The 288,358-nt window shown below is 38.4% G+C and overlaps 2 protein-coding genes and 1 pseudogene across 7 annotated transcripts; 1 reads left to right on the top strand and 2 right to left on the bottom strand.

Moving 5' to 3' along the window:
* Positions 1–80,692: 80,692 nt before the first annotated feature.
* On the bottom strand, positions 80,693–171,631 carry TPH2 (tryptophan hydroxylase 2). The gene is given in 11 exon segments (NM_001039946.1): positions 80,693–80,867; positions 80,994–81,127; positions 89,813–89,908; positions 117,817–117,943; positions 133,283–133,418; positions 140,019–140,215; positions 159,903–159,970; positions 165,823–165,923; positions 166,032–166,215; positions 168,888–169,037; positions 171,527–171,631. Coding segments are annotated over 11 exon segments (1,473 nt in total).
* A 14,901-nt stretch (positions 171,632–186,532) lies between these two features.
* Positions 186,533–275,097, bottom strand: TBC1D15 (TBC1 domain family member 15). 6 transcript variants are annotated; one of them, XM_077954733.1, is made up of 20 exons: positions 275,045–275,097; positions 258,812–258,904; positions 258,308–258,365; positions 235,267–235,365; positions 234,433–234,507; positions 228,702–228,840; positions 224,324–224,534; positions 216,334–216,436; positions 215,286–215,336; positions 214,777–214,974; positions 213,586–213,714; positions 212,885–212,988; positions 211,723–211,817; positions 202,212–202,328; positions 197,228–197,328; positions 193,101–193,200; positions 192,342–192,439; positions 190,040–190,156; positions 189,428–189,514; positions 186,533–187,871 (listed from the first exon to the last, which is right to left on the bottom strand). In XM_077954733.1, exons 6-20 carry the CDS (start codon positions 228,745–228,747, stop codon positions 187,650–187,652), a joined length of 1,779 nt encoding a protein of 592 aa, XP_077810859.1. In that variant the 5' UTR covers positions 228,748–228,840; positions 234,433–234,507; positions 235,267–235,365; positions 258,308–258,365; positions 258,812–258,904; positions 275,045–275,097; the 3' UTR covers positions 186,533–187,649. The 6 variants fall into 6 exon arrangements, with proteins under 6 accessions (XP_077810859.1, XP_077810858.1, XP_077810857.1 ...); XM_077954732.1 differs by having other exon boundaries at positions 258,308–258,904; XM_077954731.1 differs by lacking the exon at positions 258,308–258,365 and having other exon boundaries at positions 258,844–258,904.
* LOC107000931 (magnesium transporter MRS2 homolog, mitochondrial pseudogene) lies at positions 260,735–265,663 on the top strand (annotated as a pseudogene).
* Positions 275,098–288,358: the final 13,261 nt, after the last annotated feature.

The raw sequence follows: 288,358 nt of genomic DNA, 5'->3' as shown, positions 1-288,358 counted from the left end.
CACACACCAGGGCCTGTCAGAGGGTGGGGAGGCAAAGGGAGGGAGAGAATTAGGACAAATACCTAATGCATGCAGAGCTTAAAACCTAGATAACGGGTTGATAGGTGCAGCAAACCACTTTGGCACATGTATACCTAGGTAACAAACCTGCATGTTCTGCACATGTATCCTAGAACTTAAAGTAAAATTAAAAAAAAAAAAAGAGACATATAAATGGCAAACAGGAGTATGAAAAGGTGTTCAACATCATTGATTATCAGAGAAATGCAAACCAAAACTACCAGACATCGTCTCACCCCAGGTAAAATGTCTTTTATACAAAAGACACGTAATAATAAATGCTGGTGAGGATGTGGAGAAAAGGGAACCATTGTGCACTGCTTGGTGGGAATATCAATTAGTACAACCACTGGGAAGAATATTCTGTAGATTTCTCAAAGAACTAAAAACAGAGCTACCATATGATTCGGCAATCTCACTGTTAGATATATGCTCAAAAGAAAGGAAATCAGTATATCAAAGAGATATCTGAACTCTCGTGTTTATTGCAGCACTATTCACAAAAGCCAAGATTTGGAAGCAACCTAAGCATCTTATCAAGAAACAAATGGATAAAGAAAATGTGGTACTTATATGCAATGGAGTGCACCATTCAGCCATAAAAAAGGATAAGATCCTGTTATTTGCAACAATATGGATGGAACTAGAGGTCATTATGTTAAGTGAAATAAGGCAGGCACAGAAAGACAAACTTCACATGTGGAAGTTAAAAAGTAAAACAACTGAACTCATAGAGATACAGTAGAATAGTGGGAGGAGGGTGGGGGAAGAAGGAATGGTAAGGGTTACAAAAATATAGTTAGATAGAATAAATAAGATCTAGTGTTTGATAGCACAACATGGAGACTACAGTCAAAAATAATTAAACATTTAAAATAACTTAAAGAATATAATTGGATTGTTTCTAACACAAAGAAAGGACAGATGGATACCCCATTTACCCTGAAGTGATTATTACACATTCTATGCCTGTATCAAAATATCTCATATACCCCATTTATATATATATCTGCTATGTACCCACAAAATTCACAAATAAGAATATTTTAAACAAAATAATAAATTTATCTTGTAGTTAACCCAAACCTTGCAGGAACCATACCATGAAAATAATACTGAGGAACACAGTTCCAGTTTAGTTAAATTGTCAGGGAACAAATTACCACAGAAACAAATATTTTGCCTCTGTTCTCCTCCTTATTCCTCACATTCTTTACTCTCTCCACATCCTGTGCTACTTATGGGTCTCCACATTTGATCTATAAGCCATCCCCTCTCTCACCTCCAAATCATTGCACACACAGTTGACCCTTAAACACCATTGAACCGTGAAGATCCACTTATACATGGATTTTCTTCCACTTCTCCCTTCCTTTTGACAGCAAGCCCAAGCCCTCTTCTTCCTTCTCTTCCACCTACTCAATGTGAAGACAATACAAGGGTGAAGACTTTTGTGATAATCTACTTCCACTTAACGGAATAGTAAATATATTTTATTTTCCTTATGATTTTCCTCAATAACATTTCCTTTCCTCTACTTACTTTAAGAATATGGTATATAATATTTATAACATACAAAATATATGTTAATCAACTGATTGTTATTGGTAAGGCTTCCTGACAACAGTAGGCTCTTAGTAGTTAAGTATTTTAGAGTCAAAAGTTATACATGGATTTTCAGCTGCACAGGCGTGGACACATCTAACACCTAAGTTGTTGCAGTATCAGCTGTATTTTCGAATGCTCTTGAGGTACCTGTGAAATATTTAGACAGGAATGTTTGACAGAGTTTTATAAGACTGGGTGACTGGATTGCCTACCCAGCACGCTTTTTTTTTCTTTTTCATTCCCCAAAATGTTAGATCCAGGAGCCCCTGGCATAAACCTAACTCAGAAATAAGAGGCTATCACGCTAGGACCCAAATTTCTCTGAATGCAAGACCTGCAGATAGGTCTGGTCTAGAAAACCAATCAGAGAAAGACTGAGAGAACCAATGAAGATTCTGGTAAAAAAGAAAAAAAAAAAAACTAAGGTAAAACTTTAACAAATAACCAGTTGAGTTGGAATATAAGCTCCTAGAGTGCAAAGAACCTGATGTAAACCATGTAATGAGCAGCACCTAAGCACTATGATGAATAAGAAAAAAGAACCCAGGCCATACAGAAAGTTGAAAGTATCTTTCAAGGCATTAGCTTGTTTATTCTTCCCAATATCATAATATCAATTACATGATATTATGATATAATAAGAAATATATATTTGATTTCAGTCCTGGGTTCCTGGCACAAAGCTTTTCAAACCCATGGAATTTTCTAAATAACAGGGGTGAGGCTAAGGTGAGTCTTGGTGGGCCCCTAGAAAGCTCAGGATGGGGGCTGGTTGCCAAAGGAACCAGCCATGTAATTAAAGAGTTGGAATTGGGTGCAGAGGCTCATGCCTGTAATTTCAGTACTTTGGGAGGCTGAGGCAGGAGGACCACTTGAGTTCAGGAGTTCAAAACCAATCAGGGAAACATAGGGAGACTCCATCTCTATAAAACTACGTATTTTTAGCAGAAACAGGGTTTCACCATGTTGGCCAGGCTGGTCTCGAACTCCCGACCTCAAGTGATCTATGCACCTCGGCCTCCTAAAGTGCTGAGATTATAGGCATGAGGCACTGTACACGGCCACTGACTGCAAATTCTTAAGAGAAGACTGATTCCAGTGGCTCACACCTGTAATCCCAGCACTTTGGGAAGCCACAGTGGGCAGATCACTTGAGCCCAGGAGTTCAAGACCAACCTGGGCAACATGGCAAAACCCTCTCTCTACAAAGAAATAAAAAATAATTTAGCCAGCTGTGATGGTGTGCACCTGTAATCCCAGCTACTAGGGAGGCTAAGGTGGGAGGATCACCTGAGCCTGGGAGTTCGAGGCTGCAGTGAACCATGATCACACCACTGCTCTCCAGCCTGGGTGAGAAAGTGAGACTGTATCTCAAAAAAAAAGAAAAAAAAAATTCTTAAGAGAAAATCTGCCTGATTCAACTTCTCTTTGGAAATGAAGATACAGGTCATACATTACTGGGCAGCCTGTAATGGCTGCCCTTTGGTGAGACCACTACTACTGAGGTTCACCTTAGGCCTATGAAGCTGGTTTGAGAGCCAACAAAATGGAAAAGGATCACATGGCTAAAAATTGGGCTTCACAGGAAACAAAGCCTCTAAGTCAGGCAGTTTTTCACAGAATGCAGTGTGACTAGCCCAGGACTTAGAAGTTTAATCCATTGAGGAATGTGATTAATGGCTTGTCAAAGAGAAATGTAAGTCATCTTATTGATGTATGTCTTACATTAAATTCTTACAATGTTAACCATATCAAATTAAATTCAGTAAAATATCAATGAGATCAAAAAAGTCGTTATCTATGAAAGTGTGTTGAAAAGTAGTTACCATCATACAAAATGAGGGCTATTATCATCAGGAATTCAATGCTTTCATTTACTCATTTAATAGGTGGTACCTATTGTGTGCCAGGTACTACACTATTTACTGGAGAAAGCAGTCATCACTTTTCAAATTCCAGTTACACCAATGCTGTGAGTGTACACATATTTTTAAAGCAATTAAATCATTTTATTTCTTTTCAGATGAAATCTGAATGGCTGATCACAGTTACTTATCAGCTCCTAAAAGCTAGACAGCACACATGGCCAGTCCTTGAGTGAGATCTCTAAGAAATACACAGCAGGCTATAGGAAGTACATTGCTAATTCATTGAAGTGGCATATATGCTTTATGTCAGTGCTGAACAGATGCCCCTGTACAGCATCAGGAAACCCTGCTGCTGACAGTACTATATTTCAAAGGTATTTTAAAACTGACTTCACAGTCCCTTCCTGGCTCCCAGATACTCCGTGGCTCATATATTAAAGCAAGGGTAGGTAGATGCTGAGCAAATCCTTTTGTATATATACACATTTCTGCTTTCCAGATTCTTCCTAGAGTATAAACATCAAGTTTAAACTTTTTTTTTTCTTGACTTTTTTTTTCCTTATACCTCCTTCCTCCCAAACACTGTAGCTTTGCTGGATAATACTGAACAGCTGCAACGTGCTACCCAGTGGGATTGCTGAAAATTTTGGCAATTGCTAAAATGACTCTGTGTAGACACATATTCACACATGTAGAGATAGAAAAATTGTTTAAGAACCAGGGGACCCATCTGAATGAAAGATGCCGGCTAAGTGCTAAACATTATTATTTCATCTGAAAGAAGAACGAGGCTGAGAAAAAAAATTTTTGGGTAAGGCTAAAAATGCCTCAGAAGTATTATGTTAATTATTATCACAAAAGTTCATCAAGAGCCTCCAAACTCAGCAAACTTGACCAGAAATCTATTTCCCTTCTGACAGTCTTTCAGCCTGAACAAGCATTCTTGCTCCTAATTACTTCAATTAAAAGTGCTTTATAATAAAATGTTGTCATTTCTCTCCCTCAGACCTTAGAACTAGGGAGATAATTGTCAAATTGTTCTTTCATAGTCCCAAATGGGATTTTGTTTCCAGCACAATGAGCTGTTTCATTCTACTTTCTACTTATAAAGAAAATAAGTAGCCTTTCTAAATTACTCAGGGAAGGTTTGCCTTTTTGTATGTTTGCTTGTTAAATAGTATGAGAAACTGAGTAGAAACAGTTAATACACAGATTCTCCTTTTGCTTACAGTCCTTTATCACCAGGGGCTGTCAAATACACACAAACTCATGTATCTAATATACGTCATCAGGATAAGGAAATCAGACTATCAATAGAACCAGTGTCCCCACTCTCTGAAATGGACTGCTTCCTTGTTTCAACCACATCTGTACCATGAGTTAATGTTCAACAGTCAGAAAACATTTTTTTTCTCTTAAAGAGGGACTCCAGTAACTAAAGTATGCCTCAGATTCCTCACAGGGGACGTGGAATTATAGCTGGTAATGACAACCACTGACTGGCAAAGTTGACTTGGTCAATTACCCTCTGCTGAACTAGAGTCTATACGACACATTTCACAAACATAGATTGCCTGAGAGTGACAGGAAAAGAGACATACTTGTACTTGCCAACTTAATAGGACATGGTTCTCATTTGAGCACATTGGAATTGTACTCTATTTTTCATCATTTCCTCCCATTAAAACAATAACACAAATCTTTACTGGCCATTTAGGCTCATTTACAAAACAATAGCTACTGCTAGAGTTATAGATCACTATTTCTTTCCTCTGTCTACATTGAAACAACTCTGCTCAATGTAAAATCTCCTACCCACAGTTCATATGGAATAAATCATTATAGAACAGCAATCATGGCATCACCTAGAGTCAGAACATTAATTACCTAATATCTTATCAAAAGAACCTAGTGTTATTTAACCTAAGATATTTGAACTTTAAAATTTTTCCCCAATGTGTTTGAACTCTGGCTGGGATAGAGGTATGTTATGTAGAAATTAGCATTCAATAACAAAGAAATTCACAACACACAGAAAACTCTAATAAACCACCTCCTCAGATTCAAATGACTTCCCTTCTATGCTGGTCTTTGAGAAGAAATGTGGGACAATTTAAAAAAAAAACAAAAAGGTGAATTTTGGCATCAGACCTGAGTGGGTTCAATCTGCATGTTATTTAAACTCTCTATATCTTGTCATCCTCACTTGTAAAGGGAGGCCTTAGCTCACCTGACTGTTGTAGGAATTAAATGCCCACAGGATAAAGCGCTCTACAGATAATAGGTGTCAATATACATGGCCTCGCTTGGAGTAATCGAATTTTACATAAAAGTTTAGTAAAATTATTATATAGGGAAAACGTGTCCTCAGCACTCCCAAGCCCGCATTTCTACATGGTTTTCCTATTTTGTTAACCTCATCTTAAACTTGCAGATTCCCAGTGATAGTGTCCCATTTTCTCTTATTAAAGTGTATCCAACAGACTGAGGCATTAGGAACGTGATATGATGCCTTTCCCAGAAGCATTTGCATTTTTACAGAGAGATGTTTGAAAAATTATTTGACCCAAGAGGAAAAATTACGCATGTATAATTCAAAGGAAAGTATCTACAGACTTTTCCATCATCTCTGACTGCACAGAGATGCCTGTGTAACCAAGCCATTTCCCCTTTTTCCTGCTAAGTAAAGCCTAATTTGCATAGAAAGGGAATGGGCTCAGTCACAGGCAATGAGTAACCATTTATCTAAACCAGTTAGGCTGATCCTATTCCCATTCACCAATTAAAGTTCTAAGAGTAGACATATGATGCAGTTTCGACAAATAAAATGTAAGGAGAAGTCTCCTAGTGATTTGGGGGAAAAATATCTCCCCTGGAAATGAGGGAGAAGGTATTTTGTTCCTTTCACCTTTTGTTTTGTTTTTTGTTTAAAACATTGTTGTGTAAAGACATTAGCTTAAAGCTTTGACAGCCATTTTGTCACCATTAGAGAAATACTGCCACCATAGAGACAATAGCAGTCAGAAACAGTAGGAGCCTAGTTGTTAGTGATACCATTGACCTGCTATACTAACTCTAGAATTTCTTACATATTATGTGATATTAGTTAAGTCATGAATATATTTTTAGTCAGGTATCCTGTTATTTGTAGCCAAGCATTTACTAATTTATAGACACTATCTCCTTTGACTATCCTTAAGCCTCAGGAGAAATCACAAAGGCAAAAAGATACCTTATGAGATTAAGAGCAAAAATAGTATCTTTCATAGTATGAAAGAGGCTAGGAGTATAAGCTCTAGATGTAACAGGATACATTCCTATCTTTAAGGTGGGCCAAATTGATCTCAATTCTTACTTTACTGCAGCATCTCTCTGAGGGCAGGAACCTAGTCTTCACATCACTAGCACATAGTAGGCAATCGACAAACATTTGTTGAATGACTACATGATAATTGTGGAGTGACTCATCTAATTTTGTTGTAGCTTTCTAAAGTTTTGTGTTGTGGGGACCTATGGACCTCTCTGCAACAATTGATTTGGAAATGAAGCCAGAAAACAAGAATGGCTTTCTATGCTTCATCTTTCTGTTGCAAATGGCTCTATAATGCAGACCTATCACATAAATCCTTCCCTCCCCAGTGGTATATACAAAGCTGTGATTTTCTTCTGATTCTCTATTTTTAAAAAGTCTAAGACCATTCGTGTGTTTGTGTTTCTTTGTGTTGACTGTAGGTTTTGATGTTGTTGCCAGTTCCCTTCTCATACTGTCAAATTTTGTTTTATGTTCCCTTATTCTTTCAACCATTTCAGGGGCGAAAATGCTAATTACCATGGGCTTAATAGCAGTTCTGAACTGCACCAGAATACCAGGTTCTTGCAAATACCTGTCACTGCAGAAGTTTTCAATTACCATAATTCCATTTCTAATTCAAATTACCATAATTGCCCTCCATTAATGCAACTTTCTTAAAGCTGAAACATCAAAGAAGAAGCTGGCACTCACATTAGTTTAGTTGACTACTTGCAAAAATAAACAGCATCTGTCCATTTTGCAAACAGGATGATGTTAGCCTGAAAAAATATATGTATCAGTGTTCTGAGTTTATAATACCTATCATATTATATTATAACTATTCTGTCAACATATGTAAAAACCGAAAACCATTCATATATCTTCCTCTTTCTTCTATTCTGGATGAGGGGTAAGAACTGTTCCTCTGATTGCTTCAGTATTCACCACAACAAAATTCAGCCTATCTACTCCTTAACTAACCTAGTTCTTACAAATCCATCTATTTGCATAAAAAGCAGTTTTGTTGCCCTGCAATCAACAATATCACGTCTAATGATCCTTGTTTTTCTGAGCAAGTCATGCTTGCTTTTCTCACTTACTGGTGTGAAACAAGACCACTTCCCAGAATTAGCTGGGAGTTAGTTACAGAATTAGTTCTGTAGCAATGCAGAACTCTTTGTGGAAGACAGAAAACAGAGAATAATCTAATTTGTCGGAAGATTCTAAAGAGTTCAGAAAGAGAGTTCACCTAATTACCTACGTCCAATCAACAGACAGATCCAGCAGATGAAGTCACAGGTTACTGCTAAACCCCAGAGGCATCTCTCACTTTGTGTGCTCCTAAATATCTAAGCATGTATTTAGGTTATTATTGCATTTTGCTCCTCAGCATTGGGTAGAAAATGAACCCCATTGGTACCAAAGACTTTATGATACCAGATTTCCATCAGTGAGAAGCAGTCTAAGGATAATTGGAAATGACCTGCCAACAAATAAAAAACAAAGCTGCCAATGAATTTGTGGGATAGCACATAGTTAGACATTCATATTTTTGAGGGACTACACCAAAATTAACTGTTACTCCTGGCCTAACTTTTATAATTTTTTTCTGGCTAAAAAGCAACAAAGTTTATGGATACATGAGAGTAGTAACGGAATTAATTAAAATAGACATATCATTACTATTCATTTAGCTAAAACTTAGAATATGAGTAGGAGATATGCAAATAGAAGACCAATTCCAGCACTTGGCTTGAGTCTACACAGTCTTGGAGTGATATTTCTCTGATCAGGTGTGGAGAAGTTCAAGTTGCAACTTGTAGGCCTAAATCTCAGATTCATTATCTGTTATTTGCAGATAGTACCCCATGAGTTGCTGATGAGATCACAGATCAAAAAGTATTTTGGATTTGGTTGCACACCTGAAGTTTTCTCTCTACCAGACTGAGAATTGTTTAAAAACCAGGACCACCCAGAATAGTATATGGCAAATGGAAGATATTCAATGAATATCTGTTGAATGAGTGAATGAATCAGTGAATGAATAGAGGGAATAAATAAATTATCAATGATTTTACAATGTGGCAATATCTACTATATCGTATTCTTTGGCCTATCACATTAAGAGTAGAATTTATAAACAGTCAAGGTTTCAAACAAGTAAAATATCTCTGAGGGATCAATATTACAAAAGTTATTCACTTTCAACTTTGTGAGCTAAAATACATCTAAGAATGTATTGAGCTTCTTTAACTGTATTTATACATATAAAATGTGCCAGAGTCTGTGCTAGTTTCTTACACATATATAATCTCATTCATTGTCTTTCTCTCTCACATCTGTTATTCTCAGTATGTATTTCCTTTTAACTCACCCCTTTTCCTTCACTTTTATTTATCTTTTCTTTAACTAAAATCAATTAACAATAATTTTTTAGTATTTTTCACATTTATTGAATAAAATTTTAAGTTTACAATGTTAAATTTTTAAAGTAGACAGTTGCAATATTTTAAGTGATTTTTTCCTCAGGAAAAATCTGAATATGGTTAGTTTCACTTTTTCAGGAAATCAGAGACATTGAATTTAATTTTAAAAATTGAAAAATGTCCTCCTGATTTGGAAGGTAAACAGTACTACTGTAGCTCAGATTCTCAGAACCCTCTGATGTTGCAGGCAGCCTCCTGAATCATCTCTCCCCCATTGGTTACTCCCCAGGCCACATTCTGATGTCATCCACCAGCAACACATTAATGTTCAGGCAGCAAGGCAAAAACACTAACACGACTCAAGAGCTCTTAAGTCTAGTCTGATCTCAACCACTTTCCAGCCATATGAATTTAGGAAAATTGCCTAGGAAGAGAGAAGTATATTTGAATTGTTTTAAAAATAAAATAAAGATAGAAATAAATAACTGCTCTACTAAATTCAGGGGATTGTTACAAAGCTCAAATGAATTAAAATATTTTGTTGTGTGTAAAACATTATACACATATCAGGTGTTATTCAACTTTAAGATGTATTACCTTTAAGTGGCATAGCACAGCAGTGAAAAGCACAGACATGGAGTCAGACTGCTACCTATTAGCTGTATGATCTTGACCACATAACACTTGTGCCTCAGTTTCTCTTCTGTAAGATAATTGTAATGATGGACTTATCATAAGGACTAAGTGAGATAAATATTATATAAAGCACTTCAAATAATTCATGACCCAGAGTGTCGTATTTGTTATTATTACCATTATTATATTATTCTCTGGCTGAAAATTCTATTGCGATTTCCCTGCTTGGCATTCACGGCTGTCCATAATCTTCCTTTTCCTCCACTTTCTTTCTACTCCGAAACACAGACCAGCTCTGCTCTGGCTAGACCAGTCTTCCCAGTGCCCTGCATTTAATCCTGAATCCGTACTTACTCACTTAGCATCATTTATCTGAAATGCTCTTTTCTCTGTGATCTTTCCATTAATCAAATTCATGTTCCAGTCCACCTCCCCAACCGCTTGAGCCATGCCTTGCACCGTCTCTGAATTACAATGGCAGCTTTAATGCAGACTGCTCACCCAGAATTTTAATCATGTACTTCCTGGTACTGCTGCTGATACTGTTCAACAGCATCTTCCCCTTCTCCTAAGAAATGTTCCCTCAAACATGGTAGCTCTAAAGTCTGAGGCCCACTTCCTTGGCCATCTGACTCTCACAGCTGGTTAGTCCCTCCTTGAAGTATTTCACACTTGATGCAGAAGAAAAGCCCTCTCCTCTCTGGCATTGAGCTGTATTAGTGTGAGCCCGGAGCTTCTAACATCCATGGCCCCAACTTTATGGAAAAGCTAGTATGAGAAAATAAAGGAAGCACAGAGAGAGGCAAAGATGAGAGATGTGAAGTGGAAATGTGGATGCTCTACTTCCTGGTTCAAAATGTCCCTGAAGCTAGTTCTACCCCTTGTTCCAAGTCCTTGGCTATTGAGTTATATATGTCAATAAAGTCCCCTCTTGTGCTTTTCACTTGTTTAACTGTTAATAGGGTGGCATGGATACTGGAAAATGTATCTTTTTCTTATTGACAGGCCTCTGTCCCACAGCCAGGCTATTTTCAGCTTTAATTATATGACTTGTCCTTGTTCATTATCCATATACCATTGAAGAGCAACAAAAGTAAGTGATTCATTGCTGACACATGGCATTTCTTGAGCAGCCATTAATTAGCAAAATAGCACTTGAACATAAATTGTTAAGGAGTGTCAGCAAATAAAACTGTAATCAGAATTTTTCTCCCTTCTTATGTATGCACCTTTGTGAATTGCACTAGGCAGTTTCCAACTTTAATTTAGAGCTTATCAAGGAAACCAAGTATTACATTAATCTTTAAGAACTGAGTCTAAGTGTGCTTGACCCTCTCTATTCTCTCTTTCAGAAACAAGAGATGACCCAAGACACACACATGCATCTTCTCTGCCCTGCTGAGAGCTTTGGATCCTCGCATGGAAGGACCACATAGTTGAGCTTGGTCTCATTTTTAAGGCCACTGAGCAAATGCTATGGACCAGGCCCAGTGCAGGTAAAAGGAAATATAAGAGTAAATAATAAAATTTATGCCTGAATACCCATTGTAAGCTTATCTCCCCACATCCATATATTTCAGACTTCACCGATTTGGTGTTTCAACTTCCATCTGCTAGTATCTGTATCTCTGAGCTTGAATAATTCTTCCAGAAAACCACTCCTCCAGACAATGGCAGGCCAGAAGTCACAGGGAATTAACACCTCCCTGTGCCTCTTCAGCCTCATATACCTTGCGTTCTACAGCCCTCAAGCAATGATTAATCGGAGTGGGTATGGAAACACTCTAATTTCTTTGACACTGGAGAGGCAGAATGCTGAGACACAGGAGTGGCTCAGTATTACCAACTTAGTAATGGACAATTTACTGGCCTCCTCTCCCTCGAACTATTTCTACATCCCTGTCAGTATTTTCTGTAATTTCTCCCCTTGAAAAAGGAAAAGAAATTACTTGCATTCCAATTTTTGCTTCACTATCTGCTTTCAGGGCAACCCAAACTAAGACCATTTGCCCTTAAAGAACTTATACTGCAATGGGGAAGGCCAGCTTGCAAATAACATTCTTTTAATAAAGAAATGAGGACTGTGGAAACACAGAAAAATAGATGCCTCTATTTCTCATGACTCTAAGAGCAACCACAGAGAATCCTACCACAGGATTCACAGTGAATGAAAATTGTATAACAGGGTCTTCAGCAAGGCATGCTGTAGGTCGTATCTTTCATGACCACTGCTATTGATACCTAGCTCCCTTATGCCATACTGGTCTCCTTTCCCTGTGATCTGGTTAGGGCCTTATTAACTCTGTCTCCTAATAATCTTTTAAGTGGCAGACTTTCCAATGAAATCATTGAAATAATAATTATTTAGTGATATTCTAATATGATACTTCCTTAGGATACAATGTCCTAAATATCGGATCTAACATAGCTAGTTTAGCAAAGGACTTTAATCTCCTTCTTTACTTTTCAAACCAAGACACTTTTATCCTAACTCACTAAATTCTAGCTGCATTTTCAAATGGGACCTAGTTGTTCACGTTGTGTCTCAGACTGGGCTCTCTGGGACGCTGCCTCTGAGATGGAATTTCATGCACAGGGTGTGCTTTTGGGAAGAAGGAAGTAGGATTGAGTAGAAGAAGCAGTCACACTGCAAAGCAAGTCAATGCCAGAGGAAGATGTGAGGCAAGGATTGTCAGTTGGCTTGTGTTTGGCCAAAATGGCCAAGCCTAGATAAGTCATTGGATATGGGCTGCCCAGGAATGTGGGCTTCGGTGAGCAGGTGGTTCTCTGCTGCTGCGACAATGCCTCCAAGGTGTCTTCTGAGACCACTCCCACCAAACCAACTGGAGCAACAAGCCCTTCCTTGAAATGGAACCTAGCTGGTGCATCCATGACTATTCATGATACACTGGGATCTGCCTAATTTCTCAGCCTCATGTTCATCTTCCCGGGGGCTTAACAGTTATAGGTTAGAAAGTTGTATACTGTCAGTGACTCCCCAGAGTTGCTCCCCTTCTCCTCCCCTTAAACTCCCAAGGCTTTTGCCAGATGTCCTAGCTCCACATACATTTTTTGGTAGCCCATAAGCTGGCTATTATCAGCTGAACTGAAGTATAAGATTAGAACTTAATGCCATAAATAACCAAATTTAGGATTAAGGTTAGTGTCAAGCTGGGATATGGAATCAGGTGGCCCAGAAGACTCAGGCCTATCAGGTTTAGGTCATCTAAGACCATCAGGTTATTTGAGTATTCAATGAACCTATCGAATTCCTGGCATTTATCTGTGTCCTGGAGCCAAATCCCTCTACCACATGTGGAGAGTCTCTGTATGACTGAACCAGTATGGCTTGAAAGAAAGCTCCTTTGAGGTGACCATAGGTTTAAGCATGTCCCTCTGTCGCCCTCCTAATGCCCTACTCTAAGTGCTGCTATTATCTGAAGGGCAGCAGGGTAGGAGGGCACCCACACTGCATAGCCCTGGGATGTGAATTTAGCTTGTCCAGATACCTAAATATATCTGGGGGCTATGAAAAGCATAATTTGCACCAACTCTCTGCACTCCCAGTTGTGTTCATTTTGGTTGAATTACTGCTTTCTAAAGATTCCCTGTGTTCCATTGAGAGGCCCTTGCTTTAAGCAAAGATTCAGACAGAAAGAAGCAAAAAGAAAGAATCTATGTATTTAACAACACACTTTGAAATTTTAAATGATCTAAACAAAATAGGCTATCGTTAAAACTAATTATGTTTTTGGTTTAGAAAGGAACTTTGCCTCTAATTCAAAATGAAAAATAACATATGCATTTATTATTTTGCAGGGTACCCACCCTGTACCATTTCAAATTCATGTTTTTTTCAGTCTGTTCTGTCTTTACCAAAACAGTCAAACAAAACAAACATAAAGATAACAGCACAATAACAAAGGGACATGAATAATTGGAATGTCTCTTCAGTCAGAAGCATTTTTGCTTCTACTAAAGGATTACACTATGATAAAAATTATTACCTTCAAGATCAATGGAATGAAGGATCTGCCAAATCGAATCCAATGCCAGGAAAATCTATATTGTATTTACAGATTTCAGATGGAAAGATCCAGCATTCATAGCACAAAGCAATTGTATTCTCTTTTCTCCACTCACCCCTCAATCTCCTTCCAGAACCAAAACTATTTGCACTACTTATTGGCAGAAAGCTTCTTGTTCTTAGAGCTGATCCTGTAATCACCAAACAGAATACTTTGAGGATTGTACATCAGCCATCCTTGAAACCAAGACTCAAAGCAGCCACTCACTCTGTGTCTACTGCTTCATTCCTTTCATGCTGTTCTCCCTGGAAGAGCTAAGTTATTATTGAAATATAATCACCCCACCTATATTTCGAGCAGATGACCTGAGTAGATCAAATGGATTTGTAAACATTTATTGGCTGTTTTGGTAAAGCGGTATAATGTAATCATGCACTTCGAACTCTGCCTTCATTAGCCATGCAAAATTCCCCAGGTCAGTATTTACATTTCAGCAGCTAATTTATTAGGCTTCTAGATGCTGTGATTCAATCAGCTTCACAGAATCCACTCTGGTATGGCTATGCTGACACAGAAATGATGGAGGGCAAATAGATTCAAATTAGTCAGACTGCAGTCACACTAACACATCACTTTACCCTTCATTTACTTCTGCATTTGGATACATCCCATGCAGCTTTATTTGCATACAGAAGACCCAGAATATGCCTTCTAATGAATTTAGCAGCCGAAATGAATCACGGCTATTCAGAGGAAAGTATGAGGGATCTTGTTAAGGACTTAGCTTTCATCAATTTTCAGATTGATATAACCCTGCCATATCTGCGAGGGGGTCAATGACCCAGCTAATGATTTAATAAATGGAAACAAGGCTTTCACTCTGGTAGGATGACTGGGTCCTGATCACAAATATGTCTTGGAGAGGTAAGTACAGCCAGGAGAAAGAGAGGTCATTTTCATTTCAAGGGTACCATTCTTCACCTGATCCCAAAGGGACTAGCAAGCAGCAATTTTCAGAAATCTTTATTCCTTTATCTTCTCCCTCAGAGGAAGTAGAAGGGATGTCCACAGAAGATAAATAACTATGACAACAGCAAACACACCACAGTGATCGGGTTGGACCCAGCGGGAGCTTCTCTCATGCTACACTTTGCTGACCTTCTAGTAAACATTTATTAATGGTAACAAAAGCTTAAACTAGACAAGCTGTTGGCTTTTCGTTAAGTGTTCAGAGTACTAAAGTTATAACAAGAATCTAGGAATAAGACAGTTCATATTAGTGGCCAAAACAGGAATATAAAGTGAAATAATAACTGCAATCTGACAGGTAATGAGGGGGCATAGTATTAAGTAACGTTTGAATAATTATTATGTGGTATAAATTGTGCATTTTCTCATTTAATCCTCATAACAAGCTTTACACAGTATTATTTTTGCCCCTATTTTATAAATGTAGGGACTGAGGCACAAGGAGCTTCAGCAGTCTGCCAAGGGTCATAGAGTCTAAATGATATAATTAGATTTTAACCCTGAGAATCTAACTTTAAAGATAGATTTCCTAACCATTATTTAAAGTAAGATCTACCCATTGGTATATCTGATGAATCTTTAATATCTCTGAGAAAAAAAAACATTGTAAAGGGTCAGTAAATATAAGCTCATTCATATCTTTACTACCTATAGAAATCTCTGCGTGTCCAGATATTTTCCTGGGATTTCTGAAACATTGTACCCTTTCAGAACATATCTTGTTAAAGACTTATCACTGGTGTTAATATTAGAATCAACATAAAAATCAAAATGAGAGCTACTGAATGGTTTTCAAAAAATGTAAAGAGCCTTTGAATTGTCATCTTGAGCCTGAACTCTAGATTTCCATTCTTATCTTAAAATATGATAATGTGGATTTTTCCACTGAAACATTTGTTTCACTAGATTTAAGTCGACAAAAATATTAACCTAAAAAACAGAGTCTGAGTCTGTATCTACATGAAGCCATTAAATTTCTTTGCCAATTATCACTAAAAATTCCACATGCTAATAAGAGAGATATGAAAGCTGGTATTCATCAGATTTTCTTGATATATAGCTGAGTCAAAGCATAACAGGATGAAATCAACTGACAGGTTATGTATTTAAGGAAAAAAAATTCAAACTATACATAGTCAATCCTTACCTGCTAGTCACCATATCAAATTCCAAGAATAAAGCCTGAGTCTTTATACCTAAAGATTCTCAGCGTGAGATGCTGCTGTCACAGTTACCCTCTGCAATATAACAAGTATTCTAAAAATTAATGGTATGGCTATGCTGACATAGAAATGATAGAGGGCAAATAGACTCAAATTAGTCAGACTTCAGTCACAGTAGCACACCACTTTACCCTCCATCTGCTACTGAATTTGGATATATACAAATGGAATTTTTAGGGTGATTAGCAAAAAAAATTTAATGGTTTAAAGCAACAATGATTTTTTTTTTCTTTTTTTTTTTTTTTTTTTGACGGAGTCATGCTCTGTCACCCAGGCTGGAGTGCAGTGGCGTGATCTGGCTCACTGCAACCTCCACCTCCCGGGTTCAAGCGATTCTCCTGCCTCAGCCTCCTGAGCAGCTGGGATTACAGAGGCCCACCACCATGCCCAGCTAATTTTTGTAGTTTTAGTAGAGACAGAGTTTCACCATGTTGGCCAGGTTGGTCTTGAACTCCTGGCCTCAGGTGATCCAAAGTGCTACCTCCCAAAGTGCTAGAATTACAGACGTGAGCCACCAAGCTCAGCCAGTGATTTCTTCTTTCTTACAATTCTGTGGGTTTTGACTCAGCAGTTCCTCTGCTGATTTTGCCTGGGCTTATTTATGCATCAGCAAGGCAGTCAGCTGGCTGGGAGGTGCAAGATGGCCTCACTCACATGTCTGGCAGTTGATTCTAGCTGTTGGCTGGGGCCTCTGCATGGTCTCTGATCTTCCAGTGACTAGACAGTCTTCTGTACAAGAGGATCTCAGGAAAACATACCAAGAGAGGCGGTAAAAGGTATCTGGCCTTTTGAAGCCTAGACTATGGGAAACAACATAACTTTTACCAAATTCTACTGGTCAAAGCAAAACAAATCTGGCCCAAATTTAAAGAAATAAAACAAAGGATTCCACCTCTAAATTACAGAAACAGCAAAGTTACATTGCCAAAGAGCATGTATTTTGGATGAGAAGAAATTGTGGCCATAAACAATTACCACAACCACAAAAAAATATTTAAAAAGTCATCCAGATTGACTGCATCAATGTCAACATTTCAAAGTCCTAGTTGTGATATTACACTACAGTTTTGCAAGATTTGACCATTGGGGGAAACAGGGTAAAAACTACACGAGCTCTCTCTGCATTATATCTTATAACTTCATGTAAGTCTGCAATTATTTCAAAATTAAAAGTTTAATTTTTAAACAGTCAACCAGAAAGAATCTCATTATAAAAAGTAATGTAGGCTGAGCACAGTGGCTCACGTCTATAATTCTAGCACTTTGGAAGGCTGAGGCAGGAGGATAGCTTGAGCGCAGGAGTATGAGACAAGCCTGGGCAGCACAGTGAGACTTCATCTCTGTAAAAATAAAAATAAAATAAAATAAAAGATAAAGTATTGTGAATAAAAACAGAATTCATTATTATGACATTTTATCAATTCATGGTGAGGCCATATGTAAAATAACATATGCAGTACGTCCCAACCATTTATTCCATGAGTGTTTTTTGACTGTCTACAAACAGCCCAATGCTCTTTTAGGCATTTGGTAAAACCCCTTCATCATGGAGCCTTACCTTCTAGTATTTAACTGAAATCTGTAACAAACCACAAAAAGGAATGAAAGTGAAGGTCCTGGAGCTGACAATAAAATGGTCAATTAGGTTAGGTGCAGTGGCTCACACCTCTAATCCCAGCATTTTGTGGGGCTGAGGCAGGAGGATTGCTTGAGGCCAAGAGTTCAAGACTACCCTGGGCAACATATCGAGACCCTGTCTCTACAAAAAAAATCAAAACATAGCCAGTACACACCTGTAGTCCCAGCTACTCAGGAGACTGAGGTAGGAGAATCTCTTGATCCCAGGAGGTCGAGGCTGCAGTGAGCCAAGATCAAAGCACAGAACTTCAACCCTGGAAGACAGAGCAAAACCCCGTCTTAAAAAAAAAAAAAAAAAAGTCAATGAGAAAATGCTACTACGAGGTAAGGAGGGACTAAACATATCCATAACCTCCATTCTAGAACTTTAAAGCCTTCCAGGAAACATCATCTGCTTCTAAAATTATGAGGTGACTCTCTAGACTAGTGCTCTTTCTCTATCTCCTGACTGCTATTATCAGAAGCATAGGTGGAACTATTGAAGACTGAGCTTCTTAGTTCTCCTCTCCACTGCCCCTTACCCACCTGCCAGACACTATCTGTTCAAATTGGACAAGGATGATGTAGTACATACTATTAATTGTATTTACCTGGTGTCCATTTATCTTTTTCTTTTGAGAAAACCACCTCTTCCTTACTCTTTGTACCTGTGGGTTGATAGAGAACAATCCTAACTCAGGTATGAAGATGGGCATGTGATCCAGTAGTAAGCTAATCAGTATATTTGGTAATAGACAGATAATCTAATTGGTCAATAGGGTTAGGCCCAGGAGTTTTGTTAGCACTCTTTTCTGCTGTGCTCTTAAGTGAACAAGATGTGAGCTAGAAGTTATTGACTGTATTTTGCCAATGGTAATGGCAACTTAGCCTGAAAGCGACAGGAGCACAAAGGAAAATCAGGCAGGGAGGTGAGGAGAGACTAGGTCTTGGTGACAACGTTTGAGACTCTGTAGTCACCAATATCCCAGATCTTTCCTCAGGCTTTTGTGTTACATAAGCAAATAAAATTCTATTTTGGCTTAAGCTAGATTGAGCTGGGCTATTCATTATTCATGAGTGAAAGTGCTCTAACTAGTACAAAAAAAGGAGGATGCAAAGGACCTGGGAGTACCTTGGGGAAGCAAGATGGAGGACTGGACAGAACAACAACGACCAATTTTTGAGAAAAGGAATGAAAACTGAATTGTTGTGTGCTTACTTTTTTGCCATCTTTGGCATCTGAGCTAAAAAGCTATCTTAGCCTTCATAGGTAGAGGCAGTAGCACTGGTTTCAGAATTTGATAAAGATACTCAGGATGAAATGATCTCCATAACTGAGGAAGAAACAATCTAATTGCCCAAACTTGACATAATTGTTAAAGATTTTCTTTTAGTAATACCAAAATAAAAGAGAAGCCTCTTTTTGTTTACAATGGATAAAGGAAATAAATAATAGCACATGATTACCCAAAATATCAGACAAGATGATGTTCTGGGCACAAATATTTAAGGTCCAAATGCTGGATTAGAGAAACAAATATTCCACTGAGCATATTAGTCAGACAGAGTTCTCCAGAGAAATAGAACCAATAGAACCATCATATATATATATATATATGAAATATATACATATATATATGTATATCATACATATATATATATATATGAAAAGATTTATTTTAAGGAATCAACTCACATGATTATGGAGGCTGACAAGACCAAAATCTGCAGGGTGAGCCATCACACTGGACACCCAGTGAGATGCCAAAGCAGCAGTTCAAGTCCAAAAGCCATCTGCTGGCAGAATGCCTTCTTGCTCAGGGGAAGTCAATCTTTTGTTCTGTTCAGCCCTTCAACTGATGGGATGAGGCCCAACCACATTACAGAGGGCAATCTGCTTTACTCAAATTCCACTGATTTAAATGTTAATCTCATACAAAAACACCCTCACAGAAACATCCAGAATAATGTTTGACCACATATCTGGAACCTGCAGTCCAGCCAAGTTGACATATAAAATTAACCATCACACTGAGTATAGAAACAAGTCTTAGCAAATTTCTTCATGTCAGCAACTGAATTTTTTCTGTCTTACAAAATCCAGATCTACAGGAAAATATCCTACCAGCATGCCATCATTGACTTCCAATCTGAAAGACACAGAAAGCAGAGTTGAATATAATAGAAATAGCATTGTCCCAAAAGTGAGGGGACCTGAGTTCTAGTTGCAGGTTTGGTGCTAACTTAACCAAGTCATGTCATCAAGCTGGATTTCAGCTTCCTCATCTCTAAGGTGAGGAGGGGGAGGGTAGCACTAGTGACCTCTATGGTACCTTCTAACTCAAACATTCAATTATGAGGTGGTTTTAATCTCCTTTCTCATCTAGGACCACCAATCTCACTCCTTCCTAGGATCTCTACAGTCTATATTTGTACCACTTGCTTCAAATGCCAAATTGGATATTGTTCTCTTTTCCAGTTCCAACCTTTATGCTATTTAAATAAAAGTAGGACATGTGCTGCTGAGAATGGCAATAACAGGGGTCCGTGGGTGTTGGCAGCAGCCTAGCCAAGGTGACACTGCACTGCTAGAGACAGCCCACACTAAAGGATTTTCTCAGCTATATCAGGTGAACATTTTGCTTTTCCAATGGAAAATAATTTATATCTGAAAGACAGAACTTGTGACAAAAACATCTCCTAGTCTGTCCTTCAGAGCTGGTATGTTCTTAAGAAATTTCTCCTCTGAGAGAAAAGATATTTCATGATAATCAAGAAAGATTTTACAGCAATAATGTCAACAAGATGGTGGAATAGGAAGTATCCCCTTATATTCCCCCACAGCAATAACAGTTTCACAGCCATCCATGAACAAAAGTACCTTCGTGTTAGGATTCATGTAGGAAGCTGTGAAACTCTGGTGGAACCTGAGACTGAGGAGGACCACTTTGAAAGGGCAGACCCATGCCCAGGTGGCAGACTCACCAACTGTGTGAGTTCCTGGCTCCAGACCTAGAAAAAAGCCTCATTCTCTTGTGGACTCAGCTGCAACCTTATTTGGCCTTGGTCTGGCCACCAGAACCATCCGCCAGGAACCCAGACGCAGTCATGCCTACTAATGTTTTGCATGACAGACCTGCCAACCTCAATCCCAGCTAGGACCCTGAAGTGGTCCTGTACTTAAGCTCCAGCCCATCTCAGCTACAGTCTGAGACCAATCCTCCCTATATAGGGACTAAAAAGATATGCATCCATCTGTGTCCCTGCAGGCAGGCCTGCTGGCTACAGTCCCATAGCAGATCCAAAAGACCCTATAATTCAGCTTAAGCCCTCTCAGCTACCATTTGGAAGCAGTCCTGCCCATCCAGGGAACCACCAAGAGATATGCTCATCAGTAACTCCAGAGGCAGGCCTGCAGACCTCAGCCTTGGCTATGGCCCCTTACTCAGCCCTGTAACTCAGTCCCCAGCCCCTCTCAGTCATAGTCCAGGGCCAATCCTGCTTGCCCAGGGACTCACCTAGTGACCCAGTGACACCCCTTGCAGAAACCAAGAAAGCTACATTGTCAGTGCACCTGGTGTCATCTGTGGACCTTCATCCTAGTACCAGTCTTACTGACCAAGGCCCCAGAGGCAGTCTAGCTCACCCAAGGACCAGACAGGAATTATGCCAAATTCAGTCTCTGATAACAGGCCCACCAACCACAGACTCCACTGCAAACCCAACAGCAGCCACATGACCCAGCTCCAATCCCACTCAACCACAATCCCAGAGGCAATCCCATCATCCCAGGGACCCAACAGAAGGTCTTTACCTGCCAAAACAGTCTGTAAAACTGGAAAAGACATTTGCTCCTTCAAATACAGATACCAATGCAAGGCCACACGGATCATAAAGAACCAGTCAAACACGACACCACAAAAGGAAACTAATAAAGCTGTAGTAACTGACCCCAAAAAAATAGAGATCTACAAATGAGCTGAAAAATAATTTAAATAAGCATCTTAAAGAGCTCAATGAGATGCAAGAGAGGACAGATAGACAACTAAACAAAATTAGCCAACAATGAATGAACAAAAAGAAAAGTTTAACAAAGAACTAGAAACCATGAAAACAAACCAAACAGAAATTCTGAAGCTGAAGAACACAATGACAGAAGTGAAAATTTTAGTAAAGAGCTTGAACAGCAGAATTGATCTGAAGAAGAAAGAGTTAAGAACTCAAAAACAGGTAATTTGGAATTAGCCAATTAGAGGAACAAAAAGAAAAAAGAATGAAAAGGAGTAAAAAAGTTTAGGGATCTATGACACCATCAAGCTTACAAATATATGAATTTTGGGAGTTCCAGCAGGAAAAGGAAGAAAACACAGAAAGCTTATTTAAACAAATAATGACTGAACACTTCACAACTCTTGGGAGGAATCTAAACATCCAGATTCGTGACACTCAAAGGACTCAAAGCAATATTAATGCAAAGAAGAATACTGCAAGACAAATTATAGTCAAATTGTCAAAAGTCAAAGACAAAAAGAAAATGTTGAATGCAGCAGGAGAAAAGAGATTATCACAAATAAGGAAACCATAGGCTATCAGCAGACTTCTCAGCAGAAACCTTCCAGACCAGGAGGAAGTTGGGATAATCAAAGTGCTGTAAGAAAAAAACTTGCCAACCAATTCACAATTTAAGAATAATTTCTAATTTTCAATAAAGTATCAAGCAGCTCAGAAAAAGAAATTACTACAAGTACATGCTAAGGGCTCCTACTATCAAAACTTAATCTCCTTCTCACAGGGGAAATGGAGAGGTTGATAAATCTCAAAGCCATACACACACACAAACTTCAAGGAAGCCTTGGGGAGTAGAAGGCAGTGAGTTTCCATGGTAGAGAAGAGGAGTGTGTTAAAGAAGTTCTGAGGTTTGGAAACTGATAATACATATAAGTTGTGACTTTAAAAGAATCATTAACTATAGAGTATTTTTAGTATCCTTCTTCCAGCAATAGCCCCCTGTTTTGACTCTTAACCTCCTCCCCCATTCTTAGGACATGCATTTTGGATGCAACCAAGACTCCATGGGAAAGTACATGCCCCTAAACTACACCAAACATCATATTGCACTCTGTTAGCCTCAGAGAACTGTTTGCATGCAGTCTAAGTCTTGGGACTTCTCTGGGAGCTAAAGAATCGATGCTCTCTGCTTCTAAGGGACTTCAGCCTGAAAGGATGCTATAGTTGCTTTTGCTTCCACACAGGAAGACCTGTCTAAGAATGGAGACAACAAATAGGAAGCAGGTCCCAGAGACAAGAAGAAAGAAGCTAGATCCTGATTGTACTGTTTGAGTTTCTCCATCCACTTGTGTTTGAAAATGGAGCTCCTAACTATACTTTCTGGTTATGTGAGCCAATAAATTTCTTTTTTGCTTAAGTCTTTCAACCAAAGGTTTTGATAATGTGACTTTCTTTTATAGCTACAAATTTCCTTTAAAGGCAATTCCAGAAAAACTCAAAAACATTTTGAACCATGACATAGCCATAATCAAAATGAAATTTCCCAAAGTGATTACAGTGGAAAAGAAATTACTCATTCAGATGCATAGATTCTTACATATTTGCTAGTATATTCATCTTTTTTTATTTTAACTCATACTTTAACTATTCTAAGATCAGATACTCTGTGGCCAACTGCCACTGCTACTACTTGAGACCATCATTACAACAGTTACTACTGTTACTGCTTGAGACCATCATTACAGCAGTTACTACTGTTACTGCCTGAGACCATCATTTACAAGACTGAATGAAGGGACAAACATAGAAATGATAACAAAAGACAAAAGAAACTTTTAAGGAAAGGGTCCAGGGGAAGAAGAAGAGAGCTCCCTGCTTCTAGTGAGCAAAGGCAGCCCCTGAGCTTCTACAGCCCTTCATATTTATTGGGTAGAAAGAACAAGGAAGAGGAGGTAACTATTGGTCAGGTGCTTAATTGATCACAGGTTCATATTATTACTAACAGGCTTCATATGTGCCTAATCACAAGAGACATTTGTGCCTGGGTCATGACTGCCCTCAGCATTCCTTCTGGTGGCATACGCAGTTTGTCAGTTTGCCAACATTCTGCGTTTATGAGAAGAGTTTGCTGTTTACTCATATAGCCTCCAGTGGTATACTGAGTTGATCACGACCCTCAATCTTTCAGCCTCCAACAATATTCTTCTTGATGCAACCTGGGTCACATGCACAGCCTTATAAAAGGGTGGTTAGGCACTGTTACCAGAAGAAAAGGATAAAATGGGTACTAGACAGATAAAAGCAGCAGATATCCACTATAGTTACCTTTGAACAAGTGTAAAAATTGGAATATAGAAAAGCATTTTGATTTTTCAGAATTTATCAGATTTTGAAATTGTTAAAAAGAGGCTTGAACCTTATATGAAGGATTTTAACTAGAACCCATAGGCTATTACAGGATTCAGGTTGTCTATAAAATCCCTGATAATAAATGCAAAATTTATGTGCATAACCATATAGCGATTTGAAGGAAGTGAATATACAGCTTTTATTACACTCTCAGAGGAGTCCATAATGCAAGAAAGGGTTGGGAATCACTTCCTAGACTCGGAGGTGGTTTGATGTCTAATAAATTCGGCCTGGCACTGTGACTTACATCTGTAATCTCAGCAATTTGGGAGGCTGAACCAGGAGGATCACTTAAGCCCAGGAGTTTAACACCAGCCTGTGCAACATAGTAAGACCCTGTCTCTACAAAAAATAAAATTAACCAGGCATGGTGGTACACGCCTGCAGTTCCAGCTACTCAGGAGGCTGGGCAGGAGAATGCTGCAGCCCAGAAGTTAGAGGTTGCAGTGAGCTCTGACTGTGCCACTGTACTTCAGCCTGGGGACAGAGTGAGACTGTCCCTTAAAAAAAAAAATTCCAAGGGAAATAAATCCAATCTTTGAAATAACTAAAAATAAAACATGCACAATACACCACTAGGCCAAGTGGTTATCTCTAGAGATAAGAGTGAATTTTTCTTTATATCTTTTCTGCATTTTATCATTGTCTGTAATAAGTATGAATTATGTCAGTAATATAAAAGGTTAATTTAACTTAAAAATATCTACCTATATCCCTGGGTCTACCATAAAATTCCCAGTCCAAATATAGCAATTAAGTCATTTCAAGCCATATTTAAGGCAATGGGCACTACAAGAACATGAAGCATCAAAATTCAAAAGGCATAAAAACACACTCCAAGTAATCAGAAAATTTCATATTCTCTGAACTAAAATTTTGCAGTTCTCTCTTAAACACACTAATTGCCCAAACATTCAAGATATAAAAAGGGGAAAAGTAAGTAAAATGTGAACAACCACTCCTAAATCAACCCTGCTATCAAATTCTATTCTCATTCAAATGCTCCCCCAAGAGCTTTAAAACTTCAGTGGTGAATACTGCCCTCCAATAAAGTGCACCATTTTGTTCAGTGCCAAAAGATTAATAAAACTTAATCAACATAATTACTTAAAAGTAGTCTCCATTGAGTGAGTTAGGGTGTGAAAAGACTCATCTTTGTTAGTAATAATTATCTCTGGGCAAATTATTACCTAACTATGCTCTCCCTAAGACACCTTCTTCCAGAGGGCTTTTACAGAGAAACCAATAGCCTACTAGGGTTTATTTTTGGGTCACAATCCACTTGCCACAGTCTATGTCAACCTAAAATGTTTTCCTTCTTATTCTTCCTTTTTCCCAACTCTTCCTAAGATGTATTCATTTCTCTCTGCCAACTAAAAAGTAACACCAATAACAACAGGTAGCACTAATGGAGTACTTAGCATAATATTCAGTATATAAAAAGTATCCTTAGTCATCCATCATCTATTCATTGTTTTGTTTACTCAACAAATATTTACTGAGTATTCGCCACTTGCCAAGCACCATACTAGGTTCTTAGCGTATATCAGAGGGGAAAGCAGATGCAGATCCCTGTTCACATAGACTTCTCATTGCATAGGAGAGGAGTGATAAAGAATAAATTGAATAAATAAGTAAATTATACAGTATGTAAAGAAGTGATAATAAAAAGTAAAGCAGGGTTAACAGACTGGGAGTACAAGGGGTGGGAAGGTGGGGAGTAGTGGCAGGTACGTGGTGCATTGTTAAATGGGGTCGTCAGCATGGGCTTCATTAAGAATCTATGATTTGAACAAATATTTGAAGATGAGGAAACTAAATAAGAAAATACATGAAGGAAAAGCATTTTAGACTGAGAAAATTGTTAGTGCAAGAGCCTAAACGACTTGTTCAAGGAACCCCAAGAAGGCTGCACAGATTGTGGCAGCATGAGAAAGGAAGAGGGCAAAAGGTAATGAGGCCAGAGAAGTAAGGAGAGTATGGATTATATACAGTCTTGTAGACCTTTGTAAAGGACTTTACTTTTCTGAGAGAAATGGAATCCAATGTACAGTGTTAAAAGAGTGATATGATCTGACCTACGTCTTTAAAGATCTCTCTGGCAAGCTCAAGCTTGCTGAGAGGAAAAAAACTGGAGAGGGCAATGCTGCAAACAGTGTAGGTAACAAACTCAGATGAGGATGGTAGCAGCGAATGTGGTGAGAAGTGGCTGTTCTTTTCGGGATTTTCTTTTCAACTAGAGCCATGTGGATGTAGTGTCTGAAAGAAAGAGGATGATGAAGATGACTTCGAGTGTTTTGACCTTGGAAACTGGATAGAGTTGCCATTGGTGAGATAGGGAAGGCCATGGGTAAAGGAGGTTTGAAAAGAAGGATCAAGATTTCCATTTTTGCACGTATTGATTTGGAGATATCTAATAGCCATCCAAATGGAGAGGTCTAATAGGCAGGTGGATATATGGGTCTGAAGTTTGGAAGAAAGGTCTATATTAAAGATACATATTTGGGAATTAGCATATGGATGGTATTTAAAACCAAGAAGCTGACTGATAAGAGAAGGCAGGAGAAGGGAGGAGATGGGAGGGGAGGAGAGAAAAGGAGAAGAGAAGCAGAGAAAAAGAAATGTTTAGAAAATGAAGCAGAGCAAGGTCTGAGCACTACAATGCTTCAATAGTAAAAGCCCAGAGAAGAGAAAGAACCAGTAAAGGATGAGAGATCTGAGAAAACACAACTCAGGATAGGAGGTCTGTGAAGCATTTAATCCCATAAGTAGCCAGATACTTCATCATTTCCATTTTACAGATGAGATAACCGAGGCACAGCAAAGTTGTGCTGCTGAGGATCACATAGCTCTATAGCCTGGATTTCATTTAGATTTGTGTAATGCTGGAGTCCATACTCTAATCTAGAATGCTAAACTGCTACCTACCTAATCTTCAAGGCACATCTTTCCTCTAAAAATATTAGGTTTTTAATATACCTCTCAAATGTCCATTGTCAAACAGCCTATATACTTTAATACTAAAATATTTGGATATCACTCGCCATTCTCCCATTGCTTCTTGCAGATTTTTTTCTCTTTCCACTCGCAATTTTTAAAAATGTGCCCTCACTTCTTCAAGGTACATTTGATTCTCCTATATAACTCTTTCCAGTCTTCCTTGTTATTATCATCTTTTGACCTTCATATCACTTCTCAAGATACATTGAGGACTTGGAAGATGAGTTAATTTGATATCTATGTGGATGACTATCCAACAGCCACTTTTCCACTGCTGGGAACTTACTCAGCCTAAGCACCCAAGATGCTAGTACTTTATTCTGTAAACACAACCTCTTGGATTTCCTTGTCCCTCATATAACCTTCTCCATAATTTCCACCAAATTTTTAAACAAATTTGGTATAAACATTTTGGATAAACTTTTTCAAGTCCTCCATATCCTGAACCCTCAATTTCCTTTCCTTTGGATACCTTCTTGACTTCACTTTTTTCTCCATTGAGCTGCAGCTTCCTAGACAACTCAACCTTGTAGAGATCCTGCAGTCCTACTGCTACTGTTCTCCTACACCTCAGCTGGTAAACGGTGCTTGGGGAATCACACAACTGCCCAGATTGCTACCAGCTATGGTTTCTACAATCAAATGTGCCTCCAGTATTGCTGAGCAATATTTTTTTTCATATTGTCTTTGCTTGGTTTTCTCTCCTGTTCCCTGAGCAGTTGTTTCAAGCCTTCATCACTCTAATCAATTCTCACCCACCCACTACCACCACTACACACACTATCCCATTCCATATCACCAGAAAACCTTATCTCCCCTTTATTTCAAAGAGAAAATAGAGCCATCAGATACAAATTCCCTCTAGTTCCAAGTTCCTGACCCCCAAAGTTAATTCATTTGCATCTGTACTATTCCTCCTTCCTTTCTTTCTGTCCCAAAGGACTTCTGTACTTCTCTTGTCTAAGATTAATCCCTAGGCCCATATTCTGGATTCTATCACCTCTTACCTCTTCTCCAAGTCATGTTCTATTATTGATCCCATTTTTCTTCTGTGTTTTCAGGCTTTATCTTGCCCTTTGCTTTCTCCTGTAGCAAACAAGCTCCAATGTGATATAGTAAGCTAATTTATATGGACTTTTCTTCTGATGCTCTTTGGATCAGAAGTGCCTTATCTTGTATCTCTCCACTGGAATCCTACTGTTCTTAACAGACTTGGCTCAAAAATTCCCTTAGCTGGAGTATGTCACTCTATTTGAATTTCCATAGCATTTTTGGCACCATTCTTAGGTTGCTTACCACATACTGTACTATACTACAGTTTGTCCTTCCTTTGTTTGTAGCTTTCTTTTTGTTAACAAACACTTCCATGTAGCACTTACAGTGTTTCAGACGTTGTTCTAAATGCATTTTAAAATATTAACTCATTTAATAATATCAACAATTATTTGCTCATTTAAGTATTTGTATATACTTTGCTGTATTATATTACAAAGTCCTTGAAGGCAAAAATCATAATGATATCTCTTGGTCCCTTCAGTTATACTCTTCCAGACTGGGTAGGCATTAACATAATAGGCATTTGATATGTTTTCCAAGTGTACAAATGCATGGAAATGACTTGGACATCATACAGTCTTCCTACCAACATCAAAAATGCCATATCCTGACTAGTTCTGTAAAGTGAAAACAAATATAAAGTGAAAACATATCTTACACTGTCTTTTAGTTATGATTTATGGATGGAAAATATGTACAATCAGATTTAGTTTTCAAAATCTCTTAGAAAAGTACCAAGTTAAAGTCTATTATATTTTAGTAATTCTAGAATACCCAGTGTTCCAGTATTGGAAGAGATTTCTGTTTCATTTACTAAATGCCAAGTGAGGTAATTGGTTTGCATTTAGAGAGCATGTTCTAAGACAATTATATATCTTTACATCCTAGAAATCACTTTCAGCTGGTGAGATACACAATGAGAGACATGTGTAAACCGGCACTGAGCTATAGAACTACAGATCTGTACTTCCTAACCCTCAATCACTGACAGCATATGCTTATCAAGGAAAATGGCAGGCAGGGAGAGTTGCCCAAATTACTGGTGCAACCATATCTCTTTGAATCTGAAGACATTAGCTTTAAGACACATGATTTTATATACTATTAAGAAAATTTTAAAGCTGTCAGTTAAACTATGTCATGCCACCAATTGTAAGAATCCCAATTTTAGAAATGTTGACATGTGTTCTTAGAATCCATATGTACAGTATTAACATTTTTAACCAAACTGTAAGATTCTCAAGAACAAGAAACAATTCTGCATACCCTACAGAGATTTTCATATGGTAGACAATAAGGTTTGTTTAATTTAATCAAATGTAGATTAAAATCCAGTTAAAAGTTTCCCGGGGGTTAGAGACCCTCTCTCAATCTACGAAGAGTCATAATGAATCAGTAGCTTACTTAAATAAATTCAGAGGAAATTCCAATCAACCTGATAAGCAAATCCCTCCTTATTGGAAGATGAAAGTATTTTGATCCCCAAATGTAAATAAGTACAATCTCATTAAGCAAAATTCTTAAAACAATCTGGAATGGTAAGCAGGAAGTTCCCCAAGAATAGTAGTAGAGCAAAGAAGGTGAACAACTGACCATATTTGGTATGTTTACTCTTTATATAAGCTGTGCTGGCGTCAGGGAGCATTTCTGTCCCTCTCTTTGTATTTCTGCTCTGCTACAGGGATGTCTCCTGTCTATGCTTCCACCACTGTCCACTCCCTTACTAGCTCATTTCCATTCTTCACTCCCCCTACCCAGCGCCCCCTCCACCCCCACCCTGCCACACACACACACACACACACACACACACACGCACACACACACATATACATAATTCCCCAGAACTCAACTAGGGAATGGATGCTACAGGACACTAGTCAGAGACCAAGGCAAATGCTGGATTCATTTCACAAGTGAACAGCATCACTGCAGTTAAATTAGAAATCCTAATTCATAACTTATGGCTGAGTGAGTCAGACTGGGTCTGCCATGAAGGTCAACAATTAGGTGAGAAGGAATGAATGGGAACTGGCTCTTGGGCTTCCAGGAATAAGTCTTATGTGCCAGCATTTATTAGACAGGCCCATCAGGCAACTACTCAGATGTTATTTTCTACTTAAAATTAGTTCTCAGTATCTGTTCTCCCTATTTTGGAAGTTCCAGGAAAGAGAGTGATAAATAACAGGATTTCAGCAATAAAATCCCACCTCAAACCCTTAAAGTGAGCCTCCTGTCTCCACCCACAACCACCACTACTGCTTTAGTGTTGCCCTATAGTTCTAACCATCTGGGTCTGCATCCATTTCGGTTTGGTCCCCACTCCACCTCCTTTCCCTGCCCATCCAATTGTTATGCATGGGAAAACTGGAAACAATTCCCTAGACTTATGATAACATGAAAACAGCCTTGACCTTTACACATAGAAAATAAGTGAAAAATCAGCTGCATCCATCAAAGTCATTAATGACCTTAAAAGAAACTTCATAAATGCAAGCATGGATGGAAGGAAGGAAGGAAGGAAGGAAGGAAGGAAGGAAGGAAGGAAGGAAGGAAGGAAGGAAGGACGGACAGATAGAGATGAATTTGTGGTGAAACAAGGAATAAGATGAAGAAACTCTCAGTGGAAATATAGACATCTATAGAAAAATTAGAGAAATATTTGGAAAGTATGTCTTTGTCTTCAGTGGGTAAAGATTTATATCAAATATGATTCTTCTAAGTCTTAGATTTTCTTGCCAATTTTGTTATACATATCATTAACTTTATATTATCTGGTAGGATAAATATCAAATATAGCATCTCATATTGCTTTATAGACATAGGCACAACTTTGCTTTCCCTAGAATCCTAGACTTATAGAGGAAGAAATAATATTAGTGACCTTTACATTTACTCCAAACATTTTATAGATGAGGAAACTAAAATCAAAAGATTGCCCATGACTTGCCTAATGCATTCAGCCACTGGTAAGAACCAATGCACCCAGTAAATATGCTTTTACTAAAGAATGCCAGCCACAGAGACTGATCAGAGTTAAGAAACAGAATTAGAAAGAGAAGCTATACTCTTTTGTTATTTGTGTGAAGAGAGAGTGTATTGGGAGAGAATGTGAAAAAGCACAGAATAGAGACAAATGGGATGTTAGCAGGGACACTTGAAATACTGCCCAAAGAAACATTCTAGGAGACTGAGAAGCCCATGTAGTTATTGTTTAATAAAAGCAGCTTGATATTTCAATATAAAAGCAAGAATGGCTGAAAAGTGAGCAAACCCCTCATTAAAAACCACTCTTAAATTCTCCTTTCTGGCTTCATAAGAATATCAAAGGAGATAGCACATTTTTTCCTATAAATTATCACATATTCTTTTACAGTCATTCTTGATTTGTTCCGAAAGCCCTTAAGCATTCTAAGTGCCAGCTTTATCAGGTGTATATCCACATTCTGCATCTTTACATGCATGCATCCAAATAGCTATCTAGATATACAAACTATTATTGCTATTTAGTGTTTCAAAAACTGAATAATTAGCATAGTGATGCAAATTTGAGTGCTCTTTTTTAAAAGCTGCTGTGTTTATATGGACGTTTACACAAATAACAAGGACGAATCATTCGGGAAAAAAATTAATCCCTCAGATATACTCCTCTTAACAAAATCAACTTAATTTTATGTGACATTGTCCTTTCTAGAACTCCAAATTCAATGAACGCAGCAGGTCCTGATCTTGGTTTTTAACAGATGGCCTCAACAATATGACAGTAATAGCATCTGACATGTGTTGTTTCAATGATCTCTTTTACTCTTGGAGAAGTATGGAAGCATTAGATCCCGTGTGTTCCTTCAGATTGTTATTTCTGGCACACTCTTCTTGGCATATGTTATGATGAACCATTCACAACAAATTAAATTTTCATTAAGGCAAAAAAAAAAAATCTTTATAATCCATAAGCCTGCAGTTTGCCCTAGTTCCCAAGGTAACATTTTCCGTGCAAAGGGGCCAGTTCTACAAATAATCAAGTGTGGGGCTGGTTTAGACTTACTTTTTAAGGATTAGCTGTTTGCTAAAGCTAGGGATAGGGAGGATGGATGCAGAATGGGGAGGTCTGGAATCCCAGAAATGGAAAAGAGAAGAGATGCCTGAAAGATCTGTGGCCTTGCTCTCAAAGCCTTTTGCAGGGACATAATAATCATAGGTTCCCAGGAAACACATCAAAAGAGTCTAAGCCACATGATGCCACTTGAATGGTGCCACATGGGCTGGATACAAAGACCAGTTGGAGCAGGCAGAATTTCTGCACCTTTAAGGTAGAGTTTTTGTACTGATTGTAGCTGTAATTAACAGCTTCCTCTAACTGTGCAATGGAATTTTCCTGAAGGAATCAGTGGTTTTACTCACTGGCGGGTTTAGTAAAATGGGATTTCAGGCAGCATAGAGCTTTCAACCCAAAGTAGCTAAATCTAGTTAAAGCAGAAATATCAATGATTTTCAGTGAGTGCACATCATAGAAATGTCTGAGCATCATAAACCACTGCTGATTGCTTCTTTCAGAAGCAACTGCAACTAAATGAGGACCAGAGAAGATGAGAAAGCTAGCCTAGGCCTCTCTCTTCCTGAGCTTGCACTTAAATCCCGTATAATTTTTTTCCTAAAATAACATATTCAAGCCTACTTAGTAACTGGTAGACTACTTTATTTTCAATGTACACTAAAAATACTAGCTAACAATTGGGAAAGAATTTGAATTGAATTCTTTACCTTACCTCACCCTTGGTATAACCTTTCCCTCAGTGATATTTCAGAACCTGCATCAGAGAGAATCTCTTCCTACATGAGCTTTTAGCTATAAAGGTACTTCATTAGACTCTTTTCATTATTTTCTTTCTACTAAAAATGAAGTTCAGCTATTCACAAAGAGAATATAAAAATGTGTACTTTGAAGTCCAAAATAGTACAAAATAAACAGATTTACAGTTGAATATTGTATTACAAGGCATTTTAAAAATTACCTATGCTTGTGAAATAAACACCTTATAGGAACCAAAGGAGAAAATAAAACTGAAAAAATAAACTGACAAATAAATCAATGGAATATAACGAAAAATAGGAGTTTGGCAAGAGTTTGCTCTGCTTGACCGATTACTAAAAAGAAGAGAAAGGAGGCTGAAAAAGCCAGGAAAAAGTGGCAGTAATCAGATGATCACTCCATTGCTGAGCAGCTGCACAATATTGAACTAGAGAGGGAAGTACCAAGAAATGTATGTGCATAAGATTCAGCTCTTCATCGATGTTCTCAAAGAACTCACAGAAATGAGGGTTTGTGAAAGAAAGAGGCGATGAGAGCATCTGAGGGAATCAAAGGAAGTATACACTTGAGACGGGAGCATCTGCGATGGAGAGAGCACCAGCCCCTGGAACAGCAGGTTGTGCAAGGGCTGGGAACATGTAGGAGAAAGTGTCCTGGAGACTCTGTAACACTGTAGCCTTCAGTTGTTTCAATGCCTTGGAAGCAGTCAAATTCCCTTGGACAAAGTCCAAAATGAAATTGCCTTTTGGCCAAGTCTGATCTAAAGTAAATACTCTACAGCAAATTTTCACCGTGTTAACCTGAAAATATATGTGAAAAAATGGTATGGCATTACCTGCTCGTAAGATTGATTTTGTATTAGATATTTCCAATAGCTGGCAAATTATTCTAAACAGAATGATAATTCTTGTTTCTTGAAGTCGATCTGAGTATGAAATTCTGATAGGCCTTCTAAAATATTGAAGCCTTGGTAAAGTGAATAAATCGATATTTTTCCCAAAAGAACAAATGTAATACTGGAAACCAAGAATATCTCAACAAGTTTATAAAGGCAGAATTTTAATAAACTCCATTTTCTAATCACAGTGCAATTAAAAGAAGTCAATAACAAAGCCAGGACCTCCTATATGTCTAAAAATATTCTACTAAACAAAGTCGGGTTGAAAAGGAAATAAAAAATATAACACACTCTTGGGGGACAAGTCACCAAAAAATAAAAATCACAATCACAATCTTTATGGGGTCAAAACAGAAATACCACCAATTTTAAAAGAAAATATTAGTGAATTAAACATTCAAAGTAAGAGATTCAAGAAAGAACTTGCCCAAAATCCTATCTGAAACTTACTACTTTTCTCTTTTCACCATCTCAGTAGATGGCACCACCACCTATGCAATTGCTTTGGCCTGAAATTTGTGTGACGTCCTTGATTCTGTCCTTTCCTTTTAACTCTAAAATGTAACTCCACTTCTTCTACTTTCATTGTCACCTCCATATTCCAAAGCCCATCATCTCAATACGCCCATGGCAATTACCTTCTCATTGTTTTCCTTGCTTCCACTCTTGCTCTCCTAAGAAACCACTTTCCACCCTGTGGCAAGGAGGTTCTTTGGGACATATAAATTAGATCACATCACTTCTGCTAAGACTATTCAATTATTTCCCACTGCATGTATATGAAAATCTAAATTTTTCACCAATATCTTACCTGAAAGACTGGGGCCTATAAACAGAATTTGGCCCACAGACATGTTTCATTTGCCCTACCAATGCATCTTAAAAGATTGTTAATTGATTACCAATATTTGAAAAATGGAACATTAAAAATGGAAATTTCTGAATTTTCTTAAAATTTTGAAAAATCTGCCTACACCGTCCCTATGTTATCATGTGGTGATAAATAACTACAGTTCCTACCACCCCATATTGGCTCCAGACCCTAGTCTATTTTTCAATAGTTCTTTTTACTCCCAGCTTTCCCAAGGTATAATTGAAAAAAATGTAAAACTCTATATATTTGTGGTATACAATGAATGTTTTGATATAAGTGTACATTGTGAAATAATTAAATCAAATTAACATATCTATCATTTCATATGTTTATCTTTTTTATAGTGAGAACATTTCAGATCTACTCTCTTAGGAATGTTCAAGTAGACAGTACATTAACTATAGTCACCATGCTGTACAATACATTTTCAGAACTTATTTATCTTATCTAAAGCAAAACTTTATAACCTTTAACCAACATCTCAACATCTCCTCATTGCCTCCCCATCAATAATTTTTTTTTTTTTTTTGAGACAGAGTCTCACTCTGTCACCCATGCTGGAGTGCAGTGGTGCACCTCCCGAGTAGCTGGCCTTACAGGCATGTACCACCATGCCCAGCTAATTTTTGTATTTTTAGTAGAGATGGGGTTTCACCATGTTGGCCAGCCTGGTCTCAAACTCCTGACCTCAAATGATCCACCTGCCTTGGCCTCCCAAAGTGCTGGGATTACAGGCATGAGCCACCGCACCTGGCCGACAATTCTTTATCAAGTGTGCACAATCTATTTTTCATGCCATAGTCATTAATACTTTTCCATATATAAGTATATTTACTTTATTTGCTTATCTTTAAATTAATTAATTTATTTATTTATTTATTTATTTATTTATTTTTGAGACAATGTCTCACTCTGTCACCCAGACTGGAGTGCAATGGCACAATCATAGCTCACTGCCATCTTGATCTCTAGGCTCAAGCTATCCTCCTGCCTCAGCCTCCCAAGTAGCTGGGACTACAGGTGCACACCATCACACCTGGTTAATTTCTTTTCTACTTTTAAATATTTTTTTAAAGTCTTACTACGTTTCCAAAGCTGGTCTTGAACTCCTGAACTCAAGCAATCCTCCTGCCTTGGCCTCCCAAAGTATTGGGATTACAGGTGTGAGCCACAGCCCCTGGCCTACTTTACTTTATAAAATGAAATCTAGACTGAGAGAACCACATGTTTCTTACCTCTGGGGCATTTTGTTAGGTTATCATACTAGTCCCAACACTGGATTGAAATGGAGTGTCTGCATATTTTTCAATATTATACCAAACAGACACTTTCAAATTTCCAGATGTTTAAGAGCATTTGAATATTTGTCAACACATAGAAAAATTCTGAATGAAAAAAATTTTCATGTTTCATCTTGGAAAATTAATGCAAGGAAGGAAAGAAGGAAGGAAGGAAGGAAGGAAGGAAGGAAGGAAGGAAGGAAGGAAGGAAGGAAGGAAGGAAGGAAGGAAGGAAGGAAGGAAGGAAAAGGAGTAGACCTTCAGTGAGGGGGGAGAAACAAATGACCATTTGTGAAGCACTTTTATGTGCCTGGAACTGTGCATGGCAAAATGGTATACCAAAATCAGTGTATAAAATGTATAAAATAAAGTTCCTCGGGCAACCTACAGAATGAGAGAAAATTTTTGCAATCTACCCATCTGACAAAGGGCTAATATCCAGAATCTACAAAGTACTTAAACAAATTTACAAGAAAAAATCAAACAACCCCGTCAAAAAGTGGGTGAAGGATATGAACACACTTCTCAAAAGAAGACATTTATGCAGCCAACAGACACATGAAAAAATGCTCATCATCACTGGCCATCAGAGAAATGCAAATCAAAACCACAATGAGATACCATCTCACACCAGTTAGAATGGTGATCATTAAAAAGTCAGGAAACAACAGGTGCTGGAGAGGATGTGGAGAAATAGAACACTCTTACACTGTTGGTGGGACTGTAAACTAGTTCAACCATTGTGGAAGACAGTGTGGCGATTCCTCAAGGATCTAGAACTAGAAATACCATTTGACCCAGCAATCCCACTACTGGGCATATACCCAAAGGATTATAAATCATGCTACTATAAAGTCACATGCACACGTATGTTCATTGCGGCACTATTCACAATAGCAAAGACTTGGAACCAACCCAAACGTCCATTAATGATAGACTGGATTAAGAAAATGTGGCACATACACACCATGGAATACTATGGAGCCATAAAAAAGGATGAGTTCATGTCCTTTGTAGGACATGGATGAAGCTGGAAACCATCATTCTGAGCAAACTATCACAGGGACAGAAAACCAAACACCACATGTTCTCACCCATAGGTGGTAACTGAACAATGAGAACACTTGGACACAGGGTGGGGAACAGACACGCTGGGGCCTGTCATGGGGTGAGGGTAGCAGGGAGGGATAGCGTTAGGAGGAATACCTAATGTAAAGTAAATGACGAGTTAATGGGTGCAGCACACCAACATGGCACATGTATACATATGTAACAAACCTGCACATTGATCACATGTACCCTAGAACTTAAGGTATAATAATAATAATAATAAAAGAATTTACTCATGTAACCAAATACCACCTGTTCCCCAAAAACCTATGGAACAAAAAATGACCTATTAGGGAAAAAAAAAAAATAGTAGGACATATTACTGAGTTTTGTTATCATGTGGTTTTTTAAAATAAAAATAAATAAATAAAATAAAAAATAAAATAAAAGTTCCTATAGAGGCTGAAAATTGTGCCAAATAGGATATATGGAACAACTAGAAAATAATGAATAGTTATATGCAGATAACTACAACAATAACTCAAGAATAAAAGATCAGGGAAAGCTGACAAGATCAATGAAAAGTTAAGATTAGAAAAGGGACTTGAAAGTGAAATAACATCTCAATAAATGTAGACATTTCTGACAACGAATGCAGAATGAGCACCAGCAGGAAGGAAAAAAGGAGCAACGCATATAGCAAGATATATAGAGAGAACAAGAAGACTCACTTGACTAACATGTAGATGATTAACACAATATAACTATGACAATGGCATCTCCTCTATATATTATGTACATATTGATATGTGTTTATTTGCATTTCTACATTTAGATGCTGAGGATAAAAATAGCTTGCCATCCACAGATTTCAACTCCTGGGGGATGGAAATGTTATCCATGACACCCATCTGACTCATTTATAGCATCTTTCAAAATCTCCCTAGACACAAAGCAAAAAGAAATGGTAATAACAACACATTGTCTTTAGATAGTATTCTTTGTGAAATAATTGGAAGAATCTTACAACAAAAATTACATGTATTCTTATGTCTCTATAAGGTAAATAGATAAAAAGCTTTTATCTGCAGTTCCGGCAGGATGAATAAAGGTGTTAAGTGACTTGTCCATGCTGTGTTTCTGGCTAAATTTCAGGTGACTCTCTATAATTATTTAGCTTTTCAGGTGGCTTTGGAAATTTCTCCTCTTCTATCCCTGTGGAGTGCCTCCATTGTCTTCCCCACTTATGCCGCAGGGCTAATAGGTCTCTGAGAGTAGCCTGCAAGGGTGTCATTAGCCTCTCTCCACTCCATCAGCTCACCTCTCACCAGAAAGAGTTTCAGAATAGTTGGCTAGAAGTTTCGTATTTGGGGTTTTTTTTTTTTTCTCCTATTTTTCTTTTTTTTTTTTTTTCTTACTTTAGCACGCTCTGGTTTCCCTAAACTAAGGCTGTACATAGAAAAATTCAACTGGAACCCTATAATACAATTTGATCCATTCAACCATTTCTCTGTGTTTGAGGCCATTTCAGGCACAAATCAGATTTTCAACAACCTTCAGACACAGGAACCCAGTGCTTGCAGTGTAAATAATCAGTTAATCCATGTTTTTAGCTCAAGTGAGATAGAAGAGATTGAAATCTTAGATCCTCTCCTTTTCAGTCAATACACGTAAGTACAATTAGCCCTTTCTGTTGTGTTGTATATGGAATAAACCTAGAAGTCAAAAAGGCTTAATTATAGACCCCACTGTGCCTTAACTTGGTATGCAGTGAAGTACAATCAGCACAGGGCTTTAAAACAGTACAGATTTCAGCAAACACATTGACTGTGCTGTGTGACACAGAGGAAGTTACTTAACTTCTCTGATCCATCTGTAAGAAAAATAGTAACTATTTCATTCACTGGGTGGTTAGCAGGATCAGACAGATTAGCTTATTAAAAGCAATCAATGGCATTTCATACAGGTGGTATATATTCAATAATATTAGGAATTGAGTTAGATGAGCTTTAAGGTCCCTTCTGGTACTAACATTTTATGTTTCTATTATTTTTTCCTAGGTACTATAAATTGTATAGCAGCCTGGTTCCTTCTCCTAGCCCACAAGCTGTACAGCTGCAAACACTTAACTCCCACCTGTAGGCTCAAAATAGCTTCAGGCTTTGAGACTCTTATGACCAAACCTCCACATTGTACCCCACTTTCAAGAACTAAGTCGCTGCCTTATTTTCTCCCTTGTACTCTCTTCCTCTGAGATTTTAATTCAATCTTTTTCCTCTAACTCTCTCATGATATGAAGGCCGGTCCCTGAACCCTATTATCATGGCATGATCAGAACTACGTGCTATAAGGACTCCCCGCACTGACCACCTGCCGGCTTGGACACTCACTGCCTGCCTGCTGCCAGTTTGAGAGCCCTAACCCACTAGCCAGGACATCTGCCTACAGACCACTGCCAGGCCTCCCAGATACCAGCTAGCCCCCTGCCGGCTTACCTCACAGTGCTCACTATGTGAAAGCCCGGCCCCGTTCTCTCCTGCCCAGCTGAGGCCAATCCTACTTATAGATCCTGGACGATCAGCCCAAACCTAGGCCTGCCATGGGCATGGTCACTGACATGAACACAAGGATATAATACTGCTTCTTAGTTCTGCAAGGAATTCATGCTCCTTATACATTTGAGATAAACTATCTTAAAGCTTTGTATTTAATCTACGTTGTAGCCTATTTTTAATCTAATTTTTTCATTTCCTGAATTTGCATTTTTGTTGTGGTAAAACATATATACAAAAAAGTGCACAAAACATAACTGCATAGCTTAATGGATTATCACAAATCAAACATACCCATGTAATCAACACCAACAAGCCTCACTGTGTCCTCACATGGTAGAAAGACAGCTCTGGTGGCTCTTCCTCTTCTCATAAGGCACCAGACTTATCGGATTAGGGCCCTACCCCTATGACCTCACTTAGCCTTAATTACTTCCTGCAGGTCCTATTTCCAAATACAGTCACGCTGCAAGTCAGGACTTCAACTTGGGAATTTTGGAGGCACCCAATTCATTCCATAGCAGCTGTCATAATACATTTAAAAAAAAAATAACTAACATTTATTTTGTGGTTATATATGACAGTGCTTTACCCACAATATCTCATTTAATGCTCCAACATCCTATCAGGTAACTACCATTATTGTCTACATTTTATACATAAGAAACAGAATCCAGGAAAAGGTTAAACAATGGAAATCAGAACATGCCTTCCTCCTGATTTAAAATTCTCCAATGGCTTCCTATTCATCTTAAAATTAGATCCAAACTCTTTACCAAAATATACAATGCCTTCCTCATCTGGCCCTATCTGCCTTTTTGTTCTCATCACCCACCATTTCCCCTTCACACACTGCATTCCAGCTGCACGAGGCCTCTTCCTGTCCCTCCCCACCAAGGCTATTACCCTCTCAAGGCTTTGGCACGTACAGTTCTCTCTATCTGGAATGTTCTTCTCACAGGTCCTTGCATGTTCAATTGTTTTGTGATTTAAGTCCTAAATGAAATACATCTTCTCAGACCTGGCCACCCTATCTATCTGCCCCTCCCAATTACCTTCCAAAATAATAGTCTACTTTTACACCCCTTATAATACTATTTTAAATTATTTTATTTTTTATTATCATTTCATTCCAGTTTTGGTTGTCAACATGTGATATTAGAACGTCAGAGTTATAAGGATAAAGAACTTGTCTTTCTTCTTCACCTCTTTAGTTCCAATGCCTAAAACTTAACATATAATGGCACCAAATTACGTTGAATAAATGCATGAGTAGATGAATGAATGAATGATTTGTCCATGGTCACACAGTTAAGTAAATGGCAGATCATACATTCTAAAACCATTCATTCTTATTTCAAACTCTACAAAGAAATGTCTGAAAGAATGTATTTCAAAATTATATGTCAAAATTAAAATCAAGGAATAGATTAATTTTTGGAAGAATCTGATTCAATAATAATTATAGCTACCATTTAAGAAGGGCCTACCCTGTATTATGTACTCTGCTAAGTGCTTTCTAAGCACTGTCTACTTAATCCTCAAAACCACTCTATAAAGTAGCTGTTATTATCCTCATTTTGCACTGAGGAAATTGAAGCTCATAGAGGTTAAGTAATTTATCTATGTCATGCCTAACAGGAGACTGAACTAAGATGGAACCCAGGTCTGTCTGTCTCCAGAATTTGAGCTATCACCCTCTAGACCATAAAAATTGAGTCTGTTTTAAAATAATGTCACATCAGCAATATATATTTCCTGATCTAAATATGTATTTACTTGGTACTTTAAAAATAAACTGTAAACAATTTGTGTTAAAAAATCCTATGTAAATTTTATTATCACTCCTGACATTATTCTGGTCTTCAATTATTTTTCCCATTAGAGAAACAAAATATTATTTGATGGTGAAATTTTCTGAGCACTAAAATCTAATATGTTTTATAGAAGAGAGCACTTCTACTAGATAGAAATTATAGATGGCAGATGTCCAGTGCTAATTCATTGCCTTTTAAATGAAATAGCAAGAACGTCTTTAAAGGGACATTTATACCACCTAAGTAATCTTCTAAAGTGTAGTGTGTTGGCGATTACTAACCAGCACAAACTGCCGAGGTTAATGAATAATGCTAATCTGAATCAATCTGCATAAACTCCATCTACTCAGATTTTTTTCTCTAGTTTTCTCTTGAGATGTCGATTTACAAGCCAAAGTAGAAATTAGAGACTTACAAAGAGATATCAGACACCTATACTATTAAAACATCTGTGGATACAGAATACTGACTTAGACATAGGAGAAACAGATGACAAAGTCTCTTGACTGTTTCTTGTCCAAGTAGTCTGTCTCCAATAGGCCTGGAAAACTAGCCTTTGACAGAAGCATTTGAGTTATTATGTTAGATAAAGAACTCTACAAGGGAAAAGAAAAAAAATATCTGCCCAAGAACTCTAGAAATAATGACAACAGAACAAGTTGGTAGGAGCTGCTAAACTAGATAATATTCTGAAGCAAGTAAATGGAGCAAAGTCTAAACACTACCACTGAAAAAAGAGAGGGGAGGTATTAGAAGCTTCCTACCAACAGCCTAGAAGAACATATCCTTATTGCAGATCCAGCGTGTAAACCCAGTGCACCATATTTCATGAACATCAGAACATCAGGTACCACCAAATGGATTTTTCATCACATACTTAAATTTTTCTAAATAAAAAATGAATGTATGTCATTTTCTCCAGTGCTTTCATGTCTCTAAACTGCTGGTGACAGAAGGATCAAATTTAGTGATATAAAAGTTCTTTAAGTTCTCTGGGATGAATCTATAGGCCAGATCTAAATATCTCCTTATTAAAATCCACCTTTACCAAAGATAAGAGAATGACTATGGAAAACGTTTCCCAATCCTACCCTTCATTTGCACTTGTTGGCTGTCTTCCTAGTTGAACAAACCTGTTTCCCAGCCTCTGGTCAATTCCCCAAAGCTATCCATCATGCCTATGCCTGTTAAAGGAGTGTATTTTCCCCTTAAACTCAAGTATAAAGATATCTCTTGCTTACCTAAAACCCCTACTAATGCCTGTTTCCTACAGAATAAAGTTCAGATTCTCCAGACTCACCCTTCAGGCCCTCTGCAATGTAGCAATTTTCCAACTCTCCAAACATGTGTTCAGTAGGCACAACTGTGTTTCCATCACACAATTATGCTCAGTTCCCTAAGGGAAGTTAGAGCTACTTATTTCCAAACCAGCATTTCTCAAACGCCTTTGCTTCAATGGACTTCCCAGAAATCTTTTAGGAAAGTGCTCTGGCCTTTGTTCAGGCAGTTCCTTCTGCCTGGGACATGCTCTTTTTCCACATGTTCAAAGTCCCAGCCTTCTGTGAAAGTCCACATCAAAGTCTCTGACAGCAAATAAATCCCTCTCTCCCTCACTCTTATAAATCATGTGGAATCTCTCTTTTACCACTTTATATGCCAATATAAGCATCAATATATACCAATATAAGCACAAGGCTTTACAGTTAACAAAATAACTTTCACATACATTTCACATGAAACACAATGCTTTATAGTTTACAAAATAATTTTCACATAGATCGCCTCTTTAAATGATTACAAATGTCCTTTGTTTTTGGCAGTGTTTTCTTGGAGAAAGAGGGAGACATTTTTCAGGACTTCAGACCAGTTCTATCTGAACATCAGTTTTATTTGTAAAATAGAAATACTAATGATATGGTTTGGCTCTGTGTTCCCACCCAAATGTCACCTTGAATTATAATAATCCCCAAGTGTGGTGGGAGGGACCCAGTGGGAGGTAATTGAATCATGGGGGCATATTTTTCCCATGCTGTTCTCATGACAGTGAATAAGTCTCATGAAATCTGATGGTTTTATAAAGGGAGTTCCCCTGCACATGCTCTCTTGCCTGCTGCCAAGTAAGATGTCACTTTGCTCTTCCTTCACCTTCCACCATGATTGTGAGGCCTCCCCAGCCATGTGGAACTGTGAGTCCATTAAACCTCTTTCCTTTATAAATTACCCAGTCTCAGGTGTGTCTTTATTAGCAGCATGAGAATGGACTAATACAGTGAATTGGTACCAGTAGGGTGAGGTGTTGCTGTAAAGATACCTGAAAATGTGGAAGCGACTTTGGAACTGGGTAAGAGGCAGAGGTTGAAACAGTTTGGCAGGCTCAGAAGACAGGAAAATGTGGGGAAGTTTGGAACTTGCTAGAGACTTATTGAATGGTTTTGACCAAAATGCTGATAGTGATATGGACAATGAGATCCAGGTTGAGGTGGTCTCAGATGGAGATGAGGAATTTGTTGGGAACTGGAGCAAATGTGACTAGTGTTATGTTTTAGCAAAGAGATTGGAGGCGTTTTGTTCCTGCCCTAGAGATTTGTGGAACTTTGAACTTGAGAGAGATGATTTAGGGCATCTGGTGAAAGAAATTTCTAAGAAGTAAAGTGTTCAAGAGGTGACTTGGGTGCTGTTAAAATCATTCAGTTTTACGTATTCACAAAGATATGGGTTTGGAATTGGAGCTTATGTTTAAAAGAAAAGCAGAGCATAAAAGTCTGGAAAATTTGCAGCCTGACAATGCTATAGAAAAGAAAAATCCATTTTCTGAACAGAAATTCAAGTGAGCTGCAGAAATTTGCACAAGTCATGAAGAGCCAAATGTTAATCATCAAGACAATGGAGAAAATGTCTCCAGGGCATGTCAGAGGCCTTTGTTGCAGCTCCCCCCATCACAGGCCTGGAGGTCTAGGAGGAAAAAATGGTTTCATGGGCCGGGCCCAGGGACTCCCTGCTCTGTGCAGCACAGGGACTTGGTGCCCTGCATCCCAGCTGCTCCAGCCATGGCTAAAAGGGGCCAAGGTACAGCTCAGGCCATGGCTTCAGAAAATGTAAGCCTAAGCCTTGGCAGTCATGGCAGCATGTTGAACTTGCAGGTGCACAGAAGTCAATAATTGAGGTTTGGGAACCTCTGTCTAGATTTCAGAGACTGTACGGAAACACCTGGATGACCAAGCAGACGTCTGCTGCAGTGATGGGGCTTTCAGGGAGAACCTCTGCTAGGCCAGTGCAGAAGGGAAATGTGCGGTTGGAGCCCACACACAGAGTACTCACTGGGGCATTGCCTAGTGGAGCTGTGAGAAGAGGGCCACAATTCTCCAGACCTCAGAAAGGTAGATCCACCAACAGCTTAGACAGTGCACCTGGAAAAGCCACAAACACTCAATACCAGCCTATGAAAGCAGCCAGGAGGGGAGCTGTACCCTGAAAAGCCACAACGGCAGAGTTGCCCAAGGCCATGAGAGCCCACCTGTTGCATCAGTGTGACCTGGACGTGAGTCACACAATCAAAGGAGTTCATCTTGGAGCTTTAAGATTTGGCTGCCCTGCCAGATTTCAGACTTGCATGGGGCCTGTAGTCCCTTCATTTTGGTCAATTTCTCCCACTTGGAAAAGGTGTATTTACCCAATTCCTGGACCCCGACTGTATCTAGATAGTAACTAACCTGCTTTTGATTTTGCAGGCTCGAAGGTGGAAGGGACTTGCCTTGTCTCAGATGAGACTTTTTGGACTGTGGACTTTTGAGTTAATACTGAAATGAGTTAAGACTTTGAGAGACTATTGGGAAGGCATTATTAGTTTTGAAATGTAAGAACATGAGATTTGGGAGGGACAAGGGGCAGAATAATATGGTTTGACTGTGTCCCCACCCAAATCTCATCTTGAATTGTAGATCCCACATTTCCCATGTGTCATGGGGGGGACCCAGTGGGAGGTAATTGAATCATGGGAGCAGGGGGTCTTTCCACTGATGTTCTCATGATAGTGAATAAGTCTCATGAAATCTGATGGTTTTACAAAGGGGAGTTTCCTACACAAGCTCTCATTTTTCCTCTTGTCTGTTGCCATGTAAGACATGTCTTTTGCCTTCTCCCATGATTGTGAGGCCTCCCTAGCCATGTGGAAGTGTGAGTCCATTAAATCTTTTTCTTTATAAATTACCTGCTCTCAGGTATGTCTTTATCAGCAGTGTGCAAATTTACTAATATAATTGGGAAAGCATGATTGGCTTCAAAATGTGAGGACATGAGATTTGGGAGGGGCCAGGGGTGAAAAGATATGGTTTGGATCTGTGTCCCCACCTAAGTATCACCTTGAATTATAGTAATCCCCACGTGTGGTGGGAGAGACCGGTGTGAGGTAATTGAATCATGGGTATGGGTTTTACCAGTGCTGTTCTTGTGATGGTGAATAAGTCTCATGAGATCTGATGGTTTTATAAAGGGAATTCCCCTGCACATACCCTCTTGTCTGATGCCACATAAGATATCACTTCGCTCTTCCTTCACCTTCCACTGTGACTGTGAGGCCTCCCCAGCCATGTGGAACTGTGAGTCCATTAAACATCTTTCCTTTATAAATTACCCAGTCTCGGATATGTCTTTATTAGCAGCATGAGAACGGACTAATATAACTAATAACACACAATTAAAGAATCACTGAGAATATTGTCATTTTTACACCAAGGTATTTGTTCCCAAGGACCTTACATCATTCTCACACAGGGAACACAAAGTGATGGATGGTGAACAAAATCTGACCAGCACATATACTGAGTTTGGCCTGCACAGTATTTTATAAATTCAGTCAACATTTAAAAATCAGAAGTTCACTTAAAATTCAGATTAGCTCTTCAGCTTCTCTCTCTCCCCTCAAAAGAAGAAGGAGATGGAGAAGAAAAAGGACAAGCAGAAAATGAAAAGCTGGAGGAAGAGGAGGAAGGGGAGGAAGAAGAAGGATTTACCATTCCTATATGACAATAATACTCTGGACTTGAGTAGCTGGTGTTCCCTTGGAAGAAGTGAGTGGTCTCCAGTGTGTAATAGTCCCCAACATTCCTTATCATTTTCCTGACATGAAAGCCAAGTGTCAGCCCCCCCTTAGCCATCACACATTGTTATTTTCTCGTAGAAGAGAAATATATCTCAAGGGTGTCTCTATCATAATTGGAAAAGTGAAGGATAATCTAAGAGAAACTCATTTTTCAATAAAACCAAGAAATAGCACAAACTCTGTGGAAGTGAAAGTTGTTTCTACACACTTAATAGTCAAAGAAAGTGACCTATACCTGGGCTGCTTCACTCATTTACGTTACCAACCTGTTCCCTGAAAACATTTGGACTTGCAACACTTGGGCTTGACTGGAAATCCCATGAAAGAGAGTCAATATTTTGCTGTTATTGTTTATTACCATATCTTCCATACCTGGCACAAAGGAGGCCCTCAATAAGCGTTTTTAAAAGAAACACAGTTAAGTACTAGGGGAGACAGTTATTTAGAAATAATAACAGCAATTGCCTAATGGCAAGTGCTTTAAAAGAAGTATATACAGGATACAGTGGAAACACAAATGACTTTGCCTCCTCACCCAGCACAACATATAGTAAAGTTGAGCAAACAGGCATCTATGTCTCCTTGCCCATTACTCTCCACGGCACTCCCACACTAAATGTAAGCTTCCATAGCAAGAGTAAGTAAATGGTTTCTATAATGAGCCAGAGAGGAAATATTTTAGGTTTCTCAGGCAATACCATTTCTGTAGCAACTATTGACCCCTGTCATTGAAGTACAAAAGCAGCCATAGACAATATGGAAACAAACATGGCTATGTTCCAATAAAACTATATTTACATGCAGCGAGCCATATTTGGCCCAAACATAGTTTGCTGAACATTGTTCTAGAGGCTAGGAACTATTTTTATCCTCTTTGCAGTTTTTGAATTGACTTGAACTACTTGGAGAACTTTATTCTTTTGATTTTGGAGTCTGATCTTTGCACATATACCCACAAAGAGAGAGAAAGAGAAGGAGAGAGGGCAGGAGAGAGAGCAAGATATGGAGCAATGATAACTGACACTAACCACTTTTAGGAAAATGCTGCTGCAGAAATGGAAACAGGATGGGACATCTTTTTTATACAGCTTCTTAATGAAAACAAAAATCTCTGGATTTTCACAATTAAAGTCCTGACCTCAATACTACCAGTTGGTCTTAAAAAGATCCAAGGGAATATCAGTTTAGAAACATAAGAACTAGTGTAGAGAAAATTGACCTGATTTTTTTCTGATGTGAACTCTAGGAATGATATTTACTGCTGAGATTATGTTGCTTCCCTAAATTATAGTTTAGTTCCTTGAGGTAGGAAAAAGAATAACAAACACCATTTACATAAACCACAATTTATATATATATATAGATAGATAAAAGTATTAACATATCTATATTCTCTTAAAGGGAAAATGAAGAAGCTCTTCAGTTTAAAAAAAAAGAAAATACCTTAACATAGAAATTGTCATTTTAGTCCTGAATGTTCTTGATGGGGCTATAAAATGACTATTCTATGATTTAAAAAAAAAAAAAATTAGGGAAAAGAGGCAGGAGAAACAGAAAGAATAAGTAATAAGGAAGAGCATAGGAGAAAAAGAGAAAGAAATAATAATAAATAGAAAATAAAAGAGAAGAGAAAGAGACCAATAAGCCTGCAATAGAAAATTGGCAGACTCTCAGTAATTCCTTCAAGGTCAGGCAGAGATTTCAAAGTCATGAACGACCAAAGCCTACTTCACTGTACTTTTAAAAATCCATAGTGTTTTTACAGAAGTAAAGGTTATTGGCTTATTTCAAGTCTATGAATCAAAAAATCTATTCTAAAATCCAGACCAAATATAATTAACATAGTATTATCTCTGTGTGTTTGGGCCCCTCAGGATCTGTGCTGATGTGCATTGCATCTCCATCATTTGAGATGTCTGTTGTGGGAAGAACCATACTGCATGTGCCAATGAAAGAACATATATGGATTCTAAGATAGGCCAGAAATTGCTAAAACTGTGTAGACTGCCATTTAACATGACTGGATTTAAGATGACTCTTAAAAGTGTGAAAGACGTATCAACACAAACTTCAGAGAAAACTCCCGTGTTCTACATTCTGAAACCAATGTTGAATGAAGATAGTCATAGATTCATATGTGTCTTATTTTTCCTATCATTTTGTTTCCTGGCTCCAAGATGGTAACCAGGTCTTCAGGTTTTCTTCTTAGAGGAGTTCATGCTGTATGGCCAAAGAATTTACCTAAAGATTATGCATTTTTCTGTATTCTTTCTTCCTAAAATCCTAAACTCATCTGGGGAGTTATGCTAGGTCTTTGGGGTAAGAAGAAAAGAAAAGAAGGTGAATATGTCAAGGGAAAGCTTCTCCCAAGACTACAATGGGGACTGAGATCTGTGGGTTCTACAAGGAGGTTCTACAAAAGGAGGAGATGGCAGACATCTGAAAGGAACAACTGCATTGTGTATGCAGGGAGACTGGACACTAAGTGCCTGGGCACCCAGCCTCATGAAGACACAGGCTGAAGCTTGAAACAAAAGTAGAAGATCCCCTTCCCCTCAAGGGCTGATGTGAGTTTGGGCAGAAATCCATTTGAACCAAAAACATCAAGATCTGCCTTCCACCCATCTACCCTAAATAGCACTTTTGCCCAATCCAGAAATGGAAAAAAAACTCCAATAATTATTGAAATTGAACTTTTAGTCAATACAATGAGATGAAGGCTTGGATCAGATTAAATTTGATTTAGAGAAGTATACACATACCTTGAAGATACTGTGGGTTCTTTTCCAGATCACCTAATAAAGTAAATATTGCAATAAAACAAGTCGCATGAATGTTTTTTGGTTTTCCAGTACATACTTAAGTTATATTCACACTATACTGTAGTCTAGTAAGTACACACATTAATTAAAAATACTTTGTTGCTAAAAAAATCATGAGCCTTCAGCGCACTGTAATCTTTTCGCTGGTGGATTGTCTTGCCTACCTATTGATAGCTGATGACTGATCATTGTGGTGGTTGCTGAAGATTCAGGTGGCTGTGGCAATTTCTTAGATTCAGACAACAATGAAACTTGCCACACTGATTGACTTTTTCTTTCAGGAAAGATTTCTCTGTAGCGTACATTACAGTTTGATAGCATTTTACTCATAGTAAAACTTCTTTCAAAATTTAAGCCAATCCTTTCAAATCCTGCTGCTGCTTTGCCAACTAAGTTTATATAATATTCTAAATCCTTTGTTGTTATTTCCAACAATGTTCACAGCACTGTGACCAGAAATAGATTCTGTCTTAAGAAACCATTTTCTTTTTTTTTTTTGAGACGGAGTCTTGCTCTGTCGCCCAGGCTGGAGTGCAGTGGTGCGATCTCGGCTCACTGCAAGCTCCGCCTCCCGGGTTCACGCCATTCTCCTGCCTCAGCCTCCCGAGTAGCTGGGACTACAGGCGCCCACAACCGCACCCGGCTAATTTTTTGTATTTTTAGTAGAGACGGGGTTTCACCGTGGTCTCGATCTCCTGACCTTGTGATCCGCCCGCCTCGGCCTCCCAAAGTGCTGGGATTACAGGCGTGAGCCACCACGCCCGGCAAGAAACCATTTTCTTTCTCATCCATAAGAAGCAGCTCCTCATTTATTAACGTTTTATCATGAGATGGCACCAATTCAATCCAATCTTCAGGCTCCACTTCTAATTCTAATTCTCTTGCTGTTTCCACCACATTTGCAGTTATTTCCTCCACCAGAGTCTTGAACCCCTAAAAAGTCATCCATGAGGGCTGGAATCAACTTCTTCCATACTTCTCTTAATGTTGATATTTTGACCTCTTCCCATAAATCACAAATGTTCTTAATGACATCTAGAATATTAAATCCTTTCCAGAAGTTTTTCCGTTTACTTTGCCCAGATCTATCAGATAAATCACAATATATGGCAATTATAGCCTTATGAAATGTATGTCTTAAATAATAAGACCTAAAAGTCAAAATTACTTCTTGATCCGTGGGTTGCAGAATGTATGTTGCATTAGCAGGCCCGAAAACATTACTCCCTTGTACACCTCCCTCAGAGCTCATGGGCAACCAGGTACATTGTCAATGAGCAGTAGTATTTTGAAAGGAGTCTCTTTTTCTGAGCAGTAGATCTCAATAATAGCCTTAAAATATTCAGTAAATCGTACTATAAACAGATGGACTTTTATCCAGGTTTTGTAGTTCTATTTCTAGAGCATAGGCAGAGTAGATATAGCATAATTTTTAAAGGTACTAGAATTTTTTAAATAATCAATAAGCATTTGCTTCAACTTAAAGTCACCGACTGCATTATCCCCTAAAAAGATTCAGCCTGTCCTTTGAAGTTTTGAAGCTAGGCATTGCCTTCTTCCCCTCTCTTGTTATAATAATCCTGTATGGCTTCATCCTCTGATAGAAGGCCATTTTGTCTACATGGAAAATCTGTTATTTAGTATAGCCACTGTCATCAATGATCTTAATTAGATATTCTGGATAATTTGCTGTAGCTTCTGTATCAGCACTTGAATCTTCATCTTCCACTTTCATGTTACAACTTCTCTTCTCAAACATCATATAGTTTTCAACTTTTGTGTAGCATCCTCACCCCACTCTCCCTTCAAAAGATTGAACAAAGTTAGGACCTTGCTCTGGGTTAAGTTTAGACCTGCGGGTATGCTGTGGCTGATTTGATCTTCCATTCAGACCACTAAAACTTTCTCCATACCAGCAATAAGACTGTTTCGCTCTCTTCTCATTTGTATGTTCACTGCAGTAGCACTATTAATTTCCTTTAAGAACTATTCCTTTACATTCATAACTTGTTTAACTGATGGCATAAGAAGACTAGCTTTCAGCCTGTCTCAGCTTTTGACACGCCTTCCTCAGTAAGTTTAATCATATCTAGCTTTTAATCTAAAGTGAGAGATATGTGGCTCTTCCTTTCACTTGAACACATATAGGCCATTATAGAGTCATTAACTGGCCCGATTTCAATATTGTTGTATCTCAGGAAACACAGAGGTCTGAAGAGAAGAAGATGTGGATATGGTCAGTCGATAAAGCACTCAGAACATATACAACATTGATGGATTAAGTTCACCAACTTATATGGGTGCAGTTCATGGCATCCTAAAACAAATACAATAGTAACATGAAAGAGTGTGGATCACAAATCATTATAACAGATACAATAACAATACAAACACTTGAAATGCTGCAAGAATTACTAAAATGTGACATAGAGACAAAAAGCAAACTCACGTTGTTGGAAAAATAGTGCCTATAGACTTATTCAACACAAGGATGCCACAAAGCTTCAATTTGTTAAAAAAAAAAAAAAAAAAAAAAAAAAAAAAAAAGCAAAACACGATATCTGAGAAGTGTAAAAAAGTGAAGTGCAAAACTTGAGGTATGCCAGTAAAAGAAATATCTTACACCTAAGTGTTGGGGTGGAATAAAATTCACGGCTGCTGTAGCACTTTTTAATGAGTCACTTTAATTTTACATGGTTCAGTCACATCTCACATTAAATAAAAAGTAGAATCATTCTTAGTCTCAGCCTCCTCCACTCGCAGCTCATGAGCTACAATGTGTCAGACACTGTTCTAAGAACTTTACCTCAACCCGATGAGGGAGGCATTATTATTTCCCCCATATTACAGATGAGGAAACTGAGGCACAGAGAGATTCAAATTACTAAAGTCCCACAGCTTGCAAGTAAAAGAACCGGGACTCAAAGCCAGGCAATGTGACTACAGAGGCCACATTCTTTACCAGCCAGCTGTCTCCTGGCTCTACAGACTGGGTGGGGCCTCTCGCCTTCAAACAAGTGAAGTCTAAATGATGCAGAAAAAGAACTTCCTTGTGCCCTCAATGTCCTGGTATAGTCATATGACAGCAGATGTGAAAACTCTGAACATGAAAACAAAATAAGCCTCAGTGAATAGCTGTTGATTAACTGAATGTTTTCAGTGACAATCTCTAAAAGCAGAAACTTAAAACCTCTTTCTACAATAGTGCCTATCGTAATGCTTTTACATTTTAAAAAGGTGTGCTGAGGTCCAACCAACCCCCTTTTTCAGCTTTCCCCTAAGGTAGAGAAAGTCTTAACAGCACTTCACGCCCTATATACCCTCCTGTGGAGGAAAATGGTTCTCCCTCCTAGTCATGTGGTTGTGGCTACAGCAAGGATTGTAACCCACCAGGAGTGGCTGGGTCAATAGGTTGTCATAGGTAGGAAGTGGAAAGGGAAAGTGGATGTTCACTATCTTGTCTATGAAGATTTACACGCCCTGTCCTCTAGCCTAAGAGGATGACCATAGTTTGCCCAATACTTGGCTGGAAGGGAGTGGGAGGTAGAATGTTGTAAAAAAGAAAAGATCTGATTAAAATCCCCCACAGCATATTCTCAGTCTAATCTCCTTTTATCTCTACAACCCGATTTCAGCAATTATGTTTATCACTTAAATGCCTCCTCTTGTTCATAACTTTGATGATTCTCACATGGGCTGTAGACTGTTTACTCTAATTGTGTTCTTATTAACATTCCCATTTTAAATGACTAAAAATAAGACTTTGACCTTCCAAAGTGAATGACTGCTTACTGCCCTTCCTTGGGGAGAAATTAACTTTGGAAGTATCTGCAAAGTATGTACATGGTGATATGTCCATTCATTTTCCTTCCTATTTGTTTCTTTAAGGTGGAGTCTCCTATTTATTTTCTGGAAGAGACGTGGGGACAAAGGATCACTGGGCCCCAAAGAAAACGTGAGAAGATCATATTGACAAACTGAAAAGTTTCAGTAAGAAAATACTAAAGTCACTATTCATTCTCACAGACCCACTGCTCTATTGCTTTTATTTTAGGAATGAGATTAAATACCAGATGTAAAGTATTTTTCTTAATATATGCCAGCCATTAAAAATGACATCAATTAAGTTCCATTTTTTATATAAAGAGAAATTTTCATTTGATGATTTTGGAGGAAAAAAAGAAACACAAGATTGTGCAGTGCTCCCCCCTCCCAAAAAAAGAGAAAAATCCTCCTTTGGGATGTGGAACATGAAGAAGCAGGATAATGAGGATTTTGTTTCCTATACAAATTGAAGATTAAAAATGAATTTTAAAACATTTAAATTTGAATGAAAACAATCAAAAATCAAAAGAGCTATTTATAAAGACTTGAAAAACCTAACCCAACACATCTCCTGTGCGTTTACAAATGTGCATGAGAAGTGGTATGTCGGTGCTAAATAATAATTCTGTACATTTTATTGATAATTGTCTTCAGCCTGACATACGGAAGGAAGCATAATAGTTGTAGAGAATTGCAGCAATATATTTAGTTCTTTTAAACCTCTACTTCAATCACCTTTCATAAAGTAAAAGAAATGAAAGGAACTTTGTAAAATATGCAAAGGAAAGTAAACTTATTGATATATACTAGGAGACCTAAGCCAATTCATTTCATCCACGCACACATAATTCTGACTGCAGACCAGCCTCCATTTTCTTGGATGAGCAGTCACTCCCTCCCATTTGAGCTTGACAATATCATGATCTCTGATCATGTCTCACTATTATTAAAACTGAGGCAATATGCCCACCCACCCCTTGCATATGAAAGGAAAGAAAAGTGAATAATAATAACCAGCTTCCTAACATAGAGTTTTTATGTATTTTCAGAGCTCCATGAATCTTTCAAAATTAATGACAATGGATAAGCTTCCTCAATGATTTTGCAGGATGCTCCTGGCACATTTCTGCAAGGTAAAGAAATTTACTTTGCCCTCAGTGGAGGAAAAAAGTTGGGGGGGCTTAGAAAAATAAACTAGCTTGAAAATAAATGATTAAAGCTGAAAAAATAACAGATAAAAAATCTGACCTATTCTCAATCTTATTCATCTCAAAATCTAAAGGAGAATTAAACTTATCTATTTCTACAACTGAGGTAATTTTTGCTGAAATTCCAAAAACAGTCATTTTACAAAAGGGATAAATGACATAGATTCTGTGCTGTTCAGAGTAAGTAATACGGATTAAACAAGAAGAAGAAAAAATAAAAATGAAGTTCAGGTAAAAAGAAATAATTCCAATGAATATATTGTCTACCATTGTAACAATAATGTATCAACATGTAAATGATGAAAATATTCTAGCAAAATAATTCCTAAATCCATAGCTGACTGCAGAAAACTATAAATAATAATATGTCAAAAGTTAAACATCCCTAAGATATTTACTGGTAATTATTCACAAATAAGCAAATGAATAATCTTTCTGTCCATTATAAACTAAATACTGATAAAACAGTAAAATTCATTCAATCACTCTTTTATTCAAAAAATATTTATTAGGGGACTACCACATGCCAAGCATTCTTTGAAACAATGGAGATACAGTAGTGAACAAGATGGGGGGGAAAACTCAGAAAAAAGGTGTAAGAAGAGAGTTTATACTCAAGTAAAAAATAAAAATGAACAAAAAAGTAAAACATATGTATGTTAGATGGTGATAAATACTATAGAGAAACAATGTAGGAAAGGATAATGGGGAGTGCTGGGGATGGCAAGATTTGGGATGAGTGAAAAGAAGCAAATTGAATAATTAAGGCCTCACTGAAAAGATAGAATTTTTGCAAAAACCTAAGAAAGTAAGAGAATAAGACATGTTGCTGCCTGCAGCAAAAGCATTTCAGGTAGAAGGAACAGCAAGTTCAAAGATCCTGCCTGACCCAAGGGTATGGTTGACATTTTCAAAAAACATCAAGAGGTGCAATAAGCCTGCAGCAACACGAGACAGAAGAAAGTAACAATGATATCATAGAGGTAAGGGAATAGGATTAAGATCAGGGTACATTCTTTTAGGCCATAGTAAGAATTTTGGCTTTTTTCCTAGGTTAGAAAGCTTCTGGAAGAGTTCAAAAAGAATGACATGATCTGACATTTTAACAGGACCACTTTGGTTACCTTGTTAAGAAATATGATCAAGAAAAAGAGATAGCAGCAGGGAAACTGGATAGAAGACTATTATGGTTATCCAAATAAGACCTGATGGTGACTGGGACCTGAGTGGAAGCAGTGAAGGTAGTGACAAGTGATCAGGAGTTGGATATATTTTGAAGGTAAAGTCCATAGGATTTACTGAATGGATGTAGGGGGAGTGGAGAGGAATGTGAGAAAGAGGAATTTACTACGACACCAAGGATTCTGGCTGAGTGTAATCAGCCATGTGATTCTTCATGTTTCCCAGCATCCATGCCCTCCCTGTGGCCTCATTGTGAGCAGCATCTGGTTTTCCATTTCTCAACTATGGATTCAAACACAAATTTAACTTTGGCGAATGACATGTGTATAAAAGTGACTGCCTGCTCATTCTGAGCCTAGGACTTAAAAGGTCTTGCACATTATTTCTGGCCCTCTTACAGTTGTTCTATCAGCATGAAAAGAATATACCCTAACCAGCTTTCATGTTCTAGGAAGATAAGAAACAGGTAAAAGAGAGCTGCTCAAGTGACCGACAGACCTGCAGTGGGAAGTAGAACTGCCTTGGCCTCTGAAGCTTGAAGCAGAGGTACCTGGCCAAACCCAGATCAGCCAAATTTAAATCAACCTCAGACATGTGAGTAATAATTAATGATTGTTGTTTTAAGTTTTTGAGGGTTGGAGTGGTTTGTTATGATTCAATAGCTAGCTGATACACTGAGCAACTTAGAGGATAAAGTTATATTTACTAAAATAAGGAATTCTGCAGGAAGACCAAGTTTTGGGGGAGAAAACAGGATTTTAGTCTTGGAAATATTAAACTTGAGATGTTAAAGGGGAGATTGAATAGGAATTGCGTATACCAAGAAAGAGGTATAGGATGAATAAATGTAAGTATCATAAGAGTTTAGATGGTATTTAAAGCCATGAGACTAGTTAAGATCTTCTAGGAAGTGAATGTAGATAAAGAATAGATGAAATCTAAATCTTGAGACACTTCAGTGTCAAGATGTTAGGAAAATGAGAAAGAACTAGCAAAAGAGACTGAGCAGGAGCAGACAAAGGTACTGGAGAAGGTCCAAAAAGGAATGGCACCTGGAAGTTTAGTGAATAGTATCATGTGCAGAGCAGGTGACTGTATTAGTCCCTCTCATGCTGCTAATAAAGGCATACCCAAGACTGGGTAATTTATAAAGAAAAGAGGTTTACTGGACTCACAGTTCCACATGACTGCGGAGGCTTCACAATCATGGCAGAAGGTGAAGGAAGAGCAAAGGGACATCTTACATGGTGGCAGGCAAGAGGGCATGTGCAGGGGAACTCCCTTTATAAAACCATCAGTTCTTGTAGGAATTATTCACTATCACAAGAACAGCATAGGAAAACCTGTCCCCATGATTCAATTACCTCCCACTGGGTCCTTCCCACAACACATGGGGATTATTATAATCCAAGGTGAGACTTGTGTGGAGACACAGAGCCAAACCGTATTAGTGGTCCACCGGACCAAATTACATACTGGTAGGTCAAGTAGGATGAAGACTGAAATAGCACCATTGGATCCTGCAGTGTGAAGTTCTGGTGACTTTATTAAGTTTTGCTATATAGAGAAATGGAGAAATGGGAAAGTAGCTAGAGAGAAAAATTAGGTTTAAAAAGGAGTTTTTGATTTTTTAATAGCATTGAGAATGGCTTTTTTTATTTGCTGATGAGAATGATCCAGCAGAGAAGAAAACCTGATGAAGAAGAGAGGGGACTAATTGATAAACCGGAGAGAAGGCAGAGTATATTGAAACTCATGCTGGGAGGCAAGCAGTGTTGAGTAAGAGCATAAAGAAAGTATCTTTTGGTTGCTTATACTTTCCAAGTGGAACAGGAAGCAAGGTCAGCTAAGAGAGAATGAGGGAGGAGATCTGAGCATTCCATAAGAAAGGAGAAAGTGTGAAATAATCAGATAGGAGAATAGAACAGTAAATGCACTACCTAAAGTCAGGTGAGTGATCACAAATTTAAAGCGAGACCAATCACATAGTTCTGTGTTTATCCACAATCACATTGTCTCATGGGTGTAGCCATAGAGTAGAGGGATAATTAGATTTACACAGGTTAGGATTCTCCCAAACAAAACTTATAAAAAGGGTACATGAGGGAAGCTGAGAGCACAGGCAAGGGAATAATAATGAATGACCATGGAATTGAAGCTGGAGAGGAAGGGAAATGTGTACAGGAGGGGAGTGAGGGGAAGTGAAAGACTGGATGGAAGCACTTTTAGAGTTGTGATTACTGAAGGAAGCTTCACAGTCAGGGTGGCGATGGCAGGAAGCAGTTGTTTGAAACAGAGCTTATGGAGAGATTGCAGGTATCAACAACCACAAAGATGGGGTATAGACTTTGAGACTGAAGAACTATCTGAAGGGTGGAGGACAAGAGAGGTGGAGGAGGGGAGATGAAGAAAGTGAGAAGTCAATGTAGTGGAAAGTTCACCTTCCAATATCCAATCCAGATATTGAAATTGCCAAGATTAGGGCAGGAGTACTGTTAGAGTGCCAATGATGTAAAAAGTAAAATTTTCCAGAAACTCAAAGTAAAAGATTTTGCATTTCTGCAAAATATTTCATACCTTAACTGAAATCATAGCAAGTAGCACTCAAATTGTTCTATAAAGCATTTAATAAGGATCTTAAAAGTACAGTAGAACTCTCGTAACCCATTTCCACTCAGCCAACTTGCCAGATTACCTATCCACATGCTTCCCTTTCTCTGCAAAGCGTTTCTGTTGAAGCCCAAAGATGAGAGAAAGCCCCTGGCAGAGACTGCTCTCTGGTCTGCTCACTCAGTTCTACTCCCACCAGTTGAGTTGGATGCTTGCCAAGAGTCAGTTATGTTTGTTTCCAACACTGTTAGTGCCTCTTAAATTCAACGTTATAATTACATAATGACATAGTTTCATGAGATGTTATATAAGTCAATGATATATGAATGCAAAAATGTGGCTTCTTTGAAAACCACCTGGAATGCTAAAAAGATTTTATAAAGATAAGTCACTAAGAAACATGCTATCAGATTAGGTGTGAGTGAGACAAACACAAAATATTTTTAAAGAATCATAAAAACATAGAAGGTATCAGCACTCAGACTGCTTTACCCATGTCTTTGGGTTATTGCTCCACTTACAAAAGCAAAACCAGAACTCACAGACAATGAATTGTGGTTGTGGTTGATGCAAGAAAGACAATGCAGAGCTTCAACCAGAGGACCCATACTAGAAATGAAGACAGTGAGTCTCCATCAAAATATTGATGAGTGAATACAAATATACATGTTTTAAGGTAAGTAAAATCTTGAATGTGTCTTTTTAAAATAATTCCTATTTTAAGCAACTTCTTCAGTTAACTTCCTTAACCAACTACTGTCTTGATTGAACTAGATTAATGGACTTCTGATGCTACCTTAGACAAGCAAAACACAGAGATCCAATGATTCATTCTTAAAGTAAATCCTTTATAAACATGGAAAAAACATGACTTGGTTGAACTGGACAGTAACTTTGATTTTCGTTGTTATTGGTGTAAAGTCTCATCATGTAATTATTGGAATAGGAACAATGTTACAAGAGCATCAACCACAAACTTGCCTTTAAGGCAAGCTGCTTGTGAATTCCTAAATAGAGAATCTCTGCATTGAAGTTTCCCTTGGAATGCTTTTGTCAGAGTAAGAGTTTTGCTGTAGTAAATTGTAACTTTACATTCACCTGTGTAGGCTGCATGAATATGGTTAAGAAGTAGTTAAATAATTAAACTGATCTGCTCCAGTCCTGAGTGACACTTAACAGTGTGACATAGAAAACATCCTGGTGATTATGCTACTAGACAATTTGACCCAATATTTCTGCCTAAATCCAAAATACTAGATGAAACTACTATAACCAGGCAATCCATGAAACAAAGAAAGACTCTGAAGAGGACCTTTAAAATATCATTAAGGTAGGATGGAGCAGATGAGAAGTATTTAGCATGACAGAAGAGAGTATCAGTCTCTTCCAAACACTAGAATAGACTGTATAGTTTTCAGAAGCAGAAGGAAACTAAAAATTTGCTGCAAATAGTGAGAAATGTCCTGTTCGAAGGAAATAATCTTCTAATGTAGAACAAGGACACCATGAAATACATGGGAAAGAGTCAACAAAACTTGGATGGACCAGGAGGAAAATTTGGAACCAAAACTGTTGTCTCAAACATGTTTAGCTGTTTAGCTCAGGTTTGTACTCACTCTTTAATAAAGGCGAGTTAAAATCCTGGTCTCATTATCATCATTGATAGTTTATTATATGTAATTATACTTAAGTTAACTAGATACTAAACTCTATGTAGTTTTCATCTCATACAATTAATTCAGTCAAAATTAAAGTTCAACGTTTAAAAACCCCTCCAGGTATTTTAGGAGCCATGATTGAAGACTGAGTTGTAACCCTGTTAACCACTACAAGCAAAATTCTGATACCCATTATGGATATCACCTTTTTCAGAACAATTTAATGACTGTAACGGGTACTATAAATTCTTCATACATCTTCATCAAGTGATGCTACATCAAGAAATGTGGTCTGTGAACATAGAGAGTAAATAAACACTTATATACAAAGATTTGGAGACTCCCTAAATTAACAACTTGAAAGAAATAGATAAATTATGATACATTTATATGTTACTATTGGGTCTTCCACGGACAAGATAAATAGCAAAATGGGCAATGTATATGTGTACAGGGGAGAATATTTGTTGTTTTGAGAGTTGAGTACTCTGTTCTTATCAGGATAGAAACTGTTTCCAGATGGAAAAGAAGTAGCAAGCTCATATGCTTAAAGGAGGCAGGCAAGTGACATAAATGAGTGAAATGGTCCCTATATAAGAGATAACATGGAAGATGACAGTGGGGGCATCTGTGGCATACTGAAGATCACTTGCCAATCTATACAGACAACAAAAACTCAGTTCCAGCCCAGTTGTATCTGAGAATGTGCACCCATTGTTGCCATTTCTTCTGATTTTTTTCTAAAGGAGCTTACCGCCTGGATTTTGCTATGCTTTTTGTGTCATCATGCTCAATAGTCTAAAGGGCCATTTCATATTAATCCAAGAGATGCCAGAGGGTTTGTTTTTTGTTTTTTCTTTGCATCTGGCTTAGAGATCAAAATAAATTAAGATCCCTTCGTGACTGTGGTTTTTGGGGACAAGGAAGCTTTCCAGGGATAGCCTTGATAGCCAAAAAAAAATTTCCAAAGAATGGCTAGACAAACTGTTCTGCATAAAAGGTTAATTTGGGGGTGGAGGAAAAGTAGACAAATGGAAAGAGGAGAGGGAGTAGGAAGTGAAGTAACACAACAGTAGGTGAAGTAAGGACTTATAAGACACAGATTTCTAAATATCCAATTCACTAGGATCGCTGTGAACCCTCAGTAAACTATGCCTTGCATATAAATGCCTTGGATGATGATATTTTGAGAAAATCAAAGGACAGTAGCTAGTTGCACATCCCTCTTTGTTGGTGCAGGCAAAGAAGAAAAGAATCACTCTAGGAGTTGAGAGATGAGTGAGCTTCAAGGCTTTAAGGAAATGAGAAATTGAAGAGAGGTACCATAAAATATATAATATCACTTCCAGAGGAAGTGATAGAAAATATAGCTAGGGTATTGGACACCCTATAAGACAGAAATTATTGAGCGTATTAAGGTAACCCTATCTGCCTGTCTCAAGATCTCAGTGATTTAAAGCAATAGAAATTTATTTCTATGTCATATCACAGTTCAATGGATAGCAAGTGACAAGGTGTGAACTCTGCTCCACACAGTTATTTAAGTTCCCAGGCTGATAAAGGGTACATCACATGGGTTCCAAAGTCAACCTGGACAATCAGTTAGCTCTTGGTAGGAGAGAGAGAAAGAGTGGATAACCATGCAAGATATTTCTATGTTCAACATTCTGTTAGCCATAACTCAGTCATATGGCCACACCTAATTGTCACAAAGGCTAAGAAATGTGATCTAGATGTATGCCCAGGAGGAAAGGAGAACTAAGTTCTCTGACTTAGTGGGGTCAAGCCAAATTTATTTAAACCTAAAAATAAATTGTAGGACCAAAATCATCGTCTCTGGTTAGTGAGAAAATACAAATTAAAGCCCCAGCCAAAATGGGATATTAATGCTATATGGGAAGAAGGAGACACACTAAGCTTGAGAGACACTATATGTCCTTGGGAGAAGAGCAACTTCTTCAGAGCTGTGGTAGCTGAGCACCATGAAAATGTCAAGTAATTGTCCCAAACAAGGCCCTTCATCTACCCACATTTTGTGAATGGGAGGAGTCCCTTTGAGATTCTCAGCCTAGTCTTGTTCCTTCAGTGGGTATGACAGCCCAGTTGGTCTCAGCCTACCTCAGTGAAAATGACCAAGGATAGTAATAATAGCTGCTAGCATTATTGAGCACTTGCTGTGTGCACTGCCATGTACAATTCCAAGTGCTTCACATGTATTATCTCACTTAATCCTTGCAGTAACTCTGAACATTTTTATACCCATTTTACATGCAAGATAACTGAAGCACAGAAAGGTTTAGTAACCTGTCAACAGTTATTCAGCTACTAAGTGGTAGAGCTAGAATCTGAACCCAGATAGCGTGACTCCAGAGCTAAGCTGCAGACAGGCTCTGGCTTCTCTCTTGCTTCAGACAATGGACTACATGGGGGCAAGAATTAGGTCTTACTCATCTATGCAGTTTCAGTGCCTGGTACCACTTCAGCACAAATAGGGCAAAATAGCACAGAGGTCAGAGACTGGACTATGGGGTCACTCATTCCAGGTTTTAAAAAATGACACCAGCACTTGGTATGACCTTGGGTAAGTTACTTACCTTTTCTCAATTTCAGATTGTTTACCTTAAAAAGGAAAAAGCATAATAAAAAGAGACATCTTTATTATTTATTATCTATCACATCAGGCTGTTGTGAAGATTAATGGTATAACACATTTCAAAGGCTTAGCCTAGCATTGTATTTGATAAATAATAAACGAGACTCCATACAATTGGAAGTTATTTTTGTCATCTTTCTTTGCTTTTCAAAATTATTTTTTAAATGTTCCAAAAACCTAAATGTCTCCCAAGTCCCCTCCCAAGTATCATGAAAAGTCCATTTAAAGAAAAAAAATTTTAAGTTTTATAAAAACAGGATAAAGAAAAACATCATTCAAAAGAAGTTTGATTCCCTTGAAGCTCAAAAGAAAAGTTAGGCTATAATTTGGTAAAACTGGCAGTAGCAGTGGAAAATAATTGACAAAACATACAGTTTTATGAATGTTTATAGGAGTGTATTAAGGTAGCTAATTCACAGATGTTAATTACGTGGCTGAAGAAAGTTCTATCTACCAGTAGATATTCTGTTGCATAAATCTCCCTGTTCCTACAGGTACTACTTATATGATAGTAGTAGTTTCCAGAACCTGATTTATCTTGGCCTTCCATCAGAAAAATATTACTGAGCAAAACACAATACTAGGTCTTGTGAACACAAAAACACATAATACACAATCCCTATTCTCAAGGAATTTAGAGTCTACTTGGGGAGACAGAATACATCCATGCAAAATAATTAACATAGTAAGTGGCATGGACTAAATACCAACTAGAGTTCAAATGAGTTGCACTTTTTTTTTTTTTTTTTTTTTTTTTGAGACGGAATTTCACTCTAGTTGCCCAGGCTAGGGTGTAATGGCGCAATCTCAGCTCACCACAACCTCCGACTCCCGGGTTTAAGCAATTCTCCTGCCTCAGCCTCCCGAGTAGCTGGGATTACAGGCATGTGCCACCATGCCTAGCTAATTTTTGTATGTTTAGTAGAGATGGGGCTTCTCCATGTTGGTCAGGCTGGTCTCGAAATCCTGACCTCAGGTGATCACCCACCTCAGCCTTTCAAAGTCTTGGGATTACAGGTGTGAGGCACCGTGCCTGGCCGGGTTACACTTTCAATTGCTCATGCTAGTCACTAATGTTGGTAGTTTTTTTGTAAGAACTAATAGACATTTTTCAGGAATTGACCAGTTCAGTAGTTACTCTTTCAGAGCAAGAGATCAGATCCAGAAAATTGCAGAAATACATCCTACCCTCTTCTCAGAGTCTGGCTAAAATCTCAATTTGGCTAAATCTTCTGACAGTAGATGATATATTTACTTGCAGATCTGTCTCCCAGCTAGCCTGAGCATTGGTGAAGGGAAATGTCCCTATTTTGGCACATTTCCATATCACATACAGGGGCTCAATTAACAGCAGTTGAATGGAATGGATATCTGTAGTGTATTATACATAGCTAACATTTTTGTTAAAGTTGGACATTTTTTCATATTTGACATTCTATGATTTTCCCCTTTGGTCTGGTAAACCCAGTCATAAACAGACTCAATTATTTGTTGACAGTGTATTTTCCTAATTAAGCCCCATATAATTATGTGGCTTAAACGTAACTCTCTGTAATCAAGAAGCTGGCCTATATGGACCTAATATTGGCACAAGGCATGAATAACGTCCAAACACACACTAGGAAAGAAACAATGCTATCCACGGCCACTCTGCTGATGACCTGTCCATCCTTCCAAGTCACATATGCTGTTTGTTGCCTCCTCTTGGAAAGCTTTTTCCTCCCCACATGATGTCCATCCATTTCCTTCACCACATTACTTCGTCATCATCCTTAGGATTTCAGCTTATACTTCAATCCCTCAGGAAAGATTTCCCAGACAGCCTGTGATGCTGCCAGAGCCAATACTTCTCCTTAATAGCAATCATTATAACTGATAAAGTAACATTTTCCATTAATTTTATGATTATTTCATTACTGTCTTCTGTTTGTGATTGTAAAATCCATGTATGAACATAATATGTGTGCATTTTCTTCATGTTTACGTTTATATCACAGAGCAATGTGTCTTGTTTATGTGTCTATGTGTGTATATATAGATATATACGCACACATATATATTCACACACACAAGACACAAACATATATGCCCTCACATAAGACACTTTGCTCCATAATCTATACATGTGAATGAATAGGTGGTGCTCAGTAAATATTTTGAATGAATGAAGTCAGCAGATTTTACCCATGAATCATAAAGGAAGATTTGAGAGCAGGGCTGGGTCATTCCAATGATTCAACTGCATTCCAAGTTGAAAGCAGAGAAACTTTTCAACTCACCGCTTATCCTGTTGTCTTACCACCCCTAGGAGACATCAATTGTGTTTCTGGAACAACACCCCAAACAGTGCTTGTATGGGTCATATTGCCAATCTGTATCTGCAAGGAACGAACAAGCAGTGTATTGTGTAGCTCACCAAGAGGAAAGGCAGGCCATGCATGGTGGCTCACGCCTGTAATCCCAGCACTTTGGGTGGCTGAGGCAGGCAGATCACCTGAGGTCAGGAGTTCAAGACCATCCTGGCCAACATGGTGAAACCCCATCTCTACTAAAACTACAAAAATTAGCCAGGCGTGGCAGTGGGTCCCTGTAATCCCAGCTACTTGGGATGCTGCAGCAGGAGAATCACTTGAACCCAGGAGGCAGAGGCTGCAGTGAGCCAAGATCGTGCCACTGCCCTCCAGCCTGGGTGACAGAGTGAGATTCTGTCTCAAAAAAAAAAAAAAAAACAAGGAAAAGGCAGAGGGAAGTGGTAAGAACCCGCCTATATCTCTGTGGTTCTCACCCTGTTTTGGTCAGAATATTAATTCACCTGGAAGCATAGTGCTGTTACTCCCCTACTAACAATTATCAGTTCCTAATTAGCAGACCAAATATCTCCTTGTCTCTGTCTCTGTGTCTCTGTGTCGTACTCTCTTTCACTAGCTCTCTTTCTTGGTTTTTCTCTTACTCTCCAGGACATTATATGTAAAACAACAATAAGAAGACTCTGCAAGTTGGAGAAAAGAAGTCATACCAGTTGGAGACCTTGGGATCTGAGCAACAACATAGCAGTAAGTTCCCGGGGTTTCCTTTATGGCTTACATATCCCAAACTGGGTGCTGGAGAAGCCAGTAACCTAGACACAACAACAGGTACAGACAAAAAAAAAACAAAAGCCCCAGCAAATGCCACTCTCTACACCCAAAGAACCAGGAAATGTGCAGCCTTCCAAGACAATATCACTTTATTGCAGACAAAATGGCAGAAAAAACTGTGGCCCCACCCCAACTAGCAAAATCCAAAGGGGAGCCTAGACTTTTCTCTTTGCCAAGTTGTAAGGAAGTAGCTCAAACCCCCTACCCAGACGATGTCAGAGAAAGATGAGTAGGGAGCTGGGACTTTCATCATCACTGAGCAGTAACTGGGCCTGTCCTCTCCTACAGTGTCAGTGGAGACCACAGGGGGACATGGAAGCAGTGACAAGGCACCTCTACCCTCTCTCAGAAGTAAGAGGAGCCCCTCCCCATCCCAGGTGTCAACAGAGGCTGAGTGGGAACCTGGACTTCTACCCCCACCTGGTAGTAACAAGGCAGGCTCCACCCCTTTCTTTGCCAGAGTGGTGTTAGAGGAAGTCAATAAAAACAAAAGGTGTAAATAAGACTGAACATCTCGTAACATAATATCCAAAATGTCTAGGTTTCCATCGAAAATCACTCATCATATCAAGAGCCAGGAAAATCTCAACTTGAATGGAAAAAGACAATCAATAGATGCCAACATCAAAATGATAGAGATGGCAGAATTATCTGACAAATATTTTAAAGACAGCCATTACATAAATGTTTGAAATAAACTATTACAAACATACTTGAAACAAACAAAAACTAGTCTCAACAGAAGTATAGAAGATATAAAGAAGAACCAGATAAAAATTTTAGAACTGAAAAATACAAAAGCCAAAACAAAAGACAACAGCAGAATAAATGAGACAGGAAGAAAATCAATGAACTTGAAGATAGAGCAGCAGAAATTAAGCAGTATGAATAACAGAGAGAAAACAGACTAAAAAAATGAAAAGAACCTCAGGGACTTATGAAACTGTAACAAAAGATCTAACATTCCTGTCACTGGAGTCTTGCAAGGAGAGAAGAAAAAGGGCAGGGCTAAGAAAAGGACACAGAAATCACAGCTAAAAACTTCCCACAAAAAAGTGATGTAACCTTATTGGTAATTAAGAATGCAAATTGAATAATAAAATGACATTTTTATCCTTTGCTCCTCTAATTGGCAAAACATATTTATGATTGACGACATTGCATATTGGTAGGTATATAACAAATGAGGATCCTTACAGTTAGTGGCAGTTTAAATTGATATGTTTTTCATTAAGTTTTTCTGAGTTGTCTATTGCTATCAAAATTGTAAATGCGCACATTCTCCTATGCTGAAATTACACTTCCAGAAATAAATCCATCCCATGAAATAGCCACATATGTTCAGGAATTCTAAAGAACATTTATTGCAATATCATGTGTAATCATGGAAAATTACAAATAAAAACATCCATTAAAACAGAAATAGTTAATGAATTGTGACTTATTTGTACTATAGACATGACAGAGTTGTTTAATAAATGTATGAGATTGACTTGCACACTTTGATATGGAAATAACTCCAAGTTTTAAAATGCTAGTAAAGGAACACTATGTATAATATGGTCCCAAATACAAGCACACCGAGAAAGGCGTATGTTTGTGAATACAATGCATAGAAAGTGGATGTAGAGATCAGACATTTTAAGAATATCCTCAGTTCCAAGCTGTGTTTGCTTGAGCCTTTGAATAAACTGGAAAAAAAAAAAAAAAAAAAACAGAAAATGTCATTGTTAAAGAATGGTGTGGAAGGATTGATTATGAGGTGACCAAAAACTCCCTAAAGCAAAGTTTGACAGTTAATTGGGTTTGACAGAGGTGGGTGACAAAGGGAAATGTTCACACTTCATTCTCCATTCTTGTATGTCTTTGGCTCATGTCCAATGTATTGACATACTAATTGTATGAAAAAAGAAAAGTTATGAAGATATAACCATGTGATTAAAAACGAACAATGGATAAAATAATAATAGCTCACATTTATTGGGTGTCTACAAATGTCATGTGTCAAGCGTTGGGCCAAATGCTTTCCGTATATTATTCTATTCACAAAAACTCTGTGAAATAGGTGGTAGGTGCCATTCTGAGTTCTTTAAACGTATCATCTCATTTAGTAATCACAGCCACTCTATAATATCAGTACCATTATTAGTTCTCATTTCACAGAAAAAAAAAATGAGCATTTAGGCCAATTACCCCTGTTAGTAGCAGAATTGAGTACTCAATTGTGTTTTTTAACCCCAGGATCTACATTCTTAGCCCCAATTTCACAGAGAAAAAAAAAATCCACATATCTGCTGAGCCTAAGCAAACCTGTTTCTTCATCAATACTGGAAGAATACTGACTGTTTGATAAGCTTTAAATCTGATTCAGGAAGAAGAAAAAGAAAATTATTCTATAAACTAAAAGAGAGACATTGTTTAATTGTATGTGTGTGTGCCTCTGAAATACAGGACAACGTGATGTTGTCTTCAGACAAATCCACTGTTACATTCTCTTTGGTGCCATTTTATGTGTAGCAATTATACTAAAAATAATGGATATTAAACTAATCTTGACAAAACAAGCTAATTAATATTAGTGTGCAGTTATCTAATTTTCTCTGGATTGAGATAGGTAATTCTAAATGATAAACTATGATTAGTTAGTGAAACACTTTAACTCATTTAAAAAAAATACTACACATTTCAAAAAAGAGAGAGGAAAGCTATAAATATCTTTACAACTCAAGTGTGGTCATTTGAAGCCAACATTTTTAGTATAGGTAGAAGTTTCAACTCTGAAGCATTGAGTGAAGTTAATGAGTCAATTTCTTTCTAAGATTAAAGAAGACATTTGACACTGTGTAGACCTCTTAAACTTCAGCCTCTGCCCTCATTTTTCTAGGTTATACAGCACAAACCAACATAACCACAAGGTCACAGTATACAAAGGAAAAAGGTTTTGGAAAAGTTTAAGACAGAGAAAATAAGCAGGACCAAATTTTCCCACAGTAGGTACCACAAACCTTTCACATATATGACATCTAGCTAGTCAAATGAGATTTAGATCTGTTGTGTCAGCCTATTTTTCTGATAGTATCTTGATAGAAACCAGGCTGCAATAAAATCTACCTACTTCTTAAAAACAAGAAAAAGACCACTCCCAGAGTAAGGCAAGAATCTCTGTAGGAACACATACTCCACAAGCATGGAACTTGTCCAGCTTTGCTCATCATTATGCCCAGTGCCCAGGGTCTCCACCAACACCTCTGGAAAGACCATAGTCTCAGTTTTGCACAGTCCATAGTTCCTTAACCTTTGTTTAAAGTCCTTCTCCTCAGGCTGCTGGGACCACACTTTGCTAAGCCTCCTATCTCTCTTGATGCTCCTCCTGTTTGCATCATTCCTCCTCTTCAGCCACCAATTTACCATAAGAGTCCCCCCAGAAGCATTTCCAGCCTGCATTTGAGATGACACCAGGGAAAGGGAGAGGAAAAGGGAGAAGGAAAGAATGGATGGGCTAAAGGTGGTTTACCTGTAGTATAAGTTCACTTTACCCATTCTAAAAACTAGAATATTTGGATGAAGAGCCAGCAAATCCAAAAGGGGTTCATAAATTGAACCCCTTTAGTCTGATCATTTAGGACCCAAGGACAAGCTCTGTTAGGCATGGTGATTTCCAAAAGGGCCAATGGTTGTAGTCTGGACTCTAAAGATCTATTCAGATTTCTGCCCAGCCCATCTGCTTCCCGGAAAGCCTCTCTACCCACAGGTGAGGGTCTCTGCAGTCATATGTAAGTCACTTTACCCTTCTGTGCTGGCCATAGTCAACTGGACCAGGAATGGACAGCTGACCCATACTGGATCTATCAGATTCCCTTTCCCAAGATTTTGGAATTTGAAATCAGAGGCAATGAGTCTGTCTTTTTCTAAAACTATAACCTGTAACTCAGAAGTTATAAAGTCACCATATTCCATCATGTATATGGGTAAGCAAAAAATCCCATCTGCAGAGAAAAAAGAAGAAAAGAAAGTCACAGACTGTAGAGTGAAACACATGTGCAGAGAAGGCATAGTAGAGGCAGAGAGAAAATTCTGAAATCTTCTCAGTTCCCAGCTCTCATACCTTTTGAAGGCCACCACATCCCTGCTCTTGGATTCCGTGAGCCACATACAATAAAGCTCCCTTTAGTTTGCCAAGCAAACCCAAATTATACAGATGATACAAAACTAAAGTCAACAAAATAAATGTAGGAAATGGAAAATGAAGCTAAGACTGAACCAGTCTTTAATTATAAACCCTACTGAAATGAGGTAGGCTGTCACATGTCAGCTCTCCCAAGGCCTACCCTAGTTCCCCATGTACAGGCAAGCCACAAGCATAATTGCTCTGTGTCTAGGCTGATGGTTAGAATTAGTGCTCCTTTCAATGTTGTTTGCAACAAAGATAAAATGAAGAGAAAAATAAAGCTCAAAGGGAAAATGAACCCAACCATTGTTCCCCTTCCCATATTAGGATATTTTTCTAAAAGCGAATTCTCCAGCAAAGAGGACATCACAAAGAAACAGATGGTTACTTTAAGGAAAGTAGGAGACTTTCCATATTGCCTTTCCTTGTTCCTTTTTTTAACAGGAAGGACTTAAGCAGTTATGGGTATTCCTCACATACATTTGAGCCATTCTGTTTATGCAATGCAAAAGATGGATAATTGCACTACTGCACTACAAAACAAGCAGCTGAATGTGGAATGGTACTCAGAAATGGAAACCTTGTCAGTTAGTATTAGCGAATCATCACATGAAACAAATTGTTCACTTTTGCTCAGCCCATTAGCTGCAAGGATGAAAGGAATTGCTCTCTCAACACATAATATTCCAATTTCCTGTTTTTACTTAGCATTTCTCTTTCCTGCTCTGCAAATAATATACATTTATATTCTGGACCTAATTTGTTCCCTCTGACCGGGAGTTTATTTTAGTCAGAGACAACTTAAGCAATTGCTTTGTGAAATGAAGCCTTGGGAATGCAGTACCTCTCATATAGAGGGGATTGATTTGGCCTTCCTTTTAGTAGATGGTCTGGTGACTAGAACATAACACCCACCAACCACTATCCCCTGTATTTCAGTTTTTCCAAGAAAGACAATTGTGGAATGGCTCAGAGCCCACTTACCACAGTTCAATTATATGTATAATAATCATGATAAGTCTATAAATGAGGTATTTTCATTCCTATTTTTCAGACAACTAAAATGAAACCCCAAAAGTGTCAATAATTCTGTAGTGATCACCCAGTAAGTAGAGATACCAGAATTCGTACTTCTGTTTACATTATGTCAATGCCCATGTTCTCTCTCCTATGCTCTGGGAAACAAGTTTTATTTAAAGGTGCCCTAATGAAAACCAGATCATCCTAATGAAAACCAGATCATCCTAAGAGTTACAGTGAAAAACTGAGACAGCAAAAGTCTTATCCAGTTATCTAAGCTGCCTCTCATCATAAGTTGAATTCACTTCAGTTTTCTTTTTCCATAGAACAAACCAGTGAGTGACCTACAGAATGAATCTCAAGTTGTCACCTGGAATCTAATACTTCCGTTGAGCAATTTTGCTGGCCACATCTAACTGGAATCAAGTCCCACCACTCCCAACATTGGAGGAGTATAAACAGGTCAGATAACCCATATTTCTGTAGCATAGGAAGGACAAAAAGACACAAATAGTACAGACACACCATATTTCATTGCACTTCACTGTATTACACTTCACAAATAGTACATTTTTTACAAATTGAAGGTTTGTGGCAACCCTACATCGAGCAAGCCTATCAGCACCATTTTTCCAACAATATGTCTTCACTTCCTGTCTCTGTGTCACATCTTGGTGATTCTTGCAATCTTTCAAACATTTTTATTATTATTATATGTTATGGTGATCTCTGATCAGTGATCTTTGGTGTTAGCATTGTAATTGTTTGGGGGCACCATGAATCACACCCACATAAGACAAATTAAATCATAAATGTTATATGTGCTCTGACTGCCCCACCAATCAGCCATTCTCCCATCTCTCTCCATACCCTCAAATCTACTATTTGCTGAGACAAAACATTATTGAAATTAGGTCAGTTAATATCCCTACAATGACCTCTAAGTGTTCAAGTGAAAGGAAGAGTCATACATCTCTCACTTTCAATCCAAAGCTAGAAATGATTATGCTTAGTGAGGAAGGCATATCAAAAACCAAGATAACCCAAAAGCTGAACTTCTTGTACCAGTTAACCAAGTAGTGAATGCAAAGAAAATATTCTTGAAGGAAATTAAAAGTTCTACTCTAGTGAATACACAAATGATAGGAAAGTTAAACAGCATTATTGCTGGTATGCAGAAAGTTTGAGTGGTCTGGATAGAAGATCAAACCAGCCACAACATTCCCTTAAGCCAGAGCCTAATCCAGAGCAAAGTCCTAACTCTGCTCAATTCTTTTGAGGCTGAATGAAGTAAGGAAGGTGCAAAAGAAAAGTATGAAGCTAGAAGATGGTTCATGAGATACAAGGAAAGGAGCCATCATCATCATATTAAAGTGCAAAATGAAGCAACAAGTGCTGAGGGGGAAGCTGCAGCAAAGTTATACAGATCTAGCCAGGATTGTGGATGAAGGTAGCTACACCAACCACAGGTTTTTCGTGTAGACAAAATAGCCTTCTATCAGAAGACAATTCCATGTAGGACTTTGACAGCTAGAGAGGAGAAGTCAAAGCTTCAAAAGACAAGCTGACTCTTTTGTTATACAGCTGGTGACTGTTAAGGTGAAGCTAATGCTCATTAACCACTGCAAAAAATCCTAGGGCCCTTAAGACTTATGCTAATTCTACTCCACCTGTGCTGTAGAAATGTAACAAAACCTAGATGAAAGAGCATTTATTTATAGCATCATGTACTGACTATTTAAGCCTATTGTTGAGACCTACTGCTCAGAAAAAGAGACTCCTTTCAAAATACTACTGCTCATTGACAATGTACCTGGTTACCCAAGAGCTCTGATGAAGATATACAAGGGAATAATATTACTTTCAGGCTGGCTAATACAATGTTCATTCTGCAGCCCATGTATCAAGTAGTAATTTTGACTTTTAAGTCTTATTATTTAAGGCACATGTTTCATAAGACTCTTACTGCCATAGATTGTGATTTATCAGATAGATCTGGGCAAAGTAAATGAAAACCTTCTGGAAAGGATTTAGTATTCTAGATGTCATTAAGTATATTTGTGATTTATGGGAGGAGGTCAAAATATCAACATTAAGAGAAGTATGGAAAAAGTTGATTCCAGCCCTCATGGATGACTTTTTAGGGATTCAAGACTCCAGTGGAGGAAGCAACTTCAGATGTGGTGGAAATAACAAGAGAATTAGAATTAGAAGTGGAGTCTTAGGATGTAACTACATTGCTGCAACGTCATGATAAAACTTGAACAGATGAGGAACTGCATTTTATGGATGAGCAAAGCAAGTGTTTTATTGAGATGTAACTGACTCTTGGTGAATATGCTATGAGCTCTTGAAATGACAACAAAGGATTTAGAATATTTCATAAACGTAATTCTTAAATCAAGAGCAAGGTTTAAGAGGATTGACTCCAATTCTAAAAGAAGTTCTACCATGGGTAAAATGCTATCAACAGCACAGTATGCTACAGAGAAATATTTCATAACAGGAAAAGTCAATCAATATGGCAGACTTTACAGTTGTCTTATTTTAAGAACGTGCTACAGCCACCCCAGCCTTCAGCAACCACCACCCTAATCAGTCAGTAGCCATCAACATCAAGGCAAGACCTTCCACCAGCAAAAAGATTATGATTCACTGAAGGCTTAGATGACTGTTAGCATCTGTTAGTAATAAAGTATTTTTAATTATGATATCTACATTTTTAGACATAATGCTATTGCATACTTACTAGACTACAGTGTAGTATAAATATAACTTTTACATACATTGAAAAAACAAAAACAAAATAATTTGTGTGACTCACTTTATTGCTATATTTGTTTGATTGCAGTGGTCTGGAACCAAACACGCAATATATCTGAGGTTTGCCTGTACTTCTTCAGGAAGTTATGATTCCCAGAACCAACAGGAAAAGTGTGAAGAAAGCAATCTAAAATCCTCTACCCCTTCCCTCTTGCTTTCATCATGGATGTTAGCACTTTTTTGATGCCAGTGATAGCATGCAGGAAAATGAGAGCAGAGAGGAGAGGTCATTTATTAGCTCATGGACCTAGAAAGTCTAAAGGTACATCTAGCTACATGCACAGCTAAATCTGTGAGCTTGACAATGTTACTAAGACATCGTCTCTATCTTTTACTCTTGGCCTTGCATTCTCTATTTGGTGGTCCATGGAAGTTCCAGACTCACTTTCTACCACCTTAAATTACAGGAGAAAGCAGCACACCTCTTTCTCAATGGTTTCAGAAAAGTCCAGGGTTTGGCTTTAATTGCCCCAACCCAGGTCCTGGCCTACCCATGAACCAATCATTGTGACCAGAAGAATATAATAGCTCACTGATTAAACACTGGTCATAAGCCCACCCCTAGAACTGAGAAGTGGAATGAGCTCCACCCAAGATAAGGAATAAGAGCGAGGGACAGGATTCACAAAAGGAAAACTATGGTGCAGTCATAGGACAACGAAGGTATGGATACTGGGCTAACAACAGCTGGCTGGTATGATCAGAGAGACAATCATCCTAAAAGACATATTTCCAACATGGAAAAATAACCTCAGTCCAGGTTAGGAGTTTGTAGGAGCTATGGGGCTTTTTCCCTCTGTTCTCAGGCAGAAGCTCAAGAGGCAGACTCAGTCTGGCAATTAGCTGTCAGCTCACCACCAATTCAAATGTCCTGGAGTGGGCCATGCTGATGATCTGTACTTGCAGTAATCATTTGGCTGGGTGAATCAAATTATACTTTCCAATGCCACTTCAAATCAGAATTGCTATGTCTGCACTCATTTTCAGCAGTAATACCGTGCAAGTTATTTTCTTTGATATTGACTCTACGTGGGCAAGGGAGAAATTTAGGCTTCTTTTAAGTTCTGCTCAACAGGAAAGACCAAAAAGTTTTAGAGATTTGCAAGGAGACTAATTAGGATCCATTCCAATTTAATGGCTAGGCTTTCACACTGAAATGGATAGGGAAACATGTTCTGTCCTTGCAAGGTAGAGATTTTTCTTACAAGTAGCTATCTAACTTGGAAACCTCATTCTTTCATAATGCCATGTGCAGTGATCAATCAGATGTAATGATCAAAAGAAAGCGTGCCTCAATCAATCCTGATAAACAAATAACTGCTATAGTGGCAAATCTAATGTGTTCTTCACTTCAAATTCACTTGCCAATAATTGGCCTCATTAGCGTCTGTGAAGTTAGCTGTTCGCTAAAATTGGGCAAGCTGTACATTAGATGTGTTCAGTGGTTTGCAAACCTTTGGGAATAATAGACCTACTGAATCAGCAATCTTGCTGGTTCCATGGAAATGAACAAGCTAAAAAGCAAGGAGACTGCAAGAGATCTAGGAGTGAAGGAGGGACCAGGAACTTCCTCCCACCTACCTATAATTAATATTGCCTTTTGCAACCTGTAAACTAAGGACTAGTTCTGTACCGTTTTTTAGAGATTTGATTTTGACAGAAAATGAACTCGATTTCTTTGTGCCATCTAGCTTTCAAATTACCCTGCCCACATCTGTCAGATGTTTTTGTTGTTCAATTATAAAAACTGTATCAACTGGATTATGAGAATGCTGTTTGCAGGCACCATAACCACAGATGCCCCTGGGTTGAACATCAGGCTCACTGCAATCTTCCCAAAGAAGGAAATATACTTCCAGCTGCTGCACCAGACCCATCCTTCTTGGAAAGAGGACAAAATCACAGCAGGTGAACCTTTTCTGGAATATCTGAACTATGCATTTGGGGAGATGGGAGGCAGAGAGAAGAGTGGAAATAGACTTAACTAATCCACTAACGTTTATATGGCTTATTCCTACAGAAATAGCAGAGTGAACAGTGAACACAACTATTCAGCTTGCCTAGAGGTAAGAGAGGTTTTTTTTCCCCGTGAATTAACCTATATGTCAGCACCACCAACATTCACCAATAATGCCTCATTTTCTGTGTCATTTTTGCTTCTGTTGTCAATATCTGTGAGTCACAAGAAAAAAAAAATGCATTTGCTTTTCATTCTAGCTTTTTCTCCCTTAAAAACTGGCCAGAAAAAGTTTCACATGATGTTTGTCAAAGGAAGGTTTAAGTATTTGTGAAAGACACAGGGTATGTTTGGACGCCACCTTTTCCAGCCAAATGCGAATCAACCCAGGTACAGTTCATTCCAGTTTCTGTTTTTCATCTGATGGCACCCACCCTCTTAACTTTGTAACTTATTTAATTACAACTATTTTTAACAACATCCACCATGATCAAGTAAGATATTGATTTTGCAGATCCCCAATATTGCAATGGCCTCCTAATTGGTTTCACTACTTCTACTCTTATTCCCACACTCACCCTTTAACCCCACTATACTCCCTTCCCACAGAGCAGCCTAAGTAAGCTCTTAAAAATGTAAATCAACTAATGGCTAGCCAATTTTCCCAGCACCATTTATTAAATAAGGAATCCTTTCCCCATTTCTTGTTTTTGTCGAGTTAATGGATGCAGCACACCAACATGGCACATGTATACATATGTAACAAACCTGCACGTTGTGCACATGTAACCTAGAACTTAAAGTATAATTAAAAAAAAAAAAAAGAAAAAAGAAAAAGAAAAAAATGTAAATCAGATCTTGTCACTGTCTTCCTTACATCCCTCCACTGACCTTCCGCTGCACGGAGAGTGCACCTGAGCTCTTGTGGAACCCTGTATTATTATCTCATCCTTGTCTTTCATGCTGCCCTTATATAATTCCATTCCGCCCACTGACAATCTGTCTCTTCCTCAAACACATAAACCCAATTTCTGCTTTGGAGCCTTCAGTCCTTTTTGTTCCCTCTTCCGATAGCACTCTAATCATGCCCCTCTTCAGGCCTGGCTCCATCTCATCCCTGGTTCTTGGTCAAATGCCACCTGCTCAGAAAGGCCCTTCCAGTCCCCCTGACACCATCTCCCCATTTCTCTTTATCAAATCATCCTGATTATTTTCTTCATAGAACTTGCTGTGATTTCAACTAATCTGTTTTGTTTTGTTTTGCCTGTATCTCCCTCTAAAAGGTAGATTCAAAGTGGGTATAAACTTTCCTCTACTTTATTCATCACTACATCCTCAGTGTCTAAAATAATGCTGATATTGTACCTGACATGTTCCAAGAAACTGGATGAATGTTTTGAAACTCCAAGTCGCATTATAAAGAATCACCATTTTATGTTCTAGAACTGGTTTTATTTCAAACATTTGCAAATCTAATATTACAAGAAGCAGTCTCCCATTGTTAATTCCCTTGACTCTCCCCAGAACATGATAATTTGCATAAGAATCATTTTCCAAAAAGAAAAAAAAAAAACTCAGACACACCAGAAAACTCTGGACTGCTTTCTTCTTCATTGTAAGTAATACAAGTTTGTGAGAATAAACATCAGGGCTTGATTCTTTAGAAGCTGAAAATTAGATCAAATGAATTGGAGGACAACTACATCTTGTGTTAATGTTTTCCTTCTCGAATGAAGAAAATGAGGTGATGCGAGCCATGACTCCATTTGAAAATGAAACTCTGTATTTCTATTCGATTTCACGTTAAAACACACTGTTTCTCATTGCAGACTTTTCATGTTGGTAAATGTTGCAATACTTCACAATCATTAGGCTCAGGCCCATTTACTATAAGCAAGCAAGACAAGCACAGATATATCATGCCCATAAAGCATCGTTTGTAAATTACACAGTAAATAAATGAGACTAAGTCAGAAACCCGAGTCTCACAACTTTCACCACTAATGTGGGAAAAAAAAAAAAAAAAGAGGAAGAAATTTCAGGTCAAATTTTCCCACTCTTAAAAGGTATAATTTATAAATAGTCTATTATGCTTTTATTATGCCAAATAAAATGAACATTCAAGAATATACCGTATGCCTTATTCTAACTCATAATAGACTAAAATGCTTCAAGAATAAAACTGGACTAATCAGATTTTGGCCATCTTTTGCAAAGTGTGACGCATAAGCACCCTGGTCCTGCCAGGAATTTTGTGTTGATTTCTGATTAGCTGATTACAGAAGTCAGCAGCAAAGCCATAATAAAGTAACAACTCACCGTGAGATGACAGTGAGCAAGTGTCTTTAAATTTATAATTGCCCTTGGATCTACTTAATTTAGCTTTAGGTTATGAAGCGTAATTGAGATAAATGGTTACACTGAGCAGGTATCAAATATGACAAGAAGCTGGCTGTGATTATTTTGTTACACTATTTCCTTACAGGGAATTTTTCTGCCAACACTTTTCCTATGACGGCTATTAAATTTTATAGGATTTTTCCCACCATTAGCTGTAATGGCATTTGCATGTTAAAAGCTCACAACAAATGAAAACCGTGATTCCATTGTTTCACAGGGGGAAAACCACGGTTACTGCTATTCCAAATGGAGAACAAATCTAAAAAGAATCAAGTAATTCCACTTCCTTGTATGATACCTATATAAGCTCTGTGGGAAAGCCCATTTACTTTGTAACTCTTCTATTTTTGAAACAAGATAGATTTTGCACATATTAGAAAACTGGATTCCACTACAAGCCAAGCAGAAGACACCTCAAATGCTATTTTTGTTGAGGGAATTTGTTTACAATTAAACATAATTTTCTCTCAAGTATATTTAATTAAGAAGCTCTAATCTCATGCGACTAGAGGGGGAAGCTTCATGGCTACTTGTAGGGGTTTCTTAATGAATATATATATGACAGGACTCTAGGACTTGTGTCTAAAGCAATACCAAATTATGAAAATAACACCAAAGGCAGACACTGAGCATTTCTTAGGCAATTTTCTTCTCTGAGAAAATTCAGCAACCAGTTCTGAAAATTTGTGGATATGCTATTCTGGATTATGATTCTGGATTCTAATTTATAAGTAATTTATTCAGGGTCATCTAAAGTTAGCAAAGCAAGACATAAGAAGCTATATATTTATGGATCTATGAAACTATCAAAATTTATGACTGCTTGATCAATCTAGATCTTTTAAATTTGGTTTAGCTTGTTCCTCATTTCTCTACCACCAGTTTTTCAAGGCACTATTCCCTTCACCCGGAATAGTGTTTATATTTTGTGACTCTCACATTCTATCCACCAAATTATTTCTCAAAATTCAGTTGTTCTGAGAATGCTTCAGAGATAAAAGATCCTCAATAGTTAAGACAACCAACACTCAAACATCTGGGTTTTCATTTTAGTTTGATCTCTCCCTGATGTGTCTTTTAGCTCTTTCTATGTTCTTCCTGAATATATTTAGTTCAAAGATTTCTGACCCTTCGTGGGCTCCATATAAGAGTATGAATTAGTTTAAAATTATATGTAATTTCTTACTAAAAGAACATCTTTGGAAATTGCTCAAGTAAATATTTTAAATTGCTAAAAGTTATTTTGTCATTTTTTTTTTCTCTAATTTTTCTTGCCCCCTCCTTCCCCAGTCCAGTGTTCCTTACTACCAAATGCAGAATCAGAAGAACAGTAGTTATGTTCGGTGAGGGAATCCGAAGAAATTCATTCACTCTTAGCAGTTTTCTATTTGTTCACTTAACCACTTAATGTCATCTTTTACTGCAAAGACCACCAAAAATTTGTGCTGCGTCACTACTGTTTACCCAAAGTTGCCGAAACTTTGGGAAAGTGGAAAACCTTCCATAGATCTGGACTGATGTGCAGCTGTGAGGGGAAACAACAAATATACTGCTGGCAACCCTTGACCACAAACCAAGTTCTATTTACTGATAAACATTAGTTTGGATAGGCATTATTTCCCATCTCCAATAACATATTCACACATGCACACACCAGGACGAATTTATCAGGAAAACAAAAGGAAAGTGCAATGGACGATGAATGCTAGCGCACCACTAACTGTGCTGCTTTAGGCAAATCACAACTTCTCTGTGACTCAATTTCCACAACTCTGAAATCAGAGATGATCTTTGTAGCTCTGTGATTTTATTCTCCTCTGACCAGAAAAAAATTGTTTAACCTCCTAAGCACGATAATTTACTTTATTTCAGCAAAAAATTCATAGTCCCAAGATTGATTGTCCACTGTTTAGTCTTTCCTAATGTCCTTTCTGAAAGTACTATCTTCCAAAATGCTTCCGGAAGCTTTCCATAACTCAGGTTCTACAAGGTCAATGCAACCTACATATTCCATTTATAAAAAGGTCTTTTCTTGCATTGTGTAAATATTCAAACTAAAAATCATTCCAATGCTGTATTACCTCAACAATTTTTGAAACAGAATATTGAATCTTTTGTTATTGTGATGAGAAGTTTCCTACAATTCTGGGTTTATATCAAATAACGCTGTGAAAACACTGATACTGTTGAAAATGGAAATAGCTTTACTGCTTTTTTCATTTTACCTAACGAACACAGAGGAAAGGCTTAGATCTGAAAAAGAAAAGGGCTTAAGTTAGACTCGTAAGAGGGCTATTTGTTTACAAATTTTAAGTAGATGCAGTTTGGTTAAGGAGACTAAGCAGGAATGTCAAATCTTTTTAAGACATTTAAACATATTACATTCTTTCATACAATGAGTGGTTATCTGCCATTGGGTTTCTTATGGTGTTTTAGATATTAACACAGTGAGTTACAAGATGGTATAGATATACAGAATTGTATGCTTATTAGCCAAGCCATGACACAGAAGGTTATTTGTGTTATATGACACTGACGGAATTGCTGCTAAGCCGCAAAAAGATCATGCTGGCAACAACATTGGTTCCAGGCATCAAATCCCCAGATATTGGTTCATTTTGTTTAAGGCATCACACACTGTGTTCAAGTCGCTGCGAAGGTCCTGCACCACATTTTCAATACTTCTGGTGTCTTTCAGAATTTCAATACTCTGCGTGTAGGGATTGAAGTATACTGAGAAGGGACGGGTAATTGACTTTGCAAAGTCCCTGCAGAATAAACAGAAATAGAAAGAGATGTGATCAACCCTCATTTGTACAAGAGATAGACAAAAGGAAGGAATAGAGACAGAAAAATAAAGAGTTATTTTCTCTAGGTAGGAGAAAAAAGTTTACCTCATCTTTTCTTTGGCTTCTTCAAAACTTTCTGAAACAAAGTAGGCTTCCTGGAAGGTGGTGATAAGGCATTCCTGTAAGCAAGTTGTCTTTGGGTCAAAGGCTTTCACACATGCCTTGTCAGAAAGGGCATGCTGCAAAATATACCACAAAACCCGTTAAACTCTGTAATGAGACTTCCAAAGTGCCGTGACATCACATTTTTACAACACATTTGATAGCTTGGTAATCCTACAGAGCTGCTCAGTGACTAGCCTGTCATGAAATATAGAACTCTCCTGTGTGCAGGGTAAATTGGACACGAGGATTTTGTTTGTTTGTTTGTTTTGTTTTTTTAAGTGTACTAGGTACTGTGGGAGAAAATGAGATTATGGTATTATGTAATTTATTACCAGCCAAATTCATACTGAAGGACAGTTCAGAGCTATACCCCCACAGAAATGGGATTTTAAATATATGCTATGAGTAGAATCAGGGACAGCATAAATATGCTCCTAAATTTATTGCTATAAGCAATGTACTAAAATTTCACTTAAATGGCAGAAGTAATAATTATCTGCGTGGAGAGGTAATTGAGGCTCTGACTAAACTATTTGTTGACTCATTGCAGGATATTTTGAGGCCAGGTACTGTGTATCAACAGAGTCTGGAATGGGCCTGTATATTTGAGGATACTTACAAAGCATTCATTTACCTTCCAGCAACTACAGCAGAGCAATATACAGCAGATACATATTGCCAGTTGAGGAGAAAAGGAGCTCATACTAATAGTTAGAGTTATGCCAAGAGCAGGTATTAGAAAAACAGGAAAGCTGGTGTAATTACTCTTTGAACCATCATTAGCTCCGTTCAGCTCACTACATGACTGGCACTAAGAACAGCAGGGAACAATGAATGACTATATTCTCAAGATAAATTCAGTGATGTTAAAAGTTAGTGGTCATTTCCTGCCATGTGCCGCCTGGCTATTTATAGACCCTAGATTGATGGTTCTAAAAACGCAATGTGCATAAGAATCACTGAGGAGCTTATGAAAATGCAGATATCCAGGGTCTCAATTTCATTTGGCAGGTCTCGATGAAACCCAGAAATCTTCATTTTAAAGGAATCCAAGGTGACTCTGACATAAGTGGTTGTGAACTATATTTTGAGAAATACTCCTCTTGATTCTTTTTCTTAATTTAAGGGGGAAATTAGTTGGGAGAGAGAAGCAGAGAGAAAAAAAAATGGAGTAGCAGAAACTGCCGCGAACTGAGAGTTGGAAAACTGGGGCTTCAGTCCAGGTCTGAGTAACTTTAGCCCAGGTCTGGAAGATTTTGAAGACAATCTCTATGCCAGCCTCTGGATTCTACCCATTGTGCTTTTCTACCTTCTCAGTGTCTAACAGCTAAGGTTCCCTGGAGAAGTTCTGAAAACCCTTTCCTGTTCAATATTCTTGGTGCATTCCTCCAACAATTTCAAAATGCATGGAATGATTTATAGCCCTCCATGAAGAAGTCTGTGGTTCCCTAAGTTTGAAAATGCAATTGAGAACCAAAAGACTGACATGTAAGAGAAAGGGCACCCTGCATGTGATTTGCTTTCCTGCAAAGTTCCGTTGTCCAGATAAATGCACATATGAATCACAGAATGCAGAGGGCCTCTCAGTGTGAACTCATTTTTTTTGGCCCACAGAACAACTTCATTATAAGCAGAAGGTCACTACACTTGCAAATGCATTTGTGCTAGATTCAACGCAGGGCAGTGAACATCAAGGGATTTTGGTTCCACATGACCAATAATTCTGTCCACAATTTTAGAAACAAATTCGCAGTTTCAAGAAACAAAATGTCCCTTTATGAAAGCTGTTGCTTCTCTGCAAAAATTGGCTTCCTATTGGCTTGCCGTGATTTTCAGAATTCAAATTAGCTTTCTTTGCATCCATACACTCTGGTTACAATTAATGTACTATGTTGTTCTAATAGTCCATTCATCCATCAGTACATATGGAAAGAAGGACAGTGGCTGGCTCAATGTGTTCAATCTTTCTACTCTCTCATCCCTGCGTTCAGGGGCATGGCCAGAGTGGTAGCAGAACAGGCTGTAAGAACATTAAAGCCATGGCTCCCTTGGGACATCCTTGCTAAGCTAAAGACATTTCACTGGGTCAAGGACAAGCACAAGAAAGAAGTGAAACTCATCTGTTTGTGTCTCCATTGCTTCTATAAGACATTAGCAACCTTAGCAGTCACTATGTATAGAGGATGCCTCCAGAGGTGTGTATGCAACGACAGAGACTGAAATCAGTGTGGTTTTGGAAAAAAAAATCATTTTGTGACAATTCCACTGGATATCCAGATACTTATTTAGTCATTTTAACAGCTAAAAAGGATTAAAGTAGATCAAGAAAAGGCCCAGAGCATAGGACACTCTGCCCCAGATTTCAAGAAAAAACAGTGGGTTCACACGTGTGTAATCTGAGACAGACCATTTGGCAATATAGATCACACTTGGCCAATGCAATATTTAAAGGAAAAACTGGAAGTTAATTGTCTTAAGTTCTCAAAAATGCAGACTATCCTCAGGAGCCTGCTATGCATGTGATATGCTGGTTACCTGCTGGAGACCTTTCCACCCAAGGAGTATGGGACCAGTGCTGCTGTTTGGCTGTTAATGAATACGGGGGTAATAATGGTACCCATGGATTAGCCTGGAGATGACAAGAACCTGGAGTTGGGGGAGCAGCCAGTGAATGAAGCCAACAAATGAAGTGATGATCACCCATATAAATGGCCTCATTTACCTGACCATGAGCTGACTGTGTGCTGAGTTCCAGGAACATCCATGCAGCCCACGAAATCTCCTATCTCTGAATATTACAGTGTGTCCCAAGAGGTATAAAATAGCATCCATGTCTTTGATTCCACCTTCTATTGCCCAATGCAGAAGTCCAACTGAGTTTGCTTCTCAGTTTCTATCCAGGTCTCACTCTAAGCCCCTCAGTTTTGGGGAGCAGCTATTGTACCCTCTTCTCTATGTCCAGAGTGGATTCTCTGTAAACATTGAACCAAACTACTTGATGTCCCCAGGGAACTCTGCAGTGATTCCGTCTTGAAATGGTAGCAGTCTGATATCCTGAAGTTTGCAAGAATTAATACAACTTCCTGCAGAGAGAAGCTTTATAATGCTGACAGAATCTGGTTGACAATCTTTTACTTTGAAGCCATTTTTAAAGTACAGGAATGCTTGAGAGTCACCTTCTCTCCTCAGAACACTCTCTAAAAGGACTATTTTGGATTTACCCATAGTGCTAGAGACAAGGGCACAGGGCTGGGAACCAGGAGACCTGGGTTCTAAATGTAGCTGTCTCCAGAGGCTAGACGTATAATATCAAATGAGTGAAACTACCCCATGTTGGGCAGCAGCTTTATCTTTGATAAACTGAAAAGATTGACCTAGATGAATTCTAAGACTCTTCTTGAAATGTAATTTTAACAGACCGCAAGTATACAGCACTCATACTACCTTTACCTCCCTCCACACGAGCCACAATAAATTGACCATAGCAGCCCTTCCCACTGGGCCTGGGGATGGACTTCCCACCCTTCTCCACAGAGGCGGTTACTACCAATTAATTGACTTCGGTGCACAAGTTAAGACTTATTTGCCATTCCAGTTTTTTTAATATAAAAATTTCTTTTCAATATAAAAAATTTCCCAGAATCCAACTATTAGTAGACAATACTATAAGGTAGTTAAAAATACAGGTCTTTATGGTTAAGAATACAGGTCTTTATGGTTAAGAATTGAGGTGTAAATCTGACTCCATCTCTACCTAACTACGTGTCCTTGGGCAAATTACTTTACCTCTGTAAGCCTATTTGAGTATTCATCTGGAAAATGGAAATACTAATAGTCATATCTATAACCTGGGGTTGTGGTCAAAATTAAAAGAGATAATGGATGCAAAGTGCCTGGCACGGGAAGTGCTCAGTATATTTAGTTATCATCACTAATTCAGTCCAGCAATGATGCTTTGTGTACAAATATGTTCAGCCAAACCTTCCACCATTTGTGCAGCCCTCCTCCCTCAGGGGTCTGAAACCCATAGAGAATGAAATGGCCCCAGATCTGAGGCTCTCAGGTCCTAGACTATGATAGTGCCTGCCCTGGGTTCATCAGTTTAAAATCTTCCTTCCCAGACACCTGCTTTTGCAATGACAGTTATTATCTCAACTATTCTAGACGCAAACCCTGTGATCCTCACTATCTATATTAGGACTGGTTAAAGTTGAAAAAAAAAACCTCAAGTATGAAGTCAGGTTTGTGAATAGTTTGGGCCCTAGATTCTGAATAAGAATTTGCAAACACTCTACACTCACACCACAATCATCTCTTCCCACATCAAAAGAACAACAAATACATACATATATGTATAAATGCATTGTGTCTATATAATATTTTTGAGCCTCCCTCAAAGGCTTATCCTGCCAAATAAGCACAATGTGACATCTATATCCCCATTGCCAAATTAGGCAATGATGCATTACACTTTTTTAAATTGGCAATTAGGCTACACCAATTTGAATAAGCTGCAGGGCCAAGGGAACAACCTCCATCTTCAAGCAATCGTTCCACAAAAACCAAAGACACAGTTTCCAGCTCCCAACATCCAGCATTTACTCTGTCATTACCAACAGCACTACCAACTTCATGAGAAGAAAGAGCAGGAGGAAGGGACTCGAAAGCCATCTGAACAAGGTAAATGTGTGAGAGCTCAGGAGCAGCAAGTCCTTACTCTAGTCACACCACTGACCAAACAGATGACACCAGAGAACCTGCAAAGCCCTTGGGCCTCTCCTATACAGACTAGCAGTAATTCTGACCACCTCCCAGAGTTGCTGCAAGTGGTAATAAATACAAATTGCTTGTATTAAATATAAAGCTATTCTGAGAATGCTGATTAATAGCTATATCAAGGCAACACAATAAATTTGCCATGCAAGATATCCTAAAACTAAAGCCAAAAAATCATAAGTAAATTTGTTTAAACCATCAGCTTTTTCAAAACTCAAAGAGCAAAATAGATGTATTTATATGTAATATGTCAGCAACTACTATGGGGTGGATGTTAAGGCTACTTGCAAAAAAAAAAAAAAAATCTAATCTCTGGCCTAAAAGATATAAATATCTAGACCTTACCCTTACTCATGAAAAAGTAGAAATTGCCTTTTGCTTTTGAGATGGGTTAGCTTTTTGATATAAGACTCAGCCAATTCATTGACTAGCAATCATTTCCTCACCACCTAAAGTGAAAAAACTTTACTGTCACTTCTCTAAGAGAATTGGACTCAACAAAGATCCATATCATCACTTTCTTAGAATTTCCCTACTACATTCCAAGTTCTTGAAATCTTGGACCATCAATTTTGTGTTTGTTGAACAAAATAAATGAATAAGCAAGCAAATAATAAATCAAAAATGATAGACATATAGTTAGATCAACTCAGGATAAAGAGAAAAAGTGTGAAAGACACAAGTTAGACTATGGGTAAAGCAATTATCCTACTTTCAAACTTTTCTTTAAAGTCAGTGTTCCAGGTGACTCAGCTCATTGTTAATTGTTCTCCACAGTGATGAAAGGTATGGAAAAGCCCCACCCAAATGCACTTTTTGGTATTCCTGTAAGTACACCACAGAATAGATCATTAGAATAAAAGAGGGGCAACCACTGCTGTGGGGGAAAAGGTGGTGTTTATGGTTATAAGATTTATGCTAACTTTTACAAGCTTTTCCATATTTATTTTGTTTCTATCTTCAAAAAGAATAAGTTTCTATTGTCCAAAAAAAAGAGGAAAAAATGAAAGTTATCTGAACTATAGATAAACCACGTGGAAGTACTTGGCCAGCTCTAAAGAGCAACATCTATGCCTCAGGAAAATTTAGCCCCTTATAGCACAAAGTGTAGAATGTGTTCTGTTTAAGAAGAGAAGGTGATTGTGGATACTTATGTAAAAGTTATAAAGATGACACCAAAACCTCCAGCAACTCCACCTAAAAAGTTATAAAGATGACACCAAAACCCTCCAGTAGCTGGGACTTACATCTGGGCTGCAGTTGGAACAGCATAAAATATTTTACTGCAAAAGGTAACTGCACTCAAAACTGTAAGCTTGTTTACACAGGAATAATGATAACGTTATTTATAAAGTTATCCCTACATGGGTCCAGGACTATCATTTTTTCATTCAAATAAAGGTTAAAAGTTCTCAGAAATGCTTTGAGAGGGCTCTGGGTACCTTCACAAGCAGGGCAAGGAGAATGTGGGGGAAGAGGTGCTAGGGAAAGCATCTTGTATTACATATTCTCTGTGAAAAATCAGAAGCTATTTCACATGGAAAGTATTTCTGAACTGTAAAAATGGTCCAGTCATAGCAATCATAAGGATGTTGAGGTATTGAAATTTGAGAATGGAAGAACGCTAATGATTGGAGGTAATGGACCAGAGCAAGAAGGTACTCTGTGAACAATGCCCTTCTTGGTACGTATTTCTGGCTGATTTCCATTTCCAGATGATTCTGTCCACACTGGTAGGAACAAAAACAACAGATTCATCCTAATGCTGCCCACACATGCCTCATTAACCAGACCAGAAGACCCTGCGGAAAGTCAGGGCCATGAGAGAGATCTGTTTCCTTTGTTTCTGGTGCAACTTATAAACCGTCTGAGGAGGATGTAAATAGACACAGCTCAAGAACTACATCATTTTCTGACTCTATTATTCAGGGAAATCAAGAAACACTCTATAGAGTGCATAGTCTTATGGGGATATGACATCACGCTGTTGCTGTGGGCTTTGCCCACTGCACTAAGATTAACAGCAAATAGATTCTTTGTTGAGAATTTAGTTTTTAAAAAAATTACCACATTACATCAGGTCATCAAGTTTTTGTTAGGTTGAATATTACTATCCTGTATTCCAGTGAACTCCAGACAGTTCTTTCAATGGACCAGACTTCAACTAGAATCTTGAGGGTCCACACGTGGCCCTCCACTGACAGATCTGTGTACCCCATCCTTTCCTTGTTTACCCTTTCCATCCCTCAAGAATCACCATGGACAGCAGGGTCCTTGACAGGAAGGCTTCTCAGGAATGGCCTAATATGAGCCAGGCACATTTCTTGCATTGTCACACTCTTTGTATTATGTGGTTGGTTGTTTATCTCTTGCACTAAAGTGTACGGTAAACTCTCTGATGGCAGGGGTCCCAGGGAGTGCAGCCTAGTGGTTAGGAGCTCAGATCCTAGAGCCTAGATGGCTGGGATTTGAGCCCAGCTCAGCACTTATTAACTGTGTGATCTTAGGCAAGTTCCCTAATGTCTTTATGCCTCAGTTTTCTCATCTGTGATAAAAATATCCCTTATCTCATTGGGTTCTTATGAGCATTACATGGGTTAATACGTCCAAAGCACCAGAAATATTGTCCATTTAAATGCTTGTTCTGACTGTTATCATTATTTTCTTTTTTTTTTTTTTTTTTTTTTTTCAGACAGAGTCTCCTCTGTTCCCAGGCTGGAGTGCAGTGGCGTGATCTCGGCTCACTGCAACCTCCGCCTCCCGGGTTCAAGTGATTCTCTTGCCTCAGCCTCCTGAGTAGCTGGGATTACAGGTACCCACCATCATGCCTAGCTAATTGTTGCATTTTTGTAGAGGTGTAGTTTCACTGTGTTGGCCAGGGTGATCTTGAACTCCTGACCTCAGGTGATCTGCCTGCCTCAGCCTCCCAAAGTGCTGAGATTACAAGCATGAGCCAATGCACCTGGCCTTTCTTCTTATTCTTCATCCTTATTACTTGTCTTTTTATCCCCAGTGACTGCCATAGTACATGGCACTAGGTGTTCAACCAAATGTTTGAAGAATGAATGAAGTCATCAAATAACCAGACTCAATAAAACTATAATTACTTTGCATCTCTCAATAATGCAAATGGCCAAAAAGTATCAATAACTATATACTTCCCATTTATATTACATAAGGATAATCAATGCTCAAAATAAGAATGATCCACAATCCTGACCTTAGTCTGAATAGTCAAAGAAAGGTTCAATTATTTTCAGTACTATTCTAGATTGTATATCACACTGCATTTAAAATTCACCAAAACTTGCTAGCCCCCCATGGTTTAAATGGCAAGAATATTTAAATTATCAGAATATTCCAGGTCTCAACATTTCTGGAAAAAATGACCATTTTATTGTATTTTAAAACCAAAAAAATGACATTCTTTAGGCATCATTACACATAATAGATACCTCTCTGATAATATACTTATTTGGTTTATTTCTCCAAATTGTTTATGTCCACACATGTTTTAATGCACATTAATTTTGAAGAAGCTGAAATAACATCAAACTCCCCTTTAGGAAGTAGATGCTGAGGAGTCCAAAGGAGCCAGGGAGGTGTTGGAAATCAGAGGAGCCAAGCCACGCTCACAAGTGAACTTCAATCAGTAGGATCACTGCTAGCTCACGGCCCACTTTTCAGCACTAAATTTAGGCCAGCCATTTGTTACCCAAGATTTGGGCATACATTTTTCATTGCTGTTGATTTGTACAAATGGCTGCTCATCCATTTGAGTCACACTACAAACCCAGAAAGGCATGACCCATTTTCAGAAGTGCAAAAAGTGAGGTCAGCACCCACATCTGAGGTGCCAAACCCTCTATGTTAAATATTTATGGAGTATCTGTGAGTAGGAATGCTCAGACAAACAAATCAATATTTTCTCTGACCTTGAACCAGTTTGCATGGGAAGGGTATTTTCATTCACAGCTTCATACCTTTAATTCTCCAATGGAGGAAAGGAGTCCTGCTCCATATGCCCGCAGTTGCCCTTCTTGCTTGCAAAGACCAAACTCGATTGTGAAGAAATAGCACTAAAAAAAAAGAATACATATCCAGTGAACTGGTCAATGAGTTATTTGATAAGATAAAATGGCACCCAAAACTAAATGCTGTGCTGTGCATAATTTCTTCAATATTATCAATTTAAATACATTTAAATTGAGAACATTTATTGAAATCTATTCTCTTGCTTAATATTCTCTCCCTAGGTTGAATGTGTTTTTAAAAAGTATTAACTACTAAAAGTCTTATGCTCCCTGAATTCAGAAGCCCTATGAGTCAAATTATATCCCCTGCAATCATTTTAAAAACAAAAAACACAGATACAGAAATGAATAAATATATCACAATGATACCTCCATAACAATATGCTATATATTTACCAAATTGTGTTTCAGTGACATAAATCAGTTTATGCAAATGTGGAAAAATAAGTTGGAATCCAGTAATCGCTAACTGCTTTTGGCAGTTTGCTTATCAATTCAACAAACATTTGTTGGTGCCAGTGCTTGGTAAAGAAACAAGAGAGCAACCAAGAAAGCAAGTACCTCTATATGACACCAAATTACCGAAACCACAATTTTAGTGTAATTTTTTAGTAAAATCTTAAATGTATATCTATGTTTGCATGTGTATATGCATGTGTAGCTTTATATATGTATTTGTGTAGGTATGTGCTCCTCGACTTACAATAGGTTTATATTTCAATAAACCCAGTAAGTTGAAAATAATATCCTAAGTTGAAAATGCATTTAATACATCTAACCTGCTGAACAGACCAGCTTAGCCTAGCCTACCTTAACAGTGCTCAGAACACTTACATTAGTCTACAGTTGAGCAAAATCATCCAACACAAAGCCTATTTCATAATAAAGTGTTGAAAACATCAAAATTCCAAATTTGAAGTATGGTTTCTACTGAATGCATGTCACTGTCACACCATCATGAAGTCAAAAAAAACTGTAAGTTGATCTAATATAAATTGGAAAGCAGCGGGGCGGTTGTTATACACACACACACACACACACACACACACTTTCTTAGCCCAAGTTTTATCAGCGTCAACTACTACAACTTCCCCAGGACATTAGTATCTTAAATTGGTTCTGTTGGGTTTAGGAAATCAACCTAAACAGACAGAGGAATCTCTGCACAATGAGAAAAAAAAAAAAAAAAAATCTCGCAGTGCTGTTGAGAGAGGCTGAACTCACACTATTTTTGCTCTGAAAGAAAAGTGAGATGCTGACAACAAGCAATAAAAATTCCATCAAATTAACACTGTCCTGCATTAGTGATGATAGAGCACTGAAGGTGTTAAGAAAGAGAATTTAAACACTCCTGAAAAGGGGCAGAAAATAATAATTATTTCCAGCACATGGCAGTTTGCTCTATTTTTATTTGGAGGCTAAGATGTCCCTTGGTTCAGGAAGGTTATATATTTTTTTGATGTGAGGGTGATCTCTGAAGTTGAATTATCCAAAGCTCTGCAGCACTGGGCTGTACCCAAAGGACTGATCATTTCCAGGTCATGGAGCTTAACCTCCAGAAGTAAATTCTTTTTCCTGATTTACCTTCCAAAGAGGCTAAAATTACAGCCCTAGGACGGGCGTGGTGGCTCACTCCTGTAATCCCAGCACTTTGGGAGGCCAAAGCAATCAGATTACCTGAGGTCAGGAGTTCAAGACCAGCCTGGGCAATATGGTGAAACCCCGTCTCTACTAAAAATACAAAAATTAGCTGGGCATGGTGGTGTGCCTGTAAAAAGCCTTCAAGCATATCCTCCAAAATTTTTGCATAATTCTGGATGCAATTAAGGGAAGTAATCATACAGTCATAGCTTCTCAGGAGATTGAGGCAGGAGAATCACTTGAACCCGAGAGGCAGAAGTTGCAGTGAGCTGAGTTCGTGCCATTGCACTCCAGCCTGGGCAACAAGAGCGAAACTGCATCTCAAAAATAAGATAAAATAACAGCCCTTCCCACCCTCTACCACAACCTACAGCACCTACCAGCACTCCTCCTTACTCTGTTCCACCTTTTCATTCTTTCTATGAACCACTTTTTGACATAGACTGCAATTTCTGTATGCATGATATGTGCTGCTTATCATCTATCCCTCCACACTAGACTATAAACTCCACAAAAGCAGGTATCTCTGTTCATTTAGGACAAGGTTTTCCAAAGTCAGCACTATTGACATTTTAGGCTACATAATTGTTGTGGGAGTCTGTCCTGTACATTGTAGGATGTTTAGCAGCATCTCTGGCCTCTACTAACTAGGTGCCAGTATCATCCCCACCCCCTTTGTAATAACCAAAAATGTCTGCAGACATTGGCAAATGTTCCCAGGAGAGCAACATCATCCTTGGTTGAGAACAACTGATCTAGACTAGTGTGTGAAAGATAACAAGAGCTCAATAAGCACTGGGTTAATAAATAAATGGTGAATGAATTAATGATGTCTAAGTTAAACTGGCATGTGGCAGAATGACCTGGAAGAAAGGAACACACAAAGGGATCCAAGTTCTAGTCTGAGTTCTGCTTCTAATTAGCTATGTGACTCCGATCTCAGGGTTGTAGTTTTCCTGCCTGTGACATCGATCCATCCATTCATTCATCTATTCTGTGATATCCATCCATCCATTCATTCACCTACTCTACAAATACTTCTTGAGCAACTATTACATGCCAGGCTCTGCCCTAGACACTAAGGATATGCAATGAACAAGGCAACAAAGCCTGTGATCCCATGAAGCATATATGCTACTGGGATGAGACAGGCAATAACAAAAACAAAAATCAATAGCCAGATAATGTCAGGCGGAATAAATTCTATATATATAACAAAACCATATAATATGTCAAATATTAAGCAGGGAATGTGACTATTTTAGAAAAAGGGTCAGAGATAGTTTCTGTGAAGGGGTAATGTTTAAGCTGCAAACAGCTTTAAAAGTAGCTTTTCATTAAGAAATTTAAAAGGCAGTTGTGCAAGGATATAGAGAAAATGATGTTCCTAGAAGAGAGGACAGCAAGTGTAAAGACCCTGAGGCAGGAATAGGTTTTTATTTCCAAGAGCAATGGGAAGTTGCTGGAGGGTTTTAGGCATGTGAAAGATATGTACTAACTTAGCTTTCAAAAGGTCATGGAGGTACTGCATGGAAAATAGATTGTAGGGGAGCAACAGTGAGTGGAAACAGACCAGCTAGAAGGCAGTGGCACACGAGTGGTGAGTGAACAGGAGTATGACTTGGGCTAAGGATGGCAGGGAGTTGGGAGAAGTAAATATCACAGAGCCCTTAGGAGAAGAACCAAGATAAAAAATGTAAATACATGTTGAAAAGCTAAAATACAGTCTTCAAGTATATCCTCCAAAAAATTTGCATAATTCTGGATGCAATTAAGGGAAGTAATCATACAGTCATAGAATACAGAACAAAGGCTTGGAAGTATCCTGGACGTTCAGCTCTCCTATTTTACCAAAAGGAAAATTCAAGTTGAGGAAGATGAAGTGATTTGCCCAAGAGCAGTCTAGACGGTGACATTTAAGAGCTCTAGAGCTCAGGATTTTAAGGAGCTTGACATCAACATCTGTCACATTTTAAAGTTTCTAGATAAAAAAATTAATAGATGCATAATTTTCCTTCACAACCAAATAATGGAGAAATAAAAATCTAAAATGGAGGAAATCTAGAATGTCACAATATCTTCTTAGTGTGCCTTTGGCTGATTTTCCTAATTTATATTGCACTTACAACACCTGGCATGAAATCCTTGGAGCCTTAACATTGAATATAGAAGAGCTTGTGGAAAAAATGTGCTGTCAAATTCAAAAGCATCCAAAATACACATTCAGAGCCAGCTACAGGAGCATTTGGGTCAGCCTATTAAGCACATGTTTAATTTTTTTATGCTAAATCAATGCATACATAATTCATGGTCACATTTATGATCTAAACCAAAACACACTAAGAGAGCCTCTGAAAAAATCTGCTGTGCCATAGACACTGTCTTCACATAGATTTAGCAAACCATTCTAGTCTAAGGTAGGAATTAAAAGGTAGGTCTGCACCAATTCAACTAAAGATCAAAAGCTAAATCTCTCACCCAGTGTGTCTTTGGTTAATGTGCTTCTAGAATCAGAGCAACCTCAGAAGAACGAGCCCCTATGCTCTTCCTTCCCATTGCTCAGAACGCTCTCTGGCCCCAGACCTCATCTGGGAGTGCTTCCAGAAACTCTGGCCTTACATACTGCCATCTGCTCATTCCCTATCTACCTTTCCCTTTGGTTTCCTGCTGTCCTCAACCAAGGAAGGCCCCTAAATGCTGTTTCTGCAGCCCATTCTGTTTAGAGAATTAAACCTTTTGGTTTGAGACAGTTTTCTGTTTGCAGCTCCATGTGTGGCTAACAGATAAAGAGAAATGGTAAGTTGCATCTGAAATTAGGTTATTAGCAAAATTCGAATCACAAACATGCTTAGGATAATTTTTCTCTTTCTTTTTCTCTTTCTGTTTTCAATACTGGTGAAGACCTCAGAATGCATAGGGCATGATCACTAATCAGGAGGAGGAGACAACCACACATTGCTACAGTTTTAAATGCAAAGCCTACTTAGAGTTGCACTCAAGACCCCTGAAGACCCTTCAGAAGTTGAGGATAACGAATTGCTTCATGAAAGTTTAAGAAAATATAATTTGGTTTCCTCAGAGAATTCTCCAGATGTAGCTCTATAATATATTCCCTAGAGATTTATCAAATGAATAATCCTACCTATTATCGAGAAAACCAAAAAATAAAACTACGCTGAGACTTGTAAGAATACCTGTAAAAGAAAATTGCAGATTCTTGGCGACTAATGTCTTTTAAACAGAAACAAATAATAATACTAAGACTAACACCTCCCAAATTGAAGGGTACCTTTCATCAAAGCTGGTGCTCATGAATTCCAAATTTTACATACCATTAATGACATGTAATTATTTATAAATATTTTATTTGGATATAATTACATATAATCATTAACTAAAAAACAAAACAGAAATGATAGCTCAACTTCTTTTATGGAATAATGGCAGAGGCATTTACATACATACAGTCATTAAGCAGAAGAAAGTCTGAGTGACAATCTGAAATCCAAACACGCTGTGGACCCGAGCTGCAGTGAGTGTGCTTAGGAAAATGAGATAGGTCGCCCAATGCTGCCATCTTCAGATCACTACTGGTAGTATACCTTTCTCGCAGCAGTTCCGGCCTAGCCAAACGGGCAGTGGCAAAAGCTTGAAGGGACCAAGTCCGCAGACACAGAATCACACCAATAAAATATGTAATGGTGTCACCTGGTGATTTATAGAAGCACTCTATGCAAAACCCTTGTTATGTTTGGCATTAGGCACCTGAAGTTCTTGCTAAGGTCACAATTAAAGAGATGTATGACTTTGTCAAGGAACACTTGATGGGAAAGAAATTTACTGTTCCCATTTCCCTACTGAAGGGCCCTTTTGCCTCCCTCCTCTCACTCCCTCTGCATCCCTCCTTGAAATAATTACATAGCCTCTTCCTAAGGGTCCTTGAATATTCACATATTAGATTAAAATGATACATATAAACTTCTAGGAGGAAGCCCGAGTTGCCTACTTCTTTCACTTTCTCCAGGAAATTGGCTTACACACGTCATTTAAGAAATAAATTCCTGAGTAAGCAAGTGAGGAAGTGACTGAGTGATATATTTTCTCTATCGCCTTCCCTAAAAATTTGATCTTGCATATTGGTAGCATATATTTTAAAATAATCACATACATCATTCCACATCTAGAATTCCATTATCTATATATCTAGCACATAGGCAGGAAGCAAGAAGTTATCAAAGAGAACTTAAAAGGACTCTTTTAAGATGGATTTGAGATTGGTTTGAGATATGCCAAACGTAACAAAAAGTTATATGCTAAATTTGGTGTACTTCACTTATAAGATAATCCCTCAGGTCCTCAGACCCTAGTTATCCTTATCTTGTACCCAGTTCTAATAAAACTTAGTTACGTAGCTTCCAAACCCACACCATCACTTAGGAGGGGAACAAGAAAAATATGTGCAAAAAGCAGCCCAACCCAAAAAGATCAGCAATACAATATTTGGTGTTTGAGTAAATAAATGCTCCATATTAACATTGTCACTAAAGAACAGAATTCATCAATTATACAGAAATAACAAAATAATAGGAAAACTTAGCCAGAAGAAGACTTCCTCATTTAATAAAGTGTTCTCACATATGTTACCTTACTGCCCATTGTGAAGTAGATAGAGCACTTATTATTTCCATTTTACAGATGGGAATACTGAGACTCAAAGTTCAAGTGGTTTGCCCAGTTCCAAAACTAGTGGTTGCCAAAGCTAAGAATCACGCACAAGTTTCCCGACTACAAATCCAGCATTCTTTTCTTATCAGTAACTGCACTTATGGATACAGGGCCACTGTCAGCCAGTCACACTGGCACAGCCATTCCTGTTGTTGAAATACTGAAATATTTCCAGGATGAGTGTAAATAGCTATCACCTTATGCTCCCCATGACCCCAGCCACTGACACTGCCCCATCCCTTTCTAGATTTCATCTCCCGCACCCTCCCCACCACTGTCACTTCTTCATGATCTAGCAAATGAAGGCTCAATGTCTATAAAGCTGGGAATTCCAGGATCCTGATCGGATGCTAATCTAGCAAGCATCTGTGGTATTAGGGGCCCACGTCATAACAAAAAGATAAATCTCAGAAAAGAAGAATATCACTCAAAGATGTTCTAACATCAGCGGCTGTAGCCTTGGTAAGTGCAAATAAAAACACATAAAAGGGCTCTGTGGCTCACAGCCTTCCTTTCACAGTGTTTTTGCTAACATTTTTCCATCTAGTTTTTGAGACAACTAGCATGTCAATGTATACACTTACAAAGTTGTTGAAAGGTAAAGGCCCCTCAAGGTCTGCTCGCACTTACCCCTTTACCACCTACCCCAGCTACTAGAGTTGGAATTTTGCTATATCAAAATATCAGTTTACAAGCAGCAAGTGTTTTCCCACCTTTAACCAAGATTCCTTAATCTTGATTAAATTGCAAATGACAATAGTACTGAAATAAGAATGAGGCTTGATAGCTAAACAGGAAGCTTTGGAATAGAAGTTTTAAGGTGACAAAAATCAACATCGGAAATCAGAAGTGAAAACAGAGTCTGCATTGCTTAAACTATGGAGGTCCCACTGCCTCTGAAATATCTATCCCAACATCATTCATTCAAACCTCCCACCAGACATCAATTTTTGTTGTCTCTTCAATCATTTAAACTCCAAATACTCCTGAGAGTCACACATAAAGCCAAATCACACTAAGGCATCAATGACTACACCAATGCTTTGTTTTGCAGAGCAAGGATTCTTGAGTTAAAAATTTTTCTGTGCTGGACATGGTGGCTCACACCTATAATCCCAGCACTTTGGGAGGCCAAGGCGGGTGGATTACCTAAGGTCAGGAGTTTGAAACCAGCCTGGCCAACATGGCGAAACCCCATCTCTACTGAAAATACAAAAATTAGCTAGACATGGGGACGGTTGCCTGTAATCCCAGCTACTCGGGAGGCTGAGGCAGGAGAATCACTTGAAACAGGGAGGCGGAGGTTGCAGTGAGCCAAGATCACTCCACTGCACCCCAGCCTGGGTGAGGGAGTAGGACTCCTCAAAAAAAAAAAAAAAGAAAAAAAAATTGTGGGACTAGGCTTCAAGAGATAGCAGAAAACAGGTTTTTGCATGCTTTATTATTTTGCCCTGGGCTAGTCCTATGTAAATTAAGACTGTAAAATGCTAGAAACTTTGAGATGGAAGATGTTAGGGCTGGTCCAGAGTTCTAGTCCTCACTAACATGGTTCTGTGCAATCCTGGGGCTGCAGCTGCTCTGTAATCACAAGTCACCCATGTCACGTCTTGAAGTTTCCCTTTGGCAATAGGAACCCACTAAGCAAGCATTCACAGACTTGGGAGGCGGTCATCATATAGATTCCAAGTACCACTGGTCCAAATGCCTTTTGTGACTAAACCTAGATTTCTATTCTCATATTTTACCATATACTCTCTTTGAGCCTCTCAATGAAACCCACGATTTCACTGCTGTTGAAAAGGTAAAGACCCCTCAGGGTCCCCTCCCACTCTCACCCCTTTACCACCTACCCCAGCTAGAGTGTAAAAAATGCTCGAAACTTAGAGCTGGAAGACATTAGGGCTGGTCCATAGCAATCAGTAGGTCACAACTTCATCAAACCACATTTTTTAAACTAAATGTACTAAATTCCGCTGTGCTACGCTCTGGTTGAGATGACAAAAGTAGCTGAAGAGATGGTCTCTCTGCTTAAGAAAGGCACGATATGGATACAGAGGGACTAATGATAACAATAAATCCCTCCTGTTTTTACTCCTACCACAAACATTTCATTCTATCTTGAAATCATCGTTGCTTATCTGTCTCAGGATGTGAATATGACGCTTGTGCCAAATTTTGAAGGAGAAATGGGATCTTAGAAGGATTGCAAGTAGAGAAGTTATTGGAAAAAGTAAATGGTCTAGGACACTAGCCGGAGGTATTGGGTGGGGTGGGGGTGATTTCAGTGAACCCAAAAGGCACGTCATAGGAAGGTGGAGGTCAGTCAAATTACAGAATGTACCAGATCACAGGCTCCCCTGAGACCAGCAGAGACGGCCTCTTTTACCAGTGATTCTCCTCAAAGCAAGAGAGGGAAAAACAAGTGGAGAAAAGAGAAGAGTTGGAATTTGAGAAACATCTTGTCAGCTAGAAAAAGATGACCCTGAATTGTGAAAACAGCATGCGTTGTCTTAGGTTAAGAACAGTCATCGAATGAATTAAAATGTAAAAACCTAAGCTCTGAGGAAACATTACGGCAAACCTTGTGGAAAATTGATCATCAAATATAAGAGGGACATCCGTAGGAAGAAAAAAAAAGCGTCAGCAGAAAACAACTTTTATTGAAGAATACGTCGACATAGGCGATTTTCAGCAGCGCTGTTTTAGTCTGAATTTTTCTGTGTGTTTCTTAACTATTGCTCCCTACATCTTTTGGGTTGCTTTCAAGAATAAATGGATGATTGTGTTTAAGTGTTCTCTGGCCATTTCAGTTTTACTGCCCCTTCCTCAGCTTATCCGGGAGCATTTTCAACTGCAAAGAAGGCCACCTGACTTATTATTTAACACTAGTTCCTATACCAGCCTTTAATGGTATTTTCTAAAATAAAAAAAAAGAAGAAAGAAATATACCCCAATCTCTTCCTTTCACTTAAGGATTAACAGGAATGTCATGCATTCATTTGACATTAGTGCCACCCAAGCAGTTGGCCCACACTTAAAACTCTGGCAAGACCCATCTAAGATACTCCCATCTCCAAGACTCAATGGTAGGTCATGACAACCATCTGGTAGCCCAGTGTCAACCTTTCATTGTCTCACTGCTCTAGAGTAAAAGTCCAAACTTCTTTAGGTGGCAGAAAAGGCCCTCCATGGTCTAGCCACCGCTTTCTCTCAACCTTTATTGCTCAACCCTCTTCCTCCCAATTGTCCACCCCATGCAGAACTAGTGGCAATTGCACAGACTGATCCTGCTCTCTGCAGATTCCACCTGGGCCTTTCCACACTGCGTTCTCTCTGCTTGGAATGCTCTTGTCATTGCCCAGCCCCTTTGTCTTATTCGTGTCCATCTGGCTGGTTAGGTGGCCCTCTTCCCATCCGCAAGGTAGCCCATATGAATCCACAAAGAAACTGCCAGTCTTCGTGCCTGTCCTCTCCACCAGACCCTGAGCTTCCTGGAATCAGGAACAAGGTCTGACTTTTGTTGTTGTTGTTGTTGCTGTTGTTGTTGTTGTTGTTGTTGTTGTTGTTGTTGTTGTTGTTGTTGAATTCCTGCCCTCTATCATCCCGCCTGACATGCAGAAGGTACTCAGCAAATAGTCAAGGTAGGAAGAGAGAAAGAGAGGGAGGGAGGAAATAGATAAGCAAGAAGAGTTGCCCTGCAGGGCATGCCAACAGAGCCGATGCCAGCCTTCTAAGTGAGTCATTACTAACCTCAGTCAATTTTCCAGTATTACAGACTGTAAAAGTCTACAGTAGCCATCAAAGTGGTTTTCACTTATAGGTTTAGAAATAGATCTGCTCTTTGACCTCTCTCTTTACTCCCTTTAAACAATAGCCAGTGGTCCCCAAGTCAGTGAGGAAGGATGGAACCAGCCTCCCTGCCACAGTCAGGCCCCAAGACACCACAAGCCTTTTGGAGCATGGATGAAGGTTGGTTGGCAGGTAGCTCCTATAGAAGATAGGCAGCAGTTTTGTGGTTAAGTGGTTTCTGGTCTCCTTCATTACAAGCAGCAACTCTGAAGACCCATTGATTCTGACATCTGGATTCTCATCCAAAAATGTCAGGGGGAAAGTTTTTCAGTTTGCTGCTTTTGAAGGTTGTAGCCAACTGGAGACTAGCCAGGGAAAATGCTAGGGAATGGAGGAGTTTGTAATAGATCCAAGCTCCAAAGTGCCTCACAGCCCAACGTGCTCAGAATTAGCAGCTACGAGGAATTTCTATCAGCATCACTGCCCAGACCTTCATTTAGCAGATGATGAAACACAAGATCAGACAGATGCTATTTTTTCTTGGGGATGAATCTCTGAGATGTCCATCCATCCAATTCTGTTTTTTACAAAATTCAATGTCTCTTTAAAAATGAGTTTTACGAATACAAACAGGCTTCTTTTATTCCTTCTGGACCTGCAGGTATTTTGAGTTTCACGAATCAAAAGCTAGTTTTATATTCAGCAGTCTCACTCATCGAACCTTAGAAATAGTACATGAGCCTCAGTGTAACATCTCCATAACAAAGCAATTGACAGAATTTGGCTCTTCTTTTAAAGCAGGTCCATCTTTTCCCAAATGACCCTTTGTTGAACTTACATAACTAGCTACCTTGAAATAGCTAAACTTCACTGTGAGGACACGGACACACACACACACAGGTACATATCATTTTCATATCAGGTTCATGGATCAGCATTCCATTTATATATGTGCTTCATCTACTTTGCACAGAAGACCTGCTTAAGCAAATTCTATAGCTTTGGCAGTGCCCAGGAACTGACTTTTATAATCTGAGCAATTCTGAGCTCCTTGAAAAAGAAAACTGATGAGCGCATTCTCAGCCATTCATCCTTTGGCATGCCCTAAAATGTTCTGCATCAAATCACACATTCTCCCCAGATGTGGTGATTTTAAAGGTCAGCTCTCAAATGCTACTATGAAAAATGAGGTTTTTACTGACTCCCGCGTGAGCTGTGGGTAGTCACCACTGCCTTTTAGAGGGTCATTTTATTTTTATTCCTGCATTACTAAAAGCAACACCCTCCTAGACATTGGGTCTAAGGAGCTTGCACTTTCTCCCCTATTTCTTTCCACGCAAGACAGAGAATCCCGGAAGATGATTTTATGTCTGAAAACTGACGAGAAAGGTTATGTTTGGCAGGGAGAGTCATTCTTGCCACTTCATTGCACTGAGCAGTCTTCTATTTTAAGTTTTTATTAATGAAGTCATGTTTCTTTTCTAGTCACTAACCATCACCACTAGCATCATCGTCTCTCATACTCAGAGATGACACCAAGCATCTGTATGTGTAAATGGGGCTGAAAAGATACACCTGTGAACTGGGGTCCCTGTCACATTGAGGGTCTTTTAGTAATTGAACCTCTAGAAGGCATTTAAGCTCAGTTGAGCTCACCTCTCTCTAATAATAATCACTGCCAGTTACTGAAGCCTGCACTCCACCAGACACAGTGTTAAGCACTTTACATCATATTCACAACAACCCTGAGAGGCAGACACTATGAAAGTAATGTAATGTGGTAGTTTGAGCATTGACTTTGGATTGAGAGACCAAGGTTCAAGGGCATGCTCTGCCATTTACTTGACCTTGGAGACGTTATCTAACCATTCTGTGTTTTAGGTTCCCTGTGTGTAAAATGGAGAAAATAAAATAACTACTACTTATTGAAGTTATATTATTTGCCAGTGCTAAATCCTCCACTTCACAGGTGGGGAAACTGAGATGTAGCTTGAGTAACTTCTGCAAGTAGCTTGAGTAACTATTGCCCTTAAAGGGCAATAGAAGTAGATTGGAATCAAGTGTGCCTAACCCCCAAAGACTATGCTGTATTTTACCATACCACACTATCCTCCTGTCCCCAGAGTGACTGAACATTACAGACCCCCAGAATTGATGTTTACATCGTGTTCTTGATAGCTGAGCTTGGTGTATGCCAGAAAAGACAGGGGTCTGTCTAGCTTTCCTGCAGCCATTCTGCCATGTCCTGCCCTGGGGTAGGTGCCTTCATTTCCTTTGTGACTCCTGGATCTCCTAAGAAACACAACACAGGCCTGTTAAAAGTCAATGAGGAACACACACTATAAATAAATCACAAAAGGAAGACTAGTCCTCTTAGTCTCACCCTTTGGAAATGGCACTCCAATTAGCACCGTTCGTGAGAGCTGAGATTACAATCAATGAGGCTAGTTTAGAAATATAATAAGTTGTGTCTCTGTTAAAAAGCCATATTACAAAGCACAAAACAAAATACTATGTAATATTACTTTACAGCATTCTACTTATGTTTGCATTATTTGATGGACACAAAATTAATTTGGTAAAGGATAGTGAAAATTCACGAGACAATAAAGGATGATGACTTGAAATATTTCTGGTGTCTCATGACAAGTTATTTTGCCAACTTACTCTCTGGCTCTGGCTACCAAGAGAGCTGGTAGCCAGAATGACAATCCCAAGCTTAGAATGACAATCCCTCTCTTCCCTTTCCCTTCCCCTAATCAATCAGTAGAGGCAGGACAGGCAGGTGATTGAAGATGAAGTTCCACTTCCCAGTGGAGGATCATGAACCCAATTTAAGGGGACAACAGCAACTCAACTCTGACCAATTGGCCACTGGTATAAAGCAATCTGACTGCCAGAGAAGCTGGTTTTCTTTTTGTTTTTGTTTTTGAGAGAAGCTAAGAATCTGGATGTCATGTGATATCCTCTGATGTGTAAAAAATAGGCAATTTTTTACACCGTAAGCAAGATGCAGGCATACACACACACACACATACACACACACTCCTCAGATATTAACCAGACCAGACGATGCTGCTTTGTAATCCCTTTTTTAGAGGATTGCATGATTTAAACACCCTGAAATCCACTTTGTAGCAATAAATTGCCTCTCCAGGACAATGAACAAGGACCTCTGCTGTATCGTCTGGTCACAACTTACCCTAACACCCTAAACTCCTGAGAAGTGGTTTGCTAGACTGGACCAGGACTCAGAAAACATGGCTCAGCCCCTGCCATTATTCTGCATTATGGTCTTACACACAACTTTTAACTTGTCTGAACCTCCCTTTATTCACCTATTAAAATGGGGATTCCTTTCCTCACCAAAATTGTATTAAGCACCAATTGTGTGTGCAGCATCATGTGAATGAATACCAGGACTGTGTTAAGGGATAATATGAATCCTGCCTCCCTTGAAGTGCCATTGTGAGACTCACATGAATGAACACATGTCAGATGCTAAAAAAATGTTAAGAGCTATAACTCAGGTGAAGATTCCCTTCTCTGGGACAATAAGGAACAAAGTTATCTGTGTGGCTGACTCATCCCATCTCAGGGTTCTGATTCTGCAAAGAAATTACATTCTTATTAGGCAAGCATGGGCTTAATTATAGGTCAACAGTTTCTGAATCTCAATCTAAGGAGTTTTCCAATGTAGAGATAACCCATTAGATGCAAACGTTTCTTGAAGTATTGACATCTATTCTATCAGTAAGCATATGTAACAGCAAATTAAACTTTACCAGTTTGACTGCTGAGAGAAGCCTCCCCTCAGGAAACCACCTTTGATCAGCCATCTCGCTCCCTGAACCTGACGTGAGTGCCCTCCTTCTTCTATCTTTGCCTTCACAAGCTATAAAGTCCCTGTTCACTTATCTATATCCCTCGGTAGACTGTAAGCTCCCAAAAAGTAGGACTAGCTGTTTAACAGTTGAATTCCTAAATCCTGGCACATAGTAGTTGCTCAGTAAATATCACTTAATGAATAAATGAATGGGCCATAACTGATTCTATCAGCGCTGTGGAAAATATATTTAATAGGAATACAATAAGAGTATGCCTTTGCTAGAACACCTTTGCAAAGAAGCAAAATCCAATGCCCTTACCTTGCCTATTATAGCCTTGGCTTTTTTCTTGGAAGAACTAAGACTCCTTAATTAGATTTGAAAGAGGAAAAAGTGAACAGCCAAAAAAAAGTTTTCCTGAGAGCTAAACAATTATATGTTTCTAAAGCATGTCATTTTAAGGTACTTCCCCTTGTTTTATTACAGAGAACTTTTAAACCTTGCTAGTTAGACACCAACATAGGACCCCTGTGTACAAACATGAAGACATATCCAAAACGCATCAAAACTAGAGCAAACAACATCTTTGGGAACTCTTCCAATGGCTTCTTTGCATACTTGTATGTTAATGAAGCCATCTTACAGCCAAACTGCAAACACCTGGCTGGAGTTCTCAGCAGCTTGAACTCATAAGGAGGAGCAGCCGAGATTTGAAACCCCAAATTTATTGCTTTATTTAGTTATTCAGGGAGGGCTGCATGTATTTATGAACAGCATCACTCCTAATCTGCTTAAGAAGTTTAGTCAGGAATTCATCTTTCACAGGCCCTCACTGGCACAAACAATATTTTCTCATTTGTTTTCCCCAAGCTGCTTCCTGTGACTTGCCTTTCTCTATGCTCAGGGGAGGTGTGCTATTAACTGAGGGGAAGCCTCCTCCATCTCCAAGGAGAAGCTCGACATCTCTTAGGGGAGGCCTTACCTCTATTATTTATGGTTAAAACACTTTACATTGCAAAGTAGCATGCTATCTCCATCTAAAACCATTCTGTAATATAAACTGCATAGTCTGCACTTCAGGAGGGAAAATGTGAGTTGCTGAAAGTTAGAGGATTACCCAAGGTCACAGGAGAAAGTGAGAAACTCTCCAGGGGCCTTTCCTGGACATGAGTGCTTTCTGATATGGCCACCTAGAAGTCTGAGAGTACACTCATGTGAAACATGCTAGCTGGCATTTTTTGAACACTTAGCACTGTGCTAAGCAGCTTCGCAATACATTATCTCGTCAATTTTCACAACAGCTCTACAAGATAGGATAATATCATTAGCCTCATTTTAAAGACGACAAAACTGGGGCACAGAGAGGTTAAGTAACTTGTCCAAGGTTACTGACAAAGATCTTCATCTTAACCAAACTCTAATCAGGTTCCTCTGAGCCATTTTTCCAGTGACATCTTGACTTTGGTGTTTCTGTGCTCATGTCTACATTGTCCAATGTTAGCAAGAATCCTGCTAAATTGTTTAATTCAGCCAGAATCCCTCACCCTTGACATCTGATCACCCTCGATATCTGATTGGAATCACCCTTGATATTTGATCATCCTCAGAATCTGATCAGATTCCTCATCCCCTACCTTTCCCCCGATGATGTCTGAATCATCCTGGCCTGCCTTCCACAGGAGTCCGGTTAGGTCAGTTTAGCCAGAATCCTCCCTTGCCCCTGAGGTTTCCTCTTAGTAACTCTCCATGCACTGACCACCACCTCCACAACCCTGTTCCTTGGCTATAAATTCTCACTTTTCTTGGTTGTATCAGGATTTGAGCCTAATCTCCCTCCCCTACTGCAAAACTTGATCGCAATGGTTTCTGCACCTATCCTGATAATCCTGCATAAAGTCTTCCTTACCATTCTTTAACAAGTGTTATGAATAATCTTCTCTTCAACCTCATCCAGCCAGTAAGTGACAGAACCTGGGTATAAACCCAGGTAAGTTAACCCCAAAACCTGCACTCGGAATTACCCACTATACTATACTGCCTCACTAGCAGGTGCCTATAGTGCACAGCTCTGGAAAGCTGCGTAGTGTCATATACAGTAGAGTTCACTATTTTGTGGATTCCACTTTCCCTTTTACACCCTACCTGTTTGAGTGTCTGCAACCAAGTGCAGTGGGAGAGCTTTAGAATACTTTTGCTACTGGCAGATGTATATTTATGATCTAAACTCAAAATTAGAACAATGAAAGGGGCAAGTATTGATTAGACTGGATGAAAATAGCTCTCACTAATGGGGACAGAACTAAAGGAAAATTTGAAGATTGAGGAAATATGTGTGGAAAACAATTATTTAATTAAAAAGTGGTATCTGCTCAATTTTTTCTCAAAACAAAGAAGGAAAAGCAAACAAAACTCATTAGTCACAGATAATGTTCACTAAAACACTTTGCAACTTAGTTGAGTGGAAGTCACAAACCCCACATTTCTAGAATATACCCAATTTATTCTTTCCTCTGTAGATATAAAAGACAAAGACTCTCCTGACAGCACAAGTGTTTGATAAATGGATGCACACCTCCATGCTCCTTTTTCCAATGACAGAACTTCCATTCACTAAGTTCTTATTTGACTTGGCAAAATGACTTTTCAGAAAAACTAGAAGACTATATGCCAAAATGTTGAGTGTTTATTGCTGCTGTGATAGTGTAAGTGATCTTTATTTTCCCTCCTTATCTATGTTTTAAAATTTTCTACAATAAATATATATTACCTTTTTAATAAGAAAGAGGAAAAAAGGTTTTGGTGAAGACTTTAAAGCCCCCTCAGTAAAGAAGTCCCTGAGTCACCCTGCATCAGCCTCCTCTTCGTTGCTGAAGAGATGATGTTTTATGGACATTCTAAAGGACAGACTTTCAGATCCTGAAAAAAATGATGAGCACCCCCCTCACAAGGTGATTCATTCCTCCCAAACCGAACAGCATTTCTTACTTACCCCTAGTCTGGATTTAAGCCCTCAAATGACAGCATTTCCTTCTTCTAGGAGACATTTCCCCAGTGTGAAATTCACCCATCAGAAATAGTCCAGAAATGCCCATCCTTACTAAAGTGACAAGCCTATAAAACTCTAAGCAAATTGCAATATTTCTAAGAAGAGAGCAAAGAGATTTCTAATCACTGTGTGTTCAATCTCATGTCGTGTTTCTTATTGTGATACCATTCATTGTGGTGGCTCATAATGTACAGTAATACATTTTACATCTACTAAATGTATTCTGGGTTTTTATATCACAGTTCAGAAGAATAGCTTTAGAAATCCTTTTGACTCCTTTATTTGAAAACTACATTTGTGGAATGGGGTAATTAAATCCCTATAGTTTGATATAACATTACCTCTGCTATTCTAGCTCATAAAAAAATCCCAACCATCTTCTTTCTGCTTTTGCTAGAAATGGAATTACACCACAGATATTTCTGTTGTATTACAAGTCTAAGATTTTGAGAGCCTACTCCACTGTAGTTAAACCAGAAAACTCTTCCTTTTGTATATCTTTATGGAAACTGAAATGACTGCAGAAATCTGTGCTTGATGAATGTATTCTAGCTTACTTTGAGAAGAAAAAGTAAGAAGGCCTCAATGTCAGGACTTTTGAATTATGGGAAGAACTAGAGAATTGGAGGACTTAAAATGACTTTAAAATTATATATCCAATAACACACCTCCTTTGATGCAGTTAGAATTTTTGGTAATGGTGAGAAGAAGTATTTCCAGACCTGAGTATGATGTAGATAATGTCATATGTACATCACTGAAGTATGCCATCTCCTTTACCCCTTATTCAACACTGGGTGGTAGAAGAATATCTTCGTTTGAAAGATGACATATAATTTGTTGCTTTGGGCCTAAGCTGAGCACAAGGTTAGGAAGTAACAAATCTAACACTTAAACCCAGCTGGGCTAACTTCAAGTTCAGATTCTTTTCACCACATTGCACCACACCACATACTGCACATCAAACATCCCGAATAGCATCTTCATCAAGCTCGGATGAGTGCTGAGAGATCCCAGCTGTTGACCATGGTGTTTCTACACGGACAAAATGAAGTGTGTGCAGAGAATAGTGGGTTCAGCACCCAACTCAGCACATGAACAGAGAATAAAGAGTTACCAAGGTAGTCCTATCTTTATGAGTTTCCAAATATCTAAAATAGGATTGTGTTGCTTTGTTTCTCATCTGCAGTTATATGATGGCTCTCTGAGAGCCCTAGCATACAGTTCTAAATAACAAAGAAAGACTTGAGTTGCAAAAATATATAACTATTCCAGATTGCAAATATATTTGTTTCTGAACATAGTGGGCAATGCAGAGCTCCTGTTTGTTTTTGCAATTCCAGATGACTGTGGTGTTCTCATCATAATATAAATAGATGGCAAACACCTCCTAATGGCAACAACAAATATCATAAGGGAAACATGCACATATGAGTAGAACAAAACAGCCTGGGCTACAATATCAAAGTTCTCAGGAGAGAATTAGTCAGCAGGAAGTGTGGTAGAGCACCCAGGTAGAAAAAGACCAAGAAAAGGTAGTGGTGAAAATACTGAAAAAGGACAGAAGTCAAGGTCTATGTGAGTAGTTAAAGAATTCGAGTGCTTCTTGCAAGATACTACTACCCTTCTATATGCACAGCAGACATAAAAGTGAAAGTAATGACTTGGAATAGATATTATTAACTTTTAATTAAGTTACTCTTAGAAATAACACACAAACTGATCATCCACACAAACATCTCAATTAAGAATGTATAAAAGTGCACTTCTCCCAGCCCTTTGTCAGCTTTGTATCAAATGATCCAAACAGCTGAACTAGTTCAAAGACTCTACATGGAATAAATAAGCCTGAGGCTTATTTCAAGCTTTCTGTAGAGATACTAAAGTGGTCATTTTTAATGTCATCCATGTTCAGAAAGAACTACAGCTGTGCATAAGTCTTTCAGCATCCAAAGATTCCCCATCCCCAGCCAGGTAGGCAAAGACAAGAGGTACCAGGAAACAAGTTAATATCCTCAGCAGGCAGGAAAATATTAATTAGCAATTTATAAACTAAGGTTACCTTTATAATTACACTCCTAATATAAATTATAGTTGATTATCAGTTTAAGACTGACTGTACATTTCATTACAACTCTCAGCATGAGAAAGTCCTGGTTATCCTGAAAATTCAAATACACGTGATTCATGACCACCAAAAGCCCCAATCAATGCAAATTCTTTTACTTGGAACAAATAAATTATTTGTTTTAATCAAGGAAAGTAGAAACAGAACCCTGTATTATTAATTTCCTGACACTTCTTTCCTGCAAAAAATAAACTAAAATAAAATAGCTGACGGTCTGGTCAGGTTCACAATGAATTTCATCCTTTCAAAAAACATTCTAGATTTATACCTCCTAAAATGTGTTTACTGGAATACTAAAAGCTTGGGATGCTAATATGCATTTCATAAAAAGAGACCACTGTGACCATATAATGTATTTTCTTTCTTTTTGTTTTGTTTTGTTTCTAAGATTTGTATTACTTGTCAAGTGCACTCCATAGCAATCAGTATCTATGTGTTTAGGGTTCTACCCTTGCCATTATCAGAGCTCAGATGTAGCCACGGTTCTTCCACCCTTTCCTGGTCAGATAAAGAACCAAATTCTAATTTACGATTACAGTGTATTCTCATTTTCTCTGTCTGTCTCTCGTTGTCTCTTTCTCTTCCCCTTCTCTCTTTCTCTTCCCCTTCTCTCTTTCTCTGTCTCTGTCTCTCTCCCCCTCGCTCATCTAGTGACATCTGTGGTTCTGCTTATAACTGTAAGCACTGGCCACCGTTTCTTTGTTGGCTGGGAGTAAAAACAGCCAGACCCTCTTTGCATGGCATTTATCTTTTTCTAATATTATTTTTGATTGACAAATCATGGTTGTATATATTTATGGGATATAATGTGATGTTTTGATATTTGTATGTGACGTGGCATGATTAAATCAAGTTAATTAACATGTCCGTTTATCTCACTTACCTACCTATTATTTTTATGGTGAAACATTTGAAAATTACTCTCTTAGTTATTTTGAAATATACATTATTATTGACTATAGTCACCCTTCTGTGCAATAGACCTCAAAACCTATTCCTTCTATCTATCTAAAACTTTGTACCCTTTGACCAACAATTCTCAAGTTTACTTTTTTTATACTTTAACATTTCCAAAATGGAGCTTCATCTTACAATATCAAAAATTTTGCTAACCGAATCTTTTTCCTTCTAAAAAAAAAAGCCACTATTAAATTAACACTATGTTTTACAACCAATGGCACCTTCGAATGGAGGAGATATGGTAAGTTTAGAAAAATAAGTTTTTATCACTTTTGGAGATTCATTCCACATATTATGTTATTAAAGGTTCTAAGAAGTTTGTAATCCCAGCACTTTGGGAGGCCAAGGTGGATGGATCACCTGAGGTTAGGAGTTCGAGACCAGCCTGACCAACATGGCGAAACCCCATCTCTACTACAAATATAAAAATTAGCCGGGCATGGTGGCACATGCCTGTAATCCCATCTACTTGGGGGGCTGAGGCAGGAGAATCGCTTGAACCCGGGGGTGGAGGTTACGGTGAGCTGAGATCATGCCATTGCACTTTGGCCTGGGCAACAAGAGAGAACTCTGTCTCAAAAACAAAAACAAAAACAAAAACAAAAACAAAAAAAACCACGAAGCTGTTTATTTAAGCTAGTGCTGTCCAAATACATTTGCCCATGGGTCCCTCCTTTTACAGAACTCATAATACCATTTCATAAGGCCATAAGTCTAACATTCCAGGAACCGGTTCTGGGAAAGACTCCTTATTCCCTCATTACCCTTAGCCAAGACTCCTCTCATCAGCATTACCAAGACCCAGTAACAGAAATCCTTCAATTAGAAAGTGAAGGTAACCATGTTTCAGGGTTGACAGAACTGAATGGATCACCTAAAACTCTTGTGGAGGAAAACTTCCAACTGGGCCAGAGGCCGATTTATTCTGCTTTGGAAACATCTGTGGTGTATTCATACTGATTGCTTTCCCCTACAGATGATTCACAGCTTTGTCTGTTTCAAATGCCTTTATGATATGAGAAATGAATAGACTGAATTGAAGCCATCTGCATCATAGGATGGGTTGTACTGTTTGACAAAAGATGCCCCTTTACATTTTCTAACATTTGGGGGAAGGGAAATCAATATATTTCAGGGACTAGTTCCTAAATTCATCTGATCAGTAAATTTCTGTTTTGTATTTGTATAAAAATAAATAATGTAAGTCGTATGGAAAAACAGCAGACAGAAGAGGATGAGAGCAGAGACACAAAACAGAAGCAATGACGTGGCTCTCATAGATGCAAAGGTCTGTTTACAGGGCTTGAATAAGTCATAAATACACTCATCTCATACTGCATGATATTTATCTGGTGATATCCTGTTCATCCAGTTGTTAGAAAATCAGGCAAAATATGGAAATAAGGATGAAAGATTACTATGTGCCTTTTGAAAGACATACTCTCCTATTGTCTAATAGATCTGCATGTCTAAAATGTCACCCACCCTTCCTGCTACCAAAGTGTAGTCCTTGAACCTGCAGCATCAGCATCATGTGAGATCTGTCAGGTGCCGAGTCTCAGGCCTCACTCCAGACCCACTCTATCAGAATCTGCACTTTAACACGATCCTCAGGTTACTTCGTATACAACACAGTTTGAGAAGCACTGATCCAAGGGATATAATCTTTGTCTGACTTCCTATTTATTAGGGTCCACAGACTGTAAAGCTCAATGTTAATTTGTGAAGATCGATAAATTGCAAATTATTTTGTCCACTAGACATGCAAATAATTTCTGCCCAGTAGAAAAGACAACCTCAAGGTTATAGTTTTATTGCCCTGCAGAACATTAACCATTTTGCATCTTATTTCAAGATTCTTTCCTTCAGTGACTATATATTCTTGGTTCCTCAAATTCTTCTTTGAACTAGATTTACCATCCTGCTTTTCCCTCATTAATGGGTTTTAAATAAATATTTGACACATGTTCAGTGCATATGTATGAGAGTCGTTGTTTGTAACAGGTTTAAAGTTATAACTCACAAGCAGTCACCTCTCAACTGCAATAAGATACTTACCTCTACTGAACACTGTAATAGCTGTCTTTTCTTAGAAAAAATATTGTGCTGTCCAGAAAACAGTAATTGAGAATGTGCAATGTGATATAAAGAAGAATCTAGCATGGGCTTGTCCCTCAAGGATGGTCTAGTCTAAGGCAGAATTTAACTGTAGATACAAGGACAGAGAATTGAGAGCCTTGTAGTTCTGTTTCAGCTTTTTGCAGACACCACTCGCAGCCAAAGAACATTTTGTCTTGTTTCAGTTTTTGAATTTGAAGCCCTTTAGCATAATACATATTCTCCAGTTGTCCACATGCTCTAATACTCCTTATTTTCTTATATCAGGCTATTTCACACGTGTGTGCCACCTAGCTGGCCACTGAAGTAACATTTAAGTTTACCACTCCTAACATACACACTAATCTATTAAATTCACTTCCACTAGTGCTACAGTGGTAAATAGCTGGTCTCAAAAGTATAACACACTCTAAGCAGCCTTTATTGGGAATATTTTTGCATATCTATCACACACAGACCTTGGACAGCCATGATGAGTATGAAGAGAGTAATGCTGCCACAACCAGTGGTCTTATTTATTATCCACCAGAGGGCAATTTATTTACATGTATAACAATGCACTTGAAATACATTTTCTAAGTATTGTCATCAATTTCTTCAGATACAAAAGAGTTCATTTAAATGGTTCTCGGGGCATAGAAACCATTGCCCCCATTAAACAGCAGAGATAGCTTTATTCTCAAAACTGAGCACTATTAAAATGTCAAAATAAATATTCTATAGAAATATAGCAAGGAGATAGAGTAGCCATAGGCAATATAGTCTAGTACCTTGGAAAATCAGACCAAGAAGTTCAAAAGCTGCTTTGGACAAAGAGTTTGGCATTGCCGATTAGTCCTAGTGGAGGTTATTTTCTTCTTTAGATGGATTTGTTGATAGTACATCACAGAAAGTTATTACGTGTCTGCTTTCACTAGGCATGACTCTCTTTTTCCTAAGTGCTTAAATTCACTAAACAAGGAAAAACAGGCACTATAGAAACAGAGTCATTAATAATATAAATCTCACCTAGAGTCAAAGAGTAATATGGCCTGTCTCATTGTTCTGCATAAATAGTGATTTCCATGGCTTTCCATTTGTCCTCTCTATAGATTTTTCTCCTTTGGTGCATCTCATTGCTCATTTTCCTCTACTTCTTCAGAAGACTTAATGTCAACAACTTGGAGGAAATCAGCTAATAATACCTCTATTTCTCCTCTGGCCTTGCTAGCTACCACTATCCCCCTGCCATGGACTTTTTATCCCTGCCAGTAAGACCTGAGCTCTTAAACTTTTTGTTTCTGCAAGTGGGTCATTAAATTTGCCTTCTAGTTTCAGTATATGGCTTGAGGTTCATTAATATGCATGGTATCCAACAGGTTATTTATGCCAGGGCTTACTTTGAAATTGCCTGGTTGGAATCTGTGTGTGTGTGTGTGTGTGTGTGTGTGCGTGTGTTTTCCCCCAAGACTATCTTCTGGCAATTTTCTATTCACTTTGTTCTTAACTGATGGATGGTATGTGGCTCTTGAAGTCAATAGCAGTTTTAGTATCATCTCAGGAACAATCTCCCTTAGCCTCCTCACACTGTATGAGGTTATCCTCCTCCATACTCTCCACATAATACAGAAAAAGCCTTCCAAATTTCTCTTTGGTCTGCAAAACACTATTTGAAGTAAATGGGCAGTCTATAGAATTGGGAAAATTTGGAACTGGAAGGTTCATGAGAGAGAGAAAGTCAGAGTGAGTTGGGGTGGGAGCTCAAGCAATATAAAAGAAAAGAGAAATGAGTGAATCAGGCAAAACCATGGTGAGGCAAACACCCAACCCTACTCCATCGCAAATTCTTCACTGCATTTAAAGTGTTTATGTTAAGTCCTTTGCAAGTTTACGCTTTTTTTTAAGCTTTCAAAATCATCATAAGACTGCAGGTAGGTTGACCTCCTTGGTGGACACTTGATCCTTCCTACCCATGACCTATACAGAGAAGACCATCTCTTCCGGCTCCTGCCCCCTATCCTGAAGCCCAGCCTCCAACACTGAACTCAGAACTCACTCACACACGGTGAATATTCAGCTAAATCCATTTCTTCTACATAACTACTCATGTATATAAATAAAAAATAATATTGACTCTGGGCTTTTTGTATTTTGGAGTACTAGACTGTGAGTTTCTTGAAGAAACTACCAGCTCTTTTTTTTCCCCTGTCCCTACCTCATGGTAGCTAGGATCCTTTAGCCATTTAAAGAATACCTGGTAGCTTAAATTGACTTTTGCAAAAAAGCAGGTACATTTCAGGAAAAGGACAATAAAAGAGAGAGGGAGAGAAAGAGAGATGGTGAAACATGATTAATGGCCTAATGTTCTCTACCAGATGGAAGTGTTTTTAGCTGTTGAAGCTCAAGCAACCCAAGGCCAAGAGTGTTGGAGTTATCCTAAGGAATGTAAGCTCCTAAAGAAAACTTACTCATCCTACAAATTGCTGGCCTAGTAAAATAGATTTCAAGGTATGAGTATTCGTTTTTTCCAGAAAGTGTAAAAGTAGAAACAAAGAGTAATGATCCTATAAAGATTTTGATGCCCTAATCCCCAGAACCTGTGAATATGTTACCTTTGCAGATGTTGATGATGGCCACATATAGAGAGATGGGAAGATTATCATAAATTATCCGGGTAGGCCCAATCTAATCACAGAAGCCCTTAGAAGCACAGGACCTTTCTCAGTCTTGGTCAGTGAGAGAGAGAGATGTGACGACAGAAACAAGATCGAAGAGATGCAGCGTTGCTGGCTTTAAAGAGGAATGAAGAAAGCCATGAGCCAAAGAATGAAGACCGCCTCAAGAAGGTGGAAAAAGCAACAAAACGGATCATGCCCCAGAGCCCCCATAAAGGAACACAGCCCTGCCAAACCGGAGAGATTATTCTGACTGAAACTATTCCTCTATTCCCTCTTTCACTCTTCTCCACTTGACTATCTTTTCTCATCTTTAAAGATTCAGTACAAACTTCCTCTTAAAAAATCTGTTTTGTCGATATAAGCTATAATTTTCCAAAAAAGTGGGGAGGACAATGTCATATTCCTTATAAGTGTAATTTGAATGATGGAATTAATTAATCATAATTTGATGGACTATAAAAATAAAGGACAATAAAACAGTATTCATGTCACTGCTTTTAAAAAAGAGATTAACAGGCTAGGCGCGGTGGCTCACGCCTGTAATCCCAGCTCTTTGGGAGGCCGAGGCAGGCCGATCATGAGGTCAGGAGATCGAGACCATCCTGGCTAACACAGTGAAACCCTATCTCCACTAAAAATACAAAAAAAAATATTAGCCAGGCATAGTAGCAGGTGCCTGTAGTCCCAGCTACTCAGGAGGCTGAGGCAGGAGAATGGCATGAACCTGGGGGGCGGAGCTTGCAGTGAGTCGAGATTGCACCACTGCACTCCAGCCTGGGCAACAGAGGGAGACTCTGTCTCAAAAAAATAATAATAATAAAAATAAAACAAAAAAAGGATTAACGGCACTCACGAGGATCCACCTACATTTACATTCATAAACTCCTGCTTTTCTTCTTCTCCTCTATTTGGATGCACATGTTCACATGCACACATGCACACACACACACACGCACACAAGTCAGCTCCACACAGCCTGGCCATCAAGTATCAGTTTATGGCTATTCAAAGTCAGACAAGTGAGCAATATATCTTGCTCCGTGATCAAGGGTATAGACAGAAGGGAGTCAAAGAATGAAACCAGAAAATGTCAAGGCAAGTCTGAAAGGCACAGAAAAGGTTCCAAAACAAGGCATTTAAAACCAGAACCAAGGTTTCAGAACTAAACAACTCACGATATGGTGGTTTTAAAATATATCCACAAATACTTTGCCAATCCTTTTTCCAAATGGTGAAAACTAATTCCACTCCAGTTGAGTGTGGGCTGAAATGAGTCCCTTCTAATGAACAGAATATGGCCAATGTGAACAGCATCTGATCAAGCCACAAAAGATATCACAGCTTTCTCCTTGCTCTCACTCTCTCTCATCACTTGTGGAGGATGCCAGTGGCCATGTCATAAGTAGCCTAAGGAGAGACCCACACAGTGTGGAACTGAGGCCTCCTGCCAATAGCCACATGAGTGAGCCATTTTGGAAGCCAATTCCCAAACCTTCAGACAATTACAGGCCCAGCCAGCATCTTGACTACAACCTCCTGAGAGTCACTGAGCCAGAACCACTCAGCTAAGCTGCTTTCAAATTTCCAACCATAGAAATTATGATATAACAGATGTTTGTTGTTTTAAGCCACTAAGCTTTGAGATAATTTATTATATCATGATGGATAGCCAATATACATGAGATACAATCCTTATACCAGAAGTTACACATCGGAAGTCAAGATCTAGATTCAGTCTACAAATATATTTTCTTCAGCTCATAATAGTGGGATTTTTTTTAATAAGCCAACATTTAAAAATCATTACATTTCATTTAGAAATCTAGATTGCCAGTCTCTCTAAAAAAATTTAGGAGATTTCTAGCAACACAAAGTCCTGCATCCCACCTCTGGTAACAAGCAGTGAAAGCTGAGCACCTGCTATACAAGAGACACGCTGTCCCTCGTCCACCACAGCCACCACCAGAGACTATTCATCTCCATACTGACCCCAGAGGTCCTTGCCATTTAGATGGCTTCTGCATTGCTATTTAACTTTTAGTTGAGAAATATTTCCCAGTTCCTATATCTTTATCAAAAGTAGGAAACAAAAGATGTACTGAAAGGTCTGTGTGTTTTCAAGAAATCCAGGAGAAAACTTATTTCTGAGCGGAAATGAAGAATATTCCTGCATATCAAATATGCCACTGTTGTGTACCTGTGCTGAATACATACAGTTTAAGAACACATTTTTCATCCCCTGGTGGTTTTGCTCACTAGGCTAACTGACTGGTCCCTGTAGGTAATGGGTTGGCTAAAACTGCTTTTTCTCTTCCTGGACCCTTAGAAATGGAGCTAGGGTAAGGCATATGAGCACGTTAGATCTGGTCCTTCAGCGTCTAAAGGTAGCAGCCAACATTAGACCTTTCCTCTCATATTGCTTGTTTTCAGAAGAACTTCAGTTTTAGGAAGATACTATAACATCCATTAAATATTTTTCTGGCTTTGTACTTAGAATAATTGTTGAGCCTGAGTATGTTACTGGTTGTTGACTCAAATTATGTCTGACTACAACCATCTAGAATAATCAGAGATAGTTTTAGGTGCAACCCCTACTTTATCATAAATGCATGCCTTTTACTATTACTAATATTTCTGTGAGGGTCAGCAAACCACAGCACACAGGATAAATCTGGCCCACTACCAGCTTTTATAAATAAAGTTTTATTGGGACACAGTCACACTCATTTATTTACTTTTTTGTTGTCTGTGGCTGCTTTCATACCACAGTGGCTGAGCTGAGTAATTCTGACAGAGACCTTACAACCCACAAACCTAATATGTTTACTATCTAGCCCTTTATCTCTAGCTGACCCCTAACAAGAATGGTAAAATACAAATGTTTTGGTGGTCAATAAGCTGAGAACTCATTGTGCTTCAAAAGAATACAACACAGGAAAAGGTAAGTTCACCATGCTTTCTCCAGAAAATTTACCGATAACTCATAGTCAATAACCCTGAAGCTTTCTTTACCTTACAAATGGACATAAATATAACTGGTTTTAAGTTGAAAATGAACTCACCGTGGCTAGTTTCTGAACATCTTCATCTGATGCTCCCAGAGACGCCAGACCTATTTCTTGTGAAAACTGAGCAAACTTAGGATCCGCAAGCAGTGGAACATGTCCCAAGAGTTCATGGCATGTGTCTCTGACAAAGACATCACAAAGACATGTTGTATAAGAAGCTTTAAATTACCACTGGTAGAACACAACTTAAAATCCTAAATAAGACCTTGTCACTATAATTAATTAGTTACTATAGTTCATCAATCCTTGGACTTTTTAATCATTTTAATATGTCTGAAATCCCAGTGCATCTCATAATCAACAGCAATTAAAACATATGATATATAATATTTTAATAACATAAAAGCAACTACCATTTTCAAGTTCTTACTATATGCCAAGTACATGGTAGGTGTTTTGTTGTATGCATTATCTCTTTTATTCTCAAAATAACCTTAGAGAATTGAAGTAACTTGTTAGCACAGGATCCTGTAGATCACGGATAGGAAAACAACAGCCATGGTCCAAATCTGTTCCATTGCCTGTTTTCGTAAAAAAAAAAAGTTTTACTTGAATATAGCCATGCCCATTCACTTGTGTATTACCTGTGGCACTTTTGACCACACTGCAGAGTTGCGTAGTTGTGACTGAGATCATAGAGCCAAAATAATTAATTAGCTGACCCTTTACAGAAAAAAAATTGCTGTTTCTTGCCATAGATAGTGAGGAAGGCAAAATTGGAATCCAATTTGTCATGATTTTTAAACTTTTGCTGTTAACCCTTAAATTGTACTGCAACTCTGTTACACTTTGCCAGGCAATGGGTAACGGGAGAGGATTCTATTGTCATCATCATCAAAGTAGCTTTTCCAGTAGATGATTTATACCTCTAATATAAGCAACTTTCTCGTGATAACACACTATAAGAATCTCCCAGTTCTCTGCTTTGGTTAGCCTGAACTAGGTAATAATAGAAGCCTGGAACCCCTCTCATTTGTCTGAGCTTTCATTTGGAGCCAGATAAGTGGGCAAAAGACAGGTATCTTTCACAACAATACAAGGCAGATGCCTTCCTGAGTCATTGCCATGAATAATGAACTGTTCCATGATACCAAGCTGTAATGGAATGAATTCCCCTATGGTTGTCTGGGAATGGATTGAGATGCAGGAACATTTTAAATTACTGACCAAAAAACACCAATTACCTAGGTAGTAATTAAAAGATATTTTTGATTTCACTTGTACTCCTCTGAAATCTATCACTTCAAATAGGTGCTAGAATACAAATACCAGGTGCTACCATTATCACAATTATAAAGTATGTTGGATGGTCACACAGTTGAAGCAAATGAATGATGGTCAAGGGCCAAGATTGATGCCCACATAAAATAGATAGCATCACTCAATCACTCAATCAAAAAGTCTTATTCTCACAACCCAAACCATATCCCCAACCTTGGCCAGTTACTTCATAGAGAGCAGGTTGAAAGGGCAGCCAATTGAGAATAGTGAACAGGATACTGAAACAAACTCCAAATTCATCCCTTGTCAACTGTGTCAATAACTTCCTTTTTTGTACATGAACTGAATTGAATTTGTTTTTTTAAAAAAAAAGGAATATGAGGTTGTTATTCTTCAATCGCATTGCTTATGGCAAAGAAGCAGATGCACTGGATTTCAGGGTATAGGGGCATTTAAATGTAATCCAAGCCCTTCATTTTACATATGAAGAAATGAAAAATAAAGAAGAGAGAGAGAATATACTGAGCTCCTACTATGTACCAGGTAATGTGCTAAATGTTTTCAAGTCACATTGGTAACTGAATCTTTCCTTACGTGTTTTATAAAGGAATAATAAATATAAATAAGAGAAGCTTTATTATTCCAATTTAACAAATGAGGAAGCTAAAATTTAGTAAATCTAAGAATCTTTTCCTAAGCTACCACATTTTTAGCAAAGACAGAGACAATTCTTTTCTTTTAATCAGGATCTCCCTTTGTTGCCCAGGCTAGAGGACAGTAGTGCAATCACAGCTCATTGCAGCCTGGACCTCGTGGGCTCAAGCAATCCTCCCACCTCAGCCCCTCAAGCAGTTGGGACTACAGGCACATGCCACCACACCTGGCTAATTTTTTGTAGAAATGTCAGGGGTGGAAGTTGGGGGGGGGGGTTCCTCACGATGTTGCCCAGGCTGGTCTTGAACTTCTGACCTCAAGCAATCCTCCCACCCCGGCCTCCCAAAGTGCTGGAATTATAGGCATGAGCCACTGCACCCAGCCCAGAGACAAGGTTCGAAATCAAATTTTTTGAACTCCAAACCTACACTCTTTCAGCTCTCTGTTGTTTCAATTTGTAGATATGGTGTAAGCAAGAAAGGGGCTGGGGCGTACATAGCTTAGGCCATAGGAAGAGAGTTTAGTCAAGCTAGCTAGCACAAGTAAGAAATGTAGTCAGTATTTCCTAAGTCTCTTTTCCTCCAACTCAGTGCTTCTCAACTTTCCAAATCACTTGAGGAGTGTTTTAAAAATACCGAATGACTAGGCCCTGCCTTAGACTAATTCAATCAGGCTCCCTGAGATAAACCTGAGCATTTTTTTTTAAACTCTCACCAGGTGATAATAAGACACAGCCAGGGCTGAGATTCACTGTCATAACTGATGACTCTAGGAGCTCTCCTAGCAAGCTTCAAGCAACCAGTACTTAAAACTACAACTGAGTGTGATTATGTAATTGAGAGCTGCTCAATTACATAATCAAGTTTAATCCCACTAAAATTACATCATGATACTGAAGAATAATGAAAGGTGGTGACTGAGAGGTAGATGGGTAACTAATTCCTTCACCATGTGCATTTGATTCAGTTAGAAGTCCAATACTTCTAAGCCGGGAGTGGACCCTATGGACTCATTCTTCTGATCAATTTTTTAAAAGGTCATGCCGCCTGCGCCAATATTGGAATTAAGATCAAGTAACCCACCATGGAAAAATCTGAACACCTCCATTGTAGCTCATGATGTAAACGCTAAAGAGCTCCCACTGATCCAGGCAAAAGATGTGGCAACAATAATTTTAAATTAGTCACTATGTCAACTCCAAGAAAATACTGAAGATGATGAGTATTCTCTCATTGCATAAACAAGATAAGCAGAAACTAAAGTAACAATTATAGTGAATGCTTACTATGAGCCAGGCACTGTGCTAAATGCTTCATAACGTAAGAAGAGAATAGGGTAGGTCAAAGCTACAGTGGTGTTAGATGCTTGGTGCAATACGGAATCTACCTTTGAACTTGTTAAATACTTGAAGAAGGCCAATCCAAAAGACAGTCTTCTGTCTACTTAGATACTAATGGAGTCCAAAAGCTTACTGGTAGAAGGTAAGGTGAAAAGTTAGCAGTTAGGAAAATACTAGAGATCCAAAGACATTCAGGAGTCAGTTCTCCATGGTAGAAAAAGGAGCTATCACCTGAGTGTTAAGATGTCATTATCAGAAACCTATAACTCACTAGCCAACTTAAGAACCTTTAATACCATCACAATGACAAAGTAATCTAACTACACAAAGAAGAGGATAAAAGAAGTTATAAATTTGGAAGAAAAGAATCATACAATACAGCAGAGTGAGTTATATTGTTTCATTAAGAATGAAAGCCTGAAGCGAGATGTCTAGCAGAATTATTAATGGAACCTCAGAGATACCCTTTGCTCTATTACAAGTAGAAATGATCATGCTGTATTTTGCTAGCTTGTGCCCTCTTCTCAGCTCCATTTCCATTCAGAGACCCTGAGAAAGACCTTCCCTTCAGATTCCTGAACAAAATGTGGACACAGTATGTCATGGGGCCAAGACTTTGAGCACCTGTATTTCAAGACCAGGAACAAGGTTATTATATTTTATGTCTTTGGTGAAACATTCTCAGAAATAAACACCATATTGTTCTCTATCCCACTGTCTTTGGCCAAGGTACATGTAGACAAAGGAAATTGAAGTGCCTGGAAACTCTTCAACCAGAGAGCAAAGATTTTTAACATTACTAATAAAAGCAATTCATTAACTTTCAAAAGTTTACATTTTTTAGATTCTCTGAGACCAGAGGAATTAGAAACTGAAGTGACCTCCACTGTTTGGGGCAGAAAGGGGTTCCAGGCTATGGGGAGTCTGAAGGAGACTGCAGACCGCAAAACCTTCTCTCTAACCTCTGTACCAATTAAGGTCCGCTGGGCTGAAATTATGCTATTAAACTTTATTTTACAAAGTGCAAATGCCACTGCGCTGGGTCCTGCATGTAAAGTAGTTTGAGATCCTACTTTGGTTGTATCATCCACAGCCGAACCCCTGAGTATCTAATTATGAACAGATTTCTGATGTGAGTTCACAACTATTGCCTTATCTCACCAGATCTCTCCAAAAAGATTCAATTATTTGGCCATAATTGCACCTGTCAGCACATGCTGCCTCCAATCTCTACATCAGCAAACTTTTCTCTTTTTAACTCCCATCGCTTTGATACATTTTTGCCTGAATAATGCTTTTTAGAGTCCTTTTCACAAATGTGCTCTGTTCACTGGAAATACAAGACCTTTCAAAGCTGTTAACACTGTAAAACATCATGTCTCCTTTTTATTAAAAAAAAAAAAAAAAAGCAAGAGCTGATATCAGACACTAAACTTTTGCTGCTCTAAATTGGAATCTTCTCTGATAAGCCCTGCTAGGGGGATTCTAAAGCCTGCAGAAATAGGTCCACAAAGGAGCCTCGGTGAAATGTCTCTGGGAAATTCTTAACTCAGTCCAAGAAAGTAGCCATCATTTTGCTATGAAGAAATAAGGGTTCTGGTTGTTAAGTTCAAATTCAAAATGAGTCTGGCATTTTTCTCCTCTTATCAGTTTTCAAAGCTGACTCCTTGCACTACATGTTGAACAACTCCTTTTTATTTTTGGTGTAAATTAAAGCCTTTATGAGGCATTGAGTGAGCATCCAACATTTGCTTCCCATCCCAAATCTGCACATCTGTCTTTTAAAACGTATTTCTATAGGTTTTGTTTGCTCTAAATGACACAGAAGCCAACACTTTAGCTAAATCATGAAGAGAAGGAAAGGCAGATGAGTGGGAGAGGTGGAAAGTTTGCATTAATAAAAGGAAGCAGGAGGATGAGCTGGGAGGCAAAATAGGGTGCGTTTTTCGGCTTTCACACAACATTTGGTGGGTAAATGCAAGTAATGTGGGATAACACACTGGGATGCATTGCAGACAGGTGACTTGGTTTGCTTTCATTGCATAAGATGATAAGGGGAATTAACTTGGTAGTGAGGCAACTTTCTCTCAGGGCTTGTTTTGGAGCCATATACAGAGTTTCTTTAGTTTCGATTTAAAATAGCATACTATAAAATCTGACCCAGATAAGATTTTAGGCAATTCTTATGCTCACTCCTTCTTATATTCCTATCATAGTATAACTACAAAGTCACTTTTTTCTTTTTTTTTTTTTTTTTTTTTTAAAGTCGGGCACCTGGATGTTGCCCTGGAGAAAATCTTCTTTGCTTTTTCCCTTAGGAATCACATGGGCGTGCACTGATGTTTCTCTTCTTTATTACAATTCTTTTAAGACTGGCAGATATTATAGTTGTCTTTCTTAAAATTTAGTTCATTGTGTGCCTATTTGTACCAGGTGCTATATTAGGAACTCGGGCTTAAAAGTAAACAAGGCATAATCTTAGAATAACTCCTAGCAAAAGTCACCATCTGGTTTCAGAAAAAGGCAATCACATAGCAAGTACAAACTTTCCTGATGCATCAAAAGAAACAATTTCCAGTTCTTAGAGGGACCACAGAAAGACTGCAATGGAAATTCTGTTTGGTATGTCACTAGCTCCCTACTGATATAGCTTAGATATTTGTACCCAACCAAAATCTCATGTTAAAATGTAATCCCCAATGTTGAAGGTGGGGCCTGGTGGGAGGTGACTAGATCACGGGGGTGGATTTCTCATGAATGATTTAGCACCATCCTCTTGGTGCTGTCCTCAGGATAGTGAGTTCTTCCGAGATCTGGTCATTTAAAAGTGTGTTGCACACCCCCTCTAACTCTCTCTCTCTCATTCCTCCTTTTGTCATGTGAAGTGCCTGTTCCCTTTCTGCCTTCCCTCATGACTGGAAGCTTCCTGAGGTCTCCCCAGAAACAGATGCCACTATGCTTCCTGTGCAGCCTGCAGAACCATGAGCCAATTAAACCCCTTTTCTTTATAAATTACCCAGTCTCGGGTATTTTTTATAGCAATGCAAGTATGACCTAATAAACCCACCATTTCTGAAGTATTTCTTATTTCTTGGAGAAATAAGAGATATTTAACTTTCTCTCCACCTCTTCAAGTTCAGTGTATTAAGAAAGCAATATAACACAACAGTCAAAAGCATATACCCTAGTGTCAGACTTAAGTTCATCTCTCATATTCTTTTGTAGGCAAATTACTTAGAGCAGCACTGTCCAATGGGACTGTCTGCAACATTAAAAATGTTTTGTAGCTGTACCATCCAATATAATAGCCACTTGACACAGGTGTCTACTGAACACTTGAAATGTCACTAGTGCTACTGAAGAACTAAATGTGTACTTTTATTTAATTTTAATTAATAAATGTAGGTAACCACATCTTACCATATTGAACAGCACAGACATAGTGTTCTCTCATCTATAAAATGGAGATTGTAAGATTTCTTCTCTCTTACATTATTTTTTCTCTTATTGAGATGGAGTTTCCCTCACATCGCCCAGGTTAGAGTGCAGTAGCCCCATCTCAGCTCACTGCAAGCTCCGCCTCCCAGGTTCGAGATTCTCCTGCCTCAGCCTGCCGAGTAGCTGGGATTACAGGCACCCGCCACCACACTCAGCTAATTTTTTTGTATTTTTAGTAGAGACGGGGTTTTACCATGTTAGCCAGGCTGGTCTCAAACTCCTGACCTCAGGTGATCTGCCCATCTCGGCCTCCCAAAGTGCTGGGATTACAGGCGTGAACCACCGCACCGAGCCATCTCTTACATTATTAAACGATGTAGTAAGAGAATGCATGGAAAATCTTAGTTCCCATCAGTTAGGTATTATTATTCATTACATTAAATTGTATTTATATCTAAGCCTATCATACTTGAATAAGTTTTGCCCTTTGAGAAGGTACTTTATCACTTAAGAAGGAGTAAGTTTCTCTAGGATAGAGATTAGGCCATGTTCATATTTGGGTCTGCAGTGCTTAGAAAAGCCTAGCACATAAGATATGCTCAATAACTGCTTTTTTAACTCAACTGAATAGACCAGGTGATGCTGGGGCTCTATTGCTCCAAATAGAAGTGAATCCAAGTGAAACTCAAGTATGGTTTTCCTAATTTCCAGTGTCACATAAAGGCTTTGGACCAGAACTTGGTTTTGGTATTTTCTAGTTGTGTAACCTTAGGGAAATTACCTGACTTCTTTGAACCTTGGAATTGCCATCTGTAAAATGGTGACAATCCTGTTGACCTAATAGAGATGAGTAGGATGATGCCAGACAAACAGAATGTGTTTGGGAAATGTCTGCTTCCTCTTTCCTTCTCTCTTGTGGTGGAGAGAGAAGATGTAATTCTCTACACGGTAGTAAAGAGGTATGAACAGTGATTACTTCTTTCTTGCATAAAATTCAATCATTTTGGATTTCTTCTTCTGAACTTGCAATTTAAAAATGCAATTACTCCTGGAAAAAATTCTCCCTGGTCATCTCAGTCTTCCACACCTGAAAATACATAATGAACTTCTCCCTGACTACAGAGCGCTGGAGGAATATAAATTTTGATTTGGGCCAGGTACTTCTGAGTGCTAATTTTGGATTATGGGCTCCACACAAGGAAAACAGAACTGGGTGCAGGGGTAGGGAAGAGTGACATAAGGAATCCTGCTTTGAATCGGCAAAAAAAAAAAAAAAAAAAAAAAAGAAGAAGAAGAAGAAGGGTGGCTGAAGCATTGAAGCCTTATCCCAAGTCACTACAGAAAACAGCCTAAAAGAACAAAAACAGGGTTCCAGCAGACACTTAGATGCAATTTTGGTTTCACACTGCACATTTTAAATAATGTATAGGACTTTTAAAATGTAGAATGTATATTGTTAGAATGCATAAGCTCTTGAGACAAAAGACTCTATAAGAAGCCTCAGGGGTTATTTTTGCTTTTAGGCACTTCACAAAACTAGACACAATATTATGATTGAAAACTTGGGAGTCCAGGTCTAGGAACATGGCCTTGTAACTAAGGACGCACTGGAATTTTATGATGCACATTAGCCCTCCACATGAATTTAAGAGGTGCCGAGTAAGGGTGGACTTACTTGGTATTTTTATAAAGCTTTTTTCTCTCCAAAGATCAAAGTGTTATTTCATCATCGCTCACACAGGGAGGTTAAATGGCTTGCTGACAGTCACGCTGGGAGCTGAGAGTGGGGCCTACATTTCTAGGTAGGCAGGTCCTTCTGCCTGAGGACACAGCAGTCTCCTATCTGTATTACTGCCCTTTCAGAAGGTACTTTAGCACTTAAGAAGGAGTAAGTTTCTCCAGGACAGAGGTGAGGCCATGTTCATATTTGGGTCTGCAGTGCTTAGAAAAGCCTAGCATATAAGATATGCTCAATACTGTAGAGAGGTGCTGTCCCCTTCTTTTTCCCAGTGAGACAGCAGATGCCTCCTCCTCTTGATAAATGGGGCAGACCAACTGTGACCTTGTGAAGATCAAAGGAGAAGGTGGGCCTCCAAGGAACCAGGAAGTTGGGCCAAGGACTGGATGGAGCAGCACAGCACTAAACTATATAATAGCCATAAACAGTCTTATGGTTCTGGCAAATCAGGGTCACCAAATAAAAGTAAGGAAGTATCCCTTTCAAGGCCAGGCACAGTGGCTCATGCCTGTAATCCCAGCACTTTGAGAGGCCAAGGTGGGCCGATCACAAGGTCAGGAGTTCGAGACAAGCCTGACCAACATGATAAAACCTCATTTATACTAAGAATACAAAAATTAGCCAGTTGTAGTGGCGGCCCCCTGTAATCTCAGCTACTCAGGAGGCTGAGGCAGGAGAATCACTTGAATCCAGGAGACGGAGGTTACAGTGAGCCAAGGTCGCACCACTGCGCTCCAGCCTAGGCAACAGAGTGAGACTCCGTCTGAAAAAAAAAAAAAAAAAAAAAAAAAAGAAAGGAGTCTTTTCAAATCTCTTCTACAAAATGTACCATTGGAAAACAACAACAACAAAAATGCTATTCACCTTCAGCCTAGAAATAAGTTGTGAGTATTTCTGTTTAGTGTTACTGATTAACAAAATAGTGGCTAAGCCCACAGGTGCTGGTATTACTCCCGAATTTCAAACCCTGACTCACGTACTTACCAGCTATGTTACCTTGGGCAATGTATTTAACCTTTCTGTGCCTCATTTCCTCATCTATAAACTCAGAATAATAATAATAACAACTCAAAGTGTTGTAGTATTAGGTGAGTTCATCCATACATAACACAAAAAATAGTGTCAGGTGCTATTAACAGTAAACCTGTGTCCAGTTGATATATAGTAGACGTGTTTGTTTGCTATTCATAGTAAAAGTATTGTTGCTACTGCTGTTGTGGTTGCTGTCAAGATTATCTATGCTAGAGGATGGAAGGAGTTCAAGTATTTTCAGGTCTTGAGGCCACTAACATCTTAACTGGCCCTCAGTATAGCCCAAACCAGACTTCTCTTAAGTTAGAGGATGGCTACCAAACTGAGGGTATGTGTACCAGTTACAAAGCAGGAAAGGGAGACCAGATGGGACCGGCTTTCTGGGAACATGCCATTTTCCAAGAATCACTGGTAATAATTCTGCTCTGCAATCCTGAGCAGCAAGAATGGTAATAGTGCTATGGAAGAAGCCAGGTGGATGAGCAGGAAGCTTGGCACCAGGTTCGCGTGTCCTATGGGAAAGAACAAGTTTAAGCTAAACACAGCTCGTGGGCATGCAGGTTAAACTCCATAAAGCTCTGGTTTATCCTCCCAGCTCTGCAGGAAGACCATGCTGAGATGACTTCAGCAAGGCCTGATATTAAAAACACCAACAACAGCCAGGGCCCAAGTCCCAGAACCTCTCAGGTGGGAACAAGGAAGAAAAGTTGGGAAAGAAAACTTCATATTTTCCTCTCATTATGGACCTAGTGAGAGGCGTCTGTTCAATCAAGACGGGAGCAACCAAGCTTTCCTAATAAGCAAGGGTTAAGCAAAAAATTCATTTACTTTACTTAGAAATGGATGAAAAATAGTGTCAGAGATAATTCACTTTTATTTTCCTTATAAAATTAAACAGCAGCAATTATAAGAAAAATCACCTGACTGCAAAGCTTTTAAACAGTTATATTTAAAAATAACATTAATTGCCTCTAAACTGGTCAACTGCAACAAAAAAGATGTTCCTTAACACAAATGTGTTTCATTGTATTATGGCAATATAAGTTGCAGTATTAGTCACTGGTGCCCTGAATTATTCCTCAATGCTGAAAGTTTGCTCTTTGATTTGAAAAGTGACACCGGCAGAAAAGAAGAGATGTGTGGAATAGGAACAACACAGCAAAGGATGCTGCCTTGGCATTAGAAATAGAACACCGCACCCATATATACCAAGCTGGCAGCCAGTGAAAAGAACTGTGAGTTATCGTTCCTACCTAGCAGACTGCGCCCCCACTTTGCCTTTTAAACAGACCACTGACGCACCTGACCGTGAACCTTAGGGGCTCACACTCTGCTAGTTGCCAGGGTTTGTGCCATCTCTCTCTCTCTCTCAATCTCTCTCTCTCTCTCTCTCTCTCTCTCTCTCTCTTTCCTCTCTCTGCCTGACTCTCCATTCCGATCCACAGGACCCAGGGTTGAAGGAGGACTGCTTTCCTGATACACTGCACCCTCTCTGCCTCGGATCTGCAAGTAACCCTGTTCTAAAAGAAGATGAGGTGGCAGGAGGGCATAGCATGAGAGAGCGCACAATGGACTTCCCAGAGAGACAAAAATGAGATCAGGGAGATTGAGAACTTCTCAAGATTTTGTTCTGCCACTGTACACATGCCAGGCGATGCTCACATAGCCACATAACTTGGAACTCTGCATCTTTCCCTCTCATTCCAGTGAGTGAGAGGGAAGGTACAATTGGAATAACTGAATTTGGCCCAGTTGATTTTTTTTAAAGGAAATTATTTGCAAACTTCCTTACCCGATTAGTGAGAACATTGCAATCACAGCTGATCAAAGCATGCAGCCAGGCAATACTGAAATGCAGATTCATTGCCTCAGGCACTGCTCAAAGGGAGAAAAGGCAAAGAGTCCATTTCCTCTTCTAGCAGATCAGTGACCTTTCAATCCAGGCATTAATGCATAGAAAAGCAACTCCTCCCACCAGGAAAACCAGAAGTCACTAATTCACCAGGGGTTCTCTATTGTCCTCCAGGCCGGAAAACTTTCGCCCAGGAAACCAGTCTAATCTGCCATCACTGTTTTTTTCTTTTGATAGATTCAGGGGGTCCATGTGAAGATTTGTTACAGGAATATATTGTGTAATGGCGAGGTTTGGTTTCCAGTGTACCAGGTTTAGAGAAGTCAGAGCCTTTAAAATTGTAAAATGTAAAAAGAAGTCGAAGATATGCTTAAAATCCAGTGTGTGTTGAAAGCTGTGATGGCAAAATCCATTCTACCAGACTGAAAGCGAAAATAAAATTCTCTTTTCAGATAATGTCTTTTTTGTTGCTTCATGCTCCTTTCTACCTGGGTCTTCAGGGCTCACCTTTGTCTCATTAGTGCAGCCTCCACTACAACAGTTCAGCAATTGAAAGCAGCTATTTGGAAGCACAGTACAAGCACCAAACACGGTAGCCAAGCTGAACTTCATAAATTGGAGAATCTGCCCTCCAGTTGGTTTTCAATTGAGGAAATGGGATTTCATTACGAAGACAATGCCTGTGAAAGTGCTTGGGCAGGAAACATCCCTCCCAGTATAGTACCCATAGATTCAAACTATGTGGCTGAGAAGGGACAAGGATTAAAAAGATCTTTACAGAGAATTTTGTCTGCATAGTATATTTCTGGAAGGATGAAATGGAAACTAGTAGCAGTGGTTGCCTCTGGAGAGGATGCACTGGGTATCAAGGGGACAGAGGATGGAAAGAAACTCACTGTTCACAGTATATACCTTTTAGTGCACTTTAAATTCTGAATTATGCATATGTATTACCTATTCATAAAGTAATAATTTAAAAAACCAAATGAATGGCCTGTAATCCCAGCACTTTGGGAGGTCGAGGCAGGTGGATCACCCGAGGTCAGGAGTTCAAGACCAGCCTGGCCAACATAGCAAAACCCCATCTCTACTAAAAATACAAAAAATTAGCTGAGTATGGTGGTGCATGCCTGTAACCCCAGCTACTAAGGAGGCTAAGGTAGGAGAATTGCTTGAACCCGGGAGGCAGAGGTTGCAGTAAGCCAAGATTGCACCACTGCACGTGACAGAGTGAGATTCTGTCAAAAAAAAAAAAAAATACAAATGATATGAAACCCACAAAAAATAAAGGGCTTGTAAAAACAACCCCAAGTTAGGGAATCCCAAGTTTCCATCCTCTGACTTAGTCTCCTCTTATCTGTGTAGTCATAGGAGACTTGGGAGAAAAATAATTACTCAAATCTATTGTGGGTGCTTTGTATTCACTTCTGAGCTTATCATCTTTATTTGTAACTACGAGAAACTTCTCCATCTGGAGGTTCCAGCCATAGGCACTTCACAGACACCATACCCTAAACCCATCCTCCTCTTCCCTCCCTCTTTCCTTTTCTCTTCCCTCCAAGCTTGATCCTCCTCCAATATTCTCAGTCATTATTAGAAATGACTTTCCACTCAGCATCCCAAACAAAAACCTTAGCATTACCTTAGGGGCCCTCCCCTCATCTCAATCCTATTGTAGTCACTGGATATTGTTACTTCCATCTCTATGGTGTTAAGAGGGAATCAAATAGGTGCTCTCTTGTACTATACCTCTGACCTCACCTAGCTCCACACCTTATGAACTATATTCCTTCATAGAATGTGAGCTCCCCAGCCGGTTTTCCATGTGGTTCATTCTCAACAATTCCCCAGTCCTTACCCCAGTCATTTTTCTCCAATACACATACCTGACTATGCCTAAGAACCTTGGATAGCTCCTTATTGCCTACAGAATAAAGTCCAAATGTCCTAGTTTGACAATGGTCATTTATAACATGGCCTGAAGATACATTTCATCCCTACTACATAAACTGTACCCTGGCTATTCTGGTCTAACAAGCCTTGCACGTGTATGCCTCTTGCGTGTCTCCACAACTTTGCACTTGCTGTTTCTCCTGACTTGGAAAGCTTCCCCTTCACTCCCCACCCAGCCTTGTACAAAAATGAAATTTCTGCTCATCCTTCCAGACCCCCACACAGGTTATACGTTCTCTGAAAAGCCTTTCAGGACTGTGCCTTCCTCTGTGCTCTCCAGCACTTTGTACACACACTAATTATAACCCTAACCACACTATTTCCTAGTTATTTATGTTTCTATCTCTGCTGCCAGAATGTGAGCTGCTTAAAAAAAAAAAAAAAAAGCTACTATATTTTATTTATCTCTGAATCCACTGCACCGCCCTGCTAGCATTGCACATAAATGTTTGCTGAATGAATTGGCCGAAAGTACTTTGGTAAAAATGCAACACAGTATCCTCTGTGGCTAACATCTCATTTCTTTGCCTCTCTCTCTCTCTGCATACCTATTGGCACGCTATCACAGGTCTCAGGAGGGCCAGTTATTCAATGGGAACTAACAAAGTGCCTTCTATTTGTAAACAGGGCCATTTGTAAACCCTCTGGGCTAGATTTAGGGGTTGCCTTTCTAACTCTGACAATGCTTCTTTGAGCACTCACTCCACTGAAAGAAGCATTTCTTTTCCAAATGTCTGGGGTCCTATAAGTAACCTTTGTTTACCCTGAAAACACTTTCAGGGAAGCTGAAAAAAGCTTAAAAAAAAAAAATGTAGTGACCCGACAGGGACCTACCTGGACAGTGAGCCTTATGCCAGCCTAGGAAGAGGAGGGGTGCTTCAGAGACTTGACTTATCCTTGCTCACTTCCACTACCATCAGCTACTTAACTGCTTGAACCTCAAAAGCTTCTCTGCTCCCCAGTGAAGACCATGGCAATCCATTAACCACAAGTGCATTCAAGTAAAGCAGCATCATAAACAAAGCGATACCCTGAGTGGCCTGAAGAACAGTGGGGTAAGATTAAAGCAAGGCACTCATTTTAATGGAGCCCAGGAAGGCAAAAGAACCCCAGAGCTCCCAGCCTCAGGGTCTCTGCTTTTGCTGTTCTCTCGGCCTGAAATTCTCCACCCCATCATATACACATTCAAGTCTTTGCTCAGATGTTGTTTACCAAGAAGCTGTACTGACCCAATCCAAAAAAACAGCACCCAGGACGCTCTGTCTCCTCCCCATGCTCTCTTTGTCTTCACAGCACTTATTAGCTCTTTATGGAAGCACTTACACCTGACACCATATTACCTATCTGTCTGTCTGTATGCTAACCATTGTCTTCACCATTCACCTGGAAGGGCAGGAATGCTGTCTCATTCCCAGACAATCCAAGCATGTAGTTGTCTCCCAGTAAATACTTGTTACATATTTTAAAGCACTCAAAGAAATATGATACAGGGCATTTCACACTTGGAAACTGTGCAATCCCATGTGTGATTAGGCCAAATGATTAACATGTGGGTGTTCCCAGCTTACTCCTGCTTCCTACCCATGTCAGAGCAGTATAGCATCACCTCTTAGCTTCTCTCCCCACTCCCAGCTTACCCATTGTCCAGGAGAGAATGGATAAAAGCCCCAAAGGAAAACTGACAGAACCAGAGCAGAATCACAAACCTCATCTATATCTGGAGGTGACGGGCAGGACTAGAGAAGTGGTCAAGAAACTAAAATGGCAGGCAGAGCAAAGCACAGAGTTCTGAGTTTGGAGGTGATGAAAGAGATGAGAGGGGATTAGTAATGAGTTGCTATGGTGTGTGGACATGAACCTCCTTCACACGAAAGAGGCCTCCTAATGAGAGAGCCTCACATGTTCTGACCATGTGTTAGTGTCTACTTTACACTTCTGTGCCTTCTCTTCCCCATCAGAAATGGAGATCTGGCCAAGCAGATGGCTCAGTGTTGGGGTAAAGCTAGAGCAATGAGCCAGAGCTGGAATATCAGGAACCCCCACGGACCCAGCTGAGGAGTCTGAACCTTCAGTGAGCCCTTTTTTCTTTAGGTGAGTGATGTGACTCTCACTGACTCAAAGAAATTAGTTTGGAAGTAAAACAGGGCCTAAGTCATTTTCAAGTAAAGGGATCATTGACCACTTTGTGGTGTGGTGGTCTCTGTCCGGCCTGGGCTTTAATGTAGGTACTCACGGTTCCGGGGTGTAGAGGGGATCTGAGCCATGCCGGATGTACTGGGTACAGTGGAACACTCTGTAGGCCAGTCCCGCCAGAAAGTCTCGTGGGCTCAGGTATCCAGCCACCGGCCTCACGGTGAAGCCAGACCTTTCTAAAAAGGCAACAGAAAGAGCCAACTAAATATTAACCCAGAAAGACTTGAAGGCCCAAGCAGAAGCTTCTATGATTTATAAGGAAGATCCAGAAACAAAGTAATCAAGGTCATAAACCTCTTGACAACTGAATGACATATACTGTTAACAGCTATCATGTTTGGTGCTTCTGATGACTAAAATCACTCTCAAATGATGGTTTCCAGGAGAACAAGACATTCAAAAAAATGAAAAGAAGGGTGAAAAAAGTATTTAGAGATTTAAATTCAGAAGCCCAATTAGGATAAGAAATCTCAGAAATCAGGTGTTGTGTGGTTCCACATCACCTGGTATCTTTCTAAGAGACCTTCCTAGGGATCTCTTCTGTGTGCATGTGTTCAGTGACACACAGCCAAGCACCCACTTCACTAGCATCTTCAAATCAGTTCACACTGAGGCTTTCTATTGCCCATACCCGCTAACTCCTTCATTCTATGTTGTTTTCTTTGATGTTATATTAATTATCATGATTTAAAGAGGTACACCAAAGCCCTACATGCTCTATTGGTTTATGGTAAGAGGAAACAAAGTAAGAATACAATAAAGTCTATAAAACTGTCCTATACCACTAATTCAATTAGTTGTGAGTGTTCTCAGTCTAAGGGTTACATAATGTTTTCTTCTCAGGAAGGCCCAGAAAACTTACAATAGAAGGGCTATTCTTTTTTTTTTTTTTTTTCCAAATACACATTTTATTAAATTGTTGTATAAAGTCATGCATTGCTTAATGATGGCGATACATTCTAGGAAATGCATTATTAGGTGATTTTGTTGTTGTGTAAATCTCATAGAGTGTACTTACAGAAACTTAGATGGTACAGCCTACTTCTAGGCTACAAATCGATTCAACACATTACTATACTGAATACTGTAGGCAATTGTAACACATTAGTAAGTATTTGTATCTCTAAACATATCTAAACATAGAAAAGGTATGGTGAAAATACAGTATTATAATCTGATAAGATCACCACTATGCATATGGTCTATTGTTGACTGAAAAGTCTATATGTGGTACATGACTATTTTTAAATAGCTGCTTTATGCTCTGTTCTCTTCTCACAAGAGCAGTTCTATTTTTAATATAAATTGTATATATTTAAGATGTATAACTTTATGTTTTGATACATGCGTACAGTAAGTCCTCAACGTCGTCAAACGGTTCTTGGAAATTGCGTCTTTAAGTGAAATGACATAAAGCAGTGCCCAGAATAATATCATTTCCTTCAACATTGTACTGTCATAATGTTGATGAGGGGAAAAATTGGTTTTGTTATACATCGTTTCACTTTAAGCCACAGTTTTCAAGAACCTATCAATGACGTCAAGTGAGGACTTACTGCAATAACGAAATGATTACCACATTCAAGTTCATTAATATATCTTTCTTCTCATATAGTTATATGTGCACATGTGTGTGTGTGTATGTGTCTGTGTGTGTGTGTGTGGTAAGAGCACATAAAATTTAGTAACAAATTTCCCTTATGTAATATGGTATTATTAACTATAGTCCTCATGCTATTCATTAAATCTCTGGATTACTGGGCACTGTGGCTCACACTTGTAATCCCAGCACTTTAGGAAGCCAAGGTGGGTGGATGGTATGGTTTGATGCCAGGAGTTCGAGACTAACCTGGGCAACATGGCAAAACTTCGTCTCTACTAAAAATAAAAAAATTAGCTGGCATAGGCAGCACGCACCTGTAGTCCCAGCTACTCGGGGAACACAGGCAAGGCACAAGAATTGCTTGAGAATAGGAGGTGGAGGTTGCAATTAGCAGAGCTTGCGCCACTGCACCCCAGCCTGGGCAGCAGAACAAGACTCTGTCTAAAAAATAATAATTATAAAAAAAAGATCTCTAGACTTATTCATCCTATCTAACTGCAACTTTGTACTCTTTGACCAATATCTCCCCCACTTACCCCATCTCCTGCCCCTTGTAACCACTGTTCTATTCTTTGCTTCTGTGTATTTAACTTTTCCAAATTCCACATATGAGATAATGCAGTATTTTTCTTTCTGTGTCTGGCTTGTTTCACTTAGCATAATGTTCTGGAAGGCTATTCTTATCCCTGATTCTAGCATTGTAAAGGTTCCCATTCTGAAAACTTGAACTCATTAGGAGAGTACCACACAATGGTTGAAAATGATCTTAAGAGGCAAGAACCAACTAAGCTTATAAAACAGGCCCATCCTGGGATTTCTGGTACCTGCTGGAAATAACCTGTTCTCAGGCATCCTCAGACCCATAATTTGAACAGCACTATGCTCATTCCAAAAGCCTTCACTTTGGATTATTCCCTGGTGAATATCAAAAAGATAAGTGTATTTTCTTCTTTTTCCATATTACATCAATTAAGCCAGTATATCCCACATGTGGGACATATATAACAGTACACAGAGGAACATTTTTTATTTTAATAGTTATGTATTTTATTTTTATGTGAATTAAAAAATATATAAAACCATGACATCAGGAACTTTGAATCTGTAGATACCATTGCTTTAAAAGTTTCTGTTTTAAATAAATTAGGTATTTTAAAAGTGAGTCAATGAAATTATATAAGGACACCTATACTTAAATCATACTATCTACATGCCAGTGTGTGATACAAACTAGGCGATATATCCAGTTCACCAAGGGTTGTGGAAAACAATAATAAAAGAAATAGCTAAGACTCTGCTATGCTTAATGTGTGTTAGGCACATTAGGCCTTTAAGGTATATCAATTAATTTCTCCTCCCAACCACCTTGTGAGGTAGATAAAATTACTATCTCCATTGACAGAGGAGGAAACAGAGACACAGAAAGGTTAAGGTGACTCTTCTAAGGTCACATAGCTAGGAAGGGGCAGAGTGGGGACTCAAGCCCTGACATTCTACATCCAGGGTCTATGGTCCAAGCCACTAGACCATACTGCCTCTCATAAGAATATTAATTGGGGGAGCAAATATGGCAATATTTATGAGGTGATATTCTAACTATTGGGGTTTGGGGAACAATGCAGTAAAAAACCATCTCCATATAAGGAGCTCTTGGTAAAGAGGTAACATGCATATAGCTCTGTGGGAAACAAAGAAGAACGAGACAGGAGAATACAGTCTAGTTAAACAACAATGTAAGGCATGATGTAATTAGGTGTTAATTAAGTGATACTGATCCGTAGTTCTCAATCTCTTTTCCTCAATAACAAACATAGTAGATGATGTTCACACATAACACAGAATGAAATCAGAGTGGGAGAGATCATGGTGGCTGCTACGATCAAGATTCATGAAGGAGGCAGGATTTGCTGTGAGTCCTGAAGAACAGGTAGAATTTGAGTAGGTGGAGAAGAGATGAAATTTTCTAGTAAGGAACAGAGTTTCAGCAAAGGTAAAGAGAGCCCACAGCAAGGGCAGAGGGTTTGTACAGGGCAGTTGCAGCAGGAAACTAACTTGGAAACCTGGGTCAGGGCCTCGGATCGAGGCTGAGCTGTTCAAACTTGAGCGTGTAAAACAGAGATCAGTAAACTATCACATGCAGGCCAAATCCAGCCCACTGCCTGTTTTTGCACACCCCGTAAGTGAGAATAGTTTTGTTTGTTAGTTTTGAGACAGAGTCTCACTCTATCACCCAGACTGGAGTGCAGTGGCACGATCTCGGCTCACTACAACTTCTGCCTCCCAAGTTCAAGCGATTCTCGTGCCTCAGCCCCACAACTAGCTGGGACTGCAGGCGTCCTGCAGACCCAGTAGCTGCGACTACAGAAAATACAAAAATTTTTGTATTTTCAGTAGAGACAGGGTTTCGCCATGTTGGCCAGGCTGGTCTCGAACTCCTGACCTCAAGTGATCCACCGGCCTTGGCCTCCCAAAGTGCTGGGATTACAGGCGTGAGCCACCACACCCAGCCAGTTTTTATATTTTTTAACAGACACATTTAAATGGCTATAAAAGTACCTATGTAATAGCCTTGATTTTGCCTCTTGGCCCAAAAAGCCTAAAATATTTACCATCTGGCCTTTTACAAAACAAGTTTGCCAGTCCCAGTGAAAACAAGAGGGAGCCAATGATAGTTTCTTTTTTTTTTTTTTTTTTTTTTTTTGAGACAGAGTCTCGCTCTGTCGCCCAGGCTGGAGTGCAGTGGCGCCATCTCAGCTCACTGCAAGCTCCACCTCCCGGGTTCCCGCCATTCTCCTGCCTCAGGCTCCCGAGTAGCTGGAACTACAGGCACCCGCCACCTCGCCCGGCTAGATTTTTGTATTTTTTTAGTAGAGGTGGGGTTTCACCGTGTTAGCCAGGATGGTCTCGATCTCCTGACCTCGTGATCCGCCCATCTCGGCCTCCCAAAGTGCTGGGATTACAAACTTGAGCCACCGCGCCCGGCCGCCAATGATAGTTTCTGAGCAGAGATGTCAGAAAAAAAGTAATGTTTTGGAAAGTAATGTTTATGGGCAGTGGAGAGTTAAGGGAAGAAAATATAGGCATCAAGGTTATAAAATGATGAGGACCTCAATTTGGGTGGTAGCAGTAGAATGGAAAGAAAAGGACAGATTTACCACATGTCATGAAGCCATAAGTGGCAACAGGGGGAGATTGTGGTAGGCTAAATAATGGCCCCCGAAGGATGCCTACATCTTAATCCCCTGAATCTGTGAGTATGTGACCTTACATGGCAAAAGAGACTTTGCAGATGTTATTAACTTAAGGATCTTGAGATGGAGAGGCTGTCCTAGATTATTTGAGTGGGGCCCATATAATTATAAGAGTCCTTATAAGAGGGAGGCAGGAGGGTCAGAGTCAGAGAAGGAGATGTGACAATGGAAGCAAGAGGTTGGAGTGATGGAAAGGTGAATCCACGAGCCAAGGAGTGCAGGAGGACTCTAGAAGCTGGGAAAGGCCAGGGCACGGAAGCCACCAGAAGGAATGAGCCCTGTCAACACTCTGATTTTAGACTTCTGAGCTCCCGAACTGTGAGATAACTTGTGTTGTTTTAAGTCACAAAGTTTGTGGTAATGTGTTACAGCTATAATTGGACACTAACACAAAGAAGGACTGAGTATGGGATTGGGGGATCAGGTGGGTAGGAATTCAGAGGAGTCCTTATAGGCAAGCCTGAAGAGTGCAGAGAAAACAGTACTGATAGAAACTGGGAAGACAAGCAAGAAAGCAAGTTCCAGGAAAGAGAGCAGGCAATGAAGTTTTTGCTTTTGGAACTACAGCACTTGAAAGAAGAGAGAGAAAAGGGCAGAGAATCCAAGGACTTAAGCACAAGGAAAAACAGAGGAGGAAGCGGGACCACCATGAAACTTTGCCTCTTCCCCCAACCCCTCACAAGCCTATTTCCTAGCTGTTGTTCCAAGGAGGTGTTGTCAGTGAAGGGATCCACGAGAGTGTGAAATGATGTCACTGTATGACTCACTGGGTTCACTAGTGTAACATCCGCAACAAGTACAATCCCTGACACACAAATTATAACATAAAGTATTGATCAATTGGTTAATTGATTGACTAGTTTTGTTACCAGAAAGGAGTCCCATTCCAGACCCCAAGGGAAGATTCTTGGATCTCACGCAAAGAATTGAGTAAAGAAAAGAGTAAAGTGAAAGCAAGTTTATTAAGAAAGTAAAGGAATAAAAGAACGACTACTCCATAGGCAGAGCTGTGGAATGGATCACTGGTTGCCCATTTTTATGGTTATTTCTTGATTATATGCTAAACAAGGAGTGGATTATTCATGAGTTTTCCAGGAAAGAGGTGGGCAATTCCCAGAACGGAGGGTTCCTCCCCTTTTTAGGCTATCTAGGATAATTTCTCAACATTGCCATGGCATCTGTATACTGTCATGGCACTGGCGGGAGTGTCTTTTAGCACGCCAATGCCTTGTGATTAGTGTTTAACGAGTAGTGAGAATGACCAGAGGTCTCTCTCATCGTCATCTTGGTTTAGGTGGGTTTTGGCTGGCTTCTTGACTGCAACCTGTTTTATCAGCAAGGTCTTTATGACCTGTATCTTGTGCTGACCTCCTGTCTCACCCTGTGACTTAGAATGCCTTAACCTCCTGAGAATGCAGCCCAGGGGGTCTCAGCCTTATTTTACCCAGCCCGTATTCAAGATGGAGTTGCTCTGGTCCAAACGCCTCTGACAGTTGCCTGATTTCCCCCAGAGGAAAGTCACTAATATTCAACATTATCCATAAGATTTCATCATTCAGCACATAATTTTTAACAATGCAAAAAAAAAGGCACCTTTGGAGGTCATTTCATATTCATATAGCCCAGCATATCAGCTCCTGGATCAGAAAAAGCTCAGAGCTGAACTTGTAAATATCCTTTGGGCCTTAACATTTACAGCAGCCAGCCACAAAGAGGCTTCAGCAAGCCCCAGAGCTGCAAAAGCAGCTGAGTCCCTGCTCTGCTTCCCACAGGTGGTCACAGCTAATTGTTGGCTCAAAGCCAACTATTTTTTTAAATCACTATTTTTCCTCTTTTGGAAAAAGAGCCATTGCTACAACCTGTGTCCTTGGAAGGCAATTGAGGATATTGACTAATAAGAGACAGCCTGTGTGAAATCTTACCTTTCAGAAACATGGAGACATCTTCGAGTTGAGGCACGTTGTCCTCTCTGTAGCCACAGTATTTAGTCAGCAGAGGGAAGTTTTTCAAATACTCTCGGCAAGCATGAGTGGGATAGAGTTTGGAGAGCTCCCGGAATACAACGCCCCAAGTTTTAGTTTCTTCTTCAGTATACTCCACCCTGGGAATGGGCTGACCACTGGGCAGGAGAGAAGAAAACGAAATGAATCTAGCTTTGAATCACTGAGTTAAGTATTTTCTCACCTCAATACCTATTGCAAGTCAGACCCTGACAAAGTGGAGCACGTGAGCGTCTGAAAGGATCCCATTAAGCATTATTTTTTAAAGCAAATGCTAACCTTCTAACATTGTGCATGTGTATTTGAATTTCCATATAAATTATTTTTTAATCAAGTTATATCTTCACACATCCTTAGAAAAATGTGGTAAGATTTATATTCTTAAACTGAGGTCAGTAACAAGTAATAGTTCTGGGTTGGAAGGAACTGGTTTAGGTACAAAACTATTCTCTGAGAGCATTTTCTGCAAACACCTGACAACAGTAACAAATAAATGTTTTGTCTCTTAAAAATAAAATTGCTTTATGGGTTCTCTCTGTCCCTTGCCCAGACTCACCCCAATCTTCAAGTGTGTAATTTTGAGATTATTTGTTCAATGTCCAAAATGTCTGGGAGATACTGAAAGACTATGCTGAATTTAAAAATGAAAGTTTTGCAAACCAAAAAATAAGGAGCATTCACTGCAGGTCATGCTGAAGGATACATACATTAAGCCCCTCAATTTAGAATGAGGTCAGCAAACTTTTTCTATAAAGAGCCAAAAAGTAAATATTTTAGGCTTGTGGGTCACATAGTCTCTGTCACAACTGTTCGATTCTGCCACTATGTCTCAAAAGCAACCATACACAATAACAAATGGATGTAGGTGTATTTTAACAAAACTTTTCTTTATTTGGCCCATAAACTGTAGTGTGCTGATGACTGGTTTAGAATATTGAGACATTGTGCTGGACTGAAGTGGTCACAGAGAGCTTCCTGGAGGAGGCACAACTTGAGCTGACACTTTTTGGCCAGGTAGGACCTGCAGGTTCTGATAAAAAGAAAGTCAGGAGAAACTGGTGCTCTAATATAATGGCAGCCAGCAGCCACAGACAAGGAACATACCTTGTGATGCAACCAGGGATGAAGAGAATACAAACGTGTGCTTTTGTAAGCTATTGCTTGAGGGACTTGAATCTGAATTTGGCCTCTGATTAAGACACCTATTCTGAAACTCAATTAGGATTTGAGAAACCCTCTCTTGACATACTCAACAGCCACCTGCAGCACGCCCTCACTTCCCACCCCGGCCATGCATCAGAAATTCTGCCTCCGCAATTAGCAAATATACACGTACAACATATGGAAGCCCAAACATATACACATAAAACTAGGATTTGTGCCCCTGCAATCTACAAATCCAGCCTATAGCAGGCGGTCACCACAGGAACCCCTGCACAGACAGCAACTGTCACTCAGGGTTGCTGCAGTGAGGGGGGCATCTTCAATGAGCTGAAATGGTTCAGGAGCACCCCGAGGTAGAGAAAAATGAGACAGAGGATGATAACAGGAATAGGCTATCAAACAGATCCCTAGCTGCCTTCCTCCTCCCCAGCCCTCTACCTACTTCAGTGTTCTCGGCAAAATACTTTCTGTTTAAAGTTCGGATCCAAATGGAGTTTCTCCTGCCCCCAAATTATTTTTGTTTAAAAAAAATTAATTGCAGTACATGAGGGATGAGTGAATAACACATACTGAAGAAAAAAACAGAAATTCACATTTACTTTCTCTAAATACCAAGACTAGGTCTTCCACAAACCAAATTAGAACAAGATTAGCCTTGGTTAAATTTGGCTGTTGATAACAAATAAAAAATTACAACCTGGCAAATATTTTCTGGGAAGATCAAGGCTTCTAAGACCTCGCACCTGTGACGAATGTAGAATGAAAGCTTGAAATGAAAAGACAAAAATAGAAAAGATGGAAGGAAATAAGTAATAAATGGTCTGCCTCTGGTTCCAGAAAATTCAACTAACTCTATTTGAGTTGGGTAAGCCAGTAAACCTAAAAAGGGCTGTGTATGATCAGAAGGTAGGAAAGCAATGAGGCTGGGACAATAAAGGAAATAACAAAAAGCCATTTGAGAAGAATCGTTAGGTCAAACTTTCCCCTTCAGTATCAATCTGCAAACATGCAGCATTTCAGAGGGGAGCTGAATATTCAAGAGGCAGAAAGAGATCACATGTAAATTAGGATAGGAAGAAAGAGTTACATAGGTCTGTTACTTAATAATGAACTTCCAGCCTCACAGTCTTGGAAATATGAGTGGTCGTGTGTGTTGTCAACTGTTCTGTCTGTCTGTCCTGGATAACTTGTCCTGCTCTTTGAGTTAAAAGTTGGTGCAATGTACTGCTGCTACCCTAAACCCAAGTAAGAAGTAAGTCTGCCTCTGCTCATATCAACAGATTTCTCGTACCACTCTAACCCCACACCCCAGGTAATTCTTTAAGGTAAATATTTAAAAATCAATTTGATCACAAAGTAAATACTAGTTTTATCTACTTCATTTCTATTGAAAATATCCAAAATACAGAAAAAAATAAGAAATTTTCCATTTTTCTGTGTAGTTAATATAAGCATACAGTAATGCTGATATTTGAGAGCTTACTATGTGCCAGGCATATGTTTAAGGTTAAGTATTTTTATATGAATTAACCCATTTGATTCTCACAATTCCATGAGGTAGATACTGTTATTATCTCCATTTTATGGATGAGGAAAGTGAGGCTCAGAGAAATTAAGCTGCTTGTCTAAAATCATGGATTCAGGCTTAAAATGTAGTCAGTCTAGCTGAAGACTGGCTGTAATCTTAATGGATTAGTATACACAAATTAAATGAAAAATTGTACTCCAGACTGATGGAGTAAAATTGATTTTTTTTACATCCCAACTTATTTTTCACATACCAAACTAAAATAAAGTTTTTGGTGTATATATTCCTATGTAGAAAATTTCATATACAATCATATGTCATCATGATACTAGGATATATTTGTGGATCACAAAGAGTACTTTCATCTTTATTCACTTATTTAAACTTCTCAGTAAGACTGTGAGGTTTTTTCTGGCTCCTCAACAAAATAAACATGTGTTTGGGGCACCAGGAATGCAGGGCACCCACATTTTTTTAGGACTTTGAAATTTGACATTTGATGGCCTGGCGAGGTGGCTCAAGCCTGTAATCCCAGCACTTTGGGAGGCCGAGACGGGCGGATCACGAGGTCAGGAGATCGAGCCCATCCTGGCTAACACAGTGAAACCCCGTCTCTACTAAAAATACAAAAACTTAGCCGGGCGAGGTGGCAGGCGCCTGTAGTCCCAGCTACTCGGGAGGCTGAGGCAGGAGAATGGCGTGAACCCGGGAGGCGGAGCTTGCAGTGAGCTGAGATCCGGCCACTGCACTCCAGCCTGGGCGACAGAGCGAGACTCCGTCTCAAAAAAAAAAAAAAAAGAAAAAAAGAAATTTGACATTTGGGAAAAAAATCATGGTCATGGGGAAAATGAGAATGTGTTGTATTTCTGTGAATTTGTTATGGGTTAGTGGGTTTTTTGTAAATCATGTAAGAGAGGGGTACCCTGGTCTTTTCAGGGCCTTCAATATATACTTATGTGTCATCATGCATCTTTCTGTGGGCACATGTTGTAATGTGTATATAACAGAAGTCATATTCCAGCATCCTACAACTCTGCTCTGGTCGAAAACTAAAGTTACGTAAGGACTCCACATCCTACAGAAATTCCCCAGCAGCTGAAGTCAACCATCTCCTTACAGGGCTTGGTGAGAGGCAGCTCAAATTGTCCTACCACCAACAAACTCCTCCTGTACTCACCTGTGCCACACTCTCACCAGACCTCATCCACCAGTGTACTAGGGAATCAGAAATGCTCAGCATTGTGAAGAGGTCCGTGTTTGAGGGAAAGGGCACTTTCTTTCCTCCTCTCAAAGTCAAGACAGCAGGCTGCTCCCTGAGAGCGCACCTGTGAGAAGTGGAGTAGGGCACTTTCTTTCCCAACTGGACCCTTACTGGGCAGCAGGATCCAGGCCCCCAGGTGCTGCCACCACTGCAGAGCAGGGGACTGACAGTCCCTGGGAGAGTGTCTGGAGGCCTGGGAGGATGGTGTACCATGGGGAGCCTAAACATATGTTCTCTGAAATCTAAGGTTCATGTGAACATTAAGTCTAATGCCCAGCAAAATCTAGACATTCATGTGAGACCCAATGCGGTGTGCCTGCGAGAAAGACGGTAAAGTCCCACACCATCCAGTTCTGCTCAGTTCTCAGGAGGCAGAAGACACCACAGTGGTCCCATCACCATCATGAAGAAGCTCTGAGGGCTGCCTCAGCTATAGTATGTCACTGACAAGGCCAGGGGAGGCAGAGCACACTTCTGCAGCTGTGGAGGTGGGGGAATGGTCTCACCCAAGAAAACTATGAATAACACCATTTCAGCAGAGAACACTCTATCAAAAAGGATTTGTCAGAACCAGGGTGAGTGTGGCCTGAGACCTACTCACACTGACATTCCAGCAAGCATGTAAAAGGGCCTCAGCCTCCTCCCTCCCTCCTCGCAGCCCCCAACTCTAGAAGAAATAGGTCCTAGAGAAGGGAAGGCAAAGTGTCTCAGAACCAGAGAATCCCAAAAAAACACATGCACATCCACACATTCACTCCAAATAACTGCAGGAGAGGGAGGATATACTTTGAATCAAGTTTGAGATTAATATGTTTTAAATGAACAAGACCAGGTCTTAAATACCCAAGCGAGACATTACTGATAATTGAAAATGACAGGAAATTAGATGTTGCTAAGGAACTTGCTTCCCAGCAGGAAAATAGAATTCAACCCAATACAGTTGAAAGTAAAGAGTGGGAAAAATAAAACCATTTTGTGTTGCTACAAGATGATACTCCTCAACAGACTAATTATATGTAAATATTATAATTGGATATCTAGAGAGTCTCCTGCATTTTTATGGAGTTAGTTGGGATTACAGTATTCTCAACAACCACCAAAATTATAATTTACAGGTTCTTAATTTACTGGAGAAAAACAAATGGGACTTTCAGTAGTCTCCATTCACTGTAGATTCTGCCCTCTTATCAAAGAAAGGCAAACTAAGATTGTATGAGCATTGATACGGAACCAGCGTTCAGAGACAACAGTACTAGAAAGAAGCTAAAATGGTCACCATGGGGATGTCAACTTGAAAACAGGGAAAACTCCCTGGTGGATTATGTTACTCAGAGATGACTAAGAACTTTCTTTGAAAATATTGAAGGCTGTGGGAGGCATCTGTCTCCCTGTATGGTTAAACTCCACTCTTCCTAGAGACAGGGAGGTGATTCTGAAAAACCAGCTTTGTGCCTACAGAGAAGAGGGAGTGGAAAATGCATAGACAAATCTAGTTGAGGGCAGGTATAGATGTAGTTATTCTGTGTGAGTCCGGAGCTTGTTAGACCAAAGTTGTTTAACAAACACTTAGAAATCCAGGGACATATACCCCACTGAAACTGAAATTGTGGAAGTTCTACAGCCAGATGAATAAGCAACAATGCTTTCATTCTATTTAACTGTTGTTTGATCTTCTCCTTCTCCTCCATCAGGTCCAACAGCAAGCTATGTTTCTTACACATTTTTTTAAATTAGGAGAATTGGAAAATACTCGATTGTGATGTTATATCCTGGCTGCCTCCTAGAATCCTTGCTGCTAGAATTCCTAATATGAGATGCAGTTTCTCAGCTTGTGTTATCTTTAGAGGAACTTCAGTGTGAGGAAGCAATTCACTTATTCACTTGAGGAAGATGTGACAGGCTGCAATTGATAGTATTTACATCAGGATGGCAAGACTGTCTGAAACACAGCACCAATTGTGTTATTTGAAAAGAGCCGGATTTTCTCAGTGGCAAGGACCAAACAGAGCAGAAGATAACAGAGAATTGAGTAAGGGAATGGGAAAATCTGATAGAAACAGTTAAGAATGAACTCATTTACTATTTTATTTCATTACATGTTCCTTAGGGCAGGAAATGCCTCACTTATTCAAGAGATGTTTATCTGCCTGGAATAGACTGTTTCTCTCATCTTTTCTTTCTTTCCCCACCTTTGGTGTTTCTGTCTTGATTGACATTTCTACCTGAGGGTTGCAGAAAACAAATAAGAAGAGATTAAATGCATCAACTTTGGAACTCATTAGCAATTAGCGCTCCTCAGCACGTTCTGCACGTGTATCCCAGAACTTAAAGTATAATAAAATATATATGTAATTTTACTGTGTGTAAACTATACCTTAATTTCTAAAATGTAATTTATGGTGTTGAATCAATAAAACCACAGAATCCTTTAAAAAAAAAAAAAAGATTTAGACAGAGCCTTTGAAGAAAGATACTGCATGTTCTCACTTGTAAGTGGGAGCTAAATGATAAGAACTTATGAACACAAAGCAGGAAACCACAGACACTGGGGTCTCCTGAGGGTGGTGGGTGAGAGGAGGGCTAGGAGCAGAAAAGGAAACTATTGAGTACTAGGCTTCACACCTGGGTGATGAAATAATATGTACAACAAAACCCCATGACACGTGTTTACCTATATAACAAACATGTACCCCTAAACCTAAACTAAAAGTAAAAAAAAAAAAAAAAGAATTCATCATCACAAAATTTATAATTAATTGTTATCAAGCATTTGTTGCATGTCTCACAACTGAGATGTCACACCAGGTGTGTAGAAATTTCAATCAGTAATTGATGACTCTCACTTTTAGCCAGTGACCATAGTGTTGCCTAGTACTACATTAGTTGGTACCACCTTCACGAAATAGTATCACCTGCATCCAGGTGTCTACAGAGTACAGCCAAATACTGAATGAGTATTCAAGAAGATTGCTTATGCCTCTGAGACTGGAAAAATATTGCCAGAATATATATACATATTCTGCATCAACTAAAAATACAAAAATACTAAAAATACTAAAATTAACTGGGCATGGTGGCGTGTGCCTGTAATTCCAGCTACTAGAGAGGCTGAGGCAGGAGAATCGCTTGAACCCAGGAGGTGGAGGTTGTAGTGAGCTAAGATCACGCCGCTGCAACTCAGCCTGGACGACAGAGACTCTGTCTCAAAGCAAAACAACTACATATATATACATACACACACACACACACACACACACATATTCTGAATATTGCCAGAATACTATATATACTAATATATAATATATAATAAGCATATATACTAATATATATGTGTATATATATGCCCAGAATATTGCCAGTATGTATGTGTGTATATATACACACACATATATATATAAAATCCCATTCCATTATCTTCCATTGATTTGCTTTCCCAGGTTTTGAATGAAACTAAGATATATGTGGTTGTTTGGGTATTTTGTGACTCCTGCATAAACACCAGTTGTTGATGCTTTAATTTCTCTGAAATGGTTTCTCCTTTTTGCTTTTTGGGCTTGGTGGGTTTCAACAAGAATTCTCAGCATTTCAAATATGCTGAGATTTCTGTAAAGAGAAGAATAATTTTTTAAAAACCCAAGTCACTTAATTCGAGTGGTCTTGTTTTCAACCTGTGTGTGGTACCACCTGTGTCAAATGCAAGTTGCTAAGCAGATTTTTTTTCTTTTCTTTTCTTTTCTTTTCTTTTTTTTTTTTTTTTTTTTTTTGAGACAGAGTCTCATCCTGTCACCCAGTGGCACTATCTCGGCTCACTGCAACTTCTGCCTCTCAGGTTCAAGCAATTCCTCTGCCTCAGCTTCCTGAGTAGCTGACACTATAGGCGCATGCCACCATTCCTGGCTAATTTTTGTATTTTTAGTAGAGACAGGGTTTCACCATATCGGCCAGGCTGGTCTTGAACTCCTGACCTCGTGATCCACCACCTCAGCTTCCCAAAGAGCTGGGATTACAGGTGTGAGCCATCGTACCTGGCCACTAAGCAGATACTTTAAAAAAGAAAACATGTGGTCTCTTGGGCAGTACATATATATACACATACACTAATACATAGTATTAGTATATATATAATATATATGGTTATATATATGATATGTATAATATATAAAATAATCATATATATTATATATACACACACACACACACTAAATGGAGTTAATGATGAATTCTAATTAAGGGTTAACCAGAAAACAAATGTAATTTTTATTTACTGACTTCCAAGAATTCGTAAGAAAAGTCTGGGAATCCTGCATTTGATAAATTAGACTTCAGAATTCAGACCATAAAGGACACTCAATAAATTTATGATAAAATATTATCAGTAATGCCCAGAGGCAAAAAAGCAAAAAGTAAAATATTCAAAATATTATTCTGCTAAATGTGTCTCCCTATTAGGATACACACTTTTTGAAGGCAGAGATTTTTGTTGCTTTGTTCATTTTTGTATCCCTGCTACCCAGGGTGGAGCCTGGAATGCAGAGCTGTTCAGGCCAGGCACGGTGGTTCACATCTGTAATCCCGACACTCTGGGAGGCCAAGGCAGGTGGATCACTTGAGGTCAGGGGTTCAAGACCAGCCTGGCCAACATGGTGAAACCCTGTCTCTACTAAAAATACAAAAATTAACTGGGCGTGGTGGCGTGTGCCTGTAATTCCAGTTACCAGAGAGGCTGAGGCAGGAGAATCGCTTGAACCCAGGAGGCAGAAGTTGCAGTGAGCTGAGATCATGCCACTGCAGCTTAGCCTGGATGACAGAGACTCTATCTCAAAACAAAACAAAACAAAAAAATAATATTTGTTGAGTGAGAAAATCAATCAATCAGCCTAAAGCAAAACACAAATTTAAATGTTGGGGAAAAAGTAGTTATACATTAGAGTCTGGCAGATATGTATTTGTCTTGCCTCATATATTTCAATTACTATGCAAAAAGCAAAGATTCAGGATTTTAACAAACTTTCTGGTAACTTCCAATTATTCCTATGTACAATTTACATGCAAGGGTTCCTTTTTGCTAATTTTCTCCATTCAGTTTTCCTGACCCTTGTCTAGACATCATCACTCAGTCATACTTGTAACCAAAATTTTCACCAGGAAAGAAAGCAGCATATGTAAACCCAAAGGGAGAGAAAAGTCCAAACTCAACCAAATACAGAGATGTTTCCTTGGCTGGACATTGTAATGAATGAACTTCAAAAGCATTTTCAAGGCTACAGAGCACAATGATTTAATAATATTTTTTTACAAACAAAAACTCACAAATCAGTACAGCAACTTAACAACCATCTAAAGTATGCCTAAATTTCAAAACACAGTCAAGTCAGCTGACATACGTGGCTTGACGGGGACTCTTCTGTAGAGGAGGTTAGGAGCCCCATGACTGCTAAGCCATGCCATAGAGTAAATATAAAGGCATAAACGCATTTTCAGTTAGTCCCCTAGGCCAGTCAGGTAAAGAGCATTTGCGATCACATATTTTATTTGCTTTTGCAAATGAGTTTTGCGCACATGAATTTTCGTAAATGAGTCTATGGGCCCTAAGGAACTTTCAGATGGGAGCAAACAAAAACGTTAGTTTGCTTTGTTCACATTGTTAATATTGGTGCTGCCTTTACAAGAGACATAATGAAAATAAACTACTGCACCTAGGGAGCCTCAGGGAGAACAAAGATTTAACTCCTAGAAATTATTTGTTTTTATTTGTCCTGTGCACCACAGGATAGGGCTTCCCACCATTTTCTCACCTGGCAGAAAGCCCTCTTCATATTCTAGAGAAGTGATTTTCATCTGCAAAAACTATCATGAAATTAAATATCAACAGCAACAACAATGTATCTAACATCCATCAATATGTGCATGCTCAACATACACAAGGAGCTTGAGCTCAAAGAACTTGATACAGAAAAGAGCTAAAATTCCCAGTCGCCAATAGCAGCTAACAGTCTCGGGCCACTAGAATGAAGAGTCACAGAGGTAGAGTCTCTAAGAGCCACAGATTTAATCAGATACATCTTGCACCTTGTTTGAAAGGGACAGAACACAGTTAACTACTAGGCCCTGATCTTTTTCAGAGTGATAGATGAAGAAGCATGATTATCCTACAGCTCATGGCCCTGTGCAAATTAATAATGGCATTCATTTATTCACCCACCCATTTCACTGTAACAATAACAACACTATAATAGTTCATTACAGGGATTATGTCATATAATGCTTATCTTACAGAGTCACTAAATGACTATTCATCTCCTCACTTAACTGTTGAAGAAACTGAGGCTTACAAATGTAATAATCTGTCCAAGATCAAACAGCTAGTAAGTAGAATAGTGCGGACTCAGAGGTAGGAAGGCTAGCTCTAGAGACCCCACTCTTGACCAATACATATCAGTACAATGTACTGAGTACCCAATATGGATCCAGCATCAAGGTTTGGCCTCCGTTTCCTCATTCAAAACAGGGAAGTAAGGCTTCTCACATCGTGAGGATCAAATGAGAGGTCATCTGTAAAACATCCTGGCCGGTGCCTAGTGCCTAATAGGTACTCAATATGGTTGATTCTCTTCCTCCAGGTGTATAAAAATGAATGAAATTTCATCACTTCCCTGCAGGGTTGGGAACAGGTCTGGAGATGACAAAACAGCACTGTTCCATGTAAACCATTCACCTCTCAAGCAGGACCTGTAGAAGTAATTCAAATCCTTCATGTTCATGAAAATCATTTTAAAGTAAAAATACTCATACCTCTTTCCCTGTGAAACACATTAGAATTTGGTGCAACTGTTGTCCTTGTCAGTAAGTGATACAGGACCATACTGTGTTAATGTTTTCCACAGCTGTGGGAGCCACACTATAATCAGACAGCATCCTACTGAGGCATTCACACACATCTAAAAAACCCACCAAGCCCAAAAAGCAAAAAGGAGAAACCTTTTCCAAATCAATTTTCCCTTTTGTCTTTCTTTGCAACTCTCAGGCTCCCTTCCTTTCAGCCATTGAGCTGCGCTTCAGGTAGAGAGAAACATTTGGCATGAAAATGATTATCCCATAAAGCCTGAAGTCTTTTAAATCCTTATAAGAACTGTGCATTTCAAATCTGCTAAGACTTCTGTAAAGAGAAGGATAACTTTATAAAAACCCAAGTCACTTAATTCGATTGGTCTTGTTTTCGACCTGTGTGTGATACCACCTATGTCAAATGGAAGTTGCTAAGCAGATTTTTTTAAAAAAGAAAAGACGTGGCATCTTGGGCAGAGAAAGATATTTGAATTCTACAAGAGAAGCACTCTAAAAGTCCCTAATATGACCTTCCTCAGAAACTATCCTACTCATCTGGGAAATGACCCCAATACTACAAATATTTGGTTTTGTTCTACTTTTCAATTTACCGCTTCATTTCAGAGAAATTAAAGCATCAACAACTGGTGTTTATGCAGGAGTCACAAAGTACCCAAACAGCCACATATATCTCAGTTTCATTCAAAACCTGGGAAAGCAAATCAATGGAAGATAATGGAATGGGATAAAATTAGCTCAGTCAGGGAGAAAACATATTTGCCTTCTAAGGTGCCTCTTCTCAAAAGGGCGGAGAAAGGAAAAAAATTAAAGCTTGGTTTCACATCACAGTAGAGCCTACAATTCATCAAGGTGACTATCTGTCAATGAAATTGATGAGGAAAACATCATTAATAAGAAAAACTTGCAACCCCCCAGTTAAGTTTTTTCCCTGTTAAGAAAGCATAACCTTCCCTTCCATTCTTCCTCTACCTTCTACTTGTTATGTTTCCAATTAAGATTCGCCTATCTAAAAATAGGTAATGTGGCACTCACAACTCCTGTTAGTAATGTATTCCTTTAAGCTACATTCTGAAACCAAGCAGGATCCATAAATCATGCCTCTTCTCTCATGAAATGAGAAATGCTAAGGTCAACTGAAATTTCTGGAAAGGTGGAGAGGTAGAGCCACCCCAGTTATTTTTCTGCAAGTTGCAATAATTGCAAATGCCTCTTAGGAAAAACTCAGCAGCAGTAATCCCCTAGCTCAGACACAAAGCTAAACTGTCACAGCTCCCTGCAAGCGGAAGAAACCCCAGTACGCTCAGTACTGAGCACTAGGGCGCGAGAGGCAGGGCAGCAAAACAGCTCTACTCCAAGTCTGCAGTCTACTCTTATTGGTCTCTGATCATCCATCTCTTTCTTTTTCTTTGCAGACCTATGGCTGAGTCATCTAGTGAAAGAGGAAACTGAGAAGACCTCCTAAGAAGTGAGATACTGGCTTGGAAATCCAATATGTTCATTCCAAGGCACATCCATTCCATATTTACGTATCTACTCAAATATCTTAAAATGCACTGTATGTTACCAAATCTCAGTCCCAAAGGGCTTTGTTTTGACATCATGTAGTACTTGGCGGTATAAGCAGGAAGAGGAGGGGTAAAAAAAGAAAATGCCCTTCTGTGCTTTGATGAGAAGAGAAGGTTAGCATCACCACCACTGCATGTAAAAGGAGAAAATTCTCTGTCTCTCTGATGGAGCTGAGTAGAATATTCACAAGCTCACCCAAATTGAAGGTGCCTGCTGAGCTGGTGATTGCACTTTTCAAATATGCTAGTTCTCTTTTGGAGCTGTTTTGTTTTAGGGTCTCTGTTTAGCTGTGTACTTACACTCAGAGCAAATGAATCACAAAGGGTGCAATTTTATAAATCAAAAAAAAATCAAGAAATAAATAGGCTAGCAGCTAGTAAAAACCAGAGTGACACATTCCTGGCAATTAATTTTCAAGCCCCAGCCCAGCTGTGTTTATTTCCATTCATTCTATGTCTCACGAGGGTCAGGCTTTGGGTAGGAGGAGAAGAGCATGGGGCCTGGGAGAGAGGGAAAAATCAGCACATGGAATGGAAACATGCTACTGCCATGCCAGACCCTGGCAGATGTCCCCAACAACCTGCGAGAAACAGCATGGTTTTGCAGTGTCACAGGGTTGGTTTGAGTTCTGAGTCCATAAAGTTCTAAGTATATTGAATACTTACAAGGATTGTGCATTTCAAATATGCTGAGAATTCTGTAAGGAGAATAACTTTTACAAATGGCAAGTCACTTAGTTCTGTCACTGTTATTTCCAGCTTGTGTATGAAACCACCTGTGTCAAGTGGAAGTTGCTAAAGCCACTTTTTTTGTTGTTGTTCAGAAAACAAAAAAGAAAAGGGTGTGGAATTTTGGGCGGACATTTAGATTCTACCAGCGGCATTCTTGAAACCTCTAAAAGTGACCTTACTCAGAAACTATTCTGGCCATCCAGAAAATGACCCTAGAACTACAAATATTTGCTTCAGTTCTACTCTTCAATTTACTGCTCTATTTCCAAGGAATTTGAAGCATCTATACCTGGTGTTTTATGCAAGTGGCACGATCAGCTGTGTAACCTTTAGTAAGTTTCTTAATGTCTCCCTTCCCACAATGTGGCACAGTTGATCTATGAAATTAACAGATACAGCAAGAGTGATGGTGTGTCACTTCCAATGCTAGGTTATAAAAGGCATTATAGATTTTGCCTTGCTCTCTCTCTTATCACGTGATTTGGGAGAAGCCAGCTACAATATCTTGAAGATATTCAGGCTGCCTGGTAGAGAGGCCATGTTGCTAAAAACTGAGGCCTCCTGCAAACAGCCCTGTGAGTAACCATATTGGAAGCAGGTCCTCCGGCCCCAGTCAAGCCTTTGGATGATTGCTTCCCTGGTCAACAGTTTGCTTTATGATTAGGGTTCTACATTAGAGTTCCCTAATCTAGAACCCTCCAGCTAGGCTGTTCACAAATTCTTGACACTCAGAAATTATGTGAGATAATAAATGTTTGTTGTTCTAAGGTACTAAATTTGGGGATTATTTTCTATGTAGCAATAACTAATATAGTGTAAAAATCAGACAGAAGTCAGGATTGCACAAAAGCCTTGGCCAAGGGGAGTGGAGATGGCTGGCAACCAAAGGGTAATAAAATGATTTGGAGCATAAGGACAGACAAAAAGAAGAGATCATTTGAAGTGAGAAAATAACAATATTATCAAATATTTATATAGCATGTATAGTGTTCTAAGTTTTGTTACTATATTCGCTCATGTAATCCACATAACAATCCTATAAAGTAGTACTAGAGTTATCCCCATTTTACAGATAAGGAAACTGAGGTACAGAAGATTTAAACAATTTGCCCAGGTCACTCAGTTAGTAAATGGTAAAGCTGGGATTCACCCCAGGCAGTGCAGCTCCAACTTCTGACACTTAACAACTTCACACGCTGCCTCTCGGATCTAAAGAAAAATAGGAAATACAGCCAATGCCTTTATGTTGTCAGCGGTCTGAGTAAACCCCATGCCTTTGGTCTAGAGTGTTTGATTCTTGTTTTAATAAGGATAATAAAGTACATTGTATAGCAATGCCCCACTTACTTCACTTAATCCTTTAAACAAACTCCCAGGAGAGGCAGAAGAGATATTTTAATCTCCACTTTACAGAGGAGAAAAACTGAGGCTGAGCAATGTTAAGGGATGATTTGAATCCCTGAATTCGAAATCAAATGAGTTTTCTTGGCAAATTAAGGAATTTTCCGGCTCTAGGTTAGAGTTGGAAATTCTGACATGCTGAAACTCTCTTGTTTACCTTACCTATTGACAGTTGTAGTTGTCTATTTACATTTCAGATTCCATGGATAAAAATACATAAATCAAAGAGGAAGCAGCCCCGTGAGAAGAACATGAGGTTCATGTGCTACCTTACTTTCAACCAGGAGTAAGTACATTCATAATAAAACACAATCACAATAATATTCAAAATCAATTTAAGCAAACAAGAGTGGCATAATTAAAGCTAGAGCTCAGGGCCTCTTTCCAAAAGAATAAGATGGATTGAAATAACTACCACCATCCCCACGAAAAATATAATTAAATTAAATATGCATGTATATCGTTGAGGAATAATCATTGTAACAGCCCCCAAAAGAAAAATGTGTTTAATTCCAGTCAACTGAAAAAATGTATCATTGATTTTTCCCCCAACAATATAGTAATTGTGAAGTCCACAGAAATGCAGCAAAGTTAATGCTAAGGTTCAAATATGAAGGCACCAAAGACAGAAAACTGGACAGTTTCAGACACACCTAACAGCTACAACATCGCAGTCACAATTTCCTCTTCCTTCACATGCCATCTGCCCCCCACGCACTTCCATTTCCTCTGAACTGCAAGTCTATATGCACATCACATTATCTAATCATGGAGTACTTTTTTCCTGTTTATACTAGAATTTATTTTATTTGGGCGGGGGAGGAGAGGCGTGATCTGTGTGTTAGACATTCTCTCACAGATGATTTCAGAAACAGTGTCCTCTCGATCCAGGGTGTTCATTCTCAGATCTTCTATGAAGAATGGTATTTGCACTAATGAATGTTTCCTGTGCTATTATTGGTGAGGCAATTAGGCCTTCCCACACTCATGTCTGCAGGCGGCTGTGGGCCTCTGGGTAATCAATCATGTTTCTCGGCAGCACTGTCAATCAGAAGCTCGCCTGAGTGGCATCTATTGACAGTTCTCAGCATGCCGGCGCTTTCCCGCTCCCTCTCCTCTTTCGGGCTCATGGTAATACAGACTTTGAGCCTGCTGTTTTTTCATCATAGAGTGGAATTTTTTCATTTTTCTCTGCTTGTGTTTATTCTTCCCCCCTGCTTTATCCTTTCAAGAATATCACAGAAAATATAGTATTCAACACGAATCCCCCAGAGGGCTTCTTGGCTGTGGTTTCAATATATATTATTCTGTATTTCATTTCTTTCCCTTCTCCTTACCTTTAGACACCTCAAACTACATCCTGCCAACCCCTATTACAACCCCAAAATATCCATACTCCATCTTTCTCTGCATTTCTGACCACATGTTTGACTTCTTCTCATTGTCCAGAAAGTCTTAACTAATGATCAGCAGGGAAGGGAATCAAATTGTTCTCTCCATCAGCATGGTCCCTAATTTTATCACCAAACTATATTTGTGAGGACCGCCTATGCCGGATTTTTCAAAACGACCCCAACCTCAAATGATCCATTCCTTGGACAAAGTGGTTCTAAACGTCAGTTTGGAAAATCAGGTTGTTGCACACTTAAATGAGATTATTTGAAGTGATTATGGTATTCACATCATTCTCCTTCATGTACTCAGAAAACCATCAGCACTAGAAAAAGACCTATTTCAATTAGAAACTGCATCCCTGTCTCCTGTAAACTGAAGGGAAACCTTACCTGCTACACGGCAGCCTGGACACAACTGCGAAGGCCCACGTGGAATTTGTCAGTGTCTGTGCCCCACCCCCGCCAGCACCACAGCAGGCACATGAGCCCACAAGTGACACACAGGACTGTCTCTCTCTTATCCATCCTCAAACTCACACTCAGAGAAACCTTAGCAATGACGGCACACAGGGCATTAAGGAATGATCCTTGGCTCTACTTCCCACAAGTCCTGGGTTCGTGCTTTCCTGATTTAACTACCTTTGGTAGGCACCTTCCTTGGTCCATCCACTCACAAGAAGTACTGGCAATCTGTTATTAGTATTTTGGCAGCTTCCCATGTGCAGAAAAAAAAAAGGGAGTGGGGAGGAATATGACTGCTTTTTATGAAATCTCTCTGTAAAGAGGAATGTAGATCAACACAAAATGCTTCTGTATATGCAACAGCCCTTCAATGGGAAACTAAACAGTTTCTTCCAAGAATGTTTTGAGCTACATTATTTGATAAAATGGCACATAAACAATGGTATTAACATCCCTAAAGAAGAAAACAGTAGGTCCACTGGAAATGGAAGACAGCCTGTGGAAAAGGTTGGGGGAGATGTGTTAATAATGTAAGTGACATTTACAATCATTGGTCATGTGTTGGGTTCTGTGTGAGGTACAGCACATGCATTCTCTGTTTTAGTCCTTACTACAACCCTGTGAAATGGGTCCTATTGTTGGGCACACTTCCCAGATGAAACAGCCATGGCACAATGCGGTTGCACACCCAGCTCGGAGCAGTGGAGTGCATACAAGCTGAGACTGTCGGAGTCCAATGCCCCAGTTTTTAAGCCTGCTGTTATCCTGTCTAGTCAGTTTGGTCTCAGCACCATCCAGGGGAGAGGGCTATAATGCCCTGGATTCTAAACTCTGTTAGGTAAATATCCTTTGCTTTGACTCTGCATCCACCAAGTAGCCTAAGGTTATAGTCCGGCCTCCTCTGCTATCATGACTATAAGGATGGTTTTGTGAGTCCTTTGAGGGTTGTTTCTCACTATAAAATGATGAATTGGCCATTTCCTGGCTCTCTTGGCCTCCTGAACATTCAGTTACCAAGAGTCAAGCCCCTTGAACCTTAGCACTCCCCAACCCTCTAAACTGGGTCCAGATCCTGGAATGCCCCAGCTCCATCCAGCCCTCTATTATATAAATGTCCATCAATTTCTCCATTTTCTATTTTTTTCCCTACAGATATCACACCTTCATTTTACTCTTTAGCTATGCAAAGGTGGCAAATGCAAAATCTTGTTAACCTTTGAGAACCTCGCTTTCCATCATTTTGACTATATGCTCATTTTCTGTCCTCTCCATATAAATATATTTTCTTTAAAACCAAATGACTCCTCATTATCAAAGTTCCATGAAACTAGTTGACTCATATATTCTACTTGTATCACCACAACATCAGCTTGCCTTTGTTTAGCTTTTGAATTCTATCAAGAAGAAATAAGTAACACTTGAGCTAGTCTCTTAGTCTTGGCTCACTGCAACCTCCGCCTCCCAGGTTCAAGCGATTCTCCTGCCTCAGCCTCCCGAGTAGCTGGGATTACAGGCAATTGCCACCACGCCTGGTTAATTTTGTATTTTCAGTAGAGACAGGTTTTCTCCCTGTTGGTCAGGCTGGTCTGGAACTCCTGACCTCAGGTGATCTGCCTGCCTCAGCCTCCCAAAATGCTGGGATTACAGGCGTGAGCCACCGCATCCAGCCGAAATCATGTCATTTTATACACACACACACATACACACACACATATATGAAACATATAGCATCCACATATAAAATACAATTTCTGGCCAAGCACAGTGGCTCACACCTATAATCCCAATAGTTTGGGAGGCCCAGGCAGGAGGATCACTTGAGCCCAGGAGTTTGAGAACAGTCAGGGCAACACAGCAAAACCCTGTCAAAAATACAAAAAGTAAATTTAAAAAATTAGCTGGGCATGGTTGCACACACCCATAGTCCCAGCTACTCAGGAGGCAGACTGAGTGACAAAGCAATCTACTTTATCTAAGGGAAAAGGCTCTGCCAGGCATTGAGCTTCTACCATGTTCTGGCAGGTCATGCTACAAAGAAACTGCCCTGCCCATACCCCCTCTAAGGATCCACCTATACAGTCATGACCTGATTCCACAGAAGAAGCCTGTGGACCAGGGGGAGCCAATCATAAGGCTCACAACCATTATCAGGGCCTGAGGTGAAAACGTGAGCTCAGCTGGTCCGAGTCCTCTCTTGGCAATTTAATCAGGAAACACTGGGAGATGGGGCTAGAGGGGTGGTGGTACTGAGGGTAAGAAGGGAGCCTGAGGTTGGGCTTGGGCTAGGGCAAGTGCATGCTGATATTGCAAGATATGGAAAGTCACAGTAGAGAGGGCAAGGAAGGTGCTTAGAACAGAGGAGATGAGAATAGGCATATGTGAAAGGGCATGTGCCATGTGGTCCTGGTTTTCAAGAATATGGTTTTCCTAAATGTGGTAGAGAAAAGAGGAAGGATGCCTGGGACTTGGGAGGATGAAGGGAAGAGCACCTAAGCATCAAAGGAAGCTAGGGATGCCCAATGAGAGGTGGGATGAAGAATCTTCTCATCTGTCTTAAGCACCTGTGTGTCAAATTCCTTTTTATAAAAAAAGCCCATACTGAGACCCTCTATAATGTACATAATGTCCTAAACTTTCACCAATGACAAATTTGCCTCTCAGGACAGTAAGTTTCACACCTACTCTCAATTGGGGTAGGACGAATCTTTCCCTTACGAGGTATGGATTTACATTTTGTTCTGATGACAAGTTTCCTGTAGCTGATCACATACCAGACAGAGGAAAGAGAGCCTTGTGATGATCTATGAGTTATACTAGCGTGAGTAGAACAAACACAGGCCTAACCACCACTGCATTTTTCTAAACGTGGCCTACAGTCAACATACAACATCGCAAACACATCCTGTCACTACCACATAGCATCATGTACTATGCACAGTCCTCACCCCGAAAAGTGAGGTCCTCCTCTTCCATCCATAACCCCTGCAGTTTACAGGAAATTTTCCTCTCCATGTAAAGCAAACACATGTCTTTTCTATTACGGCTCCTTAAATGAGCCCTTTCACCATTCTTGCTGAATCCTCTACTTTCATTGGGGAAGCAGGAGATTGAAGAGAGTTACTGAAAAGTCAAGGCTAAAGTAAAATTAAAATGAAAACACAGTTTCTGAGACCTGCAGAGTGCACAGAAATGGTCTTTGTCTTGGTGGAGCTGGGAACACAATGGTGTAAATGTAGCTCTTGGCATGTGGCCCGCAGGTCTCATTATTTTACAATTATACCCAGATGTCAAACATCAATGTTGGCATTTAGAGCCTACAGAGTTGGTGAGTGTTTAAAATGGTTCACGCCTGCCTTCTGCAAAAGTTAAAGTGAAGAGATGACAGGTTTGTTTAACACAGCATGTGTTTTTCCTAACTAGCCAGTGACAAGAAAGAGTTATACAGGTACTTACTATTTATAACCCATGGCCACATCCACAAAATACTTTCTTCTCTGTCGATAGACATTGTCCTTAAATCCCTTAAACACAAAAGAGATTAAGTTATTTAACAAAGTGCTGAAAATTAGCTGCAGAAGACCTAAAAGAAAATCACTGTGGTGTTTATTCAGTGTTCAATTCATATGTAAATCTTATCCTAGGATGGCCATCTTGATGACACAGACAGAAACAAATTGTGCTTACAGTAAAACCTCATTAAATTGGGGCTGTGCTAATTTAGGATGTGTGGCAATTCAGGCTAAAGTTTACCTTTCCACTAAGTAAGCAGAATGACTTAGTTGAGCAAGTTGATATTGTGAACAACACCTTTAGGTTTTCAAACATCATTTGCATGTAATTGATCTTAATCACAAATTAATCCTATCCTATTCCTTAAAGCAGATCCCTTTAACATGATTATTCAGTAACTTCACCTAATTTTAATTGCTTTGTATAAATAACTAATAAATGTGACATTTATTATAAATCCTATCATTTAGAATAATCAACACATTCCCAAATCAGTATGAATTAAAGAGGTTTTGCTTTATTTTATGACTACGGCCACATAATGCAAAATCGATTTTAGGGAATTCATGCACAGAATAGCAGCCTAGCACCATTCCACTCTGACTTCTTACAATTCTAGTTAGTCTTAGCCAACTTCAAGATTTTTATCCATCATCATCCACTTGGGAAATTAAACATTATGTCTGTCATTTTTCAGTCAAGTGAAATCCTTCAGAGAGGACTTCTTGGTTTACTCAAAAATCTCTCCTCTTGTCAACAGACTTTCCATTTTCCTTTCCTTTAAGCACTTTCAGACAATCAATTCTTTCCAGGATTGTTTCTTCCAGCTGTTGGAAGCTCAGAAGGAATTGTTGCAATTTGACTCCTACCTCTACAGCCCTGCAACCTGGAAGGATAACCAGAAAGCAATGGCTTCCTAAGAATGGAGGCCAGGCAAGGAGACAAGCCACTGGGATCATGCTATTGGAGAGTGAAAGAACAGGGTGAGGCCCACAAAGGCCTAGACTACCTCTGCTGAACCTAAGACAGTTCTGCAAGATGGGCTGCCCAAGAGGAGCCTCAAACTCATTAGCAAATTGTCCCTCGCTTGCCTGGCTGAAGAAAACTGGCCTCGAGGCTAGAAATCTTCACAGGGTTATCTGCTGGACAGAAATGAAGAACTTCCATTGTCATCAACCTTTCTTTCAGGAATGACAAGAGAGTTACTAAGAGGAGGAGAGAGAAGATGACCTGAGACCACCTTTACACCATGTAGAAATGAAGTATCCTCTGTCCAAGAAACTAGCACTTTCTTTTACTGTGAATTGGGAGTTTTTAAACTGGGGTTCATAGACAGTCTTGTGAAGTCCTAAAATGTCTATATAAAAATTTTTACAAAATAGTTACCACTATCCTTGAATTTTGGGTATTTGGCAAAAATAATAATAATAATAATAATAAAATAAATAGTTACCACATTCACAAATAGATCTGTGCCCTTTAAAAAAGGTCTCCTGCTGTATAGGGTAGATGCAGTCATGCTAGAAAGTACTTGTTTCAACACTCACTAGTAAAACTACTTGAGATGGTAAAACCAAAGAATTCTAAGCACCTTTATTATTCAAAAAGAAAACAGGCCATGACAGAAGGAAAAGCGTCCTGTGAAAAGCATAGCATCTGTTCCCCGGTTCCTGCCAGACTGGACACCATGGTAACGGCATCATAATCTGCTGGGCCTCCTGAAGAATCTCAACTGCCTCTCTTCTGCAAACACCTGCACCTTTTCCAAGGACGCAAGAGAGTGATTTACTCATCATGCCTCATTAGCTTAGTGTGGCAGTGATTACGCAAATGTTGTGGGCGATCCAAAACTTCCTGGATTGAACCATGTACTGGCAAAGTAAAACAGGGATGCTAGCTGCACTAGTAGTGACAGAGAAACAGCATTCCTTGGCCATCCATTCTGAACTGAAGCCAGGGATAGGGTTACTGGATAAAATACAGGGCACTCAGTTAAATTTGAATTTCAGATACACAACAAATAATCTTTTTAGTATAAATATGTTCCAAGTATTGCATGGGACATACTTATACCCTAAAACTATTCCTTCCTTATCTGAAACTCAAATTTAACTGGGCATCCCAGATACTTATTTGCTCAATCTGGCAACCCTAGCATCCAGAGAGTACCCACCCTCCCTCTCTCAATTTAAATCAAAGGAAATTGAAGACCCAGCCTGAACTCCAAAGTGCTCAGCTAAATTTCTGTTGACACTCAAGTAGCTATCCCAAATAGGTCAACCTTCACGGAATATTAGAATCACCTGGGAGCTTTAAATAAAACATCAAACCTGGCCACATTCCCAGAGGCCCTGGCATCAGTACTTTTTAATTCTCCACACGTGATTTGAGTGGAAAGCTAAGGATGAGAATCACTGAGCTAGAACATTAATTAAGACATTAGTTCTGAAACTTTAGATCTCATCAAGGTCTCCTGCAGATACTTTTAAATGCAGATCCCTGGGCCATCCCTGAAAGTTCTGACTCAGTAGGCTTCAGATGAGCATCAAGATATTGTATTTTTAACAAACACTTTATGAGTGAACCTTGAACCCCACTTCAAAAGACCTTCCCAGTCTAGATGCTGGCTCCTCAAAATGTGGTCCCCAGGCTCTCTGGTGCAAGCCTTATCTGGGAGATCACCAGAAATACAGAATCCCAGGCCCTACAGAATCATTGTCTGATTTTAAAATGATCTCGGGAAAAAATTTTTGCAATCTACTCATCTGACAAAGGGCTAATATCCAGAACCTACAAAGAACTCAAACAAATTTACAAGAAAAAAACAAACAACCCCATCAAAAAGTGGGCAAAGGATATGAACAGACATTTCTCAAAAGAAGACATGCATACAGCCAACAGACACATGAAAAAATGCTCGTCATCACTGGCCTTCAGAGAAATGCAAATCTAAACCACAATGAGATACCATCTCACACCAGTTAGAATGGCGATCATTAAAAAGTCAGGAAACAACAGGTGCTGGAGAGGATGTGGAGAAATAGGAACACTTTTACACTGTTGGTGGGATTGTAAACTAGTTCAACCCTTGTGGAAAACAGTATGGCGATTCCTCAAGGATCTAGAACTAGAAATACCATATGACCCAGCCATCCCATTACTGGGGATATACCCAAAGGATTATAAGTCATGCTGCTATAAAGACACATGCGCATGTATGTTTATTGAGGCACTATTCACAATACCAAAGACTTGGAATAAACCCAAATGTCCATCAGTGACAGACTGGATTAAGAAAATGTGGCACATATACACCATGGAATAGTATGCAGCCATAAAAAAGGATGAGTTTTTGTCCTTTGTAGGGACATGGATGCAGCTGGAAACCATTATTCTCAGCAAACTATTGCAAGAACAGAAAACCAAACACCACATGTTCTCACTCATAGGTGGAAATTGAACAATGAGATCACCTGGACTCGGGAAGGCGAACATCACACACCGGGGTCTATTATGGGGAGGGAGGACGGGGGAGGGATGGCATTGGGAGTTATACCTGATGTAAATGACGAGTTGATGGGTGCTGACAAGTTGATGGGTGCAGCACACCAACTTGGCACAAGTGTACATATGTAACAAACCTGCATGTTGTGCACATGTACCCTAGAACTTAAAGTATAATTTTAAAAAAAAAATGATCTCAAAGGTGATTTGTTTGCCCCTTGAAGTTTGAAAGACACTGACCTAGATATTTAACCCTTTCTAGGGAGCCTCAGCAACCTTACTCTTATATTCCAAGCCTCTTCTGAAGTACCCTATCACAAGGGTCCCTGTGTTTGTCTCAGGGCTGGGATTATTCCCAGGCATAAAAAGTGCTTAGACAATTTTTCCATCCTCATCAAACAACTTACGAAAACACCAATTTGCCAATATTACATTCTGTATAATGAACATTTGGTGTGCTTATAAAAGAAATATATGTGGTTTAAAAAATGACAAGAGAGGGGATTGCTAAGTACTTGCAATTATTTCTAGTGACTGCACAGAAAATAAGAGAAGGTATCATAAGGTGGGTATAATTAGGAGTAATGGAATAAAATTAAGCACAGGAAAATTTATGCTGGGTATTGGAATAAATTTATTCTCAGCACGGTCAGTGGTTCCTACGGTTGTTCCATTAAAATGGCTGAACTCCTTTCTCCAGGTTGAGTAATTTTCAAACTAGACTAAGGGGAGCATTTGGAAATAGGAGGTTATCAAAAAATCCTTTACCATCCAGGCATTGATCTGGATGATTTAATACAGCATTTCTATTTCTGGAATTAAGCATTTACTCTTGCCAAATGCTTTCCAGTTGTTTTATTAACTAGGCTTTTCAAACACCCCTTTGAGGTCAATAACAAGTTTATTTCCACTTTTTACATAAAGAACTTGAGGTGCAGAGGTAAAGGGACTTGGCCAAGGTCATTCTGTAAGTTAACAGCTGGTGTCTGTGCAGCCCGGGTACTGCTTAGCTGCTAAGTCAGGTTCCTGTGCTAATTCTGATGCCTTCTGGAAGTTGAGAGAGGGGAAAGATAACAATGGGTGATTATTAAAGCCATTTTTAATGTTTTTCTAATGTTCAGAAGCCTTACATGTGAATTACTGGAACATATTCTGAAATTTTAGGCTATATTAGCAAATATAACACATTGTTTCTTTGAGAGAATTTTTGAAAATAATGCAGTTGAATTGGGTCTGTTTGACCATTTGTTTGAATGGTATATTTGAATTGGTCTGAGTTGGTATGTTATGTCAAATGACTGGTTTAATTGAAAATTTCCCTAGTGTTAAAGTTGTCATAGTTTCCTTTAAAACAGAGGTTCTCAAACTTAAGGGTGGACTTGTTAAAACAAATTCCCACATGATACTGACACTGCTGATGTTGGGGTCGCACTTAGAGAGCCACTGTGCAGAGTAGAGCCACACTGTCAAACCCCCGTATTTCCTCAGTTTAAACAGCAAAGAATGTCTGTAAATATTACCTGCAGACCACAGAGACGTCCTGTAAGCATTAGTGATCTGCTTGGGTTTTACTCTTTTATCTGCCCATTTTTAGACAAGGGGCACTGGGGGAGGGAAAAATGCCTATAATGAATGGGTGCATTGCTTACTTCTCCCACACTATTAACTGTACTTCACTCTGGCCATAAAGAAGTTCCAGGTCTCCTGTGTTAAATAAAAACTGATGTAAAGGGGGGAAGGGGAGAATAATGGGAAATGCTTACCCGAGTATCATATTTCTTTAAAGATGGTCATTTTTATTGGAGTAGAGGAAAGAATGATGGTAGATAGATTCAGGGTAGATGTGGGAAGAGATATGTCTTCCATCATAGCCTTTATTCTAAAACGCTCTGCCTTTCCATTGAGACTGAAGTCAACTACATTACTCTACTCCTAACTACCTCCAGTCAAGGAAAATAGCAAAAAGAATTTTATTCTCTCACTGAGCCCCATAATGCCTAGTCCTCCCTAGTTTCCCAGAGGCATGATCAATTTCAGCTCATCGTTTTTCCAAGGGTCACCATCTGCAAGTATATTTCAGCTGTCTAATTCCACAGAAATATTCTCCAAGGTTTAGAGTCTCCTCCTCTATCCAACCCTTTTAAAAATAAATGCTACGTGAAAATACCATCCTTCTAACCTGCTTCCAGTCAACACGTGTACAGGGAAGCTTTATCATTTGGAAGTCTGCTCTCAGTTATGGGGAATAAATAAGAAATTGTTCTATAATAAAGCATTGCAGCACAGAACATGGCACACTGCCTGTCACATGGGTGGAGCTGAGAGAGCATGTGAGAAATATATTTTACTGGACACTTACTGGGTGGTCGGCATCAAGCTCAGAACCATACATGAGAACTCTGTGAGAGCATTTGTCTAACTCAGAGATCTTCCGAGGGAACCAGGGCACATCCTCTAGCTCTGTTGAAAACAGTGCAGGTTCAAAAATATTAGTTCACAGATTGTGTTTTCCCCTTTGCAATATTTGTCAGATTTCAAAATTACCCAACAAGCTAAGACCACCCTTGCCTTCTTCCTCTGTCCAAATATTCTCTGGAGGATTCAGCGTCACAATAGTGGTTTGAAATTTCAGCAACTGAATGAGCTCATTGAATTCTGTTTTCCCACACTCACAGTCCACAAAGATTTCAACCTCAGAGCTCCTTCGCCGAGATTTCCTGGATTCAATATGAACCATGTGGACGCGTTTTTCCTGTGGAAACATGACCATCTCAAAATCACCTTCGGGGGACAATAAAAGGAATGCCATCAGCTTTTCTTGTTCACGTCTTAAGCAAGGTGCCAAGTACCCATGCAAGAGGAAGAGACAATCTCTTTGTTCTTTGAATAAAACTTGGAAATGTTTCCAACCATTATTTCTGTTAATAAAAAATCTATATATTCATACTTCTGTGTATAGGTTGTCCTGCCTCATATAAAACAGAAGGGGCATTTAAAATATAAACTGGCCCTATAAAATGAACATCATCATTTCCCAGAGAGTGGTACACATCCCATAGGTGGCACATTATTATTTGGGGAAAAAATTATTTATTACATTATCATGTAATAATCCATATTTATATGTTTCCGAAAAACATAACTAAAACTCAAACCCCTAATATAAAGTTTTCTTCTTTTTTTTTTTTTTTTTGAGACGGAGTCTCGCTCTGTTGCCCAGGCTGGAGTGCAGTCTCAAAAAAAAAAAAAAAAAAGTTTTCTTTTAAAATAAACAGAGTTTTAAAATAGCCTTTTAGAAATAACCTTTTATAATCTTTTTATAAGTAAACAGTACAAATGGCAAGCAGAAATGGGGGAGGTGGCATGAAAATGACTGAGGCTTGGGAAACACTAGCCAAACTGTAATCCATATGGTAGAAAAAGAAATAGGAGCAAGATAAGTAGTCAAGAGAGGATCTCTGAAGGCAAAAGGAAAACAAACAACTTAGGCAATTGCACAGAGGGTGAAGAAAAGGTAAAAAATAATGATAATAACCCCTAAATGGGATCACTTAATAATTGTTCTCTTTTGACAATCTTCAAACTAGCTTCAACCAAGGATGTGTTGCTGCAACTATCACTCTATGATGGATCTCAGAGATAAGGACAGTGATTTAATATTTAAAAATCAGGTTAGAATTTCCCCCAGTGATGTGTTCTTCATTTCCTCTAAGTTAATTGAAGACTCTGTTCTTTTCATCCCAACCCACCTCCAAATAAGCAGACATTTTCTCACTCCAGATGATACACTGTGATTACCTGCACAATTCCTGATACAATCCTAGACAATCTCAGAATTTTCAGCATAAGAGCAGGATACGTAGTTTCCAGTGCCAGAATAGTATCAAATCAAACAGCACCCTCTCCTATATAAAGAAACTAGTCTTAAAAAAAAAAAAAAAAAAGAAACTAGTCTTGTGACTAGGAAACTAAATGTTCTATTTCTGTTTTTATTAACCTTTACAATAATGTCATATTTTCTCAACTGGCTGATAATAACATTAAGATTAAGTTCAAGGTCCAAGAGACTTCACATACATTGTGTCACGTTAGGCTTTTAATGACTTTTGGTTGAAGCAGAGTAGATATTTTTAGGGGAACTGAGGTCCAGATGGGTTAAATGGTTTAGCTAAGGTCTGGTGACTAGCTGATGGCAGAGTGAAAACTCAGGGCTGCTAACTCCTTCTCCAGGAATTTATCCACTGCACCCAGCTGTCTAATTGAATTGGCCTGCCTTTGGCACTGTATGGACACAGGCTTGGATGACATAATTATCTGTAAAATATTTCCTCAGATTTCCATTACCACTGTTTATGGTGCCTGATCCTTTCTTCAAGGTCAAAAGAGAACAAGAAATGATTTGCCAAATCAGGCTGCTAATTCCCCTGCTATGATCATCATAGAGGCATCATAATAATGCCTCATAGTTATACACTTTACAAAGCACTTTCACTCATATTATGTCGTCCCAGCAATCCTGTTAGGTAGGAATTATTATTGCAATTTTACAAATAAAGAAATTGAACCTAGGAAGCAGCTAGTGTTTAGCCAAACCAGGAGAACACAGGTCTGAATCCCCTGACTGCAATTCCAGCTATCTTTCTACCGCACTAGCAGCCCAAGGCATCATGCAGAGCTAGGCTCCTTATCTTACAGCTCTCATCAACAGCCACTGCCCCCAAACAAAATGCATTTTGTAAGGGAGGGTGTTTGCTGAAGGGTAGAGAAACCGTTAGGTACATGCTGGCAAGAACACAACAGCTTTTCTTCCAGCCTCACCCCTAACCAGAATCTTTCTTGAGGGTTCAAACTACAGATTTGGGCCTGAGAAGATGCTACGACATTTCTATAAGATAAGGGAAGAGCTAGCCCCACAATGTATAATATAAGGAGAGTGACTCATCTTCACAAAAAGATACATAAAGACACATAAACAATGAGGCTTAGGGGAATACCGAGTGCCTATACTCATGTATCTCACTTTTTTCGTAATAAACATGCTCCTAGGACATGTGTAAGTTCAAATGTGAACAAATCAAATCAAGCTGCAGGCTCTTGCTACTTAAGATACCCTGTTTGGCTCCTCTTGTGTTTTCATTTTCAGGTGGGAAGCTCACATTTTTGAAGTACTGACCTCCTAACCTGGCAATAGTCTTCAGAGTTCCTAACAAGCTAACTGCATTAATAAGCCACAGCTTATACAATTCTGCTTATTTCATTGCTTGACAGACAGACCCCCCTTTTAAAGCCTCTTGAGGTTTGGTTCCTTTGAAACTTTCACCACATTATCCAGAAATTGATTCAGAAATGTTTCAGAGCAGATAACAGGTTTGTAACCAGGCACACAGTCACTTTTAAAATGATGTAATGATATTTTACATTCACCTGAAAGAGCCTCAGTGCTTTCACCAATCCACCGACTTCATTTTTCAAGGAGAAAACAACTGCTGTCTTGCCACTTTCGGTAGCAGTTTCATTTTTGCTGCTTCCCTTGTTGCCTTTGTCGTCATTTTTGCCAGAGTTAGCTTTATTTAGCTTCAGGAATGTCGAAGCATAATAAAACGAAACGTTAGTTAGGGTTCCAGAATCCTCTGTAATTAGATTTTTCCCACACATTTCATTCATAAGTTGGAAGCTCCACCAATCATACAAACTTAAGGTGAAGTTGCCATGTCACTCATAACTTTCAATCATAAATATTGGTTTAATTTACGCTGAGAGACTGTTTTCCAGTGGTCTAAGACATCATCTAGTGGTTGAAATTAAAAGGGGATCAGATTTGCTTCGCTTTAATAGCAACAAAAACCTGACTGTCATAAAGCCTGAAGTATCATATATGAACAATTCCTGCCTTTCTAGAATTATTTTACAGCACAAAGTTTGATCTCTTAGCGTCATTGAATCATATGGAAACTATATTAATTACTAACCATAATAAAAATAAGATCAAACATATTTTTGACAATAATTTTAGTTTCAATTAAATTTTAAAAACAAAATATTTATTTCGTTCTGAAATATGTCAGCACATGCCCAGAAATTAATGAGTAATATTACTTTCTTCAGTTAGATCCACAGTGTCAATGTGAATCTGCCTGCAAAAGTTTAACACAGACAAGTGTATAACTCTAAGGCCATCTGTGTCAGAAGACAATGCTTGAAAAGTGACTATTAAAATTCAGTCACAAATAAAATGAAAAAAGAAGAAAGGAAGAAAGAAACCTGGCAAGCTAATTATTAGGAGCAAACAGTAAAATCTGAGAAACTGAAGAAGATTAACACTTCATTCGCCACTTAAGATTTTATATTGCCTGAGGAAGTAATGTCTATTAGTCCTGCTGGCTAAAGAAAAAAATGACAGATTCCAGTAACTCAGGTCACATTGCCAGAAATGCAGAATAAAAATCTGGAAACTTTATTTAGGAATAGAATGGGAGGAAACAAAACAAAAACAACAAGCTGGGAACTTTCATTTGACAGACAATGCAAAATTAGGATGGTCTGTTTTATATTCTTTATATGCAAATACAGCATTGGGCAGACAAAGAAGTAACTCCTGGCAAATGGTGATTTAATACAATCATACCAATCTGCTACATCCTCATGAAACTGAGAAATGTAGGTTTGCTTTGGGACCCAGTGAATAGTTATCTGCCATTGTCTTCTTCTGATTTCTCTACTGGCTTTATTTTCACACATCAGTATTGCCTTACTCACTAGATTATATGTAATAGAGATGGAGATTTTATTATTTATGACTTGAGGGAGGGAAGAAGTTTATGCAGACATTGACATTTGACAGTATGTTTAGTCATTAAAAGCTCAAATGTCTCAGTGTTCTTAACATCTGCCTCCTCCTCACCACATAACACACAGATCTCGCATATATAAGTAGCATTTTTTATATAAAAGGGTCATACATTAGCATTACCCTAAGCTTTCTTTGTTTTCCTTCTAGCAGTTAATTATGACTTCAAAATTCTTCATTGTAATATCTCATCCAAATATTCATTATATTTAAATGTTAGAAAATCTATTTACGCTTTGGCCTTATTTTTGCAAATTGATTTAAATAATTCTACAGAAGTTGCCACGTTTACTTTTCAACATTTTTATCAGTAATAATATGTCAGTACAATGCAGCCCTCTGGCACATATTTGGAACTACGATATTAAAACAGATTATTCTATGATACAGACTGAATTGGATTTGGTTGATAAACTCTGGTAGTACAGTAATAAAATACCATTTAATATTTTTAATGACTAGGACCTGGACACATTTTTATTTCATGGTTTTTGTTAAATCCCATCACTATTACCTCAAAGCAGGATCTAAAATCCTGCAAATACTGCTTTTTTTATTCTGTAAATATTATAAACATAAAACTCCCTTAAATACCATAGCAAGTGATGTATTGCTTGTATTATTCCATCAAGTAAACTGAAAAAATTGAGCAATGTGGAACACAGAAAAACTTTTGAAAGGAATTCAATCTTTCTTTTATTCCAATAACCTGCACCCATAACTAAGAACAGAAAATAATAGTTCTATGTTTAAAGACCAGGCTTTGTAAACTGAAGGGGGTGTAGGAGACACAATGATCTTCTGAAAACCGTGGAAATTTATTTAATTTGTTCTCCTTACTCCTCCTCCTAATAATAAATGGCTTTTCAAAATTCTTCACACTCTTTTTTTTTTTTTTTTTTTTTTTGGTTGTAGATTTAAGACGTTGATTCATACAATCTCTCATTCTTAATGTTCAGGAACTTCTTAACTCCGTACTTATAAACTTTGCGGAAAAAAAGTTTAGCACGCAGTGATTGGCACACTCGCTTTGCTTACGGAGAGAAGAGGAAGACTGAAGGCAGACAGGAGGAAAGCAGGGTAGAGAGTTTATAAAGAAGGAGAAAGTTGAGGTGTGCGTGCTTACTTACACTACAAGAGGGATTCATATGGTGAGGAGAAGATGGTCACTGCCCTAGAAAATATTTCTCCATAGTGCCAGGTACGTAGTACTCACTGTTAAGTTGCCGAGTAGCTGATGCTCTTCGGGCACTGCTGAATCCAGGGAAAACCCTCTCCTTGCCCAGTATTTACTGGAAAACATCATCATTGCTGGCTGCATGGATCCCAGTGTAATATTCTTTCTCTGCAGCAGGGGGGACTAGAGGGGCAGTAGCAGCGCTGGCGGAGATTGAGAGGAAGGGGCGTGCGATCAGCTGCCTGCTTGGGGCGCTGTCCAGAACACTGGTGCTGAAGAGCAATGAGAATCCTCCCATCCCCGGGCTCCTTTATATGAATGACTGGAGACTGATGGAAGGCTGATTAGAAAGAAACTCATTTCTGGTTGCCGATGGCCACAGTCAGATTACAGACCTGAAGCCTGGGGTTATCTGTGCTCATGATGTGATTTGTTTCATAGGTCGAGTAGCTTTCTGGGCGGGGGTGGTGGAGAACAATACATAAGGGGGTGTTATTTGTACAAGAAACCATCTATCCCCTGACGTTAGCTCTCTCATCTCTCAAGCCTGCCGCTAGCAAGTTAACCTCAGTCTTTAAGCAACTGTGAATTCAAAGATTTTGTGCTTTCTTTCCAAAATTAGAAAAATAATTTACGAAAGATCAGCACTGCTGAATCCTTAAACCATTTTATGGATTTTTTAATTTTTAATTTTTATGGATAACGAATAGTTGTGCATACTTATAAGGTACATGTGATATTTTGATAAAAGTGTGCAATATGTAATGATCAAATAAGGTAATCAAGATATCCATTGCCTCAAGCATTTATCATTTCTTTGTGATAGAAACATTCCAATTCCACTCTTTCAGTTATTTTAACATACAAAAGAAAATAAATTATTGTGCTCCTGAATACTAGATCTTATTCCTCCTATCAGCCTATTTTTTTACTCATTGACCAACTCCATTTTATGTTAATAAGCTTTTTCTGACCTGACATACTGTAATTTTGTGCATGCAAACATGTGAGTGTACATATGTGTAATGGCTTTCATAGAAGGACTTCTTCTTAATCCTGTGATTCCTCTATGTAGAGTTATATGGAGGAAAATGTATTGCAAAGAAAATGTAAGGGTTTGATTTAGCCACAGGGAGTTTACGTATAGCTCAGATACTAACCCTGGAATCTTCCTTACTAAATGAGAAATAAAAGGAGACTAGATTCCCATATATCAGCCATTCATTTTAACACTCTTGTGGTTACTGAATTTTTTCTCTCCACTGAAAATCATGGAAATTTAATCATTGACATAACCCTTTCATATAAAAACTGCTACTTAAATATATGAGATCTGTGTGTTATGTGGTGAGGAGGAGGCAGAGGTTAAGAGTACTAAGACATCTGAGCTTTTAATGACTACATATACTGTCAAACATCAGTGTCAACTAGATCAAATCCAGCAACTTGACATGCATAGATTAATCAATATTCTTACTATTCAAACCTTAGAAAGTCATAAAATTCACAAGGCCACAGGAAAATGTTACCAATCTCCTGAAGAATGAAAAACTCTTGGCCAAATGTGCTTGTTTCACTAAAAATCTAAACAAAATCTGGTGCTGGCACTGCTTGCCTATATATATATATAAAAAAAGGGGTTTCAAAACAAGTTGGGATGAACTAATATTGACTGAAGTTTAATTGTTTCTGGAATCTTGAAGGGATATAATTATTAATTGATCTAATTCTGAAAATATTATTTGGTTTACATATTCTGTAAAGGTCAGCTCTAATCAGCTAATAGGAGAAGCAAGTTTAAATAAGATGAATGAAGTAATGACAATAATAGCTAATGTTACTGAGATGTAATGAAAAAACCAGAGATGTGAAGGGATAAAATCCACTAGACAGTGTCCCTGCTTGGATGTGAAAGCGAGGGAAAAAAGATATTAAAAGTAATTTATTTAAAATATGTATTTACAATATTAAAGATTTAACTACCTTTTCTCACCCTAGAAACCCTATTAAAACAACATAAAAATTCCTTTTCAAGGTACATAAGAAATGCATAAATTGGAAAACAACAGCAACAAAAAATTAGCAGCTTGAAAGAAGAAAAAAATGATCAAAGGCTTTGCAGTCATGGGAAAGCTGAACCTTAAGCTATCAATGAAGAAGACTGAGAAGCAACGCAATTTACATGACAGAATATCCTAAAGGCTCAAATATCTCTGGAATTGAAGGTAGATGAGACTGAAAAAGAGTGGTTCGAAGTGTGAGAAGCAGTTAGACAAATCAAAACTTACAACAAAGTTACAATAATCAAGACAGTGTGGTACTAAGGACAGATATATAGGTAAATGAAATAGAATTGAGTGTCCAGAAATAAACCCTTATATGTAGAGGGAATTGATTTTCAACAAAAGTGCCAAGACAATTCAATGGGGAAAGAATGATCTTTTGAACAAACTGTCCCGGAATAACTTTGGATATCCACATGCAAAACAATGAAGTTGAATTTCTATTTCACATTGCACACAAAAATTAACTCAAAATGAATCATAAACACACAATAAGATCTAAAATTAAAACTCTTAGAAGAAAGGGTAGGAGTAAATGTTTTTGCCTTTGGATTAGGCCATTGTTTCTTAGATACGATACCAAAAGCATAAGTACCCAAAGAAAAAAATAAGATTTTATCAAAATTAAAGACTTCTGTGCTTCAGAGGACACCCTCAGAAAAGTGAAAAGACAACCCACAATACGGGAGGAAATATTGGTAAACCATGTATCTCATAGGAGACAGTATCCAGAATAAAAATTTCTTACAACTCAGCAATGAAAAAAACAAATAGACCAATTTTTAATTGGGAAACAAAGTTTATTTGAGACAGCTTGCTCTGTTATCCAGATTGGAGTGCAGTGGCACAATCATAGTTCTTGGCAGCCTCCACTTCCTGGGCTCAAGTGATCCTCCTGCCTCAGCCTCCCAAGCATCTGGGACTACAAGAACAGGCCACCACACCCAGCTAATTTTTTGTTGCTGTTGTAAAGGCAGGGTCTTCCTATTATGCTGAGGCTGGGCAAAAAATGTTAATAGACATTTCTCCAAAGAAGATATGCCAATGCAAACAGGAAAAGGTGCTCCACGTCATTAGTCGTTAGGGAAATGCAAATCGAAAAACACAGTATGACTTCTGACCCACAAGGATGGCTAAAATAAAAAAGACAGACAATAACAAATATTGGTAAGGAAGCAGGAAATGTGAAACACTCACACCTGGTGGTATTATAAAATGGTACAGTCACTTTGGGAAACAGTTTGGTGGTTTCTCAAAATGCAAAACATAAAGTTACTGTATGACTCAACAATTTCACTGCTAGGTATGTGTAAAATGGTGTAGTTACTTTGAAAAAACGTTTGGTGGTTCCTCACAAAGGTAAAACTAGAGTTACTACATGATTCAGCAATTCTACTCTTAGGTGTACACCCAAGAAAAATGAAAACATATATCCACACAAAAACTGTACATGAATGTTCAAAGCATTATTATTCATAGTAGCCAAAAGTAGAAACAACTCAAATGCTATCACATAATGAAAAAAAAACAAAAAAGATGTATCATAAATAAAATATTATTTCACAATATAAAGAAATGAGGTACTGATACATGTTACAATATGGGTGAACCTTGAAAACATTATGCTAAGTGAAAGAAGCCAGTCAGAAAAGACCATGCATGTATTGTAAGATTTTGTTTATATGAAATGTCTAGAGATGTTAAAAGAGATCATTTTAAAAAAAAGAGAGAGACACAAACAGAAAGTAGATTAGTGGCTGCCAGGGGCTGGAAAAAAAGAGGAGGTGGGGAATAACTGCTAAAAGGTACAAGGTTTCTGTATGAAAATGTCGTAAAATTAAATATTAGTGATAGTTACACAACTTTGTGAATATACTAAAAACCACAAAATTGTACACTTTAAGGGAGGGAAACTTTTGGCATATACATCATATCTCAATAAAGCTGTTATCTTATTTTTAAAAAGCAGTTAAAATTCCATATTCCCCTTGACTATTCTAAACAGCCACGCCACCTCCTCTTGGGAAGGTTACTCTCTGGAAAGGGTAAAACAAAGGGCCACTGTACTTAGGAGCATCAAGCATAGTTGAGAATAGGGGGTACCATTCTGATTAAACGAATGTATTGAGGTATTGAGACTCATATCATGACATGGAGACTCCCAAACATCGGAAGGCTGACAGTCAGGCATTTAGTCTCCAGCCAAATAAAGACAAAAAAAATTCTTTGGAGAATCTGGCAAAGGCAAGATCTTAAAACACAGTGAGAGCTAAGATAATATTGAATGCTCTGGACAAAATAATGTAATCAGATTACCCTGTAAGTTCACATTTGACAAGCCCCAATTTAAATATTTGTTGGAGAGTATGGGGTTAGATTAGTGACAACTATATATAAAATCAGCAAGTAAAAAACCTTGATAAAAATTAACTCCCCAAGAAAAATGAAAATTAGGGCTGAAGGGGAGCATGTCTCACTGGAGGATTACATTTACAAAGTCATAACATAAGCACTAAATATTGACCTAACCAATATTATATCAATTATATTGGAAGACAGACAGATAAGAAAGTGTGCATATGAATAATAGGGGCTGTGGGGAGAGGATAAACAGCTAAATTCTCATCTTCCAAGATGAAAAATCAATGGTTAATGCCTAGAGCTGAAAATCAAAGTAGTTGCAACATACACATACTACAGCATTCAGACATATGGAAGTAAATACCACAAGCATGACCTGACAGTTGAAAGTCTTGCCACTGGTGGGGGATGAGGAGGGTAGGAGGATATGGATGGTGGGGAGAAGGGGAGGAACAGTTTCTCATAACAACAAATCTTGTGGAAACCATGTACATGTGTGACATTGATTACAAAAATATAAACTTTGAAAATAAATTATGCCAGGCATAATGGCTCAGGCCTATAATATCAGCACTTTGGGAGGCCAAGGCAGGATGACTGCTGAGTCCAGGAGTTTGAGACCAGCCTGGGAAATATAATGAGACCCCATTTCTACAAAAGACAAAACTAAAAATAAAAATAAAAATTACTAGTGTAATGGTATGTGGCAGTATTCCCAGCTACTGAGGAGGCTGAAGCAGAAGGCTCGCTTGAGCCAAGGAGTTCAAGGCTGCAGTGAGCTATGGTCATGACACTGCACCCTAGCCTGAGTGACAGAGCAAAACTCCATCTCTAAAGTAAATAAATAAATGAATAAATGCTGCATGGAAATAAGGCATTTTTTTAAGTAAAACAAAGTTTAAATCTTGGCTTTGCTATTTCCTACTTGTGCTTAAGCAGGACACATTACTTCACATTTCTCAGCCTCCATTTCTGTAATAGAAGGGCAATAATATCTAAACCTTATAGGGCTGTTATGCTGATTGTATTGGATATGTATAAAGTGATTAACATGGCGGCTGGCAGATATTCGACACTCAAAGTGTTAATTATCTTCCTATGCCTCATTGATTCTGAAGCCAGAGTAATATAAAATTGAGCATTGGTTTGCAATATTTGACAGAAATTTAAGAGACATGGATACCTAGGTTTTAATGAGGTGGTTGCCCTCATAATTCGTGTTAAGTAAGAAGTCAATAGTCATAAGGTGAGCCAACAGAATTGGTTTGGATCAAGCAGCTACAGAGGCTAGAAGTCAGGAAGTGGAAAATTGAGTAGAAAATACAAAGAGAGATATTGTCAGATAAGGAGACCTCCAATATAATATCTTACAGGAGGAAGAAGGCCATGTGATCATGAATGGCCATGATGACAAACAGCTGAGATATGAAATAGGGGTCCACAAAATTAGGGAAGTTTTATGTTAAGAATATCAGTGAGTCCTCAACATAGGTATTTGTTGTCATTGAGGAAAGTAGTGAAATGAGAGAAATACTATAAACCAGTCCTTAAAACACCTGGATAAATGGAAATGGCTTCTGTGAGGCTGTAGCCCATATGAACAAAGAGATGAAAAAGGCAATATAAATAAACTAAAACAACCAAGGGGATGCTGAAGCGTCCATGGCCCACAATTGGAAGAGACTAACCTATCCATGCCTACCAATTTCCATGTTGTAGACAGAAGGTGAGAGGCCTGAGGACTCCTTATTTCTTCTCCTTCCCTTACCACTTACACCCATCATGCTGGCCAAGTTAGAAGCCAGCTGGAAATGCAATGTCATGAAGAGAAAGCTAGACTTCAGTAGTGCAAAGAAATGTGTTTGGGAGAAAGAATGAAAGGACGTGAGTATACTTAAAGTAAGGGAGAATTTGCCTGGCAACACCCCAGTGTGAATGGAGAAAGCAGGTGTAAAGTTATTAATGGATAGATATTGTATGTGAGTGTTTGGAGATACTCAAAGCAACAGTGGGAGTTTCAAGATTGGAATTCAACAAAAAGTCTGATTCCTTTTCCCTTAATAACTTGTCCTTTAGGTTTTAAGCTATCATTCCAGTCTATCAAGTATGTGTCACAAGCAAATTTGATGCATGTGCTTACTATGCTTAAATTCATATTGAACAAGACAAGAGAAAGGGCTGACTTCTATGTTTATAGCACACAACCAAGCTAACAATCAGTTTGGCTGGATTTTTTTTCCCATTGACATTTGTCTTCTAGAGATTATAGGGTATACTTTAGTCTTCTTGGAAGGAATTGTTCTCTATTACTACCAACCACTCCTAATTTTGTCAAATTAACCGCATGAATATCATACCAAAATGAGTTTATTGCCCATCTAAGGTGCTTCCTTGATTTACTAGTATTGTAACTTATCAATAAAAGGAAATGAAATAAGCCTGCAATGATTTACTTTTAGGAAACTCAAGCAGACTCCTACATAACACCATTTTATTTTCAAGATATTCACAAACCAACATCTCTCCTGACTTTGAGTGAAGTCTTGATTGATTATTAGTCTCAATAGTCAATATGAGTGATGCACTGTGCTCAGATGAAAATTTCCAAAAATTAATACTCAAGTGACTTTTAGCACTTCAACTCATACTGTAACAGATGAAGGTGTTTATAACACAAAAGTATTTGTTCCTGATTACTCTCAAATACTACATAAACTATCATTTGAGAGGGAAAAAGGATAAACAAAGAAAAATTGCACTGAAACTTTGCATGAAGGTTGTGTCAACCATCTAGACATGCAGACAATACAATCTGACCTGAAATCAAGCAGGACAATTTGATATCAGAGTCTGACCGAATTGACCTAATGTTGAAGCAAAACCAAAAACAGCTGTCCACAATATTAAGCATTGTTTCCTAATAAAATGTTCACTGTCAGACACTGTGATTTCCCATACTACTTAAAATGTTTAACGCAGACATGTCATTTTTGATTTTGTGATTATTTATTGATTGAGGGTGATCAGACCTCATAAATAAGCAAAACATGAGCTATATCTTACACTCTTTTCTCATCATCATTTTAAATAATTTTTTATAAAGGGAGAATGGATAAAAGGCAAGCATATCTAAGCCAAATATGAAGAAAACTGAAGCACAAAAAGAATAGTGATTTATGGTGGGGGCAGTAAGGCTGTGGCTCAGAAGAAACCGGAATACACAGTTCAGATTTGAAGTCAAAATGACCTCAATCAATAGACAACAAACCGATGGGTGCCTCAAGGCTCTATCTGCAGGGTAGTATGTATGGGGAGGAAAAGCAAACCACATAGCTGTAAGATTCAAAAAGATGGTTTGTGGCAGTATTTGGTTGCCATGAAATAATAATAGTGATAGCATTTATAAGTGCTTTATCACGCCCAGTACCATATTAGACATTTTATATGTACTCCATTTACTCCTCACAACTGAGGTAAGTAATATCCTCGTCTACAGATGAGAAAATGAGGGCTGAGAGGCCTGGTCACAAAACTAAGAAGCAACTGAACCAGGTCTCAAATCCATGACTGACTCAAATCTGTGCTCTTAAAATTTTTGTTTTACTTCATAAGTAGACATTTTCTAATATGAACAATTCAGTTTGACTAAATTATTTTCTGACGTTTGACTTCCAAAGCTTATAGAACAAACTTTATATCTTTTGCAAGAATAAAGCACCTTATAAAAGTGACCCAGGTATCCAGACTCCACCCTGATTTCACCTTGAATTTGAGAAAACAAGCCCCTAAAGCAAGTTGTACTATTTGATAAGACGACCTATCAACACGGTTCACATTATTTGTGTTTACATGGGTATAAAATTCTAAATTGTGGCCAAGAAACTTTGGGTCAGCGATAGCATATAAATTATAACAGAACAAGAATAAAAATAAGGCTTATAAAACTTCTAAGTTTTTTTTCTTCTCCTTTTTCTGAGATGGAGACTGGCTGTTGCCCAGGCTGGAATGCAGTGGAATGATCTCGGCTCATTGCAACCTCCACCTCTTGGGTTCAAGTGATTCTTGAGCTTCAGTCTCCCTAGAAGCCTGGATTACAGGTGTCCACCACCACACACCACTAACTTTTGTATTTTTAGTAGAGACAGGGTTTCGCCATGTTGGCCAGGCTGGTCTTGAACTTCTGACCTCAGGTGATCCACCCACCTCAGTCTCCCAAAATGTTGGGATTACAGGCATGAGCCACCGTGCCCGGCTGCATTTTTTAAAGCAAGCTTAACAACAAAGACTGTATTTTTTGAAATCCATGGTGATGCTCTTAGACAATGTGAGTCTTTAAGGAAAACTTAGGAAACTTAGGAGATTAAAACATGAGTGAACCCTGGACCAAGGGTAGGCCTCTTATGGATCTACTCCGTATTGTGAAGCTATCAAGTACAATATTTATAATTCAAACCTTGTTACAGAATAAACTCTCTTCTAAACTTATTTATGTCTAATTCTGAGGGGTAGAGCTGAAGGATGTGGAAACCTCAGCAACCCAGACATGGGAAAAAGTGTCACAAAATCAAATTCAGTGACCCATAAAAATGAGAATTTCTGTGGTAAAGAATCTCCTTTGCTACAAGAGTTTTGTGTGTGTGTGTGTGTGTGTGTGTGTTGTTTTTAAAAGGAAGGTGTATTCTCATGTTCAGAATGATTCAGTTGTCCTGTTAGGCTCAAGGGGAATATATTTGGAGAAAGGATGTTTTTTTGGTGGGAGGGCAGATAGTTATCACCTCAAGCACTTATCATTTCTTTGCATTAGCAACATTCCAATTCTACTTTTTATTCTGAAATACACAATAAATTATTAACTACCATCACTTTATTGTGCTAACAAACACTAGATCTTATTCCTTCTAATTGTATTTTTATGCCCATTAACCACCCCTTCTTTGTCCCACCTCCCCACTGCCCTTCCCAGGCTCTGGTAACCATCATTCTACTATCTCCATAAATGCAGTTTTTCTTTCTTAGTCTCCACATATGAATGAGAACACGAAATATTTATCTTTCAGCGCCAGGCTTATTTCAATTAACATGTCCTCCAGTTCCATCTGTGTTGTCAGAAAAGTCAGAATTTTATTTTTATGGCTGAATAATATTCCATTGTGTATATGTACCACATTTTCTTTATTCATCTGTTGATGGATGCTTAGGTTGAGTCCATATCTTGGCTCTTATAAATCATGCTGCAATAAACACGGGAGTACACATATCTCTTGGATACGCTTACTCCCTTTCTTTTGGATATGCACTCAGCAGTGGGATTGCTGGATCATAAGGTAGTTTTTTTAGTTTTTTTTTTTTTTACTGACTTCCATATTGTTCTCCATAGTGGTTGTACTAACTTACATTCCCACCAACAGTGTATGAGAGTTCCCCTTTTTCCACATCCTCACCAGTATCAGTTATTGCCTGCCTTTTGATAAAAGCAATTTTAATCGGGGAAGGATTCTACTGTGTCTGACTGATGGCTTCAGGATTCTGTCATCTGAACTGACCACATTCTTATTTCTTAAATTCCATCCCTAAGATGTGCCTTTGCCAAGACAACCCATCCATTATGTAAGCTGTAGTTTATGAAGCGCTTTTCAGGTATGAAATGTCAATGAAAAGGATTCTTTTCTCCTCTGTCTTCACTTGTCAATAAAACTTTGGCAAAAGTCATCCTCCACAGAAAGTTCAAAGGTTAGTTTAGAAAAACATTATTAGTTAGTAGGATGTGGAGGAAACTAGTGAGAACCATGATAGTTTCTCCTCCTTTAAGAAGTCTTAAGCTTTTATACAGAATGCTTAAAAGCTCTGTTAATCAAAGAAGAATATTTGTCCCAAAGTTACTCAACTTTTGAATAACTTTGGGACAAATATTTGAGCAAGTTTAAAAAATTCACCTTTTAGACTTCACTTTACACCTTGATGTGCAAAAGAAGAGTGGATGTTGTCCATTTGGGGGAAGAAGTGTCTGAAGGGGCATCGATGTGTTTATAATAGCATTACTTGTAAAAGTACAAAAACTAAAAGAACTTAAATTTCACTCCAAAAACCTAACAATTTAATTTCTATATAATTTATTAGGGTTAGATGCTGTTAACTTTTTTTTTTTTTAAGAGATAGGGTCTTGCTCTGTCTCCCAGGCTGGAGTGCAGTGGCACCATCATAGCTCAATGTAACATTAAACTTCTGGGTTCAAGCAATACTCCCATCTCAGCCTCCCAAAGTACTGGGATCACAGGCATGAGCCACCATGCACAGCCTAAATACTGTTAATTTCCAATGACTTACTTCCTAGTCAGCAAACACTACATTTGGCTCATTTAAGACTTGACTTAGTTAACAAAAAAAGCATGTGGCCAAAATCGTTGGGTACATACTCCATATCCATGCCCCCGACAGTGACTGTAGCATGCAGTGTTAATGCTGACATTCAGAAGAACCATGATGGCTGTCCTACTGGAGAGCAACTTGCTTTGCAAAGCGAGTCAGTGACACCAATGGAAGAGATTCCAGTACCTACACAATCAGGGAAAACAACACTCAAAGCCATAGAAAAACAGCCCTATTTGTATTTTCAAAGCAGTCTACCAACCCACTGGGTTCTGTGCTTCCAGTAAGACTAGTGTGATGTTGGAAACATTATTGACTGTCACAGCAAAAGTCCCTCTCAGAAGTTAATAGGTCTTTTTAATTAAAAAAGCTAAACTAGACTGCTGCTCAATGATCGCAGCAAAGCTTACTGGAATTTCTTTTCATTCTGTCACCTTTTGCAGAGACAGAGGTATGTGAGGAGCAATATACTATCCAGATCACTTGAGAGGGAGAGGCATATTTAATAGCTCACTTCCTATTATTCTAACATCCTGATTTCATGAATAGGGATTGAATCACATCAGGCAAAAACCATATTCCTGATTCCTGATTGTTCTTGGAAGACTTTTGTTTATAATCACTTCTTTTAAACATTGATTTCATAAACAGTGTAATTTCCCAGGTGGCTGAAAGAAGTGCTGTGGATATCAAAAAAGAGTGTGGATGTCCAGTACAACTGTAGACACTCCCCCAACCTTTCTAAGGGTAACACACCGTTTTTCCCTGTGTCAAGATGGATGGCCTGAAAAATAGAAAACTGCTTACAACAATGGGGAAAGCATTTGTAATTAGAAAACTGCTCAAATATACACAACTTAAATTCCTCATAAGATCCCAAGGGAAGAACAAGCCAAATATGGTTGCATCATTTAAATGGCAGTGTATATACATATGTCCAAGTACAGATACTTAGTATCAGGTAATGACATTAGGTACTGATGGAAGCCTTTCAGATTCCAATAATTTAATCTTGTTTCGTGCTCAGAAGTGACACAAAAAGCTTAATTTTCTTCAGAAAGTAAGAAATGAGGAGAAACCTACATATAACAGACTGAGCTGTCATCACTTTTTACTAAAAATGGCGACCAGAACTAGAGCAAATCCATTTTAGAAAATCAAGGAACAATCTTTTTAAAAACTAAGGGAATTGTCCACTTAGCCATAAATCAAAAGATTACCATATGAAATACAATATATAATGGTAGTGCTCTAGCTTCAGAGGGGCTCAGGAAATCACCTAGATGCTTGTTAAAAATGCAGATTCCTGATCTGACTTCCAAAGACTCTGATTCTGTAAGCCTGAAGTAGCACCTGGACATATATCTTAATAGTACAGACCAAGGATCTGGAAACAAGCACTCTGAAGATATTTTAATTAATGGGAGCTCAGCACACAAAATCATTAGCATAAGTTATACATTGTTACTATTCTGGTAAATAACTTGTAACAATGGTTACCAACATTTGAGGAAAATCAGAGAACACTTTCAGAAACTATGTGACCTGCCTCCAAAAACATGGAGGTATGCCCACAAGACTTTGCATACAGTGAGGTTCCTGGATCTTCTGAAAACCCCAAAAAGATGCCCAAGCTAGAATGATGTTCTCCTGGTACATATCTGCACATAAGTCAGTTGAACTGTAGGTTCTTCAATAAACATTTAGGGTTACTTTATACAAACTGTCTTTAATGATGGGCATGCTTATATGTGAATTTCACATAAGAATTCATCGGCCTCCCTCTAAAATTTTTTTTTTTTTTTTTTTTTTGAGGCGGAGTCTTCACTCTGTCGCCCAGGCTGGAGTGCCGTGGCACCATCTCGGCTCACTGCAAGCTCCGCCTCCCGGGTTCTGGCCATTCTCCTGCCTCAGCCTCCGAGTAGCTGGGACTACAGGCGCCCGCCACCGCGCCCGGCTAATTTTTTGTATTTTAGTAGAGACGGGGTTTCACCGTGTTAGCCAGGATGGTCTCGATCTCCTGACCTCGTGATCCGCCCGCCTCGGCCTCCCAAAGTGCAGGGATTACAGGCGTGAGCCACCGCGCCCGGCCTATAAAATTTCTTGGCAATGTCAAGTTCATAATAATCACTCATTATCTGTCCCAAAAGACTTTTTTACTGCTCAAAAAAAAATTTAGTATCTAATCACTAAGACTAAAGTTCCTTATAAACAGATGAAGAATCTTAGACCCATGAAATTATTAAAATAGGGAGGTTCTTAAATGCAAAAGGTTCCCATAGATTCATGCCAGAACTGAAAATACATATGCATTTCAACTTCTATTGAGGTTATGTTCCGATAAACATATCATAAACTGAAGACATCATTAATAAAAAATGCTTTTAATACATCTAACCTACCAAACATAGCTTAGCCTACCCTACCTTAAACATGCTCAGAACACTACATTAGTTTACATTTGGGCAAAATCATCTAACACATAAAGCCTATTTTATAACAAAATGTTAAATATCTCATGTAATTTATAGAATATTGTAGTAAAAGTGAAAAATGGCTGTATGGGTACTCAAAGTATGGTTTCTATTCAATGTACTGCTTTAAAACCATCATAAATTTAGTTGAAAGTTTGTAAGTCAAATCATCATAAGTTAGATCATCTGTACTTTTAACAGTTAATGTTAGAAACTGAATTTTAACAACTTTACCACATAATATAGCACATATTTTACATGTTATAAGGGTGGGGACAGAGCATCTTGTGAAAACAAACCTTTAAAAAAAACTAGTAAATATACCTGAACTATATATTTTAGCAATCTTAATAGCACATAGTATTTGCTAACTAGACTCTGTGGAATGATGAAGACTTTCTCTAGAACTATACTATACTATCACTTCCATATAAAAAATATGCTAGATAGAAATGCAGTTTAGTAAAAATTGTTTTAACAAGTAGTTTTGTAATAAAACTTGACAGAAGTTCAACTTACTAAATGTATTAAGATTAAAAAAAAAAATCTGAAGTGGGTATCACATTATGCAGTAGCAAAACTCCCAAAAAGTCACTGTCCAGGAAGAACAAGGAGGACATCAAGATGTTCCAAGCAATTTCCTGAATAGCAGGAAATGAAAGGCTGGAGATGCTGGGTTTTTGATCAGTTTATGTTCTTTTTCTGAATAGGCTTACTCATTATTAACTGATGAAAGATAATACACATAATATTAAAAACTAAAATCTCCAACAGTTCTACTGTTGTGATTGTCAGTTAATGCTCAACCAGGAAAAAAGTTCATTTTGTTCCCTAACTTTCTTGGGGGAAAAAAGTCTATCTCTAGGACCATTTTAGAACTGCACAACTTTTGGCCGGGCGCAGTGGCTCAAGCCTGTAATCCCAGCACTTTGGGAGGCCGAGACGGGCGGATCACGAGGTCAGGAGATCGAGACCATCCTGGCTAACATGGTGAAACCCCGTCTCTACTAAAAAATACAAAAAACTAGCCGGGCGCGGTGGCGGGCGTCTGTAGTCCCAGCTACTCGGGAGGCTGAGGCAGGAGAATGGCGTGAACCCGGGAGGCGGAGCTTGCAGTGAGCTGAGATCCGGCCACTGCACTCCAGCCTGGGTGACAGAGCAAGACTCCGTCTCAAAAAAAAAAAAAAAAAAAAGAACTGCACAACTTTTTTCTTTACACTATTAGCATCACTTGTAGTAAGTTGCTTTACAGAGTCAAATAACTATATCCTTCAAGGCAACACTGTGCCCATTTCCATGCTAATGAAAAATTTTTTTCAGTTTTAAAAGGGATGTTTTTCATTTCCATAACTTATTCAGATGATCATTTTAATCACATAAAAATGAGATGAATTGAGGTCCATCTTGGATGTTTTTTCTTCTATTAAAGAATTAGCCGGGCACAGTGGCTCACACCTGTAATCTCAGCACTTTGGGAGGCTGAGACAAGTGGATCACTTGAGGTCAGGAGTTAGAGACCAGGCTGGCTAACATGGCGAAACCCCGTCTCTACTCAAAATACAGAAATAGGTTGGGCGCGATGGCACAAGCCTGTAGTCCCAGCTCCTCAGGAGGCTGAGGCACGAGAATCGCTTGAACCCAGAAGGTGGAGGCTGCAGAGAGCCGGGATTGTGCCACTGCACTCCAGCCTGGGCAACAGAGCAAGACTGTCTCAAAAAAAAAAAAAAAAAAAAAAAAAAATAGCAGACTATTTCTAAGTATAATTTAACTAAAAACACTACTTCAACTTCAAATTTATTTTAATGATATATACAGGAGTTAACAACTTACAATTAAACCAAAGTAAGTTATGTTTATTCCACATAACTTAAAATCATGCAATACTGCATGGTAAAAACAACAGCTTTGTGCACATACAAAAATTATTATTTTGAGACTCATGAGAGCATCTAGAAATTTTTCAAATAAGCTTTTTGCAAAGAGTACTTTATAAAAATTTAAATACCTGATTAATCAGTTAATGCATTATTAGAAAAGATAATAAACATTATTAGTAAAGTGAGGTTACAAGCAATTAATTTTAAAATTATACCAGGTACAGGGTTGAACATAATCTCATGAAATAAATGTTTTAAGAAAATAGTTTTGAAAAAGATCTCATATTGAAGCCATGTTAAATTTTGATAAACCAGGTTATATAAATCAAGTTTATTCAGTTAATGAAAATATGCCTAACCTTTCTTATAGTCATAAATAAGTACTTATATATAATCTTTATATACAAGTGAAGAAAAGTTCAATGTAAAAAATACACTGCCAATCCATTTATTATGGTTGAAATAATTATTTATCTACACATTAGACTGCATTGATGAAAATGTCCAATTTAAATCACATTCGACCAGCATAAATATTTAAGCTGAGTATTGTTGTAAACAATAGAGAAAAAAATCCTTTTATTTTTATTTTTTATTTCATTACTGGGTAACAATCTACGTCTCAGCTTAGAATGCTATAGAAAGCCTCCACATTTAATTTAATCAAGTCCCAAACCCAATAAACTTAGAGTAAACAAAGCGAATGTTTTTCAAAGTGCATAATTTCCAACTCATCCACTTGCAATATTTATCCAATTCCAGTTCATCAGCAAGAAAATAAAATGTACTTGGCTATAAAAATACTCAGGAATGTTATCGAAAAGGAAAGGCTATTTGGTAGAAGTAACTACAAAAATAATTAGTTTAAATCTTTGTAAAGCTTTAATGTAAGAACATCAGTACACTTTCTTTACATAAACCTTAAAGCATGATCAATACCAAGATTTTAAATTTTCAACTTTCAAGTACTTGAAAAAGAGTTGCAACAAAGTGTCTCTTCCCAAAAAAGCAAGAATAGTGATCATGCAGGTGTTAATCTGCAGACATCTGAGGACACTGGTATCTGTGTTGGACTGTCATCTCTGGCTCCACTGGCAGAGTGTGTAGGCAAGGCATTACTTTGAAACGCAGATGTAGGACGAGGAGTCATGACAACATTTTCGTCTTCACCAACGTCTGAATCTGGTGTTGGAACTTCACTATCTTGAAGCCCAAGAATCTCACAGACTGCTTGTGGCAATTCCTGGATATGAAAAATCAAACTCAAAACCATATTTCACTACAGAGGAAAAATAACCAAAAAGTAACACCTCTGTTTAAGACTACATTGATTCCAGAATCTGAGCATTTGTCCTAACAATGTGAATGTCATGTACCCTTCTCACAACTTTTTTCTCAGCTCCAAATGAAATGCTAACCACCTTTCTTTCCCTAAGTGGTTCTTGGGTATCTTCCAAATTAGTCACTCTCCATCCCACCTCCACATTCCCACAAACATAGCATGTCCTAATATTTGGCATTTATCTCTTTCTACTTTTTGTAATAATATCTTACTTAGACCATCTGTCTCTTTCAGTAAACAAAGTTCTTCAAAGGCAAGCAGTATCTCATTGACATGCTTTGGAAGAGAACAGGTATCAAATAAATGTTTGTAGAACTGAACCAAGTAACAGTTTGGATCCATGAACAAATGATGCAAAGACTAAGCAAGAATTTTCATAAAAATGCAAAGTCATAATGTGTGCAGCAAACCAACGTGGCACATGTATACCTATGTAACAAACCTGCATGTTGTACACATGTACCCTAGAACTTAAAGTATTTAAAAAAAAAAAAAAATGCAAAGTCATGGTCGGGCGTGATGGCTCACGCCTGTAATCCCAGCACTTTGTGAGGTCGAGGTGGGTGGATCACCTGAAGTCAGGAATTCGGGACCAACCTGGCCAACATGGTGAAACCTCGTCTCTACTAAAAATACAAAAATTAGCCAGGCATGGTAGTGGGAGCCTGTAATTCTAGCTACTCAGGAAGCTGAGGCAGGAGAATTGATTGAACTCAGGAGGAGAAGGCTGCAGTGAGCCGAGGTCACGCCACTGCATTCCAGCCTGGGCAACAGAATGAGACTCCGTCTCAAAAAAAAAAAAAAAAAAAAAAACAAAGTCACGAGGTGGGCACAGTGGTGTGCATGCACCGGTAATCCCAGCTACTCAGGAAACTAAGGCAGGAGGATCACTTGAGCCCAGGAGTTCAAGGCCAGCTTGGGCAACTTAGCAAGGCCCTTTCTCTTAATAAAAAGAAAAAGCCAAAACACACCAAAAGTACACTGCTTTGGTTCAAATTCAGATAATATATCAAATTTGCCTTGTTTTTAAATAATTAATAACTTGACTAATATAAGTGAGTGACACAGGCTAAATAATACTGATTTAATTATTTTTGATTAGCATTCATTTTTATTTAGAGATTCTGCATATTTAATATGAGAACCTATTCTGTATTCATGAGCTCAACTGGGTAATATATCATTGCTGAAATTTTACAGCCTCTTAAATTGTTATAGAAATATTTTCATTACTTTTATCATTTTGCCTTATTATTAGCTGTTTCCTATCTGCCATAATTAGTCAACTGTTTTCAATTAAGTGCTGTAAATCTAGAACAGCAAACAATAAGCCAGTCAATACTTTGTCTGCCCTCAACTTACTAAAATTGCTATTTTATTTCCAAGAAGAAAAATCTTTCTTGATCTCAACCCACCAAAAACAAACAAATCTTGCAATTACTTGAAACACTGTATACCTTGCATTTTACCATCTGTAGAGAAATTGCTTCTGCCTTGCATAGTATATCTTCCACATCAATTTTCATGGACAATTCATTGATATGCTAAAAAGTATCAACAAAATAAAATGATAATCAAAAGTGAATACACTATTATATTCTATTATACAAACAACTGATTACCAGTTATATTTCACTGCAGACAAAATCCTTAAAACAAAAACATTCATATACTACAAATACATAGGAAATTCAATGTATCTTTCTTTAGGTTATTCCAAGTTTTAAAGCTAAAGACTAGCTAATAGTCTTATATAAGGAACATTAAATCCAGCAGCTCTCCCAAGTCTGATATCTCAAAGTTATAATCAAAAGACAATTAATTTTTGAAAAACTAAACTACATAAAAGAGCATTTGTTGAATTTTCTTTTCTTCCTAATTAGCCAGGTAAAAATAACTGGCCAATGTGTATTGGAACTGTCATTCTCAGATAGTCATTCCTAGCATTGTTACTGACACAATTTAAGTTATTCAAGAGATTTAATAATGTTTCAAGGAAATGTTCTGTATATCAGGACCACCAAATAGAAGAACCAGAACACTAAAATCTGAATTAAAGGAATAACTACCTTAAGTATTTCATTGAAGCCATAATGCTTTTCCATTATTTGCTGCTTTTCTGATTCCAGAATGGCACAACAGAGAAGAAGATGGAAATTTTTACATGGTAGTTCGGTCCACATTACCTATGGAAGGCAGAAGAACTATTTTGCAAACTGTATCAATTCTAAAACATTTTCCTCACAGATACAATTCTGAACACTGAATGACTTCTATGCAAAGTAGATGTTGCCTGTTTAGGCTAGCCCAAGGTTTTTCCAGCTAGGAAATGAGGGGAACGAGAGTCTTACCTTCACCTACAAAGTAACTATCATCAAGTTTAATATTATATGAATATGATATACTCTAAATGCGGTTAAGATAACTATATTAAGTAAATTACTGAGCTTAACCAGTATGATAAATGTTATTAATACAGGACCTACAGCCACAAGGTTAACGTGTAAGGGTTAGATGTATTTTCAATATTTTTCCAAAGTATCAGTTTCTCACTGTGATCTGAAAAAAAGACTAAAGCTAAGTCCTGGAAATAAAAAAGGTTCAGTTACATAGTACATGGAATCAGAAACACCCAAAGGTAGCTCTCCATTCTAAATACGTAAAACCCTTGTATCACATTTTATCCCTGCTTGTGACAATAACTGAATTAACTGCCCCAAATTTATAACCAAACATATAAAATGCTTCATCAATAGCTCAGCTGTTCCTAAATATAGATAACATCCTTGAATTTAGGGTCTTAATTTCCCCCTGCTTCATGTACCGAATAACATCTTTTCTGGAAACATAAAAACATCCACACAAACCATACCATTAGAGCATACCTGAAATGTGTTTACTTCTTTCAAAAGGAGTAAATCAAGTTGAATAATTTTCAAACTAAACCCAAGTGTTGAAAGTTTAATTATAATGCAATTAACCTCAAAGTTTCATTAAAAGTTTGAATTTATTTAGTAAACACAGATTGAGGAGTTATTCTAGCTATGTGGTAATAATATTCTTAATTCATCCTTTAAAACCCATTTATGCCTGAAGTTGCAATTTTTTCAATTTTTCAATCAGAACTTGGTGATGATCTTGAGCAGCAGGATATAAACAACTCCCACATGCTTAGCGTTCCAATAATGGAACACTAGATATAAATGAATTAACCCATTTTTAACTCCCAAATTAAGATACTAATTTAACAAAACTGATAAACATTTAAGTATGATTCCAGATACAGAGCATGTGGGTTTTACTCCTAATTTCAGAACAGAGGAAGTGAGCACAAAGCAATCCACTTTTAACTTGTAACCAGCACAATGCCTTGTCTAATGGTAGTACAGCCATCAATATTATAGGAATCCATTTCCAGCTGTAAAAACCTCAGAGACAACTAGAGTTCCACTGTATAAAGTTGTATTTACTATCAAAATGGATTATCTCCCAATTCTTTCCTTGGAAGAATTTCTGTTATCCTAAGGTATGATCAATCATTATACCAGCATTCTATTAAAAAGCACACCAGGCTGGACACAGTGGCATACACCTGTAGTCCCAGCTACTTATAAGGCTGAAGGCAAGAGGATTATTTGAGTCCAGGAATTCAAGATCAGTCATAGCAAGACCCCTTCTCTTAAAAAAAAAAAAAAAAAAAAAAAAAAAAAAAAAAAAAAGCACACTGATTTATTATTAACAAATACTTAAGAAAATGTGAAATGATTTGGTTTTTCATTAAAGGTTGCCCTGGAAAAATAAACAATAGTGATTACACATGGGGGGATGGTATAAGGGAAACATGGGATGTGAAATTACCTATTGTGTACTATGCTCACTACCTGGGTGATGGAATCATTCACACACCAAACCTCAGCAACATGCAATTTACCTATGTAACAAATCTGCACATCTACTCCCTGAACCTAAAAGTTGAAAAAATAAAGAGTTGCCTTGGGTAAAAAATGGAATAAAAGGAGTACACCAAAAACATAAGAAAATCCTCTATAACAGATGTGGCAAAGACTCACATAAAGTCAAGTGTCTCAAAGGAAGAACAAAGGCAGCAAATAAACGGTCTAGAGAACTTGTTCTGGGATACCTCTTGGCCCCAAATCTCACAGAGACTGTAATTTGAAGAATGAAGTTCCAAAAGACCAAATATTCAGTATGAGACTAATTTTTAAGAAGAGGCTACCAGTTCATCAGAATTCTGGAACATACTTGCCTTAGATATTTCAGTAAGGCTATCATAATCCATTTATACTCTACAGAATAAACTGTTTCTTTTCATAATAAATATCACATTTGCATAATAATTTAAGGACTTACCTCCCATAATCGAAGAATATCTAGAAAACTAAATTCCCTTTTGAATCTGATTAAAAGCCATCTGAAGCAAAAATAAAGGTATCCGGAGTCCTGAGATTCTATGCAGAAGAAAAAAACACATACACATATACGACTTATTCTCATGCTAATTACGTCAGAATACAGTTACTTTTCTCTAATTTTCCTATGCATCTTAGGCAATTCAAGCCCTATACATTTGTCTTCTACGTTAAGGAATCATTTCAAACTTGAAGGCTGACTTGTTTTTAAAAACTAACAAATAATACATTTTATGAATCAAGTTTAAGGCAGAATTATACAATGAGAGTTTGGTCCCACACTTTTATGGAACCGAAGAAAGTGCAGTAGACTATATATGTCTTTAAGTTCTTTTTTATTGAGACACGGTCTTGCTATGTCACCCAGGTTGGAGTGCATGGAGTGATCACAGTTCACTGTAGCCTCAATCTCCTGGGCTCAGGTAATTCTCCCACCTCAGCCTCCTGAGTGGCTGGGACTACAGGCATGCATCACCCCAGCCAGCATTTTTTTTTTTTTCCTTATAGAGATGGGGTCTCACTGTGCTAGTCAGGCTAGTCTCAAACTCCTGGGTGCAAGCAATCCTCCCTCCTTGGCTTCCAAAGTGCTGGGATTATAGGCATGAGCCACTGCACCTGGCTTCTTTAAAGAGTTCTTTACATTTTTTTCTATGCATTACTCTACAATTTGCGGGGTATAGTTCTGATTCACTAAACTTACCTAAGTAACTGCAAAATCCACTGTCTAACAATCGAAGTAAGGTACTCAGCTGAATTAGCTGGGTCTTCATGCCTTGCATTTGTTCTTCAAAATTCTGATGCTTTAAAAGGAAATAATTGTTATTATACAAGTAATATTTCATAAATATTTTATAGTACATAATGACTGATAACTAAAACATGATGTCCAAGGACAAATGTTGAACTTATACCACACTGGTTATCTTAAAAAATGTGTAACTAACCAAAAAACTAATGCAATACTAAAAGGGAAAGTAAAGAGAAAATCCTTGCTCTCAAAACTAAGGATTATTTTTTCCTCTATTCATTTGACTTAGATAAAGAAAAATGTAGACACAGCAACTGCTGACTGACTGAGATATTTATTTCTTACACAGCATAAAAGACTTGGTGAAAGAAACACACAAATTCTTTCCACTGTTAAATATTCCTTCAAATTACATGTAATAAAATTAATTTTAGGGTTAATATGTATTTCATTTTAAAGAATTACTTCTTAGGTTTGCTGACACTGGAGAATCCGTAAAGTCAAAACCAACAATATTAAAATATTATCTGGATTTTGTACTTAAATTCTTTCACAAGTGCAAAGGCTGTATGATGTACAATACAGACTGAACACAGAAGCAAATGTGAAAATTCAGCTGTCTTCTATTAAACCAGACATTTTTAAAAATGAAAAATTTAAAACAATCTCTGTGTCAGTAAATTTTTCATTAGGAAAAGTTACTTTTCATTAAAAAATGTAATCTATGTTAAGGTAGAATGTGTTGTTAATGAATTAATAAATGAATACAAGTTTCTCAGTATTAATTTTTCACATAAACATCAACAGATAGAATCCACATAAACAAAAACTCTTTCAGTTCTTCAATAATATGGGAGAGTGTGAAGGGGCCCTGAGGTCACAAAATTTGAGAACTGTTGGGGTTCATACGCTTTAAGCAATCTTCACAGTTGAGTAGACTCCCCACCAACACCTGAGTCAAGGGGCCAGAAGGCACCAAAACAGATGCTCTTAAACGCTTCTTAAATGATTTGGATCTCTTTAACTCAATCCCAATCCCAATCCCTCTGGGGTAACCTAACCCTAACCTAGTGAAAGCCTTAGAAAAACATTTCCTCCTTCACACTTACTTTTTCACTTTTACAGTGCAATAGTGCTTTAATACAACTATCACATTAGAAACAATTCATTCTTTAGTTTAAAAAAAATTAAGTCTATTAATTCTCAAAAAGCTGTTTCTCTTTAATAATTTTGAAAACCGTTTATTAACAGACTAACTCAAGGCTTTAGGATATAGTTCCTCCACATTTACCAGACAGACCTATAGAGAAGGGGCAGAATCAACTCTGATTAACAGGATCATTCTTACTGTGACACAGCCAAAGACTAGAGCTGATTTGAGAAAACTAACATGGCATAGCCATTTGCTACCCACTCTGCTGTAAAAAAGAAGCATATCCATAATGACAGACACCATATTTGAAAAAGTGGTTACTCCTGGAGAAGGGAGAGTGGGATCAACAATGGATATACAAAGGGCTTCAAATGTGTCTGTAAATAAATGTCTCTGTATGGGGCAGGGGAGGGCGAGATGGAGAGGAGAAAGGAACTAAAACTATATGGCAAAATGGATGATGGGTATAACAAAGTTCATCAGATCACTTGTACTTTGTATTTCCATAATAACAGACAAAGTCTATGCCTGGACCTACATTAGATGTAAGTAAACATCAATAAAAGTAAATTTATGGACATTAGGTTCAGCCACCACAAAAGTAGTACAAACTTACATGAAGTAAAGCTATAAAACAAAAACAAAGAATCAAGAAACAGCAGCACAGATTTAGGGACATCAAACAAAGGCAATGCAGTGAAAAATCATACAGGTTATTTTGATTGCCACGTATTGCCCTCTCATTATTGAAACATTATGAAAGAAAAGATGTTAGCAGACAATATACTAAGAAGATAACTTTTTAGAATAAAGACTAGAAAAATCCACAGAACATCCTTAATGGAAAAGGCAAACACGAGAGCATTTACTGTGAAAATGATTAAACTGAACCTTCATACACAAAAAATGACAGACTACAAAGTGTTTATTACACACGTTCAGAAGGCAGTCTTTACATATGAGATCTATATACACACATGTGTATGCATGTATGTATGTGGCATCATATGTTAATATATATTTACATGCCAATATTGGCTTAGTTTTATTGAAAACTTATTGCACAATCCTAACTACAGTATGTTCATCTTAGCTTTATTTTTATATTTCTTAGAATATCTACTATAGCAATTTAAACTAATCACTGGGGAAAGATTCACGTGTTTGTTCTACAAAAATCTGTTGAACAACCTCATGTCAGGCATTAGGAAAATTCTGGTATGCTACCAGTGAAACAAACATATAATCCCTTTTATCAAGGAACATACTAACTCTGGTGAAGAGAATAAACAACAAAAACACAAGGAAGGCACACAACAGTTTTTATGTAATTGGTATCAGCTATATAGACCTTTATAATAAATGCCTCAGGTTTCTAGAGCACTTGGGAGTAAATGGAACTAAGAAGGTAGACAAATCAATCAATCAAAAAACGAAGGACGACAAACAATGACATTACCAAATTACTGCACTGATAATCCTTCCAAATAATCAAAAAATAATTTATGGCAAAAAACCAATTTGAATATTTATGAATTTAACAGTAAAAGAACATTTTAAAACTATCAAATCTTACCAAGTATACATTTAGAAAAAAACTGAAAGTGAGAACAAGTTGAATCTATGGACAAGAGACTTGAGGAAATGGGCACAAGCAGGGAAAATTTGAAGGAGAAAGAAAAATAGGCAAGCAAAAGGGAAGAATACAAGTAAAGAAAAAAAGAGAAGGGTACCACTTCCAAATTTCACATTTGTATCCCAAAAACTCTGAGTTAAACCCTGTATTACAGGAAAATATTTCAGATGGTTAGATTCAAAATGTTTATCCCCTTGCAAGCAAGCCATTTCAATGTCCAACATAAAGGCCCAGCATCCAGTATGTTAGTCTTATTTTGAAGAAACACAGCAACCTATGTAGTCAGGTCTTTGAACTTCATATGCCTTTTTTTTTTTTTTTTTTTTGAGACGGAGTCTCATGCTGTTGCCCAGGCTGGAGTGCAGTGGCGCGATCTCGGCTCACTGCCAGCTCCGCCTCCTGGGTTCACGCCATTCTCCTGCCTCAGCCTCCTGAGTAGCTAGGACTACAGGCGCCCGCCACCGCGCCCGGCTAATTTTTTGTATTTTTTTAGTAGAGACGGGGTTTCACTGTGGTCTCGATCTCCTGACCTTGTGATCCGCCCGCCTCGGCCTCCCAAAGTGCTGGGATTACAGGCTTGAGCCACCGCGCCCGGCCCATATGCCTTTATTTAGTCTCACCCCTTCTGCTTTTTTTTTTTTCTAATAGATTGCTTGAGAGACTTTTCTATTTTATTTCCCTGTCAATATTCTCTGCACTATTATCTTAGAACTCTGTCTCAAAGATTTAACAATGATAATAGATAAAATGTTCTTTGTACTAACATGTATATATAGACAGTTCAACTCTAATAATCATATACTTCTGGGAAAATAATGAATTCCTAAGAAAGTGTCAGAGTTACAAATAGTTCAAACACATCTGGAGAAAAATCAGTAGCTATAATGATAAAATTCAAGTCTTCACAAAAGGTAAGGATATTACTTGGCATGACTAAGATTTATCTCTGAAACAGACAATATTAAAGTTCAACTATTCCACAAAATTGAATTCATCTATTTTATCAATATTCTATAATGACGCATGGCTCTTTAGTAGAACATAAGCATTTACTGATATTAAATCCTGATTATTCCTATACTACAGACACAAACTATTTCCTGTATTAAAAACACCACCAGTATTTCTAAGACCTTGAAAGGCTACTAAAAAGAAAAAGTAACAAAAGGCATGAGGTAATTATTTTAAGTTCCATCATAGTTGGCTAAACATAAAAATCAACCTTACACTATAAAATTATACAACTAAAATTTTCAAAATCAGTTTAATGGAAGGAATCCCTGTTCTTACCATTTGGTCCATGTAAGAGGCAAAGCACCAAAAGGCATCCACTTCATTTTCCATCACATATAAAAGAGGGGAAAGTAAGTCACTCATTCCCTGAACATATCCTAAAAAGAAAAAGAAAAAAGAGTCTCTGAAAACCCAAGTTTTATGTATCCTTCTGAAAGTTGTGCATAACACCACCACTTCGCTTAAAATTGTATCTTTCTCATTTGCATTCAGAAATTGGTAGACATTGATATTCACCAAGAAAAGAATATAAATGAGGAGGAACTCTAGTCATGAGTAAGAAAGATGAGTTGTTTTAGATTGAGATGTCAAGCAATATATAGCTTCTAGTATGTGTCTCAGTGCAGATACACTATCAAGAGTGAGTAATATTTTAAAAATAATGTGCAAGAGCATCATGAGACAGAAGAGGAGTGAAGAGATAATCAAGAGGAACGTCAAATGTAAGAGTATACACTCAAAGACAGGTTTAAGAAAGACCAGTCAGAGAAGCAAAGAAAAAAATGAAGGGAGAAGAATGTTGCAAAAATCAAGCAGAAAGTTCCAAGCCCAGAGTGGTTAGCAATGCCAAACTATGATGAGCAAGCCACATAAAATAAGAACTTTGGGTTCAACTGCTTTAACAATCAGACCTTTAGATTCACACAACAGGAGTTACAAAATTAAGAGCCTCTTTTAAATAGTCATATCTATGTCCTTCTTTCTTTTTTTGTTACTCTCTACACCCAACCAATGTCAGCAACTGGGCTTAATCCAATCAATATTTTGTACCTGAAGTGACCACTTACCTACATATCTCTTGATGTTATTATAATTTCTCAACAGTGACAGTAATAGAGCCCTCGATTAAAAGAAAAACTAGGAAATTAAGGAGTCAGATCCCTCGCTTAAAAATAAGAAAAAGTGTTAGTTTTACTTTTTCACCTGAACATGTCAAACTTCTTGTTTTTTTACTTCCTCTTATAAAACCCTCAATTATCCTTGTTTTACAATTTTCAAGACTTGAAAAATTTTCAGACTTAAGAGGTTCTTGAACCAATGAAGGGACATGAGCTTATACTAAGCCTTTTTACTTAAACATTATCATTCAACTTTGGTAACTTCTGTGTATTTATTAAAATCATGTAGAAATGTCTTTATTGGTAGCTTGGGAAGTCTGGAAAATAGTCTTTCATTTGCAGATCAATAGCTTACATTTATATTCAACAAAATCTATCTGCACTGAAGCCATGTAAAAGTAAATATTTAATAAAAGAGGGAGGGAATAGTTCTGCTATCATATAAATGATACATAACTATACATTACTCTGTTTTGGAAGAAAACTTTAAAAAATGATCTCAGAAGGCAGGTAAACTAAATCTCTTGAGAAAACTCAGATCAAACATACAACAGACAGAGGCACTCAGATCACCTCAGAATCTCCTTACAAATGAAGTTTCAGCTCAATTTGCTGTGAGCCTCTGTCCAATCATCTACCGCCACATCTTTCCACAGTCCTATTAGCCTCACTCTGTCTAAACTGTACCCTATGGGAAAATAGCTCTACTCACTTTAGGATAAAAGGGCACCTGGGTTCTCATGGAGGGCATCCAATTATTACAGTACCAGACAATGAAGTTACCAAGACATTTAGAGAAAAAAACTAAACAAAAGTGACATACGACAAGATATCTACATGTAATCATTTCTACGAATTTATACAGATGGTTTCTAAAATAATGTACACTTTTTAAAAAAGAACAAGATAGATGGAAGACTAAATTGTTATCATCAGAACTTTCCTATCTGACATAGTGAAATCAATGACAAATAATAAAGGTTAAACCAATTAAAGTATGAAGGAAATCTAATCTGAATTCAACAAAGTGCAAGAGTACTGAGTCTGACTGTGTACGATCTACATCAGAAATATTTCAAAGTGTGCTATTCAAAAGATTTACAAAGCACCTTTCCCCTCTTAAAAAAGTGCTTTATTATTAAGTTATAATGAATAAAAATTCCTAAGAAGCCAATTTAATCCTTTAAGTCTTCAGTTTCCATATGGAATCACTACCATATTTCTTCTGTTAAGTCTTAGCTGAAGCAAGTTGTCAAATTAATCTTCATGTTCTGGTTGCCTTTAATCTATTTTATTTTATACATGATGTTCTTTGGGGTATCTCATGGGTTATGGGGGGTGGAATTAATGTACAAATTCCTTTTAATTAAAGAAAGATTAAAGATGTTTAAATTGGCATTTAGTGATACTCAGATTCCTCACTACTGCTGAATGATGCACATCTTAATCAGCACCAGTACAATTTCTAAAGTACTTCCCTAAAATCACTTCCATAGCAAATTTGTTTCACTGCAGGAAGGGGGTGGGAGGGAGGTGAGAAATGAACATCTTATCATCCTAGTGTACACTTGCTTACACCAAAAAGGAAAATTTAAACTACATATAGTTCAATTTTCCAGGTTACTGAAGCTTATCCTTTAGAGTATCAAATTAAAAAACAAAAATCTTGAGGATCAGAAATCATTCTTAAAAAACATTACACACTCTAACCTTTCATTGATTATTCAGTATCATCATTACATATCCAGTAATGATACCACCCACAGAAACTTTCTGTAGTATCTGCACTAACTCAAAGTCACACTTCCTTAAGTTCTTTTGTCTACTTTTGGTAATTTTTGTCTCATTCCTCCCTACTGAGACTGTATTCGATGCAAATACACCTATACCTCACCTATGGGTTAAGAAGCCAAACTCCATATAATGAAATCACCTACAAGACAGAGTAAATTTACATTCCAGGTTGCTCTGCTATGAGTAAAGAGTAAGAAATGTTGTCTATTGCTTTTATAAAAAGTATCTTGGCTTCACATAAGTTATCTTGGCTTCCTGCAGTTATCTGCAGGAAGCTTGACTATGTTTCAGGTAACTGAAATGTCTATATAGAAAGAATGCGACATGAGTATAAACAAATCGAGAGGGTAAGTTATCCAGTTAGCTCGTTTGGGACAATGCCCTGAGAAAATTAAGCATTCAGGAACTCCTGCTACAGAATACGTATGAATTCGTATCTCAAAATTACCATCTGAGAGAATGGAGCAATGCCTTCTGTTCCGAAGGAGAATGGTCCTATTCCCTACAGTGGTAACCGAAACTAAAATAAACGGCAAGGGGTTGAAGTGCTGAAGGTGTAGAGGTAAGAATCCCAGCCTGCAATAAAGACCTGGGTCTCTACTCCCAGACCAATTATTTACTTGTGTGACCATAAGTCACACTCTAAATCAAAATAACCTTACTCATAAAGTGAGAATTATTTCCCTCCTTTTTCAAAAGGCTGCTATGAGAATGAAAAATCAAATCAAGTATGAAAGCACTCTGTAACCTGAAAAGCACTCTACTAATATTCTTGCAACAATTCAACTTGAAGCTCATTATAGGTGTCATAGACAGGACTGACTACATTTTACATTTTAAAGAAAACTGCAACTTCTGACTTACTGTCACCAAAAAGGCTGATACCTCAAGATCAAAACAGAGAGTATATCTTCCCCTAACTTACATATAGGAAACCAAGAGAAATTTACACAGAAATAACAGTGAAGAAAATGTGCCCGTAATTCAAGGTTCATTTGGTTTTAATGTGCTAAGTATCCAACCACCTTCTCTAAAGGATGTCTCAAACGTTACTAATCTAGAAAACATCTATTTCCACTATCCTTTAGCTAGAAGCCACTCACATAGCAGGTAACTCAAACATTTCTAGTATTTATACTTATTCAAAAGTTGATGGTTAGACAAGCTGTTGGTCCTTTAAATAAACATCTTAAGTTCTCTTGCCCCTTAAAATAATGGTTCCTTAAGTTTTCTACCCCTTAGCGTCCCTTCCCCAGGTAATTTCACACTTCTAATTCCACCATCAGTTCTCTTTTTTTTTTTTCATGAAACAGAGTCTCACTCTGTCACCCAGGCTGGAGTGCAATGCAGCGCGATCTCGTCTCACTGCAACCTCCACCTCCCAGGTTCAAGCAATTCTCCTGACCCAGCCTCCCGAGTAGCTGGAATTACAGGCGTGTGCCACCCAGCCCAGTTAACTTTTGTATTTTTGGTAGAGACGGGGTTTCACCATGTTGGCCAGGCTGGTCTTGAACTCCTGACCTCAGGTGATCCATCTGCCTTGACCTCCCAAAGTGCTGGGATTACAGGCATGAGCCTCCGCACCCGGCCCCGGCATCAGTTCTTACAACAAATTTCTGGTAAAGAGATTTACCAAAAAAAGAGTAAGTTCTATATGCCCTACAAAATTTTTGCACTGCTTATCTAAGATATCCAATCAGTATTTTTCTTTGCAATGGGAAAAGCATATCAAACAATGGTTTGCAAACTTTCTCAGTTCATGGTTATCATCCTTAGTATCTCGGCAATTTTTCCCAAGGCACTCCTAAGTCTCAAAGAAATAACAACTCCATTTATTAAGCTGTTAGGTCAAAACAATTGAGTAAGTATTCATGTCCTATGAGCTTACCACCTACTGAGCACTACAATACTTCTCAAACCTTGAAATTCAACTGGCTATCACCATCCTCATTTATTTTTATCATTTATTTTTACATAGTAGTTACTTATCACAGCAAGGCCAAAAACCCAGCTTTGCAAAGACATAACTTCATCAAAAAGAATGTAATGATTTAATGTTAAAACCTTTAGCTATTTCAGCTAGTAGTTAAGAGTGGTGTCCTATAGATGTCTCTATAATTCCCTTAAAAATTTTAAATATCCCATGGTGCTCCAGTTAGTCTGCTGCAGCAACCCAGGGCTGCTTGGTTAAGAACCATAGCCTTGTAAGTTTCCAGTCCCCTGGAGAACAAATTCTCTTAAAACTAGGCCTATGAAGCTATTAGCCATGTCTAACTGGATTAAAAATGTAAATTCTAAAGTAAATATATTTACATCTTTTAAAATTAGGACTTTAGAGGAGAACTTACCTAAATCAAAATCATACATACAATAGGTCATCAAAATGTCATGAAGCAAAATCAACCCAGGATTATCTTGGCCTTCATAAAACTTGTTTGTTCGATCTGTTCTGTTAACATCTTTTTCTGAAGAGGAAAATCATCACATATTTGAAAAGCTTCCAAAAAACAGACTCTTATAAAGCTCACATCTTACAAGTACAGTCATTTTTCTTGCTATTAATTTCACTCACCAAGCTTTATTTAATGAAGAAAAAATTCATCAAATTCTATTTCAAATATGCAATAAAGTAACATTTCAGAATTTTTTCAAGAATCAGTCCTCTTCCTCATAGGCAGATTTTAAAATATTTTTCAATTTTTATCTAAACATAGAAACCTTTCAACTGCATAGTGGAAAACATTTTCAATGAATTAAAAGCAACACTAAGTAATAATCTGCATTACCAACAAAAATGCCAGTCATTAATGCATGTCACAGATACTAGTACTTGAAAACTAATTTTAAAAAGCTACCACCTAATCAAGCATAATCAAAGAGATTTGTTTCATTCACAATTACTGCATTTATTATAAGTATCATCAAATTCTTTGTCATGTCTCAATCATCTTTAGGACAAATTATGTCCTTATTTTCCTATCTACACAATTTAGATATCATTAAAGTTGGAAACGACTTCATGAGAAACAGATTTGGAAACATCATCATGAGTGTGTCCAAAGTTGTACTGACAATTCAATTCACAAACACTGATGCCTAAGTGCATCATGATGTGAGAGACTTTACAAGGAATTCTCCAAACTTGAATCTCTCAGTAAATTAGGAAGAAGTAACTTAAACAAACTGCTGTAGAATCAATTGTTTAAAAGTGATAACTGTCTCCCCCCAATTAAACTGAGTAATCTGAAAACTTTCTCAAAACTCTTTACAAAGAGATGAGGAGGTCAGGTGTGGTGGCTCACGCCTGTAATCCCAGCACTTTGGGATGCCGAGACAGGTGGATCACCTGAGGTGAGGAGTTCAAGATCAGCCTGGCCAATATGGCGAAACCCTGTCTACCAAAAATACAAAAATTAGCCGGGCATGCTGGTGTGCACCTGTAATCTCAGCTACTCAGAAGGCTGCGGCACGAGAATGGCTTGAACCCAGGAGGCGGAGGCTGCAGTGAGCCAAGATCGCACCACTGCACTCCAGCATGGGCCACAGAGTGATACTGTCTCAAAAATAGTAATAATAAAAAAAAGATAAGGAGATACAATAGAGTGGAATCTAACAACAGGATATGATGTGAGCTTAATTAGATTCTGTAACGGCATTTTAAAAATTATTCAAATATTTTAGCTTTCTGTTAAAATGTACTACATTTGATTTTTAAAAAGCAAGCAAATACCCACAGAATTGTGGATACAGTTCTCAAATAAGCAAAAGTAATACCAGAAAAATTCATGCTATTTATATAAAATTACAATTAAAAATGTCAAAATGGGCCAGGTACAGTGGCTCATGGCTATAATCCCAGCACTTTGGGAGGCCAAAACAGGAGGACTGCTTAAGCCCAGGAATTCAAGAACAGCCTGGGCAACATGGCAAAACCCTGTCTCTACAAAAAATACAAAAATTACCCAGGCATGGTGACGCTTGCCTGTGGTACCAGATACTCAGAAGGCTGAGGTGGGAGAATCACCTGAGCCCAGGAAGTTGAGGCTGCAGGAAGCTGAGATGGCACCACTGTACTCTAGCCTGGGCGACACAGTGCGACCCTGCCTCAAAAAAAAAAAAAAAAAATGAAACTGCTTCTGTCTCATTTCACAGTTGATAAAGTTCATAATTTTTATTAACTCAAGCATAATTTATATTACCACAATGCCAGTACAGAGTATCTGCCTTAATATGTTTTTTAAACATAGTAAAAAAAAGTTGTTTGTATTCTCATGAACTACCAGTATTTCTTCTTGTATAAATATTTAATAGTGACAAGCCAGGTGAAAATCAGAAAAGGGATAAAAAGTAATATATATAAACACTATTTTATAATTATTTCTAGAAATCCCATTTCTGAAAAGGAGTACTTCAGTTAAAAACAAAAAGCTCTTATTAAATCTAACTCTCCATCTAATGTGATGTAGCTAAAAAAAAGGCTGAAGAAAAACACAACCACATTAACTGACCCCATTTTATATTCACCATCACTAACATCAAGTGGATTCTGAATGCTGTCTGGCAATCCTGCTCTATTTCCCTTGTCCATTCACTCCCTATTCATAAAATTATTTTATACTTCCTTTCTCTTCAACCCTCCATCTTCTCCCACATCCTAACTCAGATAAGGACCCTGCTTCCTATTTCTGAGAAAATGACACTATTTAGAGAATTTCCACAGGTTCCCACTATTCTAACCACACAACCGTGTTTGAACTGATACAGTCTCCCCGCTCTCCTAACACTATAAATGAGTTTCATTAATTCTGTGGCAAAGACCAACCCCTCCTCTTGTGCATGAGAACCATCCCCTATTGACTACCCAAGGACTCTAGTAATTCTTATCTAGTTACTCTAGTAATTACCTCCCTCTTCAGCTTTACCAGTTTTTCCTTTCTACTGGACCATTCCCATAGTATTCAACTTTATATTATTTCTTTCAACATCATTAAAACCTTTCTTAATCCTACTTTTCCCTCTAACTGCTAGCTCACTTTCTGAAACTACATCTGTTTTCAGCAAAACTCCTTGAAAGAGCTGTATGTATTGTCTCCAAGTTGTCTTCCATTTCTCTTCAATTCACTCTAATCAGGTTATCACATGCACCAATCCATCAAAATTCTTCTTTAATCAAAATCTCCAGTGATCTCCTTATTCCTCTATGCAATGGTCAATTTAAATAATCTTACTTGGCATCCCAATTACCCTTTCTTGAAATACTTTCTTCATTTGTCTTTTAGGACATCAAACTTACATGTTTTCTATCTATCTATGAAATAGATAGCCACAGTTTCTCTGTGGCTCTTTACTTAAGTCTCTTCTATCTTCTAATTTTTCCTACTTATAAATTAAAGTGCCCCAGGGCTCAGTTCTTGGGCTTTTATTTTTATAACTGTACTACTCCCTTGGCAATTTAATCTATTTTTTTTTCCTTCCAAGTTTTATTTTAGGTTCAAGGGGTACATGTGCAAGTTTGTTACACAGGTAACCGGTGTGTCATGGGGGTTTGGTGTACAGATAGTTTTGCCACCCAGGTAATGAGCATAACACCCAACAGGTAGTTTTTCAATCCTCACCCTCCTACCACCCTTCACTCTCAAACAGCCCTAGTGTCTACTGTTTCCTTTTTTGTGTCCACGTGTACTTAATGTTTCCCTCCTATTGTACTGAGAACATGTGGTATTTGGTTTTCTGCATTAATTCACTTAGGATTATGGCCTCCAGTTCCACGTATATTGCTGCAAAGGCTAGGATCTCTTTATTATGGCTGCATAGCATACTCTGCTGTATATGTACATTTCTTTATCCAGTCCACCACTGATGGGCATCTAAGCTGATTTCATGTCTTCGCTATTGTCAAATAGTGTTGCTATGAACATACATGTGCATTTACCTTTGTGATATAATGATTTGTATCCCTTTGGACATATATCCAGTAATGGGATTGCTGGGTCGAACGGTAGTTCTATTTTAAGTTCTTTGGGAAATGTCTAGACTGCTTTCCACAGTGGCTGAACTAATTTACATTCCCACCAGCAGTGTATTAGCGTTCCCTTTTCTCTACAACCTTGCCAGCATCTGTTATTTTTTGACTTTTTAGTAACAGCCATTATGACTACCAGGAGATGGTATCTCATTGTGGTTTTGAATTGTATGCTGCAATAACTAGTAATATTGAGCATTTTTCCATATGCTGGTTGGCTGTGTGTACGTCTTCTTTTAAGACGTGTCTGCAGCCAGGCACGGTGGCTCACGCCTGTAATCCCAGCACGTTGGGAGGCCAAAGCGGGTAGATCACGAGGCCAGGAGTTCAAGATCAGCCTGGCCAAGATGGTAAAACCCTGTCTCTACTAAAAAAAAATTCTAAAATTAGCCCACCATTGTGGCGGCCGCCTGTAATCCCAGCTACTGGGGAGGCTGAGGCAGAGAACTGCTTGAACCCGGGAGGCAGAGGTTGCAGTGAGCAGAGATTGCACTGCTGCACTCCAGCCTGGGCGACAGAGGGAGACTCTTTGTCTCAAAAAAAAAAAAAAAAGTCTGCTCATGTCCTTTGCCCATCTTTTAATGGGGTTGTTTCTGCTTGTTGATTTGAGTTCCTTACAGATTCTGGGTATTAGACCTTTGAAAGATGCATACTTTGCAAATGTTTTCTCCCATTCTGTAGGCCATTTACTCTGTTGATTGATAGGTTCTTTTGCTGTACAGAAGCTCTTTAGTTTAATTAGGTCCCACTTGTCAATTTCTGTTTTGGTTATAATTGCTTTCGCAGTCTTCTTCATCAAGTCTTTGCCTGGGTCGATATCCTCAATGGTATTGCCTAGATTTTCTTCTAGGGTCTTTATAGTTTCAGGTTTTACATTTAAGTATTTAATCCATCTTAACTGATTTTTGTATATGGCGAAAGGTAGGGGTCCAGTTTAATTCCCCTGCATATAGCTAGCCAGTTAGCCCAGCAACATTTATTGAATAGGGAGTCATTTCCCTGTGGCTTGTTTTTGTCAGCTTTGTCAAAGATCAGATGGCTGTAGGTATATGGCTTTATTTCTGGGTTCTCTAACATGTTTTGTTGCTTTATGTGTCTGGTTTTTGTCCCAGAACTATGCTATTTTAGTTACTATAGCCTTGCAGTATACTTTGAAGTCAGGTAGTATGGCCTCCAACTTTCTTCATTTTGCATTAAGATTGCTTTGGCTATTTGGGCTCATTTTTGGTTGCATAAGAATTTTTTTTTCTAATTCTGTGAAAAATGTCATTGGTAGTTTGATAGGAATAGCACTGAATCTATAAATAGCCTTGAACAGTACGGCCATTTTAAACAGTATTCTTTCAATCCATGATATGAAATGTTTTTCTATTTGTTTGTGTTATCTCTGATTCCTTTCAGCAGTGTTTTGTAATTCTCATTGCAGAGTTCTTTCACCTCCCTGGTTAGCTGTATTTCTAGGTATTTCATTCTTTTTGTGCCTACTGTGAACGGGATCACATCCTTCACTGGGCTCTTGGCTTGGACGTTGTTGGTGTATACCAATGCTACTGATTTTTGTACATCGATTTTGTAAACCGAAACTTTGCTGAAGTTGTTTATCAGATCTAGGAGCCTTTGGGCAGAGACTATGGGGTTTTCTAGGTATAGTGTCATATTGCCTGTGAAGAGAGGGTGACTTCCTCTCTTCCTATCTGGATGCCTTTTCTTTCTTTCTCTTGCCTGATTCTATACCATGCTGAATAGGAGTGTCAGAGTGGGTATCCTTGTCTTGTTCTGGTTCTCAAGGGCAATGCTTCCAGCTTTTACCTGTTCAGTATGATGTTGGCTGTGGGTCTGTGATAGATGGCTCTTAATATTTTGAGGTTTGTACCTTTGACGCCTAGTTTGTTGAAGTAATCTAGTTTCATAATTCATAGTTTTTTTTTTTTTTTTTTTGAGACGGAGTCTCACGCTGTTGCCCAGGCTGGAGTGCAGTGGCGCGATCTCGGCTCACTGCAAGCTCCGCCTCCTGGGTTCACGCCATTCTCCTGCCTCAGCCTCCTGAGTAGCTAGGACTACAGGCGCCTGCCACCGCGCCCGGCTAATTTTTTGTATTTTTAGTAGAGACGGGGTTTCACTGTGGTCTCGATCTCCTGACCTTGTGATCCGCCCGCCTCGGCCTCCCAAAGTGCTGGGATTACAGGCTTGAGCCACCGCGCCCGGCCTAATTCATAGTTTTATGTAATCTCATACTATCTATGTTGATGACCCCTAAATTTATCTCCAGTCCCATGAATTCCTGCCCTATATATCCACATTCAACTCAACATATTAACTTACGGACATTCAATAGGCATCTCAAAATTAAAATCTAAAACTGAATTCTAAATATTCTCTTCCAAACTTTCTTCTCTCACAGTTTTTCCCATCTTAGACAGAAACAAAAACAAAAAAACAGCAATATTGGCTGGGCACAGTGGCTCATGTCTATAATCCCAATGCTTTGTAACACTGAGATGGGAGAACTGCTTGAGGCCAGGAGTTGGAGACCAGCCTGGGAAACATAGTGAGACCCCATGTGTACAAAAAACTTTAAAAATTAGCCAGGTGTGGTGGTGCATGCATATAGCCCCAGCTACTTGGGAGGCTGAGGCTGGAGTATCCTTTGAGCCCAAGCTGCAGTGAATTATGATTGTGCCACTGCACTCCAGGCTGGGTGACAAGCAAGAATCTGTCTCTTGAAAGACAAAAACCCTAGCAATATCCATATGTCATATCCTCTTCCCTTTACATCAAGCAGTTGCTCTTCCTCTCTTCCCATCTGGATGCCCATTATTTCTATCTCTTGCCTGATTGCTCTGGCTAGGGCTTCCAACACTATACTGAACAGGAGTCATGAGAGAACCCCCTCTATTTTTCAAGTTTCTATTCAAATATCACTTTCCCACTAAAAGCTGTCTCTGCTTGCCCAAGTTAAAATGGCCAACATGGCACACAAACATCCTAACCCTCTTCCTTGCCTTATTTTTCTATTTGGCATGTATCACTAACATACCACATATGTCACTTACTTAACTTGTTTACTGTCTGTTCTTCCACAAGAATGAAAACTCCTTTAGGGCAAGAATTTTGCCTGTTTTGTGCACTGATGAATCCCCAATGCCTAGAGGACAGCCTAGTACATAATAGGCACTAAGTAATATTTATTGAAAGAATGAATGAGTGTATGAATGCTTGAAATAATCAATTTGGTTTTCAGAAAGATCCTTTGGTGATTTTAACCCATTTATGCCAGAGGTTGCGAATTTCTGTGTGTGAAAAATCAGACCTTGGAGATGACCTTGAGCAGTAGGATAGAAATAACTCCCACAAACTCAGTGTTCCAATAATGGAAAACTAGACATAAATGAGTTAATGTGTTGCCAAGGTTAGAAACCACTGCTTTAAAAACAGGGATTCCTGAGCTTTCTTAACTGTCTCTTTTTCCACTAGGTGGCACATCTGTTTCCATGGATATTTATACTGATAATACCCAAATTTCTATCTCCTACCAGACTAGTCCAGACTATTCAACTAGTTATTTGACATTCCATTTGTATTTTTCACCTTAAGGTATATATACTTTAACACTTAATTCAATTTCACCATACCCCATTTCTCCTCATCTCCGTAAGGGGTATCACTAACTGCCTGTTTTCTAGTCAGAAACTGAGTCCTATTTTTTATTTCTCTTTCCCCTTCACACCCCATATTTAATACATCAGAAAGTCTTACCAACTCTAACACCAAAATATAACTTGAATTTACCTTTTTTTTTTTTGAGAAGGGGTCTCACTCTGTCACCCAGGCTGGAGTGTAGTGGCACAATCACAACACACTGTGGCCTCAACCCCCCAGGCTCAAGTGATCCTCCCTCCTCAGCCTCCCAAATACTGGGATTACAGGTGGGAGCCACCATGGCCGGTCTCACCTACTTCTTTTTACCTTCTCTACTACTATTTTCTTGCCTGGACTTCTGCTTTCTACTAACTGGTCTCCCTATTCCTACTCTTACTTTGACTGAATTTCCACAAAGCAGTAAAAATGATTTTAAAATGTAAATAAAATACTCTTTCTTAAAACGCTCCAATAGATTCTCATCACACTTAAAAGTAAAATCCAGCTTATTGGCATGTATGCAAGACCTAAAGCTTACTGCATAGTTTTGTTTTTAATAAAAGTAAATTTATACTACCTAAAAAGCTTTTGATAATCATTCTCAAAATACTTTTGGGAAAAAGCATTATAGAAAAAGAATGCTTTAAAACTAACTTATTTATACACTTCTACTGGCAGAAAGCATGGTATAGCTGAAAGGCCACTTAAAAATTAGATCTGAGTATGAATGAGTCTGAGCTATAAAACTAACCAGATAGATGGCTTAAGACAACTGACTAACCTTTCTGGGCTTCAATTTTATCTGCTAAAAATGAACGAAGTAGGCTAAAGTATGTCTCAATTCAAATTACATTATGGGGACTTTAAATATCTAAATTTTTCTACCAGTCTCCTGGAAAGGATGAGAACAGGACATGAAAGGTTGAGAATATCAGAGACATCAACACTGATGCTTGATATAAAGGGAAGAGGATATGGCATGCAGAAAGAAGAGGCTTAAAATACAAGTTTAGTTGACCTCTAACTTCCCTTCCAGTTCAAATACTTTACGCTCAAGCAGGAGTAAAACACCAGAATCCATTATTGTTTTTCCTATTGAAACTGAAAACAGCAAGAAGCTTCAGTTAGAAACTTTAGATAACTCCAAAACTCAGGACTCCCAACCTTTTGCCTTAATCAGAGAAAGGACAAAGTTTATTCTGGTATAATTTACATTTCAGAAAAATAAATTCTTTTTGGATCAAAAGTATCACTGCCAAAAAGATGTTGTTTTTATGTCCACAAACGGTACCAAATCAGCTTGTTATGTTAGGCTTTCTAAATAAAATTTTAAAAATTATTTCTTTCATGAGAGGGCACTAACAACAGTAACAAATCCCTCTATCGTTCTTTATTAAACCACAGATATACAAATCCAGATACCATAAAGGAATTTCAAAACTAAGTTCCAGTACTATCCAATGCTATCCTAAAATTACACAGACAATGTAATAAGAACCTTAAACTGGGCTCTGCACTTATTTAAACCATGTGACCTTGGACAAGTCATTTATGTTCTCCATGCTTCAGTTTCTCATTCGTAAATGGAGATTATGAATTGCAGCTAATGTTTTTATGATAAAATTCTATCAAGCATCTCTATGTTTTAGAGAACAGTTATCCCCAGGTAAATATTCTATTTTCAAATACTAACTAAACTTTATATCTGGAGTCATTTAATTTTAAAAATGAAATATATGTATATTTAAAGAAGTTCTGAAGGGATATAAACCAATACCTATTAACCATAATTATCTCTGGGTGACAGAAACAAAAATAATTTATATTTACCTCTTTTTGCTCATCTACAGTTACTAAATTTTCTACAATAAACACTTTCATAATAAAAAAGAAAATAAAGTTTTTAAAAAATGAAATTAATTCAACAAGCAAATACAGGTAAATAGTCTTTTTTAGAAATTCATACTTTGGAACTGAAAATTATATATATCAACACTTATAAATACACTTACTGAATTAATATGCCTATTGGAAGAGGAACAACAAAGAACATTAAACACACATTGCAATGTACTTTTCTATTCTGATTTCTCTTTTGAGCCCTAGCACTGTTAGCGTGTATCTTCACTTCTTTAATCTCATCAAGATTTCAATGTAATCCCCTCTTGCATTTCCAAAGTTGTTAAGAAAAAAATTACCGATAAGACTTCTATAATCTCTTAACCTTGAATTTCTTTTCTCTTGTTCCTGGCTGACAGATTTCCACTGCAGTTTCATTCTGAAGTATTCATCACTATAGAAAACAATTTGACACCAAAGAAAGCTATTTGAAAACTTTATTTTTAACACTGTTTAACTGGGTTTTTCTATAAACAGTATATCAAAGCATTTATGATGCTAACGGAATGTAAGTTCATAAAAACAACAGCGAAACGTTTCAAGTTAAGACAAATAAGTGAAAACAAAAGAAAAAATACCCTATACATATCACAAAGTTTATGTGATAAACTTTGTTCCACTACTAGAAAAACTTTAGGTATTCTTTTACAAAAACATTTATCTAATCCTTAAAATCATCTCTAAAGTATTCTAATAATGAAATATCTTAACCACTAAAGTTTCTAAATAATTGTAAATACAAATCTAAGTGATTTTTTTTTTAAAGTGACATTATAGTTCCATTTCCAAGCAGTTTATTGCAGAAACTAGTTAATGTAAAAATGTTTTAGAAGAACTGGTAAACATGCTGAAAAGAGAAGACTGTCAGATAACTTAAATATGAACATAATGACTGAAAATAGCTTTAACTCAAAGCCTAGACTGACAACTGAGAACAAGAAGTTGCACCTGGAAAGTTGGTCTGTGTTTCAAGTCTTAGAAATAACTTAAAATAGAAATACTCTTCCAAAAAGAATGAAGGATCCATTATAAGAGTATCAGAAAAGTAACTTAAAGGTAATTAATCTAAATAGCAAATATATTTCTTATGAGCCAATTTTATAATTTCATAATGAATTGTAAAAGTGAATCAAGATGAATGAGAGATGTTTTTAAGTGTATGTCTACATAGCTATCTTTCAAGTATGCAAAATGCTTGTACGAGGCTTATATAAGGGAAATAGAGTATGTTTATCTTCTTTTTACATATTCACAAAAATAAATGCAACGAGGTGCTTCTAATAAGTGTTTCTGATTTAAAATAATTAGAATGCTCATAATTTTTGAGTTAAAACAATAAAAATTAAGTTGTTTTCCCATTCCCTAGTCTATTCCAAATCCTCATCTAGAAACCCTATACTAATTTGTATGGGTGGGTTACTCGAATCTCTTTGAATGAATGTACAAAAGACCATTACTTACGTTTTTTGCTTTTGTAATTGGGTTCTTTCCTCCTTGGTACTGTCCCAGGGAAAATAACCCAGAAGAAATTTCCAAGCTTGCTTTCTCAATGCATGACTAAGTCCCTGAAGAAAGCATGCATATTAAACACATGAATGAAAAAGAATGCAATACTGTTAAGTTCACAAAACTTGCATATAAAAACGAAAACTAATCTTTAAGAGGTAGTTTTATATATGTAAATAGTTCAATTCAGTGAATACCATCTTGTTTTTTACTTCTAGATCCAAAAGATGTAAGTAGCTGCCAGAAAGTTTAAACAGTACACAGAATACAGCAGCCTACAGCAGACAGACAGTGGGACTGGTGAGTCTAAGCCCAATCTTAAAGAATAAGGCAAATGCCACTGGAATGCAGGCCTCCTTCACAAAACCTACAGAACTTCAAATACGGAAGAATATCCTCCCCCAGAGTTAAGGTTATCCCTCTACCCAACTCCCAGGAACATCATAAGCACCTCACTCTGTCCCACTCAATCCAGGAATTTTAAGGCATCATTCATCAAGAAATAACGGAGTTCATTCCTCCCCACTTCCCCTGCCAAAAAACAACCACCACCACCACAACAACAAAACCCACCAAAACAATAATAATAACTAGGAGTTTATAATACTGAATACTAGGAGTTTGTAAGACAAGCCATATTAGAGTGTTTAAATTACCCCTCTAAATATCATCTGCTTCATACTATCTACATTTAAAATTCTTCCTTCAGAATCAATGTTCTTAGTCCATTCTTCCAGTGATACTGGCTCTTTCCTTTGAACAACAGGTCGTTCCCCCAAATCAATCTAAAAATAAGATAAGCAATAACAAGTACATATTTAACCAGTGAAATGAAATAAAGGCATATAGAAACTAAATTTAAAATACTATTTTTCAGACATGACTTCTAATACTTCTAAGATCATCCCTCATTTTCCCATGTTTAGTTTAACTATAATAGTTGGCATTACATATGTTTCCCTTCTACTAAACACACAACAAGCTGGGTTATAAGTTCAGAAACAGAAAACCCCACAGACTAAAAATATTTGTTATTAAAATAAAGTTCTTTACTATTTTGGGTTCAATTACATACATATAGAACATTCGACATGTAAATTCTATAAGAAACCTTCAAACCAAATGATATGCTGTATTATTTAAAAAGAAAGAATATATAATTATTCCATTAATCATATTCTAAAATTAGCTTTTCTTCTAAAGTTCGTATTTCTCAGAATTGATTCATGACCCACTAGCTTCACTTGGCATTTTCTATAGTGTTTTATTCAATTAACAGATGTTGATAATTTTAAAATACTATTTGCACGATAAACCCTTTAATTAAGCACTAAAATTTAGATATGTATAGTTTTCTAACTATGTACAAGCCTAGAATTGTAGCAAATTTAAGTCTTGCTGAGCACATATAAAGATCTGCCATAATTCAGGCCAAAACCCATCTTACTTGAAAAAGGAAGCATTACATGAGAATAAAAGCCCTAAAAGTAGTGTCCTGACTAGCTGTCTCTGATGCCTATGAGAAAACATGCAAGTAAGGACAGAACTAAGAGGCTATAGGAAAGGTTCGCTCTTCACTCTACTATGCACTCAATGAAACAAACTTCTTTATTATCAAAATGTAATCAAAGAAGAGAGATCCAACATTAATCAAGAAAGAGTATAAGATAGAGAACAAATGAAGAATTTAGTGGCAGGACAAGCACTCATTGTCAGATATACCAGCAAAAAGTTGTAAGAACAGATTATGGAAAGAGGCAGATATCACCAAAATTAAGTTTCTATTTCTATAGTACACGTTCTCCTGTTAAAACATAAGAGCTACATTAATACTAATCTTTACTCACTCTTGTGATGACTTCAAATCCTGGTTCTTCTTGTTGATTTATCTTTAGACCTGAAATAGCATCACTAAGAAAATCTGCCATTTCTGAAGGTGGTCGTTGATGTGTAGAGGGATCGCTGCCTCTCAAACTGTCAAAAATGTAGTTTGTGACTTTGGAAAATCCTATCATAGTTGCTGTATAAGGGTCCTTTTTAATTTTCTATGCAGTAGGAAGAAAAACATTAGCATTATTAATTCAAATAAAGAAAAATGAATACTCCAACATGGGCAAAAAAAGCAAAGCTTTTTAAAAGAAAAGAAATCAGGACTAAAACAGAGTGTTCTAAGATTATCTTAAATTTGTATTTTCTTTCTTGGAAGAAAAATTTAAATTTTCTAAGCCAATCATTTCATTTGGTTAAAAGAGCATAATAAATGATAAGTTAATGCTACTGATTGAATTGCAGATAAACAAATGATTTGCAGGCTTCACTCAATCTGCATACATCAGAAAACATACGCAGTGCTTACTTTCCAGTGGTGAATGGCCCACAACAGCTTTCTTCTGTCTAGCAGTCCTGCCTTCACACAAAAAAAATATTTCTTGAAGTGTGTACTACCATGCTATTCTGACACAAAATATTTGATTGCTAAATTTAAAAGCTCATATTTAAATATTAGCTGACTTTTAATCTAATTACGTGAATAGTAAATCATGCCAACAAGAATAATTTATTCTGGGACAGTGCAACCCTGGAAAACGGCAAAAGGTTTTTCTACTGTTAAGCGCTAGGGTAACTTCTGAAGCCCAAACTAATTGCTCATTCATATTTAGCAAAAATAGTTATTTATTAAATAATTATTTTCACAATAAGTAAAATTATCCTCTTATTTCCTATTTCAAATAGTGTTTAGTTCTCTCTCTCATCCTCTTTCCTAAAAAGTTCCCTCTATATCTTATTAATCTCTACATCTTCAAAACCAGGAAAAGAACAGCTGGGACACAGCAAGCTCTCACATATTTGTTAAATGAATAAGTGAATAAATAAATAAATGAATAAATCATCTCATTACTTTACATAGTCATCTGAGTGATAATTAAATTTACTTCTGCCTATTATTAAGTGTACATTTTTAGCCTAATGCAAGAACAATACTCAAATATTCTTAGGGGAATAAGATTGTCATGACGTCAAAACAACCTACTTAAATTCAAACCAGATTTTTGCCTAAATTGATCATTAATGAATTCAAACTGGCTTGCTCTGTCACCCCTAACCTAATCAATAAAAGTTATGATACAACTCTATTGATGTCTAATTTTAGTATTATAATAAATGGACAAACTGCCTTATGAGTAAGAACCAAGGAAGCCTCTGAGTCTTGCAAATAACATGAAAACATATTATTGTTTCTGTAAAATTACAGAGAATAGTTCTAAAAAGATTACACAGACACACACACATACACACATATATATATATACCTGTCTCATTCTGCATACTCTGAGAAGATGAGAAGTAGGGGGCACATAAAATAATGCAGTCAGAATAATACATGATAGATTTAAGAAACATACTTGTATTAAACCATATGCTGGCTCATCAAGAAGATTTTCAAAAGACTGTGAAAGACTCTTATTTTGACAATTCACAAGAAGTGTTCTTTTATCCTGTGGAGATCTACAATAAAAAAGAGGATTTGTAGAAAATACTAACACACTGTATCAATAACTACGTGAACAATTACTGACACAAATGTTCCCTACAAAAAAAAAAAAAAACCAAAACATTTTAATGTCCAGTTCTAGAACAGTTTTCCATTAATACATTAGCAAATATTTAGTAACTATTTTAAAGGAGCTTCAAAACTACATGAAACATAAAATACAAAATTAACAAATACTAAATTAATACTCTGCATATAACATAAATAAAACAAAGTATATTTTTATTCCAGGTAAAGCCAAAAGGATTAAATTGGAATGAACCTAAATTCTTCTCTCTAGAATTATAGTAGAAAACCATTACAAGATATCTGGCTTTATTATCATAAAAATTAAAGAAAGCCAAAACAGACATTAGGAGTCATCAGTATGTAATATTTACATATAGAAAATATGTCTTATTTTGAAATGGTTTCCACCTTCATTCACGGCTTAGTAATACTGTCATATAAGATGTTTAAAACGTAAGATATATTAGTTATTTGATAAAGATCATTAATCATGCTAACCGTAATTACAAATGCACACACATGAACATATTTTAAAAAGATTATTACGTATGGTTTGGGTAATACTATGTTTTTAGTTCTTGCTTATTAAACTATAGAAGCAAGTCTCTTCACATTTCTTAGTAATGACAGAATTTAACAAAATCTTTTCAAAACAGACATCTAATTTCTAGTCATCTGACAAATTATCTAGTCTTTTTTCTATTTAGTGAGTTTTATGACTTCGTTCTAATAAACTGAGAACTTTTCTATGTTTAAAATAAAAATTAAATGTTATTTTGCTGCTATACACCTCCTGTTTATTATGTTTGAGATAAGATCTTTAATAACAGTTATCTCTTCTCAATTCTAACATAACAGGATGCAACAGTAATGCTAGAGGGAATATGAAATCTAAAACAGGATCCTTATATTCTTACATAGTCAGAAACAGCACTCCATCTGCATATACAACAACAGTAGCTAATAAGCCCCTTGGCTTTTTAAAAAGGGCTGAGGTTGAGTCATTTGATATAGGAGGAAAAAACCATACATTTTAAAACATTCACTTTTCTGAATATTTTGGGGGGTCACAATTAATAGGCAGACTTACAGATTCTCTCACAAGGCATTTTTTAAACGATGGACCTTGAAATGTAGCATCAGAAAAGAAAAGTAGCTAAAAAACAAAATTTTATTCATAGCACAGTGCTGCTAGCACTGTCATTTTGTTTCTAACAATAAATTAAGCCAAATTATTTCTTTAAAACCCAAATAAAAAAATGCTCATGAAAGTCAAACCACTGTCTATACATATAAAAGAGGAACTAATACGCAACTTTCAGCTCTCTGGGCTCAGATAACTCTATGGCTCCATGTCTTAAACAGTGGCCACTAAACTGGAGATCAGAAGATGAAATGACTGGCTTACCAACAAGCAAACACAAATATTTTTAAAAAATAAATTCCTTCTTTTCTTTTTCGTAACTACTACTCTGTGATGGGGGGTGGAGGAAGCTCTAAGAAGCAGGGAAGATATGAAGAAAGTAAAGACCTGACTGCCCCAAAGGTAATCAACAAAACATTTAAAAAGTACATCAGTCAATGGACAAGTAGTACACTGTTATACTGCTAGGCAATTAAAGAGCTCATCATAAGGAAGACTGGTATTCCAAAATATTACCAGAATGTCTCCACCTTCCAGGTCACCACACTGATTTAAGTTGATCTCTCATGCTAACATTATTCAAGACTTTCAAACTCATTGCAGTAGTAAGACGAACGTTTAATGATGCTAATCCAGCAATTCTATTACAGCCTGCTAAACAATTTGAAGAAAACTATAGTCTAATATCACAACTATAGAAGCATATCTCCTGAAAATTCTGAAGTATATCCTAGGCTTTGGAGTGAGCCTCTCCCAAAGACCTCATAATAAACTCAGAAATTATAAACTGAACAATGCTTGTACACCCAAATGTAGCAGTAATTATTTCATATTTCTATTGAGAATGACCAACATGTAAGGCTAAAGAAATAAACAGCATTGCAGAGATTATCAATCAAAACTGGGAATAAAAAATAGAAAGGTACAGTAACAAAATTTTACATCTAGAACCTACTCTTTTAAATGGTTGGTGCTGTTTGATGATACAACCAATTTGGCTTTTTAAGGGAATATTTTACTGCTTGGATATTTGCATATCAATGTAAAAATGGCCCAATATACAAAATAACTTAATGGAATCAACAGGTCTTATTCATATCTTAGCAACCAACTTGGTCCAGAAAAGTAAGAAAAACATATTCCTAGCTCATTCTTTTATCCAAGTGAACATCACATTCTAAATGATGATAAATCAAAGAATACTTACAAACATGAACAAATATGACAGTTTTCCTGGTAAAAAAGAAAAGTATCTGAAAAATATTAAGCATCAAGAAGACGGCCTATGTTGCACTGACTAGATCAGGTTGTTGAGACTAAAAGAAGGAACTACACATGACTAGCCTAGCAGGGCCTCTTCCTGGCGCTTGTGAGTCATCTAGGTTGCCCATTCCTAGATTACTGGCAATCTCTGCTGGTCCATATGGTAAGGCCCTGCTCCTGTAAGAGGAAATTTAGCTCTTTAGGAAGATAAACAACTCACTAGGAAGTGGATTGGGAAGACAACAAGGCCACAAAAGCAAGCCACATTCCTCAATTTATCTTAATCAAAAATAAAAAAAGTTATCTGGTCTAATTCTCTTCATTTTGAACTCAAAAGAAGACAGGAAGGGTGACCGCTGGCATCCCAATGAGGCTGAAATCAAGATTTCCTTGACTACTCTTCTGTGTGGTCTCTAAAACAATCTTTGACCATAGAAATAAGACTCTGGAAACATCGTTTTGCTTAGGATAACTGTTCCAGGGACAGGAAATGAGAACCCCCTGGCTGACACCTAGTAGAATAAAAATTGGGTATAATATTTAGATATTTTCATTTATGTGAACTTTAACTTAAAATTTTGGGAATTCCACTTATTTGAATCCTAACTAACAAGAACAAGGGCCTTTAAATTTCTCCTTAAGAATTTTGTAATTCACAATAGCAAAGGTGTGAAATAAACCTAAACGTCCATCAATGGTAGGCTGGATAAAGACAATGTGGTATATATGCACCATGGAATAGTACGTAGCCATAAAAAGAATAAGATCATGTCCTTGGCAGCAACATGGATGGAGCTGGAGGCTATTTTCCTAAAGCAAACTAATGCAGGAACAGAAAGTCAAATACTACATGTTCTCACTTACAAGTGGGAGCTAAACAACAACACATGGACACAAAGAGAGGAAAAACAGACACCAGAGACTACTTGAGGGTGGAAAGTGCGAAGAGGGAGAGGCTCAGAAAAACTACCTATCAGATACTATACTTATTATGTGTGACAAAATTATTTGTACACCAAAACCCCATGACATGCAGTTTACCTACTTAACAAACCTGCACATATACCCCTGAACCTAAAATAAAAGTTAAAACAAAAAAGATTCTGATAATGAGGGATGGCTTATATAAATTTGGGACTTTTTAAATACTGGTGAATATCTACTTGGAACAGCTTTATTCTACTACTTGGACTCTATAAAATCTATGGTGAGCTACATGGCATAATACAATTGGGCATAATTTGTGACAGGAAGGAGACTAGGGAGGGAGCACTTATTTTCAGCCTAGAGCATGGAGGGGCCTTGGAGATAAAATATTTGATGCACTGTTTTTACACGTTTCAGACCATTCATGGGTCAAAAAGTAAATTGCCCTCCCAGTGTCACAGGACAATACACAAAGTAGCGGCTGATATTAGGAGAATAGCATTTGAAGTAGTTACGTGATACTATCTCCTTCCCCAAGAACAGCAGCCACATCCTGGTTCACTAAAAACTTAATGATTAAGCCTAATGAGAAGAGAAACAAAGTATACAAAGCTTTTTCTCTTTTACCAAATCATTAAAGGGTGCAATTAATCACTTAGGCTCACATCTCCTCCAACTCTATCCTCCCCTTAGTTGATTTCATTTCCTCTCAGAGTTTCAATCACTCCCACACATGGAAAACTTACATGTTATCCTAATATACTCTTACAGTGCCATATGTCTTATTCACAGCACTTATTACAGCTGCAATTTAAGGCAGGGGCCATGTCTTTTTTGATTACTGCTTTCCTTCCAGAAAATAACACTGCTGCATCTAAGACACAGTAGGCATTCAAAAAAATACTTGAATTAAATGAAAAAAAAAAAAAAAACGAAACATGTACAAGGAACACCATTCCATGGCTTCACATTTTCAAATGGAAATAAGCACTTCTCCTAAAGAAACTCTCCTTCCCAGGGACTTAAGTGCTGAGATTGGGAAAGCGTAGGGTAGCATAATTCTTTCCAGGCTCTCTCTCTCTCCCTCTCTCTTACATCTGCCTATCAACAAGAGAAGGTGCTTTCATTCTGCTCTCATTCACATCCTCAGTGGTCTGTCCTCATTAGGAAAGCCTGTGGGTATCAAGAAGTAACAACAACCGGTTTAGTTCAAAACTAATCTGGGATGAATTATTATAATGCCATATGTCTAAACCCCCTCTACTAACATTATTTTCATCACCATCTCTGATTTTTTTTTTTTTTGAGGCGAAGTCTCGCTCTGTCACCTAGGCTGGAGTGCAATGACACGATCTCTGCTGACTACGACCTCTGCTTCCCAGGTTCAAGCAATTTTCCTGCCTCAGCCTCCCGAGTAGCTGGGATTACAGGTGCTCGCCACCACACCCGGCTAATTTTTGTATTTGTAGTAGAGATGGGGTTTCACCATGTTGGCCAGGCTGGTCTCAAACTCCTGACTTCAAGTGATCCGCCCACCTCGGCCTCCCAAAGTGCTGGGATTACAGGCATGGGCCAGTGTGCCCATCCCCATCTCTGATTCTCATACTTGTCATCTGTTTACAAATTTAGAAAAGGAAACAAGCTTTCACTTGCTACTCTCAAGAAAACACGAACAACACATATTCAAGGTATATATACCCCTATAACTGCTTAAGTGGTTATCAAGACTATCCTTGAACCCATCCAGGATAGAAAACTCTACCTCCTGAGAAAAACCCTGTCTCCTAATTTCTTTTTGGAGTTATATAAAGCAAATCTCCAATCTGTTTCTCACAAAAAACTTTCAAAAAGTATTTGTCAAATTGATAATTATCATGCCATTTATTCATTCAACTAATATTTATTGCACATTTATTATGTACCAGACACTGTAGCTAGGAACTAGGAATAATATGGAAACAATACAGATACAATCCCTATCCTTCAGAAGTTTACATTCTAGAGTAAAACACAAAAGAATAGACAAAATTACTGTATACTGTTAGGTGCCATGAAGGAAGCAAACGAGAAAATTAGATAGCGAGGAGCAGAGACAGGAAAACTACATTAGATGGGGAAAGAGGGCATCGTGGAAAGCCCCTCTGAGGAAGTGACATTAAATGGAGACCTCAGGAATCAGAAAGAGGGGAATATATTCCAAGTAGAAACAGTATGCATAAAGGACCTTAAGACACAAAAGAGTTTAGGGGGTTTTAGGAACTGAAAGAAATCCGCATGAGTAGAATGGAAAAGACAATAGCATGAGATGAGTTTTAAGAGATAAACAGAGCTAAGACAGGGCAGGCCCTTGTTGATGACAGTGAAGAAGTTTGGATTTTATTTAATGTTGCATTGAAACTTCTCTTCTTCAAGTTAAACCACATCCTTCAATGAAATATTTTTCATAGGACCATTCTGATCCCTTCCTTACCCTGGGTTATCTCTTTAATACAGAATAGGTAGTCTAGCACATTTAAAATGCAGTGTTTATTACTTGCAGTTCAAGCCTACTTCTCCAAAATACAATCAGTAAAAAGTAGAGAGGGGCTACCTCTTCCCTCATCCTAGACATTAAGCTTTAATCAACAGTCTCAGACCAAATGATCTCATTTGTGAGTTATGTCACAACACTGATACTGAGCTTACTATGGTGCTAAAACTCCCTAGTCTTTAATGCCTGCTACTCAATAACCATAACCTTCTATTCCAATCATGACACTGTCTCTCCTGAAATCTACTCATCCTCTCAATGGTAACTTATTTACAGGTTCTCACTTCGAGATCCAAGATCCACATACCACCAAGCAGGTCTGACTTTCTTACACTTACTGGCACTGAACAGCTTGCCTATTGCCAGCCAGAGATGATTAACAAAGTAGGGGAGAATCTCATGCCAGAAAATACACAGTCGAGACTCCCAGTTTTTGTATCACTTCTAGCCTTATGGAATCTAAATTCAGGCAAGGTGTTAAATTCTACTATAAAGTGAGGACATTATAAATGAAGTTAGTGGCTGAGCCCAGGGGCTCACGCCTATAATCCTAGCACTTTGGGAGGCCGAGGCAGGCAGATCACCTGAGGCCAGGGGTTTGAGACCAGCCTGGCCAATATGGTGAAACCCTATCTCTACTAAAAGATACAAAAATTAGCTGAGCCTGGTGGCACATGCCTGTAATCCCAGCTGCTCAGGAGGCTGAGGTGGGAGAATTGTCTGAACCCAGGAGACGCAGGTTGCAGTGAGCCAAAATCACACCACCGCACTCCAGCCTGGGTGACAGAGTGAGACTCCATCATAAACAAACAAACAAACAAAGTTAGCAATCATTCCCTGCAGTTCTCCCAAGCCCAAAACCTCAACTTCTCCCTTCTCACCTCCATACATCCAATCCATCATAAAATCTAATCCTATAATCTAATACTGCAATACTTCCATCTTTCCTGTCACTATCCCAGTTCAGGTCACTTTAATCTCACCTGGATAACTGGAAGAACCTGCTAACATGACCCAAAAGATGCTTTGTGCTTTGGACTTCACTCAGCTCTTTGGCCCCATCTTTAACTGTATTACCCTCCCCTCCTCATACTTTGCAGACCTGTAATACTGAATTAATTTGCTGTGTGATTACATCATGTTTGTACTCTTCCCTTGTAAAACATGCTTCCCTCTAAATATCTCCTTCTCTTTCCTTATAATGGTCACTCATTTTTCAGGTCTCTACTTAGATGCTTCTTCCTCCAGGAAGTCTTCCTTGATCCCTACTCCCAGTTTCAATTAAGTGCCCCTCATTCTTTCCCAGGAACTCCCAAAGCAGCTGACACTTCTTTCATCTTAGTTCCTCAGTTTTAATTGCCAGACTATGAATTCTCTGAGACCCAGGAACACCCCTGTTTTACTAGTAAATATGAAGCATCTACCACAGTGTTGGGATGTAATAGATACCCAAAAAATATTTGCTGAGAGTAAGAGTGAGGAAGCATGTGTATGTACAGATGCACACAGGTAACTAAATGAGAGACAAGATTTCTGGAAAGTGGTAAGGCCCTATCGTCCAACTGAGAAATAATTTTATAAAGGACGTAGGACTTGCCTGACTTAAAGTTGCAACATCACAAGTATAACTGTATATTTAGTAGAAAATACAAAATAAAGGGTAAATTAGGTAAATATATAGGCCATTAATTACTAACGCATTATCATTCATTTAAATGTAGAAAAAATATTAAACTACTCTTTTCTTTGTAACAGTAATTAGGTGGTAAGTCTCAGATTCAAATTACTAAAATAACACAGTATGATTCAGTCGTTATTCCAAATAAATCAATATCCCAGAAAAAACAAAGCTGTTCATGTCCTCATATGCACATAGGTCACTGATGCCCAAGGTCAAGTAAAAATAGTTCGCTTTGGGATTAATACAATGATCCAGTTTCAATAAGTAGAAAATAATACGATACTTACTCACACAATACCACATATTTTTCAAGAGATTCAATCAGTAGTTTGCTATCTCCTTGATGAAAGTGTAGAGCAGGGAGAACGACGTCATCCTTTAGACAGAATACCAAATACGACCAGCCCATACCCTCTTTGTTTTGCTTGATTGATTTCAGGTCTGTCAAACTGAACAGGAATGACCATTTGCTTTTCCCATTTCTATGACTTGGAGCATCTTAAAAACAAGAGAGTGGGGCAAAATATTTTTGTTCACCTTTTTAAAAGGTACTGACAGTGCTCTCCATGACTGCATAACATAAATTAGTTGAACCCAGGGAATCAGTACAGCACTCATATTATTATGGCTTCCACCTGTATTAGATATGGCAACTTATATGTTCTTTTAAAAAATGATTTTTAAAATAATTATCCTACCACATATAAATTTTTTAAATGTTATTCCTATGTAAAATATAAGCTTTGACCAAAAAAACTGATCATGGCTTTGCAAGCAGGTGGACTGGATTCATATTGCAGTACTACCATCTTACTAACTGAATGACATGGGGCAAATAATTGAATGTCTCTGAGCCTCAGTTACTTTGTTTGTAAAATGGAGATAATTATACTTACCTCCCATTGTAATTCTATTAATAAGAATTAGGAGATAATACTTTTCAACTAACTAGTACAAGCCAAGTATACAGAAAATTCTCAGTAAATGTTCATCTTTTCTACTCCCCCCAAAATAAGAATAGCTTAATTCTCTTGAAGAGTCAAAAAAACAAAACAAAACAAAACAAAACCTTTATTCCTTCATTTCCTTTTGTAATTATTTTTAGGACACTACACTTAGTAGTGAAGTAAGCATACTGATATAAAAAATAACACTGGAGTGAATATACAACACTCTATTTGCAGAAAAACAAAGTACAGCAAGAAATTGAGGATGAAAAGATAAAAAGTTTTGAATGCTTCAAAAATAATGAATCAATTGCTAAATTAACTTTCTACTACATCAAGACCTCAGTTCAAACCAAATTATAGTTATGTAAAATACAGCATGTTCTGAGTTTGTGGCCTCGTTATAGAAGCTAAAATTCCAGGTTTGCGAACATTATCATAATTGATAACAAGCAACTTAAACATCAACTATTTATAAAAAAAAAAACTGAAAGAGAAAAAAAATTTATTCTCACTAATGATGCTAGTACTTACAATTCACTTCTAATGTAAAACACCATTTTAACAATTTAACTCCAACATAAGTAAGCTGTGTCTCTGAAATTTCTTTCCTAAAATGTTATTTCTTAAGAAGTATCATACTATCCTGCTATTCAAGATCTTTATTATTTCTGTCCCACACTACCAATCCCACAAAGATAAACTACTTAGAAGGAAGCTGCTTACTAGACTAGATCAGAAGACATATTAACCAGTGTTGACCTGCATGTATGTATCACCTTCCTATCTGCAATCATCTCCAATAAGATCTCTTGAACTCATAAAAAGAAATCTACAGCTTACAGAACCTCTATCTGCAAGGAAACCATGTGTCATCATTATTTCATGGACACTTAAACAAGTATCATTTGAAGGAAGCTAAAGTGACTTATCTATATACAATGACTAGCAGCTTTCACACCAGTCTGGACAGTGAACTCACATGTAAGATACACTAGATTAAGTGCCATGTGTCCACTTGACTACTTTACATAATGTTTCACTGGTGTTTATATTATAGAGCTCATAAGACCACTTCAAGCTGATACCTAAGTGAGAACAGTTCTAGAATTTCAACTTACTCATGAATCATTTAAGTGTGAATGTACTTAGACTACCTAGAACAGATACATACTGCTAGCTTATCTGCAAAGACCAAAAATATTTCACAGAAAAACAGCAATGGGAAAAAGAAGAAAAAAAAGAAACCCAAAAAACTACATATAGACAATTTTTTAAATTAAATTATTCAACGGCACAGAGGATTTTATCTAAATTATTGCAAGAAAATCATATGAAGTATATTAAACACTATATGTATGCTATATGAATTATTAGAAGTTTGTGCATATTCAAGAATAAAGGTTTTTTTAATAGATTTTTCCCTCATTAACAGAAGAAACATATATTACATACAAAAGAAAATGTCTCACACATTTCCACATTTAAAGCTCTGACAAAGAAATAATTTAAAACCCTAACAAACAAATATTCTAAGCCTTCTACTAGAATAAAAGCTTCATGAGAACAGGAACTTTATCTTGTTCACAGCTATATCCTCAGTGCTAGAAGAGTCAGTAAGTAGTCAAAGACGAAAGATCTGTTGAATAAGTCAATTAACAACCTAGTATCAAGTCAACATAAAAGTAATCTGCAAATTAGTCTGCTGCAAATAGCTGGCCAGAAATAGAAATGGTTACAGAGGAAAACAGAAATCAAGAGTGAACTCAAACTATTTTTCTACTCAAAGCAAATGTAAAGAAAATCATTTAGTTCTAATGAATTTACTATGTCACCAAATATATGTAAAAACTATCTCCAACACACTAACATGAGAATACTAAATACCAGAAGAACTGAACAAACAGCTCTACTCTTCTTGTAAGTAGAACAGTTCAGTAAGTCTCTATATGCCTTGAATAGAATTAACATCAAGGACAAATTTTATTTGGATGGATCTCTAGAACGAACATGAGACAGTCTGATGTTCTTGGAAGGAATATTTCCAAAACATTTAATCTGTCTGGTATATAACAAAGGATGTAGCAGTAGAAACTCTTATGAAATATAAAGCGAAAATGCTCTTAAGAAGTATAAAATTAAGTAAGTCTGACAGTCAATTTTTTAAGAGTTTGTCCCAAACTGACTTTGTGCCTCACACAAAAAAGAAAAAAGTACAAAGTTAAAAATGAGAAGGGTAAAAGATAAGAAAAACAAAGGCTTTTTCTTCGGGGGAAAAAAACTTTTAGAAAATAAAAAAGCTTCATAATGACATACATTTAAAACCTCTGGAATTTCTAAGCTTGAGGGTTCAAAATAAACCCTCAAGCTTAGAAATGAACCCACGGGCTTAGAAAATGCCTCCTTTTTTTTTTGAGACGGAGTCTTGCTGTGTCGTCAGGCTGCAGTGCAGTGGCATGATCTCGGCTCACTGCAACCTCCACCTCCCAGGTTCAAGCGATTCCCTTGCCTGGTACTTATAGGCATGCACCACCACGCCCGGGTAATTTTTTGTATTTTAGTAGAGACAGGGTTTCACCATTTTGGCCAGGGTGGTCTTGATCTCCTCACCTGCCTTGGCCTCCCAAAGCGTTGGGATTACAGGAGTGAGCCACCGCGCCCGGCCTTTAACTTTTAGTAACTACAAAATAAAGTCTGTTCATCACTTTATAAGTCTACTCTGTGGTCAAGCCATAAGCAGGATTTACCTCTGTCGTTTTTTGCTAAGCTATACAGCTACACTGAAGTTCTCAACTCTGATCACACATTAAAGTCATCTGAAGACCTTTTAAAAAGCACAGATACCCAGGCTGTATCTCTAGAGTCTGATTTTTGGTAGTATTTTTTTAAAATCTAACCTACCCAGGTGATTTCAATGTGCAGCCAAGGCTGAGAACTACTAACAAAGTGATCTTTATTGTCAGATTATGCTTTTCTCGTCCATGTAATGTTTCTTTCTTTTATGAAATTCTGGGCTACAAACCTGTATAGCAATATTACTATACTGAATACCATAGGCAACTGTAACACAATGCTAAGTATTTGTGTATCTAAACACGTCTAAACACAGAAAAGGTGATGCACTGTGCTGTGACGGTACAAAGGCTATGATGTCACTAGGTGACAGGAAATTTTCAGCTCCATTATAATCTTACGGGACCACTGACATACAGGCGATCAGTCACTGAAACTCTGTTATGTGGCACATGATTGTATATATGTAGAAAGGAGAATAGTCACTGAACACATATTAAGAGAAAACTGCAATGAGCCAGGAAGAGTCCAGCAAAATGCTGAAATTAGAATGGTATGGTTTAGTAGTATACTCCACCTCTCCCTGTTACTTTAGGATAAAATAACATGATTATTAAAATTCTACTAGATTAAGAAAAATGTGCATGAAGGACAGTCAAAGGAATTTTTTAAAGTGGTTCTATTTTCTGCCATTAATAACTATAAAATAGAGCAAGTATTTTAAAATCCTTTTTTGAAGCCACAACCAATAAAACAAAAAGAGAGATGAAAAGAGAGTATCACTAAAATATGATATGTATACATATTAACCAAAGAAATTAATCATCCTTCTCACTGAGGAGCATTCAAGAATCTTCTTTGCACTTTTATTACTATATTATATTGTAGCAAATCAGTTTAAGATTTCAAAAGATTTAATTCATACCTCCATTGGTATGTGGTTTCCTTTTAAATGAAACTGTATTAACCATGTCCCATTCTGCTTCATAACTGTTCAGATGTTCTGATCCTCGATGACCTCTTTCTTTTGGGGCCTGAGTCCATTCTACAACTGAACTGGAGTCCTAAAATAATTACAACATATAAAATATTTAAAGTCTAAAACAAATTTAATTTCAATCCATATCATCATCTCAGCTTCTATGTTTGTAGGTAGGCTGCAGACGACATCACTGGTGGGAAAACTGAACACCATTTCCTATCCTTTTCTCTCTTGATCATCTTTATCAAAAAAAAAAAAAAGCAAGAGAAGCTTGATTAGAATTCCACACAGTCAGAGTTGCCGATGAAATATAAACAGAAGTCGGCCGGGTGCGGTGGCTCAAGCCTGTAATCCCAGCACTTTGGGAGGCCGAGACAGGCGGATCATGAGGTCAGGAGATCGAGACCATCCTGGCTAATACGGTGAAACCCCGTCTCTACTAAAAAATACAAAAAACCAGCCGGGCGAAGTGGCGGGTGCCTGTAGTCCCAGCTACTCGGGAGGCTGAGGCAGGAGAATGGCGTGAACCCGAGAGGAGGAGCTTGCAGTGAGCTGAGATCCGGCCACTACACTCCAGCCTGGGTGACAGAGCGAGACTCCGTCTCAAAAAAAAAAAAAAAAAAAAAAAGAATATAACAGAAGTCAACTCTGAAAATGGCTTTGCTTTCATAATAAAAGCCTCATCCCTTTTTTCCTTTTTCCTGCTTTGAATGTAACCATGCTGCCTAAAAATAGTCATCTTCTGACTATAGGGAAAAAGCAAGAGAACCACTGCAAAAAGCTCCCAACCTCCAAACTTTTAGTTATTTAAGGAAAAGAGCCCCAATGGTGGCTATTTAAGCCATCAATGGTTGTATAATTTCTTATAGGCAATCAAAATTAGCTAAAAGCAACATATTTACATGTATAGTTCTACAGAACCTTCCATTTTTAAAGAGAATAAAACCAAAAGTCTAAAATGCAATATAGTTTGAGTAAATCAAAAATTAATTTATATACAACAAAAGACACTATATATAAGTTAAAGATAGCACAACTAGAACATTTTTCTAAAATATATGACAAGAAAAACATCCAAATTACAAAACTCCTATCAATTTATTTAGAAATAGACAAATATCAAAACAGAAAAACAGGCAAATGGTATGAATAGGTAAGTCAAAGAAGAAATACTCTAACATAGAAAGACATCCAACTTCAGTAACAACGAAAAGCAAGCTGACAGATTTCTATTTTCTGCTCCATTCAATTAAAAAAGATAATACTGAATATGGAAGACAACGTGAGGAAATGGACCATCTCACACTGCTGATGACAGTGGCTCATTACTACTGACACAGGAGGACAAACTAGGTCTTTCTAAACACATACATACATAAAAATAAAATGTGTACAGGTAAAAATCTGGAAAGATATACATTAAACAGAGACAGGTAAGGGAGGCCAGGCGAGGTGGCTCACACCTGTAATCCCAACACTTTGGGAGACCGAAGTGGGCGGATCACCTGAGGTCAGGAGTTTCAGACCAGCCTGGCAAATGTGGTAAAACTCCATCTCTACAAAAACTACAAAAAAGTTAGCCAAGCACGGTGGTACATTCCTGTAATACCAGCTACTAGAGAGGCTGAGGCAGGAGAATCGCTTGAACCCAGGAGGCGGAGGTTGCAGTGAGCTAAGACAACGTCATTGCACTCCAGCCTGGGTGACAGAAGCGAAACTGCAACTCAAAAAAAGAAAAAAAAAAGAGAGAGAGAGAGAAGTAAGGGAAAAGGTTCTAGTCAAGCAGGGCTTCAACTTTCTATTGAACTTTTGCAACAAGATTGTATTTGTATGTAGACAGTATAATTCTTTTTTAAAAGGGAAAAAGGAAAATTAGAATGAAAAGAAACTACAAAGGCACAAGAAAAATTAAGATATAAGAAATGGAAACAGACTGAAAAACAGTAGGGAAACTGAACAAACTAAATTATAAAATAGATTGTTTTTTCTTCCAGTTCCTTCCTCAAATGTCATTTCTCAGGGAGCCCTCCTTGTTTGACTAGTTTTTTTAAAAATCAACCCTCAGGCCCGGTGCAGTGGCTCATGCCTGTAAACCCAGAACTTTGGGAGATCAAGGCAGGCGGATCACTTGAGGTCAGGAGTTCAAGGCAAGCCTGGACAATATGGGAAAACCCTGTCTCTACCAAAAATACAAAAATTAGCTGGGAGTGGTGGCGGGTACCTGTAATCCCAGCTATTCAGGAGGCTGGGGCACGAGAATCGCTTGAACTCAGGAGGCAGAGATTGCAGTGAGCCAAGATCACACCACTGCACTCCAGCCTGGATGAAAGAAAGAGACTCCTTCTCCAAAAACAAAACAAAACAAAGAAACAAACAAACAAAAAAACCTCACCACCATCCCTATTAACCCTATCGTCAGTAGTGAGGAAAGCTAAGAAGCATCTACAAAAGCATTCTGTTCCCCACCTCTCTCTCTGACTTCTACCTCCCTCTACCAACTCTGCATACAAAAAGGCTCAAATTGGTAGGTCACGCCAATAATCAGGGAAATAAGGATTAAAGGTCAACCTGAAGACAGGACAACTAAGTTCCAAAGACTGGAGTTTTGGAAAACATCATTTATCTCTAAATTAGGAGAAATCAAGCACAATGAGCAAAGGAATAATTTCTTTAAATCAGGAGAATTAACTGAAAGTCAACCTATACAAAGAAGTTGGCAAGACTCCCAGCCCTTTTTCTCCACTCATTTGCCAGAATACTGCCATCCAAGCTTACCCTCTCCAGCCAGGAATCGGCAGATTCTTCTCAAATCTACTAGCCCAAAAAGACATGGATTTTGACATTAGGGATTCCCCAAGGAAACGGCTTAGCCATGCACCCCAGGAAGAGTCTCACTATTACCAGGCCTATCCATACCTACAGAAAATATAATCACTTCTGTGCATCTGCTCTTAAATTTGTTAAATATGAGCACCGCACTACATAACCAACAAACATCAAAGGCAAGTTATCTATAGAAAACAGTTCAAATGAAATGAGGTGGTGGTGGGACAAAAGGTCACTAGAGGGAAATGGACTACATAGGGAGATGAAAAACATCTAAGAAGCTATCCTTAAACTCCTCAGTAATAAGAAAATATATTACAACCACAAAGAACAGAATGCTAATGTTATTCCTTTAAAAGGGGACATGAGGACACTCAGAACAAGAAAGATGTTAGTAATAAAATTATAGCAAAAATGAAGAGTGAATTTCCTAGAAAACAGTACAGACCAATAAATGGATGGATGGATGGATGGATGGATGGATGGATGGATGGATGGAAGGAAGGAAGGAAGGAAGGAAGGAAGGAAGGAAGGAAGGAAGGAAGGAAGGAAGGAAGGAAGGGGAGGGGATTTTAAAATTACAGGACCAATCCAGAAAGTGTAAAGAGTTCCAGAAAGAAAGAAAACAGAAAATGAAGAAGAAATCATCACTAAAATAAATCAAAAATATTTCCCAGAAATAAAAAAAAAAGACAGAAGTTTCCATATTAAAAGAGCTCATCAAGTACCCAGCACAATGTATTAAAAAAACAAATCCACAAAGGCACATAACCAGAACATAAAACTGGAAACAAAAAGACAATAATTAAAAGCTTCTAGAGAGATGTCAAAACAAAATCAAAAAACACGTAACATGGAATCAGGAATTAGAATGCATTAGACTTAACATCAATGACAGAAAGTAGAAAACCTGGGGCAAAACTTCAAAATCAGCCAGGCGCAGTGGCTCACGTCTGTAATTTCAGCACTTTGGGAGGCTGAGGTGGGCAGATCACTTGAGGTCAGGGATTCGAGATCAGCCTGGCCAACATGGTAAAACCTTGCCTCTACTAAAAATACAAAACTTAGCTGGGCATGGTGGCAGGAACCTGTAATCCCAGCTACTTGGGAGGCTGAGGCATGAGAACTGCTTGAACCTGGAAGGTAGAGGTTGCAGTGAGCTGAGATCATACCACTGCACTCCAGCCTGGGCGACAGAGCGAGATTCCGTCTCAAAAAAATAATAGTAAATATAAATAAATAAATAAATAAATAAATAAATAAATAAGCAAAAGATTTAGAACAGGCATTTCTCCAAAGAAGATACAGTTGACCCTCCATAACCATGGGTTCTGTATCTGTGGATTCAACAAATGGAATCTAAAATACTCAGGAAAAAAGAATTCCACAAAGTTCCAAAAGGTAACACTCAAATTTGCTGTGCACCAAGTACTATGCTACATCGAATGGAACCAATACCCCACAGATACCAGAGGACAGCTGTATACACCACATGGCCAAAAATCCCATGAAAAGATGTTCAACATCCTTAGTCATTCGGAAAATATAAAGTAAAACCACAACGACATACAACTTCAGTTATGGTTTGAATTGTGCTGCCCCCTCTCAAAAAGATAAATTAACGTCCTAACTCCCATTACCTCAGAATGTGACTCTATTTATTAGGTTGGTGCAAAAGTAACTGCGGTCTTTGCCATTAAAGCAATGTCAAAGACCTCAATTACCTTTGCATCAACCTAATGGAAATAGGGTCTTAACACAAGTAATCAAGTTAAAATGAGATTATCAGGATGGGCCCTAATCCAATATGACTAATGTCCTTATAAAAAGGGGATAAACACAGAGATAGACATGAACAGATGGAAGATGATGTGAAAACACACAGAGGACACAATCTACAAACCAAGGAATGTCTGATGCTACTATAAATTAGCAGACAGACAACAGATTCTCCCTAACAGCCCTCAGAAGAAACCCATCCTGCTAATACCCTGATTGCTGACTTCTAGTCTCCAGAACTGAGAGACAATAAATTAAGACTGCTGTAAGTCACCCAGTTTGTGGTGACTTGTTTACAGTAGCCCTAGGAAACAAACAGAAATTCATATCCACTAGGTTTACTAAAATTAAAAGGATAATAACAAGTGTTGATGAGGATATAGAGAAATTGAAATCCTCATATATGGCTGGATTAGAAAATCATGCAGCCACTCTGAAAAAGTCTGGCAGTTCCCCCAAATGTTAAACACAGAATTATGGAATATATCTACTCCTAGGTATATACTCAAGAGAAATAAAAACATGTTCACACAAAAACCTGCAAATGAATGCTCACAGCAGTATTATATTAGCCGCAAAGTGAAAACAACCCAAATGTTCATCAATTAATGAATAAAACTGTGATATATACACTATCACACAATACAACTGTATACACAATATTATTCATCAAAAACAAAAGGACCATATATGCTATATAACATGAATGAACCTTGAAAACCTTATGCAAAGTGAAAGAAGCCAGTCAAAAAACATTACATTATTACATGACTCCATTTATATGAAATGTCTAGAATAGGCAAATCCTTAGAGACAGAAAGTAGATTATTGATTGCCAGTGACTGAAAGTAGGTGAAATGAGGGGTAACTGCTGATAGAGTTCTGCAAGGTGATGAAGATGTTCTAAAATTAGATACTGGTGGATGGCTGCACAACTTTGTAAATATACTAAAAACCACTGAATTGTATGCTTTAAAAGGATGCATTTTATGGTATGTGAATTATATATCGATAATACTGTTATTTTCTAAATGGCATTCCCTTAGTCACACATTTTTTTCTTAAATACCTTTCTAGCATAGAGAATACTAGAGGAATCTAATGCATCATCCAATGGTCTCCAGTCCACTATTACTTCAGCATCCTAGAGAAAGAAATTATGAACTATATTTAATATTCAGCAATATGTTATTCTTAATTATTCTATTCCCTGAACCCAAAATAAAATTTCAGCCTCTTAAGTATTTACATTTCAAATATGCTAATATCATATGTAAACCAAAAATGTTACATACATTTTTCAAATTCTGCCTATTTTTCATTATGAAAAATTTATATTACTGCAACTTCTACATAAGTTGTAGAATATTCCATGTCATTTTACCTAAAGTACAGACAGTCTCTGAGTCATGATGGTTTGACTCAGGAGTTTTTTGTAACAGGATGGTGTAAAAGCAATGCACATGCAGTAGAAATCATACTTCAAGTAACCAGAGAAACATTGTTTTTCACTTTCAGCACAATATTCAATATATTACATGAGAAAATCAACACTTGATTATAAAACAGGCTTTATGTTAGATAATTTTGCCCAAATGTAGGCTAATGTAAGTGTTCTGAGCACGTTTAAGGAAATTAAACTATGATGTCCAGTAAGTTAGGTATATTAAATGCATTTTTGATAAATAATATTTGCAATTTTGATGGGTTTATCAAGACATAACCCCATCATAACTCAAGGAGCATGTGTTTGACTACTACATCATATCCATGTTAAATTTACAATTACTGTTCAATTACATAATTGTATCTTACACATGAAATTCAAACTTTCTGATAATTCTCCAAAGATGAATCACCACTATAAACTATTATTAAATAAAATCACTTACTAGAAACTTACCTTTTCCAAAACACGTAATATTCCTGAAATCAAGCTGTCTTGGTCATTGGTCTTTCCACAAGATGAGTGAATATATACTCCTTCCTGTTCATATATAATCTAAAACAGCAAAAATAAAGTTAATCATATAATTTCTATTGAGTACTATTTTAACATTTGTTAAAAATATTAAGATATATTTTCTTATCATACTTGGCCAAGTTTCTGATTATTTCATATATAAATGTATTATTTAAAAAAATACCTCTCAGACTTAAGAGCACTTCAATCAAGCAAACATAAACTGGAATGAATTCTGCTTTGTTAATGCATGAAGTTTATCAGATTCGTGATAATCACAATCTTGATCTTCTACTTAAAGATGTCAGACTAATTGCAACAAGTCTCAATATTTAAAATCCACTTAAAATTTATATTTTTCGCCAGATGCAGTGGCACATGCCAGTAGTCCTAGCTACTTGGGAGGCTGGGCTCAAGCCCAAAAGTTCAAGGTTGTAGGGTGCTATGCACCTGTGAATGGCCACTGCACTCCACACTGGACAATACTGCAATAACTCATCTCTCTAAAAAAACAAAAAAATATTTTTTTTTCACGAGCATTAAGGAAAATACTGAGCTAGAATTGAAAATGCCCTTGAAAATATCTAAGAATAAGAACAAATGAAACACAATGAGGAATCAATCCTTTCTAACTATTCCCATAATAGCACATTTTTACTGTAAGATCATTTTGGTGTGTTTTTGAAACACCATGGCATAGAAATTCGGGAAATAATACAGGAATTTTAAAGAGTAGTAATGGGAACACAACTAAAGAGAATAGTGATGGAGACTCCTAGAAATGACTAAACTAATTCAATTTCACAATATTAACTGAGTGCTTCTATATGTAAAAAGCACATAAAAGACAAAGTACATGAAGATGATAAAGACATAATCCTTGAATAAATTCCTATGGGAATATAGGGGAGACTTAAGTTAACTCCTAAGTAAGTTTAAACATTTAAAGTGAAGCCTCATTTTTCATAGACATAATGTTATAAATTAAGATTCCATTCTTGAGACCCATTTCAAACCATTTAAAATTTTTTTTAATTATGAAAATAAGTAAAAGAAAAACAGTCACTTCTAGACCTAAGTACTTTTGACATATGTAAGGCTGGTCAATAGAGTTTATTATTCTATATCTGTAGACCTTTTATTAATATTACTCTTCAGAATATCATGGGCCAGCAATGCAAGACAAGCACCATCAGTCTATCACTCCTTCATTCATAACTGTAAATGGGCATGTATCCTCCCATTTTTAGCTAACATTTACAGGACACTTATATACTAGGAACTCCATATGTTGTAACTTAATCCTTACAACCACCCTAAACCATAGATTATATAACTATATTCTACTACACCATGGGGATGAGGAGCCCATTTGTGTGAATAAGAAAACTGAAAGTGGTTAAATAACTGCCCAAGGTAAATGAGGCAAATAATAACAGGTGGTGATGAAATTGAAACCCAGGTAGTCTGACAACAGAAAACTGTGCTCTTAGCCACTACAGTATAAAGGTTCCACATTACTTTTACTGCCTCTCTCTCGGGTTTGTTACGTTAATCAACTGTGATATGGACTTGTGTCAGGAAAGAGTCTTTTAAGTAATTAAGATCACCAAGAAAGTTTTGATTTCAAAAACCTAAGTAAGATGGTCTTTACTGAAATAGTTGTTAAGCATCAGACCAGCATGTAAACAGAAGCTTACATGGGGATAGGATGAGCTGAGAAAGGGTGAGAAACAATTCTATATTGTCTGTGAAGATGAGAAATTTTAAAGCCTATAAATATATGCACAAAAATATGCATAAGAATATTCACAGCAGTATTATTTATAATTTTAGAGTAAGGAGAAGGAGGAGGACAAGGGGAGGAGGAAAGGAAGGGTATGCATCTAAACATCCACGAATAGGAAAATTATTAAATATATCCTGGGATATCTATTCTATGGGGGATACTATTCAGGAGTTAGGATGAGGCAGATTAAATGGATGAGCAAACAGACAATGCACACAGAAAAATCATCGTGTATATATAGTATGCTGACATTTACACTTTCATAAAGTTTCTATCTGTGTGAAATATACAGAACAAATTCTGGGAGGATACTTTAAGCTGTTAACAAAGATTACTTCGGGAGAATAGGATGAGGAAAGGTTGAAGGAGGAACTGTTAACTTTCTATGTTGATGCGCCTCTGACTTATTTGAATATTTCAAAGTGAAAATATAGTCATATATTTAAAAATAATTTTAAAGAGTAACATGAAAAAAGGAAAGTCCAGAAGTATAAACTAAATTTTCTAGATTTCAGTCTATTAATTTATAAAACAGGAGGGTGAACCAGATAATCATACCTAGGAACACAAAAAAATATGAAAAGGTTATGGAAAAGAAATCCCTTAAAATCTCCAATTTTGCAATGTAATTTTATTTAGTCTGCATGCTGTACATTAGATCTCTAGACTTGTTCATTATATGCATCTATTTTCTATCCTTTGACCTATATCTCTCCATTTCCTAGCAACCCTGACTAGTGGTAACCACTGTTTAATTCTCTGTATTTGAGGTTTTTTGTTTTTTTTTTTTTTTTTTTTTGAGACAGTTTTGCTCCGCCGCCCAGGCTGGGGTGCAGTGACACAATATCAGCTCACTGCAACCTCTGCCTCCCAGGTTCAAGTGATTCTTCTGCCTCAGCCTCCTGAGTAGCTGGGATTACAAGCACGCACCACCATGCCTAATTTTTGTGTTTTTAGTAGAGATGGGGTTTCACCATGTTAGCCAAGCTGGTCTCGAACTCCTGACCTCAGGTAATCTGCCAGCCTTGGCCTCCCAAAGTGCTCGGATTACAGGTGTGAGCCGCTGCGCCCAGCCCTGAGTTTTTTTTTTTTTATTAAGCATATTCCACATATAAGTGAAATCCCACAATTATTTTTCTTTCCGTATCTGCTTATTTCACGTAGCATAATGCTATCCTCCAGTTAAATAAGATTTCAGCTGCTGTTGTCACAAAAAACTATGTGAGATGACAAATATGTTAATCTAATTCACTACAGTAACCATTTTACTATCTATATGTATCCCATAATACGTTGTAAACCTTAAATGTACATAATAAAATTTATTTTTAAAAAAGATATTGAGAAAAATATTCTTAAGCTTTTGTGACACATGGATCAGAGACTCAGAAATAACACTTTAGCATATTTTCACATAAGACTCAGCTAGTAGAATAGTTGGACACTTCCTCATTCTCATAGTGGAAAAAGAGACACTCATTTGGCAAGAAAAGCTTGCTATCATTAACAATGCAATCTAAAGTTCTATGATACCATTAACACTAAAGAAATTCTGGAACCTTAATGAGGTGAACCCTATACAACCAAATAAAACATTTTACCTTATTTAGGCACATGAAGCAACTCTTCCTATTACATTTGTTGGGTAAGTGTTGCCTACTTTTTTTCACTTAAGAAAAAGTTGAAAGAGTTTCCTAAGTAGTTCAGCTGGGAAAATAATTAAAGTGACAGACACCTTACAAAAAAGTCAAAGCTGGCCGGGCGCGGTGGCTCACACCTGTAATCCCAGCACTTTGGGAGGCCAAGGTGGGCGGATCATGAGGTCAGGAGATTGAGACCATCCTGGTTAACACGGTGAAACCCCGTCTCTACTGAAAAATAGAAAAAATTAGCCAGGTGTGGTGGCGGGCACCTGTAGTCCCAGCTATTCGGGAGGCTGAGGCAGGAGAACGGCATGAACCCGGGAGACGGAGCTTGCAGTGAGCCGAGATCGTGCCACTGCACTCCAGCCTGGGCAACAGAGCAAAACTCTGTCTCAAAAAAAAAAAAAAAAAAAAGTCAAAGCTGCACTCATTCTGTATTCTGTGTTCCTCAACTCTTCAGCCCCTTTTGAGGAACAGATTATACATCCCAAAACTCCAAATTTCAAACCACATTTATACTGTCTTCAGAAAGCAGTCATGTTTAGCTTTCTAATTTTCAAGGGTGTGATGTTAACTGATACAAAGTAATAGTTCTGCCAGAAATGGCAGATTAATAAAATTAATAAATTTATTAATTTGTAATAGCTACTAAATCTTACAAAGTATTATATTTTATAAGACTTAAGGGCACAGGAAAAAAATAGTTGCATTGGTACATAATTTACTTCAAATATAAAATAACTTAGTAATAACTGTTTTAACTTAAACATAGTTTGAGCAACCCTAATTCAAAAATATTAAATCTGAAATGCTCCAAAATTTGTGCACCAGCTTCAATGAAGCTCAAATGAAATGGACCTTGGAACACTTCCTCGGCTGGGTACGGTGGCTCAGGCCTGTAATCCCAGCACTTTGAAAGGCCAAAATGAAAGGACTGCTTGAACCCAGGAGTTCGAGACAAGCCTGGGCAGCAATGTAAGATCCTGTCTCTAAAAAATAAATAATTTTTTTTTAAATGAACACTTTGTGGATTTCAGGTATTTACAGTGGGGATGCTCAACAAGGATACTGCAAATATTCCAAAATCCAAAACACTTTTGGGTCCCCAGTATTTTGAATAAGGGATAATCAACCTGTAGCACCTTGTTTCTAAAGTACCCTAATCTCACATAAATCCTCACAGCCACCCGGAATAAGTCAAAACCGATATTGTTATCCACATCTCTATTTTATGAAAAGAAAAAATTGAGGAAAGAGCCGTCAGGAAATCTGTAATCCAGTCTTTCCTTGGATAAATATATGGTCTTCAGTAAAGTCACCAATTACAGATTTGCTGAAACATTCATCCATTAAATCATAACTGTTACTGCCTAAAAAAACTACCAGAAAATTTCCACATGGCTTCCCTAGAGGACAACAGTTCCTGAAATGGCTTAAATGCAGAAAACAATGCTGCTTCAGAACTAAAAACCAATTTTTAAATGTCTAAATTTATAAACCAATGCAGGAGCATTTGGCCTTTAAATAAAAACCCTTACTCTCATCTGAACTCCTAAATATTCTACACAAGAAGCTTAACCCTTTTCAATATCATCTTGGTTTAAATCATTCATTGAATATTGTAGTCCTTCAATCTATTTTTTAAGGGTGTGATCTTATTTTTTATTCATATGACATATCTGTTCATCACCCCGATCTCTAAGCACATGTGTTTATTAAAATACAAAAATCACAACTCTCAAATACCAACTATTTTAAATAGCCCCAAACACAAAAACAGAAGTCCAGAGACTGATGTCAGCAAGATGGTCGTCTAGAAGGCCCTAGTGCTCATCTCTCCCCAACCCCCAACAAGCAACCAAAACAATGAACCAACAACTACATTTTAACAAAAATAACTGAGGAGGCATGCCAGGCGCAGTAGCTCACGCCTGTAATCCCAGCACTTTGAGAGGTCGAGGCAGGAGGATTGGTTGAGCCTAGGAGTTCAAAACTAGCCTGGGCAACACAGCAAGACTCTGTCTCTAAAAATAAAAATAAGTAATAACTGAGGGAGAGCACTAGAGTACATCAGAGGAATAGCAGAAACCCTTGTGAGCACACAGAAACTCAGGATGGCCACAGAGAAAGAAGGAAATATTGGGATCTCATCACTCCATCCCAGAGTTGAGATCATCTGGGAACCAGGAGGAGTTTCTTCCTAAGCAAGGATGTAAACAAGAGAATACCAGCAGCCTCCACCAACAACCTGGACACCTACAGACCTCACCAGTGGGGTCCCTGCAGTTCTCACAGGCACTAACACCAGCTGAGGGAGCTACCTGGAGTCCAAATAGCTGTGCTCCCCCAAGAAAGAAGATATTGTGTCCACCCTTGTGGCGCAAAAGACTACTGCACTATGCCACCTTGGAACTGGAACTGTGGCAGAATGTGTATTTCTCTGGGGGAAAGTAGCCACAGATTCCCTTCATCACTGAGACTAAGCCACCACCAAACCACCCCAGTCCACTGGCCCATCCCCAAGACAACTGTGAACAGTTGGTACACCCTTGCCTGTGGGGCCAAGCGGAAACAGAGTCAGTCCACCTACACTTGCCCTCACACCCTCAGGCCACAGCTAAAAGTGGCATCTTGCCCTCTGGGAAAACAGGACTTTGGCCACTCAGAGCAGTCCCATATCCCCAGTTCCCAAGTTGAAACAGTGCCTTGGCCACCCAGAGGAGTCACACACTCCAGTACCCAAGCTGAAGTGGCACCCTCCATCGCAGGGAAATGTGCCTGAGCTGCACAGAACAGTCATGCCCCACCAGGCCAAAGCCGGAAGCGCATATCACTCCCTGGGAAATTGGTGCCCTGCCTGAGCTGAGCAGCTACACATCCTCAGGCTGAGGTACCCCATATCCGAGACAAACACCTATGGCTGACCTAGATAGCCCACCCTACAGGCCAAACAACTCTAGTACCTTGCTTCTCTGGAACTGGATTAGCCCTCCAGCGTCTAAGCTGTTGAGATACTCCTCTCCCTGGGGAATAAAGTCATCACTGTGCTATTCCCTACCTCCTCTCCTGGGGCCCAAATCACAGCTGTGTTCTGCCATTCTGGGGTACTTGCTGCTACTGCACCCGGATTCACAGAGTCTGAATACTGCCAAGCCCCACCATCCCAAGGTCTAGAGTCACTACTACCCAGGACCTCATCCCCTGAGATCCAAGTGAGATTTCAAGTGAGCTCCAAATGAGAACCCTACTGGCTCAAATTCCTGAATTGTAGCCACACCCTGCTTCCCAGGCTGAAACCTTCAAAGTACCTCCTCTTCCCAGGAGTCAGGCCAGTGTTATGCCCTGCCCTCCAGGAAGAGAATCACAGCTACAACCCATAATCCCCCTGGCCCGGGCTGCTAGAGGGTGCCTCAGTGTCATAGATCCTGACTCTGTGGGCAACCTATATCCAACACAGCCAGAGCAAGCAAACCTGCACCCCAAGACCCAGATGACAAAACAGGTTTATGAGATGCGGAGCCTAGACATTGAAACCCACAGCTGCTCCAAGCACCTACACATAGAATACAGTGCCACTGCAGCTGCTTATGGGCCATGACAAATCTGACACCAAAAAGGTCTTAGACACCCTCAGCTAAGTCTCCTGTTGTGAGGAAAATGAGACGAGGAGGACCCCAAAAGCCCTCGACAGCAGGAACATTACCACAGCTGCCACAAACTTCTACAACCTATGCCACTGAGGTGCCACAATTATTGCTGATACTGAAAGCAGCTAAAGAAGTTACATGGATACTACACCACTGCACCTATTTGGAAACAATCACTACACCCTTCTCAACCAATAAAATAAAACTCAACTGCAGGTGGGCCAGGCACAGTGGCTCATGCCTGTAATCCCAGCAGTTTGGGAGGCCAAGGCAGGTGGAGCATAAGGTCAGGAGTTCAAGACCAGCCTGGCCAAGATGGTGAAACCCCGTCTCTACTAAAAATACAAAATTTAGGCAGGCATGGTGGTGAGCGCCTGTAATCCCAGCCACTCGGGAGGCTGAGGCAGAGGACTGCTTGAACCCAGGAGGCAGAGGTTGCAGTCGGCCGAGATCACGCCATTGCACTCCAGCCTGGGCAACAGAGTGAGACTCCGTCTCAAACAAAACAAAACAAAACAGAAAAACAAGAAAACACTCAACTGCAGGTGAAAGTTATTTTCTATAAAAGCCACTCTACAGAGTTTAGAAAAGGGAATCGTTTCACTAGATGCGAGGACATCAACAGAGGCACGCATGAAACAAAAACAAAAAGCAGCCAGGTGCAGTAGTTCACACCTGTAACCCCAGCACTTTGGGAGGCTGAGGCGGGCAGATCATGAGGTCAAGAGATCAAGACCATCCTGGTCAACATGGTGAAACCCCATCTCTACTAAAAATACAAAAATTAGCTGGGCATGGTGGCGCACGCCTGTAGTCCCAGCTACTCGGGAGGCTGAGGCAGGAAGATAGCTTGAACCCGGGAGGTAGAGGTTGCAGTGAGCTGAGATGGTGTTATTGCACTTCAGCCTGGGCAACAGAGTGAAATTCCGTCTCAAAAAAAAAAAAAGGCAGGGAAATAGGAAACCACCAAAGGAACATACAATTCTCTAGTAGCAGACCCCAGTGAAAAAGAAATCAACAAAAGGAATTCAAAATAATAACCTTAAGGAAACACAATGAAATACAAAAAAAATACTGATAATTCAATAAAACCAGAAAAATAATTCATGATATGAATGACAAATTCCATAAAGAAATAGAATAAAAAAGAGCCAAAGAGAAATTCTGCAGCTGAGGAATTCAATGATAAAATTAAAAAATACAATGGAGAGCTTCAATAGCAGACCTGATCAAGCAAAAGAAATCTCTGAATTTAAAAATAAGTAGTCAAACATTACCCATTCAGTGGGGGGGAAAAAAAAAGGACTGACAAAAGCCTATAAGCCTTATGGGACACGATTAAGCAAGCAAATATTCCTATTATGGCACTTTCAAAGGGATAAGAGACAAGAAAAGGTGTAGAAAACCTATTTAATAAAATAACCGAAAACTTCCCAAGTCTGGAGAGAGATATAAAAATCATCCAGATTCAAAAACCTCACAAGTCCTCAAATAGATTCAACCTAAAAAGGTCTTCCCTAAGGTACATTATAGTCCAGCTGTCAAAAAAGAAGTCTAAAAATAGCAGAAAAAAAAGTCAAGAAGTCACATATAAGTAAGTCCCTGTTAGATTAAAAGCAGATTTCTTCCTTTTTTTTTTTTTTCTTTTTTTTTTTTGAGATGGAGTCTCACTCTCTTACCCAGGCTGGAGTACAGTGGCACGATCTTGGCTCACTGCAAGCTCAGCCTCTCAATTTCACAGCATTCTCCTGCCTCAGCCTCCCGAGTAGCTGGGACTACAGGCGCCTGCCACTATGCCTGGCTAATTTTTTGTATTTTTAGTAGAAACAGTGTTTCACCATGTTAGCCAGGATGGTCTTGATCTCCTGACCTCATGATCCACCCGCCTTGGCCTCCCAAAGTGCTGGGATTATAGGCATAAGCCACCGCACCCGGCCTAAAAGTAGATTTTTCCTTAGAAACCTTACAGGCCAGGACAGTATGGGATGATATATTCAATGTGATGAAAGAAAAATACTTCTAGCCAAGAATACTGTATCCAGCAAAGCTGTCTTTCAGAAATCAGGGACAAATAAAAGTCTTCTCCAGACAAGTGAAAACTGAGGGAATTTATCACTACTAGACTGGCCTTACAAGAACTGCTCAAAGGAGTCCTATATCTGGAAGGAAAAAAAGATGAAAATTACTATAATGAAACCATACAAAAGTATAAAATTCATTGCTAGAGCAGATACACAAAGGATAAAGCAAACAGAATCAAACCTTACCATTACAGAAAACCACCAAACTTCAATGATAAACTATGAGAGCAAAAAAGGAAGAAAGGATATACAAAACAACCAGAAACAATTAACAAAATGAGAGGAAAAAATCCTCACCTATCAATAACAACCTTGAATGTAAACAAATTGCCCACATAAAAGATATAGACTTGATAAATGGAATTTTTTAAATGACTCAACTATATGCTGCCAACGGGAAACTCACTTCATCTGTAAAGACACATACAGACTGAAACCAAAAGCGAGCAGGAGTAGCTTTATGTGTATCAGATGAAACAGACTTAAAAATCAAAAACTGTAAAAAGAGACAAGGTTATTATATAATGAAAAAGGGATCAGTTCAGCAAGAGGATATAACAACTGCAAATATATATGCACTCAACACCAAAGCACCCAGATACATAAAGCAAAATACTAGCTCTAAAGGGAGAGCTATACTCCAATACATAACAGCTGGGGACTTCAACATCCCACTCTCAGCAATGGACAGATCATCTAGACAGAAAATCAACAAGAAAAAAAAAAATGGATTTAAGCTGCACTTTAGACCAAATGAACCTAACAGACATTTTAAAACATTTTATCCAACAGCTGCATAATAAACATTCTTTTCATCAATACATGACCAATACCCTAGGACAGAACATGTTAGGCAGTAAACAAACAAATCTAAACAAGGTAAAAAGAACGGAAATCATATGAAGTATCTTTTCTGACCCTAATGGAATAAAACTAGAAATGAGAAACAAGAACTTGCAAATTTGTACAAATACATGAAAATTAAACATGTTTCTGAATGACCAATGGGTCAAAGAAGAAATTAGTAAATTTCTTAAACTTCTTGAAATAAACAAAAATAGAAACACAACAGTAACAAACCAAACACAAATGAATAGAAGAAAAGAAACAATAAAGATCAGAATAGAAATAAAATTGAGACCAAAAAAGAAAAAATTAACAAAGTTAATTTATTTGTAAAGGCAGACAAAACTGACAAACCATTAGTTAGACAAAGCAAGAAAAAAGTGAGAAGACCCAAATAAAATCAGAAATTTAAAAACTATACATTAAAACATACCACAGAAATACAAAGGATCACTAGAGAGACTAGTACAACCAACCATACTCCAACAAACTGAAGTATGGATAAAGTCCTGGACACACTTATCAAGATTGAATCAAGAAGAAACCAAAAACCTGAACAAAACAATTACAGTAAGTGTGAATCAGTAATGAAAAGTCTCCCATTAAAGAAAAGCCCAAAGCCCAATGGCTTCACTGTGGAATTCTACCAAACATTTGGAGAAGAACAAATGTCAATTCTTCCTAAACTGTTCCAGAAAACTGAAGAGGAAATAATTTTTCCAAACTCATTGTATAAGGCCAGCATTACTCTGATGCCAAAACCAGACAAAGACACAACAAAAAAAGAACACCATAGGCCAATATCCCTGATGAACATAGTTGCAAAAATTCTCAACAAAATACTAATAAGCAGAATCCAGTAGCACATTAAAAAGATCACTGACCATGATCAAATGCAATTTATCCCAGGATGCACGGATGGTTCAACATATGCAAATCAATAAATTTGATATATCACATCATTAGAATGAAGGAGAAAAATCATATGATCGAGGGGGCGGAGCAAGATGGCCGAATAGGAACAGCTCCAGTCTCCAACTCCCAGCGCGAGCGACACAGAAGACCGGTGATTTCTGCATTTTCAACTGAGGTACTGGGTTCATCTCACTGGGGAGTGCCGGACGATAGGTGCTGGTCAGCTGCTGCAGCCCGACCAGCGAGAGCTGAAGCAGGGCGAGGCATCGCCTCACCTGGGAAGCGCAAGGGGGAAGGGAATCCCTTTTCCTAGCCAGGGGAACTGAGACACACAACACCTGGAAAATCGGGTAACTCCCACCCCAATACTGCGCTTTAAGCAAACAGGCACACCAGGAGATCATATCCCACACCTGGCCGGGAGGGTCCCACGCCCACGAAGCCTCCCTCATTGCTAGCACAGCAGTCTGCAATATCGCGCAAGGCAGCAGCGAGGCTGGGGGAGGGGCGCCCGCCATTGCTGAGGCCTAAGTAGGTAAACAAAGCTGCTGGGAAGCTCGAACTGGGTGGAGCTCACGGCAGCTCAAGGAAACCTGCCTGTCTCTGTAGACTCCACCTCTGGGGACAGGGCACAGTAAACAATAACAAAAACAGCAGAAACCTCTGCAGACGCAAACGACTCTGTCTGACAGCTTTGAAGAGAGCAGTGGATCTCCCAACACGGAGGTTGAGATCTGAGAAGGGACAGACTCCCTGCTCAAGTGGGTCCCTGACCCTTGAGTAGCCTAACTGGGAGACATCCCCCACTGGGGGCAGTCTGACACCCCACACCTCACAGGGTGGAGTACACCCCTGAGAGGAAGCTTCCAAAGCAAGAATCAGACAGGTACACTCGCTGTTCAGCAATATTCTATCTTCTGCAGCCTCTGCTGCTGATACCCAGGCAAACAGGGTCTGGAGTGGACCTCAAGCAATCTCCAACAGACCTACAGCTGAGGGTCCTGACTGTTAGAAGGAAAACTATCAAACAGGAAGGACACCTACACCAAAACCCCATCAGTACATCACCATCATCAAAGACCAGAGGCAGATAAAACCACAAAGATGGGGGAAAAGCAGGGCAGAAAAGCTGGAAATTCAAAAAATAAGAGCGCATCTCCCCCGGCAAAGGAGCGCAGCTCATCCCCAGCAACGGATCAAAGCTGGACGGAGAATGACTTTGACGAGATGAGAGAAGAAGGCTTCAGTCCATCAAACTTCTCAGAGCTAAAGGAGGAATTACGTACCCAGCGCAAAGAAACTAAAAATCTTGAAAAAAAAGTGGAAGAATTGATGGCTAGAGTAATTAATGCAGAGAAGGTCCTAAACGAAACGAAAGAGATGAAAACCATGACACGAGAAATACGTGACAAATGCACAAGCTTCAGTAACCGACTCGATCAACTGGAAGAAAGAGTATCAGCGATTGAGGATCAAATGAATGAAATGAAGCGAGAAGAGAAACCAAAAGAAAAAAGAAGAAAAAGAAATGAACAAAGCCTGCAAGAAGTATGGGATTATGTAAAAAGACCAAATCTACGTCTGATTGGGGTGCCTGAAAGTGAGGGGGAAGATGGAACCAAGTTGGAAAACACTCTTCAGGATATCATCCAGGAGAACTTCCCCAACCTAGTAGGGCAGGCCGACATTCAAATCCAGGAAATACAGAGAACGCCACAAAGATACTCCTCAAGAAGAGCAACTCCAAGACACATAATTGCCAGATTCACCAAAGTTGAAATGAAGGAAAAAATCTTAAGGGCAGCCAGAGAGAAAGGTTGGGTTACCCACAAAGGGAAGCCCATCAGACTAACAGCAGATCTCTCGGCAGAAACTCTACAAGCCAGAAGAGAGTGGGGGCCAATATTCAACATTCTTAAAGAAAAGAATTTTAAACCCAGAATTTCATATCCAGCCAAACTAAGTTTCATAAGTGAAGGAGAAATAAAATCCTTTACAGATAAGCAAATGCTTAGAGATTTTGTCACCACTAGGCCTGCCTTACAAGAGACCCTGAAGGAAGCACTAAACATGGAAAGGAACAACCAGTACCAGCCATTGCAAAAACATGCCAAAATGTAAAGACCATCGAGGCTAGGAAGAAACTGCATCAACTAGCGAGCAAAATAACCAGTTAATATCATAATGGCAGGATCAAGTTCACACATAACAATCTTAACCTTAAATGTAAATGGACTAAATGCTCCAATTAAAAGACACAGACTGGCAAACTGGATAAAGAGTCAAGACCCATCAGTCTGCTGTATTCAGGAGACCCATCTCACACGCAGAGATATACATAGGCTCAAAATAAAGGGATGGAGGAAGATTTACCAAGCAAATGGAGAACAAAAAAAAGCAGGGGTTGCAATACTAGTCTCTGATAAAACAGACTTTAAACCATCAAAGATCAAAAGAGACAAAGAAGGCCATTACATAATGGTAAAGGGATCAATTCAACAGGAAGAGCTAACTATCCTAAATATATATGCACCCAATACAGGAGCACCCAGATTCATAAAGCAAGTCCTTAGAGACTTACAAAGAGACTTAAGACTCCCATACAATAATAATGGGAGACTTCAACACTCCACTGTCAACATTAGACAGATCAATGAGACAGAAAGTTAACAAGGATATCCAGGAATTGAACTCATCTCTGCAGCAAGCAGACCTAATAGACATCTATAGAACTCTCCACCCCAAATCAACAGAATATACATTCTTCTCAGCACCACATCATACTTACTCCAAAATTGACCACGTAATTGGAAGTAAAGCACTCCTCAGCAAATGTACAAGAACAAAATTATAACAAACTGTCTCTCAGACCACAGTGCAATCAAACTAGAACTCAGGACTAAGAAACTCAATCAAAACCGCTCAACTACATGGAAACTGAACAACCTGCTCCTGAATGACTACTGGGTACATAACAAAATGAAGGCAGAAATAAAGATGTTCTTTGAAACCAATGAGAACAAAGATACAACATACCAGAATCTCTGGGACACATTTAAAGCAGTGTGTAGAGGGAAATTTATAGCACTAAATGCCCACGAGAGAAAGCAGGAAAGATATAAAATTGACACTCTAACATCGCAATTAAAAGAACTAGAGAAGCAAGAGCAAACACATTCGAAAGCTAGCAGAAGGCAAGAAATAACTAAGATCAGAGCAGAACTGAAGGAGATAGAGACACAAAAAACCCTCCAAAAAATCAATGAATCCAGGAGTTGGTTTTTTGAAAAGATCAACAAAATTGACAGACCACTAGCAAGACTAATAAAGAAGAAAAGAGAGAAGAATCAAATCGACGCAATTAAAAATGATAAAGGGGATATCACCACCGACCCCACAGAAATACAAACTACCATCAGAGAATACTATAAACACCTCTACGCAAATAAACTGGAAAATCTAGAAGAAATGGATAATTTCCTGGACACTTACACTCTTCCAAGACTAAACCAGGAAGAAGTTGAATCCCTGAATAGACCAATAGTAGGCTCTGAAATTGAGGCAATAATTAATAGCCTACCAACCAAAAAAAGTCCAGGACCAGATGGATTCACAGCTGAATTCTACCAGAGGTACAAGGAGGAGTTGGTACCATTCCTTCTGAAACTATTCCAATCAATAGAAAAAGAGGGAATCCTCCCTAACTCATTTTATGAGGCCAACATCATCCTGATACCAAAGCCTGGCAGAGACACAACAAAAAAAGAGAATTTTAGACCAATATCCCTGATGAACATCCATGCAAAAATCCTCAATAAAATACTGGCAAACCGGATTCAGCAACACATCAAAAAGCTTATCCACCATGATCAAGTGGGCTTCATCCCTGGGATGCAAGGCTGGTTCAACATTCGCAAATCAATAAACATAATCCAGCATATAAACAGAACCAAAGACAAGAACCACATGATTATCTCAATAGATGCAGAAAAGGCTTTTGACAAAATTCAACAGCCCTTCATGCTAAAAACGCTCAATAAATTCAGTATTGATGGAACGTACCTCAAAATAATAAGAGCTATTTATGACAAACCCACAGCCAATATCATACTGAATGGGCAAAAACTGGAAAAATTCCCTTTGAAAACTGGCACAAGACAGGGATGCCCTCTCTCACCACTCCTATTCAACATAGTGTTGGAAGTTCTGGCTAGGGCAATTAGGCAAGAGAAAGAAATCAAGGGTATTCAGTTAGGAAAAGAAGAAGTCAAATTGTCCCTCTTTGCAGATGACATGATTGTATATTTAGAAAAACCCATTGTCTCAGCCCAAAATCTCCTTAAGCTGATAAGCAACTTCAGCAAAGTCTCAGGATACAAAATTAATGTGCAAAAATCACAAGCATTCTTATACACCAGTAACAGACAAACACAGAGCCAAATCATGAATGAACTTCCATTCACAATTGCTTCAAAGACAATAAAATACCTAGGAATCCAACTTACAAGGGATGTAAAGGACCTCTTCAAGGAGAACTACAAACCACTGCTCAGTGAAATAAAAGAGGACACAAACAAATGGAAGAACACACCATGCTCATGGATAGGAAGAATCAATATCGTGAAATGGCCATACTGCCCAAGGTAATTTATAGATTCAATGTCATCCCCATCAAGCTACCAATGAGTTTCTTCACAGAATTGGAAAAAACTGCTTTAAAGTTCATATGGAACCAAAAAAGAGCCCGCATCTCCAAGACAATCCTAAGTCAAAAGAACAAAGCTGGAGGCATCACGCTACCTGACTTCAAACTATACTACAAGGCTGCAGTAACCAAAACAGCATGGGACTGGTACCAAAACAGAGATATAGACCAATGGAACAGAACAGAGTCCTCAGAAATAATACCACACATCTACAGCCATCTGATCTTTGACAAACCTGAGAGAAACAAGAAATGGGGCAAGGATTCCCTATTTAATAAATGGTGCTGGGAAAATTGGCTAGCCATAAGTAGAAAGCTGAAACTGGATCCTTTCCCTTACTCCTTATATGAAAATTAATTCAAGATGGATTAGAGACTTAAATGTTAGACCTAATACCATAAAAATCCTAGAGGAAAACCTAGGTAGTACCATTCAGGACATAGGCATGGGCAAAGACTTCATGTCTAAAACACCAAAAGCAACGGCAGCAAAAGCCAAAATTGACAAATGGGATCTAATTAAACTAAAGAGCTTCTGCACAGCAAAAGAAACTACAGTCAGAGTGAACAGGCAACCTACAGAATGGGAGAAAATTTTTGCAATCTACTCATCTGACAAAGGGCTAATATCCAGAACCTGCAAAGAACTCAAACAAATTTACAAGAAAAAAACAAACCACCCCATCAAAAAGTGGGCAAAGGATATGAACAGACATTTCTCAAAAGAAGACATTCATACAGCCAACAGACACATGAAAAAATGCTCATCATCACTGGCCATCAGAGAAATGCAAATCAAAACCACAATGAGATAACATCTCACACCAGTTAGAATGGCGATCATTAAAAAGTCAGGAAACAACAGGTGCTGGAGAGCATGTGGAGAAATAGGAACACTTTTACACTGTTGGTGGGATTGTAAACTAGTTCAACCATTATGGAAAACAGTATGGCGATTCCTCAAGGATCTAGAACTAGATGTACCATATGACCCAGCCATCCCATTACTGGGTATATACCCAAAGGATTATAAATTATGCTGCTATAAAGACACATGCACACGTATGTTTATTGCGGCACTATTCACAATAGCAAAGACTTGGAATCAACCCAAATGTCCATCAGTGACAGATTGGATTAAGAAAATGTGGCACATATACACCATGGAATACTATGCAGCCATAAAAAAGGATGAGTTTGTGTCCTTTGTAGGGACATGGATGCAGCTGGAAACCATCATTCTTAGCAAACTATCACAAGAACAGAAAACCAAACACCGCATGTTCTCACTCATAGGTGGGAACTGAACAATGAGATCACTTGGACTCAGGAAGGGGAACATCACACACCAGGGCCTATCCTGGGGAGGGGGTAGGGGGGAGGGATGGCATTGGGAGTTATACCTGATGTAAATGACGAGTTGATGGGTGCAGCACACCAACATGGCACAAGTATACATGTGTAACAAACCTGCACATTATGCACATGTACCCTAGAACTTAAAGTATAATAATAATAAATAAGTTAAAAAAAAATCATATGATCATCTCAATAGACAGGAAAGAAAAGCATTTATAATATTAAACATCCCTCATGATAAAAACTCTAAGCAAGTTGGTAGAAGAAACATACTTGAACACAATGAACTTTACGGCCAACAATATACTTAACAGGGAAAAGTTCAAAGTTTTTCTCTAAGATCTGGTACAAGACAAGGATGGCCACTTTCACCACTTTTAGTCAACACACAGTACTGGAAGTCCTAGCCAGAGCAATTAGACAAGAGAAAAAAAGAAAGGACATCCAAACTGTAAGGAATCCTTGTTTGCAGACATAATCTTACAGAAAACCCTAAAAGCTCTACTGAAAAACTCCTAACACTGATAAACTGATAAATTACATAAAGTTGCAGGACGCGAAATCTATGTACAAAAATCAGTAGCATTTCTATACACCAATAAAGAACTAACAGAAAAAGAAACCAAGAAAGCAATTCCATTTACAATAGCTACAAACAAACAAAAAGGAAATAATGTAGGAATAAATTTAACCAAGGTGAAAGAGCTCTACAAGAATAACTGCAAACACTGATGAAAACTTAAGGAGGACATAAAATAATGGAAAGGCATCCATGTTCATAGACTAGAAGAATATTGTGAAAATGACCACAATACCAAAAGCAATCTACACATTCAATGCAATCTCTATCAAAATACCAATGACGATCTTCCCAGAAATTGAAAAACAATCCTAAAATTCATATGGAACCACAAAAGATCCCAAATAGCCAAAGCAATCCTAAGCAAAAAGAACAAAGCTGGATGCCTCACACTACCAGACTTCAAAATATACTACAAACCTATAGTAACCAAAACAGCATGGTGCTGACATAAAAAACATACACAGACCAATTAAAGAGAATAAGGAACCCAGAAATAAATTTAGAGCCAACTGATTTTTGACAAAGTCACCAAGAACATTCACTGAGGAAGAAACAGCCTCTTCTATAAATGGTGCTGGGAAAACTAAATATGTATACGCAGAAAAAATGAAACTAGAACCCTATCTCTCACCATATACAAAAATCAACTCAAAATGGATTGAAGGGCTACGCATGGTGGCTCATGCTTGTAATCCCAGCACTTTGGGAGGCCGAGTCAGGCACATCACCTGAGGTTGGGAGTTCAAGACCATCCTGCCAATATGGTGAAACCCCATCTCTACTAAAAATACAAAAAAAAAAAAAAAAATCAGCAGGGCATGGTGGCAGGTGCCTGTAATCCCAGCTACTTGGGAGGCTGAGGCAGAAGAATCGCTTGAACCTGGGAAATAGAGGGTGCAGTGAGTTGAGATCGCACCACTGCATTCCAGCCTGGGCAACATAGCGAGACTTCATTTCAAAAAAGAAAAAAAAGATTGAAGGCTTAAATGTAAGATCCAAAACTATGAAACTACTGTAAGAAAATGCTTCAAAAACTACTAGAGGAAATTATTCAGGGCACTGGTCAGGACAAAGATTTTATAGAGAAGATTGCAAAAGCACTGGAAACAAGAGCAAAAACAGACAAACAGGATTACATCAAAATAACAACTTCTGCATAGCATAGGAAACAAGAGAATGAAGATACAACCTGTAGAATGGGAAAAAATACCTGCAAACTATACATCCAACAAGGGTTCAATATCCAGAAGATACAAGAAAGTCAAAAACCTCAACAGAAAAAAAAAAATACTCCAATTTAAAAAAGGGTAAATAAGTTAAATAGGTATCTCTCAAAAGATGACATACAGGAAGTTTATATTCAGGGCAACTTGAATCTGTGCTTCCGGACTGCAATCCTCCATCTTGGCACAAATAAACTCTGTTGAGGGAAGACAGGGAACCTGAATGGAGGGACCAGCTGAAGCCATGGCAGAAGAACATAAATTGTGAATATTTCATGGACATTTGTTAGTTCCCCAAATTAATACTTTTTATAATTTCTTACACCTGTCTTTAATGCAGTCTCTGAACATAAATTGGGAAGATTTCATGGACATCTATTACTTCCCCAATCAATACTCTTATAATAAATTTCCTATGCCTGTCTTTAACCTCTTAATCCCATCATCTTTGTAAGCTAAGGATGTATGTCACCTCAGGACCCTGTGATGCTTGCGTTATCTGCACAAATTGTTTGTAAAGCATGTGTGTTTGAACAATATGAAATCTGGGCACCTTGAAAAGAACAGGATAACAGTGATTTTCAGGGAACAAGGGAGATAACTATAAAGTCTGACTGCCTGCAGGGCCAGGCAGAACAGAGTCATATTTCTCTTCTTTCAGAAAGCAAATAGGAGAAATACCACTGAATTCTTTTCTCTTCAAGGAATAACCCTGGGAAAACGAATGCATTCCCAGGGGGAGGTCTCCAAAATGGCCACTCTGGGAGTGTCTGTCTTATGCAGTTGTAGATAAAGGATGAAATATGCCCTGGTCTCCTGCAGTGCCCTCAGGCTTGCTAGGATTAGGAAATTCCAGCCTGGCAAATTCTAGTCAGACCGGTTGTCTGCTCTCGAACCCTGTTCCTGTTAAGATGTTTATCAATGACAATGTGTGCCCAATGGACATGGACCTTCACCAGTAATTCTTGTTTTGCCCTGAACTTGTGATCTCACTCTGCCCCTCTGCCCTTGTGATATTTTATTGCCTTTGAAGCATGTGATCTCTGTGACTCATTCCCTGTTTGTACACCCCTCCCCTTTTGAAACCCCTAATAAAAACTTGCTGGTTTTGCAGCTCAAGGTGCATCATGGAACCTGCCGACATGCAATGTCACCCCCAGACACCCAGCTGTAAAATTTATTTCTTTTGTACTCTTTCTCTTTATTTCTCAAACCAGCCAACACTTAGGGAAAATAGAAAAGAACCTACGTTGAAATACTGGGGGCTGGTTGCCTCGATAAAACTCTATATCTACATTTAAAAATGACAATGACAAAAAAAACCATACAAATGGCTAACAGGTATATGAAAAAAATGTTCAACATCACTAATTAGCAAGAAAATGCAAATCAAAACCTCAATGAGATACCATCTCATCCCAGAAAGGCTAATTAACTGATGACTAATTATTTGTCATCAAAACAACAACAACAACAAAAATGCTGGTGAGGATATGGAGAAAAGATAACTCTTATATACTGCTGGTGGGAATGTAAATTGGTTCAACCACTACAGAAAACAGTATGAAGGTTCCTCAAAAAACTAAAAACAGTGGCCAGGCGTGATAGCTCACGCTTGTAATCCCAACACTTTGGGAGGCCAAAGAGGGCAGATGGTTTGAACTCAGGAGTTCAAGACCAGCCTGGGCAACATGGTGAAACGTTATCTCTACAAAAATACAAAAATAATTAGCCAGACATGGTGGCACATGCTTGTAGTCCCAGCTGTTCAGGAGGCTGAGGTGAGAGGATTGCCTGAACCCAGAAATTGGGAGGTTGCAGTAAGGCAAGATTACATCACTGCATTCCAGCTTGAGCAACAAAGGGAGACTCTATCTCAAAAAAAAGAAAAAAAAAATTACCATATGATCCAGTAATCCCACTTTTGACTATATATCCAAAAAAAAAGAAAATCAGTACGTCAAAGAAGCACTCCCAAGTTTACTGCTGCACTATTCACAATAGCCAAGATACAGAGTCAATCTAAGAGTCCATCAACAGATGACTGGATAAAGAAAATGTGGTGGCCAGGCACGGTGGCTCACACCTGTAATCCCACCACTTTGGGAGGCCAAAGTGGGCACATCACCTGAGGTCGGGAGTTCGAGACCAGCCTGACCAACAGGGAGAAACCCTGTCTCTACTAAAAATACAAAATTAGCCAGGCGTGGTGGCACATGCCTGTAATTCCAGCTACTCAGGGGGCTGAGACAGGAGAATCACTTGAACCCGGGAAGCAGAGGCTGTGGTGAGTCAAGGTCACGCCATTGCACTCCAGCCTGGGCAAGAAGAGTGAAACTCTGTCTCAAAAAACAAAAAAAGAAAGAAAATATGGTATATATACACAATGGTATACAATTAAGCCACAAAAATGAAAAAAATCCTGTCATTTGCAGTAACATGGATGAGCATCAAGGAATATGTTAAGTAAAATAAGCCAGCCACAGGAAGATAAATACCACATGTTCTAACTCATATGTAGAAGCTAAAACAGTTGGCTTCATCGAAGTAGAAAGGAGAATAGCAGTTACTACAGGCAGGGAAGGGTTGGGGGAAGGGAAGTAGACAAAGGTTGGTTAATCAATACTAAAGTACAGCTAGACAGGAAGAATAAATTCTAATGTTCTACAGCACTATTACATGATATAATTAACAATTTATTGTATATTTTCAAATAGAAGAGATTGTGAATGCTTCTAACACAAAGAAATAATAAATGTTCTAAGCAATAGATAGGCTAAGATTTGATTACACATTATATACATATATCAAATTATCACACTGTACTCCATAAATATGTACAATTATGTGCCAATTAAAAAATAAAAGCAAAATCTAGATTTTTAAAAGTCCAATTAAAACTTCAATAATATATAATAACGAAGATATTTCTTAGACTCTATCATGAATTGATTCTTTAGTATCCTGCCATAGAACATTCTGCTTCTTATGTTTATCAACTGTAATAACTGACATTTGAAAAGCTATCTCCAGGCATATTTGTTACAAAAAAATTATTTTGCTACAGGGAGCAATTATGATGTGAATAATTTCACCTCAGATAACATTTGTTAGTAGAATAAGCTTTCAATTGCTTCACTCTGGTTTTATTCATGATCTCTAACGCAAAATTAAAAGGTTCTGGGCAGACGCAGTGTAATTCCAGGACACTGGGAAGCCAACACAGGAGGATCACTTGAGGCCAGCAGTTCAAGACCATCCTGGGCAGTAAAGCAAGATGCCCCCCGACCCCCATCTTTTAAGAAAAAAAAAATTAAATTTTTAAAGAAAGCTTCAAATGCTTTTATCTGCTATGTAATATTTTTATTACCCATTACTTTACAAAAACATTTCTACATTATCAAATCTGACCCTCAAAATTCAGTTAGATAGATATTATCATTCCCATCTTGTAACTGAAAAAACTGCAAGAAAATCAAGTGATTTGCTCAAGCTTCTTCTACTACTCTAGGGCTGAGACTGAAAGGTCTACTCTACAAGTTTTATTTGTCCAAAGAGTACATAATGAAAAAGGCTATCAACTTAAGGCTCAGCATATATGGACACTGACAAAACTGTTCCAATATCCTACATGCTGTTTGCATCCCAATCTGTAGTATTCACCAACTACCAGTGCTGTGAACATGAGTAGGTCCTCTGTACTACAGGAAGCAAAGAAAGAGCATCAGCAGTCCCTTTCTTCCTTTCTACTACCTAAGATTTGAGAGAAAATGAAGAGGTCATAGGAACAGTAGAAAAAAACAAGTCAGGAAAAAAAAGAAAAAATATATATCCCAAGAAGGTAAAGGTCAATGGAAACTACAATCAGGAATCTGGCAAACTGAAGCCTAAAAGAAGAAAAAGATCAAAACAAAAGTCTACACTACTAGAGATGTGCAACATGTTTGAGACTCCTTCCATAAGAAGCCAAATTCTACAAAGAATCAGCACCATGCATCTCAAATAGTAAAAGAATGTATAGGTAACACATTCTCATGACTGTTACCTTAGGGATACAGAGGCATCAATATGTAAAAACAGAACAGCCTAATCAGTTTCCCAGACCATATCTGAGATATTACTCCCCAAACCTAACAACTTACTAATTTGAGATATTTTACAAGGGACCAAATTATATGTCAAAAACTTACCTAAAATACAACTCGAATGGGGATATAAATGATGTTTTCATTTCATCTTCCAGTTCATCTAGCAGAGAACACTGAATATGAAAACTGCTTGAAGGATACATAGTGTCAAAATCAAGATTTGGTTGGTTTGGCAGTATGGGGGCGGGGTGAACCATAATTCCTATATGGTCCAATCTTTTAAAATCAAGAAATAATGTATTTCGGTAAATGAATTTAAATTGAAATTTGAAGAGAATAACAAGATAACCCCCCAAAAAATCACATACAATAAAAAGGCAAAAGGTGCAACTGATTAAGAAAACCAAAACTTTTTTTTTTTTTTGAGACGGGTCTCGCTCTGTCGCCCAGGCTGGAGTGCAGTGGCGCAATCTCGGCTCACTGCAAGGTCTGCCTCCTGGGTTCACGCCATTCTCCTGCCTCAGCCTCCCAAGCAGCTGGGACCACAGGCACCTGCCACCACGCCTGGCTAATTTTTTTGTATTTTTAGTAGAGACGGGGTTTCACCATGTTAGCCAGGATGGTCTCGAACTCCTGACCTCGTGATCCACCCGCCTCGGCCTCCCAAAGTGATGGGATTACAGGCATGAGCTACCGCACCTGGCCAAGGAAAAAAACACTCTTAAGTAACACGAAGTAAAAGATATGGAAGATCTTTTTTTTAAAAAAAGACACAATAGCTATGTTTTAATACTACTACTAATAAAGAAATGCAAGAAAGTGATTATGATAAAAGTTAGGGTAACAGTTTCTTAGGAGACAAGGGGTGGTACATGGAAGGTCATCTGGAGTTATTGGCAAAGGTCTATTTTTTTTTTTGAGACAGAGTCTTGCTGTGTCGCCCACACTGGAGTGTAGTGTCGTGATCTTGGCTCACTGCAAGCTCTGCCTCCAGGGTTCACGCCATTCTCCTGCCTCAGCCTCCTGAGTAGCTGGGATTACAGGCTCCCGCCACCACGCCCAGCTAATTTTTTTGTATTTTTAGTAGAGACGGAGTTTCACCATGTTAGCCAGGATGGTCTCAATCTCCTGGCAAAGGTCTATTTTTTAATCTAAGCGGTGATTACAAGAAGGTTTGCCTTATGACTCGTTGAGCTATATGGTAAATGTGATTTTCAGTATCTGAATTTTGTTTTACAATAAAAATGCTAAAAATTACTGATGATAAACACAAAATGATATGGTTTAACTGTATCCCTACCCAAATCTCATCTCAAATTGTAATCCCCACATGTCGAGGGAGGAACCCAATGGGAGGTGATTGGATCATAAGGACAGTTTCCCCCATGCTGTTCTCATGATAGTGAGGGAGTTCTCACAAGATCTTATGGTTTAAAAGTGGCAGTTTCCCCTGAGCACTCTCTCTCTCCTGCTGCCATGTAAGACATGCCTTGCTTCCCCTTCGCCTTCTGCCGTGAAGTTTCCTGAGGCCTCCCTAGCCATTCGAAACTGTGAGTTAATTAAAACCTCTTTCCTTTATAAATTACCTAGTCTCAGGTATTTCTTTATAGCAGTGTGGAAACAAAGTAATACACAAAATGTAAAGTCTTAAATAGGATCTAAATCAATCTCAAGGGTACTGAAGGAATTTTGTCTGATGGAAAACATGACACAAATTCAACAATGAAAAAATATACCTCGAGAAAAAGAAAGGGAAGAACAGATCAAGCAGAGATTTGAGGAAGTAGCACCACCTGTCACCAAGTTAATGTGCAAAAGAAAAGGTTGGAGGGAGAGGAATGCTATTGTTTTGGAAGATTATACAGACTATCAATGAGATGGGAGAAAAAAAGACACTTAAATACAAATTACAAACTAGTATAAAACCACTCTATGTATATGATGATGACCTTCAGCTACTCAAACATCTACTGGCACATTCTCTAAACACATACCATCTGTTAAAATTCTTGAATTATCTTGCTGATAATGTTGCCTGTCAGAAGGTACAGAACAGAAAAGAGAATTAATGCAGACCAACAAGAAGGAAATAGTAAAATCTTGGGAGAAAAAAGCCATCTTAAGAGTTCATAACAACAAAAAGAACAAATTTGGAAAACATTCAGCCTACGATTGAAGGGGAAAAAAGATGTACAGAAGAGATAGGTATTAATTCCACCAAAAACAGAAAGGAAAAAGAAACCCTATATAAAAACTTCCACTTCTGGCCAAGATGGAATGACAGGCTGGATTTAACCTCCCACCAGGAAAATAATAATAATAAACTAAAAATACTGACCAACCTATGAAACAATGGTTTTCACAATACTCCCCCCATCAAACAATGAATGATAGTGACTACTGAGAGAAAGGAACCAAATGAAGTTAGCAATACAATTGTCTAGCTTACCATTGTGAGTTCCCAGCTATGGGAAAGGGAGAGAAAACTCAGAAGGCGTCCAGTGAGGAGAGGGATGTGGGAAATAGGGGATGCCAATACAGCTAGAGTTCACAGGGGAAAGTACCAGAGAAAAGAGAAGAACACACAGGGAACTCAAGAAATCTGCAGTCTTCCTCGAGTATTCAGCAGAGTATGGAACAGTGCATGTTTGTCAGTAAACTCCTCAAGGCAAGAGGGAAACTATTAGAAGAAACTATCTGCAGACTCACATAGCTGTTTGCACCAGAGTGGAAAATTTCATAATTCACAAAGCACTCCCTTGCCTCATCAGTGAGGCAAAATTAGTTCTATACTAAACACTGTGCTGATACCATTTAGCAAAGTTTAAAAGCAAGACCCAAAAGGACCAAACTGACTCCAAGCAACTTAAGTGCCTTCTAACACAAAGCTCAATAATATTTTACAGAACACAAAAATAACTAGCATCCAAAAAAAGAGAATTCAACATATCTGACATTTTCCAGTAAAAAATTTACCACTAAGGCATGCTAAGAGCCATGCTAAGAGCCAGGAAAATATGATCTATAACAAGAAAAAGTAATCAATTACCACTGACCACAAAGCAACACAAATAATCAGTAATGAAGGATATTAAAGTATTATTTTAAGTCTATCCCATATGTTCAAGACACTAAAGTCACAACTCGGCCAGGTGCAGTGGCTCATGCCTGTAATCCCAGCACTGTGGGAGGGTGGTATGGTTTGGATCTGTGTCCCTGCCCAAATTTCATGTTAAATTGTAATCCCCAATGTTGGAGGCAGGGCCTGGTGGGAGGTAATGGGATTATGCGGGCAGTTTCTCATGGTTTAGCACCATTCCCCTTGGTGCTGTCTTGGCAGTAGTGAGTTCTCATGAGATGGTTATTTAAAAGTATGTGGCACGTATCCTCTCTCTATTCCTCCTGCTCTATGTGAAGTGTTGGCTCATTCTTTGCCTCCCGCCATGATTTTAAGTTTCCTGAGGCCTCCCTAGAAGCTGAGCAGAAGCCAGCATCACCCTTCCTGTACAGCCTGAAGAACCGTGAGCCAATTAATTAAACCTCTTTTCTTTATAACTTGCCCAGTCTCAGGTATTTCTTTATAGCAGTGAGTGAGAAATGACTGATACAGAAAATTGGTACCAGGAATGGGCACTGCTATAAAGACACCTTAAAATGTGGGCGCAGCTTTGGATCTGGGTAACAGAGGTTAGAAGAGTGTGGAGGGCTCAAAGATAGGAAGATGAGGGAAAGTTTGGAATTTCCTAGAGACTGGTTGAATGGTTGTGACCAAAATACTGGTAGTGATATGACAGTGAAGGCCAGGCTGACGAGGTCTCAGATGGAAATGAGGAACTATTGGGAACTGGAGTAAAAGTCACTTTTGCTATGTCTTAGCAAACAACCTGGCTGTACTGTGCCCCTGCTTTAGGGATCTGTGGAACTTTGAACTTGAGAGGGATGATTTAGGGTATCTAATGGAAGAAATTTCTAAGCAGCAAAGCATTCAAGATGTGGCCTGGTTGCTTCTAACAACCTATGCTCATATGCATATGCAAATAAATGACCTGAAACTGGAACTTATATTTAAAAGGTAAGCAGGACATTAAAAGTTTAGAAAATTTGCAGCCTCGCCATGTGGCAATAAAGAAAAGTACATTTTCAGGAGAGCAATTCAAGCCCACAGCAGAAATCTGCATAACTACCAGAAAGGCAAGTGCTGATAGCCAAGACAATGGGAAAAAGGCCTTGAAGGCATTTCAGAGACCTTTGCAGCAGCCATTCCCATCACAGGACCAAGGCATAGGAGAGAAAAATGGTTTCCCTGGCCAGGCCGAGGATCCTGCTGCCCTGCACCACCTCAGGACACTGCTCCCTGCATCCCAGACACTCCAGCTCCAGCTGTGACTCAAAAGGCTCCAGGTAAAGCTCAGGCTGCTGCTTCACAAGGCTCAAGCTATAAGCCCTAGCAGTTTCCACACGATGTTAATTTAAGCCTGCAGGTGCACAGAACACAACAGCTGAAGCTTGAGAGTCTCTGCCTAGAATTCAGAGGATGTATGGAGAAGCCAAGCAGAACCCTGATGTAGGGGCAGAGTCCTCATGAAGAACCTCTACTAGGGCAGTGAGGAGGAGGAATGTAGGATTGGTGCCTCCACAAAGGCACTGCCTAGTGGAGCTGTGAGAAGAGGGCCATTGTCCTTCAGATCCCAGAATGATAAATCCACCAAGAGCTTGCACTCTTAGCCTGGAAAAGCCACAGGCACACAATGCCAGCCCTTGAGAGCAGCCATGTGGGCTGAGCCCTGCAACGCCACAGGGCAGAGCTGTCCAAGGCCTTGGGTGCCCACCCCTTGTATCAGTGTGCCCTAAGTGTGGGACATGAAGTCAAAAGCCTTGGGTGCCCACCCCTTGTATCAGTGTGCCCTAAGTGTGGGACATGAAGTCAAAAGAGATTATTTTGGAGCTTTAAGATTTAATGACTGCCCTGCTGGGTTTCAGGCTTGCATTGGCCTATAGCCCCTTTCTTTTGGCAGATTTTTCCCTTTTGGAATGGGAGTATTTACCCAATGCCTATAACTAGGATCTTGGGAGTAACTAACTTGTGTTTCATTTTACACAGCCTCATAGGTGGAAAGGACTAACCTTGTCTCAGATGAGACTCTGGGCTTCTGAGTTAATGCTAGAAATGAGTTAAGACTTTGAGGGACTACTGGGAAAGTATGATTATATTTTGAAATGTGATAAGGACATGGAGATTTGGGAGGGGCCGGAAGAGGAATGATATGGTTTGGATCTGTGTCCCCGCCCAAATCTCATGTTGAACTGCAATACCCATTGTTGAGGGTGGGGCCTGGGGGGAGGTAATGGTGGGGGTGGTTTCTCATGGTTTAACACCATCCACTCTTTATGCTGTCATCACAACAGTGAGTTCTCATGAGATCTGGTTTAAAAGTGTGTGGCATCTCCCTCTCCCCCTTCCTCCTGCTCTATGTGACCTGTTAGCTTGTTCTTTGTCTTCCACCATGACTGTAAGTTTCCTGAGGCCTCCCAGAAGCTGAGCAGATGCCAGCATCATGCTTCCTGTACAGCCTGTAGAACCATGAGCCGATTAAACCTATTTTCTCTATAAATTACTGAGTCTCAGGTATTTCTTTTTTTTTTTTTTTTTTTGAGATGGAGCGTTGCTCTGTCGCCAGGCTGGAGTGCAGTGGCACAATCTCGGCTCACTGCAAGCTCTGCCTCCCAGGTTCAAGCAATTCTCCTGCCTTAGCTTCCCAAGTAGCTGGGACTACAGGCACGTGCCACAACACCTGGCTAATTTTTCTATTTTTAGTAGAGACAGGATTTCACCATGCTGGCCAGGATGGTCCTGATCTCCTGACGTCATGATCCACCCACCTTGGTCTCCCAAAGTGCTAGGATTACAGGCGTGAGCCACTGCACCCAGCCTCAGGTATTTCTTTATAGCAGTGTGAAAACTGATTAATACAGAGGCCCAAGTAGGAGGATCACCTTGAGGGCAGGAGTTCAAGACTAGTCTGGGCAACACAGCTAGACCCCATGTCTACAAAACAAAAAAATTAGCCAGGCATGGTGGCACATGCCTGTAGTCCTAGCTACTCGGAAGGCTGAGGCGAAAAGATCACTTGAGCCCAGGAATTAAAGGTTGTAATGAGTCATGATCATATCACTGCACTTCAGCCCGGGCACAGAACAAAAACTCTGTGGCTTCTCCCATTGCTGCCTGTGGCTGTGCAGCCAACCTGCTCAGAAGGAGCTGGGTCGCACCACTGTGCGAAACCCGCCAGCTCCACATGGCAAGTGAAATGCACTGGTTTAGAACTTCTGATGTCTTTCAAACCACTCTAGCCAGTGTAGCCCCAGTATTTACCACGACAAAATTTGACAGAGAAATGTTACTTCTTTTGAAGGGAAGAACACTGAGTTATATCAAGAGTTAGGTCTTCAAGCCAGAGATGTGAGATTTCACCATGTAATGAGTATCACAGCCAGAAATAATAGGATTATCATGAGAATGGAGTATTTGAAAGCTGGGATAACTCGAGAGTGTCTTCTGATTTTAGATTATCATAATTTAAACTCACAGCAATGGCTGTTCCGAGAACTCTCTTCACAATTGTCTGGAGAGGGTCAACTTGTTATAAACCCTTTAACTTTTTGAGTTTAGAGCTATAGAAGCGCTCCCGCAATACCTGATCAACACCCTTCAGGTGAAACTTAGCATTTTCCAGCCACTGATCCTCGAGACGTTGGAAGCTTTGGTGGACCCCAAACATTCTTCTGTAGACAGAAGCAAACTCCACATTTTACTACAGAACAGCAAAAGTCTACTAGAGTTAGAAACAGATATTAAAATTTTCAAAGAGTCAATCTTGGAGATTTTGGATGAGGAAGAGTTGCTAGAAGAGTTCTATCAAAATGGAGTGACCCACAAGTCTTTGAAAAGAGCAGTACTGGGACTGACCATGCAGAGGAGATGGAGTTGCTGATGGAAAACTACCACCAACTGGCTGACGATCACTCCAATGCAGCTTAGGAGCTTAGGGTACTGATTGATGATTCACAAAGTATTATTTTCATCAATCCTGCCAGCCACCGTAACGTGATAATGAAGTTGAATCTACAGCTGACCGTAAGAACCTTCTCTCTTTTGCTCTTTGGAGTAATGGGAGTTGCTTTTGGAATGAGTTTGGAATCTCCCCTTGAAGAGGCCCAACGAGTGTTTTGGCTGATTACAGGAATTACGTTCATGGGAAGTGGCCTTATCTGGAGGCGCCCGCTTTCATTCCTGGGACAACAGCTAGAAGTTCCACTGCCTCGCATGACGGCCTCCTTACCTAAAAAGACTCTTCTAGCAGATACAAGCGTGGAACAAAAAACAGCCTCAGACCCGATGGACTTGGATCAGGCAGGAGTATCCTAACAAACAATGAGGAACAACCCTGTGGACACTGAAGTTTTTTTTTTTTTTTATAATCACAAGTAACTTCTGATACTTTTATTATTTTCTTGTATGGAGTCAGACACTTGAAAAAAAATAATATCTGATGACAAAATATTTTGGAAGTCACAATACTAGAACTTGATTGCATTTCCAGAATTCTGAGTTAAAGAAACAAAGTGTTTGCTTTGTAACAGGCTAAAATTCTATTTCCTGCAAACTTTAAATGCTGTTTTTAGACATGATGTGAGGCAACACAAGAACAGAGAGTTGTATAAATTTTATTTAATTTATACATAACAAGAAAAGTAAAATTTCAGGCTGAATGAAGCATAGGAGCTTGACAAACCCATAGGAAGCCATAGTTCTTTGTCACTACAAGGAATTACCTTCATGTGAATTTCCTGATTCTCAGGTGACTAAAAGCTACCATTCTATGCATGAACCTTAAAACAAATTCTGGAAGTTTGTGCTTTAAAAACCAAACTTTGACATAACATTATTTTCTTATATTTGCCCCCCCTTTTATATAAGATGAATAAAAAGAAATAACTTTTTTAAAAAGACCCAACTGAACTTGTATTAAAAGGATTTGTATCCAGAACATAAAATCCAGGACATAAAAAGAACACTAAAAACTCAGTAACCAAAAAAAAAAAAAAAAGTTTGAAAAAAATAAGCAGAAGATTTAAACAGACACTTCATCAAAGAAGATACAAGAACAGCAAATAAGCATATGGAAAATACTCAACACCATTAGTCATTACAGAAATGTAAACTGAAACCATAATGAAACACTATTACACACCTATTAGAATGGCTATAATTAAAATGACTGACATTAAATATGGGCAAAAATATGAAGCAACTGGAACTTTCATACACTGCCAGTGGAAACATAAAACACTACACCTACTTTGGAAAACAATTTCCCACTGTGTTAGAATGCTACACACACAACTAATATATATGATCCAGCCACTCTATTCTCAGGTATCCAATCAAGAAAAATGAAAGTATATTTTCATAAAAGACGTACACCAATGCTCAGAGCAGCTTTATTTTATTTATTTATTTATTTATTTATTTATTTATTTATTTATTGAGACGGAGTTTCTTTCTTGTTGCTCAGGCTGGCGTGCAGTGGCAAGATATCGGCTCACCACAACCTCCACCTCCCGGATTCAAGCAATTCTCCTGCCTCAGCCTCCCAAGTAGCTGGGATTACAGGCATGCACCACCACACTCAGCTACTTTTGTATTTTAGTAGAGACAGGGTTTCTCCATGTTGGTCAGGCTGGTCTTGAACTCCTGGCCTCAGGTGATCCACCCACCTCGGCCTTCCAAAGTGCTGGGATTACAGGTGTGAGCCACTGCACCCGGCCTAAGAGCAGCTTAATTTGTAACACTCAAAGTGGAAATAACCCAAATATCTATCAAACACAAGACCAGATAAACAAAATGTGATATACCCATACAATGAATATTATTTGTGGGTTTTTTTCGAGACAGTCTTGCTCTGTCACCCAGGCTGGAGTGCAGTGGCACGATCTCTGCTTACTGCAACCTCTGCTTCCTATATTCAAGCAATGCTCCTGCCTCAGCCTCCCGAGCAGCTGGGATTACAGGCACATACCACCACGTCCAGCTAATGTTTGCATTTTTAGTAGAGACAAGGTTTCACCATGTTGGTCAGGCTGGTCTCGAACTCCTTACCTTGTGATCCACCCGCCTTAGCCTCTTAAAGTGCTGGGACTACAGGCGTGAGCCACCATGCCCAGCCCAATGGATATTGTTTGGGGGGAAAAAAAAAAAAACTAATGATACATACAACAACATGAATGAATTTCAAAATAATTATCCTAAATAAAGAAAGCCACACAAAAACAAAGTATATACTATATAACTGAATTTATATAAAGTTCTAGAAAATTAAAACTAATTTATAGTGACAAAAAAAATGCTCAGTGGTTGCCTGAGGACACATGGAGTGATGGAGTACGGTGAGTCATGAGAAAACTAACAGAAATGGTGAAAACATCATTATCTTAATTGTGTTCATGGGTTCATGGTATACACAAAAGTCAAAAGTTGTGTACTCTAAATACATGTGGCCTATCACATCAATTGTATCTCAAAAATAGCTGTATAGGCCAGGTACGGTGGTTCACTTATAATCCCAGCACTTTAGGAGGCCTAGGTGAGCAGATCACTTAAGGCCAAGAGTCCAAACGAGATGGAGCAACATGGCAACACCCCATCTCTACAAAAAATACAAAAAGTAGCTGGGTGTGACGGTGCATGCCTTTAGTCCCAGCTACTCAGGAGGCTGGAGTGGGAGGATCGCTGGAGCCCAGGAGGTGGAGGCTGCAGTAAGCCAAGATCACACACTGCACTCCAGCCTGGGCCACACACCAAGGCCATGTCGGGGCGGGGGGCAGGGAAACAAGCTGTATAAAAAATAATTTACATGGAAAGTCTCTTGTTGTAAACAGTAAAAACCTAACTAAAAATAAGTACATACATATATGAGGACATTCTCACTAAAAAGAAAATAAAGAACTAAAATAAAAAAAGAAATTAGTTCTGCCTCAAAAAAAATTAACAATCACACTCCCACTCAATTGGGAATCAGATGTCCATAGGAAGCAAAATATATCAAGAGCATTCAAAGACTTGCCACTTGGTGGTGCTAAACTGAATGTATAAAACAATTCAACAAACTTTTATGAAGCAATTATGTGCCACACATCATAAAGAACAGAGAGATTAAAAGGTATTAGAGTTCCTTGCTTGTCTGTACCTGGCAAAATTATTAAAAAGGTAAAATATTTACACAAGATGGAATATTCTAAGTGTAAAAGTACTACAAAAAAGGAGGAAAGTTTTCCTTTTGGGATAAAAATGTCTCATGCCCTCCAGGCTCTTATCTATTCTTAAATATTTGCTAAGATGCCCAAGCAGGTAAGTACATTTATAAAACTTCCAATGATGGCCTGCTAAAAGCAACAGAAACTGCATTTTGTTTTTCTCCTCTAGCAAAGGAGCTATATCAGATATAACTTATTAAAAGAGTTCTGGTGACCACAGCAAACATTTTAGAATAAATTTTCTCACCCCTAATTTAGCAATTTAATTTAAAAGCAAAAATAAGGCAGAAAAACAGATAAATTCAACTGTTAGACAGAATGAACTTTTGCACAATCCAACTCAAGAACATCCTTCCTGACACAAAGAGCTAGAAAAACTAAGGAAGTTTCACAATAGTAACTTTTATACTGTGCCTTCACTTAAGACTGAATTTTTACTTACATTATGATTATTATAATCTTTATTTCCAAAAATGGAAGATAAAGGAAAAATTCAACCCAAATATTTTACATGTACCCGTAACTTTAGGGTAAAATTATTGCCCTAAATCATTCTCCAAACTTGGAAACCTTTCACCTACCATACACAACATACATTCTTAACTTTAGCAATTATGTGAACTTACAGGCTAATAAAACAACCAAAGTTTCAAAACTTCAGTTTGTTTAAAAACTATTTGGCATACAGATGATAATTTGAGCGTATGGTTTCAGAAAGCATCCCCAGGAAATGCGAGACTGAGCATCCTAACAGGTTCCACATTCAAATATCTATGCACCTACTTGATATCTCTATTTCAATAAGGCATCTTGAACTCAATGTGTTCTATCTAAACCGGCTCTTCTTCGATATTCCCAATTCTATCAAAGATATCTCATCCACCCAGTTATCCTAAATGCTTCTTTCACCATCCAGACCCTATATCCTAAGTCCCTCAAACCTTTTCCTCTGGCACTGGCCCCTCATCGCTTCTAGCCTAAGTCACTAAAATAACATTCTGATCTCTCTTCTCCTGATCTAGTTACCTTCCAATAATCTAAGGTGCATAATGTATAACCACGGCCCAAACTAACCTTTACAAGATGTCCGTCTGGTTACACCACATAGGGGCTTAAAAATCTTCTGTCTTCACCCTTTACCTCTATAGTGAGGCTATACTTCCTGATACTCCCAACACATAAAACATTTCTGCCTTGGGCCATTGTGAACTCTTGCTACCCAAAAGCTTGGTGCTTTTTTTCAGGTGTATTCTGTTCCATCTACCTGGAACACCCTTTTGTCCTTTCTCTCTGCAAATAACTTCTACCAAACCCTTCAAAAAAGAACATAAGCAATAGCCTGCCCAAACTCTTTGAACTACTCCCCATTCCACTTAATCTGATTTAGAAGTTTCTTTACTCATACACTCAGCACATGTATGAGCACCAACCAGATGCTGGAAATAAAAAGGTGTCAGTGGAAAAAACACACACAATGAAAAGTGTCTGACTAAACTAGCAGTATCACGTAAACCAGTAAATCAATGTATAGAGTAGAGTGTGACAGAGGAATGCAGAGACTCCTGAATGAGATACCATTTTCAGTTACTTCTTCAATAAATACACAGTAAATGCCTACCATGTGCCAGGTACAGAGCAAGTTACTAGGTGTAAATAAGTAAGATTCAGTCACTGCCTCCACAGTAGTTACAATCTAACTGGGGATGACAAGAAAACTGACAATTACAACATGTAAGTACTAACAGACTGCCACAGCAAGCCCTAATAAAGGCTATCTTACCTAGATTTAGGAGCCTCAGGTAGAGTGAGAATGAGGAAAACTTACTTGGAGCGACATATAAACTCAGATCTGAATAATGGCAATTTTAAATAGTAGAGAACGTAGGGAAGCAGAGGATGTATGTTCTTAGCAGAGGGTATGTTTTATACAGAGCAGTAGTTCAGTGCACGATTGAAACCCAAATACCAGAGAGTAGAGTCTACATAGTTTAGAAGCAAAAACAGAGACCAGATCAGATCATAAAGGGCTGCATAAGCCATGCTAAAGAATTTAGGAGTTTGAAATTTATCCTGAAGACCGACAAAAGCAACTAGAAACTTGCCTTTTCTAAGCCAATAAAGTGGCTGCAGGACCAAGAACGAACAGCTGCAGTAATCCAGGGAGGGAGAGACTCATGGTTGCTTGAACTAAGGCAATGGTAGTGGGGATGAGGAAAGGCAGGTGGCTTAGAAAGATATTTAGAAGATCAAAATGACAAGCCTTCGTGACTGATTGATGTGAAAGGTGAAGGGAAGAACAGTAAGGACAAAACTGTGTAGATGAGGTTTTTTACTGAGATAGGCAGAACAGAAAGAAGAAAGCAAACTGAGTTTTATTTGGGATGTGTTAATGAGTAATGACTGTGGAACTAAAAAAAAAACGCAGAATACAGGTGGTTGTAAGGGCAATACATCATGGATAGTCTGAAGTGAAGAGTGAGCCTTCGAGATCTAGAGAATGGTACAACTCTCAAGGAAGGGAAACTGGCAGAACTATTATTGCGTCTCAACGATATTAGTGTGCCAAGCAAAGTCAAATAGGAGACAGGAATAATTCAGGTGCTGGAGGAGATACACAGTCAGGGCTGCAATGAACCATGACCACACCACTGCACTCCAGCCTGGGTGACAGAGCAAGGCTGTCTCCAAAATAAATTAACACTAATAATAACAATACAAGTCTCTGTTTAACCACCCTTGTGTCCAAAGAACTCAGCACATAGCAGGTACTAAAACGTTTGTTGAACTAAAGAATGGCAGAAAAATTTAAAAATAAGACATACTCCTATTATACCATGGGTAACTACCATGTTAAAAGATCTAGTCTAGGAAAACAAGTCTCCAGGAAGATCTAGATACTAAGAATATTCCAAAGCACAAAAATTTCACAGGGCTATGAGCATATTTAAAAAGAATTGGTTAGGGCCAATTTTAATTCTTATTAAAAATGACATCACAAATTCTAATTAAGGAAAAAACAGCTGATTTCCCTATTGTTTCAAGTAATTTTCGTTTTTATTTTTTGAGACAGAGTCTGCCTGTGGCCCAGTCTGAACAAGTGACACAATCTCAGCTCGCTGCATTGGGTTCAAGCGATTCTCCTGTCTTAGCCTCCTGAATAGCTGCGACTACAGGCATGTACCACCATGCCTGGCTTTTGTGTTTTTAGTAAAGATAGGGTTTCACCACGCTGGCCAGGATGGTCTCAAACTCCTGACCTCAAGTAATCCACCCACCTCAGCCTCCCAAAGTGATAGGATTACAGGTGTGAGCCACCGTGCCCGGCCAGTAATTTTCAATAGAAAAAAAATTCTAATACATTAATAGAAAAACCTAGAGTGAATGGAAGTGTACTATAATAGGATTTTACAACTCTGAAACAAAAGAGCTATTAATGGACCCATTTCTCCCACTCTAATCCCTCCTCATTTTCTTTTTCTTTTCTTTTCTTTTTTTTTTTTTTTTTGAGACAGGGTCTTGGTCTGTCACCCAAGCTGGAATGCAGTAGCACCATCATAGCTCACTGCATTCTCCAAGTCCCAGGCTCAAGCAATCCTCCCACCTCAGCCTCCCAAGTAGCTGGGACAACAGGCACGTGTCACCACAACCAGCTAATTTTTTTGTTTTTCATAGAGACGGGGTCTAGTTATGTTGCCCAAGCTGGTCTTGAACTCCTGAGCTCAAGTGATCCTCCCGCCTCAGTCTCCCAAAGTGCTGGGATTACAGGCGTGAGCCACTGCACCTGGTTCCTCATTTTCTCGTACCTTCTTGCTTCTTCCTCTTCACTGAATAGCTATTATGTGCCAGAATCTATGTTAGGTGCAGATGAAACATTTCAGGATCCGACCTTATGATGATTAGTTCAGTCTACAGTTTCCAATATATTTACTCATTAATCCTCATACCAAGCATAAAGTAGGTACTGTTATATCACAGATGACTGAAGCACAGAGAGGTTAAGTAATTTTACTGAAGTTGCTTGTAAATGTGTGAAAATAATTTCTGAAACTAGTTTGGCTTCAAAGACCAAGCTCTTAACCATTACCTTTTGCTGCTTCCCTACAAGACAGAGATTAACTTCCTCCATCACTTTCTGAAACTCCAAGTTCAAAGCAAGTAGAGTTGTAAGAAAAGTTACATCCTAGGTGGAGACACTGAGAGATTCTAATTCAACAGAGCTGGTAGCCCAGCATCTGTACTTCTATTAAACAGTATCACAAGTGATTTTTGTGCGCCTTGGTTAACATTCACTCCCCTATATTTCTAAACTAGAACTCTTAGCTAAAACTTGGTGAAGGGAGGGGGAGATGAATAAACATACGCACACATTTTCTCCCCATCCCCTTTCCTAAAGAAAAAAGATTAGGAAGTAGGGAAGCATAAAGGTAACATGTCTTTTAATGTTACATTAACCAGCTTTCATTAGTATTATTATTATAATGCTGATGGTAAAAAAGTATAGAGTTTTCATTTGCTTTTTAAATCAAGAGATTATCAGGTTTGCGCATTAGAAAAATAACTCCAGTGGTGGTGTAGAGAAGATTAAGGGCAGAGACTGTAGAAAAGGAGTAAAATCAGCCAAAAAATCAAGAATAGAAGCAGACTAAAGGCCTGAACTATGCACTGATAGTAAAGATGCAGCAAATTTAAGAAACCTCTTAAGATAAAACTGGTAGGACATGGTTATTGATTAGAGAGTATTATAGGAATGAATGTCTCCAAGTATGTTTAACATGCAACAGGTGAAAGATGACGCCATTAAACCAGATCTGAACATACTGAGAGAAGAACCGTGGGTTTTGTTGGTCATGATAGTATTACTTCGGAGAGGAGTAGCTTTTCACATGGAAAACTAGTTTCAGTGGAGTGATGGCAATAGGTGTGAATTTGCAGTGAATGAGAATAAATGAGGTTATGAAGTAGAATTATTAAATGTAAGTCTCGTTTTAAGAAGTCAGACTATGAAAGGTAGTGGCTGCAAAGAGTGAAAAATGTTTTTCATTTCACAACTCTGCTTCATTGCCTCAAGGATTCTTTCAAAATCAATCCAAACCTGAAAGAGGGAGATGTTTAAATGGAAGGGATCCCCTCTTGAAAAGTCCTAGCCTGGATCAGTTTATGTGGAAAATCAAACAGGATAACCTTCAAATATGCAGTAAATCAAGCAGAATATCAGCATCCACCCTGAACATAAAAAGTAAAAAACTGACAAGAAAACCAAGAGCACAAATAATCCAAAAAAGGATGCCCACCTATCCTTTAAAAGAGCCAGCACGTACAAGTATGTAATTTTATGTTTAAAAAAAAATTCATATAACCCTAACAACTCCAATACAAGAAATACAAGAAATAATGATTGCCATCTCCTCAATTCTGCAGATAAAGAACGTGAAAGACACAGAAGTCACAACTGCCCAATTTTCCAAGGTCATACTTCAGATTAACAGCAAAACCAATCCCATATTTGTTATTCGGCCACCTAGTCTAATACTCCAAACACCAAATCACAAACGCTGTTAAACAACTCAAAATAGAGTAGGGAAGGCAACAGGGAGACATGAGTGAAACTCAAGGAACAGAGGACGCTATCTGCAATGAGTAAACAACACTTAGTGTTCGATGAGTCACTTCAGTTGATTCCAGCTGTTGATGAAATACTCCTTCACTGGGAAATACTACCCGTGGCGTATCATAAAGCTGATAGCCCTAACTATACATAAGATGTGCCCTCGGAACGCGAATAGGCACTATTCGACGAAATCTCCGCACATAATCCTAGTTTCCAACGAAATTAGGAGTGTCACTGACCACCTCCGTAAACCAGCATGACCAATACTCCCACTGAAATGCCTAGAAAATAAACATTTGAATAGAAGCCTTCCTAGACAAGCAGAGGACGGTGTAAATCTCCATTTCTCTCAGGAAACAGTCCCGCTGCTCACACCACCAACCAACTCAGCACCTTGGTAAAAACAGACCCAGTACACTCGTTTCTTCTAAAAGCACGGCTAGCTGCCTAGCACCTATTCAGGTCCTCCCGAAGGAAGCATAAACATCTCCAACAGAGTGTAGCAAAGAAGACAAGAGGCAAGTCGGGTTAACGCTTCAAAGACTGAAAAGACGCTGGAGTCAGAAGAGTAGACACAAAGAACTAGAGTCAAGAAAAAGTGAATCGGGGGGGGGGAAAAAAGGAACTAGAGAGCCACCTGTCCGTTAGTAAAGGTAATACGAATAAAAGCCTCTCTGCTCTGGGGCAGAAGAGCGCCGAGGCCTAGCTGGCCTTGGAGCAGGAGCCGGCTCTGTAACTCCGCGGCTGAACTGGCATTCACGGGAAACCAGCTGGTACCACCCAATCTTCTCCTACAGACACCACGGGTTGTCCGGACATAGAAATTCCCTCGTGTCCCTCCCCCAGCCAACTGCCAAAGAGCAAAAGCATCCCCGTCCCAGAGAAAAGCCGAGGACTTCCTGGAGGCCGTTACCTACCTTCCCGCTCACAACACCCGCCGCCGCCATGTTTCCTGCGCGTGCCTGGTAATGACGTAGCAGAACCTCACGTGTCTTTCGGACTTACAACAACATCCGGCAAAACTAGAATAACATCCGGGCGGGAAAGGGGCGGGGTGTGGCGGGAAGGGCGTGGAAGAACGTGGCCCGGCGGAAAAAGCCGCCAGACGCAGGCGTGCTGAGCTGGGCTCAGAGGCGGGTAGGGCTGAGTCTCAGCCGCAACGCTACGCTTGTGCTTACCCCACGTCCTCCCGGGGGAAGATTCCTAAAATAATGTGTACCTTATTTGTATTGGAGTTTGTCGAGACTCTGAAGCTAGCGCAGGCCACGTCGCTTTGGTGAGATGAAAAGAATACCATACTGGAAGCGCGCAAGCATTGTCCTGGTTGTTTTGTTGTTGTTGTAGAAACGGAGTCTCGCTCTGGCTGGAGTGCAGTGGCGCGATCTCGCCTTACTGCAGCCTCCGCCTCCCTATTCAAACGATTCTCGATCCTCAGCCTCCCGAGTAGCTGGGATTACAGGCGCGCGTCACCACGCCCAGCTAATTTTTAAATTTTTATTAGGGGGTTTCGCCAATGTTGCCCAGGCTGGCCTCGAACTCCTGACTTCAGGTTATCCGCCCGCCTCAGCCTCCCAAAGTGCTGGGATTACAGGTTTGAGCCACCGCGCCCGACCCATTCGCCTGGTTTTGTGGCAGTAGGCAAATGACCAACACGCTCGAAACCTCAGTTTCTTATAGTAAAATAAAGATAGTAGCGTTGCCGTGAAGATCCAAGAAAGCCCAGCACTAACAAGGAGATATTCCAGGAACTAACATGGAGACTTTTCCCCTCTATATATGAGGTTTCTCTATTTGTCTGGTCACTGCCACTCACACATGACCTCCAGCAAGGTATTTCAATGGGAACTGTGATAATACCATGCCCTCATAGCTGCAGAGTCCAAGGCACATAGTTTATAGCACCTACACATTACTTAATAGCTCTGTGACTTAAAGCAGGTTTGTAAATTTATCAAAGCTTCAGGATGTAAACTGGGAATTACTCCTGCGTGGAGTGGTTGTAGAGATTTCATAGGACAATACATGTGTGGTAAAATGATTTGTAAAGATAAGAAGATAAGAATTGTATTTGTTCTCAGTGCTGTAAAAGAATGCAGAGAATGATTGTGTACTACCCCTTTGATAACTCTGGCACAGATCTGGGATTTCCCTGGCTCCAGGGCAGAATAAAAAGTCCCTTTCACCAAAAACACTTGTGCGCATTGAGGTACTTTACGTTTTCACACAGTGAGGAGAGGTTAGAGGCTTTTGAGTTTGGTTGAGGTAGGTGGCAACAAGCTGAACGACAGAAAAGGAGAGTTGCTAGTTATGTGAATATCAGGAACCTAGTAGGTGAGGAAAGTGGTGGAACCTTAGGTGGGAATGAATGTGTGGCATATTAGGGAGATTGCATCCTAGGTATCTGAGATTCCAACCATGACTGAGATCCTTATGCCCAAGCTTGGCATTGAATCAAGAAAGCAGCTTACCTACAAGGGATGAATGAGGTGAGAAAATGAGAATATTAGCAGTCATCAGCACTGAGTGAAGACTAGAGGGTCTTTTCCACATGTACTGGACTGAGACTAAAACCCCTAGAATCTTCGTATAATCTTGGGTGTGGAGGGGAAAATCCTACTAATGACCCAAATTACATTTTCCACCAGATCAGAGCATTGGGATGTGGTTAGAGAAAAATTCAAATGTGACGTCACATTTCTTACACCCTGTGTTTTAGAGAAACGTTGAAGCCCTTAGCACAATGCCAGGAATAAAAGGCTCAATGAGTGGTAGTTATTACTTATATTTTAATATATTAAGTTTGAGAACTACAAACTTCTCATTGAAAAGCCTCATTCCCCTCTCAGGTTCATCTGCTACTTCTTTACCTTCTTACGCTTCATTCTCCAAGTGCGCCATAAATAATCGCGCTACCCATGGGCTAACCTTGGGCCTCTCTTCCTTTTTCTCCAAACACTATTCCTGGGCCATTATCCTCATATTCTGGCATCAAAATCTCCTATGTGCTGATGACTCCCAAGTATTCCCAGCCCAAGTCTCTCTTTCCTAAACTCTAGTCCCAGTGTCCACTGCCACTGGCCTCCTGACTTGAATGACCTAATCATGCGTCAAAAAAGTATAAGCCTTTACTACTCAAAGTGTACGTGTACTGACCGGCAGCACCAGCATCAGTTGGAAGCTTGTTAGAAATGCAGAATCTGGCTGGGCGCAGTGGCTCATGTCTGTAATCCCAGCACTTTGGGAGGCCAAGGCAGGCAGATTACTTGAGGCCAGGAGTTCAAGACCAGCCTGGCCAACATCGTAAAACCCTGTCTCTTCTAAAAATACAAAAATTAGCCTGGAGTGTTGGTGCATGCCTGTAGTCCCAGCTACTCAGGAGGCTGAGCCAGGAGAATCGCTTGAACCTGGGAGACAGAGGTGGAGGTTGCAGTGAGCCAAGATCATGACGCTGCACTCCAGCCTGGGCAACAGAGCTAGACTCTGTCTAAAAAAAAAAGAAAAAGAAATTCAGAATCTCAGATCCCACCCCAGAACTACAGAAAAATCTGCATTTTAACAAGATCCCTGATTTGTCTGTATATTAAACTTTGAGATGCATAGTCTTAAGTGAAATTTTATTTTGCTTTTGTTCTCTGAAAATTAGTACACTTTGCTGTACAAGAGATGTAGCTAGAACTCAATTTGTCAAGGAAGTGTTGCTATCATGTGTTACAAATTAATTTGAATCAATTATCCCATTTAGGAATGGAACAGTTATACATTAATAGAGGAAAGAGACCTATTTTCCTTCTTCAATGATATCCTCTGTCTACATGCAAAGGGAAGAAACAAGGTCAGGATTTCAGAAGGGTTAGTTTCAGGTTTTAATTTTTTACTTTATTAGAGGGAATAATCAGAGTACACTTACATATAGCAAGTGGACAGATTGTTTTAAAGCAGTATGAGATATGAGATTTAAAGCATAAGAGATTCAATGTAAATAAAGTCCTTAAGTTCCCTATAAATTAATATTATCATGACAGTAATTTCAAAGCTCCTAGATTCACTCCCATAAACTATATAGTCACTAATTATAATTTATTACTGGAAAAGTCATATAATGCAAAAGAATCTTAGTAGTAAATGCCATAAAGAAACCTTAGGCCTAGGAAGGACTCTGAAGATAATCTCCCCAACTTTTTCAAGTGAAGAAATTGAGTGTCTTAGAGTAATACCTTGCAGAAGTCACAAGCTGCTTGATGGCTGAATAGAGACTTCATTCCATATACATGTCTTATTTAGCTGTGCTACATTATCAGCTAAATGTGATCATTCCTATTTCTGAACTACAGCATTTAATTACTGTTCTCTTTGATTCTCTCTCACCTCAGTTTCTGGCTGGCCTATTTGTCTTTTGAGCTTATCCCATGTCCCACTTGATCTATTAAGTTTTCCCCAGCATTTCCACTAATTGATCTCTACCTCTCTTGAATTCTTAAAGCAGTTAGACTACAGACTTTTAGTGCTTAATTTATCAAGATAGTACCATGGAGAGAGCATGGATTTCGATGAAAGCCAAGAGATTACAAGATTCGTTTCTGGAGAAGTTGATTAGCTGAGGAAATTGTTGCCGGAGGTCAGGGACCCCAAACAGAGGGACCGGCTGGAGCCGAGGCAGAAGAACATAAATTGTGAAGATTTCATGGACATTTATCACTTCCCCAATTAATACTCTTATAATTTCTTATGCTTGTCTTTAATCTTTTAATCCTGTTATCTTCATAAGCTGAGAATGTACGTCACCTCAGGACCACTATTGTACAAATTGATTATAAAATATGTGTGTTTGAACAATATGAAATCAATGCACCCTGAAAAAGAACGGAATAACAGCGATTTGCAGGGAACAAGGGAAGATAACCATAAGGTCTGACTCCCTGTGGGATCAGGCAGAATAGAGCCATATTTTTCTTCTTACAGGGAGCCTATAAACAGACGTACAAGCAGGAGAAACATTGCTGCATTCTTTTCCCAGCAAGGAATATTAATAATTGAGACCCTGGGGAAGGAATGCATTCCTGGGGTAGGTCTATAGATGGCTGCTCTGGGAGTGTCTGTCTTATGTGGTTGAGATAAGGACTGAAATACGCCCTGGTCTCCTGCAGTACCCTCAGGCTTATTAGGATTGGGAAATTCCTGCCTGGTAAATTCTAGTCAGACCAGTTGTCTGCTCTCAAACCCTGTTTCCTGTTAAGATTGTTAAGATGTTAATCAAAACAGTGCGTGCATAGTGGGACATAGACCCTCATCGGTAATTCTAATTTTGCCTTGCCTTGTGATCTTGATTGCCCTTTGAAGCATGTGATTTTTGTGACTTACTCCCTGTTCGTACACCCCTCCCCTTCTAAAATCCCTAATAAAAACTTGCTGGTTTTGCGGCTCGGTGTCACCATCACGTTCATGTTCCTACCAATATGTGATGACACCCCCGAAGGCCCAGCTGTAAAATTTCTCTCTTTGTACTCTTTCTCTTTATTTCTAGACCGGCTGACACTTAGGGAAAATAGAAAGGACCTATGTTGAAATATTGGGGGCTGGTTCCCCCAATAGGAAATCAGACCTTTAGTTACAGTTGGGGGTCCTCATTCAAATGACACAACCAGCCAGCCATGGTGGCACACACCTCTAATCCCAGCACTTTGGGAGGCTGAGGCGGGCGAATCATGAGGTCAGGAGTTCGAGACCCACCTGACCAACCTGATGAAACCCCATCTCTACTAAAAGTAAAAAAATTATCCAGGCATGGTGGCATGTGCTTGTAATCCCAGCTACTCAGGAGGCAGAGGCAGGAGAATTGCTTGAACCCAGGAGGCAGAGGTTGCAGTGAGCCGAGATCACACCACTGCACTCCAGCCCAGGCGATAGAGTAAGACTGTCTCAAAAAAAAAAAAAGAGAGAGAGAGAGAAATGACACAACCACATCATGCTACAGTGAAGATCAAAGTTCCCACCTTTATATCCAAAACTTCCAATCAGCCTCTAGTACCCAACTTTTTTTTTTCAGAACAGAAGAAGTTGAGGTGCCCAACTATTAAACATGAACATCTAACCATAGATCATTCCACATTTAAGAAAATCTTTAATTTGAAAATCAGGGACCAAAACAAACAAAAAAGGTGATTCAAAGCAAACTAACAACACAGAGAACAGAAGAAGAAAGCTTTTTAATTAGAATAAATGTCTTTAGAGACGTAAGAGGAGATTTTACTTCCATGAAAGAAGAATATTCAGAGAACAAAAGTAAGCTGTTAGAAACTAAAAATATGATGCTAAGTCTTGTGAAGATTAAAGAAGTCCAGGCCACCATGCAGGAGCTGTCCAAAGAAATGGTGAAGGCTGGGATCATAGAGGAGATGTTAGAAGGCACTTTTGAAAGCATGGACAATCAGGAAGAAATAGAGGAAGAAGCAGAAATAGAAATTGACAAAATGCTGTTTGAAATTACAGGGGTCTACGGCCATACCACCCTGAATGCACCTGATTTCATCTGAAATTACAGCAGGGGCCTTGGGCAAAGTAAAGTGACTGATGTCCTTCTGGAGCCAGAATCTTCAAGAGCGATGGCCGCCTCAGAGGACAAGGAGGAAGAAGAGGCTCTGGAGGCCTTGCAGTCCTGGCTGGCCACACCCTGCAGCTAAGGGTTGCCCAGTGGCCTACCTGCTGGGTGCCCACACACTCCCCTGAAGAGCTGCCATTTTATAAATCTCTTGCATTACACCTCTGTCATAAGGACTTGCATTTTAGAAAAGGTTCTGTTTGTCTGTTTTCACTCTCTGCAAAGATTTTGGGATCACAAAGGGATTTTTCTTATGCAGGTGGTGTAATTAAATGCATCATTTTTAGAAATATAAACAGAAATCTCTTACTGTGGGGAAGGCAGATAAATTTATCTTCTCATGAAGTGCTTCTGAAAATAGAGGTCATTGCCTGAATGTTGACGACTACTTTTTTCTGTAAAACACTATATAAATGAATTTTAATAAACTTCTGCTTTGACTCTTGAAAAAAAAAATGATAATAGGCCAGGTGCAATGGTTCATGCCTGTAATTCTAGCACTTTCAGAGGCCAAGGTAGGCGGATCACTTGAGGTCAGGAATTCGAGACCAGCCTGGCCAACATGGCGAAACCCCAACTCCACTAAAACTACAAAAACTAGCCGGGTATGGTGGCACGCACATGTAATCCCAGGTCCTCTGGTGACTGAGGCAGGAGAATCACTTGAACTCGGGAGACAGAGGTTGCAGTGAGCCATGATTGCTCCACTGCACTCCAGCCTGAGCAACAGAGCAAGACTCTGCTTCAAAAAACAAACAAACAAAAAAGATAATATATGTGAAAAATTCCTAAATGGATTGGAAGGTAAACAGAAATTTTTCCATAAATTAGAGCAAGAAGACAAAGTTATAGAAATAAGGGGGAAAAGTTAAGAAAATTGGTGAATTAAATTTTAACTTTTCTTTGCACCAAAGACAATAGCAGAGAGAAATCCCTGGGTGACAGCTGTGTGGCAGGAATAGAGAGAAGCTAGTTCAGATTGGAACAGAAACGTGGGGTTCCAAGAAGGATGTCACCAAGGGGGAAAATAGAGATAGATTACTTAATTAATTTGAGTATACTGATGTATTTACACTTTTGGTGGAGTCTATAGATGAATTGGTGATATGTACACCAAAAACTGAGCAAAACAAAACCAAGACAACTTTAACTACAGGGAAAACAAAAGAGAAAAGAATGTTTTTGTAATATGTAACAAGTCTCAGCTGTGAACAATATTACCATAGTCATAATGACATAAACACCAAATATTGGTCTAATAAAAATGTATAGTAAATACACTGAAAGGGGAGAATGCATCTATATAGTAGGGCTGTGAAAATAAATGACCTAACTAATCTTCCGCTGTCAATGGATAATTGAGAGATCAAGAAATAACAGTATGATGATGTCATTTGGAAGTCTAGAGATAAGTAGAATTAGCAGCAAAACAACTTCTAAGTGGTTGCCCCTGATAAGCAGAAACCAGAGTGGAAAGGGAAAAGCTTGTGACTGATGTTTTTCATGATAAGCTTCATATAGCTGTTGTATTTATCAAATCTAAGATGCCACAGTTGAAAGGTATATTATTATTTTGTTATATTATTTTAATGATATTCTAAGAAATAAAATTCTGCCAATTAAATGAAGACATATTTTCTTTCACTTCAATTGTAAAATACATCCAGACTTCAAAGATTATAACATGAAAAAGTGTCTTAGAATCTGTGAAATACACACACCAAAACATACACAACCCTTGATAAAAATCAACATCAATTTAAAGATAAGCGATTTCAACAACTTAATTTTACACCTTAAGGAACTAGAAAAAGAAGAGCAAACTAAACCCAAAGCTAGCAGAAGAAAAGAAATAATAAAGATCAGAGGAGAGGTAGAAAATAGAAAAACAATAGAGAAAATCAATGAAACAAAGGGTTGGTTCTTTAAAAATAATAACATTGACAAAATTGACTAAGAAAAAAATAGAAAATAAAATCAGACATAAAAATGTGGACATTACTACTGATTTTACAGAAATGAAAAGGATAAGAGAGCACTTTAAACAATTCTATGCCAACAAATTGGATAACCTGGATGAAATGGACAAATTCCTAGAAACATACAAGCTACTAATACTGAATCATGAAGAACTAGAAAATCTGAATAGACCTGTAATTAGTAAGGAGATTGAATCAGTGATCAAAGCCCTCCCAACAAATAGAAGCCCAGGACCAGATGAAGAATGCTACCAAACATTTAAAGAAGCACTAATATCAATTCTTTTCAAACACTTCCAAAAATAAAAAAGGAAGGAACACCTCCAAACTCATTCTATGAAGCCACCATTACCCTAATACACATAGCCAAAAACACTATAAGAAAACTGTGAATCAATATCACTTATGAATATTGATGCAAAAATCCTAGTATTTGCAAAAAATGCTAGCAAACCGAATTCAGCAGCATATTAAAAGGATTATACACCATGACCAAGTGGGATTTATTCTTGGAAAAATGCAAAAACGTTTCAACCTACAAAAATCAATCAATGTAAGACACCACTTTAACAGAATGAATGAATAAACCACATTATCATTTTAATTGATTAAGAAAAAGCAGTTGACAAATTTAAACATCCTTTTATGATTTAAAGAAACACTGAACAAAGTAGAACTAGATGAAAACTACCTCAATATGATAAGGACCACATATGAAAAAACCCATAGCTAATATCACACTCGATAGTAAAAGTCTGAAAGCTTTTCCCCAATATCAAGAACAAAACAAGGATGCCCGCTTTTGTCACTTCTATTCAACATAGTATTGCGAGTTCTAGTCAGATGAATTAGGCAAGAAAATGAAATAAAGTATATCCAAATTTAAAAGGAAGAAGTAAAATTATCTCTGTTTTAACATTACGTGATTTTATATTTAGAAAATCCTAACTGCACACACATACACACACACACACACAAATTGTTAGAAAGAATAAACAAATTTGGCAAGGTTGAGGATATAAAACATTAAAAAATCAATTGCATTTCTATACACTACCAATGAACAATCTAATTCAATTTACAATAGCATCAAAAAATAAAATACTTAAAAATAGACTTAAAAGTGTTGTACACTGGAAATTATAAAATGTTGCTGAAAGAAATTAAAGATGTAAATAAATGGAAAGATATCCTGTGTTCATGGGTTGGAAGACTTAATATTTGTTAAGGTGTCAATACCACCCAAAACAAGCTACAGATTTAATGCAATGCAACTCCATATCAAAATCTCAATGATGTTTTTGGCAGAAATAGAAAAACCCATTCTACAATTCATACGGCATCTCAAGGGACCCCAGATAACCAATACAATCTTGAAAAAGAAGAACAAAGTTGGAAGATTCACATTTTCTGATTTCAAAACACAGTGCAAATCTACAGTAATCAAATCAGTGTAGTATTGGAATAAAGACAGACATATAGATCAATGGAATACAGTAGATAGCCTAGAAATAAACCTCTGCATATATGATCAAGTGATTTTTGACAAGGGTGCCAATACCATTCAGTGGGAAAAGAACAATCTTTTCAACAAATGATGCTGGAAAAACTGGCTATCCACATGCGAAGAATGAAATTGGGCCCTTAACTTATATAATATAAAAATTAACTCAAAATGGGCCAGGCGCAGTGGCTCACACCTGGAATCACAGCACTTTGGGAGGCCGAGGCGGGCGGATCACGAGGTCATAAGTTTGAGACCAGCCTGGCCAACACAGTGAAACCCCATCTCTACTAAAAATACAAAAATTAGCCAGGCATGGTGGCACGTGCCTGTAGTCCCAGCTGCTCAGGACGCTGAGGCAGGAGAATCGCTTGAACCCGGGAGGCGGGGATTGTGGTGAGCCAAGATCGCGCCACTGCACTCCAGCCTGGCGACAGAGTGAGATTCCGTTTCAAAAAAAAAAAAAAAATTAACTCAAAATGGATCAAAGATCTAAACATAGGAGCTAAAACTATAAAGTTCTTAGAAGAAAACATAGGGCAAAATTTCACAACATTGAATTTTGCAATGATTTCTTAGATATAACACCAAAGGCACAGACAACAAAAGCAAAAATACACAAATTGGATATCATAAAAATTTTAAACTTTTGTGCATCAAAAGACACTATCACCAGAGTTAAAAGGCACCCTAAAGAATGAGATAGAATATTTGCAATCGTATATTTGATAAGGAATTAATATCTATAAATATCTATAAAGAACTCCTAAAACACAACAACAAGAAGCAAACATTCAAAAACAGGCAAAGGATCTGAATATATGTTTCTCCAAAGAAAATATACAAATGGCCAAAAGCATGTAAAAGATGGTCAGCATTACTAATCGTTAAGGAAATATAAATCAAAACCTCAACAAAATATTATCTCATTAGAGATATTGTCACCCATTAGAATGGCTACTACCAAAAAAAAAAAAAAAGAAAATATCAAGTGTTGGTGAGGATGTGAAGAAATGGGAACCCTTGGGCAGTGTTGCTGGGAATGTAGAATAGTGGTATGGCCACTGTGGAAAGCAGTATGGTGATTCCTCAAAAATTAAAACTAGAATTACCATAAAATTCAGCAATTCCACTTCTGAAATATATACCTAAAATAACTGAAAGCAGGATATTCGTATACCCAGGTTCATAGCAGCACTATTCCCAATAGCTAAAATGTGCAAGTAAGCTAAGTGACCATTGACAGATGGATAAGCAAAATGTAGTATGCACATACAACAGAATAATATTTAGCTTTTAAAAGGAATGAAATTTTTATTTCATTTCAAAATGAATTGTACATTTCAAAATGTACAAGATGGATGAACCTTAAAAACATGCTGGCCAGGCGCGGTGGCTCACGCCTGTAATCCCAACACTTTGGGAGGCTGAGGTGGGCGTGTCACGAGGTCAGGAGTTGGAGACCAGCCTGGCCAACATGGTGAAACCCTGTCTCTACTAAAGATACAAAAAATTTTAGCCGGGCGTGGTGGCATGTGCCTGTAATCCCAGCTACTCGGGAGGCTGAGGCAGGAGAATTGCTTGAACCCAGGAGGTGGAGGTTGGAGTGAGCCAAAATTGTGCCACTGCCCTCTAGCCTGGGCGACAGGGTGAGGCTCTGTCTCAAAAAAAAGAAAAAAAAATTATGCTAAGTGAAGCCAACACGAAAGTAAAAATATTGTATGATTCCTTATCTGAGGTGCATAGAAAAGTCAAATTCATAGAGACAGAAAGAATAGTGGTTACCAGGGCCTGAGCGCATGGAGAGTTGTTGTTTAACTCTACCATTTCAGTTTGAGATAATGAAAAAATTCTAGAAATTGATAACAGTTCTAGAGATAATTTAAAAGTTCTGGAGATGAATAGGGGTCGATGGTTACACAACAATGTGACCGCACTTAATGACACTGAATTGTACACTATCAGAATGTCTAAAATCAAAAATAGTAATAATAACCCCAAAAGCTGGCAAGGACATAAGAAACTGAATCAATAATACATTGTGGTGAGAATGAAACATGATACAGCCTCTCTGGAAAATAGTTTTGCAGTGTCTTGCCGAACTAAACATGAACATGAACCAGTAATTGTACCCTTGGGCGTTTATTCAGAGAAGTGAAAACTATGTTCACACAAAAACTAATCATGAATACTCACGGAAACCTTACTTATTGTAGCCAAAAGTTGAAACAACCCAAACATCCTCTAACAGAGGTATGTGCTTAATATAAACTGTGGTATATCCATACCACAGAATATCACATAGCAATAAAAAGTAATGAACTGTTGATACATGCAACAACTTGGACAGATCTCAAGGGAAAGATCCTGAGTGAAAAAAAAAATCCCAAAGGTTACATGCTATATAATTCTATTTGTATAATATTCTCAAAATAGCAAAATTATAGACATAGCGAACAGATTTGTGGTTCCAAGAGTTAGGGATTGGGGATCAAGGAAAAGAGGATGGGTGTGGCCATAAAGGGAGAGCACAAAGGAGCCTTGTGGTGACATGAATCTACATATGTGACAAAATTGGATACTCTACACACTACACACACACACACACACACACAAGTGCGTATAAAACTTTTAAAATCTGATTAAATTCTGTGGATTGTACCAATGTTAATTTCTTGGTTTTGATATTGTACTATCATTATCTAACATGCTATCACTGGGAAAAACTGGCTGAAGTTACATGGGATCTCCCTGTACTTTTTTTTTTTTTTTTTTTTTTTTTGCAGCTTTCCAATGTTTACTTATGTTGGATATGTTTGAAATTCAGCTACATCTTTTCACATTTGTATCATTTAGAATGCCTTTGGCTAAAGGTTGCAGACAATCCAAATAAAATGAATTAAATAATAAGTAGATGTTTTTGTGTCACATAACAATTCAAGAGAGGGCAGTTTTAGGGTTGACTAATTCACCACTTCAACATAGTAATCAAAGACCCAGCTTCACACTATATTTCCACTCTTTCATTTGCAGAATGCCGGCTTTTATCCTAAAATTGTCCACTCTTGTTGTCAAAATAGTTGCAGCATCCCCATTCATCACATCTACAAAACTGTTCAAAATCCAGAAGAGACAGTTCCTTTTTGAGACTAATGAAAAGACCTCAGGAGTCTTTTCCTCAAATCTTTATTGGCCAGAATTGCATCTCATTCTCATACTCGAATTTAGTACACTTCTGGGAATGGAAATATCATTATTTGCTTCAACTAATCAAGATTTACCCCTGCCCCCATGTGGCTGGCAAGAATGTCCAGTCTCTCCTGAAGCAGATGGTCACTTAATACCAGGGAATACTTAGAAGAAAAAAAAAAAAGGGAGTGGAGAGTGATTATTGGGTAAACAATCTATACGTCTTCAACACAATATAAACAGCTGGGATTCAAAGTTTGTTTAACCCTTAATGCAACTGAAAAATAATAGCTCTACAGTTATCCATCATATCTAAGGTCACTATCATCTCTCCCATGAATGACAGCAGCAGCTTCCTTGTAATTCCTGGCTAAAATATTGTTCCTTTCTAATTCTTTCTCCACAATGAAGCACAGTGGTCTTTTTATGCTTTTTTTTTTTTTTTTTTTTTTTTTTTTTTTGTTTGAGACGGAGTCTTGCTCTGTCACCCAGGCTGGAGTGCAGTGGCCGGATCTCAGCTCACTGCAAGCTCCGCCTCCCGGGTTTACGCCGTTCTCCTGCCTCAGCCTCCCGAGTAGCTGGGACTACAGGCGCCCGCCACCTCGCCCGGCTAGTTTTTTTGTATTTTTTAGTAGAGACGGGGTTTCACCGTGTTAGCCGGGATCGTCTCTCGATCTCCTGGCCTCGTGATCCGCCCGTCTCGGCCTCCCAAAGTGCTGGGATTACAGGCTTGAGCCACCGCGCCCGGCCTTTATGCTTTTTAACAAAATTATCTAAATCACAAATATGACCGTTAACCCCTTAAGATCATTTCCTACCTCTCTGTCAACACTGACTGATGAAGTCCAGGCTCCTTTAGCCTAACTCTTCAGTCTATTTTCCACCATCCTCTGCAGGACTTTATACTCTAATGACCCTAAACTGTTTGTGGTTCTTGGATTTCTGTGCTCTTTGTTTCTTTGCT

This window comes from Macaca mulatta, chromosome 11, assembly GCF_049350105.2.
Source record: "Macaca mulatta isolate MMU2019108-1 chromosome 11, T2T-MMU8v2.0, whole genome shotgun sequence".
Classification (NCBI taxonomy): Eukaryota; Metazoa; Chordata; class Mammalia; order Primates; family Cercopithecidae; genus Macaca; species Macaca mulatta.
This window is presented reverse-complemented; position numbering and strand designations above follow the sequence as displayed.

Excerpts from the sequence above, each read along its gene's own strand:
- TBC1D15 (XM_015152255.3), bottom strand. The coding sequence starts at position 275,074 with ATGGCGGCGGCGGGTGTTGTGAGCGGGAAG. Across the intron at positions 228,841-234,432 it reads GTATTCTCTATGCTAGAAAG|GACTCCAGTTCAGTTGTAGA; the intron begins GTATTTAAGAAA and ends TAATTATTTTAG. Across the intron at positions 213,715-214,776 it reads GATTTGAAGTCATCACAAGA|ATTGATTTGGGGGAACGACC; the intron begins GTGAGTAAAGAT and ends TCTTATTTTTAG.